General features: G+C 40.2%; 2 protein-coding genes and 1 long non-coding RNA gene across 5 annotated transcripts; 2 read left to right on the top strand and 1 right to left on the bottom strand.

The window, feature by feature from the left end:
• Positions 1 to 955: 955 nt before the first annotated feature.
• On the top strand, positions 956 to 36,756 carry RIGI (RNA sensor RIG-I). The gene is made up of 18 exons (XM_077912270.1): positions 956 to 1,235; positions 2,766 to 2,900; positions 7,662 to 7,843; positions 8,823 to 8,970; positions 9,906 to 10,019; positions 11,452 to 11,550; positions 11,977 to 12,130; positions 13,065 to 13,323; positions 15,444 to 15,606; positions 17,450 to 17,569; positions 20,940 to 21,097; positions 22,294 to 22,429; positions 23,615 to 23,763; positions 26,122 to 26,212; positions 29,435 to 29,605; positions 30,733 to 30,884; positions 33,914 to 34,057; positions 36,134 to 36,756. Exons 1-18 carry the CDS (start codon positions 1,130 to 1,132, stop codon positions 36,428 to 36,430), a joined length of 2,778 nt encoding a protein of 925 aa, XP_077768396.1. The 5' UTR covers positions 956 to 1,129; the 3' UTR covers positions 36,431 to 36,756.
• A 5,516-nt stretch (positions 36,757 to 42,272) lies between these two features.
• On the bottom strand, positions 42,273 to 101,309 carry ACO1 (aconitase 1). Of its 3 annotated transcripts, XM_077912237.1 has the most exons (22): positions 101,187 to 101,307; positions 98,605 to 98,722; positions 78,213 to 78,331; positions 77,018 to 77,186; positions 75,841 to 75,978; positions 68,369 to 68,438; positions 68,053 to 68,236; positions 67,184 to 67,323; positions 65,319 to 65,490; positions 64,597 to 64,697; positions 63,570 to 63,686; positions 62,239 to 62,398; positions 59,925 to 60,060; positions 58,914 to 58,998; positions 57,967 to 58,123; positions 56,764 to 56,888; positions 54,462 to 54,566; positions 53,572 to 53,714; positions 50,882 to 51,029; positions 46,526 to 46,648; positions 44,014 to 44,199; positions 42,273 to 43,157 (listed from the first exon to the last, which is right to left on the bottom strand). In XM_077912237.1, the coding sequence occupies exons 3-22, from the start codon at positions 78,307 to 78,309 to the stop codon at positions 43,044 to 43,046; spliced, it is 2,670 nt and encodes an 889-aa protein (XP_077768363.1). In that variant the 5' UTR covers positions 78,310 to 78,331; positions 98,605 to 98,722; positions 101,187 to 101,307; the 3' UTR covers positions 42,273 to 43,043. The 3 variants fall into 3 exon arrangements, with proteins under 3 accessions (XP_077768363.1, XP_077768361.1, XP_077768362.1); XM_077912235.1 differs by lacking the exon at positions 98,605 to 98,722 and having other exon boundaries at positions 101,187 to 101,309; XM_077912236.1 differs by lacking the exons at positions 98,605 to 98,722; positions 101,187 to 101,307 and adding an exon at positions 81,533 to 81,667.
• Positions 101,310 to 101,440: 131 nt separating this feature from the next.
• LOC144321736 (uncharacterized) lies at positions 101,441 to 218,787 on the top strand. The gene is made up of 6 exons (XR_013387279.1): positions 101,441 to 101,580; positions 102,285 to 102,397; positions 110,440 to 110,569; positions 205,769 to 205,894; positions 207,869 to 207,992; positions 218,653 to 218,787. It is a non-coding gene; the product is annotated as an uncharacterized LOC144321736 (long non-coding RNA).
• Positions 218,788 to 243,793: the final 25,006 nt, after the last annotated feature.

The following is a 243,793-nucleotide window of genomic DNA, read 5'->3' as shown; positions in this document are numbered from 1 at the left end:
ACACTACATGCCATTTATCCCTTGTTCACCTTTTTTTTTTTCTTTGATTCATTTGTGCTCTCTTTCCCCCTGCGTAGAATCCCTCTCTTCCTACTTTTTTGGTTAATTCCTCCCCCATTTTTAAGGACTCAGCTGAAATGTGACCTACCCAGAGATATATATGCCTTTACCACTGTATTAAAATAGTTTTTTCCAACCTCCATTATTTTCTGTCTCGGACCCTATTTGATTTCTTTGTATCATTTCATATTTGCTTGAAAGACACTTTTAAGAAAATGAAATGGTAAGTCACAGTCTGGGAGAAGGTATTTGGGTGGGATACATGCATTCGACAATGGGCTCATCTCCAGAATAAATAACTTGTAAATCTATAATATAAAGGAAACACAATCAGGCAAAAAGATGGGAACAAATGCCTCACAAAAGAAGATGAATGGCCAATAAACACATGCAAATATGCTCACGTTAACTGTTCGAGGAGTTAAAGTCAAAACCACATTGATAGACAATGATGGCAAATTGACCAATGTAGATCTACTGGATCTCTTCGTCTACCGCTAGGAATGCAAAACGGTACGTCTGTTTTTGAAAACGGGTGGCAGGTTTCTGTGGAGTTAAACATTCACTTACCATAGGACCTACACGCCCTGGGGGAAGCAGTTACCACCCATATACATTTTTCAAAACTCATGGAATCGTACACTTAAAATTTGCGCATTTTATTGAATCTAAACTTTGCTATAAAAGCAAAATGGGGGGGAAAACCCCAAAATGATAATCAGAAAAGTTCCCGGGGGGTTGTCCTCGGTCCTTCCGGAGGACCCAGAGGGACCCGGTCGCGGGCGCCTCCAGATTGGCAAGCCAGGCACTCGGAGGACGCGAAACGAAAGCTCGGGAAGAGTGCGGTTGGCCCGGGAGGCGGGGCAGCGGCCGCGCACCCCACACCCCTGGCCCGCGGCCGCCAGTTGCGGTTTCGATTTCCCATCCGCAGTTGGGGTTCCCCGGCGGCGGCCCCGCCTCTCAGCGCTGGGTGTGCGTCCGCTGCCTGAGATCCCTACAAGCCCGGCACAGGCATTTAAGGGAGTGAGCGCGGGCGAGGTGCGGACGTCCCCGGGAGCTGAGCTGCAGAATGACGGCCGAGGAGCGGCGAAACCTGCACGCCTTCCGGGACTATGTCATCAAGACTCTGGACCCTGCCTACATCCTGAGCTACATGGCCCCCTGGTTTAAGGATGGTGAGTGGTCCCCAGGGACGCCTGCCCCTCGGAGCAAGGAAACCACTCAGGACTCTGTTCTCCCCTTTTAATCAACACAAGTAGCATGCTAGGAACGCGGATGTTGAGGCAGGATCCTCAGGATTGTAGCCTGGAGTTCGCCAGGACAGTCTGAGGAGCCTTTAGGGGTCCAGATGGAGAAACAGCCCCAGAGAAGGGAAATGACTTGTGTAGGTGTGCACCTCTATTTAGGTTCAAGAAGGGGGAAACAAACCATTGTCCATTTTACTTTCTCTAATGCTTAATGTCTACCGTGTCTTCAGCTTTGTAGTGACAATAGAGATTCAGGAGTGAGATGTAGGCCCCTCTTTAAAATACTTTGCAGCCCAAGATTTTGTGGGAGTGGAGACTGCTGAGTATGTAAAAGATTGCAAAATGCTTCAAGGTAATTGACAGTGACTTTGACAGTGACTCTTGCCGAGTCTTCTCTGCACTTAGGAATTACTGGAAGCTTGCCAGGGGTAAGAGACTCTGGGCTGAATGGCTGCCGGCTTCATTTCAGGTGTTTCTGTCTAGATTTTGGAGACACCTGATGATAGATCTTTGTTAATTTGAATCCAGGTGCACTGCACTGGAGAGGAACAGAGGCTTTGAGGAAAGAGGAAAAAGGAGGTGACGCCTGGAAGGAGCTGAAAGGAGAAAGGGGGATCTGGTCACTCCTTTTCAGGCTCCAAGTGCGGAAATATCAAGTGGCAGGACATGTGAAGGCAACCATTTGGTCATTGCCCCAGACATGGAGTTAGTGTACAAAGTCATGTGACCACCAGCAGTTTGGTGGATAGTTTTCTGTTCCTCGGCCTTGTGTGTGTGTGTGTGTGTGTGTGTGTGTGTGTGTGTGTTTAGCTCCTCTTGCCTTTTCTCCCATATTTCATACTGTCTAAGCAAAAACCTGGAAAGAGGACCATGAAAGTATTTCTAACTCTGCTTTCTGAGTCTGGTGTAATTAAAGATGCCATGGAGTGGTCCCATCTCCTTTATTGTGGGTATACTTTTTCCACACATTGTTAAGAAACTCTCTTTTTAAAGGATTGCCCTAGAATATGTTCCCAGACTTCCCACCAAACTAGAAGAAACTTCTAGAGAGGATGCAGGGTGGAGGGAAGGTAGGTTGATGAAGAATGAGCATCATCTGCCTGAACAGAGACTTTGCTGCCTTCTTGCAGTTCCTTCCATTGCTGGGATTTGTTACAATCGCTATCCCCATTTTTTTTTTTTTTTTAAAGATTTTATTTATTCGTGAGAGAGAGAGGTAGAGACATAGGCAGAGGAAGAAGCAGGCTCCTTGCAGGGAGCCGGATGTGGGACTTGATCCCCAGCCCAGATCCTGGGATCGTGCCCTGAGCTGAAGGCAGACATTCAACTACTGAGCCACCCAGGTGTCCCTTACCATCCCTATTTGAGAAAGTCTGACAACCCTTTTCAGGTTTTTTTTTTTTTTTTCTTCAGTGATTAGTGGTTCTGCAGTTTGATGAGCCACTCTTCTATTTGTAGATGAGGTGCAGTATATTCAGGCTGAGAAGAACAATAAAGGCACGATGGAGGCTGCCTCACTTTTTCTTAAGTGCCTATTGGAGCTCCAAGAAGAAGGCTGGTTCCGTGGCTTTTTGGATGCCCTTGGTCATGCAGGTTAGTTCATTCTTCTTACTCATAAATCAGGATATTAACTGACTGTTTCAGAATGCGGTAAAAGTGAAATGCTATTAATTTTGAGCTATCCTCATGTGCTTCATGTTGCTTAATCTGAGGCAATGTAAAGATTACTTTCAATCACGATATAATTTGCCTACCTGAAATATCCAAAGGAATCTGCAGACAGATTGTTGGGAGAGTTTAACAAGCTTATTAGATATAAGATCAGTATACAAAAATTAATTGCATTTCTGCACCATACACAAAAACAAACTCAAAATGGATTAAAAACTTAAATGTAAGACCTGAAACCATAAAATTCCTAGAAGAAAACATAGGCAGTGATATCTTTGACATCAGCCATAGAAACATTTTTTTACATTGATCTACTTTAGCAAGAGAAATAAAGCAAAATTAAACTATTGGAACTACATCAAATAAAAAGCTTTTGCACAGCAAAGGAAATCATCAACAAAATAAGACAACCTACTGATTGGGAGAAGATATTTGCAAATGTATCCAATTAGGGGTTAATATCCAAAATATATGAAGAACTTATACAACTCAACACCAAAAAGTCAAATAATCTTTTTTTTTTTTAAAAGATTATTTATTTATTTATTCATGAGAGACACAGAGACAGAGAGAGAGGCAGAGACACAGGCAGAGGGAGAAGTAGGCTCCATGCAGGGAGCCTGATGTGGGACTCAATTCCGGGTCTCCAGAATCAGGCCCTGGACTGAAGGTGGTGCTAAACCACTGGGGCTGCCCCAAAGTCAAACAATCTGATTAAAAAATCGGCAGAATGTTAAGCAACTACAAAATACTAAATAAAAAGTTTGGCAAAAACCCCCCAAAAAAAAAGACAGAAGACACGAATAGACATTTTTCCGAAGAAGACCAACAGACACGTGGAAAGATGCTCAGCATCACTAACCATCAGGGAAATGAAAATGAGAACCATAATGAGATGTCACCTCACACCTGTCAGAATGGCCAAAATCAAAAGCACAAGAAATAATAAATGTTGGTGAGGATGTGCAGAAAAAAGAATCCTAATGCATTGTTGGTGGGAATGCAAACTAATGCAGCCACTGTGGAAAACAGTATGGAGTTTCTCCAAATATTAAAAACAAAATTACCATATGGTCCCATAATTCCACTACTGGGTATTTATCCAAAGAGAATGAAAATACTAATTTAAAGGGATATAGGAACCCTATGTCTATTGCAGTATTATTTACAATAACCAAGTTATGGAAACAACCCAAATGTCCATCCACAGATAAATGGATAAAGATGTGCTATATATATACAATGGAATATTACTCAGTCATAAAAAAGAATGAGATCTTGCCATTTGCAACAGCATGGATGGATCTAGAGGGTATAATGCTAAGTGAAATAAGTCAGAGAAAGACAAATACCATATGATTTTATTTATATGGGGAATTTTTTTTTTTTTTTTATGATAGGCACACAGTGAGAGAGAGAGAGGCAGAGACACAGGCAGAGGGAGATATATGGGGAATTTTTAAAAAAATATTTATTTATTTATTTATTTAGTTAGTTAGTTAGTTAGTTATTCAGAGAGAGAGAGAGAGAGGCAAAGACACAGGCAGAGGGAGAAGCAGGCTCCTTGCAGGAAGGAATGTGTTAAGGAAAAACCTAGCAAAAGATGTGTCAAGTCTGAATGGAGAAAATTATAAAATGTTATTGAAAAATATTAAAGAAGTCCTATCTAAGTGGAAATACATACCCATGCACATGGAGAGAAGGACTTGATACCATAAAAATATCTGCTCTCCCAACGTTGATTTCTATATTCAATACAATTTTAATAAAAATCCTATATGCCTTTTCATGTGCTTGAGAAACTTATAAAGGATTCTAAAATGGAAATGGAAAAATTAAGATCCAAGAATAGTCAGGACATTCCTAAGAAGAATTAAGTAGGCTGAGGCTTTCCCTTCTAGGTAGCAAGATTTATTATAGAGTCATAGGCATTGAAACAGTGTAACACCTCAATGTGTAACATTGGTACTGGCATCTGCCAACTGGCCATTGAAATAGAATGGAGAGCCTTCAATTAAACTCATATATAAATGAAAACCTGATATATTTGAGATAACTGGGAAAGGAAAATCCTTAGGAATAGAAGGGTTTTTAATAAATTGCAGTGGGCCAGGATGCCTGGTGGCTCAGGGCATGATCCTGGTGCAGGGATCAAGTTCTGCTTGGGTCTCCCCACAGGGAGCCTGCTTCTCCCTCTGCCTGTGTCTCTGCCTCTCTCTCTCTCTGAGACACACACACACACACACACACACACAGAAAGAGAGAGAGAGAGGCAGAGACACAGGCAGAGGAAGAAGCAGGCTCCATGCAGGGAGCCCGACAGGGGACTCAATCCTGGGTCTCCAGGATCAGGCCCTGGGCTGAAGGCGGCGCTAAACTGCTGAGCCTCCCGGGCTGCCCAATAAATAAAATCTTTAAAGAAACATTGCAGTGGGCCATTATAAACAGGATAATGTTAAAAAAACAAACCCTAAATTACATATCCATGTAAAATAAATTTGTATTTCTTAGCTCATTGCATTCACACTTACACATGAAATGAATTCATAAGAATTAAAGATGTAATTCTAAAAAGGCAAAAATTTAACAATTTTAGAAAAGAATATAGAATAATAATTTATGACCTTAGAGGTATGGCAGGATTTATGAAACAAGACATTAAAGCATTATCCATAAAAGACAAATTGATATGTTTGATGACATTAAAATTAAAAATATGTCAAAACACACGAAAGTGAAAAAACAAGATACAGACTGGGAGAGGTTATTTGCAAAATATATTATTACCAAGATGATTATATCTAGAATATGTTAAAAAGCTTTAAAGTCAGTTAGAAAAAGAAAGAAAACAACTACAGGGCAAAAGTGGAAACTGACATTATAAAGAATAGTAAATAAGGAAAGGTTAATAAACATGGAAAGATTCTTAGCCCAAATAGCAATTAGGGAATTGTGACTTAGGAACTCTATAAGATAGCATTTTATTAACTACTAGATAGCAAAACTTAGGAAGTCCAACAATGCTAGGGCTTGAAGAGAATATTTAATAATGGGAAATCGTAACTGTCACTATATAGAGTATAAATTAATACAAGTATTTTGAAAAACATTTGGCATCATATATAGTTCAATTATCTTAAATATTCCCCTGTAGAACAGTTTCATTCTTATGTATGTAACCTAGAAAAACTCTTACGCATATATTCCATCATGCATATACAAAAATATTCATAGAATAATTGTAATAACTAAAGCAAGCAAACAAAACTGGAAGCAACCCAATGTCCTTCAAGAAGAAAACGGATGATAAAATTCTGTAATAGTCACATGATGGTCCACTATACTGCAGTGAAAATGTATGAACACAGCTACAGATGACAACACAGGTGAAGCTTTGAAATGTAATATTAAAATCTATAAAAAACAGAGAAAATTACATTTAGTAGGATATAATTATGAAATTCTAAACAAGTCAAACTAAACAGATTTTTTTAAAGCCTTTATTTTTAAAAAGTTTTTTTTTTTTTTTTTTTTTTTTTTGAAAGAGAGCATGGTTGAGCAAGGGGGGGGGCGGCGGGGCAGAGGCAGAGGGAGAAGCCGACTCCCCTCTGAGAAGGGAGCCTGATGCCATCTCAGGACCTTGAGATCATGACCTGAGCCAAAGCTAGACACCTAACCAAGTGAGCCACCCAGGTGCCCCAGAACACAGATTGTTGAAGGAATCAAATGTATGCCATGCAACTATTAAAAAAATGAAGAGAATAACATATGAAATACAAGGTAGTAGTCTCTTTGCAGGGAGGTAGAAGGGTAGGGAAAAGGCACACTCCCACAAAAGTGTTGGGAAATTCTAGTTGTTAAATTGCATACTGGGTTCCCATGTGTTCATTTTGTTAGGTTCTTTGTAGCCAAATGAAAAGAGTGTGGGCTTTATAGTCAGACAAATCTAGTGATTTTGTTTGAGAACTTTAGGTGGAAGCATTCTTGAATTATTAAAGGTGGAAATAATTGTTTTTCCACCTTAAATTTCCCATTATACTTAATATCCTTTTCTGGGAGTAATATAGAAGATTAAGTTCCTCAGGGTCAGGAATTAAGATTTATATTTCCTTTTGCCAGCTTTGCTATCTTGCACTGGGACGTTACTTAATAATTGCATGATGATTTGGGACACCTGGGTGGTTCAGTGGCGATCACCTTTGGCTCAAGTTGTGATCCCAGGGTCCTGGGATCAAGTCCTGCATCAGGCTCCTCACACGGAGCCTGCTTCTCCCTCTGCCTGTCTCTGCCTCTCTCTCTCTGTGTCTCTCATGAATAAATAAATACAATCTTTTTTAAAAAATTGCATAATGATTCAACTCACTGGAAGACAAGTCAGAGGTTGTAGGTAAAGTCCATGGTGCACTTTGGAAGGAGAATTTTATACTAAGACCAAAAGTAAGACTTCACATTATCCTTAGTACTTTCTCCCAAGAGATGATAAATGTTGTTAGAGGACCTAAAGTGTTGGGTGCCTATAATGAATGTTGAATTTTCTTTTTGGAAGATCATTAATTATTGAGGTGATTTATAGATCTCTTTTGAGGTCTCTTATTATACATTCAAACATGATTTCTATGATAATAATCTTGAAATGTCTTTTAGTTGGTTTTATAAAAGCCCCCATTTTCTTCTTCTTTCCAGGTTATTCTGGACTTTATGAAGCAATTGAAAGTTGGAATTTCCAAAAAATTGAAAGTCTAGAGGAGTATAGATTGCTTTTAAAGCGTTTACAACCAGAATTTAAAACTACAGTTAATCCAAATGATATTCTTCCTAAAATATCTGAATGTTTAATTAGTCAGGAATGTGAAGAAATTATACAGGTAATTTAATTAGATTAATATATTTAATATAATTATAATTAATATAAAATACTAAATTGGGGGGAAGTTATTTGAACATAGGAAATGTTTTCGGTTTTCTCCACTGATTTTGACTTGAGAAATATCATTGAAATCCACAGAAGTCTTCAAATCTAAGGCATAATTACCTAGAATAGTATTTTTGGTTGTGAATCAAGTAATTTTTAATGTCACAAGTTTTTTTCAGGTTTGTCCTATTTTTAGTTAAAATTATTACTTTTGTGAATAATATCTTTGCAAATTTAAATAAAGTTGAACAGTTTAGCAAATAAAACAAAAGCTATAGATTCTAGTGGTTAAGCCTACAGGCTCTGGACCCAAATTTTGTTAGAATCCTAGTTCAACAGTTTACTAGTGGTAAGATCTTAAGCAAGTTAGTTTTTTTAAACCTATTTCTTCATGTGTAAAATGGAAATAATAATAGTACCTTATTAACATGATATTTTTATGGGGGTTAAATGAGATGATATATGATGACATATGTAAAGTGCTTACATATGCCTGACACATAATAATAAATTCTCAATAAATTTTAGTTATTATGATTAATAATAAAAATCATGTAGGTCCCACTACCCTGAAAAAAAATTGTTAATATTTTGTTATATTCTTCCAAATATCTATGCCAATATACCCGTATTTTGAATGGTTGTCAAATGGATTGTTTCTTAATACTGCTGATGATGATAGATACAATATCTCAGAGGACTTGAGAACACCTGGCTTGACATAGCGATGCCAGGCGTAAAGACAAAGACGAAAGAGGGTCTTAAAAGACACTGTGTTGGATGGGGCAAAAATGATCATGAATAAGACCTATTGAACCATAGGACAGAATGATTTTAAATCAGATAGTGCTGGAATTGATATTTCTTCAATAAATTAATAAAAGGAAAACTTTTGAAATGATTGATTGATCAACTGCAGTTGTCTTGCTCAGATTTGTTCCAACAAGGGGCTGATGGCAGGTGCGGAGAAAATGGTTGAATGCCTTCTCAGATCAGACAAAGAAAACTGGCCCAAAACTTTGAAACTTGCTTTGGAGACAGAAGAGAGCAAGTTCAGTCAACTGTGGATTGTGGACAAAGGTAGTATATTCCAGGGAAGAGCTCTGAAGGGTTGGGAGGGTCTGAAAACATGCTCTACCTTTTTCATAGTTCTACTTAGGGTCTCTTCCATTCCCACCTGTCTTTCACTCACTGTCAGAGGCATTTTGCCCTTCAGAGACCCATGGCTACATCTTTAGTGAGAGAGCAGCATGAAATTTGAGTTCTGGGAGACAAGTGGCAACTTGCCTACAGAAGTAATTCAGTTGTAAATAACCCTTAAGATGGACCAGGGCAAACTGCTTTCACCCAGAATTAGCCCTCTAGCCCAAAGGATTTGGGGAAGGAAGAATCTGAGCTCACTCTCTGGGTTTAGATCTTCAGAGAAATAGCTTTAAAATTCTAGAGTAAAAGGTTCAAACTTCAGGATATCTGTACCATCTGTGGTTTCCTGAAGCTAACATCTGCTCAGAGCATTGTTTTTTAAAGTCTGAGTTTGGTAATCCAACTGTCTGGTCTTTGCTTTTCCTAAGCTTCTTTAGATCACAAGTTGTTCTAGACAATGTCTGTATAAATACACATCTGATTTCTTGGATTAGGTCAGGAATGGAAGCCATAAATGTCTGCTAAGTGGTGCTTCTTTACTGTGCATGAGAATCACCTGGAGATTTTGTTAAAATGCAGATTCTGACTCAGAGATACAAGAGCCTGCATTTCTAACAAGTTCTGGAAATTGCTGGCCCTTGTTCCACACTTTGAATAATAAAGGCCTCAATGACATTGGAGTTCAGGCTCCACATGGAGACATCACACTCAAAAAGATTCTTTTAATTGTTTTAGAAGGTGAAGGGAGTAGTTGTAAGAAATCTGAATGGAAGTTGAAAATTTTAGTATTATAACCTCTTTGTAGGACTTGCGCTGTCGAGAAAATCATCAGATTAGATGAAGAGTCTAAGATGTTTTTTCGTCTCATACAGATGTTGAACTGAAAGTTCTTGAGGATGAAGAAATAGAAACTTCCGAAGTACAGATTTTCTATAAGGAAGAACCAGAATGCCAGAATCTTAGTCAGGACCCATGTCCACCTTCAGGTACCCAGCAATGTTCTTTTCCATAACGATGTTCTTCAGGTTTTTTTGTGTGGGGACACATCTTGCAGTGCCAAAAGTCACAGTGTTATGAAAAGTTTTTTAAGGAAAAGTAAGAAAAGATCATTTTTTAAAAGAAAAGATAATTTATATTAAAATAGATATTTTTTCTGTAATTATAAATATTAGTCTCTCTCTTACAAAGCTGTTGTCAGCCTTATTTTCATCACTGTGCCTGTCTACATCTGTGCCTGTCTACATTGAAAATGCAAACGCAAAAAGAGTCCTCCCAGAAGCTTAGTGTCTGTGAAATCCAAAACCAGCCCTGCTCTCCAAAGAAATACTTCTATTTGTGAGTTGCTTGCTCACTCTCCTTACTATCCCAGGGCTGCAATGTAAGTTATTGATGTTTGTATACTGCACAAATGTGCCTAGCTGAGTCTGAGATCCAAACAGTGCACCAAGAGTTCTGTATCCTCCCAGAGGCTCTCTTTTTTTCTAATTTACATAAAGGTACTCTATACTTAGTTATAAGGCTCACCTTCTGTTTCTGGAAGCATTTTTTCATGAGAGACCAGAAAGTTGCATAATGAGCCACAGTAAAATATTATTTACATAAGGACATCAGGGAAAACATTCTGAGTAGTATGAGAAGAAATCCCAGGACCCCAGGATTTTGCAGAAGAAATGTCATTTTTGCAGAAGAATTATTTCTGCAGTCAAATGATACAAGTATTTTGTTATTTCAGGGTAAAATCACTGAATGTAAGTTGCTTTAAATTTTTCTGACATGTAAAGGACCTTAGTGAACTCACTTAACCTTTTAGAAATTTTCCTTTTCTTTAAAATAGGTTGGAGTCAATAGATGATTTCTAAGGTCTTTTCTAGCAGTAACATTCTATATGCTTATGTTAGTGAGAAAAAGCCTCTGGTTATTTTTTGATACTTCTGGTCCTATTGAGAGAAGATACCATATGAGAACCTGAAGAATTATAAAGCATGGTTGCTCTTCAATAAGAGATTGGTTTGAAAATTCAATGTTTACAGTTTATTGCTTTTCAGAGATCTGGGAGGGATTTGTTGTTTTGTTCCACATAGCATTTCCTTTTAACCAGTGGCCATCTGTCTTGCCCTGAATTAGGCCATTCTTGCTTTAGTTTCTCCTTACTAGACTTCCAAGATTATTTAAGAAAGAAATCTTTGTGGCTTTTTTGAAAGAATTCTTGCCATTGGTACTTTTGTCATTGAGGGAGAATTTTGGACTTCATATCAATGCAGAAGCTGGAATGGTTAACAAGAGACAAGGATTCTAAATTTTCTTAAATGAGGCCTTTTTTGCTAAAGTCAATTTCAGTCTGTTTGATGATAGATAGCTCTTCTTGATTCCTGAGAGCAGTAACTATTTGGTAATTTTGTTCCTTTTGTATTACATAAGTGGCTTCTACTTGCACCCCACTGAAGCCAAGAAATTACCAACTAGAACTTGCTTTGCCTGCTAAGGAAGGAAAAAATACAATAATATGTGCTCCTACTGGTAAGTTGATTGCTACTACCTACAGTGGTTTGTTTCTGGGTTTGCTTCCTTTTTTTTTTTTTTTTTTTCTTTTATTGAATACTGGGATAAAATGGGCAAGTTTCCATTTTTGCCTTGTTCCGTATATCTTTTGAGAAAACTTTCCTATTAGTATAGTGTCCAGGTATTTTAAGGAACCTGAGGAGAGAAAGAAAAATGCCCTCTTTTAGCGTGCTTTATGCCTTAACTGTTTGCATAGTTACCTAGGAAGTAGCTTGACATTTTTCTGTCCTGGTATAAATTCTGCTGCAGTTAACCCATGGACATTCTTAGTTTACTAGTTGGTGCAGTGGTTTTAGGGGAGCCAAAAATAATGACCTTTCTGTAGAAATATTTTAGTATAATATCAGTTACATATTTTCTTTTTTTTTCTTTGTTTGTTAAAAGGTTGTGGAAAAACCTTTGTTGCCCTTCTTATATGTGAACATCATCTTAAAAAATTTCCCCAAGGACAAAAGGGGAAGATTGTCTTTTTTGCTATTCAAATCCCAGTGTATGAACAGCAGAATTCTGTGTTCTCCAAATATTTTGAAAGACTTGGGTAGGTATAACAGTTGGTCCCATTTCTTTTTCTCTAGCTTCATGTAACTGGTGTGTATTCAGCTTTAATTTTTGAAAAGCTGGGATTAAAAAATGTATAAAAGATTTAGCTTTTATGTAATCTAGATGTTATTAATTTTTCATGGATGCAAGTCTGTTTTGTTAGGTATGCTTGATATCCTAAACTCCTTTGGTTAGCTCTTGCCAAGTGAGTAAATGACTTGAGATCAATTTTCCATTTAAATGACACATATAACTTTTTTTAAAATATCGGTTGATTTTAATTTGACAGAGCACAAGTAGGCAGAGTGGCAGGCTGAGGGAGAGGGAGAAGCAGACTCCCCACCGAGCAGGGAGCCCAATGCCAGGCTCAATCCCAGGACCCTGGGATCATGACCTGAGCCAAAGGCAGATGGTTAACTTTCTGAGCCACCCGGGCGCCCCCACATTTAACTTTTTAATGATTTTATAACTTCCTTAATATTACTCTTTTCTTTAAATACTATTTTCTTTATTTTTTTTAAGATTTTATTTATTTATTTGACAGAGAGTATAAACAGGGGGAGTGGCAGGCAGAGGGAGAGTGAGAAGCAGGCTTCCTGCTGAGCAGAGAGCCTGACATGGGGCTTGATCCCAGGACCTCATCATGACCTGAGCTGAAGGCAGACACTTAACTGACTGAGCCACCAAGGCGCCCCTACTACTTTTTCTTAAGACTTGAAGGAATTAGCATACTCTACTAGCAGTTATAGCTAGCTTGCATTTATCAACCATTTACTATGTTTATAGCTCCATGCTAAGCACTTGTCTCCAGATATATTCCTTTTGGAGTTAGGAAGAACTCAATTAGTTGATGCTCTGACTTAGTGTTTTATGTCTTTGTGACTCCTCATTCACATCATGGTTGGTAATAGTGAATTTCTGTCATTCCCCAGGTACAAAGTTGCAGGTATTTCTGGAGCAACATCTGAGAATATCTCAGTGGAACAGATCGTTGAGAACAATGACATCATCGTTTTAACTCCACAGATTCTTGTGAATTGCCTTAGAAATGGGACTATTCCATCACTCTCTGTCTTTACTTTGATGATATTTGATGAATGTCACAACACCAGTAAACACCATCCTTACAATATGATCATGTTTAATTATCTAGATCAGAAACTTGGAGGATCTTCAGACCCACTGCCTCAGGTATCTCCAGAATCAGATGGATTCCTCAGAAGAGCCATAACCTTTTTAAATCTTATTTTCTTACCCTACTGACCACATTGAGGATAGTCTTCTCAGGTCCTAAGTCCATATCATCTAGCTCATTGATTAATTTTTTCATTTTTTTAAAGATTTTATTTACTTATCCATGAGAGACATAGGCAAAGACATGGACAGAGGGAGAAGGAGGTTCCTCGCAAGGAGCCCAATGTGGGACTTGATCCTGGACCTAGGATCATGCCCTGAGCCAAAGGCAGACGCTCAACTGCTGAGCCACCTAGGTGTCCCTCATTGATTAGTTTTGACTTGTTCATTCATTTATTTACTTAACAAATATGCATTAGGTGCCCCTTTGTGTTATCCACTGTGCTAGGCACTGGGGCTACATATATAAAAGACATATACCTCAAACAATTTAAGTTTCATGGGGAACCAGACATGTAAGAATTATGTCACAATATATGGTGATGGCATACTATGGACATGATACAAGGTATAGTCAGAAGAGAAGTGAAAACTCGTAAGTGTGCTATGAAAGTGAGCCAAGACCCAACAGAAGTTAGGCAAAAACTAAGAAGAATGTACAAGATGGATAGTTGGATGGTTTTCAGGAAAGGCTACTGTGTGTCTGGAGGCACAGAGGTATGAGAGAACATGTTGTGCCCAAGAGCCCTGAAGCTCTTCAGTATCATTTGAGTGTGGAATGTGAAATGGTAAATAGCAGTAGGTGAGGCAGAGTGGAATAGAGGGAATGATTGATAGAACAAGATTCTAGGAGAGATCAGAGGGTATGGGATAAGTAGGCAGGTATGTTCATTAGTACAGGAGAGCATTTTGGGCGTCATCAGAGGTGAGGGTGTGAGAAGAGTAAAGATGAGAGGGTAGTTCTGAGTTGGGGACAGGAAAGGTAGGGAATCCCTGGCATTTAATATCTCTTTTAAATGAGAGGTAGATGCTTTGCTGAGAATAATCAGGATGGGAATGGGGAGGGAGCTCAGAGTACATGGAGAGGATTTGAAATGAGAGAATCAAGAGGAATATATAGAAGAATTGCTTGGTCATATTGGGGATCCAGATGAAGTTGGAAACCATGACTTTCTAGTTAATATACCAATATCACAATGGGTAAAGTTCTCTAGCCCTAATAACTACCTGTGTAGGAAACATAGGTTAGAAGAAATTCGTATGGTACCCATAGACAAAATTCCGTAGCAAGCACATATCTTACAGTTTCTTCTAGAAAAAAATGCTGGTTAATTAGATTCCTTGCTAATGAGTCAACTATTCAGTATTTACTGAGTGGCTATTTGAGTAAGGCATAAATTGTTAGGTGACCATTAAGCTAATTTTTTTTTACAAATGTTACCTTATGAAATTCACACACCTACCATTTTAAATGGCTATTGTTTCCCAGCCTTAAAGAGAGCTGAAGTTCGATCCCAGGTTTCAGCACCAAAAAAAAAAAAAAAAAGAGAGAGAGCTGAAGATACTTGTCCAATGATCCACCACCGGTGTGGCATGGTTGAGTTTAGAATGAAGTTGTGTCTGATTTTAGTCCCTGTTCTTATAGTATGTTGTTCTACACATCATGGGGGACACAGGAATACAGAAAAGTCCTGCCTTGAGAGTGTTTCTGCTCTTGGTTTTTTAGCTAATTCATGTTCATTTGAAAACTTGTGACTCCTGCATTTATTCACTGCTTTGCCTGCATTATTCACTGCTTTGCCTGGGGAATTTCCATTTGAAATATCTTAGAGAACATCAGGGGAAAAAATAGTGTTCTTGTGCTTTATATGAAACTAGTAAGGCGGATCCCTGCTCAGCGGTTTAACACCTGCCTTCAGCCCAGGATGTGATCCTGGGGTCCCGGATCCCAGGACCCCAGGATTCCTGCATGGAGCCTGCTTCTCCCTCTGCCTGTGTCTCTGCCTCTCCCTCTCTCATGAATAAATAAATAAATAAAATATTAAAAAAAAGAAATTAGTAAGAAACAAACAAATAAAAAACCAAAACCCTACTTTAGCAGGAAAGGGTTGCATGGGGGATTGTGGAAATGGCATGCTGTTTTCCAGATGTCTGACAATTTGTAATGCTCTTCATAGGTTGTTGGGCTGACTGCCTCAGTTGGCATCGGGGATGCCAAAAACACAATGGAAGCCATGGAATATATCTGCAAACTGTGTGCTTCTCTTGACACATCAGTGATAGCAACAGTCAAAGACAACTTGGAGGAATTGGAAGAAATTGTTTATAAGCCCCAGAAGTGTAAGTGGAATCCAGTAACAAGCCCTTCAGGACTTTGTTACCCTCTGCTTTTCTTAGTTCGGAGCCATTTGAATGAATACTGAATTTTTACTTTTTCTGTTTAGTAGAAAATATTTAACCCCAAATTTGGGAAATAATTACATTTCATGCCTCTCTTCTCAGCTGAGCTCTTCATCAGTGGGTGAACCTCAGGAGTGGACTGTCAAAAGCAAACATTCTTACTCTTCAGTTTGATTCAGTTCTTTTTTTGTTTTTGATAAAGTTCTTATAAGGATACTGACAGCAAGAGAGACGTGATGAGAAAATCAAATCACATAAATGGCCAAGAGCTGGTCTCAGTCCTTCCCTGTGTTGCATTCCTAAGGAGGAAGGATACTGTGTGGCCATTCATTATTTGAATATGTATCTGGGGATCCCTGGGTGGCTCAGCGGTTTAGCGCCTGCCTTTGGCCCAGGGTGTGATCCTGGAGTCCTGGGATCGAGTCCTACATTGGGCTCCCTGCATGGAACCTGCTTCTCCCTCTGCCTGTGTCTCTGCCTCTCTCTTTCTGTGTCTCTCATGAATAAATACATAAAAAAACCTTTAAAAAAATGAATATGTATCTGATGATTTGGGTTGAAATGAAATTATTCTTAGTTCATCATATTTTTTCTCAGATCAGAATATGATTTTTTTTAGAATATGATTTTTTTTAAAAGATTGACTAGCAAATATTTAATAAATTCCAATGCTATACTAACCCAGCAGGGGAAAGTGGGAGAGGAGACATATATGCCTTCATCCTTGCTCTGGGGATAGTGTATGACTGTATAAAGCAGAACAAAAACACATGAAATAGCCAAGGAGAGGCAGTTCAGTTCCTTTCTGGGAGCTTCCTGTAAAGAGGTTAAGGAAGGTACCCAATCTAAACTTTTCAGTATCAAGTACAAATTTCCTTTTTTTTTTTTTTAAGATTTTTAATTTATTTATTCATGAGAAGACACAGAGAGAGAGGCAGAGACATAGGCAGAGGGAGAAGCAGGCTCCTGCCTGCAGGACTCGATCCCAGGACCCCAGGATCACAATCTGAGCCAAAGGCAGATGCTCAACCACTGAGCCACCCAGGTGCCCCTCAAGTCCCTTCTGCCCTCTGTGCTTCATCTCCCCCTCCCATAAGTCCAACCATGTTGCATACCTCTGGTTCCTCAGGAGTATCAGTGTTTCCTCCACTCCTCTTCCCCTATTTATCCCACAACATTTCCTCCCTTGAAAGAATAAGAGATTCTTTTCCTTGTGCTCCATGACACCTTTCATATACTTAATGTTACAGCACTTCACTGTGATTATTTGGCTATGTATCTTTCTCTGCCCTGAGGATACAGTCTTCTGTGAGCACAGGCTGTGTACTTTTCAACTGTTGATCTCCAGAACATGGCACGTGGTAGGCAGTTAATAAGTTTCTGCCAAAATAATATAGTACTGAATTTTAGGAAGTGTGAGCACTTCAGGGGGTTGAGTGGGAAAGGAGAAAATCAAAGAAGAGAGGGTTAAAATGTGTTGTATTTGCAGAGATAAGATGGATACCAGCCTTGTCAGAGTAGAGGCTCCATGTTGAGTAACAGGAAAAGCAGAATAAAAAGTTGGATTAGACCCAGATCATGAAAGACAGAGATATTAGGATCTGTGCAGTAAGCACCAGGGAGCTATTGCCAAGTTTCTGAACATTTGATATATCCTTTAGACAATCTCCCCCTGAGCCTCAGATCTTGCAGAGGAGGTAACAGGCAGAGAAACATGTGCAGATGCCTACTTTGAACTATGATGTGTTCCTAAAAAATGCTCACTTTGTTTTCATGGCTCTAGTTTTCAGGAAAGTGGAATCACGGACTACTGACAGATTTAAATGCATCATTTCTCAGCTGATGAGGGAGACAGAGAGTCTGGCAAAGAATATCTTTGATGAACTCGGTACCATAACTCTCGGTGAGATAAATCTCATTTTATGTTCTCTCCACTTAGGAATAGCCATATAGTGTTCTCTTTTTGCATCTCTTTAGTTCAGACAGTCTTAAGACCATATCAAGAGGTTAACTTCTTGATTATAGGTTATTCGGGAACCTCCTCATTATGTCCTCCTTTAGTCCTTGTTTTTTTTTTTTTTTTCTTTTTAAATCCACAGTAAATCTATGTGGATACACATACCCGAAAAATACCATGTTTAAATCAGTTCATGGCTTTCTTAATTTTCCAGATTAGTTTTCTGTTCTGATTTCCCCCTTTATATGAAAGAAACCACCATTTCCTTGATGGCTCAGATTGAAATAGGTGGTGATCTTTGATTCTTTCTTCTTTTGAGACTCTCTCATGAAGTTACCAAGTTCTATTCTTCTCTCTTTTGTTCTTCCATTCATTCACCAGATATTCATTGTGCCAGCTGATGGAAATAACAAGGTTAAAGACATAGTCCCATCCTCAGGGAACTCACAGCTAAATAATGAGAGTCAGATGTGAGTAGCTTCCACATGGCAGGGCAGAGGGACACCTGTGTGCCCTGGGAGCACGTGGGAACTTTGACCTGGAATGGGCCTTTGGGAAAGCGTTTTGGGGTGGGATGATGCCTGAAACAGTCTTGAAAGTCAGCCAAATTAAGAAGGAAAGATAACCAAGTGAGGTTGAAAAGGCATTAAGGCTTTAAAGGAAGAAAAAATTTTAGGAACTGCAACCATTTCATGGTACTCCTAATGCACGAGTGGTAGAAAGGAGTGACGCTAAAGAGAGAGGCAGGGGCAAGACCAGGAAAGGCCTGGTAGCCAAACTGAGTTTGACTTTGTCCTAAAAGCAGGGGGAAGCATCCAAAGATTTTAAACTGATTTGTGATGTGATAAAGATACCAGTGAACAAAGAGAGTCAAACAGAGGCAGTCAAGACAGGCTGGTGGAGGGAGGAGGCATGTGCTGAGCAAGTGTTGCAAGCAGGAAGCTTTCCAATTTCATGGCTTCTGGTTCTGAGTTGGGAGTAGGGGTGATCTCCACCAAGCTTCTGGCATGTACCCTTGTAGGTATACCAGTGAGTAGTGCTGGTTCCAGAACTAGGAGCAGTGTTGGAGATGCTTAATTTGTGAATTCACCTTTACTCACATTTATTTTGCTTTTTTTTTTCTCCTCTTCTTCCAAAGCTTGATTTAGGACTTACTGTAACAGCTGTCTGGCTGTTTCACCCACCCCTACCCCCACTCACTTTTCCAATCAGCCTCCCATTACCTGGGTGGTCTTTCTTTCTTTTTAAAGATTTTATTTATTTATTCATGAGAGACAGAGAGAGAGAGAGAGAGAGAGAGAGAGAGAGAGAGGCAGAGACACAGGCAGAGGGAGAAGCAGGCTCCATGCAGGGAGCCTGACATGGGACTTGATTCCTGGTCTCCTGGATCAGGCCCTGGGCTGAAGGCAGTGCTAAACCGCTGAGCCACCTGGGCTGCCCCTGTCTTTCTGAAATACCAGTTTTATCATGTCAGGATCCTGCTTGAACCTCTCTGCCTTTTAAACAAAGCTCTCTAAGCCTCTAACCTGCCAGTGTGACCCCGGCCTGCACAATCTGGTTCTACTCATCTTTCCAGTTTTACCTTCTACTCCTTCCCTGCTTGAATCCTTTGATTTAGCAGTACCTTGAACGTATTCATTCACTTGTCATTTACTTGGTGCTGAGCAATATGCCAGGTGATGGGAACATAGCATGGACCCTGAGACTGAGACATAACTCCTTCCCTGTGATATTTCCAGTCCAATGGTAAAGCCAAAATTAGATAAGTAATAATAAAGCTAAAGTAATAATAAAGCAACAGCATAGGGGTAGGTGGGTGGTGTTTCAGGCGGAAGGAAAAACATGTGCAAAGGCCAGGAAAGTGGAGAGAGTATGAGGACTTCTGTTAGTTCTGACAGATGCCGGAAGTGGAGCAGCTAGAGATGAGAATCAGAAGCAGGCAGAGGTTAGATCACAGAGGGTCCTGGGAGCCGGGTAGGATTTTGGCCAGAGGATTCCACTAAAGGCTTTTAAGTAGTGGGGTAGCGAAGTGTTTCCTCTGCAAATTTAGAAATTCTCTCTAGCTGCTGAGTGGAGTGGATTAGAGGGAATAAGGCAAAAAGTAGGGAGACCAGTTAGGAGGTCGTTATTTTATTCACGAACATTAGAACATGGTCTGAACTGGGAAGATAGCAGAAGGGTAGAGGGATATGAATTTCTACCTTCTTATTCCTCCCACTTCTAACTCCCTACCTCCACCTTTTCCCCAGTCCACATCCTGTGAACTGTTCATTTCCAGATTGCTTAGGTCATTTTCATACCTATTCACATTCAAGAAATACTTGTTAATTCATCTAGTTTACTGCTGGCTACCTTGTTTGTAGTTGGGGTTGGGAAAGAAGCATGTCAATGCAATTTGAATAACCTCCTTTGTTTCTCCTGTTAAACATGAATGGGTGAGAGGAGCAATTTAACCTGGAAACATAGCTCTTGGTTGTGAGTTTTACTATGCTGTGCTCTTTCCCAGTGAGCCCTGAAGATCTGATCCCAGAGTAACTCACAGACTGGAGCCGCTTGAGAACAGGCTTCTATCTTCTGCATCTTTTTACCACCAGCACCCTGCACACACACACAGCCTGGACCACAACAGATGCTCAATTTTTGGACGGAGCAACTGAGGTGTAGCTTAGGAGATGCACACATACAGAAGCCTCCATGACGAGCATCTTTTGAGTGCCTCTTCTTTGCTCCGCCCTGTGAATGGTGCTGTGGAAATCAGGTGGCTTAAGTTCATAGCAAGGCAGAGTAGGCTGTGTTGAGTTCTGTCTCTCTTGCTTTTAAATATCTTCCTAATGAAGCTCATGAGATCTATTATTTTTATTTACTGCTTCATTTTTTAAAGGCAAAGTTAGATATTTTCATGCCCATTGTTTTACTTCTGGGCTGCTTTGGTTGTCAGCTCACATTGCTGGTAAGGCTTGGGTATCAGACACACCTGGTTTTGCATTCCTGCATTCCCCCCAGGTACTAGCTATGTCACTTTGGGTAAATTGCTTTGCTTTTCTGAGCTAATGGTTTCCTCACCTGTAAAATATAACATCTACCTCAGAGGTTTGTGAAAATGAAATTATTAGTGTAAGACACTTTGATTCATGGTGCAGAGAAAGTATTCAGAAAGCAATCATATGCAAACACAGATACACTTTGCTGGAAACCAAATATTTCAGGAGGAATACTCTGCTTACAGAGAGTAAGAAAGAAAATTTGAGTATGAGGCATGCTTAGAACTTTAAATGACTGACCATATGGCACCATAAAAAACTTTTTTTTTTTCCAGAAAATGTATCTCAAATTCAAAATAGGAATTTTGGAACACAGAAATATGAACAATGGATCGTTTCTGTTCAGAAGGCATGCATGGTGTTTCAGTTACCCAACAAAGATGAAGAGAGCAGGATTTGTAAAGCGCTGTTTTTGTACACTTCCCACTTGCGGGTATGTGACTTTTTTGCAGACATATGTTAGTGTGTAGCACCTACTGGGAGCTTTGCTCTGGGAGCCAAGAGAACATCAACTTTTCACTCTGTTTCAAGAGCTCATTTAGGAATTTTCCGAGGGCTTCCTATGAGGCAAACTTTAAAGTTATCCCATTCAGCATCTTCTCTGTCTGCTTACTGAAACTTAATACTAGCAGCCACAGGATAGAAACAAAGGCTAGGGTGCTATACCATGTGCCTCTAGCATTCCCATTATTGACACGGTTGGAAAAAGTTGAGGGATGATGACATTACTGTAGATATGCCATTGGTGGCAGCCATGTTGAAAGTTCAGTAAGTATCTCCTGTTGCCTTACCTTTTTTTTTTTTTTTTTAATTTATTTATGATAGTCACACAGAGAGAGAGAGAGAGAGAGACAGAGACATAGGCAGAGGGAGAAACAGGCTCCATGCACCGGGAGCCCGATGTGGGACTTGATCTCGGGTCTCCAGGATCGCGCCCTGGGCCAAAGGCAGGGGCTAAACCACTGCGCCACCCAGGGATCCCCCCTGTTGCCTTACCTTGAAGCATATATTTTCTTACCTTTGGCAAAGCCACATGCTCAGAAATACAGGGTCCTTGGTCATTTTCCGGTTAACCAAGAAGTTAAGAAACAACAAACATCACCTCTGCTTATTATGCTGTTGAAAATATTTAAAAATGGACTCAGTCAGTATGCATTTATAGAATTTTAATGAACCTAGTTGAATATTTGGTGTAGGTAGTTAGCACCTTCATTCTGAATGGTGCAGTTGCAATTCAGTGATGGCTCTGGATGTATGAAGAGATAAGTTGAATGTCTGAATCACGAGGCAAGTTGATGTGGAAGTTGATTTGCTTTTGTTTTCTGTTTTTTAATCTTTGACATGCATTTTTCTTGTAATTTTCTTTCTCCTCCAAGGTGGAATTCTAGAATCCAAAATGATCCTAATTAATTAATGATTCTAGCTAATTAAGATATTTTAAATAGTATTTGGTTCAAAGGTTTTATTCCAGTACCATTAGAAACATCTTTAAAAAACTAAGTTGGAATAGATTTAAGAAGAGTTTATTTTAAAAATTAATTCCATGCTAAGTACAGCTAATTGAATTTCAGTACAACAAATGCATTAGACATTGGAAACACACTGAAACTCAATTTTCATTTTAAACAGAAATATAATGATGCCCTCATTATCAATGAGCATGCACGAATGAAAGATGCTCTGGATTACTTGAAAGACTTCTTCACTGATGTCCGAGCAGCAGGATTTGATGAGATTGAGCAGCATCTCACTTATAGATTCGAAGGTGGGTAATGTTTCTAGAGGAGGAAGCTATTGCAGCCTGGTGACTCCAGTGGCAGGATATTTACATTGTATTATATTTAGCATACAGTGATGCTCAATGAGTTGCCCTGGGCTTACGAAGATAACTGTGGACAGCAGGATTATTAAGCTTCAGTAAAATCTGCTACTAATGGAAAAAATCTGCTGCTTACACTATTTCTTATTTTGAAGAAGGAAAAATAGGATTTGCAAAGGATACATCTCATGGAAATTATAATTAGTAGTGGCATTTTTTTTTGTTAAAATTTTAGTAATTTATCAAAGCTTTAAAAATACAAAGAAAGCGTTTTAATGGTATTAAAGAGATTATAATTTATGTATACTTCTATATAAAGAAGAAAACTAAGGTGGCCCATAATCCCACTGCTTTTTTTTTTTTTAAATAAATTTTTTTTTTAATTTTTATTTATTTATGATAGTCATAGAGAGAGAGAGAGGCGCAGAGACACAGGCAGAGGGAGAAGCAGGCCCCATGCACCGGGAGCCCGATGTGGGATTCGATCCCGGGTCTCCAGGATCGCGCCCTGGGCCAAAGGCAGGCGCCAGACCGCTGCGCCACCCAGGGATCCCCCACTGCTTTTGTATTAAGAAAAATACTTGAATATTTGAAAAAAAATTTTTTTAAAATTTTTATTTATTTATGATAGTCACAGAGAGAGAGAGAGAGAGAGGCAGAGACACAGGCAGAGGGAGAAGCAGGCTCCATGCACCGGGAGCCCGATGTGGGATTCGATCCCGGGTCTCCAGGATCGCGCCCTGGGCCAAAGGCAGGCGCTAAACCGTTGCGCCACCCAGGGATCCCAAAATACTTGAATATTTGAAATGAAAAGTAAATCCTTCTCCCTCTCTCAAAATTTTTGCCCCAAAGGTAATTACTGCTAATAAGTTTGTTTGGCCTGTATCAAGTTTTAGTATACAAAAGTGTAGCCCAGTGATGTGCTGTTATACATTGAGCACCTAGCTGTCTGGGGAAAAACAACTATGCATTGATTGCTGCGTTTTATGTATGCATTAAAGCAGTGGCCATTACTCTTAAGATTCTGGTCAGAGATTGAGAGATTAATGGTTTGAACTGTAGCTAAAGGTCACAGTGTGTTCTAAATTTCTAGAATTTATAAGCCATTTATAGAATGTTCCCCTTTTACAGAAAAGCTGCAGGAACTGGAAAGTATTTCCATGGATCTCAGCAATGAGAACCCTAAACTCAAAGATCTCTCCTTCATCTTGCAAGAGGAGTACCACTTAAACCCAGAGAGTAGAACTATCCTCTTTGTGAAAACCAGAGCACTTGTGGATGTAAGCTTCTTTCTTCATGTGGATAACAAATGGACGTAGTACCATTTTATTGGAAAGAGTGTTCTTTCCTCACGGCTCTGTACTCACCCATATATATGTGGGTCTGTTTCTGGACTATGTATTCTGTTCTGATTATCTGTTTGTTTATCCTTACACACTAATACCTCACTATCGTAATCACTTTAGTTTATAGTAAGTCTTGGTACCTATAGAGCAAGGATTTCATACTTTAAATTTTTTTTTGTCAATTAAAAAAAATTTAGTCATTCTTTGGGCATGTGGTGGTATCTCACTAGGGTTTGAATGTTCATTTCACTATGTTTGCGTTTGAACTAATGCCGTTGAACATTTTTTATGAACTTATTAACCATCCATATATCTTCTTTGGCGAAGTAACTCTTCACATCTTTTGCGCATTTTAAAACAAGATTTCATTGAGTTGTTTACCATGTTATTGTTGAGTGTTTGAAAGTTTTTAAATATATTCTGGCAAAATTCCTCCTCAGAAATGTGATTTGTAAATATTTTCTTCTGGTCTTTTAATTCTCTGAACAGTTTCTTTTACAAATTGAAAATTTTAACTTTTTACAAAGCCTACTTTATCAATTTTTTCTTTTTGTGGATTGTGCTTTTGGTACTGTATATTTGAACCCTTTGTTTACTCAAGATCACAAAGATTTTCTTTGTTACCTTCTCGAAGTTTTATAGTTCTTCATTTTACGTTTAGGTCTACAATCCATTTTGAGTTAGGGGTTGAGATGCTTTTTTTCTTTTTGTATATGGATATCTAGTTGCTGCAGCACTGTGTGTGGAAAAGACTGTCCTTTCTCCATTGAATTGCCTTTGTAACTTCTTAAAAAATCAGTTGACTGTATTTATGTAGGCGTATTTCTGGATTTTCTGTTCAGTTTCATTCATCTATATCCATCTATCCTCTGCACATCCCATACTATCTTGATTAGCTTTGTAGTGTGAGTCCTCCAACTTTTTTCCTTTTTTCAAAATTGTTTTAGCTATCTTCTTTTGCCTTTTCAATTATATTTTAGAATCAGCTCATTCATATATATGAAAAAAAAATCTGCTGGGATTTTGTTTGGGATTGCATTCAATCAATAGATAAAATTGGGGAAAAGTAACATCTTGACAATATGGAGTCCTCCAATCCATACCTCTCTCTCTTCATTTATATAGAGTTTCTGTATTAGTTACCTATTACTGATAACAAATTACCTCAAAGCTTAGTGGATAGAAACAACGGACATCTATTATCTTACAATATCTATGGATTGGGAATCTGGAAATAACTGGATGTTTCTGGCTCAAGATCTCTCTCCAGGCTGTTGAGTCATCTCAAGGTTCTACCTGAGAGGCTCAACTTCCAACCATACCTATCTGCCTATTGCCAGACCTCAGAAGATGTGCTTCTAAGCTCACTCATGTGGGCCTTTCCACAGGGCTGCCTCAGAGCATGGCAGCTGGCCTCCTCTAGAGTGAGTGACCAAAGAAAGATTCAGAGTATGCCTAATATGGAGATCATTTTGTAACTTTGACTTGGAAGTGATCACCCCTTCCATTTTTCATTCATTAGAAGCAGGTCAGTAATAAGTTCAGTTCATGCTTGAAGGGAAGGGATTATACAAGAATCTGAAGACCAAGGGTAGAGATTACTGGGAGCCACCTGAGAGGCCACCTACCTCATCTTCTTTGGTTTCTTTTATCACTGTTTCATCATTTTCAGCATACAGATTCTGCACATATATTGCTAGATTTAAACCTGTGAATTTTTTTTTAAAGGTTTTATTTATTTATTCATAGAGATGCAGAGAGAGAGAGAGGCAGAGACACAGGCAGAGGGAGAAGCAGGCTCCATGCAGAGAGCCCGATGTGGGACCCAATCCAGGGTCTCCAGATCACGCCCTGGGCTGCAGGCGGTGCTAAACTGCTGAGCCACTGGGGCTGCCCTAAACCTGTGAATTTTTTAATGCTATTGTAAATTGTACTTTTAGTTGCTTGTTGCCAGCTAATAGAATACAACTGATTTCTTATATTGATCTTATGTCCTGAGATCTTGCTAAACTCATTGAATAGTTCTACACACTCACTGTTCTGAACATTCTTTTCATTTAAAAAATGTTTTAGAGATTAAATTGTATCGGATCACAAAGATCTGAACCACTATAGTTAATTATTGCATAGAATTCCATTCCGAAAAAGCTTTTTATTCTCACATTTGTCAGTCAGAAGACTGTTTACTAACTTAAAGGTTTTTTCTTCTTGTAATATTTCAATATTGAATTAATAGTTATACAAATGTGTTCTACAAGTAGTGTCCAACAGATAATTGTTTTTGATTTTTAGGCTTTGAAGAAATGGATTGAAGAAAATTCTGAACTCAGCTTCCTAAAACCTGGCATATTGACTGGACGTGGCAAAACAAATCACAATACAGGTACTATAAACAGTGAATTAGAGTTTTGGTATACTAAATATATATGAATATTTATAATATATTCAAGTTCTTTTTTAATGCTTGTATCAGGGTTCAACTAGAGAAGCAAAACCAGCAAGTGATTATATACACATACATATGTACATTAATATGTTGTTTATGTACACAAACACAAACTCCTAGGGATTTGGGAATTGGCATACACAACTGGACTGGCAAGCAAGTCTGAAATCCATAGGGCAGGTGGTCAGGAGCAGGCCTGAATCTCATAGGCATGAGCTGTTTGGAATCTCTGAGTTCAGACACTACTGCCTAAGCCTTTTTTCAAAGGACCAGTTGATTTATATCAGGCTAACCGAGGATGAAATACCTTTTTGTAACCTAAATATCAGGTGATTTAGGAACTTTAATTATATCTGTGAATTCCCTTCACAGAAGTACCTAGATCAATAACTGGATACTATAGTTCAGCCTAGCCATGTTGACACATCAAAAAGCCCTCACAGTGCTCAAATACAAAAACTTACAGACCTCTCCTCTTCCATATGTCTTATGGATGAAACCAAGACAGTATTTTTAAAAATATTGTTTGAACATTCACTCTTTTTTTTTTTTTTTTAATTTTTATTTATTTATTTATTTATTTATGATAGTCACAGAGAGAGAGAGAGGCAGAGACAAAGGCAGAGGGAGAAGCAGGCTCCATGCACCAGGAGCCTGATGTGGGATTCGATCCCGGGTCTCCAGGATCGCGCCCTGGGCCAAAGGCAGGCGCCAAACCGCTGCGCCACCCAGGGATCCCTGAACATTCACTCTTTTTCTCATCCAGTAGATTAACTAGAAATAGAAATGTTCTTTTTTTGTTTTTTTAGACTATAGATGCTTTTATGTGTATTATATTTTTTTTAATTTAAAAAATGTTCAAGCACACAATCCTGCAATCTAGCTACAGTGGTTGAAAGATGAAAGGCTGCCTCTGTAATTCTCCAGGAGGATCCTGGGGTGCCAGCCCTCACCTGACATTCCCCTAGCCATGCACCCCCATCCCTCAGTGACCAGCCAGGACAGATCTTCACTTGTTACCCCTATTTAGTTTTCTTTGTAATAAGCAGTCCCCATCCCATCAGTCCTCAGTTATCACTCCCTCCCCCTTTTTTTAAAAAAAGATTTTATTTATTTGTTCATGAGAGACACACAGAGAGAGGCAGAGACATAGCCAGAGGGAGAATAGGGAACCTGATGTGACACTTGATCCCAGGACCCCAGGATCATAACCTGAGTCAAAGGCTGATGCTCAACCACTGAGCCATGCAGGTGCTCCTTGCACTTTACCCTGGTGCAAATTTTAACCTTCGTGAATCTAAAAAGTTAATTCAGATTTTGAAAATGTAGCTTCCCAAATGAAGTCCAACACCACATTATTGCAGTTGAAATTCAAAGTTCTCTGCAATCCAACTCTAACATGAGTTGATTTTCAAACTTTGTTATTTCTTCACAAATAAGCACTCAAAATATTTTGTTTGTTTGTCTATCCATCTATCCATTCATTGTCTATCCACCCATCTCCATCCATCCACATTTTTTTAAAGGTTTTATTTATTCATGAGAGACACAGAGAGAGAGGCAGAGAGAGAAGCAGAGAGAGAAGCAGGCTTCTAAAGTCAGGAGCCCCATTCGGGACTCAATCCCAGGACCCGAGGATCATGCCCTGAGCTGAAGGCAGACGCCCAACCACTGAGCCATCCAGGTGTCCCTCCATCCATCCACATTTATTTAGAAACGTACTCTTTATCAGTCATTGTACTTCTGCCAAGCAGCCTTCTCCAGGCTCCCAAGACTAGCAGAGGTGTCTCTCTTCCCTATCTCATAGATGAAGTTCTGCCTCCATTTCATTGCTCATCACGTTGAATTATAGCTTCCTATTGATACTCTTCTTCCACAAGATCCTCACAGACAAAAATGGACTTTAACCATTGTATTTTTTAAAAAGATTTTATTTATTTTATTTGTCAGAGAGATAAAGAAAGAGAGGGCACAAGCAGGGGGAATGGCAAGCAGAGGGAGAAGCAGGGAGCCCCATGTGGGGCTCAGTCTCAGGATCATGACCTGAGCTGAAGGCAGACGCTTAACTGACTGAGCCACTCAGGTGCCTCTGACTGTTGTATTTTTATCTGAGAAACTATAATTGCAGAATAAATGTTTGATGAACAAGTGGATGAGCAAGTTAAAAATGAATGAAGTATGGTGTCTGTCTTGGGCATTCTCATTGTTCAGCAGAAGATGATGGTAAAAAGAAATTGTTTTTCAGATATATCTGAAGATTATGGCTGCCAATAGACTAGGAAAAAATTAGAACTTTTATAAATTCTATTAAATCAGGGGGCACCTTGGCTCAGTTGGTTAAGTGTTTGCCTTTGGCTTGGGTCATGATCCCCGAGCCCTGGATCAAGCCCTGTGTGTGTCATGCTCCCTCCTCAGTGAGGAGTCTGCTTCTTCCTCTATGCCTCACCCAGCTTGTGCGCGCTCTCTCTCTCTCTCTCTCTCTCAAATAAATAAATAAAAATATTTTTAAAAATTCTATTAACTCAGAAGTGGAGACCACTGAAGTTCTTTTTCTTCTCATCATATCAGTGGCTGAGAACTGCACACTGTTAGGGTTTCAGACCTAAATTCAAGGCCTGGTTCTGCCACTAATTAACCTGTCAGTTCATCATACCTTCAAAACCTCAAGGTCTTAATCTGTAAAGGGGAATTGTAATGCTTACCACATCAACCTAAAAGGGCTCTATGAAGTTCCAGAGAGTAAGTTGTTGTGAAACTGTTTTGTCAGCTATAAAGTCCTTTACACATGCATAGGCATTGTGATTAATAGCTTTGCAAAAAACTATTAATTGTTGAAAGTTGTTGTTGATAGTTTAAAAAAAAAATCAATGTATGTTTTGAGATAGCATGACTGATGTCCCACAACTGGTTAGTGCCATAGCTGGGATTTGAACTCAGGCAGTGTTGTGGCAGGGTCCAAATTGTTAAATACCACCATAATGTCCTCTCTAAACAAGGATAAGAATAGGCCTTATTGTCTAGCGTTGTTTTGACATCATGACTATAAAGCACTTATTACAGTATTTGGCGTGTAATAAGCATTCCATAATTAATGGCTATTTTTCAAGGGTAAAATTCCCTCTTTGGTGAGTTGTATAATGCCCTCTGACTCTGACACAGGAATGACACTCCCAGCGCAGAAGTGTGCATTGGATGCATTCAGAACTGATGGAGATAAAAAGATTCTGATTGCCACCTCAGTTGCTGATGAAGGCATCGACATTGCTCAGTGCAATTTGGTCATCCTGTATGAGTACGTGGGCAATGTCATCAGAATGATCCAAACCAGAGGTGAGAAGAGCTTTGATGCCATTAGTAAATGACTGCGAATTTGTCTGATTTGTGAGCGTGTCTGTCATTTAGAAACTTACTCTCTCCCAGTCATTGTGCTTCTGGCCTTACTCCTTTACTAAGCCATAGTGGCTTTATGACCTCTGGCACAGTGGACGCTGGCATCTTTGGCCCCGATGGCAGCTTACTTGATCAGGATTGGGTGGGTACAGTTCTGCCCACCAATATAAACACTATTTTGATTTTTGTTTATGATGAATACTGTTTAGTTGACCAAAATTGACTGACATATTTATGAAAAGATAGTTCCCATTTGGATTGAGACTTTGGCAGCCAATGTGTAGACTTTTCAGGTTGTACTTATGATGATGGGCCCCTGCATTCTAGAATATATATATCTCATGGAATTCTTCTGTCTCGCTTGAACTAGGTGATCTCCTAACTAGCTTCTCTTCCTTTTTCCATTTTCTATAACAGTAGCTGCCCACTTTAATTCCTTAAAAATAGCTCTGGGCATGTCACTTCCCTGTATAGAGACTCTAGTAGTTCCCAATTTACATGATGTCAAAAAGCTCAAATTCCAGCACCAGGTTATCTTACCAGTCTGTTTTCCATTCTTCCCCTTTATTCATTATCCATTTCTCCCAACCTGACTTCATCATTTTCTCCTTGTTGAAGAAAGTGCTCATGTACTGCTACTGATAATCTTTGTTTTACTATTCTCTCTCTCCTCCCCTGCTTCCATATCATCTGTCCCCGATTCCTTCAGCTGGCAATAAACTTTTGAATACCCATGATCCTTTACATGTATCTTTCTTTTTGCACTTATTATTTCTACCTATATTCTAGTGGCTGCGAACATACCTATCTCCCCACTTCCTTGAAGGCTCTTAAGGGAGACCCCCAGGAAACCAGTCTAGGATAAACTAGGCTCCTAGTTTAACATGTGGTTTGATATGGAGTTACACACCTGCATTGGAGTCTATGCTCTAACAGCTCAGCTTTCCTATCAAAGCAGGTTTCAGTGAATCAAAGTTGAATTTTAGAAGTACCCCTTTGTTTACCTTTTTTTAGATTTATCAGAGTTTTAAGTCAAAGACACCAATAAAATATTTATTTTCTGATAGGCAGAGGAAGAGCAAGAGGTAGCAAGTGCTTCCTTCTAACTAGCAATGCTGATGTAATTAAAAAAGAAAAACTAAACATATACAAAGAAAAAATAATGAATGACTCCATTTTAAGCCTTCAGATGTGGAATGAAGCAGTATTTAAAGAAAAGGTAAGTCTTTTAATCTGTGTCACTCTTTCAGAATCTGACCATGAGTAACAAATAGAATGTGAACATAGTTGGTGCCTTTCATCATATTGCTCCATTGCATTAGAACAATAAGTTTATGCTTAAAATTTTGTCCTATAGTGAACATCAGATTCATTCTGCTTTAGGTCTCAATGAGATTAAAATATATGTTGTTAGTGCTAATCCTTAAAGCAAGGTTTTTAGTTATAAAAGGGCAAACTGAGTTAGATGACCCTTAAGTCGACAGCTCATCTTGAGGACTCCAGCCTAACATGGCAAGACACAGCCCTTCTCGGTCTTTTCCTCAGATCTCTCTCTCTCTCTAACATCGCAAGTCCTCAGAGAAAAGCTCCCAGTGCACGGTGCATGTGTTAGAATGCCCATTTGTAGGTCTGGGTAGGAATGTACCCTGTGGATTGGCATATCTGTTCGGTTCAGCCTCTTGGTTCTCAGTGAAATTACATTTTACTGTAGTTTCCTTTATATCATAGAAGCATGGAACTGGATTGGGGAAAGTCAAGAAGCACAAGCATGCACATGCACACTGGCATGCATACACATGCACCCCCCACTCACTTTCTCCGGACCCTTTGTAGAGATTGTCATCTCAGGATCTCTGCCACTTAGAAGATGTGTGACCTTAGGTAGTTACTCTGTCTCTTCAACTATCTGTCTCCTCATTCATAAAGTTGGGAAAGTTGGTATTTAATTCACAGGGCAGTTTGGGGGATGAAATTGGTTACATTTGAGAAGCAGTGGTCTAAAGCAAATTAACACTTATTTTAGGTTTAGGACACAAAATTACAACTTTGTCAGTGTTAACTCATTTTTAAAAACATTTCTTCCTAAAGTTTAGAAATTAAAATATTTAAAAACACTTCTTCCACATTTTCATTGAGAACTGTAGGGAAATTTTTTAGTTCCTCTTAATTTTCCTCCTGAATTATGCTGAGAATAGGGGTTTTTTCCTGAGCCACCTTCCCATTTTGTAGCATATGTTGATGTTGGCAATAAAGATCTTTAAAACCTTAATAGCTTTAATACATTTTGAAATGCCATAGTTTTTGTCTCTTCAACTGGGTGAAAACTACATAGACTCATGTGTGACAGGAGACATAGAATGAAAGCCTTTGAGGGAGATGGAGGCTGGGCCAGACATAGAGTCGGATAAAACCATAATAGCTTTAATACATTTTGAAATGCCATAGTTTTTGTCTCTTCAACTGGGTGAAAACGACATAGACTCATGTGTGACAGGAGACATAGAATGAAAGCCTTGAGGGAGATGGAGGCTGGGCCAGACATAGAGTCGGTTGCAGCCAGCTCACCAGGATGAGAGTAGGATGAGGACAGAACGGGTTAAATATTTGTTGAATAGCATCTGGGATTCCTCTAAGAGCCATAGAAAGCAGGCAGAGGGGGGTAAAAGAAAGAGAAAGAGCCCAGAACCAGCGTGGCTAGGACCTATTGGTAGCTGGTAATTCCGTGAGTGGGGGTGGGAATCCTGGTTCCCCACAGGGTCCCCACTGACATCACAGGCAAAGCTGTCTACCTGTTTCAGGGCTGAAAGCCATGGCTCCCTACTTGGCCTCCTGTGACACCACTAGGTGGGAGTGTAGAGATGCTTCATTGCCAACTCTGCAAGGTGGAGATCCAGGTGCCCCCTCAATCTTTGCTGGCACGAGCTGGGGTTAGGCTGCAGTTGTCTGTTTTATTCTGTGATCTTTGGCAGGAGTAGAACAGCCATTGTTCTAGACAACATTCTAGACAAACTTCATTGTCTTGCTAGGCTGCCCCTTTCCCAGTCCTTCGGCTAGAGAGAGTAGGCTTCTGTCGTTTTTATTTGTGTCCTTAGGCATTTTTGGTTGCTGGTTCCCTCAGCTTGGAATCTGACATATATAAGGTGAAAAGAAAATCCAGGAAGGTCACCACCATTTTGTTCCTAGAGTTTCGGAACTTAGAGCTATTTGCCTTCCTCTCTTCAGTCTTCTGAATCTTCTTAGGTTTATTTTATCTATAATGTCCAGGTTCTAAGTTATACTTAGGCATGCCCGAAGTTTTGAAATAGAATGTGGTCATACTGTACACATATTTAACTTCACAGTAATTCAGTGATAGCCTCTGTGATTGGAAGGGGAGAGAGAAAAATGATTTAGGTGATGGGGACTCTTCTGCCTGCTATTCCATTTAGTGGGTCTCTGCCCTAGAAGTGGGTGTAATTATGCCTGAAACAGTCAATACATATTTATTTGTGAAGGATTTAAAAAGCTTTGCCAACTACTGAAGTAGAAAGCATGGTTTACATGCTTGTTTATAAACATCTTTAATACTTTTTTTAAAAAAGATTTTTATTTATTTATTCATGAGAGACACACACACACACACAGAGAGAGAGAGAGAGAGAGAGGCAGAGACACAGGCAGAGAGAGAAGCAGGCTCCATGCAGGGAGCCCGATATGGGACTCGATCCCAGGTCTCCAGGATCACCACGTCCTGAGCCGAAGGTGGCACTAGACTGCTGAGCCACCCGAGCTGCCCGAACATCTTTAGTACTTTATGTGCATCTTTTTTAAAAGAAATTTTATTTATTTATTGCAAGAGAGTGGAGGGGCACATATGGAGGGGGAAGGGTGAGTGAGAGAGAATCCTCAAGCAGACTCCCTGCTGAGCATGGAGCCTGATGTGGGGCTTGATCCCAGGACCCTGAGAACATGATCTGAGCTGAACTTAACTGACTAAGCCACCCAGGCACTCCTTTTATGGGCATCTTTGATGCAAAAATTAAAAGACTCATTGGAGGTCACCATTAAGCACTAACAAAGAATTAGGAGAATCCAATATAATTATCTATGTGATTTTTATAAACAAAGCCAGGTACTGTATGTTCATGGAAGTTATAGATTAATGAATGATTATGTACTTATGTGTACATGAGTGCGTGCACGCCTCCTAGCTATACCATTATTGCTGATGAGGAGAGTTTTGTTTTTGTTTTGGGTTTTCGCATATAGGTTCTCCAGATACAGATTCAAGAAAAAAACATCAGAGATAGTCAAGAAAAAGTAAAACTTGTACCTGATAAGGAAAATAAAAAACTGCTCTGCAGAAAGTGCAAAGCCTTTGCATGTTATACAGCTGACATCAGAGTGGTGGAGGTAAGTGGCCTTTTAACAGAGTACTAGGTCATTTTTTAGCACTAATTAAAGCTTATTTTCTATCAGTGGGTTATTTATAGCAAGAATATTATTATTTTTGTTGATATCATGGCTATGGTATTTTAAAAAGCCAAAAACATTTTGAAAGGAAACCCTTAGCAATGAAGAAGAAAAAGAAGCCATTTAATTAAATATTGTGTAGCCATTGAAAATAATGGTCATGCTAAATGAATGGGGTATCCTGGATTTCATCCTAGAACAGATAAAGAATATTATTAGAAAAAGTGGTAAAATCTGGAGTTCAGTTCATTGTCATGTTCCAATCCTAATTTCTTAGTTTTGACAAATGTACTACAGTAGGTTAGATGTTAGTATTCAGGGAAGCTCAGTGAAGGGTATACAGGAATTGTCTAGACAGTGTTTACAGCTTTCTATAAATCTAAAATAATTCCAAAGTAAAGTTTATTAAACAGAATAATCATGAGGCTTATGTATAATAAAAAACTTCTTACAAAGATGTGGTTTATGTATACAATGGAATATTACTCAGCCATTAGAAATGACAAATACCCACCATTTGCTTCGATGTGGATGGAACTGGAGGGTATTATGCTGAGTGAAATAAGTCAATCGGAGAAGGACAAACATGGTCTCATTCATTTGGGGAATATAAATAATAGTGAAAGGGAATAGAGGGGAAGGGAGAAGAAATAGGTAGGGAGAAATATCAGAAAGGGAGACAGAACATAAAGACTCCTAACTCTGGGAAACGAACTAGGGGTGGTGGAAGGGGAGGAGGGTGGGGGTGGGGGTGACTGGGTGGCGGGCACTGAGGGGGGTACTTGATGGGATGAGTACTGGGTGTTATTCTGTATGTTGGCAAATTGAACACCAATAAAAAATAAATTTATTATTAAAAAAAACCTTACAAACTAATGGTGAAATGGAAAAAATAACAAGGATACAAAACTGTAAATAAACTGTGACTACAGTGGTGTGAAATAATAGTGACAATACCAACATCACTATCAAAAAGCATTAAAGAATTATCATTGTCCAGAAAAAAGAGTACAGAAAATATACTAAAATGTATTACTATTTTGCAAGGAGGCTCCATGATTTTTTTTCCTATTTTGTTTCCTAAACTAGTTCTTTTTGGGATATGGGTCACTTTTATAATGAAAACAAAATATATGCTTATTTTAAAAACACCTACAGGTTAGTTTTCTATATTTTTTTCTTAAAAATTTTGGATAGAAAAATTTCCAAAAACAAAAATTGAATGTAAAAAAAAAAATTGAATTTGACTCCACTGCTGCTGAGAGAGGGGAGGCTGGTTCAGATGATGTTATTGGGGTTGTCTTTGGTTTCATTCAGAAAGCTGCTGTCTCTGTCCATCTGTTTGAACCAGAAGCATACTATCAAGGGTGATACTAGCAAATTCCCCATGCCTTCATGAGTCTGCTTCTCTAGCTGGAAAAGTTTCTTTCAGCTTCCATTTGGGTGATTTTTCTATTGAAATGGCCCTTTATGACTGTATGTTTTCCCAAGGGGCTGGTATGTTGGGTGTGCATTTGTTTTGTACAGAGTGGCCTTTCTCAGCTTTACTCTAAAGTTGACTGTAGGTAGAGCCTCTGGACACAGTCCATGACCCTCTTCAGATCCACATTGACCCTTTGGTGTTCTCTGTATCCTTTGGATTGTGCCTGTCAGGTGAACTCAGGCTTTGGAGATCTTCAATAAATACCCCCTTTTTGTTTCTAAATTAATAAAGAGTATCTACTTCCAGCTCAGTTGCCTGGAAACTTCTTAGCCGTCCTCTTCATGAGATGGCCCCTGTCACCTCACTTGTACCCCCAACCCCACCTTACCTCCATCCTTGTAACTGGGAGTCAAGCTGCATGGATTCTAGTCTGGTCTTCAGGTGAATGTGTATTTCCTTCTTATCCCATCTGTAAAATAAGTGGATCCTACCCACTCTTCATCTCAGATTATTGTGGAGTTTTTTTTTACATCGCAGTTCTGGACTGGTTCTGACATTCCGTTTTGTGTGTTATTTAATCTCTTCATCCGTAGGAATGCCATTACACTGTGGTTGGAGATGCATTCACGAAGTGCTTCGTGAGTAAGTTACACCCTAAACCAAAGAGCTTTGGGCATTTTGAGAAGAGAGCAAAGATCTTCTGTGCCAGACGGAACTGTGGCCATGACTGGGGAATCCATGTGAAGTATAAGACATTTGAGATTCCAGTTATCAAAATAGAAAGCTTTGTGGTGGAAGATATTGCGACCGGAGCTCAGAAACTATATGCAAAGTGGAAGGACTTTCCTTTTGAGAAGATACCCTTTGGTTCTCCAGAAATACCCGAATGACCTTGGGACCTCAATCTTGAGCTAAAAGGAATGGGTGACCTTGAGAGAAGAAATGAACCTCAGTGGGTAGTCATGGCTCGCTTTTACCAGCATGTATCTGTCACTTAACTTCACCCTGTTTACTGTTAGCAGTTTGAACTGTATCCTATATATAAAGCACAAGTAAATGAATCACAGCACTAATGCTCCATAGGCCAGTGGAGCTCTGAGTACTTGGAAAAGATTAAAAAGCCTTCTTTTCCTATCCTTCCTTTCACAGCTCAGTGCCAATGTACCCCCCAGTAACCACTCAGTACACATTACAATAAATAGAATGAATAAATGGATACCATGTTGAAAGTGTTTCTATCATAACTGACTTTTGCCCTTAATATACTGGAATTATTCCTGTTACGATTACCAGTGATTCTGGTTGCCAAATCCACTGGGCACTGATGTCCTTCTCCTTGATCCCTTTGCCACTCTTGGCTCTGTTGAGGGTCTTTCCTGGAACCCCATCTTGCCTTCTATTTCTTCTAGTTCTACCCCAGTCTCTCCTGTTGGTTCCTCTATGTTGCTAATTCTGAGGCTTCAGTACATATTCCTACACAGAGGTATAGTAGTCACTCATATTCTCTATGTACCAGTGTGTGGCATGTAATCTTAAAATTCTGTAGGACAGCTTTTAGTAATGGGGACATTACTAAATGAGACAGTAATGAGACAGACTAATGAGAGTACTTATTGAGAAGTTGATTTCTGTTCTTGTAGTTTATTGTACATCCTGCCCTATTCATTCGTTTCCTTAACCTGTGCCATTGTCCCTTTGAATGGTCATCTCAAGCCCTTCTGTAATAACGGTTGATGATCAGTGCTTGGACTCTTCTCAAGTCCCTTGGATGAAACTGAGGCAGTTTTTTGTTTCTTAAGTAGGCTTCATGCCCAGCATGGAGTTCAAACTCCACGACCCTGAGATCAAGACCCAAGCTGAGATCAAGAGTTAGACGCCCATCTGAGAGCCACCCAGGTGTCCCTGAGGAGACCATTTAATTTGGCTCTTTCCACTTAAAAATTTTGAATATGTATCCGAATGGCAATCCTGTATCATTTAATAAGATTGGCTGATGCTTGAGAGCTTAGTTTGGAGTTTTCCAGACGTGGGGAGAGCTGCCTAAGTTTTGCTGCTTCCATGCATGCCAAGGTATTTTGGGCTCAAATCTGGGTAGGCTCTGTAGTAACTTTAAGTATCTTCCTACAACAGATTCAGATTAGTCATTTATAATTCACCAGGACCATCAATGGCTTACACAAACCTCTAACATCTAAAAATAAAAATGCTAATATGTTTAGCACATGTGATTGCATAACCCTTTCCAAGTAGCTCCTATTTACATGTAAAGGCTGATTGGTGTTCACGAGGCCACCCAGGCCACTAAAACAGGCCCTGCAGAGCAATGGGGTGATCTGCTTCAGTCACCTCAGCCTCCACATGATCTGATGAGCAGTTGTACTGGCCAAGAGTCCGAGGATTTGCCAGTTTACATAACTTCTCTTTGGCTTAATCTCCATCTGTAAAACAAGGATAATACATACCTGTGAGGGTTAGTGGAGGGTTTTTTACTGAAATAATGTATGAAAGTCCAAGATAAACATAGTAGTGGCATGATAATGGTTACTCTTTGTAGTATTCTTGGCAAGACACAATAGAAATGGATTAAGCCAGCTTGCTTGATGATTTTATTTTCCATTTAGATTTTATTAGGGTATTTGAGGTTCTGGTCACCAATTCCAGGGTTGTGGTTTTCTCATGCCAACAAGCAGCTGTCTGACAGCAGCCAGGTATCCTGAAACACAGCTCAGTTTGACTTTGTCCACCTGGAGGATAGTGTCAGGTCCTGCAGGCCAAGGGCTCAGTCCCCCTCCCACTTCTGGCATCAGGTACAAATCCAGATAATCACCTGTACCTCTCGCTGACTATGGATCAGAGGTTCCAATAACCTCCTCCTTAAATTTGATTAATCTTCTAGAGTAACTCAAAAGAATTCAGAAAAACATTGTATTTTCTTAATCACAGGTTTATTAGTAAAGGATCTACTCAGAACAGCCATTGGAAGACATGAATAGGGCAGGGTATGGGAAAGGATAAGGAGTTCCCATGTCCTCTCCAAACCCTGTCCTTTGGGTTTTTATGGAGGCTTTCTTATATTAGCATGACTAATCAAATCATTGGCGATTGGTGATGGATTCAACCTCCAGCTCCCCTAGCTAGTGCTCAGGGGGTTGGGACTAAATTCCAGACCTCAAATCAGAGTTGGTTGTTCTGGCAACCAGCCCTATCCAAAAGTCACATCATTAACATAACAAGAGATACTTCTGTCACCTGTGTCACTTAGGAAATTCCAAGGGTTGTATGTGCCAGAAATGAGGACGAAAGCCAAATACATATCTCTTATATAAGTCACAATCTCACAAGTATCTCTTTTTATATATGACTGACTTTTTTGGATGCTTTGTTTAAGAATTCAGGTATGAAGTTTAAAACACTACTGAAGAATTGAGAAAAGTTCTTTCAAATATCTAAATGGCTCAGTTTGGATGAAGGTGAATAGTCCTCTCTTCAGCCAACAGAAGGAAGACTGAAGGTGAAACAAAAAATCTGGGAATTTCCTAATTGGACCTTTGCACTGAGTCAAGCCACTGCCAGGCATAGAGCCTGGAACAGAGTTAGGCACTTGGTTACTATTTACTCAATGAAAAAACTTGGTAGGTAGTGTTTTAAGAATTGCAGACTCTTGACTGATGCCTAAATGCTGGTGATTGGATTTCTATGTCAAAGGCTGTGTGTCAGAATCAACTGTGGAATCTTTTCCTTGGGCATGTGCCCCGCCCCCATTAGGCCATCCTAGCAGAGTGTCCAGCCACGTGTACTTTCTGAAGTTCCTCAGGTGGTTCAGATACCAACCCATCACACACCTGCAGGATCAAGTTTCTCTAGTTCCTGCCAGTGCTGGCACTATGATGGGTTTTTCACCTGAAATGAGAAGTTGCCTTCAGTCAAATGGCTGATTGTGTCATAAGGGCTGTAAACCCTGATTCCTGTCCTTAAAACTGATATTATTATTTGAATTAAAAACCATCCGGTCAGCATTTCAAGTATGTCCTGTAGAACCCACATGCTATGAGATGCTCTGACGGAAATATTCTGTGGTCAGATAGGCTCCTGTACCAAAGGCTGCCAGTCCGCCCCTCAGATGAGTGATTTACATCGTAACTGTAAATTGTGTGTCATTGTATTAGTTCTGTGCTAATAAGACGCATTGAACTCAGTGATTCCCCAATACACTGGCCCTGGAACCCTGTTATTCCCTGGACACCTTTCACATCCTGTGGAAGTGCAACCGCAAGAATGCAGGCCGGATGCCAAGTAGGCAAACCAGAACCAAATGGGAATGTTAATTTCAGGATCACACCAGGAACCCTTTTATTATACTACATAATAAAACTACACCTTTCACTCAGCAAAACTGCACTTAATATGTAAGCCTTTGTTCTTGGGATGCAAATTATTAAAACTATCAGCTATAATTATATAATCTCTGTTCCTGATAATTAGGCTGCCTGGGTGAACAAAAACTTCGTGGGTGTTCAATTCTGTTTGTGGTCATGACACTTAACAACAGCTTCCTCAGAAAGCAGCCAGGGAACCTTACTGTTTTCCAGAGGTAGGTCTACATCGCTCCTACATAATGCTGCCGGGTACGCCACTGTCCTCACCTAACCTGGAAAAGGAAACTGGGCCCAAAATACGGTTCTTCACTTTGGTGACTTGGAAACTCTTAATTTTAGCCTAGAGATTACTGGGAGATAAATTTCTAGATCACAAAAGATTAATTTCCCCCGGAGCTGCCAGTAGCCATATATCACGTGGAGCAGCCATATATCACGTGGGGCAGATATAAGGCATATATCTCATGCCTTAAAGAATGAGGCAAACCAGGAGGAGAAACGATAGGGAGGGAGCCTGAGTGTGAGTCACTAGATCCAATCGAGCCTCTGGCTGTGGCTACCTCTGTAGCCACAAGTTCTAGGAGCCAGTTATTATTTATTCCTATTTTTGCTTAACCAGTTACAGTTGTGCTTCTAATCACCTGAGTCATGACTCCTCCACCCTCCTCTGGCTTACTCTCACCTTCTAAATGCCGTCCCATAGCCTAACACACGAGTATCTTGCTGCTTTCAGTAAGGCCGTTAATGCAGCGTGCACACCAAAGAACGCTTGTTTCCTCCGAGGGATCGGGCCTAATGGGTTCGGAAAACTGTGATGGAAAACTGTTAGGTTCGTTGGAGACAGGAACCCCTCAGAGAGGGAGGAGGCCTGGCACCTGGAACAAGGGCAGCAAATGTTTAGTTTGGGGTGAGAGGACTAGTGCCTTCTTGAGAAACTAGGCCAAAGGAGTTTATTTGCGCAGTCCTGCTGTGGGTCAGGGTGTGACCCTGGGCAAGACGTTTTCGTAATGAACAGGGCAGAAGGTGCATTTAGAGGTAAAGGAGTCCAGAAGTGAAGGGACCTCGATCTAGAAGTCATAGCCACGAGCATCACCACATAACCAGGGACTGTGAGGAGCCACACAGCTTCCCCACAAGCTCAGTAACAGAGCCAGGGCGGTACAGACCTGTTGCCTCAGTCCTTCTTTGTGTGTTTATGTAGGACAGATGACTATTTGAAGGTCATAGGCTTTTTTCTACCACAAGGTTCTGTTTGTAATTTTTTCCTATGAACACACGCTAGGTCCCAGGATCCTCAGAGGCTCAGTAAACTCAGTAACCTGTCCAGTCCCTCATCTTGGCAGAAGCAGAGACAAGACTCAATCCTGGGTGTTCTGAAGACCAGGCCACATTCCCTGAGTGCTAAATTTGAGATTTAAAATGCATTACAGGGCAGCCCAGGTGGCTCAGTGGTTTAGCACTGCCTTCGGCCCAGGGCGTGATCCTGGAGACCCGGGATCAGGTCCCATGTCGGGCTCCTTGCATGGAGCCTGCTTCTCTCTCTCAGCCTCTCTCTCTCTGTGTCTCTCATGAATAAATGAATGGAATCTTTAAAATAAATAAATAAATAAATAAATAAATAAATAAATAAATAAAATGCATTACAAGGAGATCAACTTGTGAGCTGTAAGAAGCCCTGTTATGGACTGAATGTTTTTTGTGTCCCCTCCCCTCAAAATTCATGTTGACGCCCTAACCCCCAGTGTGTCTCTTTGGAGATGGGACCTCTAAGGAAATGATTAAGGCTAAGTGAGGTCATAAGGGTGGGGGACTAATCTGATAAAATCAGTGCCCTTAAAAGACACCAGAAAAAAAAAAAAAAAAAAAAGACACCAGAGAGCCAGCTCTCTCTCCCTCCTCACGCATGCATTAAAGGAAAGGCATGTGAGGACAAAGTTCAAACCAGAAAATGAATTGGCTAGAAACTTATCTTGGACTTCTAGCCTCCAGAACTAGGCATTTTTGATGTTTGAGCTACCCAGTCTATAGTATTTTGTTATGGTAGCCAGAGCCAAAATGATGTCAGTGATAAAAATAAGCAGATAAACTATAGGACACAAAAATAATTTTAAAAAAATTATGATCTGTTCACCATACTTACATTATTGCTACTGCTACCTTCTTGTCTGCTCCCAACCAGGGCAGAGAAATCCTGTTCCTCAACTCTTCATTTCACCTGTATAGTATGGATGCAGCTGTAAAAGCAGACCCTGAAGGTCACCCAGGCTTCTGGATGCTGCAGTTTGAGATCTGCTCTGCTCGAACTCTCCCCAGACTAGAGCCTCACACACCACAAAATTCAATTCCAAAGTCAAAGTTTTCCTTGAAAATAGATTTAATCTTATTCAAATTACAAATGTTCTAAGTCTCTCTCCAAAACCACCTCCAAAGTTCTCCTCTTGACAAATGAAAATTTTTTCTGGGGAAAAGTTTTGAAGAGAGTAAAAGAAAACGCCACATTTTTTTAGTGTTGATCCATCAAAAGGTACATAATCAAAAAAAATGTCAGTGTCTGACCTATCCACGAGGTGTCTGGATCATTCCACCCGAAGGAAAAAGGCAGAGGGAAGAACTGCAATCACTGCTGTGATTTGCAGCGTGAGCAAGTGTTCGCCTACCGTGTCAGTCAGCCCCACTGTAATATGCAGAGACCCGAGCCCCTCACGGGAAGGTTTCATTGAGCAGAGGGGAACAGAGGAACAGAAGAGAGGCGGGGGCTGCCTTCTGAGGAGACTCATTTGTGTCCAGCTGAACACAAACAGGCCAAGAATGAAAAATCAACATTCTGTAGTCAGTTCCCTTACAGACTCGCTCACTTCTCTTCCTGGCACAACCGACATTCCCACCATTCTAGCTTCCAAATTCTAGAAAAAGAGAAAAAGATTCACAAAAATTGAGAATGCAAAGACTGCGCATTCTGTGCCTGGAAGAACGGCACTGGTGACGTGGGCAGCACACGCCCCTGTGCAAGGGGGTGCCCTGCGGGGAGGCCCGCCCTGGAGGGGACGCTCGGCACCCAGGCCCCGCTGGCTGGTGGCGCTTCGCTCCCTCCTGCGCAGCTCCAGGTGCGGGCTCCAGCGCAGATGACCTACTTGGCCATCTTGCGGACCATGTAGTTGAGGATACCCCCGTTGTGGAAATAAACGAGCTCCACGTCGGTGTCGAACCTCATGATGGCCTGGAAGGTCTTCCCGGAGTCCAGCTGCGATGACAGAGAACAGAGGACAATCAGGGAGGGCGGGGGAGGCCAGGCAGCCCCGTGGGGAGGGGCGCCCACGCCGCCCTCAGGGCTGCCTCTCAGAGTGGGCGGCCCACCAGCCCGTGGGGAGACTCCTGCCCAGACCCCGAGAACCCGAGGCCGCGTTTGGCCGAGACCCCCAGCCGACTTCTCTGCACAGTAAAGTAGGGCAGAGTACAAATGACCGAGGGGCCGGACCCCAGGGCCAGGCCTCTTGGGGCAGCAGTACCAGTGACACTAGGGATGGGAGTTTTCAGACTCTCCTTGGGAGGTTCAGGCCCACAGGGGTCTCAGGAGGTTGTCCCTCAGGCAGCTGGTCCAGTCGCTCACCCTGGGACCTCACCCTGGGACCCTGGGGTTCGGCACCTGCCTCGCCTCACCTGGGGGGCTGTCGCTTTTTTTTTTGGGCGATACAAAACCTGGGGCCTGGGGGGGAGGCTCAGGAATGGGTTGTGTCTGTTCACATTTTGATAAGAAAGAGGTGTTTTTCAGATCATGTGAACATGTACCGTCTCCTCGAGCTTCTAACACTTCTCTGGGCTAAAGAGAGACTGGGAGTCCGAGGAGACAGTGGGGCTGGCTGCGGCCTGAGCAAGGAAGGGATGGATGGAACTTCCAGGACTAAACAGACCTAAGTCATCAGTCAACAGGTGTCCTGTGTTGTGAAGGCAGAGCCGGTGCCAGCAGAACTGCCAGGTGTGACTCACTCCTACTGAGTGACAGTTTTCCTTCCAGATTCCACTCATTTCTCGGTGACGGGGTTGAGGGTGAACACACGGTCCCGTACACCCGGGCCTGGCACGGGGCGGCTCCGGCTTACCTGGACCTGCACTTTCATCCGAGGTGTGAGGTTGTCTGGAATGATGATGGTGTATCGCTCCCGCCCTGTGAGTCCCAGGGTGTCTGCGGTCTCCCCAGGGAGATATTCGAGGGGAATCACCCCCATTCCCACCAAGTTGCTGCGGTGAATGCGCTCGTAACTCTCAGCCAGGACAGCTTTGATTCCCTGAGGAGCCAAGACAGGACTTTGGACACAGTCCCAATTTTCTTGAGATACATGGAAACTTTACAAAAGGCTTCTTAAGTCAAAGTCTTCTCACAGCTAAATTCTTTGTAAGTACCAATTAGTCATTTACCGAAACGGCTCCTCTAGTTGTAACCCAGCAGCTGGTCACGGTTACAGGCGGCCCGCAGGCCCATCAGTTCTCCCCTTCTGCCGCCCCCCCCAGCCCCAGGAGGTGGATGCTATGACCGTCCCCTCTCTACCCACACTCAGTGGGAGTATCTGGTACCTGAGCCCATGCAGTCTGACCACACACCTAGCTGCTTTGTGACACAACATCCCTTAGCAAACTTCCATTGTATCTGGAATCCACACAACAATACAATTTTTGTTTCATTTCCCTTGAATTGTGCTATTATCATCGGTGCAGACACAAAAAATTTAACCAAAAAAGCAACGTTCAGACATACTACAGAGAAAGTAAATGATGTGCTGCTTTTACAATTCCTGTTTCAAGGATCAAATTCCATTGGATACAGTCTTGGTATTGAGCTTCCTATAAAGTACGTTTTATTGGTAACCTATAACTGGCAACATATGGCAATGATCAATAAGCCAGGATACCTGATTAACTAGAACACCCCATTCTCAATATTAGTTAATTGTAATATAATATTAAGATACCCCTAAAAGGTCTCTTGACATGTAGGGTACACTTTGAAGCCCCCCTGCATCAGGATCACCTGGGGAACTTGTTAAAAATGTAGATTCTTTAGGTACTACCCCAGATATACTGCTCGGAACCTCTTGGTGGGCCACATGTGGGGAGAGGAAGCTAGGGATCCCTGGACGTTGTGAGAACCAAAGGCATAAATAAAGCTCTGGTTCTCAAACTCAGCCGCATATTAGAATCACCAGGCTTATAAAATCCCCGTGTGCAGGCCTTTCTCCCTACCAACTAAACCCCAGAGCCTCTGGGGAGGAGATCCTGGCATAAGTGTTTAAAAAAAAATCCCACAGGTATCTCCAAATTTAAGAATCATTTTATAGAGGAAGAACAGGTTCTTCCGAACAGGAGATATTCTGCATGGACTTATGTACACATATGTTCCCTTGGTGAGGGAGTGGCAGGCTTCGTAAACCACACTGGGCACGTCCCTACTCTGGGTAAGGGCTGCGCAGGGCTGCCGACCAGTCGTCTAGGCCCCTCTGCTGTGAGAACAGCCCAGCACCGCTGAGTGGCCCAGCTTCGGCAGCCGGAGCTGTTCTGCACAGGAGTCTAGACCCTGGCGGGCCCCCCGGGTGCCAGTTGTCTTACCCTCCATCGGCTCTTAGGGTTCCCCACTTGGCTGCATGCTGCGCGGGTCTCATTTCTAGAAACTATGGGCTCCCAGCCCCATCCCTAAAACTCTTTCCTCTTCTATAATTTCTCTGCTTCTTTCCAGCAGCTTCTAGAAAAGGCAGGCTTTTGATACATTACCAAGCAATCAAAGAACATTTTTTGTTCCCCCCATAGAGCAAAATGCTTGATTAAAAAAAACAAAACAAAACAACAGGTGTATTGTTCAGAGACGTCTGCGGAAACCCGGCCGGCCAGAGGGCTGCGGCCAGACCCCGCGTTCTTTACGGTACTTGTGGATGTCAGCTTACGTCGTGTTTCCCAAGGCTTAGCTTGCTGGAGCCATAAATCATCGAGATTGGCACCGGCTAAGTGATCTTACCCGCCCCCAGAATTAAAGCTGAGCAGCAGGACTCTTCCCTGCTCTGGGCCAGCAGAGGCTCAGGAGGTCAAAGCGGTCTGCTCTCCGCACGTCTCCCTGGGGACGCCCCCAGCGCCAGCCGGGCCCTGTCTACGCCCAGAGGGAGCTTCCTTGCGTGGGAGAGGCTAGCGGCCGCTCACAGGCCCAGAAAGCAGCTGCAGAGAGTCCGTCCAAAGGCCAGGCTCCTTACTCTGGCCCCTCCGCAAGCCTCCCGCAGACAACACGGGGGCAGGCCCCCTCACTGCTGGCCTGGGACAGCGGCCCGAGGACACCTCCGGTCCTCAGCCTGCATGTTAGGAAAAACCATGCAACTTTTCCCCATAAAAAAAGACTTATATACATACTTTTGAAAATGATTTCCAAGACTGCACAGGCCCTCCTCCCGACTGCTCCACAGCCACCCCAAAGATCCACGGTTGCCAGAATAAGGAGCATGTGATCTAAGGACCCAGCGCGCGCCTCGCTGACCCTTCACCACTCGAGGGAAAGCCGGATCCACCAGGCGGCAGGAGCCGAGCAAGCACCACACGCTTCCCCGAGCTTGCGTGCCGGGTCCCGCCGCCACTCACCAGGAGGAAGGGGCCCTTGGCTGCCCAGTCTCTGGAGCTGCCCGAGCCGTACTCCTTGCCCGCCAGGACGATCAGGGGAAGGCCTGCCTGCTGGTACTGCTCGGCCGCATCGAACACATCAAGCTGAGGACGAGAAAAGCAAGGTTTGCGGAGGCTGTACGGGCACAGAGCGTGGACCCAGGCCGGGGGGACTGGGTGAGAAGCACAGGGTCAGAAAGGTCTTTGGTGGCCCAAGTCAACGCAGAGCTAACAGGGAAGCGCAACCCGTCAGTGGCCTGGTTTTCACAAATTTCCAATTAACTCCATCTAGTTACCCTTGCCAATGAATTTTATATTCTTCTAACTGAAAGGCCTCATTTTTGTCCTGGTTTTAGAAAAACATTCAAATCCTAAGGCATCAAGGGGGGAAAAACCTAGACCAGATTGTTTTTCCCTCTTCTATTGATTAAACTTTTTTAAAACTTAAAAAACAGAGTCCCACCTAAACCTGGGTTTTGACTCCATTTCAGAGACTCAGTGATGGTCCCTTGTGGAGGGTAACAACCGCAAAGAAGGTGACATGTTCTGAAATTGTAGGAAATGCAGACATACATACATTTTATTCAGTCATTCATTCATCTTAGAAAGAGTGAGTGCAAGTGGGGGGAGAGGCAGAGAGAGAGAGAATCCTCAGATTCCCATGGAGCCCAGAGCCTGACGCAGGACTGGATCCCAGGACCCTGAGACTGACCTGAACAGCCGCTTGACTGATGGAGCCACCCAGGCACCCCATAATGCAAACTTTTACTAGTCACCTTTCTACAAGGAGGTCAAGGCAGAGACACTAGAAACAGCGGTGGAAGCACAAATCAATAAAGGACAAGAGAGGATTAACTAATACTTTGGTATATATGAGAACCATCTTGCACAAACAGCTTCATTTGTTTCTCACGAGAATTCTGAGTATCCTGCTGAGCCAAGACTTTACGAAGACATCTGATTATCACTGCTGGTGATATGAAACAGTTGTTTTTCCTGGTGACTTAAGTAAAAAAAAAACAAAAACAAAAACAAAAAACACAAAGAAAAGAAAAACTCCCTCAAGAGAGGGTTTCCTTCAAAAGAAGCTCTAGAAAGGTGTATAATCAACCTCTCAAGTAAGCTTTCACAAATCACCATTTCGGTGGGCTGATAGAGCCTGTGGTTAGTTCCACCTGGTGTTACCCAAATCTGGGGAGCTTATAAAGCAACGGCTCCCTGCACTCTCCCTTTCTCTTCTAAAGAACAGGACATAAAATTTCGTTGTTTCTTCCGTGAGATTGTGCCTCTGGATCTTGAGTATTATACCTACTCTGCCAGTTCTTCATTTCTCCATGTTTGTTATCACTTATCAATTTCCTGTTTTGATGGGGATTTAGTTCTTTTTAATATATTTTATTTACTTAATTATCTGAGAGAGATAGAGACAGAGAGAGTGAGCAGAAAGAGGGACAGAGGGAGAGAGATCCTGAAGCAGACACCCTGCTGAGTGCAGAGCCTGACCCAGGGCTCTGATCCTAGGACCCCAAGAGCATGACCTGAGCTGAAATCAAGAGTCAGCCCTTAAGCAACTGGGCCACCCAGGCACCCTGGGGATTTAGTTCTCTTAATTAACTACCATTCCCCTAGGTCCCCTCTCCCCAGCCTTCCAATATAATTATGTCATATATTTTGGGTAAATCAATGTTTGGTGTTTGCACTACTTTGACTATGTGAATGTTATTTATAGCTGAGTCAAGTAATGTACTCTGATTTCCTTTTCTTGATAATTAAGAAAAATTTCCACTGGAATTAATTATTTTCTTTTTGTATGTGCACTCACCTGTCTCTGTGTCCCTCCACATCAATTAACTCCCAAACGCTCTGCCTGAAGTACTATCTTCTCTAAAGACATTCAAATGTATCAGGTAGTCTGTCATTTAAAAATCTTTCCCATGGAGATACCACTCTTGGAACGTCAGTCCTCTTCTAATTTGGACTGATTCTTCTCTAGAGGTGGTACATTCCTGTTATAGAAGAATCTTCCTTCACTGGCATCCTGGGGATTCCCTGCATTTCCTTTTCCTGAATCCTACATCTTCCCCCTTTTTGGCTTATTCTCTCATTTTGGTAAAATGCATTCACCAAGGAGCTTCCTGAGACAGGGACTGAGGAGTATTTTCAAAGTTTTTAAATTGGAATGTGTTATGACTTTAACATGGGACATGGAATTCTGGGGTGCAAACCAGTTCAAGTTTCCAGTGTTGCTTTGAGCACTTCTGATCCCCAGAACATTGCACATAAGCTGTTCTCTCCTCTTTGGAAGTTTCTAGATCTTATCTTTCTCTCTGCTGTTCCTAACTTCACACCAATGCCACGTGGAGCTGTTCTTCCGTAATCATGTGGGTATTCAGCGGATGTCATGTGGAATTGGATTTCACAGTCGGAGAATTTTCCTTGTGTTACTTCCTGGATAATTTCCTTTCTTCTCTTCCCAACATCTCCAGTCAGATGCTGAGCCTCCTCATTTCAGTCTTTAATTTTCTTATATTTTCTCTAATTTTTCCTTTGTCTTTCTGTTCTATATTCCGAGAAGATTTTCTCAACTAATCAACTTTTCCTGTGAATTTTTTAGGGGCTTTTTTTTTTCTTTAACAGCGCTTCCTTTCTTTTTAAATTATTATCATTTTTTTAAGAGCCCTTTCTTGTCTTCTGATTATTCTATACCAGCAGAAAATCATTTCAACATTCTGAGAAGACAAACTTTTTGTTTTGTTTTGTTTTCTTCTACTCTTTGTATTACCTCTGTTTTCTTTCCCTACCCCACCCCCTCTTCTTTGTCTAGGTCTGTCTTTCAAGTTCAAGGCTTGGCTCAGATGTCTGTTCATCTCTGATTCTGTCTCCTTATTTAAGATGAGGCATTAAACATTGGACCAGAAGTTCTAGGTCATGGCAGGGCTTATAAATAAGCATTTACAGTCAGTATACCAGAGGCCCACCCCCAGTGTCTATAACAGCGTCTTTCCCCTGGGTCTCTTGGGCATTTCACCACCTAACTGTATCTTTTTCATTTAGTAGTTTATCATCCCTGTTCTTCACTGAACAACTATGTACTGGGCACTGATCCTGTGTTGGGTCCTGGTGATCATCTATGAAGAGTTTGCTTTCCAAAATATAATGTTACAAGTGAGGCTGTATGGGTGGTGGTAAACCACACAGACTGGAGCCAGGCTCCCTCAGTTTTGTTTTAAGATTTATTTATGTATTTTTTTGAGGGGAGGGGCAGTGGCAGAGGGAGAGACAGAAAGACTTAAGCAGACTCTGTAAAAAAAAAAAAAAAAAAAAGGCAGACTCTGTGCCTAGCACAGAGCCCATCGTGGGGCTCAATCTCACAACCCTCAGCCGAAACCAAGAGTGGGACACTCCACCAACCGAGCCACCCAGGTACCCCCAGGCTCCCTGGGTTTTCATCTCTATTTTTATTATCTCAAAAGATGAACAATTGTGGTACATACCTCAAAGGGCATTATGAGGATTAGATAAGTCAATACATGCAAAGAGCTTCGAATAGTGCCTGGGATATAGTAAGTTCCATAGAAATATTAGCTATTATTATTTTTAAGTGAGTCAGGAGTGTTATTTCTCAGGTAACTTAAACAGTTCTCAAGCAGCTTTATGGCATCTGCTGGAAAGGGAAGCGATGCCGAAGACTACTACATGTGTCAGACACCCTGCTCCATGTTCTACACATCATTCCATTTAAGCTTAAGCCTCAGAGCCTTACAAGGTAGATATTCTACTTCATAGGTCAGAAAACTGAAGCTCACTGAGGGAATTAACTTGCTGAAGGCTCCGGAGCTGGGATGTCTGACTCAAAGTGCAGGCTCTCCCCGCCTCTCACACGCCTCCCCTCTGGGAATGAACAACTCCAGATGGAACAGGCCAACTCCAGATGGCACCCATCAGGACCCAAGCAGGCTTCCACGGGCCTCTAAATTCCTTCTTTTCCTACTGGGACAGGGAATTCAATTAAATGCTAATAAAGTCATACAATAATAGCACCTGTTGATAAATAGCCTCTATCTTAACCTGGAAGCTCCCCCTCAAATACTCTGAACTGATGAAATTTCACCCAGAGGCTTTGTAAATTCAACTCCCAGGAAACGAGGCTTAGTTAGACCATAAAGTAGAATCTCTAAGCAGGAAGAGAAAGTTTTAGTTTAAAGGGCACCTCTATCAGTGATGAACTCTCTTGGACACAAGAGATAGCATGGGGCTGTGAAGAAAAAATGAGACCCAAAGGCAAGTGAGCATGTAAATACCCAACCACCCAGAGGCTGATAAAGACACAGTACTCACAATTTCTCCAGAAGGCAGATGTATAGTCTGTGGTGCCTGCTTGTTCAAAAATTTGTTTAATAAGCGAATGTTGGCGAATGTCCCCCGTGCCATTATGGCATCATTACCTCGGCGGGAGCCGTAGGAATTGAATTCTCGTGGAGTCAAGCTAATAATGCAAGCAAGAGAGGAGCTAGGTTAGTGACCGGAGCAAAGGAAAACTTAGCTTCCATCAAGAAAAGAGGAAAAAAACCACAACCTAGATATCTAAGTTTACTAAGCATTGCTCTCCAAGGCAGAAAAGCTGTTCCTGAATCTTCTGCTGAGGGGAGAGTCAGAGGTAGAGGTGGGGTAGTGGAACGGGGAAGTCAACATTCTCCCAGGGTCAACTACAGTCTTATAAATCTGTGTAGAAAAACCAGGAGGAACTCGAATGAGTATTTATTTTCCTGATTCACTAGAGTAGCCTGGAAAATCTCACAAAAGATAAAATATTAAACATGGGGAAGAAAAAGGAAACAAAGAGGAGTCAGTGTGGGCCAGTCAGGTGGAGCCAAGAATGAAGGAAACATAAAATACATTCTGTAAACTAACTGGAAGGAGGTATAAATTTGTCCTCAAGTTATCAAGAACTCAATGTATCGGGCAAGACACATGACAGGCAACATGATTTACAATTTTCATAAAATAAAAATCAGAACAGCGCCAAAGAAGCAGAAGAGCTCTTCCTGGTCCTGAAATCAAAGAAAAATCCTGTCTATGGGCCAGAGTCAAAGGATACTCTGTGATGGCAGAAACAACTTACAATTAACACTGCCATCATCACACCGGGCTGTTTCTTAAAATGTTAGGAAGTATCTGTGAGTGTTAATCTGATCTCGTGGGGAGATGTGATTTGGAGATTGAGAGAGTCTGTGAATGGGCTTTAGGAGCAGGTGAGCGTGTCTACAAACTCCTGAAATTGTATCCAGAATGTTGGGAATATGTGCATTTTCCTGGGGAGGTATGATTTTTTTTTTCCATTCAATTCCCTAAAGAGTCCATGTCTCAAAAGTGTCAACAATCACCAATCAAAAAAAGTATTCATCACTGCTCGCTTCCTTAGTTTCTTTCTCCAGCCTCATCCTCAGTTTCCCTGTTTGTTGGTGAATCCTCTTCTCCCAATCATTCATTCATTCATTCATTCAACAACTGTTTATTGAGCCAGCTATGTGCCAAGAACTGTTCTAGGGGTTTGAGGTAGATCATGGAACAAAACAGATTAAGATCTCTGCCTTTGCAGGGCTTACATTTTAAATGGTGGAGACAAAAGAAATAATCATAATTAAAAAATGAGCATCCTACATAAGTGTTACCAGACTGTGGTTAATAACTGGGGAGGGAAAAAAAAGTAGATCAAGGCGAGAAGAGCAGTATGGTGCGGGTGACCTCATGGAGAAGAGTTGAACTGGCAAAGGAGTTAGTTAGACAGATATTTTCGGGAAGAGCATCCAAGAGGAACGAACAGCCAGCTCAAGCAAAGGCTGTCAGGCTGAAGGGTATTTGGCCTTGCCTGGAACATTCGATTAAACAAAGTAGCCATTAGGGTAGCCACAGCAGAGTGGGTGAGGGGAAGAGCAGAGATTCGCTGACCCCTCTCCAACACCCCTCTCCCATTCAAAGTATAGTCACACCCCTTTAGAATCTTACTGTATGCATCTGTGTATAGAAATTCTCACATGTTTAACAGAGTAGCTTCCCCACGTTAAAAAAAAAAAAAAAATCTCGAGTTCGACTCCTGTGCATCATCTGCTCTAGAGGTGGGCTAGCTTCTGAAACTTACAGCACTTGTTCCTCTGGGGAACGTGGACTCCTCCTGCTTTGAATGTGACTAACTCTCCTGCTTTGAATGGGCCAAGGTGGGGTGGGTGAGGGGTGGGGGCAGGGGGCTGAGCAGAGCTCAGGAAATGGGGAGCTGTGAAGAAAACAGGTTAGCTGCTGGGTTAAGTGAGATGTGGCCAAGGCAGTTTTCCTCCCACTGACAAAGAAAAGAAAAAAATAAAATTAAATAAAGGAAGAAAGAAAGAAAAAATAAAGAGAAGGAAAGAAAGAATGAAAAAGATGCTGAATTTTGTTCTTAGATTCGCTCTGGGTCCCATCCCTGGGGACTCTGACTCAGGAGGTGCAGACAGGAGCCAGAAATTTATAGCTCCCCAGATGATTTTCATAGAAAGTCAGATCTGGGATGGACTCGTCACTGTGGGGGTATTAGAGGACACTAGATAATACTGGTATAGTACCCGTTCAGGTCACTCTATGACTGAAGGGTGGGTAAATGGATCTGTGGTTGGCAAACCCGCAGTAACTATGTGTCACACCCAGGAAGCGGCAGCGAACAGTGTGGGGGACATGGCAGGGGGCACCCCCACTGATGGCGGGGGGGTAGAGAGCAGAGCCTGGACTCTCTCCTTAGGCACCCTGGGGGTGGGGCCCACAGCGAGCTCTCCCGGGCCCCTGCTCAGAAGGAAGGGCCCCTCCCTCTGCTGCAGTTTCCTCGATGGAATCTCCCAAGGAGGCTGGGAAGCAGCAAACAGAAAGGGTGACTGGTTATCAAGCCTCGGGGTTCGGTGAAAAACCACAGTCTGAGTCAAAAGAGAACAGGTGAGAAGAGAAATACTGGCCGGCCTCGTTCACTCCAGTTGCCTTAGTCCTTCTCCGTCATTCACACTCACCCTCTGTTAGTTAAGTAGCGAGCGGCGGGGCTGTTCCTTGCGATATTTCCGGCCGGAGAGATGTGGTCAGTTGTTACTGAGTCCCCCAAATTGAGCAGCACGTAGGCGCCCACTATGGATTTAGGGGGCTGGACAGCCAGAGTCTAGAAAAGAACACAGCGGGTCAGTGCCGGCTCAGCTTTTCTCCAGCAAGTCACCAGGGGAGTCTCAATGTTCTCTACCTGTTCCTGGGACCCGAACTGGACGACAGCCCTTCATTGATGCACAGAAAATTCTAGGCTTTTTCATTTTATCAGGGGTGCTTAGAAAAGTGAGGTGAATTTGGTCAAAACACTCACATCCCCCCAACCCCCGAATGGAGGCAAAATACTGGGACCAAAATTCCCTCAAAAGCAGAGGGATGCAGTTGCAAATGGCCTTCCCTGTCTCCACATCCACGGAACTCAGATGCCGAGGCCAACTAGAACCTTGACTTCTACTCCCCTCCTCTTTACACCCAAGGGCACATCCAAGGGAGCACGGACTCCCTGATCATCAGTTATAGGGAAGATCTTCCTATCTTTTTAGTAGATAAAAAGTTTTTTGAGTAGAAAGTTTAAATACAGCAGGCCTGGGGATGTTTCCCTGGAACAGTCTGTCCCTCAGATTTTTCTGGGTCTACGTCCAGGCAGTTTGGGATCGCCAGGGCGTCCCTGCGCAGCCTCACAGACCGCTGCACACAGAGCCAAATACCCCAGCTTCTCAGAGCTCTCCCCGGGATCGTCTGCTCAGCTTTGCAAAGGGTTCAATGGAATGCATAGTCAAAGCAAGGGCAAAGAGTAATGAAGTAGACTTCATAAGGAAAGAAACCTTTTGAGAAACTTATTTTGTTAAAAATAAAAAAGTCATACCAAGTTTTCAAAGAATGGCGGTGACTTAATGTATGTAGATTTGGGATTCCAGCAATATAGCTTATCTGATGGGGCTGCTAAGGCATTCCAGCTTTCATTCACGGTCTTACAAAAAAAAAGATAAAAGAAAGATAAGCAAATCTAATCACATTCCATTCTAAGGAAAGCTTTTTTTTTTTTCTTTAAGATTTTTATTTATTTATTCATGAGAGATACAGAGAGAGAGGCAGACACACAGGCAGAGGGAGAAGCAGGCTCCATGCAGGGAGCTCGATGTGGGACTCAATTCCGGGACTCCAGGATCACACCCTGAGCTGAAGGCAAACACTTAACTACTGAGCCACCCAGGCGTCCCTCTAAGGAAACTTTAACATGCAAGCAGAAACTATATATTCTAAGAGTACGATAAAAACCATTCTTTGCATGATACCCTCTAGGTATGCCAAACGAAATAGAGAAAGACAAGTATGATTTCACTGATAGGTGGAATCTGAAAAACAAAACAAACAAACGAACAAAGCAGACACAGATCCATAAACACAGAGAACTAACTGATGGTTACCAGAGGGGAGGGGAGGTGCGAGGATGGGCAATAAAGGGTACAGAGGAGGGGGAGGTACAGGTTTCCAGCTGTAGAGTGAATAAGTTATGGGGATGAAAGTACAGCACAGGAAATTCAGTCAATGGTATCGTAATAGTGTCAAATGGTGACAGACGGTAGCTACACTGGGTAGTGCAGAGTTGTCCGATCATGATGCTGTACACCCGAAACCAATGTAACACTGTGTGCCAACTATACTTCAATGAAACAAAACCCAAAACAGTTCTTATTCTAGTCACAGGACAGAGTTTCTTCTTTATACTAAGACAATGTCATGCCAAATGACTTAAAAATACATGTGCACCATGATAGGCAGATTCCAAGATGGCCCCAAGGACCTGCCCCCCACCTTCTTGGCATTCACACCCTTAAGTAGTTGCCTCCTGCTAAGGGGGGGCTGAACTTAGTGATTCATTTCCAAGATTAGGTTATAAAGAAACTGCCTTCCGTCTCTTTCACCCTTTCCTGCTTGCTCTGATGGAAGCCAGTACCATGCTGTGAGCTGTGAAGGGACCCCCCCCCTTCCCGCAGCAAGGCAATGAGGGAGGCCTCCAGCTAACTGTCAGCAGGGGACCGAGGCCCTCTCTCTGACAGCCTGTGAGACACACTGTCCTGCCACCAACTGCGTGAGTGGCCATGGAAGTGGATCCTCCCCCAGATGAGCCTTCAGATGAGCTGCGGCACCAAAGGACATCTTTGCTGGAGCCCTGTGAAGGCAGAGGCACCCAGCTAAGCCACACATGGATTTCTGATCCACAGAAACCATGAGATAATAAATGCTGTTTCTAAGTTTTGGGATAATTTGTTGTACAGCAATAGATAACTCATCCATATACATAATGTAACTTATGAAATAATAATCCAGATTGTACCAAAGGGGAAATGATTTACTTTCTGAAGATTTGGGGAAGTAGATGACCAGGTCACATGGACACTGTCACATGGACAGCTTTAATACAGCTGCTATGTGTTAAAGTCAGCTTGAACTGTCTTCACGGGGCCATGACCTCCGCCTTTGGAGAAATGCATTTAACCCAATGCTCAGCAAGCTTGCTCATACCACTTCCGATGAGCAACTTGTGGGAGGGCACGGTGCATGACCCTCTTCCCCAGACAGTCGCTTTCTTATTTCAAACCCAAGTGCCCCAGTCAACACTCCTAGGGTCTACCTAACACAGAAAGCAAAGAAAAAAAATAACATCCAAGGGTCTCAGAAAACAATACAGAGCTTCAACACATTTTCTACTTGTCAAATGCATATTTTATTTCAGTAGTTTGGTACTTTTTCCTGACTGGCTTTTTAAATTTTTTTTAGCCTCCACATAATTCTGAGAGGTACATTCAACCAATTAACTCTACCTCAGTGACACTCTATGGTGACATCGGGGATCCTCCACCACAACTGACACGATACCCAGGGTGTCTGAGGCGGAAGGGGTAATGGCAAGCTGGCTAGGAATCATATACAAGCTGAGGCCTCTCTTCTTGAGGCTGCTGCCAAATCTGGGAACATTTGGGGAGTGTGGGGTATGCAAAAATATAAATCACAGAAGAAAATGACAGAACCACGTTCTAGGCCATCTAGAGAAAGAAATGCTACTTTCTTCAGTTTCCACCCCCATCAGCGTCAGGGTCTCCGACATGCCACAAAGGAATGGCTGTCCCCTGGACGCAGGAAGGCAGAGTGGGCGGGGGCCTCACCTCTATCTTCTGGTAGACCTCCTTAAACATGCCAGGGATCACGTACTGACGCTCCACCGCCTGGATCTCATCTCTCGTTGGCCAGATGTCTTTCAGAAATACCTGCTGTCCCTTTGCATTGACCCCTGGGGAAAACAAGTTTATAAGTGAGAAAAACTGCATTTAATATTCCTTTTCATGATCACATCCAGCCAGATCCCGTTCTCTGTGGTAGTAATGTTCTGTAAAGTCCATGCAAGCGCTATGTAGTGGAGCCTGAATTGCTGGCGCAAGGGGGCGTGACTTAGGCTCCTGAGAGCCCCTCGTCACAACGTTTTCGGCAACTGATCAACACACAATCTTGCTTTATGTGTGCTTCTGCTTAAAGATGCCTTATCTAATACATCTTGTGGATGAGTTAACACTGAAGTCACAGCCAACAGCACTCAATTCAGGCGTGAACAAAGTCGGCCTCCCAGGGGCACACCACACAGCCTTCTTGGGCTTATGCATACTAGACAGGATTTCGGCACTATGCCTGGGGGCTATTTTAAAAAGTGAAATCACCCAAACCACAAAAATGTAGAAAAACAGGTTTCACCCCTCTGTGCGGGGCTGTAAATGACTGTGGAGGCAAGACCAGTATTGATTTGGAGGGTAAAATACATCTTAGTGAACAGACAAATGTGCCAATATCGAATCCATATAGAATGAGGATCAAGTAGAACTCTAGTTGTGATTTCCTGAAAGTAAACTTAAGGGGCACTGTTTTCATATTATTGAATCTACTCGGAATGGAGTGAGGAGGACACAACGAGACCTCCAGAGGAAAGGAAACAGAGCATCATTTCTCTGGCTTTGGGGAAGTTGATGAGTTCCTACAGCGGCTACATTAATATACAGCTGCTATGTGTCAAAGTCAGCTTGACTAACAGTGCCTATCATTTGACAGAAGCAGGAGCCAGACAGGGAAGAACCGGGGGAGGTGCCAGGATAGCAGGCTCTCTATGACTTTTTGGATTTATTTCCTTTCCTTGTCCCCTATCCTTCGGTGGATGATTCTTGACTATTGCAGTTCCGTCTTCACCGTGTTTGGGAGAGAAAAGAACAGACTCTCCTTATCTTTGTTAGTTCTATCTTAGTTCTACTTTACTCCAGTAATATCTTCAAATTCACCGGAAAAAAAACAAACAAACAAGCATAGCTGCACAAATGCAACCTTACCCAGTGGTTCCTTCTCAAAGTCGATCCTGACGGTGCCAGCGATCGCGTACGCTATCACTAAGGGCGGGGAGGCTAGATAGTTGGCCCGGGTGTTGGGGTGGACTCGACCTTCGAAATTCCTGTTCCCAGACAGTACTCCAACAGCTACAAGGTCTCCCTGTGTCCGGCAAGAGAAAAATCAGGTCACCCAGAGAAGGGGCTGCCGAGGCTTCTCATCTTATGCCACCTGCTAAACTCTCCCATCACTGGGGATAGAGCTCCTTAACATGGCTTGCACCTGGTCCTCTGCCTGCAGGGAGAAGAGCACGCAAGGGTGTCCCTGGGGAGACATGGAGTGAAAGGACAGAGACATGTTTCTGCTCTTGAGGAAATCCGAGGTGGGCCAAAAGGCAGCACCCTGGTTACTTGGCTGCCTGGGGCCTGAGGATAGAAGGAAATGTCCAAACAGCTGAAAGCTACAGGAAGCCACACAGACCTATGTTAATTCTGTAATTCACGCGAAGCAAACCAAATACTGTTTCTCAATGCTACAGGACTTATGGAACAAAAATCAAGCCAGTGCAATGTAGTTTCGATTGCATTGTTTGCATGGAGACATGTCTGACTTTGAGCCAGTTTCAGATGACCAAGGACAAATAGTTGTGGAGCTGTCTGTCATGAAAACCAGCACTGGCTGAGCACTCATGTGCCAGGCACTCCTCAAGTTTTTTATGTGCATTATCATCTCCATGCTCCAACTCTGTGAAACAGGGACTACTATCATCTCCAATTTACCGTTGGGAAAACTGAGGCACAAGGTAGATAGCCAGTCAGCTTGCCTCCAAAGACCATACATCTAAACACAACCCCTGCTTCTCTGGACCTTCTAGAGATGAATAGCATTTCGGTCACACATTGTGTGAGAAGAGACAACAGCTCTGAAGCCCTCCGGGCTCCTCTGCAATTACCTGCGTGATGGCTTCCACCACAGCTTCGGGTAAGGGCCCACTGTTGCCAATGCAGGTCATGCAACCGTAGCCCACCACATCAAACCTAGACGCAGAGAGATAAGCACAGATGGAAAGTGACACTCAGCGAGCCCCTCTGCTGGTGACAGCTCTAGAGACCACTGATTTAAAGAGAACAGCAGTGTGGGGAATAAATTTACTACTGTTTCAATAAAGCTTTCATTCTTAGGAGCATTTTAGATTTTTTTTTTTTAATTTTAAGTACAATCTACTCCCCAACATGGGGGCTTGAACCCACAACCCCAAGGTCAAGAACCGCATGTTCTACCAACTGAGCCAGCCAGGTGGAGCATTTTAACATACTCTTCGTCCATTCTAGATCATTCAATTAGAGTCCTTTTTGAGTAAAGTGTAAAAAAGAGTCTAACTGAACGATCTAGACTTTCCAAAAGCTGAAATCACATATGCCATTTATTTTTTTCTATTCACTACTCTGATTGTATCATCCCATTGTATCACTGACTTTTAGGAGACAAATGAGTAAAATCTTTCTCAACCAAATTAGAAGTAGTGGGGAAACTGCAGGAATTGCATTTGGTAACAAATGACTCGTTTATGCCAAGGAATCAGAACGTTCTTAGCCATGGTAATTATTTTCATACCAAAGAGCAGACTCTCGGCTTTTGAGCCAATGCTAGCCCACAGCACACCTACGTCAATTGAGGAAAGGCACCCCTTCCTCTAGAAGGGTGCAGCGCCACACCAAAGCACAGGCTTGGCTTCAGCCCTGCTTTGCCCTTCAAGGGCACCCTTGTATGATGAACAACCAGCACAACTGTCAATGGGAGGCCTCTACTCTGTTGAAATGTAAGCGCTGCTCACTGTCTGACAAGACTATTTAGATACCAAGACTAATTAGATAAGCTGACACATGCTACAAGGTGATACAGTAAGAGACATCTGGGATAAAATACAACAAAAGCAATGGTGTAAAAGAAAATTCTTCCTCACCCAAGCTGGGACAGATACGGCATGACTCCGCTTTCTCGCAGGTAGTAGGTGACCACCCCACTTCCAGGAGACAGGCTAGTTTTGATGTAAGGCTTCACCGTGAGGCCAGCATTCACAGCTTTCTTTGCTAACAACCCTGTGCAATGTAAACACCGACAATGTGAGGTGGCTGCCCCTCTAGGTGCCAGGATAGCTCAGGAAAGAGCCTGCCTCTTCATTCTGCATCTCCAACCCCGATGTGACAAAGCCCCAATGGTGCTTTCTGCTCTTTCTGTCGCCTCGCAGAAATCAAAAGCTCACTGGCCCAAAGTCATCTACGCGAACGCGGTAAACTCAAAATTAGTCATGGGAATGAAGAAAAGAGATAGGCCTTTTTTTTTATAAAAGAGATAAACCTAAAAACATTTAGGAATATGTCACAGAGTAAGTTTTTTGTTTGTTTGTTTGTTTATTTGTTTCGGACGAGCTTTTAATCAGAAACATAGGCAGTGACATATGTTTGAAAAATATATATGAAACATAGAACCTTGCATTTGTAACTTGCTATGGAAAATCCATGCTAATGCAACATTAAGTTTGGGGTTTTAGAAATTTTTAAAATTTTTATTTACTTATGATAGTCACACACAGAGAGAGAGAGAGGCAGAGACATAGGCAGAGGGAGAAGCAGGCTCCATGCACCAGGAGCCCGACGCGGAATTCGATCCCGGGACTCCAGGATCGCGCCCTGGGCCAAAGGCAGGCGCCAAACCGCTGCGCCACCCAGGGATCCCAAGTTTGGGGTTTTAATTGCACAGAAGTCAGGGAATTCAGAGTTCAAGTTCCCATAGCAAGCAAGCTTTACTCCATACGTTGCATCCCAGGACCTTCCTGAGTGGGGTGACCTATTTCTTTGGTAAAATGTGGTGTAATGAAAAGTGACAGAAAAGATTTCTCCTCATGGTGACAATTCCTATCATCCCGAGCAAGATGGACAGTGGTCAATTTTAGCTACATAAACTGTACCCTTTTTGATGTACAGCAGTCCTCGGTGACCCAAATGACAAACAATGTCACTGTCATGCCTCAGTCAGGAGATCCAGGTCTTGGCAATGTGCTAACAGAGTAAGTTTTTAACTGTTGGAGGGAAAAACAATCTTCCCAATTACGTTTTATTTGGATGAAAATTTTAATTGGTTGGGCCCTTTCTTAAAGGATATGAATTGTGTGCTGGTTGGTAAGGAGTACAGTCAGTCTAGAGTAAAAATCTTGTCCCTGGGTATTTTTTTAAAGTAGAAAATCACGGGCCCCAGGCTACTGGAATTTTAGCAAATACAGAGACTACTACAGAGATATTGGGTGCTCTCTTAGGATGTATCATAGAATTTGGAAAGAAATGGGGGCGGGGGATAAAAAGGCACAAAAAGCTATAGATAAGCTGGTGACTTGTCTTAAGGAAACTCATTTGCTCCAGACAAGAAAAGCGTAGGTATCAACAGATGAGTTCTTGGACAAAGGTTTTCCCAGGGCAGCCTGGGTGGCTCAGAGGTTTAGCGCCGCCTTTGGCCCTTGGCCCCGGGGCCTGATCCTGGAGTCCTGGGATCGAGTCTTGTGTCAGGCTCCCTGCATAGAGCCTGCTTCTCCCTCTGCCTGTGTCTCTGCCTTTCTCTCTCTGGTGTCTCTCATGAATAAATAAATAAAATCTTTTTTTTTTTTTTTTAAAGGTTTTCCCTATGTACTCGTGCACTTTATAAAAAAAGAACTCTCTGATGATCTTTGGAACTCCCAAGAGTTCCTTGGGAATGATAAAAAAAAAAAAAAAAGGACACTAAACACTCTTCTATTAATAAAACTCCATATGTAAATATTAACTACTTGCCCAGAATTGCGTAACATCTGAGGAAGTTTTATCAACTGGTGCCCTGTGCCCTAATTTAGATGCACCTGACAGTACTTCTAAGACAGACTGAAATCCGCAGTACAAAAAGGCCTATTGAGGGTTTTTTAGAGGCTAATCAATCTGTGATATGAAAACAGTTTTTTTCTTCTAGAGTCTGACACAAGATTCTAAACTTTACCAGAAAGTCATCTTTTTTTTTTTCTTCTACTTACTTTCTGTTAATTCTAAGGACTAGTATGCATTATAGATTCTACTTTAAATACTTTGTTTTGGATGCTACTTATATAAATACTACTGGGCCAATAATCTCTGCATTTGGGAAAGACAAGGTTCAGGGAACTACATGTACAACTCAGGGAAACCCCAGGGTTGTGTCTTGAAAGACTTCCACCCACGTGTCCACACGATTGTGGGGAGGGATTCACATGCACTCACCTGCTCCTAACATCACAGATGGATTACTGGTGTTTGTGCAGCTAGTAATGGCAGCGATGACCACAGAACCATGAGTAAGGGTGAATTCACTATTATTATAGATAAACGTCTTATGGTCATTATGATGGTCCAGAGCAACCTGGAATCCTTTAAACCCTTGCTATGGGAAGAAAAAAAAATTGTATATATATACACCCACATACACACACACACACACACACACAGTGAAATGTTCTCACTTTAGAAGAAAAATAAATACCTTGGTAACTATAATTTTAAAAGCCAATTTTTAACAAAAGTCACTGGCTGAGATATAAATATCTGAACTCTGAAATGCTACAGAAAAATTAAAGTCCTCTTTATTCTTTTTAAATCTTTATAAAAAGCAGTCATCATTTCTGAATCTTACTCTGTTTTGAAGTCCTATTAACAATTACTTGTCTCTCATCTCGAAAATGCTAAAACTACAAATTTAGTTCCAAGTTAGTCTAATTAAATCCGATGACATTATTGTGGAGTTTCATGAATGTAAACCATGGCCACAGATTCTAACATGAGGGAAATTTAGAAAAATGTGCCATTTTTGGTCAGATTCAACAAGTTATGATCGATGAGGCAAATAAAGTACAGCTGAACATTTGGTGTCATGCTGGTGGTCCAAGGATAAAACTCATCACATAATCTTAATCATCACCTGGGGAGATGTTCATTGAAAATCTACTGCATACAAGATGCCATGCTAGGTACTTTGTGGGTACAGAGGTGATTCTGACACAAATCCTATACTCAAACATATGGTCTAGTAAGAGAAATCAGACATGCACATAATATGAAGGACCAGCAATGTAAGTTTCAGAACATGGATGCCATCAAAGGGTTCTAGACCAAGGGCCATGAAAGTTCAAATGAGGGATGGATGGTTTTCTGCCATGAGATGTGAGCCCATGCTCTGGAGGGGCTGAGAGATTCGGACATGCTGGGAAGGGGAGGAGACACGCAGGTGGATGGAGGCGAGGCGTGAACAAAAGTACACTGGCCAGAAGAGCTAGGGCAAGTCAAGTGAACCATGTGACAAGAGTCACATGAAGGGTGGGTTTGCTTTCACAGAGGCGGGCTGAGCTGTGTTCAAAGATGGTAAAGTACTCAAGGAAGCTGTGTGGTCCTTGGCTAACGGGAGGGGCTCAAAGGACTTCAGGATGGAGAGGAAATGCCCTCAGCGTCAGGCTCTGGGAAGCTTCCTCATCAGAGGGTGAAAAGAAGTATGGGCTCTACGGAACGGGGTGTGGGGCCAGGTCAGGGAGGGCTTCCACCTGCCTCTCCCTGGCCCCTACCTTGGCTCCAAGGCAGCTCTCAAAGTCCTTTTTCATGTCGGCCACGGCAACTTTGTCCTGAGGCCTCTTTGGTCCACTGCAGCAAGGCACGACCGTTCTCAGATTTAGTTCCACCACCTGTCCACCCAAAAGATAAGGAGCTCAGGAACGGACAGCGTACTCTCCGAGAAAAGATGCAAGTGGTACCAGGGAGCCTGCGATACCACACCCACAAAGACAAATTAAACCACCACATCCATACACAAGGAGTCAATGTCCTTTTTAATACTTAAGGAACGAACTTCCAAAGACCAGGATGGGCACATCAGTGGTGTGGGACAGGCAGGAAGTTCTGTCACCTCTTGGAGAGATCAGGGTGGGGGCCTAGCTGCTGGCCAGCATCTTCCATGCATCCCTCTTTGCAAAGCAGCTGATACAGCCTTTTTAATGCTACACGGAGTTTGAGACGGGTTTTCTACTATGATACATAAACCACCATACTTTTTGCTAAAATGATTTGGTAGGATGCCACTATTCAGTCACCGATGCCAGGAAACGGGCCTGGGTCTCACTGCCTATTCCCTTCCCTTGGTGGACTGTGAAAAAAAACCAGGGTCTCACATCTAGGTTACCCCCTCCAGGCTTGCCTGTCAGGAAAAATGTGGCATCAGTTTGCCCCCCAGAAATGAAGGTTAGTCACTGGAAAAACCAGAATGAATTGCTCTGCTTGACCTCCATTTCTCTTCCAGCTACCCTGAGGAGATTAGCCTTCAAGCAGCCCTCCTCCCTCTGGTGAAGTCCTTCTTCAAAGGTCTTCCACACTAGCAGGTCAGAAAGGGAGCACACTCAGCCTAATGGCCAGGAGGAAAGGAAGATGTTATTTTACATTTATAATTCCTTATCTTTTTGATGGTTTCAGTCTCTTAAAACCTTATTGTTCTGTGATGACTTGGCAGTGACTAATTTCCTACAAGTTCACCCCCTCGGAAGACACACACACGATGAGGCTCAGAGCCTCAAGGAAGAGGAAATGCACGCTCTCTCGTACCTGGGCAAAGTCTGGGTCTTGAGAAGGGTCACTGAAATCCCGAAACATTCCGACAGCTTGAAGGTACTTTTTCATCTGCTTTACTTTGTCTTCATCACGACCTAAATGGACATTTTAAGAAATAACCAGTAACAGACACTAGGATTTCGTGATGAAAACTAATGCCTCCACCAGCAGTTATACAAGTAAGGTGCATTGCATTCACACAAACAACAAAAGCTCTGCTGGTATTCTGGTATTTCAACTTCCAGTCTCACATTCTGACTCTGGCTGATGCTGTTTTTTAGGGGTTTGTCAACCGATCTGGGCTCTTCTCAAGAAGATTCTGGTCCTACCTGTTAATACTCCCCCTCCCCTCCCCCCTTTTGGTCATCATCCTTCATTCAGGGGATCTCAGGCTTAGTTAATTGTCAAAGCACACCTTAATTACTAGGATCGCTTGCTTCCCGTCAAATAACTACAAGTAGATGACCAGTACAAATATCTAAGCTTCCAGAACACCTAAGCTCTTTCTACTGGCCAAACCGTGGTGTCTATGTCATATCTTCTGAAATCCCAATAATCATTTTGACTCCAAAGAGAAAAGGAAAAAAAAACCCCTAAAACACTGTGAATGTGACCCTGTATCCTCCAAGGGGCAGAGGCGGAAGGCAGTGCTTGGATCCTCAGAGCCCTATGCACTTTGCACAGGGCGTTCTGCTCGCACGGGGCTGCACGCTTACCCGTCTGCAGCAGGTATTTGATGCTAACTTCATCGACTGGGAAAAACGCAGCGGTCGCTCCATACTCAGGACACATGTTCGCAATGGTGGCGCGGTCAGCAATGGACAACTGGGCTACTCCTGGCCCAAAAAACTCCACAAACTTGCCTACTACCCCCACCTGGCGCAGGTGCTGAGAAGAACAAGAGAAAACCTTGAGACTCCATAACCTATATTTAAAATGCACTTTGTCATTCTTATAAATTAGCCTGGTGAGTAAACATAGAAAATAAATTGGCCCAGCATAGTTTTGATTACTTTGAAAAATAAAATTTAAAAAATTCTGTTAATTAAATACCATCCAGAATCTTGGATTGGATCTTGGAACAGAAAAGGGTCATTACTGAAAAAACTGGCTAAGTTTCTAGTTTAGTGTCATACCAGCGTTCTTCATTTTGATTAATGTACCATGGTTATGTGAGATGTTAACATTTGGGGAAGTTGGGAGAAAGGTAACAGGGATTCTCTGTATTGCCTGTATTTACATCAACTCTCATGTAAATCTAAAATTATGTCAAAACAGTTATTATCAAAAAGAAAAGAAAAAGAGAAAGTAATGCCCTAAACACAAGTAACATTAATAAAAGTTTTCCAAAATGAGAAGGACTTCTTCTCTCTAATGAGTTACTGGAAGTGCTAAAAATTAAATAAATTCTTTCAACTCGAATGATCTTGCACTAGTTAAGTAAATAAGAGACTTATTTTCAAGGGTATAATGAACAAATTTCCTGAACACAAGTGCAAATGAAATGTAACCAAAGGATCCAGCCAGTCCGGTTCACATCTCTTTTCCAGACATGCCATCTGCCAAGGCTGAGGCATTGGTGGCTGATGCAGCCCTGCATGAAGCCAGTTTCATGAACCATGTGGATAATCAGAAGGATGGGCTCTTGAGGTTATGTGGGCTTCTGCTAAATTCTATGGGCAAGTCCTACATTATTCTACATGTGAGGATCAATGCACAGACATCTACAATAAGTTACAATATTCCAATAAATGCAATTCCAAAGTCCATAAAGATCAAATCAAAGAGAAACATTTTTGGCCTTTAACAGGACAGTAGCTATCCCTAACACTCCAAGCCTCCTAAATATATAACCAGAAAAGATATGTGATAATAGAAGAATGTTTGTGATAATAGAATAATTTCACTTTTCTAATAATCTTGCAAAATGAAATGGCTCTCCTTTTTGCAAAGCAAATCACAAAAAAAGATTATTTCTTGCAAAAGCTAAAGAAAAAGAAAAAAAACTACTATTTCCAGCTTGGAGAAACATCTGTTACAATAATATAACTTTGAATACAGAGAAGGGAATTAAGAAAGTCAGACATTAAATTCACAGAAGCAGCTTGTTATTTACACATAAGGGAGACTCATGTGGAAAAATGTAGTCAAAGTATAAACACATGCCTGGGAATAAGTCATACCACCTTGGGAAAGTGGCATCTCTAGGAATGTGGAGGATGGCTTAGGCCATAAATATTTCATTTTATTTCTTAAAAAATATACATACATGGAGAGCTCTGAAGCAAATACGGCAAAATGTTACCATCTGTTAAATCTAGGTGGTGGCGCCTATGAATGTCATTTTATCTTCTGTGTATTTGAACTCTGTCACACTTTCAAAATACATTCTTTTTAAAGAAAAGGATCCATGTAACCACAGAAGAGTAAAATGAACATAACTGTCTAACACATAGCCACAGAACTGTCCCTTTATCTCATCTCTTTTTAAAAATCATCAACATATTGTTTCCTAACATCGTGCACTTCCTCCCTGTCACTCTGTTCGAGACCACGGGAGAGGCAGCATATCATTCATTACCTTGGTAATGGTGAGCACGATGTCCGTGGACGTTACCAGAGGGTGGGGATTTCCCAAGAGCCTGTAGCCGATCACTTGGGGAAGCACCATGCTGATCGGCTGACCCAGCATGACCGCTTCTGCTTCGATACCACCCACTCCTGCAAGGCCAGCATGACACAAGGATGCTTTCAGTGTGCTTCACTATGGAATTCAACCCCGTTACAAGGTTTTACTAGCATAGATCTGGGTTCTTTTTTTTTTTTTAAAGACTTTATTTATTTATTTATTCATGAGAGAGAGAGAGTGTGTGTGTGAGAGAGAGAGAGAGAGGCAGAGACACAGGCAGAGGGAGAAGCAGGCTCCATGCAGGAAGCCTGATGCGGAATGATCCCCGGACTCTAGGATCACGCTCTGAGCCAATGGCAGGTGCTAAACCGCTGAGCCACCCAGGGATCCCCTAGATCTGGGTTCTATAAAGAATAGTTATCTTTCCTCTGTTTCCCTCTACAGAATTTTTAACAAGTATTTCTCAGAATGTGGTCCCCAAGAACACCTGTATCAAAACCGCCTTGATTCAATACCAAGTGGAAAATGGGGTTTGGGAGTCTCCATTTTTAACAAACAGCTCCAGTGATTTGCATTTATTCTAATGTCCCTAACCTTTATTCCAGTTCATTCTTCCACACATTATTTTTGAGTCCCTACTAGGCATGAGGTACTTTTCTAGGCACTGGAAATAGAGCAGTAAAAACAAAACACAAAAATACCTCTTTGATATGTGTGATCACACAAAGTCATGCTCCCGGGATGTCACGGTATTAGTGTAAATCAAGCTACACACATATACAAATAGCATATACAGAATAGGATCCTGGAACAATACTCACCCCAACCAAGGACACCCAAACCATCAATCATGGTAGTGTGCGAATCCGTGCCAACAAGGCTGTCTGGGTAATAATAGCCATCGTGATCAAATACCACTCTTGCCAAATACTCCAGATTCACTTGGTGGATGATTCCTGAGCCAGGAGGAATAATCCGCATGTTGCGGAAAGCCTGGGAACCCCACTAGGATTGAGAATGGAAAGAACACTATGAAAACCTGATGCATTTCTATGTGGCCCATCTCCTCGGCACCTCTCTTTGTACTGTACCCATATATATAAAGAAACAACCAGTGAAACCAAACTCTGCTCATACCTTTAAAAATTCAAATCGTTCTCTATTTCTTTCAAATTCCAGGTCTTGATTCTTCTGTAAACTGTCTGTCCTGTCAGAGAGAAGAACTAAATGTATACATTTTAAGGTTTAAAAGGTTACCAGTTGAACTTATGGGTGTTGAACAAACTGGCAACTTTGTCTGCAGGCTTGCTGTGTGGTACTGATGCATTCATTCACATGGGAAATGAGAGGGAATCAGCAAAAGTAAAAAGAATAATTATTATTTGGTTCAAGTGATCCCTATAATACCTTTAAACATGGTGAGTAACACACATTAAGTGAATTTAAGTTGAAACTAATCTAATTACAAAGCCTGACTTTTAGGAACAGACTCTAGACATTTATGATGACAACAGCAGCTTAGATATTGAAAGAACTCTTGTTCCCGTATTTCTTTCCCATGGGTGACCTCGTTACACCTCTCTGAGCTGGGCTGCTCCGAGCTGGCAATTTCATCTGTTTCTTTTGGGAGACAGGGAACCAGCAATGCCAGGAGGCCCAGGCATTTATAGAATCACCATCTCCTAGCTCTTGGACAGAGATTTCAGAGAAGGACGGTGCTACCCAAGAACATTTATAAAGCACAGATTATATGATGAGGTTTACTCAAAGTCATTTAGTCCATCAGGAATGACACAGGCAGAGCAGGGCATCAAAGAAGCTTCTCTAGGGGAGCACCTGGGTGGCTCAGTGGTTGATCCTTGGTTTTGGCTCAGTGCCTGCCTTTGGCTCAGGGTGTGATCCTGGGCTCCTTGGATCGAGTCCCCCATCGGGCTCCCCACAGGGAGCCTGCTTCTCCCTCTGCCTGTGTCTTTGCTTCTCTATCTGTGTCTCTCATGAATAAATAAATGAAATCTTAAAAAAAAAAAAAAAAAAAGAAGAAGCTTCTCTAGGATTTTTATAATCAAATCATGAAGGTAAAATAAACCATAGTTACAACTTTGCTGATGTGGCATACAGAAGGCACTCATAAACTGTATACTATGTAGTCAGTGAACACAGAATAAGATAGTAAATTAATAGCTAAGACTCAAGTTAGACTTCATTAATTAGTAGTTAATGCTTAGGAATGCCTGGGTGGCTCAGTGGTTGAGTGCCTGCCTTCAGCCCAGGGCCTGATCCTGGAGTCCCGGGATTGAGTCCACATCGGGCTCCCTGCATGGAGCCTGCTTCTCTCTCTGCCTGTGTCTCTGCCTCTCTCTGTGTGTCTCTCACGAATAAGTAAATAAAATCTTAAAAAAAAAAAAAAGTAGTTAACGCTTACTAATTACAAGGAACAAGCCACTATTCTAAGTATTTAAAATTTACTTTCTCATTTAGTCTCCATAATAACCCTTTAGGTTAGATGCAATAAACAGCCACATTTTTCAAAAAAGGAAACTGAGATACAGAGAGGTTAAGAAACTTGCTCAAGACCACACAGCTAGGGACGCCTGGGTGACTCAGCGGTTGAATGTCTGCCTTTGGCTCAGGGCGTCTGGGGATCAAATCCCTCCTCGGGCTCCCTGTGAGGAGCCTGCTTCTCCCTCTGTGTCTCTGCCTCTCTCTGTGTCTGTCATGAATAAATAAATAAAATCTTAAAAAAAAAAAAAAAGATCACACAGTTAGTAAACAGTGGAGCTGAAATTCAAACCCTGGCAGACAGAGCCAAAGCGCAGGATTATGACACAGGCTTTATGTGCTTTACCTGCAGGAACTCATCAATCATCATGGCAATCTCTCCCAGAGGTACCACTATTACCTCTATGTGCAGAAGAGGAGCCAAGGCACCGAAAAGTTAGCTCACCTATCCAAGGCCAGACATTTGATGATTATAGAGCCATCATCTGAGCCTGGGTCGGACGGCTATGGGGCCGTTCTCTACTTCTCATCCACCCTCTTCCTTCACTTATTCACAGAGCCTACGCTGTGCTACCTGCTGGGAATACAAGGGTACAAAAGCAGTGCATACACTGCCCACTTGGTGCTCAGAGGCCTGGCCAGTGATACAGAGAAGCAACCAGGCAATTATCAGAGAGTGACTATCAATGTCATGATACAAGAAGTACAAGGTGCCAAGGGAACACTCAGAAAAGGTTGCAGGGATCCCTGGGTGGCGCAGCGGTTTAGCAATCCTGGAGACCCGGGATCGAATCCCACATCGGGCTCCCGGTGCATGGAGCCTGCTTTTCCCTCTGCCTATGTCTCCGCCTCTCTCTCTCTCTCTCTCAATGTGTGACTATCATAAATAAATAAAAATTAAAAAAAAAAAAAAAAAGGTTGCACATTCAGACCAGAAATGAGGCATGTTTTGCAGAGGAAAATGACATTGGTGCAGACTGAAGGACGAAGTGGAGTCGGCCAGGTAAAGATAGGGAGGTGCTCCTTGGGGAAGAAGGACTGGGAGCACTTATCATTTACTCTACAAAAGCTCCATTCAGTTACCACCATGACTGTTTTTCTCTTGGTGTGAATACTCGCCAAGGTCAGTGTCAGTTGCTTTAATGGAATTAGTTCCTGAGGGTGCCTCAGAGCAAGAGTCCACAAATTCTAGCTCCATGGGCCAAATCTGGCCCCAAACTTGTACGTGTTTGGCCCTGAAGCAAACAGTAATTTCTACATTTTTAATGGTTGTTTAAAAAAAAAAAAATACGTGAGCAGAGTATGTAGCCAACAAAACCTAAAATATTTACTCCTGGCCCTTAAAAAAAATTGCTGATCCCTGATGTAGAGTATGAATGTCTGTAGGTGTGTGTATGTATTAGAGAAAAGCAACAGGTAGAAAGAGAGAAAGGAGAGATGCCAACAGAGAGAAACAAGGCTGGACAAGAATGCTGCCCCCAGAACAGCAGAGCCTCTGGACCCTCTGGACCAGGTGTGGCTATTCCTCAAGGTACTTGTCTCCTCACTAATACACTGAGGGCTTCATCCCTCCAGCTCCCTTCTGTCTGTCTAAGTCTGCATCCACGTTTCCAATGTATGCTGAGCATCTGCATCAGGAATACCTTGAACACCACACAGTCAACGGGATAACCCCTAACACACAAGCTTCCTTTCTGAATCTCATCCCCATCTAATGACCTCCCCTCCCACCACTTAGTTTCTACAACTACGGAAGCATTTCTTCTAGAAATAGCCTAGCTGGCTCCTCTGTCAACCTACCTTTGTACGATCACCAGGGACCATTCTCTAAACACAGATCATCAGGACCCATCTGGAACCTGACAATGGCTTCCCATTTTGTAAATAAAGCACGAATCCCTTGCCTTAACAAAGTGTAACCTCAAACTTCCTTTATGAATATGAAATATGAATATGAAACCTCTATCACCAGGACCAAATTGCAGCTTCAGCCGCAGCTTCAGCCCCCATGCTCTCCCACACCTCGCTTTCCTCACGCTGCATTCTCTGTGTAGAGCGCCTTTTCCAGGACTCACTCCTTCTAAACCCCTTCCGGACCTGGATCAAGTGATTCTCCAGGTAGAACCCTCTGGACTCCCTGGGTCAGGATGATTTGGTTACTACATTTACTGACTGCATTGAGGTCATGTGTTCTTTAATTTTCTCTCTTCTAAACTAATCTGTTTCTTAAGCAAATACTGGTACACAGAGGTCTGTTAAATAGATTTAACTTTAAAATAAAGGAAGACAGATCTTTGAACATTGCTCTTAATCATATGCAGCCCTGCCTCTGGTTCCCCAGTCCTTCTATGGTGCTCTGAACACTTGTGGACGGTCAGTCAGGGACCCTTACCCTCTTGTCTTCAGTGCTAGAAAGACATGAGAACTTTCCACAGCACAAAAGCACGGTTGGAAGGGCAAGAGTCACCCCAGAGAATGCTGGGACATCAGTGTGATATAAACAACATATTCACGGGACAAACAGAAGCCAGAAATGGTTAATCTATTTTAAGATAGGTTAATTTCAAGTAAAAACCTATTTACTTATTAAAACAAAACACTTCTTTTTTTTTTTTTGGCTCAAATTAACAGTTCTAGTTCCTGGAATGAATAAATAGACCTAGAATTTGGATTTTTTCCACAACTCAGAACTTCCCTAAGTTCACCAATCGATTGAGCTTTTAGTAAGTTCTCTGAATACGAATGGCCTCATGGACTAAAGAGTAAATTTCTCCTCAGTTACATAATTTGAATTCAGATTTGGACGTATATCAAAGTTTCTGAGTATTCCATTTAATGGTACTCCAAAAGTTCACAAACAGTATTTATTGAGGAGAGAGTTTCCATACCCAGGAAATCTGCTCAGAAATCGTCATGATAATCTTGTTGGGATTTTTTTTTAAAGTTATTTTTGAGATAACTTTGAAAAACTTTACAATAATGAGTTAGTTAGACCCTCCATTCCTAAAAATGGTGACGCCAATTATTCTTATCCAAACGAGGCAAAGGGCTCAGAAATACTTAAATGAGAGTATCTAACATCCAAGCACCCCTTCCACAGTTTTTCTAGTTCATTTCTGGAAATAGCTGGAAATCAGCCCATAGCACACAGTTCCACAAAAGTTGAGGCATATCACATTTAATTCCTTATAAAAATATGGAAAGAGACTGGGAGGTCAAATTGCAAAACCAACCTTGAGCAATAAAAACAAAACACCACCAATGAAAACACTCCTAACAGAAATGTTCTCTTTAATTTAAAAAAAGGGGGGGGGGGTTGCTAGATTTGGATATCAGTTTGGATCAAAGTCCTGCCCCCATCCCCTCGGACTTTGCTGTTTCCATAATAATGTTTTCAGTACTGCAGTATAAATGAAAAGAGTCCATAAAAACTGAAACCAGAGTTGATGGATTTTAAGGTTTGAAGAGGAAAAGTCAATAGAGTAAACTTTCCAATTACCCAGATTCATACTGCTTAACAGTCAGAGGAGTTCTCTGAATATTGAATCAAAAGACTTCAGACATTAAAACAGTTACAATTCTGGCTTCCCTGTACTTTTACCTTCCAGGCAGTGAAATAAAGGTAAATCATCAACACCAGTGAGAATCTCCAAGAAAGATAAAATTGTCCATGATTTTGTGAGGCTACTTTAATAACTTCTGAAGTGGGGTGTTAGGAAATATCCTCGTTATCAAATAGAATAACATTTTGTGTATGTATTTTTAATTCTTCCCTTTGACTCCAAACCATTAAATTGAGCTCATGTGATTTAAGGAGGAAAAAAAAGACAAGTTGCCTAAGGATGAGTTTAGAGTCCAAGGGAAAGGGAACAGCTGCTGAGTATCTAGTCTGTTCCAAGAACTGTCAATTCAGGGGACAAAGCAGATTTCTCTTTATCCGGAATTTATCTGGTTTGGATACTGACAACATTAATCTTAGAATGCCAGTCACTACATTTCTCTTTAGGCTGTATGGAACCCACTTAAGTCCCTAAGGAAGCAAGGAAAGTTATTTTTTTTCCTCTTTGAATAGTTTCATACTCTTAAATGATTTTTTATTATAAAAAACCATAGCCTCTTATCATCAAAATAAATAACAGTTATAAGCCCAGAGATAAATCGTTCAGCAGTTTGTCATCTCTTTTTCCAATCTTTTAGTTTTTGTACAACTTTTCACCTAGCTGAGATCACACTCTACATGCAACTTATATCTGGCTCATTGAGCTGTGACATGAGCACGTTCCAAGTGTTATTAAACATTTTATAATTATAATGGTAAACGCTACCTAATAATTCACTTTAAGGACATATCATGATCTAGTAAATCATTCTCCTTTGTTGGCCATTAAGAATGCTTCTAGGTTTCCATTATTATAAATACTGTCATGAACACTATTTAGTCATTAACCTACTTGTGAATTCCAGATTATCTATAAAGGGTAATGCTCAGAAGTGGAAATTCCCGGACAAAGGATATGACAATTTCTAATAATCTTTATACATACTGCTTTCATCATTCCTAATTTATAGTATTATCAGCAGGGAATAAAAGTGTCTCCCTCATGATACCTTTATAATGAATAATGTTTATTTTCTAATCTTAACTCTATTGATAAGAGAAAATGGTATCTCAAGGATTTAATCTACTTTTTTTTATTACTTCTGAAGTTAAAAAGGATTCATATAGTGCTTATCATTGCTTTTCCTTTCATTGTGAAATGTCTACTTTTTTACCCATTAATCTGCTGGGTTTTACTATATATTTTTTTAAAGATTTTATTTATTCATGAGGGATACAGAGGCAGAGGTGGAGACATAGGCAGAGGGAGAAGCAGGCTCCCTGTAGGGAGCTTGATGTGGGACTCAATCCCAGGTTTCCAGGCTCTTGATCTGAGCTGAAGGCAGATGCTCAACTACTGAGCTACACAGGTGCCCCCATTCATTTCTTTTAAATTTATTTTTTATTTATTTTTTTAAATTTTTATTTATTTATGATAGTCACACAGAGAGAGAGAGCGAGAGGCAGAGACATACGCAGAGGGAGAAGCAGGCTCCATGCACCAGGAGCCCGATGTGGGATTCGATCCCGGGTCTCCAGGATTGCGCCCTGGGCCAAAGGCAGGCGCTAAACCGCTGCGCCACCCAGGGATCCCCATTTCTTTTAAATTTAGAAAGGCCCTTCTCCTCAAGACATTTGACACATACTTAAATTTTTTTCTGAAATTTTTGATGATTTAATTTAAAAAATATTAATGCGATTAATGTGATTCACAGGAATCACTCTCTCTACTAAATAATTAATTTCCCCAGCACTGAATGTGGTATAGTTCTTTTTTTCCCCTCACAGAGTTGATGATAACTCTTTAGTTATTCTTCTTGGTTAAGATACTAGACTTCTAGCAGCAGCACCTGGTTGCCCTCCCTGTGTAATCTTTTCTTTTCTTTTCTTTTTTTTTTTTTTTAAAGATTTATTTATTTATTTATGAGAGACACAGAAGAGACACAGAAAGAGACAAAGACACAGGCAGAGGGAGAAGCAGACTCCCTGCAGGGAGCCCGATGTGGGACTCGATCCTAGGACTCCGGGATTACGCCCTGGGCCAAAGGCAGATGTTCAACCACTGAGCCACTCACAGGGCGTCCCCTGTGTAATCTTGCAGCTACTTCTACTACAGATGGAATATACTTCCCACCCCTAACTTATGGCTTGACTGTGACTTGCTTTGATTAATGTCACTGTGAAGAGAAGTGATTCTACACTAGCTCTGATCTAAGCCTCAAGAGATATTGTGGGTTCCCATTTGCCCTCCTGAGCCTCTGTGATCACCAGATAGCTGCTTTCTCCTTCAGCCTGGGCACCAGAAGTAAAAAGAAAAAAATCATAAATTTAAAAAAAGAAGAAAAAAAAAGACCCCCCCCTTTACTGGAAAATCTTTGGTAAGTTTGAATTTTTCTGAATACATCTTTTAAAGATTTCTTCTTTTGTTTATCTACATACACACATAAAGAAGATGTGAATTCCAAGATTTTGCACAAAACAGAAAACCCAAGTATCCGTCCTAATGTCTCACCTTCTGTTGAAATCCACCTGGATGGAATGATCGATTACAAGATCGGCAGGACAGATGGGGTTTATTTTCTCTGGATCTCCTCCTAACTTTTTCACAGCATCACGCATTGCAGCAAAGTCAACCACAGCTGGCACACCTCTGAGAAAAGAGAGAATTAAGCAGAAAACAAAACTGTTGAATAAAGTGTACTTCGATTTTTCAGCTTTTGCCTCCACTGACAATTGGCCGTGAGACAGTGTCATCAGTGGGGCTGACAATGGATGACTTAGAAAAGTGGAAGTTTCTATATATCTTTCTTTGAGCAGAAATTGGAAGTGCCATGACTGAGTGGTATCTCTACATGCAATTTTGTCACTGCACTAAAGTTAACAACAAATGTGGTCTAAATAGAGACCTTAGGAAAGTAGGCACTTAAAAACCCTGGGTCTGTTCCTGCCATGGCTGATTCCCATTCACATGGTGGGGTGATAAAGACCTAGAGAAGATACATGGATCATACCTCCAACTTCAGATCAAATTTAAAGAAATGGATGTAATTCAGAGAAGTATGCTATGAATCAAATCTATACTAGGTGAATCTCTCCTTTTCATTATTTTAGAGTATAAAATTTGTCCTCTAGACTGTCCTCTAGAAAAATGAAATTCAGTTCTAAAAGGAATAAAACAACATCATTTAAAAATGGAAAGATAGTGTCTTAAAAAAACAGGCCATGATGGGAAGTAAAGACTCTTGGGAATGGCAAGGTGTGAACTGAGGCTGAATAGCAACAGGTTGGGCCTTGTGAACTACAAGTCTTCCCTAAGGTGACAGCACATCAGTGTTCTAGGGATGGCTGTTTGAAACTGGCTTGTGGGTGATAGGATGTGAGGGAGACAAGATTCCAAGACAGTCATACTCCATGCTATTTCTTCCAACTTCTGCCACTATACTTAAGACTAGGATCTCCAAGACCAAAGATGATGACCTTTGCCATTGGAAAAGGTGGAGTGACTACACATCCGAATTTATCTGAGACAAACTCTTGCTGTCCAGGATAACAGACCTCTTACATTTTCAAAAGTGTCTGGATATTGGGTGATCAATTATATAGGCGCTGCGTGTGTGTGTATGTGAAGCACTCTCTAAAGGCTGACAAGGGAGGCAGTGAAGAGGGAAGTGAAGTGATATCAGGCTCACGTGAAGTCCTGTAGGATGACACGAGCAGGCTTAAATGGCACTTCTATGTTCTTATGCTGCATGACATTCCAATTTAGGATATTTTCAATGTCATTTTTCTTCACCAAAAATTGATCACAGTTCCGAATGGCTGCCTCCAGGAGAACTCTGATAGAAAATGGTAAGCGTTCTAGGGAAAAAGGAGAAAGCATAACAAAACAAATAAAAGCCATGAGACACCTTATCATAAGAACTATTTAAAGCCAATCTCTAAATAAACTTGATACAAGGCATTAGACTACTCCTCCAACAGGGAAAGAGGGTAAATTTAAACTGATTTCAACAGTTTAAAATATAACCATATCGAATGGGTTTAAAAGACATTCGGTACTAGAAAATACCCACAGACTAGGCAAAGATAAATATTATAGTTAATTTTTTCATAATAAATTATTGCCTTACCTTGGATTCCAATAATAGAGTTTCTCTTAAGTTACCATGAAAGAAGTCAGTCTAGGTATTTATTGTATTACGTTTTGGCAAGTAACACACAGAGTAATATTTCTTATGAAAACTATTGTTTAAGAAATGAGAAAATAACTTCTTTACAACTATTATAATTAAGATCAAAGTACAGTCATATATACCTTTTAATGGAAACACAAGCATAAACACCATAATGGGTTTGAGGATAAAACAATGGTAATTCCTGAAAAAACTATTTTGTTTATTTAAAAAAGAAATACTGTATCATCAATATTAATCACCAATATTATTTGGGAAAGACCAGAGTGCAAAGGTAGAAAAGCAGAGGATTTGGAATAAAAAAGACCTGTTTTTATCCAATTCTGGTACCCACAGTTGTTTTTTGATCATGTCATTGATGCTCCCTGGACCTCAGCTTCTTAGGACTTCTTACATTTTGTAAACATGACCTCACAGAGTTGTTATACAAATTAAATAATATATGTGCACAAATACTCTATATGCTATAAATGTTATATAAATGTCATATTTATATAATCAAAATTACTTAAAAACAGGCAACATAAGAAAGTGGTGTGTGTTTATGTGCTTAATCCAAGACCATTCAGGCATTTCTGCAACTCCCTCTTTCAACTCTCCTAAAGGCTAATTAATTACATAGCTTAATTATTATGCAAACAAGACTCTTGATTGCTGTGAGAACAATTACATCAAAGAACCATACGCCTACCATATCTTGAATCCTTCAATTTATTCAAATTAAAGAATTTCTTTCCTGGTTGTGCAGGATCCAAAGGCTCAATAAGGTGTGCAAATGGGTTGCTCATGATTCTTGATGGCCACGTGTCCCTAAAAAAAAAAAAAAAGAAAACACTTAATTTCTACTCTCAAAGCTGGACCTCAGGAACCTGGATGGCTCAGTCAGTTAAGGGTCTGCCTTCGGCTTCCAGGGTCCTGGGATGGAGCTGTGAGTTGGGCTCCCTGCTCAGCAGAGAGCCTGCTTCTTCCTCTGCCCCTTCCCATGCTCATCCATGCTCATGCTCCTGCTCTCTCTAAAATAAATAAATAAAAATCTTAAAAAAAAAAAAAAAAAGCTGGATCTCATTTATTCTGAGGAGTGTTTGTCCTCTTTTTGGTACATATTCACTTCAAGATATCACTTATCTTTTCAACGTAGCAGGAAGGAGGGACATACAGAACTACAAGAATGATATCTTAGCAAAAAAATGGGCTTCTGTGAGGCTATTGTGAAAGCCTGCATTCAACTCTCAAGAGGTTATAAAATCCTAAACTTCTTTTGTCTTATGTCTATAACTTTCCAACCCTCTTCCACTGATAAGATATGTTTTGTCTCGGGGTAAATCCTCAGTATATGAAGAGACTTCTGAGCTGGACAGAAAGTAAAAGGTCCATAGTGGGTGACATGCAATTGTATAAACTTGAACTTGGGAAGTGAGGGCTTGGAAGCAGGTATTTTCTGTTGTAAGAGTCTCTGCAGCATCTAAAATAAATGTGTTAGTTTGAAGTCTTCCTGATTCACTTTTGCGTATGGTGTTAACAGAGCATTCACATTAGGTAATCTCTGTTACTGCGGTGGGGCATAAAGACGCAAACTTCCCAGATGTGTGCAGAGGAGACCCTCTACCCCAGCTTGGGGAAGGACTTAGCTATCTTTGTATAATTTTTAAAACAATTTTTAAAAGATTTTTATTTATTCATGAGAGACACAGAGAGAGAGGCAAAGACATAAGCAGAGGGAGAAGCAGGCTCCATGCAGGAAGCCCGATGTGGGACTTGATCCCAGGACTCCAGGATCACGCCCTGAGCCTAAGGAGACACTCAACCGCTGAGCCACCCAGGCGTCCCGATCCTTGTATAAATTATAAGCATGAACAAGGGAGGACACTGTTCCTGGCTTCCACCACATAGAGAAACAGAGGTTTCAAAAAACGTCACTGTACAACTCAGAGCAAAACACATTGGAGTAAGAGACAACTTCCTTTCCAGTCCTACCCCTTGGGCAAAAATCCTTCAACCAATCCATTGCCCAAGAGTCTTCTGAGATAAGAATAGTAATGTTTCTGGGCTGACTGGCTCAGTCAGTGGAGTGTAAGCGGGTCAGGAGCAGCTCTTGATCTCAGAGTTTTGGGTTCAAGCCCCATGTTGGATGTACAGATTACTTAAAAATAAAATCTTAAAAAAAACAAAAAACAAAAAAGAAAACAAAAAAACAGTAACATTTCCCCAATTAATCCGGGGGTTTTATGAATACTTAAATATTCAACATATTTTGGGGATGACTAATATGGTCAACATATTACTGTAAAATGAAAAAAATAACATGTGTAGGCATACCTCAGATAAATTGTGAGTTCAGTTCCCAACCACAATATGGCAAATATCATAATAATAGGAGTCAAATGAAGTTTTTGGCTTCCGAGTGCATATAAAAGTTATGTTCACACTCTACTGTAATCTATTAAGTGTACAACAGCATTATGTCTAAAAAAATGTACTTTAATAAAAAAAAACTTTATTGCTAGAAAATGCTAACCATCATCTGTGCGTTCAGTGAGTCATAACCACTGGCCATAGATTACCATACGATATATAATAATAAATGAATTTGAACATTATTACAACATGACAAAGAGACCTGAAGTGAACAAATGCTGTTGGGAAAATAGTGCCAAGAGATTTGCTCAATGCAGGGTTGCTACAAACCTTCAATCTGTAAAAAGCACAGTATTTGCAAAGCAAAAGCACAATAAAATGGAAGTATGCCTGTAAAGGAAATGACTGGGGGATAAAAAGTGACAGGTGGTTCTTGTCTCTGTAGACAGGCCCATTTCTTCAACAAAAACATAAAACAGAGGCACCTGGGTGGCTCAGTGATTGAGTGCCTTCGGCTCAGGGCGTGATCCCAGGGTTCTGGAATCGAGTCCTGCAAGGGGCTCCCCATGGGGAGACTGCCTCCCCCTCTGCCTCTGTCTCTCATGAATAAATAAATAAATAAAATCTTAAAAAAAAAACAGAGATTCCTGAGTCTCACCCCTAAGCTACTGAATTAGAATTGATGGGGGAGGTGGAGGTAAGCAGGAATCGCAGTGTTTGGTCTCCAGGTGTTTGTAACCAATGTTCAAGGTGAGAATCACGGCTGGACGCCGGAGTGCCAGGTGAGGAACGGACACTTAATTTAGGAGGCAGCAAAATCCCATGGCAGCTGTATGTTTGCCAGGCGGAGGGAATCACAATGAAATTGCCTTCACGGAGGGGAAGGGACCCAGCACCAGGCAGGCAGGGGCAGAGTGTGCCGGCTAAGGGGGCAGTGGCCCTTCGGCTCCAGCCCTGAGCTGCGTGCAGGGACTTAGCCTAGCCCGGTGTCGACAGATCATCCGATTTTTCAAGCAAGCCTGGCAGTCTGGATTTCTACATGACCTCTCCTGATTTAGAAATCTGGGTAACTAAAGGTTTCTTTACTTTTTAAATTTTTTTTTTTTTAAGATTTTATTCATGCGAGGCACAGGAGGAGAGGCAGGCCCCATGCAAGGAGCCCGATGTGGGACTCGATCCCAGGAATCTGGGATCATGCCCTGAGCCAAAGACAGCTGTTCAACCCGAGCCACGCAGGCGTCTCTAACTAAAGGTTTCTAAAAGGCTGTGTGGTTCTGCAGCGGGAAGACCACACGAACACACCTTGTGGGCCCTGTGCCACCCGCGGAGTGACCTTGGGGGGCAGAGGTTTTGGACCGGAGGGCAGCAGGGCTCCTGGAGGGATTACGGGAGGGAGGAGGCCAGAGGTGACCTGCGTGGGCCACTGGAGGGTGGCCGCTGCCACGGAAAAGCGGCGGATGGAACTGAAGAGGCAAAGGCTAGAGAGGGCGGCCTGGAGGGGGGGTGTTTCACCGAGTCGCCTCCTAGGAGGGGAGAGCGCAGTTAAGTGCCACACAGATGCCAGAGATCTGTTACTCATCCCCACTAAAGGGGGAGCCAGTCGGGAGGGGGAGAAAATCCCTATAAATACGCCCGTTTAGTAAGAGGTGAGCTCACCTGTCTGCAGAAGTTGCCAAATCCGTGGACTCGGAAACAAGACTAATAATTCCACTGACTGGAATTTTGAAGGTGTAAGTTGAAAAAGGCAATAATCCTATTCTCCCATTGATTTGCTGTCAGTTCCAATTCTTGACTTAATGTTTCCACCCCAAACAGTAGGAACTGCAAGAGTAAAACTGCCTGTGAAATGGATGGAGAGAAGGGTGTCTCCACAGAGGTTGTGGGACATGAGAGAACCTCTGTGGTGGGGGGCAGTGCTGGAGAGCCTTGCAGAACCCGGCAGGGTGGGTCATTCCCATCTTCAAAAGCCTGGAGTCTCTGAATCACCCCTCTATCTGTGTCAAACCCTAAAGGGGCCAAGAGCTTCCATTTTGCCAAAATTCTATGGTTAAACCAATTGCTAAGTTGTACCCATACTGGCCATGATGCGGTGAGGAAGAAACGGGTCCATTTACCTCCCTGTAGCTTACAAACACCTGGGGCAGAATTTTGGGATCCTCACACAATCCCTGCTCCTCCCACTCCCCTACAAAGCCGGCCTGCACAGTTCCGAACAGATAAAGTGACCGCTACAGCTTTTATGGAAATGGCTTTGTGTAAAGTGCTCTACCATCTGCCTCACTTTTTCCTTAGAAACTAGGCAACTGGGGGATCCGTGGGCGGCTCAGCGGTTTAGCGCCTGCCTTTGGCAGAGGATGTGATCCTGGAGTCCCAGGATCGAGTCCCAGGATCGAGTCCCGCATCGGGCTCCCTGCATGGAGCCTGCTTCTCCCTCTGCCTGTGTGTCTGCCTCTCTTTCTCTGTGTCTCTCATGAATATATAAAATCTTAAGAAAAAAAAAGAGAAACTACGTAACTCTCATTTCACTATATTAATGAACCAAATTCTTTTTAAAAATATTTTATTTATTTATTTATTCGAGAGAGAGAGAGAGAGAGAGACAGAGACAGAGACACAGGCGGAGGGAGAAGCAGGCTCCATGCAGGGAGCCTGACTTGGGACTCGATCTCCGGTCTCCAGGATCACGCCCTGGGCCTAAGGCAGACACTCAGGCCACCCAGGTGTCCCGTGAACCAAATTCTACTTGCAGAATTTAAAGAAGAAAGGAATCTGTCACTAGTTAGGACCGGCATATAAGTATCTGCATTGCGGTACAGAAATACCCAGTGCTTTATACCATCTTGTCTAATTTTGGCAACATCTCTGTAGGTTAAAGAGTATTATTATTTCCATTCTACAGTGGAGGAAACCGCAGCTCAGAGATGGAAGAACATGTTTGAGGACATACATCTAACCTAGTAAGAGGCGGAGAGCTGGGTTTTAAATCCTGGCTCTTTCCAGCCACCTCACGCCACCTCCCCTGGTGCAACAACTGCTGTTCTAAAGGGGGTGCTGGAGAGAGGTCACCAATCAACCCCACAGCTAAAAAAAGCCAGAAGAGACTCATGGGCCTGACAAATCTTACTGGGACTCAGTTCTGAATACTGCAGTTACCCCTCCTTCTTCCAAGGGTTACCCAGCACATTGGTCTGAGCTTGGCATTGTCACATGTCCCTTGCTACTCTTTACTGAGCCATAGGTGAGCAACAGCAGCTGTGTTTTGGTGACCAAAAACTGGTTTTGCTTCCAAGTTGGGAAACAGTCCTTTCATACCCCCTGGAGGGCTCTGGTAATCCTGCAATCCCTCCTAGGTTTCATTCATGCTATCATCACACCTTGTCTTAGATTGCTTTATAGAACTCCCCATGCTTCAGCGATCCCAAGGGAAAGCTAAAAACTACCATATTCCAAGGCAGGTAGGAGGGAGAGATCTTTAGCTTGAGAACAGTCGAGACCCAGAGAGAATCAAGGCATCATAAATGCTTCCCGGGTCTGCCTTCCTCGGCCAGAATCATACCCTATCCTCAAACCTCAAGTATTACTGCAAATCCTGCAGACTCTAAAACTAACCCTGGTCTGGTTTTATCTAAAAACCCAGCTAACTGGCCAGGGAGCCCTCCCTACTTCCCACATCTGCATAAAGCCCACACCTCATTGTCATTGTTTCAACTCCTTTCTTTTCTTATCCCTATCCTGCCTTCCTTCAGGTTCCTGCCTTTTTTGTTTTGTTTTGTTTTACCTAATCCCCATTCAATAGGAACAAAAGGAAGGCGTGAACAGAGTCACTGTGGATTTTTTGGGAGAGAGGTGTGTTATCTTAGTTATTTTCTTTTGGGGGGCTAGGAGAAGGGTTGGTAGTATGCATGGAAATACGCATGGGTGCTACCTTTTCTGTTCCACAGAATAAGATAGTATTGCATGGAGGCCAAGAAAAAAAAGAAGTTTTTAAAAATAAGAGAGTTAAGAAGGGGAAATTATGTCTCGTAAGCAGTGATGTTGGAGCTCATTTGGAGCTTGTGGTTCATGAATACTTGTGTTCATTACAGTAGGATGGCTAAACATTCGCCCTGGCCTTTGAATCAAGTAGGACATGTGAACAGTTCTTAAACAGAAGGAATTTAAAAAAAGACATTTGCACTGTATTTGAAGCCCTTCCCTACACCTAGCTCACACTCTTAAAATCAAGAGAATTATTTGGTTGAGAAACACTGTCTTTCAAAGCTAAACTATCCTGAAATACCAGCTGGGTGACTTGTACAATGTCATGATGCCCTCAGGTACATCTTGTACACAGATGCACAGAAGAGTGGGAGTGGGGAAAGAGTGCCGAACACCAGATTTTTAAAGTAAATTACTAAAAACGCTAAACATTAGGCAAAGGCAGACAGATCTGAGACGTTTAACAACTGAACCATGCTGTTAGTAAAGAAGTTGCAGGGAGATCAGAGCTGTGGTTCCTCCCAACCACAGTCTTGCTGCCAACCAACCTTTGGTCGCAATGTTGGACACCTGCAAATGACTCGGACACCATCATTTGTGCATATGTGGCAGGGCATTAACCCATTCCCCACCCCATACCCTCAGGACACTTTGTCCTAGATGCTAATGGAGCTGATGAGACAGAATGAGAGAATGCTGAGCCTTCTGGAAAGAACCTTAGAGATGCTATAGCATTTTCCTGACCAGGAAACAGAGACCCCTAGAAGGAAAGTGGGGTCACTAGGTTTATGAGGGGTAGACCTAGGAAGAAAATACAGCTGATTTTCTCTCAAGTGAAATGCAAATTTCTGGCAGAGGAAAAAAGAATGCTTAAAATCCTTGAAAAGTAAAGTTGAGAAAAGTACAACTTAAGCACTTTCACGTATCACACACTACATATCACATTCTGCTGGCACTTTTGGGAGCTAGGTCTCTAATCATTGACTGAGCCTTCCATGTGGTTCAGATTTCCAGGGAACTGACTGACAGCTAAACTTTGGGAAAACAAAAACAAACAAAAATAATAAACTTTGGGAAAACAACTTAGAGCTAGGGCTAAGTTTTTAACAAGTTGCCCTGGGTGACTGAATTTATTCTGAGAGGCAGAGTAAGGGCAAATAAATTTTATTGATGTAAATATCAAAGATACAATTCCTTACTCAGATGCAACGTAAGAAATGTGAGCAAAGGGACACCTGGGTGACTCAGAGGTTGAGCATCCACCTTTGGCTCAGGGCATGATCCTGGGGTGCTGGGATTGAGAATCCTGCATGGGCTCACCATGGGGAGCCTGCTTCTCCCTCTGCCTATGTCTCTGCCTTTCTCTGTGTCTCTCATGAACAAATAAATAAAATCTTTAAAAAAGATGTGAGCAAAGACTCACATTAAGTAATAAAATGAAATAGAAAAAGTTGCAAATAATAGATGTACTAGAATCCAATTTAAAAACTTTAAGACTATTAGAATATATTCATTCATACACACACACACACACACCATTGTATATGTTAATGAATACAAAAGAAAGATCTAGAATAAAGTTAACATTGATTATCCCTAAATACAAGAATACATTGTGTAAAGGGCAGGACCAGTGGGAAGGACTTTCAACCTCTGAATAGAATCCAAGTTCTGTTTTTTGTAAGCATGATTTCGTTTGTTATTTACTTTTTAAAAAGCTGAAGCAGTCGTTTTCAATTTCCTGACATAAATACCTATAGAGGATATTTCATCAGGAAGAAATAGTATCTAGAAATGAAAACTTGACTTCTTGGGCGGTATCTTTTAAAAGGAAGACGGAACAGTTCATAAAGTTCCTGAACCACAGTATACAGTTCTTTATTTAATAATGTCTGATGAGGGGCAGCCTGGGTGGCTCGCAGTTTAGCGCCGCCTTTGGCCCAAGCCATGATCCTGGAGACCTGGGATCGAGTCCCTCATAGGGCTCCCTGCATGGAGCCTGCTTCTCCCTCTGCCTGTGTCTCTGCCTCTCTCTCTCTCACTCTCTCTCTCTCTCTCTGTGTCTTTCATGAATAAATAAATAAAATCTTAAAATCAAAATGTCTGATGAGGATTTATTGAAAAAGTAAATATGTTACTATTATTCTTTAGAGAAACCCACTCTGCTCCCCAAACTACGACCTTCATCATCCACTGATGCAGTGCAATGGTTCTTTTTTTTTTTTAATTTATTTTTATTTATTTATGATAGACAGAGAGAGAGAGAGAGAGAGAGAGGCAGAGACACAGGCAGAGAGAGAAGCAGGCTCCATGCCGGGCGCCCGACACAAGACTCATCCCAGGACTCCAGGATTGCGCCCTGGGCCAAAGGCAGGCGCAAAACCGCTGAGCCACCCAGGGATCCCCCAGTGCAATGGTTCTGAAGAGAATCCATGAATGGTTTTTATTTCACTTTGGATAGACCATTTGAATACTTCGTACAGGCTTATCAATCCAAGCGGGACCCCCTCCTTCTCACAACTTTCTCCCACCCCCTCTCCCCCACCCCTCTCTGCCAACAATCCTAGCAGGAGACCAAACCTGCTGCAGAACCTTGTCTTTTTGGCTGATGATAACTTCAAAAATATTACACTAAGAAACAGATGATCATTACAGAAAAATTAGAAAATGCAGATAAACAAAAGTCACCACTGAAGTTTGAAGTTTCACCTAACACAACTTTTAAATATATTAGGATTTCTTTAAAAAATGGGTTCGACCTCACATTGTTTTGTAAATGGCTTTTTTTCACTTAGCAATCTATCAGGCCATCTGTGGTATTTTAGATCTTTTAACTGCACTTTAACATCTATCATTCAGATATACAACAATTTACTTAAATCTCTTATTATTAAAATACTTAGTTTGTTTCCAAGTATTAACATTCAAACAATGCTGCAACCTTTGTACACTCTCCTTGGAGTATGTCCTCAATCCATTTCCTTAATAGAAATTCCTAGCTTTTGGTTCCTAGAAGCAGGACAGCTGGGTGAAAGGATTTGCATGTCTCCGTCCCATTAAACATCACCATGTGGACAGGAAAGGCTGTGCCAATTTATGGCTCTTCTCGGAGGCAGGGAATGGAAGTGCCTCAACCAGGCAACATGATTCTTTTTCTTTACTTTTTGCCAAATTAAGAGATTAAAAAGCTAATCTTGGGCGTTTCTTTAATTTCTAGTAAAGGTGGATACTTTTCATCTCTCTTCCTCTGTCATGTGACTTCATGTGAATTTCTTTTGTAAACTATCTGCCAGACAGGCCAAACCCAGTGACACTCAGATGGCCTCCGGTGACCGAATGTTCTCATCTCTGAGGGAGACTTACTGAGCTATTAATGTGGATAAGAACCGGCTCTGTAACCCTGTAGAGGCAAGACAGCCCATCAAATATGATGAAGCCCTCAAATCTTTAGGCAGTTTGACTCCATGCTGAGGTACGTCATGAACCTAGCGGGTTATATAGCAAGGTAAGCGGCCCCTTTAGCTTGAATCACAGGCAAAATCCCCATTCGGATCAGTGGGCTTTGCTACCTGTTACTCTGACTGAACTCCCAAGCCCAGGCAGCAATCCTACAGATGGGTTTTGATATGGGAAATAAAAGCAGAGGAAAAATTATTAAATTTCCTTACTATCTAGGCCCATTAACAAGTCCTTGAAACAGAGTGACCTTCCTCTAGGGACACAGCTGCCTCGATGTTAATACTTAGCTAAGGGCAAAAGGCAATCTTAGTCTGACCTCCCAGGACCCTGTAAGTCTACTTTAACATATAAAACTTCCTTTGGAAATTTCCTTTATCTCTACCCACCCCTATACATGTTGGCAATCATCCTCCAATCATGACCCACGTTATTTATACATCTGAAGGGTCTCATGACTGAGGGTTTACTAAACAATAATAAATGACCTTTCCCAACAATAGATAAGCCCCCCTCAGGATCCTGGAAATCTTGTTTCTAAAGTACCTGGAAGGCTTAAGCTATCCCTAACCCCCTTCCAACTTGAAAGTCTATAATGGGCCAATCCTCATGCCCCTACCTGTTCTGCCCACAGGTCCTGTCCCTGTGCTTTAATTAAACCACCTTTTTGCACCAAAGACATCTCAAGAATTCTTTCTTGGTCATCAGCTTTGAACCCTAACATCTTTCCTACATCAGGTTTTGTCTGGGAGACTGAGTACAGAGCATGGGCAGCACACTGCTAAACCACCCCTCTTGCCAGAACATCTCAGACCATACACCCTGCTGGCAGTGAATGCCACACCATGATGCTTATTTGGCACAGCCAGATTTGTAGAAATGCGTGGAAAGGTCAACAGACTTTAACTAAATGCCAGTGATCACATACGGTAAGATTCATCTCTTCAAGTTACTTTCCAGCCTTTGGAGTATATAAATCCAGTATTTAGCTGCTTCTGTTATCAGGGTTGAATCAACCTCAGGTTACCTTATGATAGAGAAAGAGGCATAGACATGAATGGGCCCCACAACCAACCACATGACTTCCATACACCAGCAGGAAGGAGCAGAGAAGAGTAAGCCTGAGCAGCGGAACTCCTGCCAGTAATGGGGTGGGGAAGATAGAGGTTTTGTTTATTTTTGGGAGTTGGGAGTGTGCATATCAGTTTCCAGGACAGCTTGCATAGTTTTAAAGAGTTTGCAGGTAGTTGGTTAAGAATGGTCTAAAGTGCAGGCAATATATCTGCCAAATTGTTTATTTATTTAAGATTTCTAAAGACACACAGTGGATTTTTAAAATCTCTACAAACAACAGAAATAGGTTTCTTTTGTATTTCATGTGGTTTACCCATCTCTCTTCTCACGTTTTCCTAAATATACCCATCCTGAATTTTCACAGCTTCCAACTCTAAAGTTAATGTCACTACATCTCTAGAGTTCACTTCAGTTCACTATAAGGATTAGCTGTGCTTCGTTTCTTTTCTGCTTAAAGAGAAATTAATTGGCTCCACTTCCCAAACTGACTGTGTATATCTAAACATCATGCTACTTATAAACAACTTTTTGTCAAAAGTGAGATTCCAAGGATGTCTATGTAAGCATAAATAAGTCTGAGGTCGGAACCATTCAGGCCAGCAAACCATCATGGCTTGAAAACTGGATTTTTTCACAAAGTGGAGAACTAGAAAGATTAGTTCTTTGCTTTATTTGATGTAGTTACATCTGGAAAACCGGAATAACTAAATATTTCTGGATTTTCCCAGAGATGAGGTCACCTCTTTGATCATGTCAGCTATTTGTAAAAGAAATTAAACACACACACACACACTCTTAAATGGGATGCTTATAACTGAAAACATTTTGAATAAAAAGCCCTAAGAATAACTGTCTATTTTGGGACTAGTGCAGAAGGAGGGTCTTGCAGAAAGGAATGGCTTTATAACAATATAACCAAATCTATTAACACAGTTCTCTTGAGCACTAATTATATGCAATGTGCACTCTATGCTGTAAACATGAATAAGACTCTGCCTTCTGTATCAGAAAGTTTTGCCATTACATAGTAACTTGTGGGTTTTCTGCTAAAATTTTAAATTATCAATTTTCATTTATTCTTTTGTGTTAACCTGGACTGGACTGGACAACTGACCAGAAGGCTCCACATAGAGTCCTAGATTTTTAAAAAGAGCTAGAACAGTTTTGAAATGATTGAGCTCCATTTTGAAATGAGCCGTATAACTTTCTGTGCCTCAGTTTCTCAATCTATAACATAAGTTTAGTTGTCCCTAATAGTGAAAAAATTCTATGATTCATTCATTCAAGTATTCAATGCATATTTATATTAATCACCTAACACGCGCCAAGAACTATTTTAGGCAGTGGGGATACACCCAGAAACAAAAGTGACAAAGTTGCCTGCCCTTGCAGTGCTTTCCTGAGGAGGGAGGCAGACTACACAACTCAATAAATATACAAACAGAATGTCAGATGGTGACTAGATCTATGGATAAGCAGGATGAGGGCAGTAGGGACTGTTGGGCTGCAAAGGACATCGGGAGATCAAAGGAGGTCTCACCAATTTGGAGCCACTTGGACCAGAGTCAAGGAAGTGAGGGGACCAGCTATAGACAATCCGGAGGAGGGGTGAGATCATGTGCAAAGGCCCTGAGGTGGTTCTGAGGAAGGCAAGGAGGCCAGAGTAAGATGCTTGACGACAGAAAAGGAGGAGACAAGGTGAGGAAGCAGCAGAATTGGCCACTGTAGGAACTGTGATGAAAGACGAAATACAGGAACGCCTGGGTGGCTCAGCAGTTGAGTGTCTGCCTTTGGCTCAGGGAGTGATCCCGGAATCCGGGATCAAGTCCCACATCAGGCTCCTTGCAGGGAGCCTCCTTCTCCCTCAGCCTATGCCTTTGCTTCTCTCTCTCTCTGTGTCTCTCATGAATAAATCAATAAAATCTTTAAAAAAATAAAGACAAATACCCACCATTTGCTTTGATGTGGATGGAACTGGAGGGTATTATGCTGAGTGAAATAAGTCAATCGGAGAAGGACAAACATGGTCTCATTCATTTGGGGAATATAAAAAATAGTGAAAGGGAATAAAGGGGAAAGGAGAAAAAATGAGTGGGAAATATCAGAAAGGGAGACAGAACATGAGACTCCTACCTCTGGGAAACGAACCAGGGGTGGTGGAAGGGGAGGTGGGCGGGGGGTGGGGGTGACCGGGTGACGGGCACTGAGGGGAGCACTTGATGGGATGAGCACTGGGTGTTATTCTATATGTTGGCAAATTGAACACCAATAAAAAATAAATTAAAAAAAAAGAAAACAAACTATAAAGTAGTGTTCTAGCTTTACACTTGGTTTAAATTGCAGATTTCCAACATCGGAATTTGTTATGAAACAAAGTCATGCCGTGAAAATACTAGACTGCATTTAAAAAGTAGCTACTTCCTGATTTCTAACCCTTCTGTTTCCTTGGACTTCATTATTAAGTAACACTGGAAATTTTTAGGATGTAACACAAAAATGATCATGACTCACTCGGCAGATGTATGCAGCCACTGCCAAAGGCCACAGTCAAGATTTGAGGGACAGGGGCCATGGCCACCACACTGTCTGACTGGACATCTCCTGTCTCATTAAGACTCCCAGTTCCAGGCTGGCTAGCCAAGACAGCAATTGCCAAAAGAGAAAGGCTTACCCGACACATCCTTTAAGCTCATTTTAAGCTAACTGCAGTAGCACACACTCAGAAGAACAGAAATAGTTTTAATTTTGGATATCACTGTGGGCTAATAAAGCAGTTTCACGAAAAGTCTCATGAACTTCAGAATTTATAATTCTAGAGATGCACCGAGAAAAGAAAGTCATCGTGGGGCCAGAAAGGAAAGGAAGAAACAGGGCAGGGCTCCCGCAAGCATCCTGACTCAGTCCTTGGCTCCTTCTCAGAATGTGGGTCCCTGACCCTGCAGCAACCCACAGTTATCGGTGGGACTTCAAAAATGACACTTGCAGACACCACAGAAATGACATCTGCACAACCACGTCCTATTGCATCTAGCTTTTGAGAGCAGGAAGAGTGGGGTAGGAGCAGACAACTGTGTTAAAAGCATTATGTAATAGGCCTAATCAATATCCACTGTTTAAGAAAACTGCATGATTTCCTCAAGCTTCTGAACTAATTTTGTAGATGCTTGGTAGTGAACTTTTCTAACTCGAATTTGAGGAATTAGAAACAGCATCACCACGAAAGACAGGGTGTCAGGCTGCCAGGGTCTCATAGGGCAGCATTTATCTCCACGAAATCACCAAGTTTCTGAGATCATCTATCCCCACCCACCTCAGAATTGCTGGGACTGGATAGAAGGATGACTCATGCTAGTAGAGCTCCCAGACGCTTGATGTATAAACCCATTAGTTACTGATTTTCCAAAAGAAAGGTAACTGCTGGGAGGACCCAGTGTTCCTGTGTTGCGAGCACCAGGTTCTTCTCCCATGGCAGTATGGCGACATGGTTAGGAGCTGGATATCTAAAATTAGACTGCAAGCTTGCTGAGAGGGATAATGGACTGGAATTCAAAATCCAGTCCATCAGATTCCAGAGCCTACCTGTGAAGCAGCACTGGCGGAGTTCCATCTCAGCGGCTCACACAGTGACATGGCATATGCAACTGCCACTTCATTGCATCATAGATGTGACAAGTAATGAAACAGCACTAAACATATCTGGTACTAAGCCTCTCTGGATGGTCTAAGAGAAGGGATGTAGGTTCATATCTTACATGTGACATTTATAAACCACTGGGATAAAGGGATACCCAGTCACACACAGACTGGGTAGTAGCTAATGACAGTATCATAAGACCCATGCTACAGCAGTGGTGATGATGACAGAGAATCCTCTAGGGAGAGCAGCTAATCCAGCCTGGGACTGGGGGCAGGAAGGCCTCCGGGGCAGATAACACCATCTATGCGCCTCCCAGAACTACATTGAGGGAGTCATGAAAAAATATTCTGGGCAGAGAAAAGAGCACAAGTGAAAGAAGGCATGAAAGTGTGACCCTGTGGGAGCCATAAAGGATCCCCAGGTGGATCAAGTACATAGGATGCATGTGGGAAGAGCTAGGAGAGGAGGGAAGCGGGAAGGGCAGGGTCTACATCCTCAGAGGCTTCACAACAAGGTTCAGATAGACCCTGAGGACAGGAGGCACCATTAATGAATTCTAGGCTGAACTTTTAAATACCTGATTTGATTTTCTGAGAAAACTCGGGAGTCACAGTGCCTGACTCAGGGGGAGGATGCTGACTGGTGTTGTGGAGGCAGGTTATAGTGCTATTACAGTCACCGAGTCAGAAAAAAAGGTCAGAGGCAATAGATGCCAGTGAGAGTTAAGGCACAATGGACTGAGGATGAGAGATGAAGAAGAGGTGTAGGACAGCTCCTTACATGCCTCATTTGGGCCAACTGACAGAGCCAATGACTGAGAATGGAGTCATGATATTGATTTTTGCTATGGTGACTTTGGGATGAAGATGCCCAGCAGGCAGCTGGGTCTGGAGCTTGGGAGCGCTAGGTTGAGAAAGTTCAGAAGAACGGCAGCAATGCGTTGGCACTATGCCATGAGTGCTAAATCAGTTCATAAGCACAAAGCTGGCAACATGTGCTGAGTGCCACTGGGATGCCAGCCACCTCGGCCACGTTGTCTAACATGTGATCCATTAGCGACCCTATGAGAAAGGCATCACCATCCCATCTTACAGGTAGGAAGACTGAGGATTAGAGGCATTCAGTAACCTGCCCAGGGCTTGTGGCTGGTTAAGTGGCCAACCTTGGAGTCAAACCCAGGCCCGGAATACAAAAACCCAAATTAACCAAATAGATTTAAAAACTGAAATCTCATATTAAAACAATCTTCACACTCTAAGGTACATATATTAAGACTAGAGGATCAACCTCTATTTCTCCTAAAATATCCTTGATTTTGGCAAAATCTGCATGATAGTTAACTTTGAAAGGATTAGTTGATGTCTGTAATACAGACAATGCCAGCCTTTAAAATGCAACTGATCATGCACCAGGGGGACTCAGTCAGGTAAGGGTCCAACTTTTGATCTTTGCTCAGGTCTTGATCTCAGGGTTGGGGTTCAAGCCCCATGTTGGGTTCCATGCTGGATGTGGAGCCTCCTTAAAAAAAAAAAATGGAACTGATTCCTTCACGTAGCAAATAAGGCTTTTATGAAACTTACCACTCTTAAAACCATCCTGAGGCTGGTCTTTATCTCCCTACTACTACAGAACTGTTTCAGTGACTCTTCTAGCATAGCTCTTGCATATAGCAGACTGTCAGCAATGATTTATTCATCTCTCCTCTTCTCAGCCAAAAATTCAGACCTGGTGATCATGTAGGAGGATACTACTCTTAGACTGTCAAACCTCCTTAATGAACAAGGTATATGTTGCTTTGTAATTTTATAATAACGGTCATAAAAGGATGATGAGGATAAGGAATAATTAAGTCTTCCATACACATCTGTTTGAGCGAGAGATCAGGCAAGTTACATTATCCAGAGAGGGGCTTGCCCAGAGTTCTCAAGTCAGGAAAAGACAATGAGAGAGAACCACATCAGCATTTATGCAAAAGAGCCTAGCTAATTCATCAGAAGGTGGATTAATTCTTACAACAAAAGACTGAGGGAGAACATAAGGAATCTGAGAGACGATGATTGGTTCAGAAAGTATGAGATCACTTTAGTAGTTCTTTGGCATTAAAAGATACATACTTACCTCAACAACCTGGTCTGTCTCCCAAAGACATACACTATTGAAAAAGTTTCCTATCTTTGCATGTTTGCAATATCTAACCCCAAAGCCCTTTGGTTTCCAATTCACATTTAAAACAGAGTCCAGCACTTATTGCCTTAGGCAAGATACCTTCCATCTCCCTAACCCTACATTTACTTCTTTGCAGATTTAAAGTAACAATACCTGCCCTGCCCTGCCCTGCCCTGCTCACCAGGGCTGCTGTGATAAACATGGGAATAGGCAAAAGCAGTGTACACTGGGAACTCTATACCTGTGAGCTACCATTATTCATGAGATTGATATCAACTTGCTTCATGGGGCATGTGGGTCCTACGTGTAGCCTATTTTTTTACTAAAGATGTAAATCTACATTTTAAAATACAATGGATATTCTAAAACTGGAGTAAAAAAATATTTTAAAACCAGAGAAGAGCTACAGGCTCTTCATATATATATATGAAAAAGTGACAACAGACCGTTAATACAAATTATTTTACTCAAAAAAAGTTGCCTTTCTATATTGGCCAAATTGAAAATTCTTTTCATCAACAATTCTTTAAAATCTTTGAAAATCCCTACAGATGAGGGAGCCTGGGTGGCTCAGTTGGTTAAACCTCAGACTCTTGATTTTGATTCAGGTCATGATCTCAGGGTCCTGGGGTGGAGCCCCACATTGTAGAGTCTGCTTATCCCTCTCTCTGCTCCTCCCCCTGCTCATGTGTGTGCTCTCTCTCTCAAATAAGTAAAATCTGTTAAAAAATCAAATCAAATCAAATCTTTGCAGGTGAGATAAAATGTTCTTGGTCCTAGGCTATATCTCAACATTTTTCTTTTAATGTGATGAGTTTCTTTTATAATAAAAAATTTTCATCAATGAATTTCAGTCAAATTAATTTAGCATACATTTCTGAGTGTTTCTCTGCATTGAGCATTGCTAAGTACCACTGAAGAGAGGGAGATCAGGAAAACACTCCTTATTTTATAAGAACAATACCATCGAGCAAGGAGACTACGATAAGCACACAGATAACTATAGTATGATAAGGGTCATAAGGAAGATCTCTGGGGCACCTCAGTCAGTGGCTTCAGTGGTTGGGCACCTGCCTTTACATTGGGCTTCCCACAGGGAGCCTGCTTCTCCCTCTGCCTGTGTCTCTGCTTCTCTCTCTATGTCTCTCATGAATAAATAAAATCTTAAAGAAAAAAAAAAGGAAGATATCTGGAAAGAGATAGCTACCGCCAGGGGAATTGAGAAAGGCTATAGAAAGAATTGGGAGAAGGAATGAGGGCAGATGGCTTTCGACTCTTAGGCAGAGAGAAGGATGAATGCAAGAGCAGGGAAGCAGGACAACAAGCAAGTCCGCAAGGGCTGTGCAGGTGTTCAACTGGGCTAACATAAGGGTAGAATATAAAGATTTTTGCCCCAGCATCAGTGCATGCTTTTTACTAAAAAGACACAATAAAGAATAATTTTTTGTTACTTTATACAGTTGAAAAGAAGATGCTAACTCCTGGAAGAGGGAAAAAAAGAAGTGAATTTGGGGAAAGGTATAGATGAAACACAATTGGCCAAATGTTCATAATTGCTGAAGCTGGTGGTGTATACTCTCTACTTCTTTGTATGTCTGAAATTTTCCATTAAAATTAGCTAAAAAAGAGGGGCACCTGAGTGGCTTAGCTGGTTAAGTGTCTGACTTTTGATCTCAGCCCAGGTCTTGATCTCAGGGTTTTGAGTTCAAGCCCCACCCCCCCCACCCCCAAGCTAAAAAAGAAACGAAGGCCACTCAATCTAGGAAGATGGTCAGCTGATAGCCTCTCAGGTAATGGCACTGATCCTATGAACTTTCTAACCTGTGGGTCAACTGGAGGGAGGAGGGGCTGAAGTTGGAGCCAACTCCACAGGGAAGGGGACAAGGCACAATGTGACTACGGTCTGTCAGCCTGCCCATTTTCGGTTCCCCATTGCCTCTTGCCCCATACTTATTTCTCTCCTTCCCACTGGGAGAAAGGGAGCACGCAGGGGTCAGGAGTAACTGAGTCTAAGAGAAATGAAGGCAACTGGGTTGTCCCCCATGTACAAGTAACTGGGTGATTGTTTTCAGTCTTATCAAATTTAATAGGTGTTCAAATTTAGTGAGTCTATCAAATTTAATATGTGTTTAATACGTGCTAGAAAATACTGATAAGCAAAGTGAAGAAAATGAAAAAACCAACTGTACCCCACCACCAAGAGAAAACTATTCAGTGTTTGGCATATCCTTCACCTTTGTCCATATGCGCACACGTGTGTGTGTACACAGGCTTTCTCCATAAAAACAGGGGCACAGAAAAATAGTCTTTGGTAACACGGTTTTAAGTGTAAAAGCTGTACTTCATGATATTTCATGAAACAATATTTTACAACACTAGTTTAAGGGCCACATAATAGTCTATTAAAGAATACTAATCTTGTACCCTTGGACAGGTGGTTCAGTTGTTTAATAAAATGGTTTGATCTGGCCTTTCTCCCAGTATTATTTTGAATTAATATATACTAGTATATACACTAGTTCAGAATTGTGATATGCCACTTAAAATAATTTATTAGGGGAGAAGGGGTGGTGGTAACATTCTTACCAGAAATAATCCTATTTTCCTTTAAGAAGTATAGGTTGTTGGGATTTTCGTTTTTTTGTTTTATTTTTGGTTGTAAAAGCAATACATGAATTTGCAGGGTAGGCAAACACACAGTATTACAAAGAGTAATAAGTAATAATTCCCATCTTTCTTCAACCCCATTTCACTGCCTAGAACTGCCTACTGGTAATAGCTTGGCATCTCTGTCTTCCAAACATTCATAAGGCTATTTTAAATACATGGAAAAATCCTCACACAGCCACATATCTTAGGTACATATGTAGGTATACAAACATGGACGTATACCTATATACAATGTACATGTACAGTGTATATAATATAAATACATATAATGAGGATTTCCTTTTTTTTTAACGCTTTTGCCCATCTCCCTGGAATCAGAATAGCTAATAGAAGCACCACTGATTCCTGCAGAACATCAAAAATTCACATGCTGACTTAGTCTGCCCAGCATAATGTCTGAGATGGCTCCTGAGAGGCAGCTGGGAATAAATATACCCTCCCCTACTCACCATCCATGGTTGTGTCCTCAACATGTGAACATTCTTGGCCTTTATTTAAACAACCTACTATGGATTCTTTTTCAATCAATTCCAAATACTTTGCAGTTGCCACTTCTAGCTATAACCGTCTTCAAGTATCAAATCTGTGGTATTTATGGATAAAGTTCTATAGAAGTCCTTTTCCATGCAATTACCTCCTAGAAGCCCAGATCCTGTTCTGACATTCTAAGATAGGTCTGCAAACTATGGCCTAGCCCCTGTTTTTGTAAATAAAGTTTTATTGGAACCCAGCTGTGCCCATTCATTTGCATACTGTCTCTGGTTGTTTTCACACTACAGTAGCAGAGCTGAATAGCTGCAACTACTGTAAGCCCACAAAGCCTAAAGAAAAGTTTGCTGATTCATGTTCTAGGATATGGTAAAAAAATCAGACTTTTTTCCCTATCCAAAGTTCTGGAGGAATTGAATCACATACCCCATATTCAATGTCTTTGTCCAGGCTAGAGAGTTTATTTTTTGTTATTATTATTTTTAAAGATATTTACTTATTTGAGAGAGAAGGTGTGCACAAGTGGTGGGGGGGTTGGGTAGAGGGAGAGGGAGAAGCAGGCTCCCTGCTGAGCCAGAAGCGCAAGGAAGGACTCCAATTCCAGGACCTAGAGACCATATAAGTCAGAGGTTTAACTGACTGAGCCGCCCCAGCACACCTAAAGAGTTTATTTTTTAAAAAAAACAGGTGACCCTTGAACAACAGGGGTTTGAACTGCATGGGTCCACCTATCTAAAAATAGTTTTCAATAAAGTATAGTAAAGTAAATGTATTTTCCTTATGATTTTCTTCACATTTTATTTTCTCTAGCTTTATTAGAAGAATGCAGCATACACATATAATATACAAAACATGCACTAGTTGTTTATATTTTTGGTAAGGCTTCTGATCAGCAGTAGGCTATCAGCAGTTAAGTTCTGGGGGAAATCAAAAGTTGTACTTGGATTTTCTACTGCGCAGGCGGTCAGTATCCCTAACCTTCAGGTTGTTCAAAGGTAAACTATACAAACCCTGGCTCTGACAGTAACAATGATGTGGTGGTAAATGTTTAACCACTTGCTCTCTGGGGTGGGGGAGCCCTGGATTATACACCATTTGCTGATTTCCATGGCATGAATAGTCTCATAATGGTTAACTTCAAGCTAAAAAAAATGTGATGCCATTGAACATGGAGTTGGGAAGAGAGGCACACAAATGCTAGTGCAAAGTTGTTCAGTAAACCACTGACTCCTTGGACATCAGTGGCTCAAACACCTACTTTAAAGATGAAGACACCGAGGCCCAGATAAGTGTCTTGCCCAAGACTGTCCCAGTGACTGGACTCAGGCTGGAGCTCCTTTCCAGTAGTCTGGCTGCCCCCCAGGGAGTCACTTCCTCTGTAAAAGGAAAAACAGAAGAAGGAAGGCATAGGAAGTTCTTTGCTAGGCACATGGCAATAAATGTTGATTTTATCATTATCTTCACGGTTTGGGACTGTGTCTTTCTCAGCATGTGCTTTGAAGAACATGTCTGGTAGGGGTAGTGTTCTTTGCACAGGACCAGGTCTCACGTGAACACTCAACAGTGGACTGTCTTCTTTAACCAGCAGGCACCTAAGCTACCAGACTATAAACTCCAGAAGGACAGGGACTGCTTCTGTTTGTGCTCACTACTTTCCCCCAGTATCCAATACAGAACTGGGCGCTTGGTAGACCCGTCAATAAATATGTACTGAAGGGATAAAGGAATGAGATCCCACCATCAAAGTGGAGCTTTACTCCAAGAACACAGCAGGTGTGCAAAGGTTACACCCCATTCCCTTCTCACATCTGTGGCCAGGGCAGCAACAGATGACTGTGTTTGCAATATTTCTCAACTATCAGCTCCAGCCCAAGCTGCTTCAGCAGGACAGGAGAGGCTCTGTGGATGCAGGAGCAAAAGGGAGGGCCAAGTTAGGGAATCATTTTCCTCTGGTATATATATATGTATGTAATTTCTATCTGGAACTTGTTTTAACAAAGCATGAAGCCAAGAATATAAACCAGTGAGGGATCCCACTTATCACACTCCAGGATGAAGAACATTGCTTTCTGGTAGGGCCTGAGGCAGGGCTATTCCAGGTGGCACACTTCTAATACTGGAAAGTGAAAGAGCACCAAGATTGGGGAATCCTAATAGCCCAATAAACTCAAGGCAACCCAAGTACAAACAGCAATGAACCCGTAGGAAAGGAAGGCAATGATCTTTTGGAAATGACTTTTTGACTACTTGGTAACTCTTGCACAAAACCCTACACACTTGGCATGGTACTCTTGGTTACTCCTCTGAACCCACAGGTCCTGTTTGCCACATCACTGCCGCCGCAATCCGGGTGCACGGATAGATCAACTCTGTGGGCATAGAAACTACCGAAGCCATCTGTGAGCCTTGCTGAGTTTTCAGAAGGCCACTGGGGCTCATCATCTCTTATGGAGGGGACCTAGTACATAGTTTCCAAGGCAAGATCAAGCTTGGCTCCAAATTCCAGAGGCTAACATTGTCCATGCATAGGGCGGTATGTGTTTCCATTTAGAGCAAGCATCCCAAACAAGAAGCAGGGCCAATGACTTAAGTCTCCAAAGCATTTCCTACACCAGTAGTTTCCAAAGTGTGGTGCAGGAACCCTAGATATCCACAAGGTCAAAACAACTTTCATAATAATACCAAGATGCAATTTGCCTTTTTCCCTGTCACCTGTCCAGAAGTATACAGTGGATACTTCTGACGTGTGTACATGATGTGATATTGCAAGGCTTGAACGCAGATATAAGAATCCAGCTGCCTTCCGTTAAAACTGACATTAAAGAGACTCGCAAAAATATAAAACAAGGCCCCTCTCCTCGCTAACACCGTTTTGGAAAATATGGATATTTTCGTAAAATGTTAATATATAATAAGTCCGCTATCTAAAAAATGATTAAATATAGTAAAATTTTGATTTATATATACATATATATAAGTTTCCTTTTTTAAAGATTTTATTTGTTTATTCACGAGAGACACAGAGAGAGAGAGGCAGAGACACAGGCAGAGGGAGAAGCAGGCTCCATGCAGGGAGCCCGATGCGGGATTCGATCCCAGGACTCTGTGGGACGAAGGCAGGCGCTCAACCGCTGAGCCACCCAGGGGTCCCTATACCGTAAATTAAAAAAAAAATAAATATAACCCGCATAAACAAAAGCTCCTTGGTATGTGAATCTTTAAGCGTGCAAAGGGGTTGCTGAGCCCCCCAAAAGTTTGAGAACTGCTGTCCTAAAGGCTGTGAGGAGGGTTCCGGGCTTGCAGAACGACGTGCCACTCTGAGGTCTGGCTGACTTGGGCAAGGCAGCCCACGCTCCTTCCGGGATCTCTGCCCCCCACCCCCCCACGGCCCCCCACGGCCCCCCACGGCCCCCCGACCACCGGCGCCGACTCCCCGCCTGCGGGCTCTGGGCGCGTGTCCCTCTCCCGCCCGCGCGCGCGGGGGCAGCCCGGTGGGGTCAGGACTCGCGGGGGCGGCCCGGGAGCCCGGGAGCCCGGGAGCGGGCTCGGGGAGGCCCACCTCGGGGGGCTCTGGCGGCACGCACGGTCACCGCGGGGGGACGAGGAGAGCCATTTCCAGTCCCTGCGCCCGGGCCCCCGCGCGGCACAGGCAGCAGCCGGGCGGAGGGGGCAGCGCCCGGGACGCAGCCCCCGGTTCTCCCCGGGGCCTTCCCCGGCCTCTCCCGGCCCCGGGCCCCGGGCCCCGGCCCCCGCGCACCGCGGTGCCGCCGGGGAAGGAGCTCGCGGAGGCGGCCGGCGCCCACTGCCCCGGGCCAAGGCATCTGCCGGGCGGGTACTCACCCCGAAGGCACAGCCGCGGCCTCGCGGGCGGGCGGGCGGGCGGGCGCCGAGTGCCGGGCGCGCTCCAGTCGCCGCGCGGGTGCAGGGGCCGCCGCCTCCGCGCCCCTCCCCCTCGGCCCCGGGGCCGCCGGCCGGTGGGCGGGGCAGGGGCGGGGCGGGGCGGGGCGGGGCCGCGGCCGAGAGGCGGGGCGGAGTCTGCCCCGGGTGCCCCCGCCCCCCGGCCCGAGCGCCCTCGCCTGGGCCGGGGCGGGGGGGGGCGGGAGGCGGCGGCCAAGGGCTCGGCGGCAGGAAGCGGACGCTCGCCGGCTCCGGCCCTCGGCTCTGCGGGCCCACGGGGGGCGCGGGTGACTTTTGCCCGCTGTGAAGGGTGTGACTGCCCGGCTCGTGCTAGGAGGTGCGCCGAAGGGGTGGGGAGCAAATGCGGTCGTTGTTCCTTTTTGCTTTTTTTATTTTTAAATATAGATTTTATGTATTTATTCATGAGACACAGAGAGAGAGAGAGAGAGGGAGAGAGGCAGAGACACAGGCAGAGGGAGGAGCAGGCTCCATGCAGGGAACCCGATGTGGGACTCGATCCTGGGACCCCAGGATCCCGCCCCGGGCCGAAGGCGGCGCTAAACCGCTGAGCCACCGAGCTGTCCTTTTTCGCTTTTAAAAATGATCTGGAAAAATAAAAATAAAAAATAAAAAAAATAAAAATGATCTGGCCTCTGGGTGACGGGCACTGAGGGGGGCACTTGATGGGATGAGCACTGAGTGATATGCTACATATTGGCAAATTGAACTCCAATTAAAAAATAATAATAAAATAAAATATAAGTCTGGCCCTAAAGGTAGAAGCTTCATTCTTTGGCTGCTCCGGTTCGTGCGGTCACATGCCCCTCTCTCTACCCACCGCCCTGTGCCCCCTTCCGTCCCCTCGTATCCACCTCCGACCCCTACCCCGCCTTCATTCTTTGCAAAACGTGCCACATGGGCGTCATCGGAATCACGCTGACATAATAGGACTTCGGCGTTTCCATGGTTATGAATGCAAAGTCTCTAATGTAAAAAAAAAAAAAAAATTTTTTTAACGTGTGACAACATTTTATAATGCAGGATGTTCTCCGGTGGAAAATCAGAGAAATGAATGAGAGTTGACACTGAGTGGGCCTTCTTCACAATACCTGCTTTTGACTGGTTGGTTCGAGTTGCAGTCTTCCTAAGCCAATGTGAGTAGAAAGAAGTGATTAGATCTTTCTAGATCAAGGGTGGTGGGATTTTCCTGCCAACTTATATGGAAAGGTACGGTGTTTTTCTATCCAGAGCATTTGAATAAAGCTTATAGGATGAATAGCTAATAGCTAATACCAGTGCTCACTGCTACCAGTTAGTTACTATTCTGCTCCTCTTGTAGGGTCCTATGGTTGAATCCTTACCTGTCTTTTTTTCTTTTTCTTTTTTTTTTTTTTTTAAGGATCCTATTTATTCATTCATGAGAGACACAGAGAGAGAGAGAGAGAGAGGCAGAGACAGGCAGAGACACAGGCAGAGGGAGAAGTAGGCTTCATGCAGGGAGCCCAATGTGGGATTAGATCCCAGAGCCGGGGATCACACCCAGAGCCAAAGGCGGACGCTCAACCTCTGAGCCACCCAGGCATCCCCTTACCTGTCTTATTTAATTCAACTCTTTCATCTGTCCTGTGAAGTGAAGAATATTACCGCATTTTGCAGATATGAAATGCCCCACGGCTGGGGTTCAGTCCTCATGCCTGTATCCCGAGGCTATACTTTCCTCGTCAAGTTATGCAGCTATCCCAATTTTATTTAATTTTTAAATATAAAGGATTATATTCAAATCTGAAAGATGATGAGAAGACTTTTTCCCCACATACTTCCTAAATTCACATTCATTCATTCTTCTTATGCACATTCATTGAACAAACTTTCCTTGAGTGTCTACCACATGCCAGAAATTCACCACAAACTCTGAAAAATAATAATAGAGTTCCCTTGGAAGTTAGGGATAATATTCAATGATAACAGACATACAATATGGTAATTGGTAATTCTTGACAGAAAATGATGAAATCAAAACTCTAAAGGGAATTGGAATTAGTAAACACTGGCTGAGAGTAAGGGCTCATATGAATCCCAGTGTTCCACCTCACAACTGAAGACCTAAGAAAGACCACTCAGAAGCAGTGGAGGTCACCAAGGGCTGACAAGAGTCTAGAATAAAAGGAGAAAGTCACAGGGACAGCTCTCAGCTCAAAGCAAGGAAGAGCTTTATCACCTTCCCAGGAGGCCTCATGGCTAGTGAGGGGGTGGGGGTGTGCATCCATTAGCAAGATGTGTTTAGATTCCTCAGACTCAGCAGAGATTCCACTCCTGACTTAATGAATCAACATTCTAGGTGGTAGGGGACACAGGAGGTATCATAAAAGCCTCAAAGAAGTTATTTTTTGGGTCTGGGAACACTTCAAAGTTTTTCCACTGAAGTTAATGGTAATTGCTTCTTTGCTTTCTGCCATTTGGGTTTCATAGGATCACTCTGCTTTTGGAGAGCAGGAAATACCTGTAGTACCCACGTCACTTGGCTCTGTTGCCCTCAGGAAAGTCACCAGTGACCTGCAGATTGCAAATCCACTGGCCTGTCTTCTGTTCTTGTCCTCACTGACTGCTCTATGTTATTTGACCCTGGTGACTAGTCTTTCCTTGAAATTTTAACGATCTTTTGGCTTTAGAGCCTGTGGCTCTCATGATCACCTCTTCTGTCTTTGATCCCTCTTTCATAGGTTCTTTCACTGCACTCTTTCTCCTCTTGCTTTACATATATGACTTCATATACTGCTGAGTTTTTCTTCAGTTATTTTCTCTTTATGCAAACTCTGTGCCACCTCTCACATTCTGCTACGTGTCTGTTGCTGTCTTAACCCTCTTCAGATCTCCACGTGCTTTATTGCCAGCCATTTGTGGAGTATCACCACTTGGATATTCCAAAGGCATCTGCCATTCTTCACATCTAAAATGGGAATTTAGGGCAGCCCAGGTGACTTAGTGGTTTAGCGCCACCTTTGGCCCAGGGTGTGATCCTGGAGACCCAGGATCAAGTCCTGCGTCGTGTTCCCTGCATGGAGCCTGCTTCTCTCTCTGCCTCTCTCTCTCTCTCTCTCTCTCTCTTTCTCTCTCTCTCTGTGTCTCTCATGAATGAATAAATAAAATCTTAAAAAAATAAAAAATAATAAAATGGCAATTTAGTGGGATGCTTGGGTGGCTCAGAGGTTGAGGATCTGCCTTTGGCTCAGGGCATGATCCTGGTGTCCTGGGATTGAGTCCTGGGATTGAGTCCTGAGATCAAGTCCCACGTTCGCCTCCCTTCAGGGAGCCTGCTTCTCCCTCTGCCTATGTCCCCGCCTCTCTGTGTGTGTGTCTCTCATGAATAAATAAATAAAATATTTTAAAAATATATAAAATGGGAATTTAGTGTCTTCTCATACCATCAATCTGTCTCCTCTTTCCCATCGAGCTTCCTCATTCTGAATTTCACTTCTTGAATTTGGATCTTATGGTGCATTGAGAAAGCTAAACATATAAGGGGTGTAGAACCATATCGCTGCTTATATCTGTCATGGCACAAAAGACTCTGCAAGTGGCCTAGAGGAGTATGTATACTTTATATACCTTCTGAGAAGAAGTCATCCAGATGTGGAGCTGCTCAGGCAGCGCAGATCACTCCAGGGGCTAGTGGCAGAAGGGCGCTCAGTTGAGGCAGGTGTACTGTTCTAGCAGTCTCATCTGCCAGAAGCTACTGCTGCCGGAAGAAGAACCACGAGGATGTGGCTAGAGACCTATTATGCTCTGAGGAATGCTTTATTCTACTCCACACTGACTGCAGTTACTTGTATGAACTGAACTTCCTCAGTTTATAGAAAGGTCCTAAACACTGTACCCAACCAGCTTTATCCTGCTTTTCAAGTTATAATGCACTTGCACACATATTATTTAATCAAAAGGAAATGGTGTCAGAGAAAGGCAGTCTGAGAGCATATTTCTCAAATCTCCTGGACCATTGAAAACAGGCTTTCATGTGCTGTTCTCTTGGAGAGACTGAGTTTGAGAGCCTGACCACCTTTTGAGAAACACCAGTGGTGGTTCCCAAACTTTCCTGGAATCACCAGAGGGCACTTACTAAGAACACTGCCTCCTAGGACACCTGAATGGCTCAGCTGGTTAAGTGTGTGACTCTTGATTTCAGTTCAGGTCATGATCTCAGGGTTCTGAGATCAAGCCCTGCGTGAGGCTCCATGCTGGGTATGGAACCTGCTTAAGGGTCTCTCTCTCTCCTTCTTCCTCTGCCCCTCTGCCCCAAAAGAATACTGCTTCTTGGGCAGCCTGGGTGGCTCAGCAGTTTAGCGCTGCCTTCAGTCCAGGGCGTGATCCTGGAGACCCAGGATCTAGTCCCATGTCCGACTCCCTGCATGGAGCCTGCTTTTCCCTCTGCCTCTCTCTGTATCTCTCTGTGTGTCTCTCATGAATAAATAATCTTAAAAAAAAAAAAAAAAAGGAATACTGCTTCTTGTGTCTCCCACCACCTAGAATGTTGATTCATTAGGTCAGGGGTGGGATCTGTGCTCAGAGTATGAGGAATCCAAACACTACAGGTGATTCTGTTCTAGGATGTCCACAGATTGGCACCAGGGAGCCGGTGTCTGAAATATATGTTCCATGAGGACAAGACAATGTCAGTTTGTTCATCACCCATAACACAGAGTCTGGAACATAGTAGGTGTTCAATATAAGTTTGTTGATTCTAACTTACTGTGACTTTCTTCCTGCCCCCTACTCTACTACCCTTCGTTCCATGTTCTAAAGCCTGGCATGGAGGGGCAACATTATTTGGTAATGAATGAAGTATTACGTGATCCTTCCTGAGATTCTTGTTTGAGGGAACTCTAGAATACCTGGGCTCATCAGTGAAAGCATGTCTTCCTCAGACTAGAGGAAGTTTGAAATAACTGTTTTCCATTCCTTTAAAATATGCTGTATTCATAATAAAGACAGTGCTTAGCCTCATTTTGGCCCCCCCACAAATATCTGACTTCCAACCCCCCTTCTGCACCTGTCATATACTTAATTTTTGTGTTCTCTTTCTTACTGCCTACTCCTCAGTACCTGACTCCTTGAGCTGCCTTCCCAAGGAACCAGGAACAGCTGGCCATCTGCTTTATGGTTAAACACCATCCCCCTCAACGTAACTAGTGATAAAAGCCAAATGTGATCAAATGTCCCATTGAATCTTCACAACAACCGTTTGAGGCTCGTGACACTGTTACCATTTCACAGATAAGGAAACTGAGATTCAGAGGATTTTTATAACTTACTTCAGGTCACCTAACTGGCAAATTGTGATGCTGGAGTTTGAACAAAGGCTGGTTAAATTCCAGAGCTTGTGCTTTCAACCTTCAGGCAATGAAGTATAACTTTATATGAGATCATCAGATGCTCTGAGGTTATAAATTATTTTTTGCAGAAAAGAAGAGGAACTTCAGTGATCTAGGAGGGAACTTTGATACAACACCATATAGTTTAGAATGCCTTATTCATTTGTTTTCAGGGCTTCTTCTCCCTAATTATAGTAACAAAGATCCCTGATGTAGCCCTATAGTTTAGTGCAGGAAGGAAAAATGCTGCCCCTTCTGGGGGATGGAAATGTTAAAAGTCAGGAGCAGTAATATTATTCTGAGGCTGCTGCTACTGACTTATTTAATTTTTTTCAAGAAAATTATTTGCTGGGACTCCTGGGTGGCTCAGTGGTTGAACATCTGCCTTTGGCTCAGGGAGTAATCCCGGAGTCTCAGGATCGAGTCCCACGTAGGGCTCTCTGCATGGAGCCTGCTTCTCCCTCTGCCTCTGTCTCTGCCTCTGTCTCTCTGTGTCTCTCATGAATAAGTGAATAAAAATCTTAAAATTATTTGCTAACATCAACAAATGTGAGTTAGAAAAATGAGATTTGTTACTAATTGGATTCATTTCCATTTCCAGTTTATAAGGAGACTGCTTTCATGCATTAGATTAACTACCTTTTTTTTTAAAAAAAAATATTTATTTATTCATGAGAGACACACAGAGGCAGAGACATAGGCAGAGGAAGAAGCAGGCTCCCCGTGGGGAGCCCAATTCAGGACAAGACTCCCAAGACCCTGGGATCAGGACCCAAGTCGAAGGCAGGAAGACGCTCAACCACTGAGCCAGCCAGGTGCCCCTAGATTAACTACCTTAAAAAAAACCTTACTACAGCACATATGCGTTTATGCTCTTTTCATTCTTTTCCACCCTTTATTCTCTTTGTCCGTGATTCTGGGTATTTTTTTCTGACCTGTCTTGCAGTTACTATAAAAGCACTGGATTCCCCAAACTCATTTTTCCTAAGCTACAAAGCTGACTCATCATGTGCATAGCATCTACCTGGACCCTCTATCTGTTGTCCCCACAGAGAACTGATGCAGCATTATTTTCATGTTACATGTGGTGTGTGAGTAATAAAGTACTTTATCTCTGACTTAAGAATCTTGTTTCTTCTGCCAACATCCATGAAACAGTAACAGGCTAAATTATTAGCATGTGTAGGGTAAAATCTTAGTTTCTGACACTTTTGGTGACAAGATGGGATGCTGGCAGAGATATACCTTTCTGGAAGACCTATGGGCTGTGTTAGTGGGCAAGAGAAGACTCTCCAGAATGTAGTAGCAAATGCTTTTACCCAAGTGATGAGCCAGGTGCAGAATGTGGGTCCCCCACTGCCCTGTTAATGTATGTTTAGAGGGTAAGTTATAAAAAGCAGGATTGAAACAATTTACCCAAATGATTTTTTTTTTTTAAAGATAGATATAGAGAGATAGAGAGAGAGGCAGAGACACAGGAGGAGGGAGAAGCAGGCTCCATGCTGGGAGCCCAACGTGAGACTTGATCCTGGGACTCTAGGATCGCACCCTGGGCCAAAGACAGGCGCTAAATCGCTGAGCCACCCAGGGATCCCCCCAAATGATGTTTTGATTGTGCTCACTCTCAAAGAGTAGGAGAGAAAGAGATGTTATATGATGGTGGGGCAGCTTGTGGCTTAAAGTGGCTTTAACTGCTGAGTCAAGGGTTCCCCAAAGTTTAGATAAATGATGTCAGCAATATGGAGATAGAAACATAGGTGGATCAAAAACAAGTGTTGGTTTGGCTGAGCCCAAGCTGTTGGCAGCTGCTTAAAACAAAGTTGATGCAAAGTGTTGCTTATTGGCAAGGGATTGCTCTGTCCCTCTGCACCTCCTGATTCCTTGCTTCCCCCATACTCCAACTTTAGCTGCTTTAAGGAGAAAGCTGAGTATGCTTGGGGGACTTCAAGAAGGGAGAAACTCAGATAGTTTAAGCTTTATTATATACAGGTGTCCAGGCTACACTCCTATTGAGTGAGTGGAGGGGTTTGGGTGCTAGATGCAAGTGTAGCTGAAGGCACTGATGACTGTGGAGGAAGCTGCAAGAATATGTGCAAGGAAATGTTGATCCTGGCTTGAAGAGACAAAGGATTAAAAAAAAAAGCCGTCCTCCAAAGCCTATCCCCCCTACCCACCACCTGCATCCCCTCACCTTCTGGACTTCCAGCAGCTATAGCCCTTTGTATGCCTATTAGACTTCTTGGTCCATTGGTCCATGTTCCCACAGGGCAGTGGTCCTCAACCAGGGTGATTTAATCCCCACTTCCAACCCTATGGCATATGACAGCGTCTAGAGATATATTTGGCCATCACAACTAGAGGAGGGAGGGTGTGTCCTACTGGCATTGAGTGGGTGGAAGCAGGGATGCTGCTAAACATCTTATAGCACACAGGAAACCTCCCCAAACGAGTAATTATCCAACCCAAAATGTTAGTAATGCCAAGGATGGAATCCTTGCTGTGAGGGGGGAAAGCATCTAAAAATCACCTGATGGGGTGTGGGCAACATTTTCTGTGAAGAAAGAAAATTAAAGTGACCTGATAGGGCTTTTTGGCTCATTCAATGTACTACTGTCCTTCACTGCCAAATGTATAATTGATATTTATGTTATACATGCTTGTGTTGTGAATACTCATGAAGTCCAAAAGGGATTCTTTCATTCAAGGACTGTGGCATGTAGAGAGGTAATCTCTGTCCTCTTCCTGGTGGTCTAGCAAAAAGAATATAAAATCTGTGGAGAACTGGAAATCACAGCTTTAGTTAAAGCCAACTATTGCAAAACCCAGAGAGAGAATTCTCTAGTACAACATCGCCACCTGCTGATCCAGCCACTGAGTACACCTCTTTTAAAAAGCTGGGGTTGCAGGAGGAGGTCAGGGTGGTAGGGGTTGGAGAGGTGGGAGGTGTGACTCTTGATCTGTAGTGGAACTCTTGTTGAAGAAGAAAGCCTGACCCTTAAAGACCCATGAATTTGCAGCCTGATGTCCCTATTTTGGCATGGGTTACATCAGGCTTGGCAACTAATAAGGAAAAGGCCCAATATGCCTCACTTGTCAAATTAGAAATTTTTTCCACACTTGGAAATTGGATATTAGCCTAGTAGCCTGGCTCCAGCAGCATCTCAGTTTATTTTTTAAATTTTTTTATTTTTAAAGATTTTATTTATTTATTCATGAGAGAGAGAGAGAGAGAGAGAGAGGCAGAGACATAGGCAGAGGGAGAAGCAGGCTCCATGCAGGGAGCCCGACATGGGACTCCATCCCAGATCTCCAGGATCAGGCCCTGGGCTGAAGGCGGCGCTAAACTGCTGAGCCACCCAGGGATCCCAGCATCTCAGTTTATATGACAAAGTGGCAGCTATTGCTGTGGGGAAACTATATTCACATTATACCACCCCAAATAAAGCCACTGGACCAAATGAGGCCCTTAGTTACAGAGGTTCACCTTAATGCTGGGGCCTGGTTTACAGTCAAACCTGGGCCTTGGCTACAGTCAAACCTGTTAGTGTCTACCTGGGGGGTCTGTAGCTCTAGATATGCCATACCAAAATTTGGCATTGTTGTTCACTCACTGCACAGCACTCAAGGCCATTTTCACAACTCTGACCAATATGCCCTATGATGAAACATATTTTTTACTGACTCTTGGGTTAGTACCAATGATGTAGCTATTTGGTCTGTTATCTGGTCTACCCTTTGGAAGACTATAGACTTAGAAATTAAACAACCCTGGCACCTTAGACTCAAGATGTACAAGGTTGGGGGTGATAAATATTCTCTTTGTCGCCTAGATCCAACACCATCACTCAAGTCAAACAGTAAATGCAGCCGACAATCTGTGGACCTGGGTGATCGTATATTGTTCTGTCATGCCTGTGGCATCATCAATAGCAGCTCTCAACATGGAGCCCCTTTAAACAGGTACAAACACATGGACTAGTACAGCCTCACTTCATTCTGTTACAAATTCACATGCTTCTCTGATGCTTGAGAGGGATATGCCATATTTAGGAAAGGAAGTCGCAACCACTCATGGACACTACCCATGTGACTTAAGCAAACGAATGTGATGCTGATCCAAATCAATTTAATTACAAATCCTGAAGGACTTACCTGTGCCTACTTGGGTTATATTCTCCTGTATGGCTGGAAATGGGCCATGAAATATCTCTCCATTAGGGATAGAGTTCTACTGCCTCCTGGAATTATTGGTGACGTCACCAAAGATCAGCAGGTTAGTGAAATGGATAATAAACGGGCCTTAAACTAGACTACAACCTGACTGTCTGAAATAAAGTCCTCTGGTCTCTCCTGGGACAGTTGCCTAGGTCCAGGACCCTGGAAGGCGTATTTGAGGTCAATACTGCAGGTTAACTTCATCTCATTGTTTGGAGTCCTGATGATAGCAGCCTTCATTAAGTGCTGTGTGAGACAAATTAAACAGATTTACTTCTAGCCTGTGCTGGTTAAATTAATCAGAGTGGCCAACAGAAATAAATACTTTTGTGACAGTTTGCCAGAAGCCCAAACAGGTAGGGACAAAGGTGGATTAGTGGGGAAAACAATCTTCTACAGGCTCTGAACATCCCTGCACATGTTTGTTGGGTATGCCAAGAATGCAAGTTCCTTCCTGACTTTTGTTTCCTAATGCCATTTCTCAGGGTTATGTTTGTAGTGAACAACATTGAGGGTTGAAATTATATATAGGTCGGATATTTGCTTCAAAGTTATTGGGTTGGGGGAAGAATTGAGTGAGAGCATAGATGAACCACATCATCAAAAATTTGTAATTGTTGAATCTGGGTCACAGGTACATGTGGGTTCAAAGTACAGGACTTCTTACCACTTATTATAAAAACAGTGGATTCCCAAGTTGTGTTCAGCAGCAATCCAAACCTATTGTATGTAGTACATCCTTCCAGGTCCTTCCACATTATCCCCCTGGGATCTGGGACATGCTCATGCTGTTCACTGTGTCATGAGTAATAAAGTTCTTTTCTGTGACTTAGGAGTCTTGTGTCTTTTTCTAGTATTTATAAAATAATAACAGGATCTTAGGAGGTTGTAAGTAGAATAAAATCCCAGTATAGATACTTGACAGCATATATATGGTTTTATGGGGGAGTGGGGAATGCTGTGTTGTCTAGTTGAAATCAAACAAATTTAGTTGTGTAATTTTGTTTTCACATTGAGGAAAAAAAATCAGTTGTCTTGTGACTGCCCCAAATTTTGCCAAGCTGGAAATTTGGAACATTTTTATTTTGTCACTTTTTAAGCTTTATTTTAAAAATTTAAAATAATGAATAATGTCAGCCAGTTACAAAATTACTGAACTAGTAGTGAGCTCCCATATGGATATCACTTGGCTTCAATAATTATCAATTCATGGCTGACTTCTACATCTGCCTCCCATCCGCAACGACTTTGCAACACATTTATAAGATTATATGATTTCATTCATAATATATTCTGTCTTAAAATCATTGGAATTTGCTTTGATTTTATAGTATAGTATATTTGTTTTATTTGTATTTGTAAAAAAATATTTTGTGAACAGAGAATATATTGCTCTATTAGCAAGAAATTTTTAAAAAAACTCACAATTCTTTCTCCCCATCCTGAAATGTTTTGGATATAACCAAAGCTATATAGAGTGGAAAATAGATAACCTTAAGTTCTGTAGTTATTAAAACAAAAAAGGGGGGGATCTCTGGGTGGCTCAGCGGTTGAATGTCAGCCTTCCGCCCAGGGCGTGATCCTGGAGTCCTGGGTTCAAGTCCCACATCTGGCTCCCTGCGTGGGAGCCTGATTCTCCCTCTGCCTATGTCTCTACCTCTCTCCCTGTGTTTCTCATGAATAAATAAATAAAATCTTGAAAAAAAAAAAGCATGAAAAAGAAACTAGTGAAGTTAGAAAAAAAACCTAAAGAAAATATAAAATGAGTAAGAAAATATTAATGAATTATATAATATATAGAATTGGCTATTTGAGAGAACTGCATCTTTAAAAAAATAAATAAAATATACAAATCTCTGACAGATTTAAAAAATGAGGTAAAATATGCAAACATCTATTGAGATATATAACTACAAATATAAATGTTAAAATAATTTGATACAGAATACTATAAAATATTCTATGCAAATAATTTTGAGACTCACAAAGATTGGTGAGAGGAAAATTTCTGACCAATATATATAAAATCTGTATCGTTGTAGCTTCCATCCCTCCCTCAGAGATATGGTTGACTTTGGTTCAAATGCCCCTTCTATTTGTGACAATCCAAAAACCTGCTCATGCTTTGGAATTTTGTGACTGCTTCATAGTTTTCTAAAAATCCATACTCCGCCATGTAGGCTGTATTTATTTTCCTGGCAACATCTAACAATTTTCCACATGGAAACCGCTCAGATCATAGAAAAGCTTGGTTAGTTGTTCTGTAATGGGCTAGATAGCAGATATTTTATTCTTCATGGGCACATACATTACTCCTTCTCGTCCTGCTTCCTTTTCTTAGTTTACAACCTTTTAAAAACCGAAAAACTTTTCTTAGCTTTCAAAATGTATAGGGGGGCTGCGCTGATGGTGGCCCTGGGGGACAAGGTGTCACCTGTATGTCACCTGTACCTAGCTTACGCCCGGGCGCCTTACCTGCCTTGCACCCGGGGCAAAGGTGCGGTGGGCGGGGCGGCTGGCGGCACGGGGCGGAGCCTGCCTTTCCGCTGCCTCCTCCTGCTCAACCCGGGTGCTGCAGCCTCGTGTTTTCCCGTCTCCGAAGGCCACCCGACGGCCACCTACCAGCGGGCGTGGCACATGGCCCTTCTGCGGCAGGTGGGCCCGGCTTCCCCGCGAGGGGGCGTCTGCGGCTGCCTCTGTGCATCCCTGCAGCCGGCCTGCAGGGCTCCAAGCAGGGCATCCCCCCTCCCCATCCCGCCGGAAAAAAAAAGTACAAAAATAGGCTACTGGCTGTGTTTGGCCTGTAGACAGTTTTGTCAATCCTGCCCCAAAGTATAATGGCTTTGGGTTTTAATTCTGACTCCACTTTTTACTAGTTGTATCAACATGGAACATGGAAAAAGTATTGAACCTTTCCATGCCTCATTTTTCTCATTTTGAAAACGGTGGTGATAACAGTTCTTACTTCACAGGGTCGTAATGAAAATGGAATGAGCTAATTTGTGTACACCGTGCTTAGAAAAGTGGCACACTGTGCATGCTCACTGGGTGTTAGATGGTATTATCGAGCCTTTAATTTCATATAGACTATTGTTCCTTGGCTTCAATTACATATTGCACAGCCATCTGCTGTCTTTCTCCTTTTCCCCCTTACTCTCTTTCTTCTCTCTCCCCTCACTTTCTTTCAGATGTAACCAAGAAATCTCTCACTTTTTTTTTTTTTTTTTTTAAGTCAGGCATTATTGTTCTTCCCAAGGTCAGGTTTGCCTATAGTCTTACACTCTTCAGAGTGGATTTATTTATTTTATTCTCTAAGAAAATTTCTAATGAATAAATTCTTTGTTCACAGAATTAAATAGAAAACACTAAAAATTAAATGCTAGAAGAAATGGGAAACTTGGCTAGTGCAATAATCATGCAAGTAATAGAAAAAGTTAGCGAAGAATGACATCCAAAAATGTTCTTCACTCAGATGATTTTGGGTTTAAGTGGACTTTTTAAAATGGAAAATGTAATCATGTGAAAATGTTAAAAGAATTATTTAATGAACTCCTATGTACCAGTGACCCAGACTCCAATGATAAAGTCTTGGAAAATATTGGTTTTACTATATCTGTACCCAATTCTTACCATACCTGATAATTTGGAAGCAAATACCTGACTTTATACAATTTCATGTATCATATATTTTGTTTTATTTATTTTTTTATGGTGAAAAAATTTATAGCTGGCTGGACTCAGTTTAGATGATCCTAATTTTGTTGGCAACATCCAAAGCATCATAGTCAGGAGCCAGTCGAACATATGCTTTCTTCTCACCATCAGGCCTGATCAAGGTGTTGAACTTGGCCACATCAACGTCATAGAGCTTCTTCACAGCCTGTTTGATCTGGTGCTTATGGCCTTGACATCCACAATAAACAAAAGTGTGTTGTTGTCTTCTATTTTCTTTATGGCTGACTCAGTAGTCAGGGGGAACTTGATGGCATAGTGATCAAGCTTGTTTCTCCTGGGGGCGCTCTTTGGAGGATATTTGGGCTGCCTTGGGAGATGCAGGGTCTTGGGTCGTCAGAATGTAGGTGACTTACGGATCTTCTTTTTTTTGTGACCGCGCATGCCTTTCAGCACTGCTTTATTAGCTTTCGAAGCTTTTACTTTGGCTTCGGCTTTGGGAGGGGCAGGGGCTTCCTTCTTCGCCTTCAGCACCATCTTCGTGAAAGGTATATTTTGTTTAAAAAATGCAACCACAATATCATTATTATATTAACAAAGTTTGGGTTCATTACCCTTTCTCTATTAATTTAGATATACACATTCTCTTTTTTTCTTGCAATTTATTTGTTGTTGAAATAATTGTTGTTCCTATAGTGTTCTACCACCTGGATTTTGCAAATTGCATCTCCTTGGTGTTGTTTAATATGCTCTTCTATTCATGCAAATAGGTACATGTATTTTTTTTTAAGATTTTATTTATTTATTCACGAAAGACATAGAGACACAGGCAGAGACATAGACAGAAGAAGAAGAAGCAGGCTCCCTGTGGGGAGCCTGATGCGAGACTCGATCTCAGGACCCTGGGACCATGACCTGAGCCAAAGGCAGATACTCAACCATTGAGCCACCCAGGTACCCCAGGTACATGTATCTTGAAGCTTGATTAGATTATGCTTGTGTGTTTTGCACAAGAATGCTTCAAATATGATGTTATATACTTTTACTAGGAGGCACATAATATCTGGTTCTCTCTTGTTTTGTGTGTATGTATGTGTATTGTTTTTTTTTTTTCTTTTTTGTGATGTTAGTAGGCATTGATGATCATTTCCTAGACTCATTAATCATTAGGACATGGAAATGAAGTTGTTCTAATAGAATATCTTCAGGTTGGCTCTTCAGTTTTTTTTTTTTAAGATTTTATTTGTTTATTCATGAAAGACATAGAGAGGCAGAGACACAGGCAAGGGAGAAGGAGGCTCCATGCAGGGATCACGTCCTGAGCCAAAGGCAGATGCTCAACCACTGAGCCACCCAGGGGTCCCTCCTGAGTCTTTTTTGACATAATCTAATTGTCTTTTGATAGCTTCCTTGTTGTCTGGTATAAGAGATTCCTCCTTCACTTTGTGTATTTTCTGCTCCAGACCTAGAACCTGGTTCCTGTTATTGGGAAATGGTATTTAGAGACATAATCTGTGCCCTAGGGATGCTCATGGCTGTGGGGTTGGTCTTTGTAGAAACAATGACTTTTCAGTGGTTGGAGTTTTTGTTTATAAAATACATCATTTGAACATTTTAAGTTTATTTATGAGTATGACTTGCAATTATGTAAATTATTTTTAGTTTCAAAGTTGTGATATTGTGGTTTGAGATGCAGAATATGTATTTGGTTTTTGTCCAGTTTTTGGCACAGAGCTCCTAAGACCCTTGGAATTTACTGAATGGTAAGAGCAATAAAGGAATCTTTTGTTATGTTAATGAGGAAGCTTTTGCAAAGCATCTAAAGATGGGGGCTGGTTGCCACAGGAGCCAACCCCATGATTAGGGTTGGAACTTGCAATCCTGGGAATGGGAAAGGGATTGGAGGTTGAGTTAATTGCCACCAGTGATTTAATCAGTCATGCCTATGTAATGTAGCCTTTATAGAACCCCAGAGGATAGGGTTTGAAGGGCTTCAGACTTGGTGAAATATGGAGATTTGGGCAGAGTGGTGTGTCTGGGGAGGGCATGGAAGCTCTGCACCTTTTCCTCATAATTTGTTCTATGCTTTATTCCATCTGGCTCTTACTGAGTTAGTATCCTTTTATAATAAACCAATGATCTAGTAAGTAAAATGTTCCTCTGAGTTCTATGTGCTCTAGCAAATTAATGGAACTCAAGGAGGGGGTTGTTAGAATCTCCAATCTATATAGCTAGTCAGTGAGAAGCACAGGTGACAACCTGAACTTGTGACTCACATCTGAAATGGTGGTGGGGGACAGTCTTGTAGGATTCAGCCCTCAACCTGTGAGATTTGATGCTATCTCCAGGTAGTTAGTGTCAGAATTGAGTTAAATTGTGGGATACCCAGCTGTCTGAGAATTGCTTGCTGGTGTGGGAATCCCTCTCCCCAACTATCACACACACCCCCCCCCCCCCCATGTTGGAATTGGTACCAGAACCTTTCAAAGTCAAATCTATAAAGATATTCAGAGAAGTCTAGCTTCTATCCCAATCTTCATCCTGTTCTTTCCTACCTCCTACAAGATACCTTATATATATTTTTGTTTATCCTTCAATTTAATTTAACAAAAGCAAATATGTGAATATGGTTTTAGTTTTTCTTTTGTAGACAAATAGGAGTGTCCTATGCATATTTTCTCTCCCATGTTGGTTTATTTTTTTTCTTTTTTGCCTAACCACATATCATGGAGATCACTCTGTAGCAGTATATAGAACCCTTTCCCATTCCTTTTTATGATTTTATAATTGTTATGTGCATACACCTTTTTAAAAAAATATTTTATTTATTTTGACACACAGAGAGAGAGAATGTGCACAAGCAAGGGGAGGGGCAGAAAGAGGGAGAAGCAGGCTCCCTGCAGAGCAGGGAGCCCGATATGGGGCTTGATCCCAGGTTCTGGGATCGTGACCTGAGCTGAAGGCAGACCCTTAAACAGCTGAGCCACCCAGGTGCCCCAACATGTACCATTGATAGACATTTTTGTTTCCAATCTTCTTTCCTGTTACAGTAGCACTTCGAAGAAAATCCTAAACCATGTATCTTTGATGAGTCAAAGGGTAAATCCATGTCATTTTGCTAGATAGTGCCAAATTCTTTTCTGTATTAGTTAGGGTCTGCATTGAACTGAATGTATCTTCCAAAATTCATATGTTGAAATGTTGACAATCCCCTGATCTTCCCACCAAATGTGATGGTATTTGGAGGTGGGGCCTTTGGGAAGTCATTAGGTCCTGAAGGGGAGCTGGAGAGGTAGCTTGAGCTCTCTGTCACATGAGGATGCAGTCTCAGCAGTCTGCAACCTAGAAGAGGGTCCTCCCCAGAAACCTTCTGACTTCATCTTGGACTTCCAGGCTCCAGAATTGTGAGAAATAAATGTTGTTTAAGGCATGTAGCCTGTGGTAACTTGTTTTAGACCTCAAACTAAGACAGTCAAATTTGGAAACAAACCACATCAGCTATTTGAACCAATGGAATTTAATGTAAAGAATTGTTCACTAGGTAGAGGTTTAATTAAAATGCTGAAAGGGTAAAAAGAAAACTTTAGGGAATCAAAACGGCAGCAAGAGTAGAAAGCCTGTACCAGCCAGCCCTCACCTGAGGGGATTAAGAGGAGGGATACCATGAAATGGCAATCGGACCTCTGTGAGATTCTGTGACTGGTGCTGTGGTTCTGAGTTTGAAATGGGTAGCTCTGTGGGCCTGGGGCTCAGATCTTGAAGGGGGTAGCCAGCTGTTATTATATATCCTGTTTCTATGGGAGACAGGAATTTGCAAATATGGGGAAAACCAAAAATTGAATTTGGTTGCTGTTATGGGAAAGTACTGCTGCTGTCAGGGTGAAAGCATTGCAGAACAGACTCATGGGAACTGCAAGTAGACAGGAACAGACAGGGAGGAGCCACTCCCTTCAATCCCCCTCCAGCTTCTCAGACTCACTCTAGTGCCCTCATTGATACATTCTGACTGATAAAGCAGGAAGGTGGCTTGAGAATCCTGGCCCCAGTATCAAAGAGCAGAGTAAGAAAGGATAGATCAGGAGCTGAGGGGCAACAGGTAACAATCACCGTGGGTCCACTGCTCATAGGTATGGAAGCACTGTTTTGCATTTCTCCTACCACAGCCTGATCAACAGATTCAGTATTTTGTCCGACTTTTAGATTTTTGCCATCAAATTCTTCTTCTCAACAACAGGGAATTATTATGCTTTATAAACTCTTTAATTTTATTTATTTATTTATTTATTTATTTATTTATTTATTTATTTATATTTTTTTAATAAACTCTTTCAAAGTGTAGAAAAAGATAAAAGATATAATGGTTCCTATTGCTTTTATACTTATCGTGTATAATGATTTTGACAATGCCTGTAAAACACTCACACCTCTGCAGAAACACAGCTGACTCAGAACAACTCTATGACCAGGGATAAAGTAACCGTACAAGACAGTGTCGACCATCTGTTGGCAAAACTGAACAGCGAGGTCCTCACTGCATTCCAAACAATTAAAATAGAGAATTTTCTATATCTTTATCCTTTTGAAATTTTCACTTTATCTAGCTCAGACTTAAGCCCAGGATAGCTTTTGTTATAAAATAAGGCCCTTTGGGGGGCACCTGGGTGGCTCAGTGGTTGAGCGTCTGCCTTAGGCTTAGGTTGTGATCCCAGAGTCCTGGGATTGAGTCCCACATCATGCTCTCCATGGGGAGCCTGCTTCTTCCTCTGCCTATGTCTCTGCCTCTCTCTGTGTGTCTCTCATAAATAAATAATAAATAAATAAATAAATAAATAAATAAACAAATAAACAAAATCTTTAAAATAAAGTAAAATAAGGCTTTTTGTTTAAAGGTTCATATTCCTTGCTTATTTGAAAATTACCTTCATAAAAGGGAACAACTAGAAAATACCCCTAGTTTTCATTTGTTTACATTTCATATGTATTTTTGACATTTGTACATATTTTTATGAAAGCCAATTAGTCATTGTGATTTTTTTTATACCTTCACTGATAAAATAGTGTTTCTTAACTTTTCTTTAGCTAGGCATCCCAATTATTTAAATATATTAAGGATCAAAATATGTTTCCCACTGGGGAAAATCACTCAGAGATATATCCTCTTATATTCTAGACACATTCTCCATTGAGTTTTAAAATCTTTGATATAAATTTGTAAAGGTTAAGTCATCATATAAATAGCAGTACTATTAACAATCACAAAATTAATGAGAATAATAATGAGCTCAAGCGTGTAAAATGCCAGAGTTAGCATAAACACTGTAATGCCTCCGTGTATGACATTTTTGTTTTGCCATAGGGAAAAGTTCTGTGAGCTAGTTCCCTAAGTAGTGCCAATATGTTATTACTGCAAATAAACTGCTCATTATCTAAGTTGCTTTTGCAACTTTTGGAGAAAGCAAAATGAGATATTCTTGAAGGAGACATTTATCGCTATGCAGTAAAATAAAAAAGTGGTTTTTAACAGAAGTGAAATTAAGAACACTTCTGTACATCACTTTCATCATCATTATAAAACTAAAACATTTTCACTGCAAAAAACTTTGAAAATATATCCGGGTGTGTGCGAACACGCACACACATACATTCACACCCACACCCATACCCACTCCGTTAAAAACTGCCCATCATATCCCCCATGGATGACTTATCATTGTTAATGTTTAGTTTCTTATCTCAATAAGTGGGTAGCTCACAGTAGCTACTTTTATATGTTGCATTTTTTTCCAAGACATAACATTAGAAACTTTTCTCAAGCCATTGAAAGTTAATTGAAAACATGGCTTTTGGGGATCCCTGGGTGGCTCAGCGGTTTAGCACCTGCTTTTGGCCCAGGGTGCGATCCTGGAGTACCGGGATCGAGTCCCGCGTCCTGCTCCCGGCATGGAGCCTGCTTCTCCCTCCTCCTGTGACTCTGCCTCTCTCAATCTTTTCTATGTCTATCATGAATAAATAAATAAATAAATCTTTAAAAAAACATGGCTTTTGTATTGTTTCATAATATTATATCACACAAATAGATTGTATTTTTTAACCCTTGATCATCTCGCATTTTAGCTATTTAAAATTTTTCTTTTCCATTATTAACAGATGAACATTTTTATATATAAAACTTTGACTAAATATCTATTTATTTAGTCAATAATATTAATAATTAGATATTATTTGACTAAATAATTATTTCCTTAGCATAAATTCCTACAAGAAGAATTACTAGATCAAAGAGTTTGCATATTTTAAATCTTTTAAAATATGTTTCCAAATTGTCCTTCAGAAAAGTTATATTAGGGACACCTGGGTGGCTCAGTGGTTGAGCTTCTGCCTTTGGCTCAGGATGTGATCGTGGAGTCTCGGGATCGAGTCCCACATTGGGCTCCCTGCATGGAGCCTGCTTCTCCCTCTGAGTGTGTTTCTGCCTCTCTCTCTGTCTTTCATGAATAAATAAATAAAATCTTAAAAAAAATAAAAAAAGAAAACTTCTATTAGTTTAAATTTCTGGTTATTCTTTCAGGATCCTTCAGAATGCTGGATATTATCAATAATTTTTTTGTTAATGGGAGAAATTGATGCTCATTAAAAATTTATAGTTATTGAATATTAATTTATAAATACAATTTAAGACCAAAATATTCCTGATTTAGCCTTCATCAAAATTACAGTTGAAACCAGAGGTCAGGGATGCCTGGGTGGCTCAGCAGTTGCCTTCGGCTCAGGTTGTGATCCCAGGATCCGAGATCAAGTCCTGCATCGGGCTCCCCGCGAGGAGCCTGTTTCTCCCTCTGCCTATGTTTCTGCCTCTCTCTCTCAGTCTGTGTCTCTCATGAATAAATAAATAAATCTTAAGAAAAAAAAAAAGAAAGAAACCAGAGGGTACACATTTCAATAGCAGGGATCTGGAGAAAAAAATTGTTGACATGGATGGTCTGAAAGTAAAAAGCACTGAGATAGTCATATGCTGTTGAGATGAAAAAACTGAAAATTTGACATTTTTAAAATGTAAAATGTTAGCCAGTATTATACTGTTTTAGTTACTCTAGATTTGTCATGTAGTTTGAAATGAGGAAGTTTAATACCTCCAACTTTGTTGTTTTTTTTTCAAGATTGCTTTGGCTATTTGGAGTTTTTTTGTGGTTTCATATGAATTTTAGGATGCCTTTTTCTATTTCTGTGAAAAATGCCATTGGAATTTTGGTAGCGATTGCACTGAATCTGTACTTTTTTTAAAAGATTTTATTTTATTTATTCATGATAGACACAGAGAGTGAGAGAGAAGCAGAGACACAGGCAGAGGGAGAAGCAGACAGAGGGAGAAGCAGGCCCCATGCATGGAGCCCAACGTGGGACCCCCACGTCCCCAGGATCACACCCCGGGCTGCAGGCAGCACTAAACCGCTGCACCACCAGGGCTGCCCGGATTGCACTGAATCTGTAGATCACTTTCAGTAGTATGGACATCTTAACAATATTAATTCTTCCAATCCATAAATCCTTTTGTTTTATCATCTTTAGTTTCTGTCATCAATGTTTTACAATTGCATTTGCTAAGAGAGTAGATGTTAGGTGTTCTCACCACACACAAGTAACGATGTGAGGTGATGAATGAGATTGTTAATTAGCTTAATGTTGGTAATATTTCTCAATATTTACATATATCAAATCATTATATTATATACCTTAAGTATATATGATTCTGATTTGTCAATGATACCTCATTAAAGGTGGAAAAAATGGCTTAGTCCTTTGAGAACAAAATATGAATACAGTGAAGTTGGACAATAAAGTTCTGGCCACATTTTTCTTGAATCATTTCTTTTTTCTGTCTTCATGAATTTAGATCAGGCCAGTTCATCAGCAGTATGTTCTCCAGTGACACAGTGATCTTTACTCTTGAAACTATTTATAGAAAATATTTTGGAGTAGAAAATTTTATTTATTTAACATAGGTTGTAGACAGTTTACATTTGAATTTCATGATATTTCATTAACTGATTCTGGCTTTATTGACATCGCTATAATTAAACAGACCATCTAAAAGATTTCTCCTAGAGAGATGTGAGCTATACAAAAATATATGCTGTTTAAAGTAGAAACATTTAAAAAACTAAACACAGTAAGAAAATATAGATAATAAAAAGTGGAGAAATTGGTTCCCCTCATAAGATGTATCCCCTCAAACATTGCTGATGGAAATGTAAAATAGTACAGCCACTTTAAAAACAGTTTGGATGTTTTTCAAACTCTTAGACATAGAGTTAATATATGACCCAGCAATTGTAGTTCTAGGTATATACCCAGGATAAATGAAAACATTTATCCATATACAAATTTTCACAGTGAACATTCATAGAAGCATTATTTATAATAGCCAACAGTAGAAACAATCCAAATGTCCGTTGACTGATGATATGTAAACAAAAAGTAATGTATCCATATAATGGAATATTCTTCAGCAATAAAAAAGAATGAAGTACTGACACATGCTACACCACGGGCAAATCTTGAAAACATTATTCTAAATGAAAGAATCACAAAGACCACATATTGTATGATTCCATTGATATGAAATGTATAGAATAGGCAAATCCTTAACAAAGTAATAGCCAATCTAATCTATCAACATATAAAACGACTAGTTTATCATGAAAAAGAGATTTATCTCAGGAAAGCAATATAACATTTGAAAATCAACCATATAATTCATTGTATCAACAGACTAAGAAAAACTATTATCAACCTTAATAGATGGAGAAGAAATGCCTGACAAAATTCAGCATCCATTCATAATAAAAACTTCAGCAAATTAGGAGCAGAAGGGAAACTTCCTCAACCTTAGATAAAGGGCATCCTTGATATAAACTTACAGCTAGGGATCCCTGGGTGGCGCAGCGGTTTGGCGCCTGCCTTTGGCCCAGGGCGTGATCCTGGAGACCCGGGATCGAATCCCATGTCAGGCTCCCGGTGCATGGAGCCTGCTTCTCCCTCTGCCTGTGTCTCTGCCTCTCTCTCTCTCTCTGTGTGACTATCATAAATAAATAAAAAAATTAAAAAAAAAATAAATAAACTTACAGCTAACATCATTCTTAATGGTGAAAGACTGAGTACTTCCCCTGTTAGCTCAGAAACAAGGCAAGGCTGTCCACTGTGTCCAAGGATGTCCACTGTCATCACTCCTATTCAATTTTGTTCTGGGTCCAAACCAGTGAAATAAATCAGGAAAAAAGATAAAAGGTGTGCAAACTTGAAAGTTAGATAAAGCTATAATTTGTTTGCAGCTGATATAAGCAACTATGTAGAAAATCTCAAAGAATTTACAAAAAGATTATTAGTAATCTTTTAGCAGGATTTTAGGATACAAGACCAATATATAAAATTCAGTTGTATTTTTACATATTAGCAATGAACAATTGGAAATTGAAAGTAAAGATCAGTACTATTTACAGTAACAACTTGGGTATAAATCTCAAAGAATATGCATGGGATCTAAATGCTGAAAACTGCAAAACACTGATGAACAAAATCAGAGTAAGAGTTAAGTAAATGGATAACTCTACAGTATTCATGGATTTGAAGTCTCAATATTGTTAAGATGTCAGTTCTGTTCAAATTGAACTGTAGATTCAGTGCAATACCTATCAAATCCAGCAGGAATTTGTCATAGAAATCAGTAAGCTGATTCTAAAATTTGTATGGAAAGGCAAATGAAAAATCCTCTGTGCCCCCCAGTTCATCCGCCCCCCCAATCCCTGACAACCACTGATCCTTTCATTGCCTCCATAGTTTGGCCTTTCTCTGAATTTATGTAATTGGAATCATGCAGCCTTTTGAGATCAGCCTCTTTCACTAAGTAATATGCATTTAAAATTCCTCCATATCTTTTCATGGCTTGATAGCTCATTTCTTTTTAGTGCTGAGTAACTTTCCATTACTGTGCCACAGTTTAATTAATCATTCACCTATTAAAGGACAAGTTGGTTGCTCCTAAGTTTTGGCAATTATGAATAAAGCTGCCTTAAGCATCTGTGTGCAGATTTTCATGTGGATGTGTTTTCAGTCCATTTGGGCAAATGCCAAGGAGTGCAAGTGTTGGATTTCATGATAATATATGTTTAATTTTGTAAGAAATTACAAACTGTCTTCCAAAGTGTACCATTTTGCATTCTCATCAGGAATGAATGAGAGTTATTTTTTCTTTTTTCTTTTTTTTTAGAGATTTTATTTATTTGTTTGAGAGAGAGAGAGTATGAGCACAAGAGCAAGATGGAGGGAGCAGGAGGCCAGATGTGAGGCTCCATTCCCAGACCTTGGGACCATGACCTGAGCAGAAGGCAGATGCTTAACCTACTGAGCCACCCTGGTGCTCCAAATGAGAGTTTTTCTTGCTCCATATCCTCTCTGGCATTTGGAGCCAGCACAAAATGCTGTCCTTGATTTTAGTCATTTTAATAGGAATGTATTGGTATCTCATTATTGTGTAAATTTGCAATTCCCCAGTGACATATGATGTTGAATATCTGTTCATGTGCTTACTTGTCATTTGTTATCTTCTTTGGTGAAGTGTCTTTCAGGTCTTTTGCCCATTTTTAATCAGATTGTTTATTTTCTTATCGTGGAGTTTTAAGTCTTCTTTGTAAATTTTAAATAACAACTCTTTATCAACTGTCTTTTGCAAATATTTTCTCCTAGTTTGTGCTTATATTCTCATTCTCTTGAGATTGTCTTTTACAGAGTAGAAGTTTTTGATTGTAATAAAGTTCAGCTTATCAATTCTTTATTTCATTCATCAGGACTTTGGCTTTTTGTTTTGTTTTAAATATTTTATTTATTTATTTATGAGATACACAGAAAGAGAAGCTGAGACACTGGCAGAGGGAGGAGAAGCAGGCTGTATACAAGGAGCCTGATGCAGGACTCGATCCCAGGATCTCAGGATCACACCCTGAGCCAAAGGCAGAAGCTTAACCGCTGAGCCACCCAGGCATCCCAGGCCTTTGGTTTTGTTTTGTTTTGTTTTTTTAATTTTTTATTTATTTATGATAGTCACACACAGAGAGAGAGAGAGAGGCAGAGACATAGGCAGAGGGAGAAGCAGGCTCCATGCACTGAGAGCCCGATGTGGGATTCAATCCTGGGTCTCCAGGCTTGCGCCCGGCCTTTGGTTTTGTATCGAAAAAGTCATTGTCATACCGAAGGTCGTCTAGGTTTTCTCCTATGTTATCTTCTAGGAGTTTTATAGTTTTGATTTTACATTTAGGTCTGTGACCCATTTTGAGTTAATTTTTGTGAAGGGTATAAAGTTTGTGTCTACATTCATTTCTTTGCATATGGACATCCACTTTTTCTAGCACCAGTTGTTTTTTTTTAATAAATTTATTTTTTATTGGTGTTCAATCTACCAACATACAGAATAACACCCAGTGCTCATCCCGTCAAGTGCCCCCCTCAGTGCCTGTCACCCATTCACCCCCACGCCCCGCCCTCCTCCCCTTCCACCACCCCTAGTTCGTTTCCCAGAGTTAGGAGTCTTTATGTTCTGTCTCCCTTTCTGAGATTTCCCACACATTTCTTCTCCCTTCTCTTATATTCCCTTTCACTATTATTTATATTCCCCAAATGAATGAGAACATATAATGTTTGTCCTTCTCCGGTTGACTTACTTCACTCAGCATAATACCCTCCAGTTCCATCCACGTTGAAGCAAATGGTGGGTATTTGTCGTTTCTAATGGCTGAGTAATATTCCATTGTATACATAAACCACATCTTCTTTATCCATTCATCTTTCGATGGACACCGAGGCTCCTTCCACAGTTTGGCTATTGTGGACATTGCTGCTATAAACATTGGGGTCTAGCACCAGTTGTTGAAAAGACTGTCTTTGCTCCATTATATTGCCTTTGCTCTTTTGTCAAAGATCAGTTGACTATTTGTATGTGGATCTGTTTCTGGGCTCTTTATTGTGTTTCATCAACTATTTGTCTATTCATTCACTAATACCACAGCATCTTGATGACCACAGCTTCATGGTAAGTTTTAAGTCAGGTAGTCAGTCTTCTGACTTAGTTCATTTCCTTTAAGGTTGAATTGCCAATTCTTAGTCTTTTGCCTCTCACGTATACTTTAAACTTAGCTTATTGATATCCACAAAATAACTTGCTGGGATTTTGATTGGAATTTTGTTGCATCTGTAGATTAAGTTGGGAAGAACTGACACCTTGACAATATTGAGTCCTATCCATGAACATGGAATATCTTTCCACTTGTTTATTCTTCTTTGATTTCTTTCATTAGAACTTTATAGTTTTCTCCATATGGACCTTGTTTTTCTCTATACGGACCATATTTTGTTAGATTTATACCTAAGCATTTCATTTTGGGGGGTGCTAATGTAACTGGAAATGTGTTTTTAATTTCAAATTCCATTTTTCATTGCTAGAATATAGGAAAATGATTGATTTTCATATATTAACTTTGTATTATGCAACCTTGTTATAATGGCTTGTTAGTTTCGGGAATTTTTTTTTTGTCTTTTAGATTTTTCTACATAGACAATCATCCATCTGCAAACAAACAAAGATGTTTTTACTTTTTTACTTCTTTCTTTCCAATTGGTATAACTTTTGTTTCCTTTTCCTGTCATATTGAATTAGATAGATATTTCAACAAGATGTTAAAGGCAGTGGCAAAGGGGAACATCCTTGCCATGTTCCTAATTTTAGAGGGAAAGCTTAGGGCTTTTATTAAGTATGATATGAGCTATAGATTTTCCTGTAGATGTTCTTTATGAACATCTTTATAACATCTCTTTATTCCTAATTTGCTAAAAGTTTTTATTATAAATGGGTGTTAGATTTTGTCAAATGCTTTGTCTGCATCTATTGATATGATCATGTGATGTGTTACATTAATTGATTTTCAGATGTTGAATGAGCCATGCATATGTGCCATAATCCCACATGGTCAAGGTGTATAATTTTTTAAAAACATTATTGGATTTTATTTGCTTATATTTTGTTGGGGATTTTTGCATCTATGTTCATGAGAGATATTGGTCCATAGTTTTCTCATAATGCCTTTGTCTGATTTGGTATTAGAATAATCCTGGCCTCATAGAAAGAGTTAGGAAGTATTTCTTTTGCTTCTCTCTTCTGTAAGAGATTGTAAGAGTTGCTAAAATATTTTTCCCAAACATTTAGTAGAATTTACCAGTGAACCCATATGACCTAGTGCTTTCAGTTTTGGAAGATTATTAATAACTGATTTAATTTTTGAAATAGCTATAGGTCTATTTGGATTATCTGTTTCTTTTTGTGTGAGCTTTGGCAGATTGTGTCATTCAAGGAATTGGTTGATTTTAACTGGGTTATCAAATGTATGGGCATAAAGGTTGTTCATAATATTCCTTTATTATATTTTCAACATCCATGAGATCTATAGAGGTGTCCCCTCTTCCATTTCTGATATTAGTAATTTGTCTTTTCGCTTTTTTGCTTAGTTACCCTGGCTAGAGGCTTTTCTGATTTTTTTCAAAGAGCCAACTTTGGGTTTTGTTGATTTTCTTTTTTCTTTTCTTTTCTTTTCTTTTCTTTTCTTTTCTTTTCTTTTCTTTTTTTTTAAAGTTTTATTTATTTATTCATAAGAGACACAGAGAGAGAGGCAGAGACCCACGTGGAGGGAGAAGCAGGCTCCCTAGGAGGAGGCTGATGTGAGACTTGATCCCGGATGCTGGGATCATGTCCTGAGCCAAAGGCAGATGCTCAACCACTAAGCCACCCAGGTGTCCCTGGGTTTTGTTGATTTTCTCTACTGATTTCCTGTTTTCAGTTTTGTTGACTTCTGTTCTAGTTCATATTTTTTATTCTGCTTCCATTTGCTTCTTCCTTCCTTCGTAATTATCATTAAGTCCCTTATTCCTTGCTGTTATGAACCTCCCTGCTTTTAGGTCCTCTTAAAGTTGTTTATTTAGGCCAGAAATTCAATTTGAGAAGGATTGAATGGTCAAGCAACTTATGGGAAAAGTGTGACGAAGCCTTTTCTTCTTTGTATGACAACTACAACTACTACTAAAATTTACCATTTATTGAGTGTGTACTAAGTGCCAGATATTTTTTAAACAATTATTTTATTTAATCCTTACAATAGTCCTACAAGGTAATTTGTATTATTTTCATATGTATGCGAGGAAAGAAGATTATAGAGGTAAAAGTAACTTGCTCAAAGCTGCACACTTTGCCTAAGTAGAAAAATTGGATTTTAAGCTCTGATCTGTAGGGTAATAAGAGATGTACATAGAAATAAATTCACTGCAGGTATACAGAGTCATATAGAGATTGCAACATCACAGAGATTTTTAAAAAATATTTTTACTTATTTGATAGAGCATGAGCAAGGCGGGGCAGGGGGTGGTAAGAAGCAGACTCCCTGCTGGGTGGGCAGCCGGAAGCAGGGCTTCTGGAATCATGACCTGAGCCAAAGGCAGATGCTTAACTGACCAAGCCACCCAGGTGCCCTGCAACATCATAGAGATTTTAAGAACATTTTGTGCTTAAAAAATTTTAAGGGTATTTTGTTTATGAGAAAATGGGATTGCCTTGTTAGGTGAAGAAATGACTTACTCAAAGGTAGAGATGTGTTGGTAGGTGGGGAATGGTGAGACTGGTTCTGTCTCAATTGAGTAAACACTTGTAAAAGTAGATCATACTTTTATTTATTTATTTTTAAAGATTTTACTTATTTATTCATGAGAGACACAGAAGGAGAGATGCAGAGACACAGGCAGAGGGAGAGGCAGGCTCCACTCAGGGAGCCCGATGTGGGACTTGTATATCATACTTTTAAAACTGGCCCTTTGGATGCCCATATGTTTTGTCCCTTACAAGCTATTTCACATGAAGATTAAAATATTGGCATGTCCAGCACTTCACTCAATCCTTAAACATGATCTTAAAATGATTATCACATCCTAAATGGGTTTAGATTAAGTCTGTGTGTAATATTTCTTCATTCCTCTATATTTTGTTTTGGAAAATTTGGCTTGACTTCCTTTTGGAGGTGAAGATTATGATCTAGGAAGCCTCTCAGCCCAGTAATAATGCCATGAATTTAATTTCTATAGGTTTATTAACTCCAGAAGGCAAAGAGCTAAATGCAGGGGAGATGTATTTAATTACTGACAGTGGAAACTTTTTGAAAGACTTAATGAAGGCAAAAAAATCTGCAGAGAGTAATAAGGGAGCATTTGATTTCAAGGTATTGTTTGCAATATTGAATTGTGCCAATAGATGGGGAAGTTGTTCCATATAAATCAGAAGGCTTGGCTCTTCTGTGATGACTAAAGAAATTCAGGTCTCTGGCAAGTTGAAAATGGATTTTCTCAATAAAAATGTGAAGCAGGAAAACTGGGTTACTCATACATTTTAATAAGAAGTAATTTTAACAGGGGACAGGAATTTCACTAATTTCAATTATATGTACATGAAACTCTTAGTCCCTGCACTATTTTTGCAATTTGGCCGTAACGCTTTTAGATCTGCACATATGAATGTATGTACATATGTATTTATACCTGATCTTGTACAAACAGAGTTTTAAAAAATGTATATAATTTTATAGGATAAAAATGACAAGGATAACTATAGTTAAAAAGTGGAGCAAGAAAAAATGGAATGAAGTTGGAGTAACCGCATGCCTTGAATTGGGCCACAAATCTGGCCTGGAGCTTCCTAGCAGCCCATGTAAGTAGGCAAACAGGATCAGTTGAATGATCCAGTGTCTATAATGTAGAAACATGCCATGTGCTAGGAGAGCTATAGTAATTCTTAATGCTAAGGTCAGGAGTATATCTCTTGGGGACTCATGAAGAGAAGAAGCCTGTGTGATGTAATAGATGATATTCCTACATTAAGCCAATGAAACTTTTCGCATGACTACTTTTGCAGTGTCAGCTGATGGGTCATACCATAGTCCTTTTTAATTAAAAGAGTTTGAGGTGGAAGGGCAAGAGTGAGTACCATGTACCCTAAGACAGTCCTTACAGGCAGGGCATTCAGTATAGCTTTCTGATCATCTAGTTGAACAGAAGGACACAGTTCAGAAGTCCATCAATCTTCCATAAATGTTATTTCTCTAACTGAAGGGTTTGGTGAGAATGGAGGGCTGGCTTGGAGATTACATAGCATGCTACACATACAACATTTAGCCCTGAGTCTAGAAGCTGGTGAGGCCTTGCCCGAAAGCTATTTTTGGACAGTTTGAATTGTGTACCACCCTCAGCCAAAGGACACAAATTTCCTGCTGTAGCTGACTTGTATGGATATCTCTGCGACCTCTTCAGTGCAGTGGTGTCTTTTTCAAAAGTTATTTGACCTAGGTCAGCTTCTGGAAGGGTTCCCTCCAGCCTCATATTTGCTTACTCATCCTGTTCCAAATCTCTGGGCACAAGGTCCCTATATCCTGTTGGTGTTACAGACTTTCTCTTTGCATTGTCTCTACCTTGATCCATCTCTTGCTCTGTTGGTACCTTCACTGTGATTTTCCAGAGGACACTGCTACTTTATACCCTGAAAGCCAAGCCAGATTCCCATGTCCCAACCTTTCTTGAATACTGCTGCCCAGATCAGGTTTCTCTTTCTTTACAGGAGGGAAGGTACAGACCACAGCCATTAGGTTTCATGGCTTCATTTTCCACCAACTTTCCCAAATCTGTTAGTCTGTGACATATCTATAAATTTTTCAGAGTAGCTTCAAGGGCTAGAAGGTGATTTGAGAAAGTTTCTCCAGCTCCATCCAGTCACCATTTGGTTTTTTCACATTCATACTCTGCCTTCAAACATGGCATCACTGTAACCTTTCTGGAGGTGACCAGGGTCATTTGGTCCACCTGCCCAATCACACACACAAATGTCCCCCAGCATCTGGCCTTCCTCCCTCGCTTTTCCATTGTGTTGATTGCAAATTCTACTAAATAGAATGTTGCAATAATTTTGCTTTCTATAGCCTGAGGCTGTGCTAAAGGTATACTTTTGCTTATACTTTGGCACACTGATTGGAAGAATGTGCCCTGAATTCTGTTTTGTTTCCATTAACCTTTTTCTGAGAAATTACCGACCCTGAATGTTGGAACCGCAAATGGATTCTTTTAACGAGTATCCTGTCAGGATGCAACCTCTGTGTATTATGTGGCTCTTAGTCTGCAAATGCTTCCTCTTAATGCATCAATTCCCTTAAGAAGTATTTATTTGAGTGACTTTCCCTGTATTAGGATGTTAGGAATACTTCTCTTTCTGCTGTTTTAGGAAACCTACAGTCAGAAGAATTTACAGTTCACTTATTTTTATAGCTGGCAGGAGCTATTTGAAGCCTGGCCTCTCACTTCTACCTGCTTGAGAACTTCCCAAATCAATGATTCTTCTGATTTCTCTGTAGACTTTGTCTTAATCCCGTGCTCTCAGTCTTAAGACTGAGATATTTGTATCCTGATGTCTTCTGTTTGTTTCTGTCATCCTTGAGGAAATCATGCAAATTCTTTCCTAGCTCAACACAAAGCAGAATTGGGCCATTATCGTTTTGCCTCGAGTTAGAGACTGTGAGGTGAAGCAGCAACATGCTTTGGATCTTACATCATTCGGGTGGAAGCCTCTTTACTGTTCACTGCAACACCATGTCTATGGAATGGCTCCCTAAAGTTACCATTAGAGGATGGATCAGGATCAGATATACTTTTAGAAAGCAAACCCAGTCAGCAGCACAATCTGCTTTCTTGGATTCTTCATTATTTTTGAGTGATGCTGCCAACATCTCAGGACCTTAAAGCAGGTTGATCATGGGCTGATCCCCATGGCTGCTGTCCAGGCCTCTTTGGAGATTTTCAGGGTTCAGGTCTTAGCAGATTCCTAAGGATTTGTTCTTCTCAGCTCTACCTGTCTTTAATTCTCTTCTCCATTTTCTATTATGGTAAGAATGAAAAACAATAACAAAAAAGACCTGTTAAAAGCAGTGCTTGGTTCCTATCAGTGAGTACATTTTGAAGGCCCTTGGGGTCTTGGGGGTCGATTTTCATGTGTGTGAGTATAAGCATTTGCGTGTGCAAATGGGGGGGTGGGCAGGGCACAGAGTAGAGAGAGGGAGGAGTTGGAGACTCTGGAGTGGTCAGGGAATATAACCAAAGTGAAAAACAAGTGCTCCCTCATGCCTTGCCGGAGAGTCAGCCCAGAAAGCAAAATGAATTGCATTTAGTCTGTGCCCTCCTTTCCCCCCAAACTGCTTGCAGTGCTCTGACTCCTCAATCTGAGTTATTGGTGACAAGTGAAATTAAACAACCTGGCTTCTAGGTAGTGAAATGTCTCACGAATACCTTGGCCTTTGTCAGAAAACTAAGCAGAACTGACTCCAGATGGTACCTGTAGGGTGCATTGTAATCTTTCTGCACACATTACTTCTATTTGCATTTGTGAGGTCTAACCTGTTGTGAAGCAACATGCTGTCAGAGGGGCTCTAGGAAAGAACCTTCATCATCACAACATCACATTGGTCTCAGTTGTTTCTGAACAAATGAGAGCCAGAAATCACTGAGGAAGAATGCAAACTGAAACTAAGGGAAACAGTTTTCACTTGGTCAGGGGAATGTGTGTGTGTGTGTGTGTGTGTGTGTGTGTGTGTGGCAGCAGCTAGAGGTTCTAACCCAGGGGATATCTTCCCACCATCTCTTGATCATATAGAGCAGGGATCCTGCCATTTGGTTGTCATTGACTTCTCCAGATGCCATGAGCAGCCTTGAATGAGCATGCTAGACCAAGGGAGAGAGGAAGGGGACCTTTTAACCAGAGTGAGATCTACAGAAAATGAAGCTGAGGAACCATCAGTTGGTGGAGGGGACCAGGGTGAGCTAAGAGAGGGTGCAGTGAACAAAGGCAACAGGAGAAAGGAGAACAAATGTTGTCTTTCAGAGACATAAGCAGTAATCAAAGTAGAGTGAAAGAGAAGAGAAATGGAAGAAAAATAAGTCAAAAAAAGAGATAAAATCATTCAAAACAAGGGGTGCCTGCGTGGCTCAGTCAGTTAAGCATCTGCTTTAGACTTAGGTCATGATCCTTGGGTTCTGGGACTGAGCCCCGCACTGGGCTCCCTGCTCAGTGGGGAGCCTGCTCCTCCTTCTTCCTCTGCCCCTCCTCCTGTCATGCTTGCTCTCTTTCTCTCAGATAAATAAATAAATAAATAAATAAATAAAATCTTAAAAAACAAAACAAACAAAAAAACAAGAGCTAAAGAGCCGGAAAGAACACTGTACAGAAATGGCCCAAAATTTTATTTTATTTTATTTTTTTATTTTATTTTATTTTTTTAGAAATGGCCCTAAATTGAGTTTAGGGCCACCACTGGCTGGAAGCAGGGCAGGAGAGTGTCAGGAGGCTGTTGCTGGAAGTCTGAGGTCTGAGTTGCTCACAGAACTGCTCTGGCAGAGATGATCCTGGAAGATCTGCCCAGTGACCTGTTTCCACATGGCCTCATCTCGCTGCTTTTATAAACTCCAAGAAAGCACTGGAGGCCATCTTCTGTCTCCTGATGTGAGGATGGTAGAGGATGGTATATGGAGAAGAGGAGAAGGAAAGGAGGAGAGACAAGAGACACCATCTATCTTATTGCTACATCTCTGTATCCTCATTAAAAAAATATGGCAAAATGTAATAGTACCCAACTCAGAGAGTCCTTGTGAGGATTAAGACTGTTATATTAATTAAACAAGGAAACCAATAGACTGAGGTGGCTCTAATGCCTTGATAACCTCCACAAGCAAACCAAAATCTAAGCTTGTCACAAATGGCCAACTAGGCCTCAAGTTTCAGCCAATCGATAATTCCCTTCCTTTGCTTCTGCCTTTTCTCTATGCCTGTCAGTCTTTCCCTTGGCTCCTGCTGGTGGAACGCTCCCAACCGCTTGCAGTTTGGTGCTGTTCAACTTGAATAATCTATTCTTTGCACAAATAAACTCTTAAAATGTTTAATGAGCCTCAATTTGTCTTTTAACAAGGGATAATACAACTTTCCTGGCTCAATAAACGTGAGCTATTTTTAGTACCCATCCATATGGTCTTTAAAAAAAGTACAAAAATATTAACATAGTAATTTTTGTTGAGTAGTAACACCAGTTACTACATAGTACTCACAACCAAAAATACACACTCACACACAGGTGTGCACAGAAGGAAGGAATTCATGCATACACACACACATACAGGTGTGCACAGAAGGAAGGAATTCATGCATACACACTCACACACAGGTGTGCACAGAAGGAAGGAATTAAAATCTGAACAGTGATTACTTTTAGAAAGTGGATTGTTGCTATTTTATTTTTCTTCCCATGCTTGGCTGTATTTCTACAGTGAACATGAACTCCTTTTGTAGTAAAGAACACGTTATTCTTTTTTATAAAAAAAAATTTATTTATTTGACAGAGAGAGAACATGAAAGAGCATGCAAAAGCATGAGCAGGGGGCAGGGCAGAAGGAGAGAAACCCAAGCAGACTCCGTGGAACCTGCTGCGGGGCTTGATCCCATGACGCCGAAATCACGATCTGAGCTGAAATCAAGAATCGGAGGCTTAACTGACTGTGCTCCCCAGGCATGCTCAAACACATTTAAACAGCTTCCAGAGTCAATCCCAACAAGGTTCATTATCAGTCTTTTTTCTGATGCCTCCTCAAATACAGACTCAGGAAGGTGTAACATCACTCTTGTTCTCACTCTTCCTCCCATGTGCATTCACTGTAGTTGGGGTTTACTGGCTACCCCATTGGTGCCTTGCAGCTCAGAGAGAGAAGCATGTTGGCACTTGGTAAGAGGTGGAAGTTACTCAGTCCTAATTGTCTCACTTGTGCTTTAGCAAAGACGCCTAAAGTTCCTAACAAAAGTCTTATTTGCTTACAGCTGTGTCAGTTAAGGAGCCAAAATGGCAGGCAGACTTGGATCGAGGCAAGGCTTCCCAAGATCTGCAATAGGAAGGCTAATTTTTCGGAGGGCTATCTCTTTGCATATGCTTTATTAATCGGTGGGCATTGCCATAAAAAAATTGGCTTTTAGCTGAGGCAACCTTCTGAGGGTGGCTTTGGAACAGCTGCTCTAGACTAGAAAGTGCACTCTCCAACTGGGTGTGCATATGAACCACCTGGGGATTGCTGGGAGCGCCTGAAAGCAAGCATTTGTCAGCGGAGCAATGCCTTCCCTGGGCTCTGTCTGGAAATGGAAGATGTCATGTTGTGTTTCCATTGCCTCTCTGCTAGAATCCAACGAATAGCATTGTACGATGTTGTGGAATCTGGGTGATTTTTGGTGGTGATGATGGGTTTGGGGAGCAAGGAGGAGGAGGGCGGTGCTGTGGTATCCACAGTCCCATCGGAAATTTAGGAGAGAGGCAGAGAAAGAGTTAAGAGTTAGACGTCTGTGCCTGGGAATTGCGCTCCACCTCAGCTTAAGCACTGCTTCATATTTTGATCTGCTCTGGCACGTTTTGATTTTGGGCAAAGATTCAGCCTTGTCCGTGTTGCCAGAGGCTGTGTATGTAATAGAGGCATCACATGCAGTGACAGGCTTGTAGAAAAAGCACTGTGCCCTGATACAGATCAAACGGGAGCATTTCCATTGAGAAGTACAGCCCAGGTTGTTTTTTGCATCCCAGTGGTAATTTGGCTGCTTGGGGTCACGGTCAGCGGCTGTCCAGGTATAGGATGCTCAGTGATGCCGATGGATGTTGGACTCTGCATCCCCCGGCAGCCTGGATCTTAGGTGGAGAGGCAGCCTTGATGGAGAAGCGTCCTGAGCAGAGGACTGGGGATATAGAACCCTGAATCCTGGCACCCCAGGTTGTTCAGACCTTGGGCAGGACTCTGATCCTTTGTGAAAAAACTGACTGCAACAACTAAGAGCTAAAGCACAGGGATGATTTGCTCTTTATTCCTCATTCTTCTTCTGGCTACTGCCTCTCTCTCTCTCTCTCTCTCTAGCATCCTAGAAGATGGGAGGTAGAAGAGGGAGCAGAGACAAGTCAGGGCATGGTTTCTCCTCCTAATTTATTAGTGGTTCTATTAAAAGGTACTGTGGTGGTGGGAAACTAATGGTAACTAGGAATACAAAAAATATTGGATAATTTGGGGTTTCAAATTATCTATGACTTATTGCAAGTACCAGTCAACCCCTTTTCCATACATGAGGGGCAGGGCCTGTAAGCCTTGAGTTCTATATCTGGTGTTAAAAATTTGCATTAATCCATTTTCATGTCCAGGTAGGTTGATGAGCAGTTTGGCTACTCATCGTTTTTCCACTTTGATTTTGGCTGAGGCTCTTTAAGCGTGCTCTGTGTTGACTGATGGATAAATCCATATAAAACATTCACTGCACGCCTACTGTGCACCAAGCCCTGAGCAGAGATGACAGAAAATTAAGCACATAATTAGGATATGATGTAGTAAATGTCCGATAAGGAAAACCTCATGTGTCTTGGAGCATGTAGCAGGGATCTTAGGAGAATCAAAGAAGATATGGCATAAATGACTTGTAAGTTGAGATCTAAAGATGAATAGAGTTAACTGGGAAGGGACCAAGATTCTAAGCAGTGGGACCAGTCTGAGCAGCCCTCATAATTCCTTTCTCCTGGGGACATATACTTAGGAAGTCATAGTAAGAAGAAACTCCTCTCATAAAGACCAAGTTGGAAGATAGTTATTAATAGATTTCTTATCAAGGAGAACTTCATTTATCTCTCACTTATAACCCCTGCCCATGTGGTTTTGTATGATGGCTATCTGCGTGCATCTCCGAAGCATGTCTACAGGCCCTGAAAGGCCTTAGTTATCTCTGTATCTTTCAGATGGGGTTTTGCACATGGGCTGGCTGAATGTTGAATTAAAGAATAAATGGATTCAGGGGACAGTGGAAATTAAGTCTACATCCCATACCGATAGGGAGGGCAAAAAATCATAATGTGTGATGCTGACTCTTGAACTCTATCCAGATTGGCCAGTGGCCTAGCTATCTCTGACTTCCCTGAAGGTTCCGATTCTTGGCCATTCTGCTCAGAACTGCTATTCTTTTTGTCAGACTGGCGGGGTTTAGCCTGGGATGGGCACACTGACTAATATTCCTTCAAATATCTCATTCTGCATCCAAGTTGTTATGATTTCAGGCTTGGGTGTACATAGCTCATTTAACAAATAACTTTATAGTTCCACTTGTTTGAACACAACTGAGAATTTCCTAGGCCCTAGGCACTGTGGTTGGTACATGCTGACAGTACAGGGATGAATAAGTCAGGGTTTAAGGTCTAAAGTTAGGATTACACATCAAGGGTGGTGTGGGTGGGTTGGAGTGGATGTATAGGAAGTCCCAATGTCAAGGTTTTGAGCAGAAGTTCTTCACGACACCAAAAGGTAATATGGTCTTGATTTAGGAGCTTCTAAGATAATTTTGGCAGGATATAGGACTTGGCCTCTTGGAGATTATATTTTTGCCCAACTTGCTTTCTTGCTGGTGGGTACAAAACCATATTCTTTCATACTGAGCTCTCTTTGGGTCCTGGACTGGGTGGATTTCAGGTCATCTGGGAGACGTACACCCACCAGATTCTAGACTGATGATCTCTGTGGCTTGAAGAAATTGATGTGCCTCTGTAATACTGTGAAGTAATAAGAATAATATATTAGGTCTTTGTTCCTAGCTCCTGGTGTATAGTACCTAAAACTTGTAATTTCTTGAGTGATAGGGATGATAAGTATGTTTTATGTTACAATATTTGGTCTTAGTCCCTCCTTCCTGACACAAGAGGTTCTTCTTCTTTTTTTTTTTTTCTAAGAGCTTCTTTTTCTTTAAATTTTTATTTAAATTCTAGTTAGTTAACATACAATGCCATATTGGTTTCAGAAGTAGAATTCAGTGATTCATCACTTCTATATTGCACCTAGTGCTCCTCACAAGTACCCTCTTTATTCCCCATCCCCACCCACTTCCCTCCATCAGTTTGTTCTCTATCAGTAAGAGTCTTTTATGGTTTGTTTCCCTCTCTTTTCCCCCTCCCCATGTTCATCAGTTTTGTTTTTTAAATTCCGCATATGAGGGGATCCCTGGGTGGCTCAGCGGTTTGGCGCCTGCTTTGGCCCAGGCCACGATCTTGGAGTCCCGGGATCGAGTCCCACGTTGGGCTCCCTGCATGGGGCCTGCTTCTCCCTCTGCCTGTGTCTCTGCGTCTCTCTCTCTCTGTGTTTCTCATGAATAAATAAAAAGTTAAAAAAAAATTCCGCATATGAGTGAAGCCATATGGTATTTGTCTTTCTCTGACTGACTTATTCCTTTAGCATAATGCACTCTAGTTCCATCCAAATCATTGCAAATGGAGCAGCCCCGGTGGCGCAGCGGTTTAGCGCTGCCTGCAGCCCAGGGTGTGATCCTGGAGACCTGGGATCAAGTCCCACATCGGGCTCCCTGCATGGAGCCTGCTTCTCCCTCTGCCTGTGTCTCTGCCTCTCTCTCTGTCACTCATGAATAAATAAATAAAATCTTAACAACAAAAACAAAAAACAAATCATTGCAAATGGTAAGATTTCATTCTTTTTGATGGCCAAGTAGTATTCTATTGTGTGTGCATGCACACACACGTGTGTGTGTGTGTATCACATCTTCTTTATTGATTCATCAGTCAATGGACATTTGGGCTCTCTATAGCTTAGCTATTGTTGATAATGCTGCTATAAATATCAGGGTGCATATATCCCTTTGAGTCTATATTTTTGTATCCTTTCGGTAAATCCGTGGTAGTAAAATTGCTGGATCATAGGGTGGTTCTATTTTTAACATTTTTTAAAAAAGATCTTATTTATTCATGAGAGACACAGAGAGAGAGAGAGGTAGAGACACAGGCAGAGGGAGAAGCAGGCTCCTTGCAGGGAGCCTAACGCGGGACTGGATCCCAGGCCTCCAGGATCATGCCCTGGGTGGAAGGCGGCACCAAACTGCTGAGCCACCTGGGCTTCCCTATTTTTAACGTTTTGAGGAGCCTCCATACTATTTTCCAGAGTGGCTAGACCAGTTTGCAAGAGGGTTCCCCTTTTTCTGTATCCTCACCAACACCTATTGTTTCTTGTGTTGTTGACTTTAGCCATTCTGACAGATGTGAGGCAGTATGTCATTGTGGTTTTGATTCATATTTCCCTAATGATGAGCGATGTAGAGCATTTTTTCATGTGTCTGTTAGCCATCTGGATGTCTTCTCTGGAAAAATGTCTGTCAATGTCTTCTGAGCATTCTTTAACTAGATTATTTGCTTTTTGGGTGATGAGTTTGATGAGCTCTTATTGATTTTGGATGCTAACCCTTTTTCTGATATGTCATTTGCAAATATCTCCTCCCATTCTGTAGGCTGCCTTTTAGTTTTGTTGGTTATTTCTTTTGCTGTACAGAAGCTTTTTATCTTTTTTTTTTTAAGATTCATTTATTTATTCATGATAGACACAGAGAGAGAGAGAGAGAGGCAGAAACATCAGCAGAGGGAGAAGCAGGCTCCATGCAGGGAGCCCGATGTGGGACTCCATCCCAGGGCTCCGGGATCATGCCTTGAGCCGAAGGCAGACGCTCAACTACTGAGTCACCCAGGCGTCCCAAAGCTTTTTATCTTGATGAGGTCCCAATAGTTCATTTTTACTTTTGTTTCCCTTGCCTATGGGATATATCTAGTAATAATTTGCTACGGTCCAGGTCAAAAGGTTGCTGCCTGTGTTCTCCTCTAGGATTTTGGTAGTTTTCTGTCTCACATTTAGGTCTTTCATCTATTTTGAATTTATTTTTGTGTGATATACGAAAGTGGTCCAGCTTCATTCTTCTGCATGTGGCTGTCCAGTTTTCTCAACACCATTTATTGAAGAGACTGTCTTTTTTTGTGTGTAGATATACTGATATTTCAGAATTGCTTTGGTTATTTGGGGTCTTTGGGGTTCCGTACACATTTTAGGATTGTTTGTTCTAGCTCTGTGAAGAATGCTGGTGGTATTTTGATGGGGATTGCATTAAATGTGTAGATTGCTTTGGGTAGTATAGACATTTTAACAATGTTTTCTAATCCATGACCATGGAATGCTTTTCCATTTATTTGTATCCTCTTCAATTTCTTTCTTTAGTGTTCTATCGTTTTCAGAGTACAGATATTTTACCTCTTTGGTCAATTTTATTCCTACATATCTTATTGTTTTTGGTGCAATTGCAAATGGGATCAATTCCTTGATTTTTTTTTTTTTTTTGCTGCTTCAGTATTGGTATATAGAAATGCAACAGATTTCTGCACATTGATTTTATATTCTGCAACTTTGCTGAATTCATGTATTAGTTCTAGCAATTTTTTGGTGGAGTCCTTCGGGTTTTCTATATAGAGTATCATGTCATCTGCAAATAGTGGAAGTTTGACTTCTTCCTTGATGATTTGGATAACTTTACTTCTTTTTGTTGTCTGATTGCCGAGGCTAAGACTACCAGTACTATGTTAAATAGTAATAGTGATGATGAGAGTGGACATCTTTGTCTTGTTCCTAACCATAGGGGAAAGGCTCTCAATTTTTCCCCATTGAGGATGATATTAGCTGTGAGTCTTTTGTATATGGCCTGTATAATGTTGAGGTGTGTTCCATCTATCCCTACTTTGTTGAGGGTTTTTATCAAAAAAGGATGCTGTGTTTCTTCAAATGCTTTTTCAGCATCTATTGACAGGATCATATGGTTCTTATCCTTTATTTTAATAATATGGTATATTATGATTAATTTGCAAATTTTGAACCACGCCTGTGGCCCAGGAATAAATCCCACTCGATTGTGGTGAATAATTCTTTTAATGTATGGTTGAATTTGATTTGCTAGCATTTTATTGAGAATTTTTGCATCTATGTTCATCAGGGATATTGACCTATAATTCTCCTTTTTAGTAAGGTCTTTTGTTTTGCAATCAAGTTAATACTGGCTTGATAGAATGGGTTTGGAAGTTTTCTTCCTTTTATTTTTTGGAACAGTTTGAGAAGAATAAGTATTAACTCTTCTTTAAATGTCTAGTAGGATTCCCTTAGGGGGTCATCTGGCCCTGGACTTTTGTTTTTTGGGAGATTTTTTTTTAAAGACAGTGGATTTTTCTTAAAGATTTTATTTATTCATGAGAGAGACACAGAGAGAGACAGGGACATAGGAATAGGGAGGAGAAGCAGGCTCCAGGCAAAGAGCCTGATGCAGAACTTGATCCCCGGACTCCGGGATCAGCCCTGATCCAAAGGCAGATGCTCAACTGCTGAGCCACCCAGGCATCCCTGTTGGGAGATTTTCGATTACTGATTTAATTGCTTTGCTAGTTATGAGTATGTTCAGATTTTCTATTTCTTCCTTGTTTCAGTTTTGGTAGTTTGTAAGTTTCTAGGAATTTGTTCTTTTCTTCTAGGTTGCCCAGTTTGTTGGCATATCATTTTTCACAGTATTCTCTTAGAATTGTTTGTATTTCTGTGGTGTTGGTTGTGATCCTTTTTCATTCATGATTTTATCTATTTGGGTCCTTTCTCTTTTCTTTTTGACAACTCTGGCTAGAGTTTTATCAATTTTATTAATTCTTTCAAAGAACCAGCTCTTCGTTGCATTAATCCTTTCTACTGTTTTTGTTGTTGTTGTTGTTTGTTTGTTTGTTACTATATCATTTATTTCTGCTCTAATCTTTATTATTTCCCTTCTTCTACTGGCTTTAAGCTTTGTTTACGGTTCCTTTTCTAGCTCCTTTTCTAGATATATTTAGGTGTAAGATTAGATGGTGTATTTGAGACTTTTCTTGCTTCTTGAGGTAGCCCAGTGTTGCAGTATACTTCCTTCTTAGGACTACTTTTGCTGCATCCTAAAGGTTTTAGACTTATTTTTCATTTTTATTTGCTTCCATGTATTTTTTTTATTTCTTCCTTAATTTCCTGATTAACCCATTCATTCTCTAGTAGAATATTCTTTATCCTTCACGTATTTGTGGACTTTCCAAATTTTTTCTTGTGGTTGACTTCAAGTTTTATAGTGTTGTGGTTTGAAAATATGATCTTGATCTTTTTGTACTTGTCAAGGGCTGATTTGTGACCCAGTGTGTGATGTATTCTGGAGAATATCCCATGTGCGCTTGAAAAGAATATATATTCTGTTGCTTTAGGATGAAATGTTCTGAATATATCTGTGAAGTCCATCTGGTCCAGTGTGTCATTCGAAGCCATTGTTTCCTTGTTGATTTTCTGCTTAGATGATTTTACAGCTTTCATTGCTCTAAGTGGGGTGTTAAGTTCTCGTACAATTATTGTTATTATTTCAGTGAATTTCTTTATGTTTATTATTAATTTATATATTTAGGTGCTCCCAAGTTGGGGGGCATAAATATTTACAATTGTTACATCTTCTTAATGGATAGACCCCTTAATTATGATACAATGTCCTTATTTCTCTTGTTACAGTCTTTGGTTTAAAATCTAGTTTGTCTGATATAAGTATGGCTACTCCAGCTTTCTTTTGACATCCTTTAGCATGGTAGATGGTTCTCCATTCCCTCACTTTCAGTCTGCAGATATTTTAAGTCTAAAATGAGTTTTTTTATAGACAGCTTATAGATGGATCTTTTTTTTTTTAATCCATTTCTGATACCTTATGTCTTTTGATTGGAGCCTTTAATCCATTTACATTCAGAGTAATTATTGAAAGATATGAATTTAGTGCCATTGTATTACCTATAGAGTTGGTATTTCTCTGATATTCTCTGGTCCTTTCTAGACTTTGTTGCTTCAGGTCTTTTTTCCTCCCCTCAAAGAGTTCCTCTTAAAATTTATTGTAGGGATGGTTTAGTGGTCATGAATGCCTTTAGTTTTTGTTTTTCCGGGTAACTCTTTATCTCTTCTTCTATTCTGAATGGCAGCCTTGCTGGATAAAGTATTCTTGGCTGCATATTTTTTCCCATGCAGCGCGTTGAATATATCCTGCCACTGTCTTCTGGTCTGCCAGGTTTTGGTGGACAGATCTGTTATGAATCTGATCTGTCTTCCTTTGTAGGTTAAGAACTTTTTTTCCCTTGCTACTTTAAGGATTCTTTCCTTGTGTGTGTATTTTGTGAATTTGACTATGATATGCCTTGGTGATGGTCGGCTTTTGTTAAATTTAATGGGAATTTTCTGGGCTTTTGGATTTTGATGTCTGTGTCCTTCTCCAGATTAGGGAAGTTTTCAACTATAATTTGTTTGAGTAAACCTTCTACCTCCTTTTCTGTCTCTTCATCTTCTGGGACTCCTATGATATAAATGTTATCGTATCTTAATAAGTCACTGAGTTCCCTAAGTCTACCTTTATGATCCATTATATTTCTTTCACTTTTTAGCTTCATTATTTTCTAATTTTATCTTCTGTATCACTGATTCGCTCCTCCACTTTATCCATCCCCCCCTTTTTTTTTTTTGGTTTCCATATGTGTTTGCATGTTGGTTATAGGTTTTTTTTTTATTTCATCCTGACTAGATTTTAGTTCTTTTATCTCTGCAATAAGGGATTTTTTAGTGTCTTCTATGCTTTTTTTCAAGCCCAGCTAGTATCCTTATAATTGTTGTTTTAGATTTTAATTCGGACATCTTACTTGTATTTGTATTGATTAAATCCCTGGCTGTGAGTTCTACTTCCTCTTCTTTCTTTTGGGGTGAATTTCTCCATCTCATCATTTGTCCAGAAATGAAAAGAAGAAAGAACAAAAACCAAAACAAAGAAAAAAAACCAAAAGACCAAAAAAACCACCTAGATCCTGAGTGTGTTTTCATCTGCTTGTTAAGAGTCTAGGTCCCAAAATACAAACACACACACACACACACACACAAAGAAAACAAGTATATAAAAGTACAAATTTAAAAGAATTATTAAAAAATTTAAAACAGGAATTAAAAAATAAAATAAATGAAAAAATAATAACAAAATGAAGAATAAAAGTAAAAAGGAAGCTAGACCCTATTTCTCCTAGAGCCAAAGCTTTGCAACACTCTGATCAGTAGACTTGGTGGGACCGAGTTGCTTGTGGGATTTTTCTGGGGCAAGGGCCTCCTGTGCTGAGTCTCAGGCTGACTTGTTTCAGTGGAAATGTGCCTCCAGGGCACAGGGGGCAGGGCTTGGTGTAAGTGGCTCTGCCTTCTACTAGGTGGCATTGTTTTGTTCTCTGAAGGCCTTCAGTACTGATGAGTGGGATGAATATGGTGGTACCCTGCTCTTTAGCCCAGGAGCTAGAGGTTTGTGCTCCCTGCTCTTCAGTGAGCCCTCACAGAAGAGCAATCAATCACCCCTCTAGTGTCCCCAATTTCTATCTGAGCCTTTCATTCTCCCTTCCTGTGTCTGAGCTTTTTTATCTCAGGCACCTGACTGAGTTTCCAAACTCCAATTTTAGGGACTCCAATAGGTGCAGACCCACTTTGTTCCTCCAGGGGAGGGTTTCCCTGTGCTTTTGCCATATTTGGGCCTGTCCCAGGAAAGCGGTTGCACTACCATGTAGTGATTCGCAGTTTATGGCAAAACAGAACAGAAAGCTGGCACCAAGACCCACTGCTCCCAGTAGGCTTCCCCACTCCGATGCCTGCAACAGTGCAGTGTGTTGGCACCACCTGTTCTTGCAACCCAGGGGATCCAAGACCATGCTGTCACTCTGCTTCGCTGCCTGAGCAGAGATTCCATTCTGCTTCGCTGCCTGAGCACCTTTAAGACAGGCATGTCCCCCACACTAGCAGGCTTCTAAAAGTTCAGATTTTGAGCTCCATATAATATAATACTTTGTGATAGCCTCCGTAAGCAGGCTCCCTCCCCACCATGGTATCTAGAGTTATATCTCCTCCATGTCTATTCTACATACCTTCAACTTATAGACTATAGATTTTGTTCTCTCAGAACCCTGATGGATTTCTTGGGTGTTCAGAATGACTTGGTAACTATCTAACTGTGTTTGAGGGATAAGATAAGCTTAGGGTCCCCCTACTCCTCCATTGTCTTAATGTAGGCTAATTTTAATTTTTACATTGTCTATGAACAAAGGGGCCTGGACATAAGATAATAGAGAAAACGTATAAAGGGTTAACAAAATAAGCTATCTCTAGTAATACTAGAAGAAAGCAAAGTTGATACACTAATTAGAAACAATGCTTACCTTTTCTTGAGCATGGATCTCCTAAATAGAAGTTAGGTTGTTATATATTTTTGTTAAAACATTCTGGTGTCAACTTTTCACTAAGGGAGACTCAGGATAACTAGTCCCGATTTCTAGGCTACAAATCACCTAACTGTGTTACACGAAGAGACAAATTAGCAATGACATAAATCTAATGGGTTGTTTATTTCCAAAAGTAGTGAAAGCTAGAAAACCATGGCAACCAATATAGTCACAGATAATGCAAGAGGGACTTACACTCTTGACAAAGAATTGGAGAAAAAAAAAGGTGTGAAAAGTCCTGAGACACTCACTAACAGTTGTAGGCAATTTAACTTTTTCTTTTTAATTCTGGGGCAGGGGTTACATACCAGCAGGAATAGTAGTTATAGTGAAGGGTTATTTGTTGCCTCCCCTGCAACTCTTATTTTATAATTCTAAGCTCAGTAGCAGAGGCCCAGTTGAAAGCCCACGGACACATTTTCTACTGAAGCTAGTGATGATCACATATCAAGAGCTTACAAAAAACTCAGTATATGTGGTGTGATCCTCAAGCTGTCAGATTCTCTTCTTATTAAAGTCATCTCTTAAGATCTATGTGTACTCCATTAGGCCACAAGAAAAATTACTGTTAATTCACTTACTGGTAAAAACCTTAACTGACAAAGCTAGGTTTATGGATTGTGAAATTGTTTCTTTGCTGTTAATGCATATTTTCAGCCATATTGTAAACCATTTGATACTTAATCAACCAGAGCAAATTGCATCCACTTATTCGACAAATAATGGTGCAAACTTTCTGACTCAAAACAAGATGGTAATGGGACAAGATCAAATACCATGAGCTCACCACTTGGATAAATGCTTCTTGGATCATTGCAAGCCTTTAATTTATAGAGTTCTGAAAAAGTGAATTTGACGTGTGTTTTTTTGCCAATGTTCTCACTGCATTTTTGGAGGAAAGGATCTTTGGAGGTTCTTATTCCATTGTTCTTGAAGTATCTCCCTCCAGTCCCTTCATTTTTACTTTGTACATTTATCAGCATTAAAAGTCGGTTAAATGGGTTCCTGTGTACCCACACAACTTTGCATATGTGGGACAATGATACCGTTTGGCTGCCTGTCATGAATGGCCTCTGGCAGTGAGTGTCTGAGCACCTGCTGTTTCCATCTGGAACTTCTCTTAACCTCTTGAAGAAGAGCAAACAATTTAAACTTGGAAGGAGAGCAAAGGGAACATCACTGCAAACACCACTGGTCACATGCATAGGGTTTCTGAGTAAGTGTTGAATTCAGTAGCTTAAACTCATGGCATTTCAAAAAACTCAATAGCTACGGCTCACTTTTGTTTTGTTTCATAGTAAAAAATGTATCAGACTATTAAAGTTCTTGTTCAGACTTTCCTTGGTGGATGCTTATGCTTCCTGATTGATGATACAATCTTGCCTTCTCAGGTTTTCTCCTACGACCTGTGCTCTGTGTTGTCCTCCCCTTCATGGACAGTGGCTGAAGCTCAAGCATTGAAAATTTCCCCCATTCTCTTTCAAGACCAGAGTCCAAAGTAGTGAATTGAGACAATATCATGCAAGTTGCGAAATAGTTTTTGCACTCATTAATTTCAAAGGATTAAATGAGAGAATCTAGACCAGATGGTTGTGTCAGAAGGCTAATTTGAGGGGCTCCTGGGTGGCTCAGTTGACTAGGTATCCAGCTCTTGATTTCAGCAGGTCATGATCTCAGGGTTGTGGGTCAAAGCCCTGAGTTGGGTCCCGTGCTCAGCAGGGAGTCTGCTGGAGATTCTCTCTATCTGCCCCTCCCACACTTGCGTGATCTCTGTCTCTCTCTCTTTCAAATAAATAAATAAATCTTAAGAAAAAGAAGGCTAATTTGAGTTCAGAGTAAGGAGTTCTATCTGACAGCAAAAGCTCTAATTCGAGTTCAGTTGTCATCTCCTCTGTTTTCCTCATTCTCCCTGGTGGAAGTTTTTCTTTCTGTAGCACTTGACACATTTCTACCTTTCACCGCCTTCCCATTTCATTATAGGTCTTCATTTACATGTCTCTGTTTCAGTGGTTCTCAACCAGGGGGGATTTTGTCCCCCAGGAGACATTTGGCAATGTTTGGAAATAGTTTTGGTTGGCAAAACTTGAGTGCTATTGGCCTCAGTGAGTAGAAGCTATAGATATTACCAAAATCCTACAATGCCAGGGACAGCTCTCCATAACAAAGAATTAATCCCTCCTTAAATGTGGGTAGTGCCAGTCTCAGGAAACCCTGCTCTAGTCTATGAAATTTGAGGGCAGGGAGCTTGTAGCTAGGTATATAAGACCTGACAAATATTGGCCAAAGAATAGAGTCCGTTCATTTCTTATCATTCTTGGCAGATGCAACCAGTGGCTTGAGGGCTTGGAAATTATGTATTTATATTTTTTCCTGTCTTGGTTAGTCACTGAAAGGGAAATCAGAAAGACCAACCCATTTATTTCTATGAATAAATGTCAAAAATACACGAAAAAAGCCAGCCTAAGAGGCACTGGGGGCAAGCCAGAAACTATACTCTATGTAAGGCATCGTTCAGTCTTAGCTTAGGTAATGGGACTGGCAGGCCTCATTCATCAGAATAGGCACAGTCTTTTACCTGAGTTTGTTTTACTCTTCAGTGTGGCTTTTGAATGTGGACTTGATTTACTTCTCTCTGTTATAGACAGGGTCTCAAGATAGCACAATACAGAGAGACACAGAGAGTCAGGCCGTCAGTGTACAGACGGCAGAGGAATGGGAGAGAAGCTGTAAATGGAAGAAAAAACTTTCTGCATCCCATTTATTCCCCTTTGAAAAGAAACCTGTTCTTGCTCGTTGGAGTGAAAAGGTAAAGAACACAGAAGAGATAGCTTGCTTCCCTGGATCCCCTAGGCCTGACTGCAGTAGATGTCTCTCTGAATGCAAACTTCCCTCGGTGGTGCTACATCTTCCAGATTCTGCTTTTGCAAAGGAAGTGAGCACAGGCCTGATAACAAATACACACACCTCCCATCTCTCCATGTCCTGTTGATATGTATATCCACAAAAGCACGGAACTCAGAAATACTTGTTGAAGGCACTTGTGTATAGAGGAATTAATGAATAAATAATTTAGGAAGAGATGTTGGGCTTTTGTGATGGTCCAAGTTGTTATTGTTTATTGTTTACTTTTACCAGGACCTTTGCTAAGTGCTATTTTCATTTAATCCGCATACTGTTCCTGTGAGTTAAGAATGTTCATTTTTTTTCTTACATGTGAAAAACTGAAGTTCAGAGATGTCTATTAACTTGCCCAAGGTTGTGGAGCTTGGGCGATAGAGTTAGGAGCTGAGCCCAGGTAGATCTGCCCTGCTTCAAGGGAAGGGCTTTAGTTCCTGTGAAACCTGAGAAAGCAAGACAGTAGAGGTGGCATTGAGCCAGGGCTGCTTCACTGAGTACCCCAGGTCCACTCCTTTAGGCAGAAACCCTCGAAGGTGTTCTTGCATCTGGTTTTTAATGAAGACAGCAAAAGGATCAGATGGCAATGACAGAGTCTGTCCTCTGTAGTGAGAACTGAAGCCATTTTACCATACAAACGTGGTTTGTGACTCTTCAGGCTGCAAACTCTGAGTGGGGTCACAATTACTGCTACCATCTGTGTGTCACAGGCTAGTCCTCACTAGCTAATGAGGACACCAGCTCCCATAAAACTCTCCAAGACTGTCTACAAGCCCAAGGCTTTCTGGTAGGTCCTTATGTGTGTATTAGGCAGCTTCCTTATAGCACACTTCATTTCCTCCCTCTATCTTTTCCTTCTTTCTTTCTTTTCTTTTCTTTTCTTTTTTTTTTTTTTTGACGGGCTATTGCCCTTTTTCGTAATACTGATCATCAATAAGTTTGGTTCTCAAAAATCTGAAGAACAAATTGAAAGTGTAAATTCATGGCCTTTAGGAAGTCTGGCAAGGCAGATATAATTTTTAGCAAGTATTGCAGGTCCCTTGGAGATGAGAGGTCCAGAAAGTGCTAGAATAATATCTAAGGTAAGGCTTGAGGATTCCATTTTTTTGGGAGAAGTTATCACAATATGTATAGCGGACAATCTGAATGAAGGTTCCTGTGTTGCTCACAGTACTTCTGGTGGAGGTGAGAGCTGGCTCTGCTGAGGTGGAGGGAATTCCTCATCTCCCCAAGGCTCTCTGGGAGCTTTCTTATGAGATGCATCATTGCATGGTAAAGCTGCCCCCTTCTTGCATCTGGAGCTGCAGAACAATCCAAGCTGGAAGTTGTTTCTGTCCACCACTGCTATCAGTGGGAGCAAATGGGCTTGCATGAAACCTGAATAAACTCCAATAGGAAAAATTATCAGCTCTATAGCCAGATGTAATGGAAGCAAGATTTAATTCTGCTTCCAAGTGTCTATCTCTGCCTCAAACAGAATTGGCTAGGGCTCTTATTTGCAGATAAGATAATTCACTCCATTCTGTCAAAACATAAAAGGGATTTATTAAAAGAGATGAAGACGTTCACAGAGCCTGTAGGTGAGCCAGGAGGCCCTGAAGTGAGGGACATGCTCAAATGATCCACAGGTCTGCTCCAGGGATGATCCTATGACCATTGCTGTGGGAACAGACACAGAACTCACACCACTGGGGCTCAGACTGATCACTAGAACCAGGCTCCCACACTCCAAAACAGGGCATTTCCTCTGCCACATTGTAAAAAGATAGATTCCATGAGGACACTGCTTCCTATCATTTCTCCCTTCATTTTTTTTTGAATTTTTATTTATTTATGATAGTCACACACAGAGAGAGAGAGAGAGAGAGAGGGGCAGAAACATAGGCAGAGGGAGAAGCAGGCTCCATGCACCGGGAGCCCGACGTGGGATTCGATCCCAGGTCTCCAGGATTGCGCCCTGGGCCAAAGGCAGGTGCCAAACTGCTGCGCCACCCAGGGATCCCTCATTTCTCCCTTCAAAGCTCATTTCATGAAGGTGCATCTGTTTAGGGAGTCTAAGTCACGTGCCTGTCCCGTAATATATTGAAGCGGCTCAAATCAAATTAGGAGAGTGGCTATTAAGTCTCAAGGATTTTTAGAGGCCAGTTTTTAAACTAATGGTCACTTGAAAATTAGCCTTACTAGAAGTATTTACACCCTGGAAATTGGCAAGTGATACAAACCAGGGCTCTGCAAAGCTATTTTGAAACCTTTACCATTGTGTCATGTGATGCTGGGTGGTCTGATCTCACATCTCCGTTGGGGACATGAGCCTCATAATGCGTGAAACCCTCTAGACACAGAAATGCTGTTTAAAATACACTATACGTTCACTAAACCAGCAAATGATTGGTTTCAAGGTTTCTTCCAAATTATTCCCTTGTCAAAGTATCTTTTTGATGTCTGGTAATGTAGAGCAAGATAGAACTACAGATGTGCTTCAGGTGATAGCCAGAATTTACAGCCTTGTCTTCTCCATTGGGCACCCGACCAAGCAACTCTCTTTTCCCTGAAATAGCCCAGACTATTTATTAAAGGACAGAAGGGAACCATGTGGCTTTTTGAGACATCACTGTGAAGCACTGGGCCATGACCATTCTCAGTATAATAGTCTTCTCGTTTTGGGTCTTCAGGAATTATTTCCAGAAGGTAAGCAGAGGGAATAAAATCTTGCCATTTGCAGTGATATGGATAGAGCTAGAGTGTATTACACTAAGCAAAATAGGTCAGCGAAAGGCAAATACCATATGATTTCACTCATATGTGGAATTTAAGAAACAAAACAGATGAACTTAGGGGAAGGGAAGGAAAAATAAAGTAAGATGAAAACAGAGAGGGAGGCAAACCTTAAGAGACTCTTAACTATAGGAAACAAACTGAGCATTGCTGGAGGGGAGGCGAGTGGGGGTAAGAGGTAACTGGGTGATGGGCATTAAAGAGGGCACTTGATGTAATGAGCACTGGGTATTATATGCAACTGATGAATCACTAAACTCTATCCCCAAAACTAATAATACACTATATGTTAACTAAATTGAATTTACATAAAAAATGAAAATAAAGGGATGCCTGGGTAGCTCAGAGGTTGTGTGTCTGTCTTCCTTTGGCTTGGGGCATGATCCTGGGGTCCTAGGATCAAGTCTTTCATTGGGCTTTCCACGGGGAGTCTCCTTCTCCCTCTGCCTATGTCTCTGCCTTTCTCTCTCTCTCTCTCTGTGTCTCTCATGAATAAAGAAATAAACAAAAAATTTTTAAATTAAAAACCAGACTCCAAAACCAAAATGATCATAGAAGTAACTGCATAGCAATTATGAGAGAGATGTAGCAAGAGGCACCTCTGTCCCAAAAAAAAAAAAAAAAAAAAAAAAAAAAGCAAATAAAAGGGAGGGACTTAATTGACAGACTCTGAAGTGGGAAATCCTATTGATGTAAGAATCTCTCCATTGAGGGTGGAGGAGATTGGGCAGGCCAGAGTGTTCACGGAGAACTAGTACTGGAGGTGTTAATAAAGGGTGGGAAGGTGCAGATCCCCTGCCCATCTCCCCTCCCACATTCCCATCTTCTTTTGGCACCAGGGGGACTCCTGGGACTTCAGAGAATGCCATAGAAACAGGTCCATCCTCACTTAGGATAGAAAGCTCATTTCAGTGGACTAGACCTGCAACAGGGCTGCCCCCAGTTAAGAGCTCAGATGCAAGCATTCTTGCTCAGGTGCAAGAGCAAGACATAGCAGTGTCCAGTCTGTGGTGGCACCCTCCTTGGGGTGGCAGACATGTCTCTGGAGTCCAGGAATAGGGACACAACTCTAGACTCAAAGCAGAATGTTTCGAAGGAGATTTTTTTTGTAAAGCACACAAAAACTCGCAGCCACAAAGGACCCTTCCTCGGTGACAGCAGGGTTGCTGTGTGGGCAGACCACCCAACCCAGCTGGTCCTGGAAGGTGACCTAGGGCACCGGTGGTAAGCCATTGATGGGTAACAGTTACTCCCCGCACTGCTTTTTTTTTTTTTCCCCCCCGCACTGCTTATTGAAATAAAAAAAATGTCATTGATCATAAAAGTAATAGAGGTTTTTTTGTGTGGAATATTTAAAAATATTGAGAAGTAGAAAGAAAAACATTTTATTTTTTTATTTTTATTTTTTAGAAAAACATTTTAAAATGAGTGTTATCTTGCTATCTACTTTAACGTTTGACTTTTCCTTTCAGTCTTTTTTTCTATGTATTTATATTTTTATTTATTTTCTTAAGCTCATGCCACATGTTCTATCAGCTATATTTTTCTCTTTATTATATTTTTTCAGTCATTTTAAATAATTGTATGATACTCATATATACATATACATATATACACACATGTATCTATCCCATTATAAATAAGTTTGGGATAAACTTCATTCTTTGTATTTCTGATTATTTCCTTAAGTCAGATTTCTAGGGTATAAATAAAATTAATAAGCATTTTAAACATTGTTGATATGGGGCAGCCTGGGTGGCTCAGCAGTTTAGTGCTGCCTTCAGCCCAGGGCGTGATCCTGGAGACCCGGGATTGAGTCTCGCGTTGAGCTCCCTGCATGGAGCCTACTTCTCTCTCTCCCTGTGTCTCTCATGAATAAATAAATAAAATCTTAAAAAAAAAAAAAACATTGTTGATATGGCTTCCTAAACTGACTTTCTGAGTTACCATTTAGTTGAATGTGTTAGGTACAGCCTAATATTATGGATAAACATGGACTTTGAAGCCAGAAGAAGTCAATTTGAGTTCTACCTCGGTCACTTCCTAGCTGTCTTATCTTGGGCCCCTAACCCTCATTTCTTCACCTGTATGGTGGGGATAGCACTGCCTGCCTTATAGGGTTGTCATATGGATTAAATAAAAGAAGGCATGGTTCTTGGGACCTGGCCCATCAGTGTACTGGACACTCACATACCATCGCATAGGCTCTCAGCCGCACCTCTGATGCTGACATGTGGTGACTGGCTCTGCACAGGCCCCACCCACTTGGTGCAGGTACAGCCTGGCAGCTCCTTCCCATTTTCACTTCCTGCCCCGGTTTCTCTGATGGTTGCAGTAGATGCTCCCATCTGTGTACCTTGGTAGTGCAAGGGGTTTAATAATGTCTTGTAGGCCAGCCCCTACAATGGTGGCTGGGGGATGGTGGCCAGGGACTGAACCACACCCCCTTTCTTCCCTGGATGGATGGTTCTGAGAAGCCTTTTAGAAAGCTTCTCAGGAGGTCCTGAGTGGTGTTCCATGGCAGTGTTCAGTTCTATCTGCATCTGGGCTTGGCTTTCCCTGCTTCCAAGCTACTTCCATGTGCCACACTCCTGATCTCTCAGGTCCCAACTCCCAAACCACCAGCAGGTGAGCCTTTGTATCAGGCTCTGCTTTAGGGGAAACCCCAGCTCAGATAGTAAGCATCAATAAATGTTCACTTTCTTTTAAGATGGAGAAGGAGGGCACAGAGGTGAGAGGAAGAGAGAGAATATTAAGCGGGCTCCATGCCCAGAGTGGAGCCCAACATGGGGCTTGATTTCACAACCCTGACATCATGACCTGAGCTGAAATCAAGAGTCAGATACCTAACCAACTCAGCTACCCAGGTGTCCTTAAATGTTAGCTTCTTTAATATTACTGCTATTTTTTTTTATATTTCCCTCATCAAACATATTCTAGAAGAAATTCAGTCACTTACCACATATTTCTGGGGCTTCCCAGAAATCCTTATTTTATTCCCTGTAGGTGCACCGACCTTTGGTGTTCCTGCCATCTCTTGCCTCCTCTATATGGTTAGTCTGCATTACTCCAACCTTCTCTGGTCAGCTTCTGCCCAAACTATGAACACACAGGCTCCCCCAACCCTAGCCTTTTCAACTCCCATACACTCTGTAACCCAGGGCTTTGTAGGTAACAGAGGTGCATATGAAAGGCCCACAGGGATACTCTGACTTCGCTAAATAAGGATTTTTCCTTTTTTTCTTGGAAAAAAGAAGTAACAAACTATGGTAGTTAAGTAAATGATACTAAAATCTGTGTGTCCTTTCCTAGAAGATACATCATGCGTGTTTTAATAAGGGATGAGAACAAATAACAATTTCAGGAGGCAAAGGAGACAGTTGATTTATTTCCCCCTTTGAGAAGATAGCTCTGGAGACCAGGCTTTTGTTCTCATTTTCACGTAAGTAACCTCACATCCTTCCTAGACTTTCCTATCACTCCCCAGGGCTTTTGTTCTAACTTCATCATTTCCTGAGTATAACTGAGTTATAGCTACCCTTTCCCTGTACACGTCCACCAAGTTGACCTTTGAAAACACAAATACAGTTATTGCACTCTGTGGCTTAACACTTGTCAATGGGTCCTTACTTTCAGACAGTGAATGGTCTTTCATGGACCCCAGGTGCCTTATGATCCACACCCTATTTCCCACCCATCTTGCTCTACTTCTGCTTCTCACCCTGCACCTAAGGCCCAGTTTTCAGTGTTAATATCACTTGTGAGCTTGTTTAGAAATGCAAATTAGTGAGCCCACTCCAGACCTAGTCAATCAGACTCTGCTGGGGGAGGCCAGCCATCTGTGCTTTAATAAACTTGCAGGCTGAAGTTCAAGAACCACTCCCTAAGCAAAGCAGGTGGTTGACCCCTGAGGTTCAATGGCTTGACCCCCTAAGGTATCTGGAAATTCTTATTCATTCTTCAGGAGTCAATTTGATCATCACCTTTCCTATGAAGCCTTCTCTGCTTTCACCTGACAGCATTCACCAGTTTACCACTCCCTCCTTGGTGCCTACGCAACACTTCTGTTGTGAAATGTGATATGCTGTTTTTCAGTTATTGCAATTTTTGTCTATCTCCTTGACTAGATTGTGAGATTCTTGGAGGAGGAGGAATAGAAACCCTCTAAAAGTTTTTTAACTTCTTTTCTCTGTCTTTCCCTACATCCCTTTCCCCTCCACCCTATAGCCTCTATAGAAAAGGAGAGTGCGGGATAGAATAAGAAGCTACTGTTCCAAGTGTTCATAATTGGCACTTTCCCCTAATTGGCACCTCTTCTGCCTCCTTCTGTGCCCCACGATGTGGTGGCATAACCAATTTTGTCCCAGATAACAAAGGAAGAGATTCATCCTTGGCTCGTGGGAAAGGGGGCTTGTTATCAGAAAGTGATCCATTTCTGATGCTGCAAATAAGTAATTCTCTGCTCTATGACTCTGACTCCCCTTTTTAACTGATCATTTGAAGTTTGTAATTGATTGTGTTTTCTGTTCAGTCTTAGAGCTACAAAGACTCCTTAGTAAAACCTTAGCCACTTAAAGAAACCTTGAAGTTGCCTTATGTTTAGAGACATTGTCTGCATATAATCTAGAGACAGCCCTGTGACTCTCTTCTGACTGTGCCCTGAGAGTCTTAGGTCTCTGGCCAGGGAAGGCTCTGCTGTGGACTAAGAAACAGAAGGTTCTGGGGAGTGAGGGCAGATGGAAGAGCAAAGACCCTGCCTTTACCCTCCTCTCCTATTATCTATGCATCTCTAGAAAGGTTGGGTGGTGGCTTCCAGTGTGGGCAACCTGGAGGGAGGTCTGCTGTGTTCATCTGTAGATAGGACAGTAGTAAAGAGTTCCCAGCTGGCTAATGGGCCAGGTCTCACTGTATTTCCTTTACTTAGGTACCCCCTCCCCCACCATGGCTAGGACAAGGCCCAGTAGACAGCAAATTCAAACTAAATCATGGCCAAGATTTTTACAGTTGTGAGTTCCAGGCTTTGTGGGCACTCCACCACGAATAAAGTCATTTACCTTTTTCCTGCAGTTTGGATTGGATCCTTGACTTGTCTTAATTTGGAAAGCAGACTGCAGCTGCATGGCAGTTTTTCTTCAGGCCAGAGGTTTTCCTATAAACCATTCAATGAAGTAGCAGATGGCAAAGTTACAACCTTTGTAGCTCTAAGACTTAATAGAAACCATGATCAACTATAGTAATGGACTGTCTTGTAACCCAAATTGATGCTTTTATTGTGCTCTGATGGGCTTGTCATTTGTTCTGCCTCTTTGTTAATTATGACAAAAATCACTGTTATTACACATATGGAACAATAAATCTTTGGCCAATATCCTTTAGATATGATTTGTGTAACTGAATACCCTCTTTTGGATATTGCTTTAAGAACTAGAAAGGAGGAAAAAGATGACTGACAAATCCAGGACATTTCTGAATAAGCGTGAATTGGATTCTAATAGGCTGCAATGAGAGAGCTAGAACATGCTGGAAAATTTTTTATTCAGCAGAGCTCATCTGAGTCCTGGCGGTCAGGAATTCTGGGGTACAGATTCTCTCCAGTGAAATTTCTAATTTATGCCTATAATAGGCCGATTAAGGATGTGGCTGTAGAGTGATATGATTCTCAGCTCAGCTTCTTCTGGCTGAAGTTATAGATCCCAAGAGCTGCATATTCTGTTTCTGTGTGATGCTGTCTGGATGTGGGCCCTGTACAAGTATGGTGAGTGAATGGATCCCGCTCGGGTGGCAGGTACCCAAGATTAATAGAGAAGCCTGCCTTTCGTCAGGTATTATAATCAGGAAGATGAAAGTTTCCTCTGTAATACGGTTTTTGCTTCTACTTCCAGAATACTGCAATTAAAGGCATGGTGAGGATAGGGACATGAATAATGGTGGTGCCCGGCATTAGCACAACACTCCATTCATCACTGCTGAAGGGCAAATGAGGAACCCTCAAGGCCATCCTGGGAAGAGGGGAAGGGAGAGGATGTGCAAGCTCCTTGGAACCGTGATTTACCACTCAGCAAAGGGTGTGAGAATCTCCACATTAGAAGGTTCACGTTTTAAAAACTTTAATGTATAATATGACATTTATAATGTGCAGCTGATGAATCAAGTGATTGACATGTGAATGTTTTCCAGGCAGGCATTTGATTTCATGTATATGTACTCCTTGTTTCTCAAGGACCACAGACACAGCATTGAGTAGAAACTGGGCTCAGACTTGTTACTCAGCAAAGTATTTCTTGTTACGCGTACTCCATATCCTTGTTCAATAGTGACATGATTATATTGCATCGTGAGTTTGAAGTTTGTGAAGCAGAGGCTGTGAAGGAGCAGTGGGAGCATAAGGAAGAAGTCATGTCCCAGAGCCTGGCTCCACACTCTGGATGTTGGGAGGAAGAATTTACTCTGCCTTTCAAGGTCCTTCTAGCTTGACTAAGAATCAGATTAACATGGAACAGATTAACAGGACAAAATAAAATTTAATTTTGTACATATGAGGAATCCACACAGACGTGAAATTAGAAAGACAGGCAAAATGAGATCTATATGTCATTCTGAAATAAGGAGAAGGGGGTAGGGGCCTGAGACTTCAAAGGAAAGGAGTACAATTCACAGGAAGATGAAAAAGAGTAAAAGGTAAATAAGTGTTTGGTGGGCCACGCAGAAACAATGGGGCATGGAGGACTCAAATGGGCCTCACTAGGTTCCTCTCTGTCTACTGTACCTAGTTCATATTATAATATAGTTGTCTATGGTGATGGTTCTCTTCCTGAGGCAGGTCTTCCATCTAAATTCTTTTTTTGGCAGTTGAAGGGAAGGTAAAGAGCTTCTCCTGAATTTGTTGGCTTTTGATTGCTTTTAACTCAAAATAATCTTTATGCCAAAGTGTCCCTTGGGATGGCTGCCCTTGGCCCCCACACAGGGCAAGGGATGGAGCAGAGGGGACAGAAAGGGAAGCTGTGACTAGGGTAGAGGTCTACCACCTGACCCAGGGCACATCCTCAGTGCATGGGTGACAGGATCTGAGTAAGGCACCACCTTGAAATTTGTGACATTTTTTTGTTTTTTTTAGAGTAAACTCTAGGCCCAATGTGGAGTTTGATCTCATGACCCTGAGATCAAGAGTCACATGCTTTCATCTTGAGATTTGATGCTGCTGCTGTACATTCTGTCCCTGCTGCATTAGACCTGGAGGTGTAAATGGGTCATTGGGTATTCCTGTTGGGAAGGCAAAGTTGGATGAACAAGACAGGGTCTTGCTTCTAAAGTTTTTCCTGGAAGCTTCTGGCATGGAATAATGTCCTAGAAACCAGAAGGAAGGGCCTCTTTGACCAACTGACCATGGTTGGATAAGAAGTCCAGGCATCAAAGAATGGGAAAAGGATGGATATCTGTGGAGAGTGATCTGTGTCCAGGACACATCCTCAGGCAAGTGAACTTTGCACTCTGGCCATCTCTGTACTTTGGGGTGAGTAAGCACAGTTGAGATCCAGCTCTGTCCCTACTCCTGGGCTCTCCAGCTCCTCAGAGACACATTAGCTTGTCTCCAGCTGTCTTTTGTGTCCAACTTAGGAGATTGTAGAAGATAGTTACCAAAAAGGTGATTTTTCTTTTTTTTTGGATTCTGATTTAACGATTGCCAGTTTATTCATCTTATTTTTCTCTCCTTGAGCCAAGAAGGTTAAAGTGGGGAGAGAAGTCAGAATGGCAGCACTCTGAAGGTAAATCGGTTAGAAAAAGCCTCCTTTTCTGTTTCCCAAAAGTACTCTTTTCTCTTGTTGCCCACTGAGACCTGGAAGCTACTCCTTCCAGTGGGAGTGGAAACTTTTGTTTCCATTGGTTTCCGTGTTGTGTAACTCAGCCCTGGTTCCAGCTGAAGCTTGATATAAAGCCACAATGAGCTGAGTGGCACATGCTGTTTCTTAGCCTTCCCCTGATAATATCTTGTTTGGAGAGAATTTTAACTGAAAGGGAAACATATTCCCTCTGGCCAGAAACTTGGCTTAGAAATGCTCATTTGGGGAAGCTCTTTTTTGTTTGCTGGTTAAATAAACCCACTGATATAAATCAATATTTGTAAGTATTAGGGATGATCAAGTAAATAAAACCCTATGTGTTTATTGCAAGCAGAAATGCCCTAGAAATTCTCCAGAGGAATTGAGGAGTGGAAGGGGGTCATTATTTCCTCAGCAGAGAAAAATAACTGTTTCGTTAGTTTACATACAAACACATATTTCCTTAAAAATAGTTGTTGCTGAAATCTTGCCACATTTGCACCTCTTATTAGGCATGTAAAGCACCAAGAGTTTTAGGTACAAATAATGGCATGAGAATTAGCTCTCACCTCAAACCCACCCTCTGGGCAAATCTATGGAAAAGGGGGAAAGCAGCTCTTGACATTCGAGGACTCACAGAACGAGGCCAACAAGTTCTCTTGTTGGACGTAAAGAACCTCACTGAACATCATGTCACACAAGGGACGACATTGACACTAACCCCTGGTTTCTCGATAGCCAGTCCTTCCATCTTTTCTTTCCTGAAAACAGAACCATGATGTGTGGCTTGTAAAACCCTCTTGTTCTTCACAAGAGGAAGGGGTGGGAGTGCCTCACTCTCAACCCAGGATGCCTCGTGATTGGTCTTTGCAAATTAGTCCAGGGATGGGCATAGGGACCAGGTCTGGACCAGGTCTGGTCCATGTGACTTGAGAGAAATCACTTTATTGTGCTATCTTTAATCAGAACTACATATTGTTAATGACCATATGACATGAGAGTCCATATGACATGACCATAGTTGCATGAGAGTCCTCAATTTTTGAAAGTTTTAAAACATTTCTCATATGGCAGAGAGTAAAAGCTTGAGAACTTTAGTGTGCTTTTTCTTTCTCCTATCACATCGTTCATTACATCCAAAGATATTAAAACATATGTAGTATTTTAGAGCCACATTATTGTTTGCCATATTTCCTTTTCTCAAGGATTTTTAAAAAATTATTTATTTATTTATTTATTCATGAGAGACACACAGGGAGAGGCAGAGACATAGGCAGAGGGAGAAGCAGGTTTCCTGCAGGAGCCTGATGAGGGTCTTGATCCCAGGACCCTGGTATTCATGATCTGATCTGAAGGCAGACGCTCAACCACTGAGCCACTCAGGTGCCCCCCTCAAGGATTATTTTTGATATATGTCTTGCTTTATTAAACACAGTCAAAGCAATGTGCCTTCTTTCCCTTCCTCCCTCACTTCTTCCTTCATTCATTCCTCTCTCCTCTGTTCCTTTCTTCTGTCTCCCCCTCCCCACCTTCCTCCTCCTCTTCCTGCATGTTACATGGCTCACTAGTATTTCTTTAAAGCTTTATTTTGTTCCCCTTTCACATGAACAGTAATTATGGGTCTCAATATTCTTTCCTTGAGACTCTACTGATGTTGCTTCTTTGTCGTCTGAATCACTATTTTGGGGAAGAAATCTCACACTCATCTATTTTTCTTTGAATATACATCTTAAAAAATAACCTTAATCATAAAATATATATAAAATTTCTCTTGGAAAATCCATTAGTTTGCTTCTGTAATAAGTTGTAGACTCAGCAGAACCATTTCTGAAACTTCCAAAAATAGTTAACAAAGTATTTTATTTCAAATGCTGCATAGGGGTGCCTGGCTGGCTCAGTTGTGGAGCATTGTTACTCTGGATCCTGGGGTCGTGAGTTCAAGCCCCATGTTGGGCCTAGAGCTTACTTTAAAATTTTTTTTAAACTAAAAAAAAGCTGCATAATTGAAAGTCTAATCATCGATAATACTTGGTATTTTAAATTTCAGTTACTCTAGTGGTATATGCAGTGGTATCTCGTGATTTTAATTTGCATTTTTCGGATGACTAATGATGTTGAGCATCTTATCATATGCTCACTGGTTATTCCTATAACTTCTTTTGTGAAATATTCAGGTTTTTATGCCTATTTTTTGTTGGTTTGTTTTTCATAACCTTAATGAATTGTAAGAATTATTTTTATATTTGGATACAGTCTTTCAGCAAATATCTGCTTCATTTTAAGAAATTGAACTGGAAATTGTAGCCAAGAATCAAAAGATTGGCAGGTGAATGAACAATTACTTGTTTTAATCCAAAATGTTTAATAAGTGTGCATTAGTTTTCTTTTGCCGTTGTTACAACGTACACAACATAGTGGCTTGGAACAGCACAAATGTATCATCTTGAAGGTTTGTAGGTGAGAAGTCCAAAATGGGTCTCACTGGGTTGAAATTAAGGATCGGGGGAGAATCCATTTCCTTGCCTTTTACATATTTTAGGGGAGTCCTCTACCCCTGGACTCCATCTTCAAAGACAGCAATGTGAGGCTGAATCCTTCTCATGCTTTCTCCTGTCTGGTTGTCCCTCTTTGTCTCCTATTCCTACTTTTAAGGACCCCTGTGATTCCATTGGGTCTACTGGGATAATCCAAGATAATCTTCCTATGTTAAGATCACCTGATTAACAACCTTGATGCCATCTGCCATCTTAATTTCTCTTTGTCACATAACAACATAGTCACTAGTCACAACTTCTGGGAATCCGGACGTGAACATCTTTGGGAGGCCAATTGTTCTGCTTACCACAGTATGTATTATTAATTCATAAGATTTCTCCATATTTCTGGCTTTTTGGGGTTAATCTATGAATTTCTAGTCCCAGATGCATTAGATAAGAGGATTTCTACAGGGTCTGCAGGAATTTGACAATGTAACAGATAAATCTGACAACTGCCTTCGAGGTAAGATAGTTACACCATATAGGTGAGTGCTTTGCGATAGAGAGAAATGATTGCCCAATATCACTCACCTGGAAAGTGGCAGGGCCCAGACTTGAACCTAGCTTCTCTGATTTTATTTGACATATTTTATGACCCCTGCTGCTCAAGGGAAGTAGAATACTGAAATGTGGGACGCAGGGTGGAGACTTAATTAAAACAAGATATAAACGTAGGACAAAGACTGTCCTATTTAGATTTTTTAAGAGTGTGGCATAAAAGTTGATAAAGCAGAATACAGGGATCCATGGCAGGGACAAAGTACAGAGAACATCGGTCACTTTTACTCAACTTTGGTGGAAAAGATACTCCACCAATGGCATCAAGCATTGCATTCTCTGAGTGCCAAAGGGAATGGAGGATTCAAGGAGGTGGTCAGGAGGATCACTATTCAGGAGCATGTGAGAACACATCTACAAGCTCCCTCACTAAGAAGGGATGAATGACATCTGCCTGGAAGTGGTTCTGCTGGTGGAAACTGAACCTGAGGATTTTTACCAGATCTCATAGTCTTGAATAAATGTTCAGGTTGATGAGGCCTGGGAATGGTGGCTCATGGTATAGGTTGGGGTTATATTGAGTGTAATATATGAATGATAACAATGACAAAATATAATTAAAGCAACAAGTCCATGCCTACAAACTTCTGATCACTAAGGCAGCCCTGCTACAAGTTTTATGACTGGGCCTAAATGGAATGTACATGCATCATACTGAAAGTTCCAGTGGAGAACAAAGCAGTACCTGCCCTAATGATATCCAATTGTCTCCTTCCTCTCTGCAGTTTGTCGTGGACAGTCTTTGCCCTCTTTGTTCCAAACTAACCTACTATGGTGCTGAGTGTTTTCGAGGACTCCTGGTTCCTGTGTTACAAGGGCCAAGCAGCTTGATCAGACTGCAGGTTGCTGTAGAATGTTCCATATTCTCTGAGGGCCCAGAGGCTGAGTGGCGTGACCTTGCCTTCTTCACTTCTTTTTTTTTTGTTTTCCTTCTTCACTTCTGAGAGTGTGAATGTCTCTTGGGTGGGTGAGGGGTCCTGGATTGGTGCCAGAGGCCTTAAAGGACCTAAGAGAAAGATGGATGTGACTGTGTGTCTGAGGTGTAGTGATCCACACTTGAAGCAGTGGAGGCACTGTTGCAGTTATGAAGAGATAAATTATATCAAAAGAAAACCATGCAGGGTTGTATCAATGTTTAAAAAATTAAAGAAAAAAACAGAAATGGAAAAAACGAGGCTCTTTTTATGAAAACCAGCTGAAAAATGGTACTTTGAGAATTTGAGTTCTGAGAATCTGCTCCATTTCTCATTCTCTTCTTTCCTTTCTTCCTTCATCTCCTCCATTGTCTTGATTGGCTACCATTGTGAGAAAATGCAGGTTGCAAAGAATCCCCTCAAACCCTGAAGAAACTGTTATAGTGTTCAGTTAGTAATGCTGAGCTGTTTACCTGTTTTTCACATTAAAGTCTATTGTCTAGGTTCACTGAGCCAGAGCAAATAGACCAGACACATGGTTAAAGTGTTAGTGTAACAGCAGCAAAAGCTATTGAACACAATTTCTGATTGCCAGGGAGACTGTATGCTTCGAGGTTTCATTCTGTCGCTGGGAATCAAAGCTACAGTCTCTATGCTCTGTTATTTCCCAGAGCCTCACAAGCTGCTTCTGCCCGTGCTTATGGGGCCAGTGGCAAAGGGGACAAGTGTGCACTATATCCTCTTGACCACGACTCAGTTTTTTAAGTGCCACCCATAACCTTCTTTCATTAGTCAAAACCAAAAAAAACAAAAACAAAACAACCTCCCCAAACCCCACTCACTGACAAACTGATTCATGCAAATTACTTCCTTTGGGCCTCCCACTATTTCATCTGACATTTGCAGATAGATGTGTTTGGATCTCAATTTGGGCCACTTGCTATTAATAAAACATTCATCATGCTTGCATGCATATGGATTTCTGACGATTTTGGTTTACTGTTGAAACAAAAGGCTGCCCTTGATTTAGAGGCTTCTTATGAAATATTAAAGCCATGTTAAAGGATTTTCACTTAATCACTTTTCATAAGGGCCAGGCTTGGTTTATGGTTTGGTAAATGTCAAGGGTACTAGTTATGGTGATTTTGAATGACCTTCAGTCATTTCCTGAATTTGGGCAGGGCCCATCTGGCCATTTGAAGATTTCAGCTTATGGGTCATTGCGGATCCAGTAATCACTTGATAGATTCAAGAACTAGCATTTGCGCCACTCAGAGGCCATGGGTTTCCATTAGTTCTTTGTAGTTGTCAGTAAGTTTCAGAGCAGATTTTTTTTTTTTTTCCTTTGACCTTGATGTATGTGAGGTAGGAGGAGCAGGGAAAATCTGGCTTTTCTCTGTGCATCCCCATGGTTTTTAGTCCAGAAGAAAAAGACCAAGTACATATGGAAACTAGTGTTGAATCCCCATAGTATAAAGATCATTTAAGTAAATGAAAAATGAATATGTAAGTCATTACGTCAAAACTACAATAAGAAGAGACGATGTAATCTCAACAAGGAAAGCTGATGTTCTGGAGACTTTTGTCTTTGTTTCAGTTTGTGAGTTACCAGAAGGTTCATCTGCATGCGCGCAAAGGAGTGCATCATTCACATGCCATTGTTCTTGGTATCTGGTATCTCTTGATACCAAAACCACAGAAGTGCTTTTAAGATAGAGCCTAAAAATTACAGACACTTGCTCACTTGTAATTAACAACAGAGTGTTAACTATATTTTGAGAGTCTCTCATCGCTATGACACAAGGCTCTCCTTATGATCTGCAGTCACTTGTGTTCTACTAGTCTCTCATCTTATATAAAAATTGACAATGTGCACGAATATATATTTTGTTCAGCTGTTCCAATAGTTCTTTGGGAGGGAGATAGGGCAGGTGGTGCTCTTCTTCTACGGTAAATGAGAAAACTAAGAGTCTATCATGATTTGTGAAGGCTCTGAGATTTTACCATATGTGTAAATACACAAGCGAGCCTGTTTCTGTTCTTTGGATGCTAGCAGGAGACATAAAAACCCTAGGTTGGAGACCATGGTAGCACCACAAACAGCATGAGCATGGTGTCAGCTCCACTGCACCATGCCCTCCTAGTCCCAGAGGGTGACATAGATGGGCCTACATGGATGCTGCCCATGCGCTGGATTGTGTTACAAAAGAGGAATTTATTGTTTTTATAGCGAGCACTCAGGAAACCTGCTCTTTGAGTGAGATCATTGCCTTATCCTTCAAGGTTGTTGCTGCAAAAACAATTTGAGAAATGGACCCCATAAAGAACTTTGCATTTTTGGTATACCCAGCAAAAACACCAGGGTGTTCTGAGTCCATTGCCTCTCCCAACAGAGTCTGGGTTGATTTAGAGTTATTTGCAGGCTTACGATGCTAGGAAGTGGCGGAGCTAAAGTTCAAATCTAGATTTTCTGATGCTAGCTTCAGTACTTTTTCATTAATGTTAATTAATGTTAATGTCACTAATGTTAATACTTAGACTAATACCAAAATGAATACTAAATACCAGTACCAATAATTTATGGAGCCTTACCCTACACCAGAGACTGTGGATGCTAATTTATATACATCATCATTAAATCTTGTCACATCCTAGAAAGTAGGTACTGTGTTGTTCTTTAAAAATTAAAAAAAAAAGAGGCCCAATTAATTACATTTCCTAAGTTTACAAAGCTAGAAAATGGTAGAGTCCAAAGCATATGCTGTTTTCATAAGACCAGTTTCTTTTATGGATATAATTTTAGTGGCACCAGAAAATCTCTATATCCAAACTGTCTTTTTCACAGCCTTGTCAATCCTTGGGTCCCTCACTGTGAGAGATTTGGTCTCTGTTCCTTTTTAAAAATCCAAATTCCTTGGGAGGGGTAAGAGTGTCACATCAGTCACTTTATACTTGAGAACGAGCAAGTTGAAAGGTCCTTTCATGTTTGTAAGTGTGGATAGAGTGGAGGGCAGAGAGGACATGAAGATATAGGTACTGTTTTGGGAGGAAGAGGCTACAAGGAGAGAGGTTAAGGGTAGAAAGAGGGGTGGGCTAAAAATGTGAACATTGTCCACCGCAGTGTGGTTCATGCTTCAGGTCATTGTACTTAATGGTTGGATATGGAACATGAAGAAATCACTTTGGGCTTTAAAAATCAGAACAAAGCTGACTCTGATGGTCTCAATATCTTCACCCAGGCAGTTCTGCAGCTCCCAAGAGTGTGGGCTTTGGAGCCAGAAGGTCTGAGTTCAATCCCAACTCACCCGTTTATTGGTGTGTGATCTTGTGTATTTCCCCAAACACTGTGCCTCGGTTTCTTCATTTGTGAAATTGGGATAATGATGGGGTTGTTGGAAGAAAACCTGACTTTTAATAAGCACTCAAGAAATATAAACTACTATTATTGTATGTTTTTATTTAGGCCACCTCAAGTTCTTTTTGGAATGAGAGCTAATATTTAAAATAAGCATATTAAAAAAGAGCTAATATGTAAAATAAGAATATTTTAAAAATATTTTTAATTTATTATAATGCAAATAGTGTTGTCTTCTTTTATGATTTTCAACTTACGTGAAATCCCAAAAATACCTGAGAAATGCTCAATTAGGTTCAATCGACCATAATGCCATTTACATAAAAATAGTTATTCCCTGAATAAATTATAACTAAAAATAAAATTTGTTGAAGTTTCTTTGGTTACTAAAGCAATTGCTTTATTAATTTGACATTTGGGAGTTCCTATTCTGTATCAGTACTGTGCCGGTTTCTGAGGGATGATCCACTGTGAAGAAAGCATAGTCCCTCTACAGAGAGCCCACAGTCTAGTGGAAAATACTGAGAGATGAACAGATGAGTATTTTTTTAAAATAAGAAAACTGTAAGAGACATAAAAACAGAAGGAAAGAAAAAATCTCACCTCCCAGAAGTAACTCATTCTTTATAATTTTGATTTTTTTCTTTATGTATATATACATATATACACTCTATGTATGGTTTCTATTCTGCTTTTGTCTTAACATTTTATTCTTTTACTCCTATCATTAGATAGTTTTAGAAAACATGATTTTAATGACTAGTATGATATCATTTACACATATCAAAATTAATTTCACCATCATTCCTCTTACAAATTTAGATTTCTTGTTTTTCACTAGATTATACCTAAAACTTGGTTTTATATAAATCTTTATGTGAATATCTGATGTGTTCTGCAGCATAATAACTCTTCAAAATAAGTACACATGATGTAAGGAAATATCAGAAAAGGTAATGACTAATCTAAGGATTTGTAATAGGTATTGCCAAATCTTGTAGAAAGTTTGTATCAACTCACACTGTCAGTGGTATAAGCAAATACAAATTATGCTGAATTTTTACTACTTTTATTTTATTTTTGCCAATTTTATGAGTAAAAATGATATATACTTTAAATTTTCAATTCTTTGGTCACTAGGGTGAATTTTTTGGTCCATTTGTGTTTTTATTTTAGTTATTTGAGTAAAACTGAGGCTTTCATACTTTTTTTTTGGCCCTTTCAATTTCTTTTGTGCATTGCCTATTAATGTTCTTTGACAGTATTGCCATATTCAATTTTTTTCTTATTGAAGTTTATGTATTAAGAATATTAAAACTTTGGGGATGCCTGGGTGGCTCAGTGGTTGAGCGTCTGCCTTCCACTCAGGGCATGATCTGGGTCTGGGGATTGAGTCCCATGTCGGGCTCCCCACAGGGAGCCTGCTTCTCCCTCTGCCTATGTCTCTGCCTCTCTGTGTCTCTCATGAATAAATACATAAAATCTTAAAAAAAAAGAATATTAAAACTTTGCTAGACATTTTGTTCTTTCTAGTCTAAAGAGGAAGGAAAATAACTAATCTAGAGAGAAATAGATGTGAGAGACTAAGCAGTTCCTGAGAGAGACAAAAAGAATGCCTGTAAATAGGTGCTATTCTTATCCCCATTATACAGATGAGGAAAAGGAGGCTAAGAGACTCTGATAATCTGTAAATTTCTGGGGCAGCCAGTAAATTTAAGAAGAGGGACTCCAGAATGTAGAATGCTGAAGTCTAGACTTTTGATCAGTATGCTGTACTGAGTCCTTCCTGCTCTTTGCTACTGTAGAGGCTGCCACCACCACTCATTCTTTTCTTTGGATTACAGATGTTTCATACCGTCCTTAACAATGTAGGTTGGAGTTGCAGAGTGGTAGGTAGGTCTGACATGATTAGATTAATCTTTATATGTCATTGTATTGTATCATTTCACTGGTTCCAACTAGCAAATATTTGTTATTATTTTTCTGTTTGAAATTGGTCAAATAGAGAAAGTGTAGTGGATGTAGCAGACACTTCCGTGCACGTCTACGTCCTTATTTACTTGAGAAAAACATATATTCTGCTGTTGGTGTGTGTGGTGTATTATAAATATCAATTAGATCCTGTGAGTTGATGTCACGCTGTTAAACTGTTAAGTTCTTCCCTGCCCTTGCTGATGGCCTTTGTAGCAGTCCCATCAATTTTTGAGAGAAGAATTTTGAAGTCTTCCACTATAATTGTGGACTTCTTTCTCCTTTTAGTTCTGCCACTTCTTGTTTCACTTATTTTGCGGCTCTATTTTTTGGTGCATACATATTTAGGATTGCCGCATCTCTTCGGTGGATTGATCCTTTTTGCGTCTTCTAGTGTCCCTTTTTGTCCCTCGTAATTTTCTTTGCTCCAAAGTCTACTTTGATATTAATGTAGGAACTCTTGTTTTCTTTGATTAATGCTTGCTATATCTTTTTTTTAAAGATTTTATTTATTTATTCATGAGAGAGAGAGAGAGAGAGAGAGCGAGAGGCAGAGACACAGGCAGAGGGAGAAGCAGGCTTCATGCAAGGAGCCCAACGTGGGACTCGATCTCAGGTCTCCAGGATCACACCCTGGACTAAAGGTGGCGCTAAACCACCGAGCCACCGGGGCTGCCCGGTATATCTTTTTCTATCATTTCGTGTTTGGTCAGTTTCAATTGAAGTGAGTTTTTAGATAGCACAGAGTTGAGCCATTTTTATTTTTTATCTTTTCTGTCAATCCTTGTTTTTAATTATGTATTTAGACTATTTATATTTATATATATTTGTATATAATTTATATTTAATGCAATTTTGATGTCAGTGCTTCAGCCTGCCATTGTTTTCTGTTTTTCTCTGTTTTTTTTTTTCTTTTCTCTATTTTTCTCTTTTCTTCTATTTTCTTTTTCCTGCCTTTAGTGGGTTACTTGAACATATTTTATAATTTTTTATTTTGATTTCATTTTGATTCAGGTATAGTGTTTTTGAGCGCATCTCTTTGTATGGACTTTTCAGTCATTGCAGTTAAGCTTACTTAAATTATCCACCTACTGGTGTCAACATTTTTGTCATTTTAAATGAAATATAGAAGCCTAACCTCCACTTTGGTCTCTTTATTCTCTCTTTTTATAATTAATAATATAATATAATATAATATAATATAATATAATATCCTAAAAAATGAGAAAAAGTATTCTAAAAGGTGGAGAGAAAAAGCAGGCCGTTTAGGGACCTCAGCACCCAAGGAATGACACAGTGGTGAGTTTCCTGAGGTTCCTTTTTGCCTCCTCTATATCCCACATTGGATGCTAAAGAAAAAGGTTGCATCTGAGAAAGATGGTTGGGCACAGATTCAAAGCCTGCTCTCTCTGAATAAAGAACCAGGAAAGCGACAATTTAACAAGACAGAGAACTTTTCAATAACAACCGCCTTACTCCAACTGAATATCATGGAAAAACAAAGGTTCCTTGCTGTCTCCATCCCTGAAGACCAAGTGGGGAGACTAAATTTCCACTCTCATTTGGTAATAATGAAGTTTTGTATGATTTCTGTTTTTCTAAATTTGTTGAAGTTTAAGGCTTATAATATGATCTATGTGTACGTTCTGTGTACAGTCAAAAAGAAAGTATGTTTTGCTGTTGTTGAGGGGAGGCTTCTATATATTATTTAGGTTTAGTTGGTAATAAGATTGTTTAGGTCTTCTGTAATTTTAATGACTTTGATGTTATTCTATCCATTTCTGAGGGTTTGTTATTTCCTCTTTTAGTTTCATCAGTTTTTTGCATGTATAGTTAAAGCTCTGCTGTTTGGTGCATACATAAATTATTATTCATTCTTGGAGGATTGGCCTTCTATATAGTGTCATATTTCATCCCATATCTTATTTTTTTTGAAGTTTACTTCATATGTTATTAATATAGTTACTCCAGCTTTCAATTGTATAATGTTTTCATGGTTTATCTTTTTCTATCCTTTTCCTTTTTGTCTACATATGTCTTTAAACTCCAAGTAGATTTCTTAAATACAGCATATATTTAGGTCTTGCTTTTTTACCCAATCTGAAAATTGTTGTACTGTAACTGTTTTCCTTACATTAGCCACATTTAATGTTATTATTGATGTGGTTGGATTAAAATAGATTATTTTTCTGGCTATTTTTCATTTCTTTTATCTGTTCTTAGTTCTCCCACTTTTTCTACCTGGAGAATTTTTATGATTCTGTTTTATCTCTTCCATTGACTTATTTATACCTCTTTGAAAATATCTTTTAGTTGTTAACCTAGGGTTTATAATGTACATGTTTAATAATATCATCAAATGATACTATACTACTTTATGTGTGGAGTAAGAACCTTCCAACTGTAGATTCTCAATCCATCTTTTCCATCCTTTGTGTCCTTTTACTTTTTCATATGTTATAAACACAGAAGGCAGTGCTACTATTTTTTAGAGTAATTAGAAGTAAGGAAAGATTAATTTTACCTTTATTTATTCCATTTTTAAAATTCTTGGTTTTTTTTTTGTGGGTTCATTTTTCAGTCCAATGTTTTATTTCTGCCTGAAGCACTTTAACATTTTCTGTAGAGTAGGTACACTGACAATAAATTTTCTCAGTTTTTGTCTGAAAAGTATTTATTTTTCCTTCCTTTTGGAGTGATATTTTTGCCAGATATAGAATTCTGGGTTGGTAGTTTTTCTTTTACTACTTTAATGGTATTGTCTTTTAGTTTAGATGTTTCTGATGATGTTTGCTATAATTTTTGTTTTTCTTCCTCTGCATATAATGTTTCCTTTGTATCTGCTGTCTTCAAGAATTTTCATTGTCTTTGTTCTTAGTAGTTTGAATATAATAGGCCTAGATATTTTTTTTAATCATACTTATTGTTCTCTGGACTTCTTGGATGTGTTATGTCATGACTATCATTAATTTGGAAAACTCTTAGCCATTATTTATTTATTTATTTATTTATTTATTTATTTATTTATTTTTCTTAGCCATTATTTTTTAAGTATATATATATATATATTTTTAAAATTTTTATTTATTTATGATAGTCACAGAGAGAGAGAGAGAGAGAGAGAGGCAGAGACACAGGCAGAGGGAGAAGCAGGCTCCATGCACCGGGAGCCCGATGTGGGATTCGATCCTGGGTCTCCAGGATTGCGCCCTGGGCCAAAGGCAGGCACTAAACCGCTGCGTCACCAAGGGATCCCTTAAGTATATATTGTTTGACCCTTTCCCTCTCTGTCATCCTCTGAAATATTGTTCCACAGCTCTTGGATGTTCTATTTTTAATTTTTTTCATTTATTTTTTTTCTTGCTAGATTTCAATTTGGATAGTTGCTATTGACATTTCTTCAAGTGTACTTATTCTTTCCTCAGCTGTATTCAGTGTACTGATGAACAGTTGAAGACATTCTTTTTTTTTAAATTTTTTATTTATTTATGATAGTCACAGAGAGAGAGAGAGAGGTAGAGACGTAGGCAGAGGGAGAAGCAGGCTCCATGCACCGGGAGCCCGACGTGGGATTTGATCCCGGGTCTCCAGGATCGTGCCCTGGGCCAAAGGCAGGCGCTAAACCGCCGCACCACCCAGGGTTCCCCAGTTGAAGACATTCTTTATCATTATTACTGTTTTCTCTTTCTAGCATCTTTCTGATGAAATTGCCCCTCTGACTTTGGATGTCTATCACCTTTTCAATTATAGCTTTTAACATATTAATCAGAGCTGTTTTAAATTTTTTGTCAAATAGTTCCAATGTCTGGGGCAAAGGCCAGAATTTGCATAGGGTTTTAAGCAGTGCTCAGAGTTGCTTATCACAATGTAAATTTATAGAAAATCATTACAGTCCAGCAAGCTCACTTGGCCAACTTGCAGGAGTAAAATTGAAATAATAAAATAGAAGAAACACTCTGGCACTCTGTTAGAATATTATTCTCACTAGAATACTTAAATGTGGCAAACTTAATTCCAGAACTTAAATTCATAATCTCTTCACAAGAGCTTTATCCCTTCTGAAGCTCTTATATAAATGTTCTGGAGATTAATTTAAATATAATTTTTAAGGAGTATATTATAGGTTCCTTTTGACCCAATTTGTTAAAAATATTTCTTTTTCCCTGTCACTAATTCCCTCACTAATTTCTACAGGCAATATTTCTTTAGAAAATGCTCCTAAGGCTTTAGCAAATGCTCAGACAACTAACATCAAGATTTTTTTTCAAAGCACAGTCATGTTTTTAATTTCCAAAACAGCCAGAAAAATTACATAAGTGGCTCTGAAAAATAACCCCCCGTGTGTGTGCACACACATACAACATAAATCATATGATAGTTCTTTTAAAAAAAAGTTGGAATATTTTGGTCATTTGCTGTTGGGGAGTAAGTTGTTACTGGGGACTATTTTTTTTTTTTTGATATGTGAATAATAGATAAGCTTTACTTCACAAGCCTTAACCCATCTATCCACCCATTTATCCACTCATCCAATTTGTCTGTTTAACAAACATCTGAATGCCCATCTGCCAAATGCTTCATTAATAATACAAAGATGCTTCTTGCATGGAGTTTGTCATTTCCAGAGGAGATAAGGTGTGATAATAAGTAATGATAATATACAATAAAGTGTGACATTCTCTGTTCACTAGAAGCAGAGCCTGCGTGGAACACCTGTTTGCCCTTTCAATTGCTGGCTAATTTCCTGCACACATTCTCTACTGTGCTCAGCTGCAGAACTCAGACTCACTCAGAATGAGCCTGCTGGTGTTCCTTTCATGTTCTCTTGGGTTAAAAATCTCTCCCTGATGTACATGCACAATCCCAATAATATTTATGAGAGTTACTAGTGCCAGCAGGAGGCTCTGCCCCTGAAGCTGTTGGAAGGCATTTGAACAGCTTTTCAGTGAAGATTAATGATTACAGAAAAGAAAAAAATCTTGGTCTGTCAGCTGGAAGTTAACTCGAAGGGATATAACAGAAGAAAGCCAGTGAGGATACTTCACAAGCGAGGTGTGTTTGAGGAATTTATGTTGGAACTGAAGCTTTGATGAATTACATGTATAATGCTACTCACAGGAAGATGTCAAAGTTTGTGGATAACAACAGAGTAAATAATGAGGGTTACTATTTCAGAATGCCAAAGCACACCAACAATCTGTTTGGCTAAGAGGGTAGTAAGCAAATGCATTTCTTTGGGTTAAATTCATTTGCCAAGACAGAAAGAAAGCTGTCCCCAGTGGGAGTGTGTTGCTCTAAAGGACAGGCAGATTGTACTTCCAGTAAGGACTCAGGCTTTCAAACTTCCACAGAGCATAGTATCCTGCAATTAAACAGAGTTTTGCTCTCTCTGACTTTCTGGTCTTCTCCAGTTTCTCTGGGTTGAGAATCTAGATAGTAAAATGGAGTGGATAATGAAGTAATAAGCCTTGGTCCAGGAATTTTAGTTATTTCCCAAATACATATTGTGTGTTAGTCATTCCTCAAAACACTATTCAGAGAAGTTGGGACTATCTGATTTCCTTGGGAATCTTGTTTCTTCTCATTGTGACTGAGAAACTTATGTCTTCTGAGACATAATGGATTCTGTAAACTTTGATTCCACAATTTGGTGCTACCTGTGCAAGGGTTTCTCCTTCTCTGCCTCATTTTAGTGCTCTAGATATTATGCTGCATTCATTCCACATTTTAGAAAGCTCCTGGGAAGAACCAGCCAGGGTGTCATTATCTTTACGATTAAAACAGAATTCCCTATCACTCACTCAGTTATCAATATTGTCAATGTAGGAAAGCCATCACCTGAGCCAGGATCCTGAGCCAGAGGTCCTTACTCTTACAGAACAATCTGTCCTACTGAGCTGTTCTGAAAAGACAGCAGTGTCAACATGGCTCTGGGTGAATGGTGACCCTGCCCCTCAGAGATGGTCTGGTGTTTGTGGGTTTTGACATCTTTTTTTCCTTCTTCTTCACTTCATCAGGGCAAAAAATTCTTCCTGAGTAATAAATTTAAAAACTACATATCTCTGCAGGCTATAAATCTGTATGTTGTCACTTGCATTTCATGATCCTTACTGAGGTTAATACACTTAAGAGCAGGAATAAGAAATATCAGGTTTAGAATATTATATACTGTTAGAAACTAAACTGGTCATGAGGAGAGAATGATATTTTTTAAGGTTTGGATTTGGGCAAAGTAAGCTATGTCTGAGAAAAATTCCTTGGATATTTGAACAAGAAATTGCTATGAAATATAAGAGAATTCAGAATTGTTTTGTAAGCAAAATAGTTAAGTAATTATTACGATAATAATGATTATATTGCACTACCACTGCTGTTGTACTATCTGCTATGATTTTTTATATGCTATATTTGATTTCACAGCCCTTGAAATTAAGTATTACTGTGGTAATACACATTTTACAGGCTTAAAAAAGGTTAAGTGATTTGCCAAACTTACACAATGTTGAATCTTAAAGCAAAGATGCATCATCTTACAGTCTCATCCTTTAATGTCTTGATGTTGCTGTTTGTTACTCGAACAATAGCCCAGGGAAGGATTAGTCAAACACAGGCACTTCTAAATCTCAGGGGGAATTATAGGGTGCCAGGCATGCATCACTTTAAGTTTTTTTTATTTTTGCTTTTGTTTGCTCTGGAGGTCAACTATGCCTTCAGGTTCATATGTATACAACTGGAGGAATACTAAAAGAAAAACTGAAGTCCTGACAGTGAAATTGATAGTAAATGAAAGGTCAGAAGGTTGTAATGGGATAAATTAACTGCAAAATGAGAGAACAAGAGGACTTACTTTTGCATTTTGACAGTGTTTTAAGTTCCTTTTCATTCAATTTAGTTTTGCGCTGTGTTTTCTTTGAACATTTTTGGTCACATTTACTGCTCTGGACCTGAGAGGGTTACTGATTTTAGCCTCGTGTCTTTCCTCAACTTACACCAGAATTTTGTAGTTCAATTCCTAAGGTACATGAAAATTTTAGATACTAATATGCATGCATTATTTCCAAATTAAATATGTTTCTCCTGGTTTTAGAAGGCTTATAAAAATGGCAGTGCCTTTTTCCAAAAAATATTCACCATGTCCTTTTGATTCTTTTTAAACACTGCCTGTGAAAAGCAGAAAGTGCATCACTGGGGCTATATTTAAATTTGCCATGCACACACTTGTCACAAGGTTTGGATCTAGCCCGGGGTTGTTAAGATTATCTTCCTTGGTGGGTGCAAGATATTGAGTAAAGTTCTGTTTGGCATCCACTCAGTGGTTGGCCAACTTTTGGAAGCTGAGTGCCTGGTCTTCCTCAGTATGATGACATTTAAAATATTAGGTACCAGAAATGCATTTTAATATCAAGAAAATATTTTCAAGAGAGAATATCTTCTCAGCTGAGCTATACAGCTGCTTGCTATAACTCAGGTTTTTTTTCTTTTTAAGATTTTATTTATTTATTCATGAGACACACACACACACACACACAGAGAGAGAGAGAGAGAGAGAGAGAGGCAGAGACACAGGCAGAGGGAGAAGCAGGCTCCATGCAGGGAGCTCGATGTGGGACTCGATCCCTGGACTCCAGGATCATGCCCTGGGCCGAAAGTAAATGCTCAACTGCTGAGCCAACCAGGCATCCCAGGTTTTTGTTTTTGTTTTTGTTTTTCCTCAGATGGTTGCATCACCTTTTCTTAAGCCAAAGCTCATTTTGCATACTTATTTAAACATAAGACATTATGTTTATTTACTTGCTTGTTTATCACTTCTTTCTCTCATTTGTGATTCTGTTTCTTCTACTAGACTGCATTTCTTGAAGTCATAGCCAGGGTCTGGCCCATTGTATGTATACAGTAAATATCAACTGAGTGATAGAAATATTTTTTCTCAGTTTTATTGAGGAATAATTGACAAATATAATTGTATGTTTAAAGTAAACAATGTGATGATTTGATATGCATACACACTGTGGAATAATTACCAAGATCAAAATGATTGACACACAATCACCTCATTAAATATGAATTTAATTCTTCATATTTTTTTTTTGTGTGGTGAGAACATTTAAAATCTACTCTCAGGAACTTTTAAGTAAACAATACCATATTTTTGAATATAGTCACCAAAATTTGTACCTTTTGACCTACATCTCTTCATTTCTTCTTGCTTACAGCTTCTGGCAACTGTCATTCTGTTCTGTTTCTATAAAAATATGCTTACAATTCCCTCCAAAATTGATTGCAATGAGTAATATTTTATGATTAATTAAGCATGGTCTAGTGAAAAATAGCTTCGTGAGAATAGGGATTTAACATTACTTTGTAGGAAATATTTCTGTCAGGTGGATTGAACTTTGAATCATGTTATGCATAGTTTAGAAAGCAAAGATGGGATTGTAAGGTTGCTTTGGGCTATTCATTGGTCACTCAACAGGAGAACATCCAATAGAACAAATGTGTCTCTAAAACTGTAATAAAGTCCATGCATCTTCCTTGTTGTCTCTTTCAGCAGTGTACAATAATCACATTTATGATTATAAACAATGTTTCATTAAGCTCACCCTATGTTCTTGAGTAAGTCAAAATCTTCAAAGTGAAGAGCGGTTGGTCTAACCAAATTACACATCATACAGACATTGATCCCAGGAGGTTGAACATTTATCTACACCAGATCTGGTAGCTTTCAGGAAGAGCAGATTTGTTTTAGCAATATGTGATTCATTTAAGGAAGTGTAGTATTTTTAGACATGCCCTTATGATCTATGTGAATGATGTTTCCTAAGGCTGTCAGTACATAACCAGTGTATAACCATACACAGCAGTCCTGAATGCCCAAGAGTTTCATTGTCAAAACTGAAATTGCTGGGGCACCTGGGTGGCTCAGTGGTTAAGTGTCTGCCTTTGGCTCAGGTCATGATCCTGGGGTCTTGGGATCGAGTCCTGCATCAGACGCCCTGTGGGGAACCTGCTTTTCCCTCTGCTTATGTCTCTGTCTCTGTCTCTCTCTCTTTGTCTCTCATGAATAAATAAATAAAATCATTAAAAAAAAAAAACCCTGAAATTGACAAGTTAAGCTCACGAGGATAGGTTTTGAAAAAGAAAAATGTATAACTGGAAATGGCCACAAATAAGAAACATCTTTAGATTCTCAGAGAAGGCATCACTAGAAAAAAAACAAAACCTAAAACAACAACAACCCCTCCCCCCCCAAAAAAACCCAAACAGCATCACTTAAATTTTAATCATGATACAAAGGACAGAGTGATATATAATTGTATGGATAGGTGTATACACTTAAAGGTTAGCATTTTTTTTCATTCACATTAAATTCATTATCTTTTTTTTAAAAGATTTTATTTATTCATGAGAGAGAGAGAGAGGGAGAGAGAGAGGCAGAGACACAGGCAGAGGGAGAGGGAGAAGCGGGCTCCATGCAAGGAGCCCGATGTGGGACTTGATCCCAGGCTTCCAGGACCACGCCCTGGGCTGAAGGGGGGCACAAAACCTCTGAGCCATCCAAGGACCCCCTAAATTCACTATCTATGTGAAAATATAATTGACTACATTTTAGGAAGAAATAATATGGTAATAGCTGGCATTTACTCATAAGAATACCATTTCCCTCATTTTCAGAGTGAGCAAACAGCCTCAGAAATGTTGATGAACATGGAAGTCACACAACTCTTACATGGTGGAGCCCAGGTTCTAATTCCCCTTGGTCTGTGGACTGTGGGGCTTATCTTCTGTACCTCTCCCACCCTCTGTGGGAACCTGATTCAAGGCACAAAATTGCCCAAAAAGGCCTGTTTTCCCAAGGGTGAGTTTCAGGTCACACACAGCTTGGAAAGAGGGCAAGTCCCAGGGTGGGGAAAGCAATGATAACTTTGATTCCACCACTTGTGGCTGTGAGGAATTCTCTAGGGAGCAGTTGGGTCAGATTTTCTGGTTTGGTTGAGGCAATAGAGACAACTATGGTAGGGAGAAAGCATAACTCCCTTCATTTTGGGAAGGACATTTTCCAGTGATTTCTAATTAGCTGCATGTTCCTTGGGTCAGTGGTTTTGAATTATTTGGACTCAGATTTGGTATATGGTACACACAGTTTTCCTAGTAACACATGAGAACATACTAAAACTTTGCCACTTCCCTATTAGCATGTTCACTGGCAAGTGTGACAGACACGGTAATCCCGTGGTCTGTGAAGGGTAACTGTGTACGTGGTATTTCTCCTAATCATCATCCCCTTGCTCACTTCCTGCTGTTTTTCTGCCAATCTTACTTGCCAGGGATTATCCACTGGCTTTCTGCCATTCCGCCTTCCATTGCCAGGTACTATGTATGCACATGGGTCTGTTCTTGCTGCAGTGGAAGGCCAAGATGCTCATCTGCCAAGGCTACAGAAAGAGGTCCAGGGATATGCAGATCAAGAGGAAAGCCAGCCAGGGATCCTCCAATGCAGCAGGGCTCTGCACTGTGGCCAGAGCCTGGGGCCTGTGCTAATCTCACTTAAGAATTAAAAATTCAGGGGCACCTAGGTGGCTCAGGTGGTTAAGTGTCTACTTAAAAGGGCTCAGGTTATGATCCTAGGGTCCTTGGGTCCAGCCCCTTGTAGGGCTTCCCCGCTCAGCAGGGAGGAGAGTCTGCTTGTCCCTCTTCCTCGGTCCCTCTCTCCACTTGTGCTCTCTCTTTCTCTCAAATAAATAAATCTTAAAATAAATCAAGATTGAGGTGCCTCAATCTTGGGGTACCTGAGTGGCTCAGTGGTTGAGCATCTGCCTTTGGATCAGGTCGTGATCCTGGGGTTCTGGGATGGAGTCCTGCATCAGGCTCCCCACAGGGAGCCTGCTTCTCCCTCTGCCTATGTCTCTGCATCTCTCTCTCTGTGTCTCATGAATAAATAAATAAAATCTTAAAAAAAAAGAAAAAAACAATCAAGTGAATCAGAACCTTCTTTATTGTTTCTTCTTTATTAACAAGCTTACCTTTGCAGTGACTGATCTGATTGTGACCACAGTGGTGCTGAGGAAAATCAGCTCCTATTTTACCTTGAAGGGGGTCCAACATAGAGGTTCCACCATATTACATGTTTCTCATTGCTAAGAGTGATAAAAAATTAATAGCTTATTTGTGGATTATTGCTTAGTTGATAGGAAACTATCTTGGAGGCATTTTTAAAAATAATATGTTCAGGGGAAAAATTTGGCTATTGGGTACGATCTACTAATAAGAAAAGGATGATGGATTAAACAAGAGTTACTTTCCCAGGGTAATCATTAAGTATTTATGTAGGGCACAGCAAATAAACATAATAGAAATGAGTTTTGGCAAGTTAACAGCACCATTTATCTTTAAAACACTTTATAAAAACAAGCTAATTAATCCTCCCACCCTGTATACGATAAAGTGAAAATAGTGTAATCTTCTTTCGTTTTTTCTTCATCAACTTAGTTTTATTTAAATAACTTGTAGTTGGAATGTGTTTTGTTTTTGTTTTTTGTTTTTTTTTTTTTTGGAATGTGTTTTTGATCCTACTTGATTGTCTTCCTCAATGATGGATTCATTGCCACCCCCCTGGGAGACCCACTTGATGAAGTGACACTCCGAGGAAAAGGTGAAGTCAACCTGAGCCACGGATCATAGCTGGAAAGCTCATTTATGACTTTCTGAATTTGTAAATGAATCAGAGCATTCTGGGGGACCACAGCTCCAAACAAGTTAGCTGTTCCTTCCATACATTTCTCACTGAGCAAAAAGGTAAAAGTTACGTTCAGCGAAAGTGATCCACCATAATTTCACTAAACCAGTTAGTATTTTCCTGCTGTCAGCCTACCTCCTATTTATATAAACTGACTTTGTAGATAGTTTATCAGCTTGCCACCAACTTTAGCAACTTTTCCTGGTGTCCCAGTATTATTGAGATGTAACTGACATATACCATTGCATTACTTTAAGATATATGATATGATCATTTGATATGTATGTAAATTGCAAAATGATCACCATAATAAGTTTACTTAACATCCATCACCTCACATAATCATATTTTTTGTTGTGATTTACTCTCTTAACTACTTCGAATTGTACCATACAGTATTATTAACTATAGTCACCATGCTCTACATTATATCCCCAGAACTTATTTCTCTTATATCTACAGGTATGTACCTTTTGTGTACCTTTTGACCACCTTGATCCATCCACCTCCTCCAAATCCCTAGACAACCATGGAAATGATCAATCTCTTCTGTTTCTGTGATTCAGTTTTTAGAGATTCTACATAAAATTGAGATCACATAGTATTTTACTTTATTTGTCTGACTTATCTCACGTGGCACAATGGCCTCAAGGCCCATCCATGTTGTAACTAGAGGCAGAATTCCCTTTGTGATGGCTGTATAAAAAAGTATTTTTTTTCAATTTTTATTTATTTATGATAGTCACAGAGAGAGAGAGAGAGAGAGAGAGAGAGAGAGAGGCAGAGACACAGGCCGAGGGAGAAGCAGGCTCCATGTACCGGGAGCCCGACGTGGGATTCAATCCCGGGTCTCCAGGATCGGGCCCTGGGCCAAAGGCAGGCTCCAAACCGCTGTGCCACCCAGGGATCCCTGTGATGGCTGTATAATATTGTATTGTGTATGTGTGTCTCTATGTGTTTGTGGGTGTATTTCTATCTATTACATTAATTAATCTGTTTATCAGTGACACATGTCAGATGACACTGCTCATGTCTTAGCTATTTTAAATAATGCTGCAATGGATGTGTGAGTGTAGATATCTCTTGAGATAGTGATCTGACTTTCTTTTGATATATACCTAGGAGTTGAGTTGCTGGATAATTCTTTTCTTCATTTTTAGCAACTTTAAATTTTTATATAAATTTAAATATAACTTGGAAAAGTTGTAAGAATGGTATAAAGAACTCCCCTATACTCTTTATTCCAGTTCTTCTAGTTGTTTACATTTTGCCCTATTTGCTTTATCTATTCTCTTTATTTTTCCTGAATCTCAAAAGTAAAGTATAACCTGATTTCCTCAGAATAATTCTGTGTATGTAAATGCACAATATTAAAAAGATTGACCTATCTATAAAAGAATATTTTTTAAGGGGGCCTGGGTGCCCCCCCTAAAAAACTCAGTTAAGCATCCAACTCTTGATTTTATTTTTTTATTTTTAAAATTTTTAATTAATTTTTAATTTTTAATTTTTTAATTTTTTTCAACTCTTAATTTTGGCTCAGGGTTGTGGAATCAAGCCCCATATTGGGCACCATACTGGACATGGAGCCTGCTTAAGGTTCTGTCTGTCTGTCTCTCTCCCTGTCCCCTCAGCCTTTATCCCCCACTCTCCCTCTTTAAAAATGAAAAAGATAAAAGAATATTTTTTAAAGATATGTTTTAAGGACAAGACTAATTATTTGTTTTTATAATTACTTTAAAGATTTTATGTTTTTATTTGATAGAGAGAGAGAGAGAGAGCACACAAGGAGAGGGAATGGCAGGGAGAGGGGGAAGCAGACTCCCCACTGAGCAGGGAGCCCGATGTGGGGCTCGATCCCAGGACCCTGGGATCATGACTTGAGCTGAAGGCAGACTCTTAACTGACTGAGCCACCCCAGTGCCCCAAAGACAAGACTATTTAAATGGCAAAAATGTTTTGTAGAATCAAATAGCTCAAGAATAGAAAATATACACTTTACATTTGCAGTGATTCTCTTAAACTTAGGACCAGCTCTACTATGTAGTAGGTATTCAAGTATTTGGTGAATAAATGATAAATGTGATTATTTAAAAGTCTAAGTATTCAAAAATTGTTTATATTTCCTCTTCTTAACACATTTTCTTTCTGCAACAAAGAGACGGATGAGAGTAACCTTTATCCTATGATTTAGAGCATGAGTATTTAACCTTTCAAACTTGTTTAATAATGCAAACCACAGACTAATAAGTTATCTTTACATTAGTGAATTAAAACATTGTGTTTTTTTATTAGCCTCTGCTTCAGCTTAATAACTGTACAAAGTCAACACATTCACAACTGTGTTAAGTCTTAGGTTAATTGATGTCAGTTTTAACTTGGAATCAGAGAATGCCTATATCTTTAAGCAAAAAGCATATGATGACATAAAAAGTCTAAAATCTTTGAATAAATTTAAAATATCTGAACTGAAGAATTCCCTCATCATTACTTCCTCATTTTTGATAAGGAAAATGGTATAGGAATAGTTGCACCAATGTCTTTTTTGAAAGGAATTTGTGATTAATTGGATTACACTTTTTTGGGTCAAAGCACTCTCTTGGCATTCTACTTTCCTTCCAAGTAGATAGAATTTAATTTTTTATTTACAAAACTTTATTATGACATGTTTATATTGTCAAAAGAAATTAAAATATCAGATGAATATTCTAGTTTTGTCTCTATGGTCAGATGCCAGAAGGGATTGTGTTGTCTATAAGTATAGGACACCTGTGATGATTAATTTTATGTATCAAGTTGTCTGGGCCACAGGGAGCCCAGATATTTGGCCAAACACTATCCTGAATGTGTCTATAAGGGTGAATCTAGAAGAGATTAACATTTGAGTTGGTAGACTGAGTAAACCAGATTGCTTTTCCTAATGTGAGTGGGCCTCATCCAATCAGTTGAAGACTTGAATAGAATGAAAAGGTTGAGTAAGAGGGAACTTGCTTAACTGTTGAACTGGGACATCTGTCTTCTCCTGCCCTCAGACTGCAACTATGCCATTGGCTTTTCTTGGTCTTCAGCTTACTGACTTCAGATCTTGGAACTTGTCAGCCTCTGTAATTTTGTGAGCTAATTCCCCTTCTTCCTTCTTTCCTTCCTTCCTTCCTTCCTTCCTTCCTTCCTTCCTTCCTTCCTTCCTTTCCTCCTTGTCCTATCCCATCTAGAACAATATTCTGTTGTTTCTGTTTCACTGTAGAACCCAGACTAACAACATCCTTTAGGGCTTCTGCCCATTTCACAATCACTCTTCTTTGGCATCTATTTTCTAATCCATGTTGAAGGTTCCTATAGTCATTTTGTTCTTTTTGACCCCACCCCCCAGTTGAATAGTCCAGAGGTGAATATCTGACTCCAGGTGGTCCTTTCAGATTATTATCTTGAGAATTTGAAATTGGACCTGAGAAAGAGGGAGAAAGCATAGTTTTATTTGGCCAATGTGTAACATTAGACGTGGGAGCTGTGAGTGGCCATTTTTGTCATCTGGGTGAGAAACAGAGAAGGCTGGTCTGCAAAGAGAGTAGAAAGTGTCACAGATGAAAAACAAAAAAAGGTTCCTGACCCACTTCTCATTCCTGTTTCCATCACTTCCTCAAGCTTGGATGCTCCCTGACTTTGGTTTATATAATGTCCCTGTATCACATCCCCTACCCTCCACCATGTTATTTTTTACTTTTGTTGGCTGAAGTTGGTTTCTGCATCAACAGCCTAATTAATACATTGGCTTGACACATTATTTACTTCTATTTGTATGTTAACTAGAGCCAATGAGAAAGTCAAAGAAAAAGTAGGATGGGAAACTCTTCAGGTGTAGCTCACTGAGAAGCAACCACAAAACATTATTTTGTAAAACTTCTCTTTGTGTCAATTCTAGTTTGAAGCCAACATTTTCATGAAATAGCACCAAGTGCAGCATCAATTCCTATATTAAGATTACTCAACTCTTTTTTGATATGTTGATTTGATACTGTCAAGAGACCACAACTGTACTGTAAAAATTTATTTTCTCTATAAATTATTTGGCGTGGTGCGTTCAAGGTTAAGGTTTTGTTTCTTCTTTGCTAAAATATTGCTCATTAATTGTAAACATGTGTATGAATCCTTTTAAGGTATTTTCAAAGCAATGCAAAATTCATGTGAGAAGTAACTGCAGTATTTACCTTGGAATTAAATAAGATGTGTTTAATACCTGGCACATAGTAAGATCTACATAAAAGTTAACTGTTATTTTCAGATTCAGAAGAAAACTGCTTAAGACTTTATTATTATTATTATTTGCAATCCTATGTGATTCTTCCCACGCATAATTTAAGCATTAGTATTTTGCTCTGCATCTATCTGCATGGAAAAGTACTGTAATAGATGTGGAGATTTAAAGCTGTGGGGCTTCTGGTCAACATCTAAACAAAGGCATCCCTGCTGCAGAATCTCGAGAGTAGGGCTGTTGAAGACATGGACATAAAAGAATTCCTTTTAATAGCAAAATGAGAATAGGACTTTGGTGTTCCAGCTCCAACAACAACCTAGAACAGTAGAGTCCTCCAGTGTTGCCCTTAATCAGTCATTGCCAGCTCCTTCTTCTGCCCATTCCTTGTTGATGACTGTCAATGAAGCTGCTCAAGAGAGGAGGGAAGGGAAAAGGTAGCAGAATTCTTATTAAGGTATTTCTATTTCTGGCAAATCACTACTTGGTTATGAAGAGCAGCACATTTATCTGGAGGCCTTTTCAAAAAAAAGTGAATGTTGCCTTATAATGAATACTAAATAAAACCGATAGAATCCAGATTAATTTTTAATGAGCAGCAGTTGTGTACTGCATGTAATAGCATTGAAATTAATACATAATTAAAGTAGATTTGTACAGAATAATTCACTTGAGAGTTGAGTAGTGGAGAACAAAATTGAACATCTCCAAAGGCGACCCACAGTTCTGTATCTTGATTTTTCAGACACAGAGAGAGATCAGCGTTTTCTTGAGGCAAAGTTACACTTCCCAGAGGCATTAGAGATCACTGGGAACTTTGACCAGGTCTAAGACCTTCCATGTTAGTTCATAGGAGGTTGCACTGGACACTAATTATGACAAAATCTGCACATGTTCAAGCCTTGCCTAGAGCACTGTTATCATTACAGTGACTTGTCTTCTGTATTTTCACTGGCTAATGATTTTCACTTTTCTTAAGTCAGGTGGTTGGGTCAAACCTTGACACTTTGACACAGCAAGCAAACAGTGCTACCAATCAACATAGTTTTGAATATAAATTGAATTTATTATGTTGTAGATACTAAAATGGAACAATGAACACCCCCAAAATGGCAAGGAAAACACATTGGAAATCCACTTCCTTGCCCTACAACTCTACTGCAATAAGTGGCCACATTGTCACTTCTGGAGAGATCGTCTCTGTATAAAAGAGAGTGGTTGTTAATTCAGCTGATGGTCCTTAGTGAACAGTTGCTTTTTTTTTTTTTTTACACCTAGCATCAATCTCCCCCTCCTCTGCCATTATCTCCCCAACTATCTTCGGGTAACACCTCTTTCACACTCTCAGTCTGTGTACTGAAGATGAGGTTGACTTCACCCTTGGCTGAGAGAGTGGGCTTCCGACTCGGAAGATCACATCCACTTGTGTACTATGATTAGTTCAGAAATGAGCATGTGATCCAAACTGGAACAAACAGCCAATAAAACTCAGTCTAGAGTTTTAGGAAACTACTGGGACAGAAACTTCTCTTTTTGTGTGGCTGTATAGTTGAGAAGGGATAGACCTGGAACTGGGAGCTGTGATAAGGCACAAGCCTTCCAGAGAAAGAAGCCAACACAGAGAGAAGCAGATGTTCACAAGAGGTAGGCAGTTTTCTACACATTGTTTAAATATACAAACCCAGCTGTGCCTGGAATTGATCAACATCTGGACTTTTCAGTTACATGAACTGATAGATTTTCTTTTCTTTTTTTTAAGTTGGGTTTTCTGCTACTGCAGCTCCAAGAGTCTTGACTAATATAAGACTCTCAGAGGTCTGTGTCTTTTCTTTAATGTTAGCTTAGAATTCAGGACACCTTGCCAAACTTGTGTGGTCCTGCTTGAATTTGGGAATCTTACTGCTTAATTTGGTTTTGGGAATCACCCAATATCCCTACCTCTATTAGCAACCCTTATGGCCCAGGAAAAGTGGGGCAGGAGGATCAAACAGGAGGATGTAAATCTAGAGAAGTTAGTGACCCAATGTCCCACTTTTCTATAACCTTTGGTTTGAGTAGATTCCTCCAGGGCAGAGCTTCTCAAACTTTAAGGGGCATACACATCACCTGAGGATCTTGTTAAAAAGGAGATTGTGGTTCAGTAAATGTCTAGTGTGGGGTATGTGAGTCTACATTTCTAACAAGCCTCCAGGATGCTACTGGTTCAAGGACCATACTTATAGTTGCAAGGTGCTGATACGGGTTTGGCATTGTCTCTGCCTGTGCACGTCATTTGCTTCAATCTAGAGTCTAGACTGAGACCCCAGACTGATGGTGGAATTCTTTAAGGAATTCTAAAGGAGGTATTCCTTTAATCTTTTACTCCCCTCTTGGCGCAGCTGTTGAGCTAGAGAATGTCTTGCCTTGGGTGCATAGATTATTGTTGTGGATCAGATGCCTAAAAATACCTTTAGTTTCTTGATGACTAATCATATTTTTATTCTTAAATAACTTATATAACTTTTATCTAGCTCTAAAATAAAAACTCCTACTTACATTCTTGCTGTTAATCTTAAAGTTTCCCCAGAAGACAGAGCATGTCTTATTACAGATGATTGCAAGCCAGCTTTTCCCCAACCAAACTGAGATGGATGGTATGTTTTTTCCCCCCATGGCAACTGTGAACATCAATCTAGATTTCCCAGACCAACTGCTAAGTGATCCTGAAGGAACCTAAAATCTATGTTACTGTTTTAGAGAGAAGGGACACTTATCAATAAACACTTATCAATTCTTATTTTATCTTTATTAACTTATTATTAATTTATTGTTGGTAATAAACACGTCAACTCTTGTGGGCTTATTCTGAGCCTACAGGTTTTTTTGACTTTTACTCTAAAATGAGAGGATAAGTATAACAATAGGGAGAACTCCATGTTGATGCTGAAAGAGGGTAGAGTGAAACAATATTTCAGTAATTTCTGGAATGAATAAGAAGCAGATGGAACAGGGCTGAAGAAAGACAAGGTAGCAGATCCCTCTCTACAACACAAAGCAAGGGGTAGGGGCCACTGCAGGAGTGACTGAGCGATTCTAGACTCAAAACTTATAAATGACTATGGGAATTGAGCCAGTTTGTTGGATTATGAACTAAAATGTAGGTTGTTGGGGTCCACCTCCAGAGATATTTTCTTAGAAAGTTGGTAGCGGATACTATGTTAAACTAGAGGTCATGTGCAAGTGAAGCCTTTAAAAAATGTGGGAGATGATTGTATAAATCTTAACCTAATGGACTGAGAAAGAATCTGAAAAACTGGTAAGAAAGGGAAGGACAGTGAAATAGATAAATAGATAAATGTGGAGTAAAGAAATGTGTGTGTGTGTGTGTGTGTGTGTGTGTGTGTGTATTTAAAATCAGTGACACTTTCTAGGAGGTTAAAAGGAGACAATAGCATAATAGTTAGACTTCAGAAATCTGCCTCTTGTCAGAGTTATTAGAATAAGATACCAGCTTGATTAGTATTCCTACTGGGCCTTTTGTTTAACTTCCAGCAAAGGGTTTTATTTCCCTGAAATATGATTCCAATATGATGATCATAAGCCTTGGTTAATTTTAAGACATTTCTCCACACTTATGAAAAAGGGCTCATCAGCAGTCCTTGCCAAAAACTCATTAAAATACCTTTTAAGCTTTGCTTTAAGGTCATTTTTAGTATTCGTTGCAGTGTTAATTAGAAAACTGCGGTCTCCTTTATTCCTACCAGATTCCTTTTCCAGTAGCATCTTTGGCTCTGGCATTTTGCTGACGACCCTGTTTCCCTGAATTTAACTTTAACAGAATAAATGGGTCTAGTTTTGCTTTTGCTGTATTTTCTTTAGCTATTAGTTTTGCAGCCTCGATCACTGATAAACCCAAAAATGTCATTTATTAATTTATTGAGACGCTCTTCACATTTTCCACAGTCAGAGAAGATACCAATTAAATTAGTTATTGCCAAAGTGAGATCACAGAAAATAAATTTATATGTTCAAAGTACTAACTTCCATTAAGTTGAATCCCACTTCCCTAAAAGTACAAAATTTTTCATATGTAAATTCAATATATATTTATGGCCGCATCTTTGCAGACATTCAGCAAATATCATTCGGTTATTGCCTTTGAGAAAATGCATAGAGGAAAAATGTAAACTTACATTGCATATGTGCGAGAAGTCTGAAGAGGACACAGGAAATGTAGTTTCTAGTTCCAATTATAAGCCATGCTTGCATAGCATGTCAGAGACAAACACTAAGCCAGAGTTTACAAAACTTGGCTATATATCAGAATTACCCAGGAGCTCTTAAGAATGTAGGTTCCTGGACCCCACCACTACTGTTGGGGCTCAGAATCTGTATGTGTGTAAAACTCCTCCGGGATCTGATACTGTTATTCCTTTGAATATTGTTTGACAATCAATATCTTATATTAGGAGTATGCAAAAATATTAAAGTTGAAAACTTGGATCTATGTTGTTTAATCCAAGCAAAGGAGCAGGTCTAACCAGGAACAACCCCTTGAGTCTGCAGTGGATGAAGATGGAGCACCTTTTCACCTATGGATGGTGGGATGTGAAGGCAGTAGACAGAGAATGGGGGTCCTATCTGGGAAAGCAATTAAGGTTTAATTAGATTGAAAAGCCCCAAACCAGTAATAGAGAAGCAGTGAAGCGTAGTAACAGTGATGTCAGGCTGCATAACTCCAGGAACCATTCACATTACCGTTGTATTAGTTACCTATTGCTATGTAGCAAATCACCCCAAATTTAGCAGCTTAAAGCAACAAAAAATTATTACATCACAGTTTCTGTGGGTCAGACATCTGAGTCTCTCAAGCGGTTATATTCAAGCCATTTGGGGCCAGAGTCATATCTCAAGGCTGGACTGAGGTAAGATCCACTCCTAAGCTCATTGATGGTGACTGTTGGCTGGCCTCAGAAAATCTATTTCCAAGCTCACTCACATGGTTGCTGGCAAGCCTTGCTTCTGTGCCACGTGGGCCTGTCTATACTGCTAAGTGTCCTTATGACACAGCAGCTGGTTTAACTCAGCGTCACTGATAAGGAAAGGAAGGAGGAAGGGAAAGATAGATGGATAGATAGATAGATAGAATATGAATGAGGATATGAATGGACAGAAGCTGTAGTCTTTTTACAACCTAATCTCAGAAGTGACATACTATTTCCTTTATATGTTCTATTATCAGAAGCACATTACTAAGTCCAGTCCACACTCAAGAATAAGGGAAGTAAACACTTTGAGGGGAGGAATATTATTGAATTTGTAAACCTGTCTTTAAAACCTTCAGAGTACTCTATGTCCCCGCCTTCCCCTAGTTGTGCAGGGGACAAATTACGTGACTGCATATGGCAGTCCTGGTGAAAACCCAGAAGGTCAAGGAAGGGAAGATAGGACAAATCTGAGTTTTCCTGGGGAAATTTTGGATAAGGAGGAGGGATAAATGTGAAGCCATGGAGTGGTTAAGGTCAAGCATACCTGCTGTGATTCCCAGGGCTCTAGCTCTTGCCAGTAATCCCCCCTGCCTCCGCAACACCAGGCGTCAGTTTTATTGAGATATATAGTTGACCTGTGAACAACGTGGGGGTTAGGGGCACTGACCCTAATCTGCGCATAACTTTTGACGCTCCAAAAACTTAACTACTAATAGCCTGCTGTTGACTAGAAGCCTGCTGATAACATAAACAGTTGCTTAACATGTATTTCGTGTATGTATTTTACACTGTATTCTTAAAGTAGGGAGAAAAATTGTTTTCAAATGGTTGCAAATTTTCAAAAAATTTTTCAGGATATTAATTGACAAAAATCTGCATATAAGTGGACCCATGCAGTTCAAACTTGTATTGTTCAAGGGGCAACCATAATTGACAGTAATTTTACATTTCAGTTTTTTTTTTAATCTGTCTGAAGGGGTAATAAATGGGCAATAAATTTGCCAGCCCCATGTGATCACTTCTCACAGTCAGTTCTGTGAGCTCTGTTGGTTCCACCACAATAGCATATCTTAAGTCTGTCCACTTTTCTCCATACCCACTGCTACCTCCCTGGACCAAGCCTCTACCACCTGTGATCTGAATGGCACCAAACACCTCCTCACTGGTTTCCCTGGTTCCACTCTTGCTTATCACAAGTGTTCATTCCCCACACAGCAACCAGAATCATCTTTAAAAATTACAAATCAGATCACACCATGCCTCTGCTGAAAACGTTCAATGCTTCTGTGTAGGTTTAAAACAGAATCAAAATTCTTTGCCATGAAGTGCAAGGCATCATTCAATTCCCACCTATCTTTCTAGACTCACCTTGGACTATCCTACCTCTGGTGTCTTTTCTGCTCATCTAGGAAGCCAGGCTATTTCCTACCTCAGGACCTTTGCATTTGCCCTCTCTACCTAGGACCTTTTCCAGTATTTCCATGGCTGTCTCCTTCATGCTCCTCAGGTCTCAGCTTGCATGTTACCATCCCAGGGAGCCTTCCCTGATCATGCTTTCCAAAGTAGAATCCCCCTCTTCAGGCACTTTTCTCTCTTCGTTTAATTATTTTCATCTCCATACTATCATAATCTGTAGTTATCTTGTGATTATTTATTTTCTTATTTATTGCTGTCTCCATCCACCTGGAAAGCAAGCTCAATGAGGACAATGCCCTGTCTATTCCATTTGCTTGCTATTGTATCCTAGGATTTACCCCACCCCTGGATTATAATAAACTCTCAATAAATAGCTAATGAACGAACGAACGAATGAATGAGAAAACACATGTTAAATGTTTAGCACAGGGTCTGACACATAGTAGGTGCCAAATATATATAATTACATCTTGGATACATTAACATCTATTTCACAGGGCTGATGAAGCGATTAGTTCAGATAATATGTGAAGGGCACTAACTACAGCATCTAGTACACTAAATCGCCAGGTGCTGTTTATTGAATATATAGTGTTGCATTTATGTAATGGGGTTGGGGAGGGATTGACATATGATTACTCAGCATCTATACAGTTAGGAGCCTTTGGATGCTTAACTGAATTTTCAAACTTTCATATTGATATCACTTAGACTTAAAAATCCCAGGCTACCCAGTGTTGTGTTTCATGTAGAGAAGTGTGTGAGCATATTGTTTTGGGCACAGCTTGTACCTTGAAATAAGTTACTGAATAGACCTTATTGTTGGAAGCATCATTAACTCAAGTATTCTGTTACTTGCCATTCCTACACTTGACAAAATAAGTCTTGTTTGTGCTAGAATATTAGTTCTCTTGGAACAGGGATATGGGTTAAAATTTTTAGATAATGTCAGAAAAACTATCAGCTGAAAAAAAACCCCTCTAATATAAGGGCTGCTACTGGCAGGAGATTCATTGTGGGTGCTGGATCTCCCAACTGTACCATCCCAGCACCACATTGCATGCTGCATCCCTTGGCAAAGATCCTGGCACATGGATGGTGCTCATCAATGCTTGTTAAAATAAAGGACAACTGAATTATGGTCTAGGTCAGCATGTTATATACAGTATAAAGAGCAATGAATATAGGATTGAAGCCTTTGCTGGCTCTAAGTCACCATCCCATTGTTTACCAGCTGTGTAACCTAAGACAAATTACTTAATTCCCCAGCACCTTGGATTCTGAAACTATAACATCACAAAAACGCTGTTAACTTTGTGGCATAGGATTGGTGTGGTAACAATGGGGAGATAAAATAACTTGAAGAGTGAAGTTGATTATTTTTATTTTCTTCCTTGCAGCTGGCCTTGGAAAATTAGCTGGCTTTTCCATCTTTTCTAATCTTTTCGGCCTCTCTATAGCTAAAAGAGACCCATGAGCAATAGAGTGGCCTGTAATCTTCACACACTCTGTTTCCTGGAAGCAAATCCAGAGGCTTTTGATTTTATGGATTTTAGTATTTTTCAAAATGTGAAACCAACATAGCAGACAGATACAATATACAGTCACTGATAAATATTTTGTAATTCCCTTCTGAAAATCTAACTGGAGTGTTAGACTCCTGCAATGTGCCATTGTTCTGGAGGAAGGGCTTATTAACCTGCTGCCCCTCTGGTTTCTGACTTCTGGAAGGGACCCCTTTTAAGCAGTTATGAAGAGAAAGTAGGTTAGTAGGTACTTCTTCCTTGTCTTAAGTGAGTGTGATTCATATCTCTGAGGATGTTTAGCTTGAGTGACTTCCATTTTAACTGAGTTTCTCCCTCAGCCAGGAAGAGTTGTCTCAAACATCCCTCACACTGGATAGTGTTATGGTCAGCAAGAATTGTCTCATAGAATTTTTTTCTTTTCTTTTTTTTTTTTTTTTTTGCTATCCTGACAACTCCTGGAATATTTCCCTATATTTGAAAGAAAACACATTTGACTTTTAAATTTTGTTTTAAATTTCAATTCTGAAACTGGGTCATAATTTAATTCACTCTATTTACAAACATTTATTGAGCCTTTTCATGTGGCAGGCCTTATGCTGGGATCTCAGGATTAAAAAGATGAAAAGACCTATTTCTAATCTTAAAGAGAAAGAGAAGCACATGCAAGTCTATGACAGAGGCAGCAGTTAGAAAGAGAGAGAAGTTAAATCTTCCTTGTCTAATGGTCTTAGGAATTGAGTGTCAAGAGATAATGTGTAAACTGCCTACTCCCACAATTGGTGGTTTCAGACATTTATCACAGTTTCTGTGTATCAGAGGGTCTGGGGATGATGTGATGGGGTGGTCCTTGCTCAGGGTTCTTTGTGGGGCTGCCCTCTGCATGTTGGCTGGGCTGCAGTCAGCTTGGCCATTTGGGGAAGGATCTGCTTCCATGCTCACTCACATAGTTGTTAGAAATACTCAGTTCTTCCCAGGCTCTTGGATGAGGGCCTCAGTTATTCACTGGCTGTTGCCTGAAAGCTGCCCTCAGGTTCCTGTTTTGTAGATCTCTGCATAGGACATCTCCCATGTGGCAGACATTTCATGAGAGTAAGCTAGCAAGAAGAGCCAGCAAGAGGCTATGAGTAAGACCAAAGTCACAGTCTTTGTAGTCTGATCTTCAAAGGGACCTGCCATCACTTTTTGCATGTTTTATTCACCAGAAACAAGTCATTAGGTTCAGTCTATGCTGAAGGGGAGAGATTTACACACAGACGAATACCAAGTGAGGATATATATATATTTTTAAAGAATTCATTTATTTATTTGAGACAGAGAGAGCATGAGTGGGGTGTGGGCAGAGGGAGAGGGACAAGCAGACTCCTTCGCCGGGCTTGATCCCAGGACCCTGAGATCATGACCTGAGCCTAAACCAACTCGCTTAACCACCTAGGTGCCCCCCAGGTGAGGATCTTCAGGAAGCTTCTTACTGTAGATGAGTGAGTGAGCATTCATCAAGGCAGAGGAGGGACACATTTAAGGAAGGGAGACCCAATGAGCCAAGTCATGAAAGCATGAATAAGGTTTGCTTAGAGAATTTCAAACATTTGGCTTGGATTTCAGAGTGCAGGGGTAGGATGGAGAGTGGTAATGGCAAAGGTTGAAAATGAGGCTAGAAAGGGAAGATACAGATTACAAAGGGCATTGTATAGAGAAATAGAGAATGAATTGCATCCTGAAATACTGATAGTATTAAGATTTTTAAGGGAGAGTCACAATTACACATTTACTTTTGAAAGATCACTCTATGGTTTATAAGGCTTATCAAGGGGTTATTTATCACATTTACAATCGATCCCATTAGACCCTCATAACCAACTGCATGTCAGCTTTTCTGACCTGTTGGAAGCAAGGAGTTTGAGGGCTAGAAACCCTAAAGAAGCCATTGGTAATCCGTAACTGGATTATTTGTGTGCTGCTAGTTGGCAGAAGTGGGGGCAACTCATCCTTTTTCTTGCCCAGGAAAACTGGGAAAACTTAAATCAGGATCAATTGCTGGTTCATCCTTTCGTAGATACAATATAATTAGTTTCTTTTTCTTTCTTTTAAAGATTTTATTTATTTCTTCGTGAGAGACACACAGAGAGAGAGACCGAGACACAGGCAGAGGGAGGAGCAGACTCCATGAAGGGAGCCTGATGTAAGACCGAATCCCGGGACCTTGGGATCATGACCTGAGTGAAGGCTCAACCACTGAGCCACCCAGGTGTCCCCAATGTAATTAGTTTTTATAGATTGCTCACTTTAGTCCCACTGATTGAGAGCAACCCATTGTCTTTATCTTGAAGCTCATTGTTCTGCAGTTGGAAAGTTTTGAAAAGCCATTAGCAAGGCACTAAAAGATATGATAAATATGGACATACTCTGGTGGCCTTTTAGAGATTTAGAACATTTTTAAAGTAGAGCACAATAAAAGTCATGGCCTCGGTTCCTGGTTTTTAGAGCAAGAGTCTTGAACACGATGGTCTCTGAACTCTTGGAGAGTTTCACATTCTGAGATTTTCTATGAAGGGCATAATTACTCATAAATCTACTTGCTTATTTTTCTTTCAGAGATTAATCTTGAGGCGGAGTGTGTTCTTCCCATTTTGGCCTGACACTAATTCTTTGATGTTTTGGGGTCATATCATTGCGGAGAAAGGCTTTTATTCTTGTCTATTGCAAAATGTCTGGGAAAGCAGTTGCTAAGATAACATTGGAACTTGTGAGTGCATTTACTTCCCACTGTACTGCTGACGGGCTGAACTTTTTCTTTTCTAGGAGACACATGGCCATTTCCAACAGGGATTATATAATACATGAAAAGAGGGACAGCCCAGAGTAATAAAGCAGATCTAAAGAGACTGTCTCACAGTTGTCAGTCAGCTGGAAAGTAAAAAGAGGCCATGCACACATTTGAGCTTGCTCAGAGGCATCTCTGCCCCCCTCACTTGCTTAGTGTATAGCAGTGCCGAGGCTGTGCAGTGCTGGAGCTAATTCAAACATGTTCCTTTTCAGGAGACGGGAGGCCTGTGTGGTTAGGTAAAGGAGCTCTCTATTTACCACTACACACAGAAGGTCCTTGAACTTGATGTCATGTGAAGATGGCAAAAGAATTTCTGGGGAATGATGAAACCCCTATTCTACATATCATTTGTTGTACTTATTTCCTCACACAGGGCAAATGTAGAATTATGAGTTACCTGTAGATCCTCCTTAGTAAAGAGGTGGTGAGATCTTCTAACACGTGTAAGAGGTATATTTATGGGCTTCAAATATTTTTTAATAATTTATTTTTAAGCTGGGTGATTCGTACATGGGTATTCATTATATTATTTGCTTATACATTTTTAAATGGAGGAAACAGTATGTGGCTATGGAACTCTTTTCAATAACCTATTGAGGTATAATTAACAAATATAACCTTATATGTTTAAAATATACCATTTGGAAAGTTTTGACATATGAATATACCTGTGAACCAATGACCACAATCAAGCAAATGAAAATATCCATCATCCCTAAAAGTTTCTATAAATGCCTTTGTGCTCTGTCTCTTCTGTTCTACATCATCCTCATCTCTCCCAATCGCTGATTTCCTTTTTGTCACTATTGATCAGTTTGCACTCTCTAGAATTTTCTTAAGTGTAATCATATAGCATCTACTCTATGTTGGTTGGCTTCTTTCACCTAGCATATTTGTTTTGAATGAAAACACTCAAAAATGTTTCAAAAATTTGAAAACATTCATCAGTGTTTTTGCATGTTGTTTATTATACTTTATCACCGAGTAGTATTCCATTGGATGGGTGTACCATGATTTGTTTATTTATTCACCCGCTGGTGGATATTTGAGTCACTTCCAGATTTTCACAAATAAAACTGCTATACATATTCTTGTACAAGTTTTTTGGTGTGGACATATGCTTTAATTTCTCTTGGGCAGATACCTAGGAATGGAATGGCTGGATCATATGGTAGGTATATTTAGCTTCTTTTTTTTTTTTAAGATTTTATTTATTTATTCATGATGGACATAGAAAGAGAGAGAGAGGGGGCAGAGACACAGGCGGAAGGAGAAGCAGGCTCCATGCAGGGAGCCTGACGTGGGACTCGATTCTGGGTCTCCAGGATCACGCCCCTGGGCCAAAGGCAGGTACTAAACCGCTGAGCCACCCAGGGATCCCCTATATTTAGCTTTTTAAGAAAATAGCAAACTATTTTCCAAAGTAGTTGCACCATTTTACTTTCCTACCAGTGGGGTATGGATGTAGTTCCTCCACATTTTCTCCAGTGCTTTGTATGGTCAGGCTTTTTATTTGTAGCTATTCTACAAATAAATAGGGGTGTAATATAGTATCTCATTGTGGTTTTAACTTGCATTTCCTTAATAAATAATGATGTTGAACACCTTGTCATGTGTTTATTTGTCTGTCTGTCTGACTACCTAGCTGTCTATTTTTGGTAAAGTATATGTTCTACTCTTTTGCTCATTTAAAAAATTGGAATATTTTCTTGTTTGATTTGATAGTTCTTTATATTTTATACATATAAGTTCTTTGCTTATATGGTATATGCTTTGCAAAAATTTCATCTAATGACTTAACTTTTCATTCTTTTTACATTGTTTTCTGAAGGGTCAAAATTTCATTTATTTATTTATAAAAAAGTTTATTTATTTATAAAAAGATTTGAGAGAGAGAGAGAATTAGGGGAAGGCACAGAGAGAGAGAGAGAGAGTCTTAAGCAGGCACCCTGCTGAGTGTGGGGCTCCATGTGGGGCTTGACTCTTGACCCTGAAATCATGATCAAAAGTCAGACACTTAACTGCCTGTGCCACCCAGGCATCCCAAGGGTAGAAGTTTTAGATTTGAAGTCTAACTTACTAACTCATCCTTTTATGTGTCATGTTTCTGATGTTGTGTCTAAGAAATATTTGCCAAACCCAGGGTCTCAGAGATTTTATCTTATGTCTTTTTCTAGAAGTTTTGTAGTTTTTAGGCTTTACATTTAGATCTGCGATCCATTTTGAGTTAATTTTTTTATATGATATGAAGTATAGTTCCAAGGTTTTTTTTTTCTTGGATATGTATGCCCAGTAGTTTCTGTGCTACTTGTTGAAAATTCTGTCCTTTGCCACGTATATGATTTCAAAATATTTCTTCTCATATGTGGCTTGTCTTTTCCCTTCTTAGCATTGTTTTTGCAGTACAGTATTTATTAATTTTGATGTAGTCACATTTGTCAACTTTGACTTTTATGGTTTGTGATTTGGGAGTTGTATCTAAAAAACCTTTGCCGCTTAAAAATCTCCAGTCTTTAGCAATCTGTCCCCTGTGTGATAATCAAATATGCAAATACAGATGAAATATTCTTTTTTAAATTTTTTTAAAAAAATTTATTTATGATAGTCACAGAGAGAGAAAGAGAGAGAGGCAGAGACATAGGCAGAGGGAGAAGCAGGCTCCATGCACCGGGAGCCCGATGTGGGATTCGATCCCGGGTCTCCAGGATCGCGCCCTGGGCCAAAGGCAGGCGCCAAACCGCTGCGCCACCCAGGGATCCCTGAAATATTCTTGATGTATGGAATATGCTAATATTGTAAAGACAGTATATTATTTTAGAAATTTAAGAGGAGTCAGGGCAGCTGCAAATGGCAAATTAGGGACAGAAAGAATCTTAAAACATTTTGGGGAAGAAAGGAAGAAAAAATTGCCCTGTGTGTCTTGTTATTTTTATTGTATTTTATTTTTTTTAAATTTATGATAGTCACAGAGAGAGAGAGAGAGAGAGAGAGGCAGAGACACAGGCAGAGGAAGAAGCAGGCTCCATGCACCGGGAGCCCGACATGGGACTCGATCTCGGGTCTCCAGGATCGCGCCCTGGGCCAAAGGCAGGCGCCAAACCGCTGTGCCACCCAGGGATCTCCTGCATGTCTTTTTATTGTTTGTTTTTTTAGAACAGAAGAATAATAATGGTGGAATTGGGATGAGGCTTAGCATCAGATGCAAATTCACGGTATTTGATTGTTAATATTCTGAGGGCAGGTGGTATGTGTACTTGGACTTAAAGATCAGCCATAAAGTACTAGTTGCCAAGACTTTATTCAGTAAGTAATCACTGGGGCTCATTTTGGATACAGAAAATAAATTACTCAAATTTTTTTCTCCTACATCTACCCAAGAAAATACCCAATTTGGGATCCATGGGACAATTTACCTTCCTTTCTCTTATATGCAGGGGACTACCCTTAGTCAGTATTTTTTTCCGTTCCAAATCTTCACTACTTTCTTTAGGCTAGATCTCCAGCCAATCCTCATATTTCCCTTGGTTTCAATAGCTGCCTGAGTTTCTACCTCATTGAAGCCATCAGAAATGCTTCTGTCTCCTGCATCTAAACACATATATATAGCCACAGCTATCTCTCCATGACTTGAAGGGCCACATAGGAGGCCAAGGCAGAGGGCTGACAGAGAGAAGCAGGATCTGGGGCACATGCTTTTGTTGGAGTCTATGGGTGGAGTGCTTTGGAGTTCTCTGACAGAAATGTATTGGTCTATTAAAGCATAAGAGAGAGGTTTTGTATGCTCTTTGGGGATTCTTATCTAAGGGATACAAAGGTATATAGGTGCTGGGAGGCAGGAGAGACTATTGAACATAAGGGCTGTTGGGGAAGTCACATCATGAACTCACATTTGCTTGTCATTCTGGGCTTGCATGAGGGGTGAAGTCCCCATGCCACTTGGCCAAGCAAATGGATGCTGAGACAGCAATACCATGGAGTAGCTTAACTGAACTCTGGACATACTTAACTTTGGACATACTTCTATCCCCAAAATATTCCTCATTTGACCCTGATTTTCCTTTTCTCTCTCTCTCCTTTTTTTTGCTTCCTATTTTGTTCATTTTTTGAAAGAGTAATATTGCCATCTCTACTTCTACTATTCCAACTTCTTCCCTGATCTACTGTGCTCTGTCCTCATCACTCTACTGAGACTGTTCTCCCAAAGATCCAGTAACTCCTTAATTGCAATACCTAATGGGCATTTTTCAAGACTGTTTTACTGGACTTATTAGTTGCATTTATTTCTTTTTTGAAACTCTACACCATTGAGTATCATGAAATTTTACTTTCCTGGTTATTTTTCTGTTTCTCAGACTATTTCTTTATTGTCTGCTCAATAAATTTTGTCTTTATTTAACAAAGTAAGTGAATCATCTAAATGAATGATAAATACCATATACACTGAAGCTATTTTTTTTTGTATGAAAATTTTTAGATTGGGTACTCAAACGAAAATCATACCATTAGCTTTTGCTTTTTATTTTAGTGGGTCATATGTTCTGATTTTATTCAATTAACTTTTCCTTAACATTAGCATAGCAGAGCAAGTATTCTCTTGGATCTGTTTACCTGTTCTCTTTGCAAGAATCTGGATGGTCATTAAATCTCTGTTCCAAAAAATAGCTGAATTCAGACTATTCAACTCACAGGACAGAAAAATATAGTATTGTGCCTTAAAAATTATGCAAACCTTAGAAATCTGTAAATGAGAACTGAATTTGGAGCCTAGAGGTAGAAACTGTGATTAAAGAGAGTATGAGAGCTTCTAAGATTTTTTTTTTGAGGAGCAAAAAATAAAAGACAAATCTTATTTGCTTTTTTTTTTTTCTCTATCTCATAAAAAGGTAATACAAAGGCTTAGAAATACAAAGTTGCTTTTGGAATTTAAATAGGTTTTTGTCATATAGTATAGTAATCGTTGTTCAAGTCAGCAAAGTAGTATGGAGGCATTGAGTTAAGGATAAATTCTTTATGCACCCGATTTCACTTCTGTTTGATAGAACAGAGAGAAAAACATTAAATACGAACATATTTTCTTTCTTTTAACATTACTATCTTTTTACTGGATAAAATAACCTCTAGTCAAGCCACTTTTGATCATTGAGAAAATGTTAGCGGTCATTTCATTTATTCAAAAATTTCAAATACATATATATGATTTCTTTTTGAGAAACCTGTCTAAAATGGGTTGAAAAGAGGTCCAGGAAGGCTTATGCAGGATAAAGCAATAGGGTTTATGTTTATTCTTTATTTTATCGCGAGAGATTTTGTTTCCTTTTACTTGCTCACATGAAATATAGCTGGTTTATGCCCCATAAACAGTGCTAGCCTTCTACAATGGAGAAGAGAGTGGCAGCATGCCTGACTAATGGCAGTTTAAAGTCTCTGATGCACAGGGATCAAATTAAATAAGGCTTCAGTGTTGTCAAGATTTAGAATCTACTGACGCACCGACATTTATTCATCTGCTTTTCATTTAGCTTTGAAGGCTTGCAGGTCAGCGGCCTCTGATTGCTCTGGCCGCCTTCCAGGACTAGCAGAGGCCAGAGAACAGGTGCAGCTACGCTTCCACCAGGTGGCAGTCTTCGACGGAAAAACCCCCTCTCTCTCCTAACCACCAGTTGCTCTTTCTCCTACTGTTCCTCTTTATCCTTTTTCTCCCCCACCTTCCTCTCTCTCTTGCTTTCTCTCTCCCACCCTCTTTCTTTCTTTCATACTATATATTTTCCTCTTATTCCTATGAAACATTTTATTTACTCTGATGAACATATTTATTATTTACTGTCACGATGTTCTTTCCATGTCTGGAATAATGGAGAGGGTTTCAGAATGCTATGGCAGCAGGAGGGACTATTCCTTTACACTTCATAAATGCACATAAACTACATAAAGAGTGACCAAATTTTAAAAAAATCAAATACAAAGCCACCACTGAAAAGCAAACTACATAAGATAACCATGGACCAAATGTGGGTATCATCCATACTGCACTCCCTAGGAAAAAAAGTGGTTAGCAAAATTGACTGCATTTGCTTCACTCCTTGGTCAGGAAGGGATTGTTCCCTGGTTGCTGGCACAGACAGCTCGGACCAAGATCTGAAAGTCTCTTCATGTCCATTTTGCTTTTAACCTCAGGAGTCTGCTGGTTTTTTTTTTGTTTTCGTTTTTCTTTTTTTTCCTTGCTGACAGTTTTATTGATGGAGCATGAGGATCAAGGAGGCCTGGCCTGCTCTTCAAGGACCGGATGGTTTCTGCATGACCAGCAGCTGCAGGGAGAATTGCATAAATCAGTAAAAATGGTTTTACTAACCCTGGAAGCTGGGTGTAGGTGGGATGGGGTTGACCAAACCAAGTATAGTCTTTTGCTCAATCTCATGTCTGTATTTTACATTATAGATGAAGAAGCTAGGAATCACGAAAGCCAGTAACTTGCCAAGGGTATGTAACAGTGATAATCAGAGAGAAGATTCAGACCCAGATTCATTTCATGCCAAGATCCAAAGGCTGTCTAGGCTGTCTCCAGTTTGGATGTACCAAACTTTTCTCCCTCTTCCCTTTAGTTTTTCACCATTGATCCCATTCTCAATATTTTCTGTTTCATTTCCTCATTCTTAAATCCAGTTTCCCATCCCCCAGACCAGATTCACATTCACATTCACATTGACACAACCACATGTTACTAATCTCAATGTTGTTTTAATTTTTATGACTTTGATTATGAGTCAGGTGAGCATTTAAAAAAGAAACATGTATTTCTTTTTTAAAAGATTTTATTTATTTATCAAGACCTGAGCTGAGATCAAGAGTTGGTTGCATAGCTCACTGAGCCACTCAGGTGCCCCTACCTATAGCAATTTTTGAATCTGTAGTACAGTATTGTTAACTTCAGGCCATATGCTGTGCAGTAGATTTCTAGGACTCATTCTTATGTAACTGAAACTTTGTATACTTTGTGAGGGAATTTTTTGGGGTCTTCATTATTATTTAAATCCTTTAATCATCATTATTTTTTGGTATGGCATAAAGAAGAGATCTAACTTCATTCCATTTTGAAAATAATACATATTTTGAAATAATAAAAACAGATGCAGGACACCTGAGTGGCTCAGTGGTTGAGCTTCTGCCTTTGGCTCATGTCATGATCCTAGGGTCGTGGGATCAAGTCCCTCTTTGGGCTCCCTGTGGAAAGCCTGCTTCTCCCTCTGCCTGTGTCTCTGTGTCTCTAATGAATAAACAAGTCAAATATTTAAACAAACAAATGCATCAAGTCCCAGGCACACAGTAAACTGACTCTATGAGGTAGGTGCTATTTTTATTTCAATTTTTTTCAGTGGAAGAAACTGAAGCACAGAAAGGTTACATTATTCATCCAAGTTGAAACAGTAACATTTGGCTTCAGGATCATCAAAGTCAATATCATTCAGCCCATAGTCTGACTTGAGAGACTGGCCAAAGAATTAGAAGTTTCTTCTAAGAGATTTAGGTAGGATTGCATTTTCTTCATAATTATGTTTTTATCTTTATTTTCCCTTTGAAATATTTTATTTAAAATATGTCTCCCCTTTTAAATATTTTTAAAGTAGCAGGACAGGATAATGGACTTGCAGGCTGAATTGTGGAACGATGAGGGTATTGAAGGCTAACTATAAAGAGTCTCATATAAAGACTGTAATATAGATACAAATATAAATTTACTAATATAAATCTATGCGTGTCCTCCAAACTCACTCAGTACATCTGGAAATGCTTCACCCATTTCTATAAAGCATCTAGCTGTGATATCTTTTGAAACTCTCCCTGTGCATTTTTAGCTGCCTTTCATCCAAGGATGATGGGTGTATACGGACTATTGATTCTCTTGCTCCCGCTCCTCCTTATGACAAACGACCTAGATTCCCTCATGTTTGGGATGCAGTGTGTTGCTTTGGAGCCCGCCCGAGCTCACGCTCCTAAATTAATCTCACACGTTTCAGGCTCATTAACTCTATACTCTAAGAAGTGAAGTTCATTCGAGTTGCATTTGTTAATTTTCTCTGCTAGGGAATCCCTCACACCGAGTGTGTGGCTATGCCCCGGTGGCCTGAGAGAATGATCAGATTGTTGTTATCTGAAAGCCATTTGACCAAGTGCAGAGATTTGACTTCATCAATTCCACCCATAACACCAGATTTCATCACTCTATACTTGACTTCCTGCGTTCAGAAACAACTTTTGAATAAAATAAAGCCATGAAAGCGGTAGTGAAAACCAGTGCTTGCTGGGAGGTCTGGTGTTAAGCATGGATATTGCATCATATAAGTTATGAAGTAATTGTTTTGAGCAAAAGCGATAGTCAAGTCCATATCTCTTGTGATCCGGACAGAATTATCCTTCAAGTTTTGCCGGATGTAAGCTGTGCTAGTGTTTTAAGAATCAGATATTTAACAAAAAAGAGCCTGAAGCCCATGTAAACTAAAAGAACATTTTGTGAACACTTTAAAAGTGCCCGTCTTTGTTGGAGTGAGTTCTGAAAGGGGTATGGTGTTTGTTTGAAGACTAATACCTAAATTCTATTTAAAAATCTGTGTCGGGGATCCCTGGGTGGCTCAGCAGTTTGGTGCCTGCCTTTGGCCCAGGGCGTGATCCTGGAGTCCCGGGATCGAGTCCCAGGTCGGGCTCCCTGCATGGAGCCTGCTTCTCCCTCTGCCTGTGTCTCTGCCCCCCGTCCCCCACCCTCTCTGTCTCTCATGAATAAATAAACAAAATCTTTAAAAAAAATCTGTGTTATATTGAATTCGAGTTTTGATCCAGTGGATAATGTTGCACAGTCCGAGATCAGACACACTCTGTTTTGAGCTAGAGAGTCTGGTAGTTGTTTCTTAACAGCTTTCTCTGTGCTCATATCTCTGTCTCTCTCTATGGATCTCTGTCTCTGTCTCTGTCTCTGTCTCTCTCTCTCTCACACACACACACTAGAGCAGGAACCACAGAGTGAGATGACAGGAGCCATTTCTGGGGTAACCATCTGAGGTAACCATCTGGGGTAAGCATCCGGGTGCTCTGCAGAAAAGAAAATCAAACCCCTGTTAGTTTTCAGCAATGCCCAAGTCTGAATAGTAGTTTCTGAGGAAGATAAAGAAACGTAGTAGATAAAGACATTCACCTTAAACTCTGAACCTTGGCCAGTTGTAGCCAAGTGCTGGGAATGTTCTCTGAGGGTTTTTAACTGCTGGACCTATCAATGAGCCAACGCCTCTGTCTGTGAACATGGCAAATGGAACAGTATGAACCCAGAGATTCATAGAATCAGGGAAAGTTGCAGATTCAGGAAATGGGGGAAAAAGGAGGATCTGGAGCAGACCATGACAGAGCTGTTTTCATTATCTGACTCAACTAAGGATGTTCCCCCTTTTTTAAGTGAGGAGGAAGTAGAAGCTAACACCAAAAACATACTGCTTATTACATGTGGTTCATTGTGTTTGTAATTGTCCTTAGGTTAACTCTGGTAAATTGTCAAGTTTAATTCATTGAGTGGGGTCATTTAAAGCCTTATATTTTCTTTTGTTACAATCACATTCTTAGTGGAATAGTTTCTTTATATATTGTTGAAAAGAAATGGCATAACTTTTTAAATTATTTATTTATTTTTTAAATAAATTTATTTTTTATTGATGTTCAATTTACCAACATACAGAACAACACCCAGTGCTCATCCTGTCAAGTGCCCCCCTCAGTGCCCGTCACCCAGTCACCCCCACCCCCTGCCCTCCTCCCCTTCCACCACCCCTAGTTCGTTTCCCAGAGTTAGGAGTCTATGTTCTGTCTCCCTTTCTGATAAGAAATGGCATTACTTGATGGAATCTCTCCTGATAATTTTATTTAAGGTTCTAGTAGGCAGAGTAGGTCAGTGGCATCCTCCAGGGGATGGCATCTACTTAAGAATTATTGCTTGGATTAATTTAGGAGAAAGAATTGTATGGCAGTATAGGCAGTGAAGAGATCTTAGATCTCATATCTAGCCAAATCTTCAAAGCTTAAGGAATTTGAAGTTAGGGCAGTGAATGACTTGTCCAAGGCCACCAAGGGAACATACCAGGGCCAGGATTGGGATGTAGATCCCAAGGCTCTATTTCTTGTTTTTTTTTTTTTTGTTTGTTTTTTTACCTTCTTCTTCCTGATTTCACCAAATCTGTGTGTTCTGGCAAGGGAGAAATTCCTTCTCAATCTGTTTCCAGAATAAAATGTTCTCTGCCATTTGCAACACTCCAGAGAATAGAAACATAACAAAATCATTGTTTTGCGTTAATACTTCCATTTTCAGCCATCTCGGCAATCAATCAGAACTTTTATCTTCTTGCCTGAAACGACAAGGACATTTAATTCACAACAATTTCCTTTTTCCCTTCTCTCAGCGACTCTATTAAATAAAACATGATGGATCACACTCTACATTTGCATGCCAGCTAAAACACGGTCAAGGCTCTGCTAAAACAGAGAGGATCCTGCCCTTGCCTGAACATGATGGAGGCGAAATGGAGGTTAGTGCTGGAAAATGCTCAAATTCTGCACATGTGAACATTTTTCACTTAGGGACAGGGGCCCAATTAACAGCCAGAATGACAACTGAAAGCCATGCTAAAAATTAATAAATAAATTCCAGTCAATAAAGGTCATAGTCCTGCCTAATTAAGGCAAGCGTTTAATGACACTTGAATTTTAGAGAGCTGAGCTGGGGCATACGCTGGCCAAGTGTTCATGTTTCTATACTACACCTTTGAGTTATTCCCTCCTTACCATAACAATTAGAAGAGAGGTTTTTTTGAATCTGTGCGTTTATAGAGACTGTTCATATTTCCTCTTCTTCAGAGTGCACCTGGATGCTCGTCTTGCATGTATTTTTAGAGCAACACAATGTACTTTGCAATCTTGCATATGAAGTTATTTTTTTTTTTTTTTTTTTTTTTGCATATGAAGCTATTGATTGTAGTGTTGACAGGACCATAGAAGCATTGTCCAGTCAAACCACCTGGTTTATGCAGACAGAGGATCATGTTTCTACTTCTATATTTTCCTCTACAGGGAGTTTATGGTTTGCTTATAATCAAGGTTAAATAGTGAGGCATTGACTTGAATGCAGATTTCCTGCCTCTTGGTGACAAGGCTCTTTTCATACATTCATGTATGTTAACATTCATATGATTCATGAATGTTAACATTCATGTTAAAGAGATCCTGTTTTGTTCTGTGAATGTCAAGAAAGACAAGATGCATATCTTCCCACAAGAAATTTACAGATTGGTGAGGGAGTATGGATAAATTAGTAATAATTACACAGTGTTGTAAGTACCATTTATGGAATAAGTAAGAGATTCTGTGGGAGCATGTTGGAGAGATTTGCAATGTAATTTAAGGGCTAAAGAAGGTGTTCCAGAGAAAGTAAAATCTAAATTGCAATATGAAGGATAGAAAGGAGTTAATTTAGTGAAGGGGTGAAGGAACTGGGCAGAACGAATAATCTGAGGTGAAAAAACCCAACTTCATGGAAAAATGTGCCATTTATACACAAGATAGCTACATATTGACAATGATGAGAGAGGAAGCTGGAAAGAGAAATTATTTAGGCTTCATAAGCCACATTAGAGATTCTAAACTTGCTATTTATTGCAATGGAAACCATTGAATGATTATCAAAACAAGATGACAAAAACACATTTATGCTACAGAGTGATGTGCCGGAGGCTAGGGTATGGATGATAGATTGGAGAAAATCAAGAGAACAGACACCACCCCTACTACAGCCTGGGATCTCTATCTATAGACTGTTTAGTCACAGTTGGTCAGAAGGAACCTTATTTAGGAAACGAGCAAATGTTGAAATTTTTACTGACTTGGTAACCAAATTTCATAGACTTTCCAATTTCCAAAGTAGAATTCTCCAGGGTTACATTCCCCAGTGGGGCAAAGTTGTACCAGTTGGCATGGCCTACTTATTACATCTAGATGTTTCACTTTCAGGGTATCTGTAGCTCTTCCTAAGTCTAAAATTCCCCCAACACGCTGGCTGGTGATTATAGTTGTGGTAGCAATAGTCACAGCTCTAGCAATAATCTTCCTTATCCAAATTTCCCTGAGAGGAAATTTGTCTCCAACGAAACCTTTTAGGCAAAGTCATTATTCTCATTTAACATGGGATTCTAGGATCCCATACCTGTTTTTCCAGAAGCTATAATATTTGTTCAGTTACCATTTCCTAAATTGAATTAAACTTTTAAAGAAGCAAATAGCTCAAAACCTCCCCATGCAGTTTGCACCTCACAAAACTGTCCTGAAGCTACTGGTGCGGTGTTTCAAGGTGGGTGGGGAGGAGGCCTACCCAGAAATGGCAGCAGGCATGAGGCTGATGGGCCTGTCAAGGTGAAGGTGATTGATAGATGGATTTGTGCAAGGGAAGTGGTTATTTTAATAAGGATTATCTGAGTGAGCTCAGAATAACCAGCTGCCTGTCTCCACAGGGAGCACTATTTGACATAAATGAAGACAAGGACAATGATCAAGTCTGAAAGAGAATTAATTGAAAAGGAGTAGCCGACTCTGATCTCCAGATTGAGCTTCTGAGGAGGATTTGGGGAAGCCAGAGTGAGTCAAATGATTTTACATGCAGGGATTTTCCCTGGGAGACACAAACACCATAACTTTATTGACCTCAAATCAGGAAAAGGTCAACATCACAGCAGCTCAAAGGGTGTTAGTTTCCGAGGATTGAATCTATTAATTGCAATGCTCATTAAAATGGTGTTTTTTTTTCTCTTAGAGCTAGAAAAGCTTTTAAAAAATATCAAAAGAAAGGACAATGAAGTAAGAGGGTATTAAGTATTTGGTGCCTTTTCATTTTGTAACCAAATGTCTCAGCCTTTGGATTGAAAGACAAAGAAGTTTGGCTGATAACCCATTTCTCTATTAATTCTTTTGGGAATCAAGAATTAATAAGCATTTGTCTCAGAAGAGCCAGCATTGGTTTTGTCTTGATGACTATGAGCTAATACCATATATTGTCTCCAGTGTAATATAAATCTCTGCTTGTATGTCATCTCTTCAGACAAGCTGTTTGGACTACCACCCTATCTACTTAGAGTCACCATCATTCTCTATCAATAATTATCCAGATGCAGTATTCTTTATGATATTTATTAGTATTGGGTAACATTATATACTTATTTACCTGTTTAGATAACTTACTACTGTATCTTTAGTACATAGGCTAGTGCTTGGCACTGTTAAAATGAATGACCACATATCCCCTGGGCAAGAATTTTCATACCTATTTTTTTTTTAAGATTTTATTTATTTGACAAGAGAAAGAGAGTTAGCACAAGCAGGGGTAGCAGCAGAGGGAGAGGGAGAAGCAGGCTCCCTGCTAAGCAGGGAGCTAGACATTGGGCTTGATCCCAGGACCCTGAGATCATGACCTAAGCTGAAGGCAGATACTTAACCCACTGAGCCATCCAGGTGCCCCGTCATGTCTATTTCTAATAAGCTATATTCACTTTTTTCCTTATTTGGAAAGCTATTTTATTGCAAATTTTAAAATTCTTTCGTGATGAAATGATAATAGCAAGGAGATACAAGTATCACTAGCAATAAACAACAAAAAAGCTAGTCATACTTGGGAAGAGAAACACCAAAAATCAATAGCTGAAGAAATAAAATAAAGTTTCACATAAATGAATAGCCCAAAAATGAAATGTACTGCAAAATAAGTTAGATGGAGTGAACTGTGTAAGAGGTATAGCATAAATTTCATTGTACAGTTGATATATGATTCTGTTAGGGTGATCAGCCTTGATGAATGAACTCTGTTACTAGCCATGCATTTCTTAATTGAATTTTTTGAGATAATTGTAGATTCACATGCAGTTATGAGAATTAATAAAGAAAGATCCTAGGAGTTCTAATGCCAGCAGAGCTGGCCAAGTACCACTTGTTTTAAGGTCAGAGATCCACACTACTGATTTTAAGAAATGAAAAGGGGAGATGTCTGGTCAAGATGGCAACATGGGAGGCTACTGAACTCACCTCCTCCCACTGGTACACTTAATCTACAGCTACACATGGAACATTCTCTCTAGAAGAAATCCAGAAAATAGCTGAGCAATAACTACAAATGGGGTAAATAAGAAAATACCCACACTGAAATGGGTAGGAAAGGCTGAGATACACTTTTGCCATAAACCCCACCCCTAGCACAGTGACATACAATGGGGAAGCAACTCACAACTTCCAGGTTCTCCCGGAAGAGTGAACAGCTTGGATCCAACATCTAGTGTTCCAACTTTTAAGATTTCCACCTGAGAAGTGGTCTCCCAAGTACCCAGCCCCAAAAGTGAATGGGTCTTGGTGTTCTTGAGACCCATAAGACCAAGGAACAGTTCTTAATGGGCTCAGGAGGATGAGGACTTGCTGTGGCTCTCTTCCCAGGGCTCGGTTTTGAGGTAACAGACCAAAATGCCCACATCTGAGTTTTTCCCCTGAAAAAGGCCCATTCATACTTCAAAACCCACTGCCTGAGGGTCAAGCTTCTAATTTAGCACACATGTAAATGCTGACTTTGGTCCTCCCTGAGACTGGGGAGGCCTGGAGAACAATCTCTGAGTCCTCCCTCTGGCTCACCCCAGGTCATTGGTGTCTCCTCTGGAAGGGAATTATTTTATTCTCTTTTCAGCAAGAAATGAGAATAGAGGTCTTCCTCATCCTTACCAGTATTGGCTGTAATTTTTAAACTGGAAGTATTGGTCATTTTCTTTTCAATGTGAAGGTGGGTTTTTGCCTGTTTAGTTTGGACCTGTTTGCTCTCAACTCTGGTTGCATGTGGATCTCCTGGTGAGCTTCTAAATAATGCTGGAATCCTAGCCCTAACTGATTGAATCAGTTACTCTCCAGGCAATTGTAATGTTCAGCTATGGTTGACAGCCACTGTTCCGGGCTAGAATGGGAGCTGATGCAGGAAAAAAGTGTTGAGAAATTGATTTGGTTCAGGAGCTCATAGCAAAACATGGCATCAAATCACAATAGCCACCCACATAGCCACATCCGCTGACAAGTACTTTTTAATGAGCTCTGCAGATAATCAAGACTCCCTATATTTCCAGTAGCATTAGTTCACAGTAATGTTTGTCAGGCAGAAAGCTGATGAGTTTGGACATTGCAGCCTAGGTGGGAAGCCTTGAGCCCCTGCTCAGGGTCACAAGCTTAATTACCATCTGAGTTATAAGGAATAGAGAGGCATGACTTCTTGGCAAACTATGCATATTATGTGGGTGTGGAATGAAACTTTTAAATTCAAGGTAATTACAGATTGCCATGCATTTGTAAGAGGTAGTCTAGAGAGATCTCAGATGCCCTTTCCCCAAAACTATAGGACAGTATCTTAACCAGGCTAAGGACGTTGAATACAGTTAAGGTACAGAACATTTCCATTATCACAGGGATGCCATGTGTTACTCCTTAACGACTTCCCTTCCACAGCGACTCCTTCCTTAACTTCTAGCAACCACTAAGCTATTCTCCATTCCTATAATTTTGTCACTTTAAGAATGTTACGTAAATGGAATCACACAGTATGCAACTTCTGGGGGTTATTTTTTTCCTGCTCAGCACAGTTCTCTGTCATTCATTCAGTTTGTTGTATTTATCAATAGTTCCTTTTTATTTCTGTGTAGTATTCCATGATAGGGATGAGCAAATCTCTTTAACCATTCACCCATTAAAGGACATCTAGGTTGTTTCCAGTTTTTGCCATGACAAACAAAGCTGTAATAAGCATTCATGTACTTATTTTTGTGTGAGCCTTAGTCTTCATTTCTCTGGGAGACGAGTGCTGTTGCTGCTGTATTTGAAAGTTTGTGTATTTTTTTCAAAACTGCCAAACTGTTTTCCAGGGAGACTGTACAACTTTACATGCACACCAGCAATGTATGAATGATTCAGTTTTCCTACATCCTCACCTATATTTAATATCGTCACTATTTTTTTTTAATTTTAGCTATTTTGATAGACATGTAGTGATAATTCGTCTTGGTTTTAATTTCATCTCCCTATTGGCTAACGATAGTGGAACATCTTTTCATGTACTGATCTGCCCTCTGTATATCTTCTGTGGTGGAGTCTGTTTATGTCTTTTGTGCGTCTTCTAAATTGGATTGTTTTTCTGTTGAAATTTGAGAGTTCAAAAAAAAAAAAAAAGAAATTTGAGAGTTCATAATATATTTGTCCTTTATCAGATAAGTGGTTTGCAAATATTTCCTCACAGTTTGTGGCTTGTCTTTTCTCTTGACAGGGTCTTTCATAGAGCTAAAGTTTTATAATGTGGATGAAGCCCAATTTATCAAGTTTCCTTTTATGGATTATACTTTGGAGTCAAATCTGAGAACTCATTTTTAGAGCTACCTTCCAAATATTTTCTCCTGTTTTTTTTTTCTTTCTAAAAATGTTATAGTTTTACAGTTTGCATGTAAGTCTCTGATGCATTTTGAATTCATATTGTATATTTCTTCTTGTTTTTGCTGATAAATGTTCAATTGCTTGAGCACTGTTTCTTAAAAGGCAATCTTTAGTCCATTGAGTTGCTTTTGTAGCTTTGTAAAAAAAAATGTGTGTGGGGGCGTACCTGGGTGGCTCAGTTGATTAAACATCTGCCTTTGGCTTGGGTCATGATCTCAGGGTCCTGGGATTGAGCCCCCCACATGGGGTCCCTGGTCAGAGGGGAACCTGCTTCTTCCTGATGCCCCTGCTCATGCTCTCTTTCACTATCTCTTTCTCAAATAAATAAATAAATAAATAAAGTAAAATCTTGAAAAAATCAGTTGGGCATATTTGTATGAATCTACTTCTGGATTCTCTGTTTTGATTGATCAGTCTGTGTGTTTATTCCTCTGGTATCATCACAGTCTTAACTATTAGAGCTAAACAATAAGTCTTGAAATTCAGTAAACAGATTCTTCATACTTATTATTTTACTCTTTTAGTTCCTTTGCCATTCTATATAAATCTTAGAATAAGCTTGTTTATATCTACAAAAGATATCGCTGAGATTTTGTAGGAATTGTATTAAACCTATATGTTGGTTTGTTGAGAGTTGTCAATGCATAGTCTTCCAATCCATGAATACAGTATGTCTTTTTATTTAGGCGTGTATGTGTGTGTGTGTGTATATAAAATTTTATTTATATATTTCCCAAGAGTGATGAGCTTTATTCTAAGCATGACATTAGTACAAAGATTAATCAATTATTGCATTTTCCTTTATAAGAAAGAGATTAAAGAAAGTGGCCATTGTTATAAGATTTTATTTTAAAGTAATCTCTACACTCAAAGTGGGGCTTGAACCCATAACTCCAGGATCAAGAGTCATATGCTCCATGGACTGACCCACTGAGACACTCTTCTCTTGATTTATTTAGATCTTTCTTCCATCAGGGTTGTACAATTTTCAGCAACTGCATCATGTGTTTTGTTAGGTTTACATATAGATATTTCATTTTTTGAGCAATTGGGAATGGTATTGAATTTTTAATTTTGGTGTCTACATACTCATTGCCAGTATACAGAAATATAATTGAATTTTGTGTATTTTCCTTGTATTTTGTAACCTTGCTGAACTCATTTATTTGTCCATGATTTTTTTTCCTCATGGATTCCTTTACATGTTCTATGTAGACAGTCTTGTCATCTGAAGACACTTTTATTATTTCTTTCTGATCTGTACTTTTCTTATTTCTTTCTGATCTTTCTGATCTACTTCTTTTTCTTGCCTTGGTGCACTGGCTAGAACTTCCAACACAATGTTGGTTAAGTAAGAGTAGACATCCTTGAACTGTTCTCAGTTCTAGGAGGAAAAGATTCACTTGTTCATTGTGAAGTATAATGTTAGTTGCAGGTTTTCTTCAAGTTGCTCTTTATCAAGTTGAAGAAGTACCCCTCTATTCCTACTTTCCTGAAAGTTTTTTGTTTCTTTTTTTAAATCATTAATGGGTATTGAATTTTATCAATTCTTTCTGTATCAGTGATATGAATAGGTGTTTTTTTTCTTCTTTAGTCTGTTAATATGGTAGATTACATTATTTGAGTTTCAGATGTTAAAATTCAGGGATGGGCTTGATGGTAGAGGCAGTGGCCTCATTTGTTGGCAGCAGAGATGAAAGTCCCAGTTCCCTACTTGACCTTCTTTGACACCACCTTGGTAGAGTGTTGGAGTCTCTTGTTGCAGCTCCCAAGGGGGGAATTGTGAGCTCTCCACCTATTCTTTGCTGCACATGTGACTGGGGGTGAGCCATAGATTTTTTTTTTTCTCCTGGTATTTAGCTGTGTTGGAGTGATTATTATCTGAAATTCTTAGTCTGCTCCTAATCTGTTCCTTTGGCAGAGAGACCAGTCTAATTAATTTTTTTAATGCTTGTTGATGTTTCTGGGTGCCAGCTTCTTCAGTTGGGGATATTGAAGGCAAAAAGAAAACCCAGGGAACTCACCACCGTGTTCTCCCTCAAGTTTTGTTGTCCTTAATTGGTCCTTCTTCTTTCCACCTTTCAGAGTCTTCTTGAATTGTTGTATATATAATGTCCAGAGTTTTTAATTGTACTTAGCAGGGAGAGTAGGGGAAAATGTATCTACTCCCATCTTGTCAGAAGTGGAAGCATATATTTTTAGATGTTGCTGTATTATATACATTAGATTGAATTAGTCAGGATAAGACATTTATTCACATACTGCAACTCTCCTTCTTCATTGTTCTGGATGATTGAAGTATTACTTGCCTGCTTTACTTTTTTTTTTTTTTAAAGATTTATTTATTTATTTATTCATGAGAGACACAGAGAGAGAGAGAGAGAGACAGAGACATAGGGAGAGGGAGAAGCAGGCTCCCCACAGGGAGCCTGATGCAGGACTCGATCCAGGATCCCAGGATCATGCCCTGAGCCAAAGGCAGACACTCAACCGCTGAGCCACCCAGGCGCCCCACTTGCCTGCTTTAGCAAATGAAATCTTGATTAAATGTTTTTCATTACTGAAAATGTTGATGATTTTGTTTCATATGTTTCAAATAAAGCACATATCTGTCTCTATAATTATCTCTTGTTACTTATATTTTGCTACTTGTTGATGAGACCCCAAGGTGGGCCTCTCTATGTGGAAGGAATGAAAGTTTTAGGGGAGGCATAGCTCTCCTTGTGGGAATTATCCTTGGAGATGATCTCTTAGTGGAACATTAAGGAAGAGATAAGGAAGGGGGTGGGAAACATTGTGTAAAGTTTATATGTTAGATGCTTTACACAGGTTATCTCATTTAATCATATAGCAGTATTATTACCAGCTCTGTTTTCAGCTGGAACAGTAGCATAGAAGATGTAAGGTAGAGTAGATGTATAAGGATTGATATTTAAGCCTGTATCTTTAGCCTGATAACAACTTTAGCTAATCTCCTAACCTGCCTTCACCAGGTTGTGAGAAATTAAATAAATCACACATTTATATGGAAGTTTTGCTCTGAGTTTATTTGCTGTCTATTCTGAAGGTTACACTGTAGATAAGACAGTATGGTATAGATAAGATGCATGATTAGATCTGCCTGCTAACTTTAGTAAATATCATATGCACTTTATAAAATGACATCCAGCAAATGAAATATGACAATTCTCTTTTTAAATATTTTAGTCTAGGCAACTGGATGCATGAAAACACTCCTGAAAAGAAGTATGGGCTAAGGATTTTGGGGAGAAAGAAAAGAATTATCAAAGGATAACAATTAAAGAATATAAGATAGAGAACTTTGTGTCTCAAAAAAGCATCACTAGCAGTTCAGCAAAATACACATTTTAACCCTTAAAAATGAGAGAGTAAATTTTAACACAGATGTTATCTAAAGACAAATGTGGCAAATAATGTGAATGAATAAATCTGGTAATATAATTTTGGTTCAAGGTAGAAGTATCAATATAAAATACAAAATTTATATGATATGGAACTGAGAAACTATAATATAGGCTGAAATACTGTACTTTCATGAATTAATGTTAATTTTCTGAGGTATGATAATGATACTGTAGATACATAGGAAAATGTGCTTGTTTAGAAGATGCCTGCTGAAGTATTTTGAAGCCAAATATCATAGTGTCTGCATCTTTCTTTCAAATGGTTCAGCAAAAAAAAAATCTCAAAAGCCGCTTGGAATATTTTATTCCCACCTTCACTTTACTGTCACTATCTTTTCCATCAGGTGTAGTCCTTAGGGCTCAAAATACTCTGAGAGATCCACAAAAAATGTTTTAAGTTCTTTTAAAATCAAAAGACAAAAAATGGATTTCTAGGTCAAAGAAATGTTTTGATATATAATGTTAATAATTCATCTTTATGTTAACACAGCCATAAAATATAATTTTTAATCTTTTTTTTTAATGGAGAAAGAGGCACACAAAAGTGCGCAGGCCTGCAAAAGCCATGAAATGGCCTCCTTGCCACCATTAGAATTTAAGCTCCATGAGGGCAGAGATCAGTGTTCTCCCCTGTACTGAAGACACAGTGCAGTGGCTGGTCTAGGGCATAGTCTTTTTTTTTTTTTTTTTAAGATTTTATTTATTTATGAGAGAGAGAGAGAAAGAGAGAGGCAGAGACACAGGCAGAGGGAGAGGGAGAAGCAGGCTCCATGTAGGGAGCCTGATGTGGGACTCAATCCCGGGTCTCCAGGATCATGCCCTGGGCTGAAGGCAGATGCTAAACTGCTGAGCCACCCAGGGATCCCCCCCACCTTTTTTTTTAAGATTTTATTTATTTATCGTAGAGAGAGAGAGAGAGGCAGAGACACAGGCAGAGGGAGAAGCATAGGGCATAGTCTTAATTAACATCTATTGGTTGAGTGAAAAAATCACTTTGATTCAAGTTTTGTGAACATTGAACATATTCTTCTAATAAAGTATATGAAATGCACTTCTAGAAGCTGAGTATGCATTATTTTTGGATTATCAAAACATTTTGGATTGTTAACATCTCTTTCCCTCTCTTTTAGTATGGGAAATTGTGAATTGATGGCACAGGAAGGAAAGGAAAAATCAATGGGGAGCAGTCACTTGTTGACCATGTGATAGGCACTAATCTACATTCTAGGCACTCTTTTTACCCACTATGAATCTAATGTGTCTGCTTCTAGAAGGAAAAGACAAGATAATTTAAGGAATATTGTTTTGTGGAGAATTTGCATACAACAGCAAAAATGTAGTAATAAGCATTTGTCGGCATTTATGTACCAAGCCATGTGCTTAAAAGCATTTTTTGGGAGTGATCTCATTTAAATCTTATGAAAGATCTCATATAAAAACAATACCTCATTTTATAGATGACCGAACTGGGGACCAAGCGGTCCAGCCACTCCCCCAGTTTCACACAGTGAGGCAGTGGCAGGGCCTGGACTTGAACCCAAGTCACCAGACTCAGAAGCACATACTTTACCTGCTTCCTTCTATTCTGTCTCCCACATGTGCCTTGAGCGACCTGCCTGTGAAAACTTGGGGGGATTATTTTTGACTTTCTAAATATTTTGCACTTGTGGGCAGACCCACTTCTGGATTAAGTGCTTCAACCATAACTGTTATCAGTAGTGATGTCTGGAACTGAGGTATCTGAAATCACCTTATGATTCTAGGAACAAGAAATGGATGTGGAAAAGAGTTGTACAGGCCCTTTTGCCACAATCTGATGCCCTGGATTCACTGCCGTAATGGGGAAACTGTTATGCAGTGCAGGTTATGCTGTGGAATCTCCAAGGAGGATGAGCTTTGCTGCAAAGCGTCTCATGGATGCATTGGCCCAGCAGTAGCAGGCAGTGAGAGAGGTGACTCAGACTTAGAAGAGGAGGGAGAAGGGGAAGGGAGGAGGAGGAGGCAAGAGGGAGAAGAAGGAGGAGGGTAGAGGAGAAGGAAGGGAGAAGGAAGGTGGGGGGAAGAGGAGGAGGAAGCTGCGGGGGTGGGGGGGAAGGGGAGCAGAAGAAGGGGGAAAGAGGCAGGAGGAGGAGGAGGAAGAGGAGGAGGAGGAGGGAGGAGTTAATGCAGACAGTGAGATATTGAGGCCTGTACCAGGGCTATGGCTGTAGGAATAATTTTCAGGGGACAAAGGTTAGATACTTTATGTGGCAACATGATATGTCAATGATGTTTGTTGAGCAGAAGTTTTCTTCCTAGAGGCAGAGTTAATATAAGACACATGGGCATGGATTATAGGAATTAAGGGATGTGGGCACATTGTGTCTATTTATAGTAGTTCTGATACCCAATGTGGAAGAATGATTTTTAGCGTCAACATCCTCGAGTCAACAAGACATCAAGATCCCTCACTTCATTATTTAGAAATAAAAAAATTGATTATCAATTTTTAGATTCTTGTTGTAGTTATTTTTTAAGCAGAAGGTGAAATTGGTCCAATTTAATTAGAAGAAGTTCGGATTCAAGGGCTCTCCTTTCTTCCATTTTTTTTTTTTTTTTGTGTGTGTTTGAATTCTCTTGCATGTTTGTGTGAATCTGGGGGCTGGTCTGTTCCCTAGGTGGTGGTTGTGTGGGAGTAGATAATATGGTAATTTGTTCTGAGGAGCAATGAGTTGATGGATGTGAATATAAAGCACCCAAGACTGAGTGTGTTCTTTGTTTTGGAAAATATAGGAGAGTAGTTTACATTCAGGCTCAGACTTCATAGGTGATTTTATTTTAATATGAATGTTAAATTTTATTAGATGTGCTTTTTCCAAGTTGCTTTTACCAGAAATTCACCATTATTTGTACTGTATAATTTTCCTTAAGATTCCAGTAGAGATTTTAGTACAAAGTAACTCTAATTGAGGAAATGACACAATCATAGTACATATGATACCCAGTCACTAGTGAGTTCTGCAGGCTTAAAAATTAATTCTCGTTGTTCCTAAGTAGAGGTAGCAGCAGGACTCAAGGCAGTATTTCTATGGTCCCAATGGCTTGTTTCCTTTTTGGCCCTGATAGTCATCATTACTACAAAGTTGTTTTACAAAATAAAACATAAAATAGTGAGGTTGATTGGATTAATATGATCATTTTTTTCACTCCTTCCATGAATTACCATCACACATTCACAGCTTTTGTCTTGAGACTGCAGAACATCTTACCAAATGAAGGTTGTGGGTATCTTTCCCCATCCCTTTGGTTTGCGACAATGTTCAGTTCTGAGAAGAGGCTTAAGAAGACATTGTGTGGTTCTTCTCCTGTCTCTCACACTATGTCATTGTTTCCAGAAGAACAGATCCCAGGTAGCTGTTGGTCCAAGGAAAACAAAAGATGAGTGGAGCTGACCTGAACCTGACCTGCACTGTGAAGTGGAACTTGCCCAGGCTACTCTCAGGTCTATAAGAAAACAAATGAATGTTGTTGTAAGTCACTATAATTTTAAGATTTTTTTTTTTGTTATACTGCTAACATTGACTTAGTATCATAGGAATTCTCATGCCTCCTCAACTGACCTCATTGTGGAGATGCACATGGAGAACTGTGCCAAGTGTTACATCTAATCTTTGTGTCTGGACTTGAGAATCTCCTTGCCAGTTAAGTCACCATGCTTCTCAAATCAAATCTTTTTTTTTTTTTTTTAAGATTTTATTTGTTTATTCATGAGAGACACACAGAGAGAGGCAGAGACATAGGTAGAGGGAGAAGCAGGCTCCCCACAGGTAACCCAACAAGGGACTCGATCCCGGGACCCTGGAATCACAACCTGAGCCAAAGGCAGAAGTTCAACCACTGAGTCACCCAGGTGCCCCTCAAATCAAATCTGATGACTATTTCAAAAAAAAAAAAAACACTAACTTGGAAGTATCCAGGCTTTGAACCTGGATCTGAAAAAACATTTTCTATTATTTCAAGAAGCATCAAATGAATATCTTAGGAAAAAGAAACTCTGGAATGACCAGGGGGCCAAGAATCTTTGTGCTGTATTCACCTTGGTCTACTGGTAGGCATTTCAAATAGTGTGACAGAGACATTACATGAGCCAAGAACACAATGTCAGAAGGCTAGTTCTAGTCCAGTCTACTTGCTGAGACATCTTAGCACTTAATGAACTTCTCTGAGTCACGATTTCCTCATCTGTTAAACAGGAAAAATTATAACTGCTCCAGCTACCAAAGAGAATTTTTTGTTTTATTTTGTTGTTTTTGTTGTTGTTGTTGTTTCCTTTTTGGTGATCACATCAGGTGGAGGTCCTCGAAAACAAGAGTGTAGCCCAAATGTCAGATATGCTAATTCTCATCAGAAAGTATTCTCAGGGGATTTGGATGTTTTGGTTTTTAAAATACCCTGCAATACTCTACCTGTATTGTAAGGTTTGTGGCCACCATGCATCCCAAAGTACATTCCAGAGTGCTAGATTAGGAGCTAGAATACTTAAGTTTTAGTCCTCAATTATTTTCCAAGTATTGTTGGGTTTTTTGTTGTTTCATTTTATTTTGCTTTGTTCCACTTCTGTTACTTGGCTGGTCTTGTAGAGATTTTTAAGACTTTCTCATCTGTTTCAGAGTGAGAATTAGCACGCTTGAGTTTTCTTACCATGGACCAAAAGGTTTCAACCTTATTATTTGATATTTAGAATGGGTAGAAATATTTCTAAAGCAGAGGGTAGAACATTAGCAGATATTTGATTATTGGAAAGATTCTTGGTGTTAGAGACTCCCATTCGGTCTTCATAATTCTCCAACCTTGTCATCATTTATGGATACATGTGAATTGGTGTATTCATCTATATCTCTATATATTGCCTAGGCTTAACCCTCTCTACTTTTCCCTACTAGAACATACTATTTATTCTGTATACTCTGACATCAACTTATAAGTTTGCTCTTGCATAGTTTGTTTTTCCACCAGCCAGAATGAAAGATGATCTAACACAAAGTATTGAGTAGAGTGCTTAGAAGAGTATTGCCTCCATAGTAGGGTAGAATTTTAGACTAAAGGCATTTTGGACTCACTCTAACAAAATTATAATCGACCTCAAAAGAATCACATTGATTCCAAGTAAGTAATATAACTGTACTCCTGAACAGAGCCCTCAAATATTTAAAGTTATGCAAATAATAACAACAACAAATCAAAACCACTCCAATCCAACAATGTAAATATATGTTTGGAATCCAATAAAAAATTACCAGGTATTTAAAGGGATAAGAAAAATTTATCCATAACAGAAGAAAAAGGAGTCAATAGAAATAGACCTATAAATGGCAAGAATCACAGAATCAGTAGACAAGGACATTAAAATATTTATAATGAATATATATGCTCAGGAAGGAAGAAAAAAGCAGGAGGAAGTTGAAGGGAGATATGGAAGATCTAAAAAAGATTTAAATTGAACTGTTTGAGATGCAATATACGTTATCTAAAATGAAAACTACACAGGATGGATTAATTACAGATTAGACATTGCAGAAGAAAAGATGAGTAAATTTGAAGACCTAGCATTAGAAATTCCCAGAGGAAAATACTATGTTGATTCTCATGTTAAGGATATTGAGTAACTGGGAAATTTCTCCATAATATGTACTTTCAAATATTCATAAGTAAAAGGAGAAGGTGTAGTAGTGACTGAAGTTTAATGAGCTCCTTTTAGGGGGCTAGGCTAAATATATATGATTTCTAAAACTCTAAGTTGATAAAGTTATAGAACTTAGAACGTAGTGAGGAGTTAGTACATTCTGTTGGTAGTCTCTTAGGTAGTCCTAGGTGATTTCTGTAAAAGACCACTTCCTGAATAATTCTTCAGGTAGCTGATGGGTGGCAGTCAGGCTACTTAAGAATTGTTTTATTGAGGACGAGGGAGAGGAAGTGCTCTGCATAGGAGTGGGTGGCTCTGGGATTATTACTTGGTCTGATTAAACTGTCCCACAGTTGCTCACAAAATGCACATTTTTTTTTTTTTTAAATACAGGAAGTCACCCTTCAAACCATCAGTAATGGGTGCATTTGGCAGAATAATTGAATTTTACATTTAAAATATTCTTTAATATGAGGAAATATTTGCTTTCTGGAAATTCTTTATTCTATCATTGCTGATTACCAAGGTTTTTTCATAGCTGCTCTAGCAATTTTCCAAAGCATATCTTTGCTTCCACAATTCAAAAAGGGCATCTAATTCATAGCCCTTTATCATTAGTAAGACCTGCCTCTCTACAGGTTGTTCTCTTTGCAAGTATTTTCTTTTGATGATGTTGCTGCTCTCTCCTTGTTCATATTTTTCTTTAGTCTGGCAGTCAGTTTACCTTTACTTATTCTCTGTGGACCTTTCTGCTAACAACATTTCCTCTTATACCTTTCTTTCTTCATTGAAATCTAAATAAGTTTCTCCCAATTACAGAGAGAGTCATCATTCTCTCATCAAAACTTAGTAAATCCAAATGATCTGATACTGTTCATTTATGTGTCAGGACTCAAAAAAGTGGAGGCCGCCCTGGGGCCAGGCCCACATTACAAATCTAAGCTTAAACCAGGCTGCACTAGTGGGTCTCCTGTCAAGGAGACCTAGCACAAAACCCCAGTCCTCCAACTCTGCTTTAGCCAGCTCACCTTACCCTAGAAAACAAGTCCTGCTAGCCTTGTAAGGAAATCATGCCTTGTTAGCCAATCATGCTTTGTTTCTGTGTTGCTGCTTTTAATGCTCTATAAAACTCCCTCTTTATTTTTTATTTTTTATTTATTTTTATTTTTATTTTTTAATTAAAAAAATTTTTTTTAATAAATTAATTTTTTATTGATGTTCAATTTACCAACATACAGAATAACACCCAGTGCTCATCCTGTCAAGTGCCCCCCTCAGTGCCCGTCACCCATTCACCCCCACCCCCGCCCTCCTCCCCTTCCACCACCCCTAGTTCGTTTCCCAGAGTTAGGAGTCTTTATGTTCTGTCTCCCTTTCTGATATTTCCCACACATTTCTTCTCCCTTCCCTTATATTCCCTTTCACTATTATTTATGTTCCCCAAATGAATGAGAACATACACTTATAAAACTCCCTCTTGCCCCAAATTCCACAGGAAGAATACTTTGTAGCTGGTAAGGTACTCCTCCAATCTTGGATTATTTTCCCTTGCTTAAAAGACACCACTTGTTACTAAATGGTTTTACTTTTGTCATTAGGCAGATTCACTCAGCCACATCTCAACAAAAGTTGGAAGAAGGTTTCTAAACCAGATGATTATTATGATGCATCACTTACACATCCTGTATCAGAAATATAAAATTGCCTGTGCTTTACTGACTTCAACATTACACTACATGTGAATTCTTAATCATGAGTGAGTGAATTCTTAATCACTCAATTGCTTTTAACCTAATTTCTAAACTGTCATGCCAAAAAAATGTTCTTCCATGCTTCAATTTCTATAAAACGGTTAAAACCTGAGAGGAAGGAAAGGCTTATAAAGACTGCATATATGATTATGGGATTATTTACAGTGTGAATTGGGTTTCTTGTACTTTTACATTCAGAGTTGTATAGATTATTTAACAGCATTACTCTACTCTTAATCATTCTGAGACCACTGGAGAATTGCCTTCTGGCTCAGTGCTTGTGCTAATTATTGTAAATCTTTTTTTGTGTGAAAAGTAGAAACAATCATTATTGTGGTGTCTCAGGAATTTGGTGAATAATATATAAAACCAGAAGATAGGGGCAGAGGTAGTAAACTTTTAGAATATGGCATAACAGAACTGGAAGGACCCTTGAAGAATTAGGTTGATGCTGTTCATCCAGTTTCCTCTTTTTGCAAATGGGTAACCTGTAAAATTCCAGTGAAATATGTGATGTATTAGTGTTGATGCTCACTATTCAAATGCTATCAGGGACACTAGAAGTCATGAGAAATTGTGTTTTTTACTAGATGTGATAAGTGGACCCCTTGGGCAAGTGTGAATATCAGATGAAGATGGTATAGGAAGGTTTGTTATAGTTTGGCTGTTAGGTGACTGGAAGGAGGGGTCCAGGAGGCAGGAGTTTGCCATGCATGGGTACTATCAGGGAATGGGAGCCATTCTGTGCTTGAGATCAATAGTTTTTATCTCAGATGCAGGGGGTACAGATGTATTGATTTAAAAAACATCTGGCATTCATGATAGCTAAGAGAGGGGGATGTTTGGATATTTCTATGGTTTGCATATTGTTCTTATCTTTGTATAGAATTGGACATGATTACAAAGTGATCTTGTCTTTTTCTCACTCTGTCGTATTCCCAGAGTGACCTCTGCTGTTGTTGGTGCTCTGTGACATTGTTTATATTTAACTGGAGAATACCACAGTCTAGCTGTCAGGTCAGTTCCCAGCTGACAACTATCAAGGCTTCCTTATTATTTCTTATTAACACATCCGAAATGGGAAGAATAGGAGTGGTAGTGTCCAAGCTTGAACATAAATCTCTTGACTTCTAGGACAGAGACCTTTTCATTAATATATGCCAGACCACGAAAATCTGTAATGTGGGAAAAACAGTAAAAGTGAAAAGTACACAGAGCTTGGAATTTGATAAATTAGGTCCAAATCAGGACTCTGTCACTTAAATAATGTCTCTAAATTTCTGGTTCCTCAGTGAGGCAATTGAGTATTTTTAAATGAATGTTGTTTCCCAATTCTGTGTTGTAAGTTTTGCAAGAGGGTCCAAAAACATAGAATTTTTTTTGAGCTTAGAAAAAGTGTATAATAGATGCCAACTTAATATGGAAGCTTAAAATTTTCCTTAATTTAAAATAGATTTCTTAATCCTGTGGTTTTGAAATCTAAGTCAAAACTGATAAATAGCTAATATTATCTGTCCTTGGATTGAAATAAGATAATTCATGAATGTTACTTATTGTTGGGGAAAACAAACAAACACCCAGTATATTTTTCTTCTTGTCCAATTTTAAGGGCAATTATCAAGAAATAACACCTACAAGATAAGTAGATTTGTACTCTTTTCTGGGCTTATATTGTTGAATATGTTATATTCATTCCTTAGAACTCTAAGGTAAAAAGTCCCAAACCTCCTACTTGTTACATATTTCACTTCAACTCACTCCTTGAAATTTGATCACAAGATTTATATTTCTGCAGGCTGTTTACAAAGACTATTTTGGGTTCCATGAAAGAACACAATCTTTGCAGAAGAACAATACAAAAAAAATTTATCTATAGATGAAATAAGGTCAGAAAGCAATACTTCTTTAATTTTTTCAAATAAAATGTTCATGTTAATTAAATTTGTAAATAAAACCATACACATCTTCTAGAATCCTGAGTTTTACCTTTTGATGTGTTTCATCCTTGCAACACATCCTTTTCAAAGGAAAAATAAATTGCATAAATAAGTAAGACAATATTCAAATAGATAAAATGGGGAAATGAAATTTCTACAAATTGCACTTGTGACAACATGAATTCTCTTCCTTTTATTTTATGAGCAGTGTTTTGAGGGCACAGAGATTGGTTGTAGGGCTTATAGAGCTCTGAGGAAATATTTGAAAGTATTCACTACAAAGTAGAGGAGGGGGATACACTCCTACAACTCTCCCAAACACAGAAATGCTTAGTGAAATACACAGCCACAGGTAACATGAAGATAGAACTAACCTCAAAAGAAGAGAAATCCCAAATTTTCAGACCCCCAGAGGAATTCAAGCCAGAATAGTGAGCTAAAACTAAAACCTGTGGCAGAATGCTGAAGACCCAGGGGAGGTAAATATGGAACTTGTCTCTGAGGTTGTCTCCCCTGAGGGAAAAAAAAAACCTCCACTGAAGATTTCAAAACGTATGAAGTTCTTGAGGGCATATGTCTCCCTCCATGTCAGTCTCTGTGCTAGGCAGGAAGTCTGCTTGAGGATTCCTTCTCTCTCTCTCCCTCTCCCTCTACCCCTCCCCAACTAAAATAAATAAATAAATCTTAAAAAAATAAAAGTGACATGAGATTAAAATATAGATGCTACTCCTAGGAAATAGACAGTGAGGGGTCTAAAATAAGTTATAATACATCATAATTACAATTAAGCCTACTTGAACAATCAGAAACAAGTTCAATAACTATCAGTTGGGTGGAAGGACAGACTGCAGTGTATTTATACAATGGTATACTTCAGTGGTGTAGTTAAAAACGAATGGGATCAATATGTGGTACTATGGATAGAATTTAAAAGCATCATCGAGAATGAAAGCAAGTAGTAAGTAACACAAGGCACATTACATGTTACCATTCACATCAATTTGATAAACTCGTAATATGCTCCTGGATATATAATACGTAGTTTAAATGTGAAAACACGGAGAGAGAGAACACTCAGTTTAAATAGTGTTAGCAGTTGCTCCTGGAGACAGATGGAGAGAAATCAACTTGGGCCATTTTCAGTTGGAACTCCAGCTGCATCTGCAATGTTTTATTTATTTTAGAAACTGAAGCAAAAATATTATAGTGTTTATGTTCCCAGCAGATAGGTAAAGGTGATTTTTTTTTTAATGGTGCTTTCTGTGCTTTTCACAATTAAAAATATAGGGACAAAAAAATGTGAAAGAATGGAACAACTTTCAAGGTAAATATAGGACTTATCAAACTTAATAGTATCTCTGCTTCCCTAAGTATGGAAGTGACTCACTGCCACAGGAGCCACAGAGCCACACTTTTCAGGTAGAGTGGGGTTGCCACGCAGAAATGAAAGTTCTCCAAGGCCATTCATGCATCTAACGTATTGTGAGAAGGGATCATCTTTTAAATGCAAATTTCTCTGTTTACATTTGCCCGATCACCCCAACATCCCTCGCCTTTGTTAGTCTTGCTAAGTTTTTTCCAACACAAAAGTACAAGGGAGAGGAAAGATCATTGCGGTGAAATCTGAGAGGCCCCAGTGCACTCCTCTGAAGTTCCTCTTTCTTTCAGTTCTCTTAGTGAAGATGTCTTTCCCTTAACTTCTTTTACGGTACAAAGTGCTAGATGACAACAGCGAAAGCTAAGGATCAGTTGCATAGAGCTGTATGGATTCTGATCATAATAGAATGAAGCTGTTTATAGGGTCTATTGTTACTCAGTATCATTGGAGGGGAGGGAACTTCAAAATTCAGTGGCCAAAGAGGAATGGTAGGACACAGCGGAAGTATGTTTCTGTAGTAAGAGAAAATAGAGAATTTGTAATTAAATCATTTTAGTCATTTAATAATTGAAGAGACAAGTTTAACATATCCTGTGCTTTTGATGTTAACTAGAGTTTAACATATTAATTGCCCCAAACTGATGTGAAATAATGCAAATTTAATCCTGCAACTGCTCTCTCCTGTTTATTCTAGCTGAGGAGTCTTTCATGGTTCTCCAGCATGAGATTTTTCTTTTTAAAATATTTATGGTTGTGTCAAATATGTGTAGATTCCTTCAAAATGATCTCATTTTTAAAAGCAATTAAAAATGAGAATAGGCCCCATTAAAATTCAGGAATAAAACTTGTCATTAAATGGAAGTGATCTGTGTGCTGAATACCAAAGGATTTGGCGGCTCTAGGTTGACTCTGAGCCTAGGCTAAAGCAGAGTAAGGAGGCTTTTGTGACTGAAACAGGCAGAAAGCTGGAATTCTAAAAAGCCACGAGGAAATTTATTTGCATATAGGAGAAATAGAATGAGTGGGGATTTTTTGGACATCTTTGAAATTCAGGTTGATTTGATCCAATTAAATTCAGGAAAAAGTCCTTGGGCCTCAGAATGGAGAATATATATGACAAACAGATAATCTGAGCATAGGTCTCATGGGATGATGTTTCCATTTCATTCAGGGATGGGTATTGCAGAGTGAAAAGATTCCAGGCAGAGTAAAATGGAAGAGAGATTGGTACCTTCTCTGGAATTAGAATTGACATACTAAATGCTTCTTAATGTTCTTGTCCAGTGCCTAAAGAAATGACGTACAGGACTATCCTCAACGGGTGTAATTTAATTACACACTGGATTTTAACTGATCTGCATATAAAGATCTCTTCTCTTAAATTTCTTTCACAACATCCATCCTTCTAAAAAATGAGGTTTGGATGACCCTGAGATACTATCCATGGATTCTTTATTGCGTGCTCCCAGCCCTGTTACAACAACGTTAAGTCATTTATATGCTACAGAAAGAATCTGTAGCCCTAATTATTGTGGGAATTGGGTAGAGAGGTAAGGTTTGGATATAAAAATGCGAATATATAAACTAGCTCTAAAGAGAAGACATGAAGGGATATCTCATTTTGGAATCTCAAATATATCAAGTTCAGTCACTGTGTGACTGAAGAGAAGTTGTCCAGAAGATACATTTTGGACATAAGCTTTTTATATTTAGCTATGAATTCTGCCCCAAATTCCACTGGTTTCATTGCTGGTGAAATGGGCTGAATGTCAGGCTGAGCTCTAAGGCCTGATTCTTGCTCTGTATTACTTTCCTTGGCCTTACTCTGACCTTAGCACTTAAAGAGAGGTGATTCCTTCTGAACATAAGCCACCATCAATTGTTGCTAGAGCTTAAGGAAAAACTAGTGCCAGTTAGAGAGGGAGTGTTGAGCTCATTCTCTCTTCTCTAAAAAAGCTCTATACTTAGATGTGTAGGAGATGCGTGTCAGTGATGAATGTATGAAGACTCTCATTCTTAAGTCAGGGCGAAAAGGTTAGGAGAAATCAACATGATTCCTCACATCACATATCATTTGTGGAGGTACTATAGTGTATAAGGCATGTTAGGCACTATTGCCAATACAAGTATAAGGGTCTCTACCAGAAATTATGATCTTGTAAAAACTAGAGAATATCAAGGTTTTCCAGGAGGTCAGCATTTAATAAACCTTTCCCAAACCGAATTCTGAACCAATTGGGAGAAACAAAATTGGCACAAAGGTAAGATCAAAATATCGGTGTTGGTATGATAGAACTGATGGAAAAATGTGGCTTAAGTTACAATTTCCCGATGCCCTGCAAAGAGGATAGCCCTTGAAAATCTTAAGTGTAGCAAAGCACATCTCAGGTTATGCTTTCTGCAGAGCTGATTCTAAAGAAGGAAACTGGTGTCTGTCCAATTGATGGGGGCCCTGAAATGTGGGATAATGATTGTGTGGAAGCCAGCAGTGCTGGTGGTGAAAGGATTCACCTAAGGCAGAACAAAAGAGATAGAAGTTTACTTAGGAAGCAAGGAAGCTGTGGGCAGGACAGCAAAGCAGGGACTGTCTGTGATGATGCAGTGGGTGGGGGCTGTTTTTAAAGAGGGAAGGTGAGAGATGCCTGGGTGGCACAGTTGGTTAAGTGTCCAGCTCTTGATTTTGGCTCAGGTTGTGATCTTGTGGTCATGACTGCATCGTCATGAGATTGAGCCCTGCCTTGGGTTCACACTTAGCCTGGAGTCTGCTTGGGATTCTCTACCTCTTCCTCTGCCCCTTCTGCTTATGCTCTCTCTGTCTCTCTCTTTCTCTAAAATAAATAAATAAGTCTTTAAAAAACAAAACAAAACAAAACCAAACTAAAGACAGAAGGTGAGGAGGTATGGGGACGTATGCAGTTCTCCCTTTTTTGGGTAACTGTTGCCTAGTTGTAAGTAGCCCATTTGTCAGTTAGGGCCTGTGGATATTTTGAGGTGGGTTGCCTGATGGACCTCTCTGTATTCAGCCAGGGGGTTGCTGTGGGCCCTATCTACATTCCATTGCTCAAGCTTGTTTGCCTAAAAGAGGCCTCTACAGAAACTGCATATTCAGTTGATTATTCTATATTTACCAACTAGATTAATTCTCTTAGCATGGGATATGTTATCAAAAAATCTTTCTGACATGATCTTCTAGATCGTATATTTAGGGTCTCCTAAGCAAGAGATATGAAACCAGTGAATTCTGGGTCTGTCTCCCAATTTTATTAACATCCTTTTGCCTTCATTTTTCTGGGTTAATGCAATCCCACCAGGTTGTGCTTTCCTGTCAGATCAGTATCTAAACCAGGTCTTTATGCTACACATTATTGCCCTTCATGGCTTCCATTTAATATTGAATATGGTCCATCTTTAGTATCCTAACCCCATAAACATTTGTTCATGATCTCAATCCTATCACTCTACTTTCTGGAGCAATCTTTCACTCAGGAATACTTTCAGTATTTTATACTGCTGATTTCATGGATTATCTTTCTATGACTTTCACGGGGTGCTTCTCAATAGTTTTCTGGATCCTGGCTCCCTCTGCAGTAGTCATTTCAGTATTCTATGATATCTTTCCTCTCTTTTCCTCTGCTAGATTTCATTCTGTGCCTAACAATTTTTCTAACTTAGTAAGAACTGAAACAATTAAATAGTCCCCTGTTTAAACATTGCTTCTGAAACTTGTTTACATGTTGGCACCACCTAAGAGGTTTTAAAACACTGATGCCAGATCCCACCTCCAGAGATTGTGATTGATTTGGTCTTGGGTGCAGTTCCCCAATAATTCCAGTGTCAGTAATGTTTTAGAACCACTGAACCCCTTTTCTTAATACTTTAAGAGCAGGTAGGGGCGCCTCAGTGGCTCAGTTGGTTAGGTGTCTGCATTTGGCTCAGATCATGATCTTGGGGTTCTGGGGTTAAGTGAGCCTCTCATCAGACTCCCTATTCAGTGGGGAGTCTGTTTTTTCCTTTCTCTCTGCCCCTCCTCCTGAACATGCTCTCTCTCTCTCAAATAAATAAATAATTTTTTTAAAAAAAAGAACAGTTAGACTCTTGCATTTTATGCCCATCTATTCTTATCTTTAAGTTTTTATTTCTTCCACATCTATTTACTTTAGTATTTCAACCATACTCATAAATAACTCTTTTTCTTGCTGCTGCTTAACCTGAATGCCTTTATTTGATTTTCATTATTCAATTGTTCCTATTCTAATAGAAAGACTGAAGTACTCCAAGAAGTTGCTATATTTTCTTTATAATGAGGGTCCCATGTCTTTTTAGTTAGTACTTAACAAAATCTACTCCTTTTCTATGGATGAAACCCAATTTGAATCTAAAATCTAAATCTGGTTTAAAACTGAATGGTGGGGTGGCTCTTGGGCCTGTGGGCAAGTTTTGTGAATTTAAGATTAGTTGCTCTATAGTTTTCTTTTGATTCCTGAGTGAAGAATGGAATTTAGGGCTGAGGACCAATCCCTTACTGTCTACCCAGACATAGTACTCTAACATTAGCTAAACCCTAACTCATGCTCTGTAGAACTCCACTATATGACAGATCTGTCTGCAAAAAAGTAAAATAAAATAATTTCACCCATTCATTGATGCTTTAGGAGGGTTACTCAACACAACATTGCATTCAATATGAGGCCAGGAAACTCTTGTGAAATTCAAGGTTAGACTACGATAGCCTCCTCCTGAGTCCCTCATGGAAGGTGTCTGATTATGTTGCTATGGCCTGGTGCTTGCAGCTCAGCCTTTATAAAAAAGCCACTTACCTACGGCTGAAACTGTCATAAACTTTGATGACCCAACAAGGTTGAAGTGCCATGTGATAATCACTCCCTGAAACCTAAGTCTTAAAGCTGCCTAATCAGAACATATCAGCTAAAAATAAAAATAAGCAAAACAAAACTGTCTCTGTGTATGACACAATATAGGCTGCTGAAACCAAGTGTTTCTCTTTTGTTTCAAATATAGAAGCACTCTTCTTATGGGCCACAGAAGGTGCTTCAATCTTCAATCAGGTATTATTTTACTACACAAACTCTACTCTATTTCTCATGGTCCTGAACTAGGGCATTCGAAGGACCAATCATAACAGCTCCTTTCTTTAGTCAATCAGAGACAAAGGGATTATGGAAAATGAGATCAAAACACCAACTTGTTACTAATAGGGCTTTTGGAAAACATGACTTAGTTGTATGACACTAGTGGTCTTTTTGAAGTTGGATCCCAGAATTAGGTAGGTTTATCCAATCACAGACAACCTTAAAAAAAGCACAGGGAATTCTTGAGGAGTGATGCAACCAACTTCTGTACAACAGAAGGCTTGCACAAACAGACCATAATGTATGCTTCCTAAAGTTAGCTGACCTAACTTCAGTTTCATGTCACATTCATCAATCACCCAGTCATTCCTCCAACAGTCCTCCATCAACAGAGGTCCCTCACTATGGAAACTGAAAGGCAGCAGAGAGGAGGCTCCTTTGTACAAAAGAGATAAGACATAAACACAAATGTTCGTTACACCAGCAACATTTGATTGACCCACAAAAACACTCAGCAGCCTTCATCCTGAGGAAGACTCACTTGTGATTACTGCTGTGTGAAAAACAACTCTTGTGATAGATCTTAAAGGGTATAAAACATGACAGGGAACAGGGGACTTACAGAAGCACCCTCAGCAGAAACACTGTAAGAATAAGATGGAAAAGTTGAAGACAAAGTGAGTCATCTCAAGCCCATCATCACCAGGTAAGCTGCACTGTTCCTTTGTTAATTAGCTCATTTTGTCCTATTTGTCAAATTAATCCTACTTAACATTTTATAAAATGTCTCACATAAAATCTTTCTAGGGCACTTACAGCGCACAAATGATGTAGGACCGATCTCAACACTTCTAACCAATGTATTTTATGGCTCCTCCTCTAATAAGAATCCTTTCCTGGAACTTGTTTTGTGGCCTCACAGGAATGAACGCTGCATGTTGTTGAAGGTCACAAGACTGGCTGTAACTTGCTGGTGTATCCAGCTTTCCTGTGTCATTAGGTGGTAGGTGGTGATAGCATTAAGAGTAGGATTGCAAGTTTATCCTGAAATCAGGTAAAGATCTATCCTCTTGCCCAGGAATAGAGGAAAAAGTGGTCTGATTGTCTTCTATATATGAAAAGGCACCCATCCTTGTCTTTACTACAATCCCATGAAAAGAAACACAATTATTTGTTTGTGTCATCCTTAATGCACAGATTGTTATAACATAGAAACACACAAATGTTGTAACTTATACACCTATAATTAGGATATTTTAGACAACACACACTCAAATACTTAAACTTTTAGTTCCCCTTACAATATTTAGTTAGCTAGCTGTCAGAAAAATAGAGAAATCTAGAATTATGAATTATGCAGATTTAATACATGAAATATTCATCTCAAGTGAGAGTAGGGAGGTGAGCATAGTAGAATGCTAATAATCTTTAAAGGTAATATCTTTATCTTAAAAATGACTCTCATTGTCAACGCGGGCCTAAATCTTGGTCTCTGTTGCTCTGCAGGCCTAAATCTTGGTCTCTGTTGCTCTATACTTTTAACAACTGAAAATATCTAGCTGCAAAATTTAGGATATCATTTAAACCAGATCTTTGTGAAGATGGCCATGTGGGTAATCAGGCTTTGATTGTTGTAGTTCTGCTAACTGATCTGTTAATTTTCCCTTTTACCTCTCACTCTCAAAATTGGTCTCTAAATAGGACCCACTGTTCTGAGGGGAGGACCTATTTTGCACTCACTCATTTTCCTCCTCAGAGGATCTTTTGAAGGCTTAATCTTGGTCCTGTTTTAAAAATGAGGAAATCTCTTACTTTTTAGGGACTGTCCTGAAGATTCCATGAGTTGTAATGCGGGTGACACCATACAGGCTACAGGTGTTCAGTGAATCTAAGCCCTGCCACACTTCTTTCTCCTCTTAGGCATTTACTGGAGAAGGCCAGATGGGCTACTTATCATCCCAAGGATCTAAGTTATTTGGTGACAAACCTGTTCAGCCATCTGCTATTGCATTTAAAAGCTCTAAATAGGTAACCAATGCAGGCATGTTCCAGCCAAATGCACTATAGCCTTCACAAAAGCTAGCATGATGTTGGATATCCCTCTGAGTGATAACAGGATTCCTGATAGAATTTTAGGGCATGCCAATGTTTCCGTGGAGCCGGTAACAAAAGTATGTATTTTATAAACCTGTTTCCTGTGTTTTCATTTCTTGATCAACTATGAGGATGCTTAGTGTCCTATTTTTTTTATCCTGTTTTGCCCTACCTTGCAGTTTGCCTATTTATAGGCAAATTTATCTATTATATACTTATATTCAATGACTAACTATAGGCAGTTTGCCTATTTATAGGCAATTTATCTATTATATACTTATATTCAATGACTAATTATATAAACATTGGCACTTACCATTTGGCTGAGTGACCTTCAGCAAGTTGCTGAGTCTCTTTGAATCTCAGGTAGCTCATTTGAAAATACAAATAGTGTAATATCTTAAGGAATGAATAAATTAAAATGAAATGATATATCTAAAGCAGCAGCTCTCAAACATTTTGAACTCAAAACTCCTTTAGCTTTTAAAAATTACTGAATATTTCAGGGTTCACCTGGGTGGCTCAGTAGGTTAAGCATGCCCCTTCACCTCAGGTCAGGATTCTGGAGTCCCAGGATTGAGTCCTGCAGCTACTCCCTGCTCAGCAGGGAATCTCCTCCCCCCTCTCCTTTTGCCCACCCTCACCACCTCATGTTTTCTCTCTCTTTCAAATAAATAAAATCTTAAAAAAAAAAAACTAATGACGTTTTCAAGAAGTTTTATATTTATATGAGTTATGTATCTATCGACATTTACTGTATTAGAAATTAATTGCTGAGAAATATTTCTATAATATTTATTTATTTTAAAGTAGCAATAATAAAGATGCCTGGGTGGCTCCACTGTTGAGGGCATGATCTCGGGGTCCCAAGATCGAGTCCCACATCAGGCTCCCCAGAGGGAGCCTGCTTCTTTCTCCCTTTGCCTATGTCTCAGCCTCTCTCTCTGTGTCTCTCATGAATAAATAAAAAAGATAATTCCTTTTTAATAAATTAAAAAGAAATAAAGTAGCAATAATAAACCCATTATATTTTAACATAAATAGCATTTTTAATTAAATGACTACATTTTAAAAAGACTTTAGAAGGTGGCAATATTTCATATTTTGCTAAACTCTTTAGTGTCCTTAAGACAGCTGGATTGTTATATATACCCTCTGTATTTGATCTATTGCTATGTGTTGTTGTTCATGAAGAAAATGTGGTCTTACACAGATTCATAGTTGGAAAAGGGAAGACTATTCTTATAGCCTTCTTTAATAATTGTGGATATCCTCCTTTGATATTCACCTAAACTCAGCAAGTGGTAGTTTATAAAAGGTTTGTTGCAATCTGGAATTTTAAACCATTTCAGTGAACATTCTGTACTGTGTAATATTAAAACCCACTGGTCTGCTTTGTACTTTGAATAGACCTTTCACCCACATATAATTTTATGCGTTGTGTATGGATCATTTAGAAAATATTGATTTACTGAGTTATATAGGTCTTCTAAGTGTTGACACATTTTATCACAGGATGTAAACAAAAATCACATTTGTTAACTCACCACATATTGTATCAGAAAAATCTCCAAGTATTGGAAAGTTGTCAAGCTCTTGGTGGTAGATAGAAGTCTTCAAAATTCAAATTTTCATTTGAAAGTTCAAATTTTATCAGTGGTCACAAATATTGTTAGTTGTTTTCTTGAAGTGACAGGTTTACTTTGTTCATTTTCAAGAAAATATCTGCCAAATACCTAAGTCTGAAAACCACTGTTTGTCTGTTAGTACTCTTTCAAGAAAAAATTGTGTTCCATGAGAAAAGTGGCAAGTGCAGCTTACAACTCAGATAATCACACATCTTTATTCGAGACAATTATAATGCTTCAGTCTCAGCAGATGGGCTTTGTGTGTACTTTCCATTTAATCATATAGAATATTAAGAAGAGCAGTTAAGAGGTAAAATTTAATAAAATTAATAAATTTTACTACTTCATTAAAAACAATCTTAAGTGAGGCTGGCTGGCTTTTTTATTTATTTAAGAATGTACATATGTATGTATATATTTATTTATTTTCTTACATGCAAGTTCATGGCTGTGAAGACTACAGTGATTATTGATATATTTTTCTTTTGGTGACATTGCCTTGATTCATGCTTAGGGGTCATGAGTTTTCCCATGATAAATTTTACACCATCAATCCAAATGCCAAAGACATGGAACTTCTTAGCATCATTGTGAAATTGGTTTTGACTTTGCAGAGTCCCTGAAAGGGTCCTGAGGATGCTAGGGGCTCTTGAGCCATACTTTGAACTGTTAATATATGTTTTAGATATTATATGAGGTAATACAGGGCCTCAGTAAGGAAGGTCAATTCCATTATTATTGGAATGTATTTTATAATGTGAATGTATTTGTGGAGGTTGAGTTCATGGCACATTATTGTCACAGGTTTATATGAAAGACCCTCTTTCCAATCTTCTATGTTTTAATAATTTTAACCTCTTTCCCTTTGTTCCCCCAGCCCTCGGACTATTTCTGATTCTCCATGGGTGTGGGGGAAATCAGATGCCAAACTTGGTGGGGTAGGTGACCATGAATAGTTTCATAGCTCACCCTCCCCTGAGGTAAACAATGATCTGAGTTTTGAGAAGACGGATTATTCCCTTAATCCAATCAGTCATCACAGATGTTATTTAAACAGTCTGAGCCTCTTCTACACTTAATATGATTCAATTTACCAAAATAATTTTTTTAAAATGCTGTCAGATCACAATACTATTTTTAGAAATAAGAAATACTCTCCTCCTCCTCCTACATAGTGATGCCTGAGGATGATTACAAACATTCACAGGTGGTAGTTAAATTAGGCAAAAAATGTGTATTTGTTTCAAAACAATTGAACAAAGGAAACTGAGAGAAACACAATGTGTTTCATCACATGAAGACATTTTCTCTGGCTTCCTAACAGGGCAATTTAATTCTGAAAGACTGCATGTATTGATTGAAGTACTGGCCCCTCGATACTTAACAGATGAATGAAACCAGCGAAAAGGGCACTTACTGTTCACATTTCCCAATGTGAAAGAAGTATTAATAAAGGGAGAGAGTTAATTTTAGAAAATGACACCTCCTCCAAAAGATTGAATTTACTGAAACTGTTTCATAAAATAGAGTGGTAGGTTGTTGGCCTAAAACAATACATGGATTAAAAGAGAATGAGACCAGAGAGAGCAGCTTCCAGGGAGGATGGCTCCAGATGCTGTTCTGGATAGAAGACGGCAGGCTTGGCTGCCTGAAGTGGAGCTAGGCCTTCGGGAGCTACGAATCTGGGGAGAGGCTCTTGTTGGGTTGTGAAAGCTTGTAAATCCCTGCTTTTTAATGTTAGCTCTTCTGGTGCTTCTCACTCTCCACATTTCTAGTCTGTCTCTCTTCAGCGGCTCCAGAGTATTGTCTACTTATAAACTGCCAAAGTGGTGCCTGCAGGGGGCGCTGTCTGGACCAATGGGAGGCATCATCTCAGGGAGTTTATATCCGAAATTTAATGATGAAGAGTAACTGCAGATTAAGTGCAATCTCTTAAAAGAAGTTTCTGATATCTTGACCTATAACATTATAAATTAGATTGTCAGATGCTTTGGGCGATGAGCTAGGTCTTACAAACACTGGTGATTTTTAAAAAATCTTTACAAAAATCCCATGGTAACATCCATGTTTGAAAGGGTCAGTAGACTGAGGCCAAGGGAGGATAACTTATCTGAGGTTGTTCAGATTGCTATGAAGGCTTAATCCATTTGGTCTATTATAACTATTAGATTCTTCTTGATAGATCTTGGTAGCCTCTGTCAAAGCAAAAATTGCGTGACATGTCTGTAGATGTGGTGCAATGAGGATGGCAATGGCAATATGGCAGATTTTTCTAGTTTGCCGTTGGAATGTTTTGGTGATGGTGTAGACATCAGAGAGATTTTTGGTGGGATTCACCACAGCCAGAGTTATTTTCTAGAAGAGTATGGAAGATGCAGGATTTCTGAAGAACTTTCTTGGCAGCCATATAGCTGCACCTTGAGGTATGAAGGTGCTGATAGATGGTCTGCTGAATAATGAGCCCTTTGAAGTTAATATCAAGTCATCTGGCTTTAACTTATGGGAATTCTTCAAATCCTCGGGGGAAAGGGCAGCTAGAACACAATGTGTAGGTCAGTAGGAATCTGGGCAATCAGGTTTTAATTCTCAGTGACTCCCAAGTCAAGACTGTAGGGGAAAAACTGGAAATGTTTGTTTGGAGGGTTTTAGTCAAATGTTGATGGAAACTGCAAAGATTTTAAATTTTGTAAGTGCTGACAAATTGTGTGAGATGACAGGATCTCATATACTTTACAGGTGGTGACAATATCATGAAGTTTATAAAGAGGTGAAAAATAACTCAGAGACAATGAACAGGACTAGAATTTGATAACTCACTAGGCTGTGGTATAGTTTTCTCTTGAAACATAAAATTTCTCTCTATAGTCACCTCACTTTTGATCCATGATAATCAGAGTAAAATCATTATTATTTTAAAATTTGTTTTATTTATTTGAGAGAGAGAGAGAGTGCATGAGCAGAGGGGAGGGGCAGAGAGAGAGGAAGAAGCAGGCTCCCCTGCTGAGTAGGGAGCCCCATGTGGGGATCCATCCCAGGACCCCAACACCACTACCAAGCCAAAAGCAGATGCTCAACCAACTGAGCTACCCAGGTGCCCCAAAGTAATATTCTTTTCAATCATAAAAGAAATTAGGTCTTATTAGATTTGACCTGATTATCTACATAGGTGCAGCAAGAATGGTAATTACCCATATAAACCTTTTAAAGTTTGCTTTGTTGGAAGTTTCTATAAGGATTTGTAGATTGGACTTTTCAAAGCCTCTTCAGTCTAGGAAGCTGAGCCAGTAACTTGTCACCAGATTTTGCTTGCAGTACTTATAGATTTGGATGAATTCCTTTCTTTTTGAGCTCTCCAACATATCCTATTTTCTGGGCCTTCCAGGAGTAACTTTCCTTACTTACCTATAAGGCTGGAAAGGTATAAACCAGGCATAAGACTGGTTTTCCCAAGAGGGCTTTGTAAGCATTGGCCCCTTAAAATTGACCTTAATTCCTTAAAACTGTCTGGTCATATGTTATTCTGTGCACATCATTCTCAAATATGACATTATAGTCAAAGTCTTGGTTACATAATCAATATTTTTAATTATGTTCTGTTACAAGGAGGACAGATTTTTATTGAACCTATGCAAATAATTATATTCCCATGAAAATGAGAATACACAAAAGTTTCTGAATCCTGAAGAAGATTAAGCAGGGAAAAAAAAAGATGAATGTTTCATTTCTGTTTACAAAAGCTAATCTATTAAATATTTTTATGATTTTTACGATATTTATTTTAAGGAAAAAGAGAAAAGGATTCCTTACATCCAGGAACTAGAACATGAAAGCATCACTAATATTCCAAATAAAACCCATAATCATCCTTCATAAATTCATACATAAAATCATATTTTTATGATTTTTACGATATTTATTTTAAGGAAAAAGAGAAAAGGATTCCTTACATCCAGGAACTAGAACATGAAAGCATCACTAATATTCCAAATAAAACCCATAATCATCCTTCATAAATTCATACAGTCCTGTGGAATAATTTCTTGTTCTTAATCTTGGATTAGCAAACTCATGAACCCATCAGTTTGTTCTGGCTGGTCTAAGAATTAAATTGACGTGAGATTGATTAACAGGAGAAAATCAGATTTAATTTTGTACTATGGGAATCTCACACACCTAAGATATACATGCCATCCCGAGCTAAAGCTTCAAAGGAGGTAGGCGGCAATTCACAGTGTAGATGATTGGTAATTAGATGTTTGCCCTGCCATATAAATGGGTCAATTAGACAATATTTATCTGTGGTAATAACTCTTATTCTGGGAAAGATCCTAAATTTGGATTCGTCTTGGTAGTTAGGGAGGGGCAGAAACTTCTCTTAAGACTACAGGTTCCACATGCTAATGTGGGGGTATTTTGGGGATATTTGTTCTGAACCTTTTTTTGGGAAGGAAGAAATTTAATCTACCCTTCAAGGTCTTTCTATCTGGACAAAGCAAAAATTGACATGAGACAGACTAACAGGATTAAATCAGATTTAGTTGCATACATATGGAGAATCCACATAGACATGAAATTTTGAAGACAGTCTGGCAACATGAGGCTTATGTTGCAGCCTGAACTAAAGGCAGGGATGGAAGTCTGGAGATATGAAATGGAGAAAAAATTAGGAGGGTGAGAGAGGATGTTTGGAAAACAAGGATTGCCTACTGTTATGCAGATAAGTTTCTTAGGTAAAGAGTAAGCTGTATTAATAGCTCTCTCTTCTAGTACCAAGCTCTCATTTCCAGGGTAAATTTAGGCAGTTGAAGGGGAAATAAATAACTTTTTCTGAATTTTCTGGTGTTTGCTTTTAACTCAAAATAATGTTCGCGCCAAAGTGGTCCATCTTGGGGCAGTCTGCTCTTGGCCTTTACATCCTTCACTTGGTATCAGGCATAGTGCCAGGACATATCATGGACATTAATCAAGGGTATTGACACATTTCTAGAAATTTCATGTAATTTAAAAATTGTTTATATTAACATTTACCCATATAGACATAACCTGGGGAAGGTTAAGCATCTTTTTTTAATTTTTTTTATTTTACAATTCCCATGTAATGCAACAGACCAAAAAAAAACCTAATCATTTTTTGTATCTTTCTTTTTAGGAGGTGAGAGATCCATAGTGACTTTCTAAGGGCGCTTTGGGAAATCTCACATACAGTTTTAGGTGTAAAAGATATTGTTTAGGGTTAGATTTGAGGAAGGCAAAATATTATGTTGTCAGGAGGTTTGACTAGCTGGTTAAATCTGATCATGGATCATTGAGAAACAATGCTTGGCTGCCATTTAACTGAAGTGACAATAAAAAAATTATATGGGAGATAACAAAATTGTAAAAAAAAAAATCCTTAGCTCTTTTAAAACTAAGAAGACTAGGTTCTTTTAAATAATCAAGGACATGGTAAACTCAACATTAAATCACAGGAAATTATTTTGATAGAACACAGAGTTCTGGGTAGCCCAGGTGGCTCAGCGGTTTGGCGCCGCCTTCAGTCCAGGGTGTGATCCTGGAGACCCAGGATCCAGTCCCATGTCGGGCTCCCTGCATGGAGCTTGCTTCTCCCTCTGCCTGTGTCTCTGCCTCTCTCTCTCTCTCTCTCTCTCTCTCTCTGTGTCTCTCATGAATAAATAAAAATCTTAAAAAAAAAAAAAATAAGAACACAGAGTCCTTATATCCTTAATAGTGTAGAGAATTGACAGGCCCAAAAGGTGTCACTTGGGTCAGGCCAAGTCACCATACTGGGACTTACAACCTAACCTAATTATAGTTTTTACCACTCTAGAAATATATTTTATCTTGTCAATCAGGAATTTTCTGATAAGCATCAGTGAGGTAATCTGTCACATGGGTCTTTCAATCCCCCAAAGGAAGATGAGGTAATCCACCTAGTAAGACCTTCCACCCCCTTTCTCTGCAAAGGAAGATGATCTTGCGAGGAACAGTCCTTCCTTGCTAACTAACACTTTCCTTCCTATGAAAACCTTTTGTTTTTTACAACTCCTTGGAGCTCCCCTCTGTTTGCTGGATGGGATGCTACTCAGTTCGTGAATTGCTTAATAAAGTCAGTTAGATCTTCAAATTTACTCCATTAAATTTTGCTTTTTAATTGGATTATTCAGAAGGTAAAGAGGGGTGCCTGGCTGGCTCAGTTGATAGAGTATATGAGTCTTGATCTCAGTCATGAATTTAAGCCCCACGCTGAGCATGAAGCCTACTTAGAAAAAAAAATGGTAAAGGGAATGCCCAGGTGGCTCAGTGGTTGAGTGTCTGCCTTTGGCTCAGGGAATGATCCCAGGGTCCTGGGATTAAGTCCCACATCTGGCTCTCTGCAGCAAACTTGCTTCTCCCTCTGCCTATGTCTCTGCTTCTCTCTGTGTCTCTCATGAATAAATTAAATAAAATCTTTTTAAAAAATGGTAAAGAAAATAATTTATAACCTCTTATTAAGAGCAGACCAATAATTCAAGAAATTGTTGTCATTTTAACAGAGAGAAAACTAAACACTAGTTTTGCATCAGTACGCTATTGATACTAAAGCTCATTTTAAAAAAACAAAATCTTAGACAACTTTAACTGTTAGATTGAGTTCTTTTTCTTCAAAGCTTCTACAACTTTCCTTATCCTTTTTAGCTTTGTTCTTTTTCTTTGTCATTCTGGAACAACCAGTTGATTTACTTCATGATAAAACTACACTTCTTTTTCCTTAACAATAACACATCCTATGTACCTTGCATGCTTTGCACACAGTTATTTTCCTTTGCCCTTAGAGTTTCATTTACATACATTGATTATAAGTTTTAACTATTAATAACTTTTATTTTATAGATAAAGCTAACACATATATAATTATGAACTATGTGTCACATGCCAGCATTTTGTAACAGATTGGCAAATCTTATGAATGTACCATCTCATGATTTTTATAAGGATTTGCTTCCTTATGTACAGTTACTTATTGTGGCAAAAAACATGTTTATTAATGGCCTCAAATATCTAGCCTTTCTGTACCAAGTAAAATAATAAGTTAAGGTATATAAACTTAAATTTGTACTTAGTAATTAATATTTCAGTGTTTAATCTTAGTTAGAAATGACCTAGATATTTAATGAAAATATATTACTTAATTTAGCATGCAAGCCTACAATTGTAAGTTACCAAAAGGGTTTTGAAAACTATTTTTAAGCAGACATACTATAAAATATAATTATTATTGAAGTAAACCAATCATATAAGATGCCATCCTTCTAGTTCACTTGCCTATAGCTTCCCCAGGCCAACAGCTTCCAAGTCAGAGCATATCTGAGTTAGAAACCCTTTATCTGTGCTTCTGTAGTAATCTGTGTTTGTCTCTCTCTCTCTGATTGTTTTGTATGTCTGTATAGTAATTGTCTCCTTAATTATCTGCACCAACTGAGTAGTGACATCCTTGTTGCAAGAATGTAGCCTTTAACGTCTTTATCTCGTATGTTTAACACTATTCTAGTACACAAAGGGATCAATAAATGTTTTTGAATGATTGATTCAGTGAATGAATGGCACCAACTTTCTTGGTTGGGTAAAGTCACTGAAAACAAGATTTGATATAAGCCTCCCCAGTCTCTCAGTCAAGAAATCAACTAGGGCTTTGATAATTCTATGATATAGGCTGTAAAGTAGAAAAGTCTGAGAAATAAAGGGCAGTGAAGATTAGAGCTGAGTGCCCACTATAGGGAAGTAACTCATATCAAAGAGAATCATTCAAAAGTCAGTGCAAGCAGAGATGCTGTGATTTGTTTAAATAATTTATGCAATTCTACACCCAATGCACTAGGGGTGGGGAATTTTCTGCTCTATTTTTCTAGAACATGAGATGAAGTTGTTAAAAACAAAATTCAACTGAGGAAACTTTAAAGATCTCACTGGATTTATTCGGTGATTCATGAATCAGGTGGTATCCCATTATAGCAGATAGAAAGGAGCTCCAAAGAGCTGACCAAAGTGGGAGACTTTTATAGGCTGAAGTGGCCAGGGAGAAGGAAAGAGCAGATTACCTCCTTTTTCTTTGAGGGACACACAGGGTCTATCAGGCAGATTACTAGGAGATTCCAGATTGATTGGTTTGAGATGATATTCCTGGGAGAGGTTGAAATTGCAGTTAGGGCTTGCTCACATGGAGCATAGCACAAGTGACTCCATTTTGGGCCCTTTAAAAGGAAGTTATCACTGACAATATTTCTGCTTTCAAAAATGTTCCTGAAAAGAGAAATCTGAGATAAATGATACAAAAACAAACTTTTGTGACTTGTTCGTTTTAGATATTGCTGAGCTTTTTAAATGAAAGTAATGGCAATTTGATTCTCTCATTTGGACTATTTCACTGAAAGAAGGATGTGCAATTTTATGTTTTGTTTTTGAAATTATTTTGGTTTTTCTGATTTGATATTCTTTCTTGCTTTGCAAAATGAAAGCAAGCAAGCAAGCAAGAAGGCAAGCTTGCCTTCCTTATTCTATATTTTCTAAAATGTCCAAATAGATTTTACATTGTGATGATAATTGGAGCTAAAATGAACTTGAACTAATTTAAAAATTACATAGAAATTTTCTAATATCTTCATCCAGGGAGAGTTAAGTATATATATTTCTAGGCAAGAGAGGAATATGCTGTGTATTTAAAATGTATTTCTGGTGATAAACACTGATGAGAGTAGAAGGTGCAAACCTTCCTTTAATGTTCAACTCAAAAACTCCACATACATCCCAGAGGAAAACTGAATGGAAGAACATGGAAAAATGTGCCTGGAAAAGATTGAGTATTTTTGGCTCATCAAAGTTGGGGAGCTTAACCAAATATCCTTCCCACCTCTGAAATGTCAGGAAACATTTTAACATACCCTGCATCACTTTATCCTTAGAAAACTCTGGAATAGACAAGACAGTTGTTTTGGTCTCCA

Source organism: Canis aureus, chromosome 10 (genome assembly GCF_053574225.1).
Source record: "Canis aureus isolate CA01 chromosome 10, VMU_Caureus_v.1.0, whole genome shotgun sequence".
Lineage (NCBI taxonomy): Eukaryota > Metazoa > Chordata > Mammalia > Carnivora > Canidae > Canis > Canis aureus.
The sequence above is the reverse complement of the archived record's forward strand: the minus strand, read 5'-3'. Positions and strand labels throughout refer to the sequence as shown.

Coding starts and splice junctions, on each gene's coding strand:
- RIGI (XM_077912270.1), top strand. CDS start 1,130: ATGACGGCCGAGGAGCGGCGAAACCTGCACGCCTTCCGGGACTATGTC. Junction 11,551..11,976: donor AATAATATGTGCTCCTACTG/GTAAGTTGATTG, acceptor GTTTGTTAAAAG/GTTGTGGAAAAACCTTTGTT. Junction 23,764..26,121: donor AAACCAGAGCACTTGTGGAT/GTAAGCTTCTTT, acceptor TTTGATTTTTAG/GCTTTGAAGAAATGGATTGA.
- ACO1 (XM_077912235.1), bottom strand. CDS start 78,309: ATGAGCAACCCATTTGCACACCTTATTGAGCCTTTGGATCCTGCACAA. Junction 68,439..75,840: donor CAGGTGGATTTCAACAGAAG/GTGAGACATTAG, acceptor TCTCTCTGACAG/GACAGACAGTTTACAGAAGA. Junction 56,889..57,966: donor CTTTGAGAAGGAACCACTGG/GTAAGGTTGCAT, acceptor TGTTTTCCCCAG/GGGTCAATGCAAAGGGACAG.